This window comes from Sebastes fasciatus, chromosome 15 (genome assembly GCF_043250625.1).
Source record: "Sebastes fasciatus isolate fSebFas1 chromosome 15, fSebFas1.pri, whole genome shotgun sequence".
In the NCBI taxonomy this organism is placed as follows: domain Eukaryota; kingdom Metazoa; phylum Chordata; class Actinopteri; order Perciformes; family Sebastidae; genus Sebastes; species Sebastes fasciatus.
The window spans coordinates 22,839,039-23,075,541 of NC_133809.1; the positions used below are offsets into that span (position 1 = coordinate 22,839,039).

At 41.0% G+C, this 236,503-nt stretch overlaps 8 protein-coding genes across 20 annotated transcripts; 7 read left to right on the forward strand and 1 right to left on the reverse strand.

Moving 5' to 3' along the window:
* The first annotated feature begins 39,773 nt into the window (after positions 1 to 39,773).
* Positions 39,774 to 42,889, forward strand: marcksl1a (MARCKS-like 1a). Its single transcript, XM_074660420.1, has 2 exons — positions 39,774 to 40,094; positions 41,489 to 42,889. Exons 1-2 carry the CDS (start codon positions 40,005 to 40,007, stop codon positions 42,035 to 42,037), a joined length of 639 nt encoding a protein of 212 aa, XP_074516521.1. The 5' UTR covers positions 39,774 to 40,004; the 3' UTR covers positions 42,038 to 42,889.
* Positions 42,890 to 47,842: 4,953 nt separating this feature from the next.
* On the reverse strand, positions 47,843 to 54,738 carry LOC141783417 (gap junction beta-4 protein-like). The gene is made up of 4 exons (XM_074660705.1): positions 54,527 to 54,738; positions 51,713 to 51,927; positions 50,201 to 50,502; positions 47,843 to 49,685 (listed from the first exon to the last, which is right to left on the reverse strand). The coding sequence occupies exons 2-4, from the start codon at positions 51,881 to 51,883 to the stop codon at positions 49,343 to 49,345; spliced, it is 816 nt and encodes a 271-aa protein (XP_074516806.1). The 5' UTR covers positions 51,884 to 51,927; positions 54,527 to 54,738; the 3' UTR covers positions 47,843 to 49,342.
* A 3,073-nt stretch (positions 54,739 to 57,811) lies between these two features.
* LOC141783076 (protein tyrosine phosphatase type IVA 2-like) lies at positions 57,812 to 65,158 on the forward strand. Of its 2 annotated transcripts, none has more exons than XM_074660021.1 (8): positions 57,812 to 57,939; positions 59,399 to 59,543; positions 60,210 to 60,335; positions 61,966 to 62,681; positions 62,780 to 62,872; positions 63,899 to 64,029; positions 64,417 to 64,491; positions 64,652 to 65,158. In XM_074660021.1, exons 4-8 carry the CDS (start codon positions 62,586 to 62,588, stop codon positions 64,761 to 64,763), a joined length of 507 nt encoding a protein of 168 aa, XP_074516122.1. In that variant the 5' UTR covers positions 57,812 to 57,939; positions 59,399 to 59,543; positions 60,210 to 60,335; positions 61,966 to 62,585; the 3' UTR covers positions 64,764 to 65,158. The 2 variants fall into 2 exon arrangements, with proteins under 2 accessions (XP_074516122.1, XP_074516123.1); XM_074660022.1 differs by having other exon boundaries at positions 57,819 to 57,939; positions 59,402 to 59,543.
* Positions 65,159 to 71,765: 6,607 nt separating this feature from the next.
* LOC141752059 (apoptosis-stimulating of p53 protein 1-like) lies at positions 71,766 to 136,925 on the forward strand. Of its 7 annotated transcripts, none has more exons than XM_074609846.1 (24): positions 83,389 to 83,655; positions 89,808 to 89,955; positions 91,999 to 92,106; positions 95,222 to 95,293; positions 110,695 to 110,790; positions 114,331 to 114,387; positions 114,760 to 114,880; positions 115,234 to 115,313; positions 115,421 to 115,588; positions 115,671 to 115,811; positions 115,932 to 116,130; positions 117,164 to 117,292; positions 123,186 to 123,253; positions 123,576 to 123,783; positions 127,720 to 127,902; positions 128,028 to 128,252; positions 128,566 to 128,716; positions 129,736 to 129,773; positions 129,901 to 130,268; positions 131,198 to 131,335; positions 132,605 to 132,738; positions 133,197 to 133,363; positions 133,510 to 133,709; positions 135,015 to 136,925. In XM_074609846.1, the coding sequence occupies exons 2-24, from the start codon at positions 89,947 to 89,949 to the stop codon at positions 135,054 to 135,056; spliced, it is 3,102 nt and encodes a 1,033-aa protein (XP_074465947.1). In that variant the 5' UTR covers positions 83,389 to 83,655; positions 89,808 to 89,946; the 3' UTR covers positions 135,057 to 136,925. The 7 variants fall into 7 exon arrangements, with proteins under 7 accessions (XP_074465949.1, XP_074465947.1, XP_074465946.1 ...); XM_074609845.1 differs by having other exon boundaries at positions 127,681 to 127,902; positions 135,015 to 136,005; XM_074609848.1 differs by lacking the exons at positions 83,389 to 83,655; positions 117,164 to 117,292 and adding an exon at positions 71,766 to 71,954 and having other exon boundaries at positions 127,681 to 127,902; positions 135,015 to 136,005.
* LOC141752060 (uncharacterized) lies at positions 124,918 to 125,949 on the forward strand. Its single transcript, XM_074609853.1, has 2 exons — positions 124,918 to 125,654; positions 125,785 to 125,949. The coding sequence occupies exons 1-2, from the start codon at positions 125,040 to 125,042 to the stop codon at positions 125,830 to 125,832; spliced, it is 663 nt and encodes a 220-aa protein (XP_074465954.1). The 5' UTR covers positions 124,918 to 125,039; the 3' UTR covers positions 125,833 to 125,949.
* Positions 136,926 to 137,120: 195 nt separating the features above from the next.
* Positions 137,121 to 143,803, forward strand: sdsl (serine dehydratase-like). 4 transcript variants are annotated; one of them, XM_074609856.1, is made up of 10 exons: positions 138,296 to 138,423; positions 138,708 to 138,787; positions 139,410 to 139,572; positions 139,722 to 139,758; positions 139,852 to 139,991; positions 140,156 to 140,244; positions 140,343 to 140,576; positions 140,676 to 140,806; positions 140,983 to 141,069; positions 141,885 to 143,803. In XM_074609856.1, exons 3-10 carry the CDS (start codon positions 139,426 to 139,428, stop codon positions 141,986 to 141,988), a joined length of 969 nt encoding a protein of 322 aa, XP_074465957.1. In that variant the 5' UTR covers positions 138,296 to 138,423; positions 138,708 to 138,787; positions 139,410 to 139,425; the 3' UTR covers positions 141,989 to 143,803. The 4 variants fall into 4 exon arrangements, with proteins under 4 accessions (XP_074465958.1, XP_074465955.1, XP_074465956.1 ...); XM_074609857.1 differs by lacking the exons at positions 138,296 to 138,423; positions 138,708 to 138,787 and adding an exon at positions 137,121 to 137,185; XM_074609854.1 differs by lacking the exon at positions 138,708 to 138,787 and having other exon boundaries at positions 138,271 to 138,423.
* A 6,054-nt stretch (positions 143,804 to 149,857) lies between these two features.
* syt14a (synaptotagmin XIVa) lies at positions 149,858 to 202,798 on the forward strand. Of its 2 annotated transcripts, XM_074660825.1 has the most exons (9): positions 149,858 to 149,947; positions 165,593 to 165,640; positions 179,450 to 179,602; positions 183,233 to 183,460; positions 192,123 to 192,394; positions 192,473 to 192,922; positions 193,167 to 193,356; positions 194,720 to 194,776; positions 200,412 to 202,798. In XM_074660825.1, exons 1-9 carry the CDS (start codon positions 149,935 to 149,937, stop codon positions 200,723 to 200,725), a joined length of 1,725 nt encoding a protein of 574 aa, XP_074516926.1. In that variant the 5' UTR covers positions 149,858 to 149,934; the 3' UTR covers positions 200,726 to 202,798. The 2 variants fall into 2 exon arrangements, with proteins under 2 accessions (XP_074516926.1, XP_074516927.1); XM_074660826.1 differs by lacking the exon at positions 194,720 to 194,776.
* A 6,976-nt stretch (positions 202,799 to 209,774) lies between these two features.
* Positions 209,775 to 233,028, forward strand: sertad4 (SERTA domain containing 4). 2 transcript variants are annotated; one of them, XM_074660629.1, is made up of 5 exons: positions 209,775 to 210,366; positions 210,530 to 210,615; positions 226,009 to 226,181; positions 227,430 to 227,548; positions 228,943 to 233,028. In XM_074660629.1, the coding sequence occupies exons 3-5, from the start codon at positions 226,028 to 226,030 to the stop codon at positions 229,852 to 229,854; spliced, it is 1,185 nt and encodes a 394-aa protein (XP_074516730.1). In that variant the 5' UTR covers positions 209,775 to 210,366; positions 210,530 to 210,615; positions 226,009 to 226,027; the 3' UTR covers positions 229,855 to 233,028. The 2 variants fall into 2 exon arrangements, with proteins under 2 accessions (XP_074516730.1, XP_074516729.1); XM_074660628.1 differs by lacking the exon at positions 210,530 to 210,615 and having other exon boundaries at positions 209,777 to 210,366.
* The last annotated feature ends 3,475 nt before the right edge of the window (positions 233,029 to 236,503 follow it).

The following is a 236,503-nucleotide window of genomic DNA, read 5'->3' on the forward strand; positions in this document are numbered from 1 at the left end:
TAGGTATATCTACAAACGGTGTATGAGAACAGCCTGCATGGTTAATGTTAGGGAAACATCATGGTTTTGTTTAAATTGACTACTTTATTGAGGTTAGGGGAATAGAGGAATTAGAGGAATGATCTTGGTCATGGTTAACAGCCACCGAACAGAAACATTCACTGCCGTTAGGAAACAGGAAACCACCAGCAGTCTCCCGTGTAAAAGTTCAATGTTTTGTTGATGCATCCATCCACCCTGATCTCCTCTTTATGCCCATTTTTGTTTCTCTTGGGTGTACCGTCATACGTATATATTCCCCGCAAAAAGGACGGGACTGTGGAATGGCAGAGGGGCAGATAGGGTAGGTCTGGTCGTCCCAGAATGTATTGCTTCACTCAACAGCCTGCTGAAAGACAGACTGCAGCAGCCCAGGGTGGGCTCACAACACTGTGGGGTGGTCTCGCCGAAGTTATCAGCTTGGACACAATTTTAGGCTATATAATGTGTTTACATTAGCTAATATTGCAAAGGTATTAAATCATAACAACCGTGTGAAAGTATGGGACTGCACTTCATACAAACTTGCAGTGTTGTAAAGTAGAGGCCCAGCGTGCCAAGCCTTCAAAGGCAACAGATTAGTAAATCGCCCACTCTCCTGATGCAGCATCATTCTTCTGTGAGTGTGTTTAATCCTGCGTGCGACGTCAAGGCAACACACTGGGTGACCCATCTTATAAATATCTGCAGTGTGTTTATTTGGCAGCACAACACTATTCTTTCACTCCTCTGCCTGCGCCGTAAAAACAACAACAGTGGCATGTTTGTAATATATACATACCGATATGCGAGAGCTCTAGTGGAAAAATATTTCTGCATTTCGCAGTCTCAGGAATCTCAGGAATCACAAGGGTCCTTACTGTGACAACAGAGAAGAGGACTGCAGAGGGGATTTAGGGGGGAGGGAGAGACGAAACAAAAAATGCAGCATTCTGGCGTTGAAGAAGGCTTGTTGTTGCACTTTTTAGACATCGGTGTGATGACAGAATGTGTTGCAATGAAAATAAATGTGCTGCCCGAGACACTTCAGGAGATTTATTGAAAAGATAAGCGGGCGAGGAGAAGAAGGAAAAAGAGGAATTTGTTTCCACTCTGGTCCTCCAACTTACACGACAAGCAAATAACACTCAAGAGAAATGGAGCTTTTCCTGCGCAGAATACAAAACGGTTCACCCACACTTAGGAATGAGCTGGCCGTAGTAAGTCTGATTAAACGGTGGGGGAGGTGAGCAGAGAGAGAGAGAGAGAGAGAAAAGGAGTAAATCTCCATTTTTTCCATCTGGAGAAGGTATGTCAGTGGGCTGCTATCTGCCTGGCCCACATCTCTCTCTCTGACTTTCTCAGCCTTTGTGAGCGGGACTGATTCAGTGCAGTAAAGTACAGTAGTCGGTTGCCAATGCAGCCAATTCATATTCAGAGTGTGCACTCTCGCACTGCACACTCCCATTGACTGGCTAATGGATGAACTGAAGAGGTCTATCTGGGCAGCACACATCCACTTCATTAAATCACAGTGGCTTTACTGTAGCACCTTTTTTTTCATATACTCGGATGCTATAGTTGCGTGATGAGTAAATCATGAGCTTTAACAGGATGCTATAACGGCCTCTAAACTTCTGGAAATGCTTTCCCCTGAGAGTTTGTAAACTGGCTGCAGGGATTTCCTCCTATTCAGCCTCAAGTGCATTTTGGGGCACTGATGTTGGGCGATAAGGCCTGGCTCACAGTTGGTGTTCCTCTTGATCCCAAAGGTGTTAGCTCTTCCACACCAGACTGGGAAAATCATGTTTTTATTTACCTGGTTTTATACAATGGGGCATTGTCATGTTGGAACAGGAAAGGGCCTTCTCCAAAGTTCCCCAAAGAAACTATAATAGTCAGTATAATAGTGAGTAATAGATATCATATCTGTACAGTAAATCTGAATCTATGGCATGGTAGATTCATAATTACTAATGCAGTGCCTGTTTGTGGCGTGGTCATTGGGAGCGGGCCGATTGCTTGGCTCCAAGGAAGTGCTGCTTGCAGCAGTGTCGAGAACAGTGGGCAAATTCAGGGTCCGAGAAGTGAACCCAATGTGGAAATGCCTTAAACTTGCATTCTTTCTAATAGCCAGCAGGGGGCGACTCCTCTGGTTGCAAAAAGAAGTCAGATTGTATAGAAGTCTATGAGAAAATGATCCTACTTCTCGTTTGATTTATTACCTCAGTAAACATTGTAAACATGAGTTTATGGTCTCAATCGCTAGTTGTAAGTCTTCTTTAATACAACATTATGTTCATTTAGTAAATGATGGTCCCATTTAGAGTCAAATAGACTATAAAGCAAGGCATGCTTTAGGGCGTGGCTACCTTGTGATTGTTGCTACCACGGTGTTGTGTGGTGTCCAAGTTTTAGTGTTTGAACTTTAACCCTTTCACAATGTGTTTTCTGTTCATGAAAGTTAATTTTTGCTCACCCAAATCTGTCTTATTCAGCGTTCGGTTTTACTTAACTCCACCCTCTTGTGTCACTTCTTGTTGCAAAACAAGATAGCGAGGGTAAAAAAAACAAGATGGCGACGGCCAAAATACCGATCTCGAGGTTTCAAAACGGCAGTCCACAAACCAATGGGTGACGTCACGGTGACTACGTCCACTTCTTATATACAGTCTGGGGTCGAGAACCGCTCATCGCTCATTGACTCCAGGGAAGTGAAGAAGAGTTTGGTTGTAACGTTTGTATACTCAGCATCCAGCAACAAAAGTGAACTGCAGTCAATGAGCCACGATCTGCCCTGCCCCTTCTGCTGCACAGAGCGCTGGTCACTTGTTTATTCAAAGTTTATTAAAATTGAACATGTCGTAAGTCCAAATTACACCAAATCTTACAAAGCACTGCCTTGGGTCCCCAACTATACATCCGCCAAAAGTGAAGTAGATTGGATGAACGGTTCTTGAGATATGCGAAGGACAAACAGACAGACAGAGAGTGATATCAGTCTTCACATCTAACTCTTGGCAAGAAAGTCAATAAGCACATTTTCCATAATGCCAAGCTATTTCTTTTATTCAACGAATCAATTGCAGATGAGCTCTTTGAGCAGATTTCAGGAAGAAAAAACTTAGATGTTATGCGTTACATCGACAATGGAGTCAGAGGGGACATTCAACCCGCCTCCGTCCAACGGTAGCATGGATTCAGAGGCGCTGCAAGCCTGACGCCGCTCCTCGTTACCTCAAATTATTCGACCGTCTGCGCGATCAATAAGACCTTGGAATGTATTTCCTGAATAGGTAATAGAATTTCAAACTTTTTAGATTATCAACAGCGCTTTGGGGAATATCCCCCTGGCACAAACACAATTATATGCGCACACACTCCTCCCCAGAAACCCCCCATGCCCCAAATTGAATTAGAGCTTTAATGAAGAAGTTATTTACCTCAGCCTCAGCCTGATCGAGAGAGCAAAGAAAACCCTGGTCTCAAAGAAACAGTCTGTCAACGCAGACTGTTTCGTCAACCCTTATACACCAGTTGATATCTAAGATGTGTAAGTCAAAACACAGTGATAATGTTAGCAAAGAAGAGTTGCGATTGTGCATCTGACAATTTGCTCACACTCTTGTTTCCTGTGTTGTGGTTCCAGTGCCAACAGCTGTAGGGGAAGTAAGAGGGTGTTTGTGGGTTAGGCACTTGTTTGTGTATATGTGTGTGAGCGTTACACGGCCTGTTCTTCCAACTCCCTGCTGGGGCTGTTCTATTTCCTGGTTGCAGGTGCTGCAGTGAGATCACTTCCTGCTGGCTCCCCTCTGTGTGAGTATCCGTTCGGCTCCAGCCATTTCCTGTCCGCAGGGAAGAGGAAACTATAGGAAACAGGATGAGCATCCCGGGCAGGAGGGGTCACAGAGGGCTGGGAGAGGTGGAAGGAGGAGGTGGTGACCCTGGAAATAGGGGAGAGGACCACGGATGCACGGACGCACCATATCAGAGCTTGTTTTTCTTGTTTAGAGTAGATAGTGATGGCTTTTTTCACATTGAGCACTCACAAGAGACAGTCATTATATTCTTGTATTTTCAGGGGGGAGTTTTAAGGGAAATCCCAGAATGACTTGTCTGAAGTTCATCTTTCTTTTGAACCCACCGATCACCATAAAGGTTCTCTATACAATATTAGGTATAGTAGATATAGTGGAGTAATGTCTACCTGAGCAAAGAATGGAGTCACTCTCACCTCTGTGTGTGTTGAAATCTGAGTTTCTCTGTGCTTTGTTGACATAGGCGGGCCGGCCGTGCGTGCTTTCAGTGTATGTTAGTGTATGTGATACGGCGGTTACATCCCGATCCATGGCGTCGTCACGGAAGCGTAGCACCCACCTTCCTGTTCCCCCCACAGGTTAACACTTTTAGCTCTGTCAGCACTGTTGCCGTTGTTCTCACCGTTAGCGCTGTTAGCACCGCTAGCTATGAGCCGCCGGCTCTGCTGTCGCCATGTTGAGAGCTGCGTGGAGGCAATAGATGTGCTCTGAATTACGTATTGAGCACTTTTTTTTATGAAGTTCACAAAACAGGATGACTACCATAAAGCCATAGGTCAACATTGTGGGAGCTATACTTTTGTGCTTTGAAGATCGATAGCACTTTCTGTCCATTATATATAAGCCTACAGCCAGCAGCCGTTTAGTTTAGCTTAGCTTAGCATAAAGACTAGAAACAGGGGGAAACAGCTAGCCTGGCTGTGTCCAAAGGTAAAAACATCCAGCACCTCTAAAGCCCACTAATTAACAGGTCGTGTCTCATTTGTTTAAAACGACTAGTGAAAAATTGACTAACTCTTGGCAAGAAAGCAAAAAAGCATAATTCCCACTCACCCCAAAAAAATACTTTTGAATCAAGAGAGCTTCTCACTTCTCGTGCTTCAAACCCTTCACACATTCTTTTGCCCAACTCCTCTTCCTCACTGACCTCCTTTTTGCTGATTTTACACATCAAAGTCTGTTCATAGGACTTGGGGAATACTACTTCACATGTGGAAAAAGTTGTATAAAACCTTTTGTGTCTCCAGAGGGACCTCTGTAAAGTCTCATAAATTGCCTCAAGTGATGTCACTTAAGTCAGCGTCGGTTGGGGCTGAAGTTTGAATACTAAAAAATAATCTGGGGGGTGTGGAGTTAGAAAGACCTCTGTAGCCCGCTCCTCATCTCTCCCTGGGGTTACATTAGCTAGTACTAGCATGACACACCTGCATCTCTGACAGTTGCATTGTGGGTAATGTTGGCACCAGGTTTTGACAAGCAAAAATAATGGATGGAATATAAAAGATTATATCTCTGATTCTGCTGCATCTGCGACTTAAAAGAAAACTGTCCAACATTGTTATAGAAGTGCAATGCTAAACTGGTGGAGTACTCTTTTTAATGGGCATAAATGAGAAGCATGCTTTGGCGCCACAACCCACAGATAGTGTTTAACCTTGAATGGGATGACTAAAAGGTCAAAAGTCGTGGCGACGATATAGCGTGTTTGTTTCCCGACTTTAACTCACATTTCCTCTAACTGACAAGAAACTTCCTGCCGTGAAAATCAGTCACCTTCAGGCAGGGCAAGACAGATGTTATTCACGCATACTCACATGTAGTCACACATACTGTACACCCTGACACACATGGGCCCATTCATTACTCAAGACCACGGGCCATGTGAAGGGCAAGCCCGGGCAGAGAAGTGACATATCTGCTACACTTCTCACTGTCTGTCTTACTATTCTCCCCTTCAGGGAAAAATAGGGCTCTGGTGGAAAACATTTTGTGAAGTCACCGTCGAAAGAAGGTCTGTATGTGAGTGTTGATATACGAGGCTGTAGCTTCACGAGTTTTAAGAAGATATTGCCTCACCTCCGATGGAGGTTATTTTGTAATATCTGTACTATAGTCTCCTTTAATAGCTGGTCAGACTCCAGTCAAAATAAAATTGCTGAGGAGGAACGAGCTATAACTCTGAAAGGGCCCTTGCGATAGGAATCTTTTTATTATGATGATCAAAGCCCTGTGTGCACAATAAAAGCTATTTAATCTTTGGAGTCACCTTAAACATTTACTTTCTTACTGTGTGTAAGAGAGAAAGCAGGCTGAGAAGTTGAGCTATCAACACATGTGATCTGCATCTTTCCAGGAAATTCCTCTCCACTTTTACGACCTATCTCAGCCCCCATCTGAAGATGAAGAGGATACATCCAAAGTCAAAGGATGATCCAGTTGCTATATTTGTAAACCCCTAAAACCACCCACACAGATCCCAACTTAAAACCCAGCTCTCTGCTGACCTCTGACCTTTTCATATCCTGTCAGAAGTTGCTGCATCTCTCCGACTGAAACACGAAGCTCCGTCTGCTCGGCTCACTGGTTACGCTCTGCGCTTTTGTGTGTCAAGATGTATGAATGAACCGGCGGGCCGAGCCTGGCAGAGCTTCCTGGCTCGCTATAGTGTGTGTGTGTTGATGGAACTTCCTGTCAAAAGATGTGTTGATTTCCCGAGCTCACACAGCTGGGCTGTTATAGCACTATGGGAAAACACCCTTTTCTGCGGGGAATACTTGGAGGAACACTGTGAGCTGAATATCCCATACGTACAGTACAATATGGTTGAGTGTTACATTCATGATTTCATTGTGACTGTAAAAAAACTGTAAAAGCAGAATAGTTTCCAGACAGACACCGTCAAATTACAGAAAATAACCGTACCACAAAATTACATGTAATTAACTGTGAAAATACAGAGTGTGTTTTATGGTAAAAATTAATTAAATTACAGTATATTACTGTTGATAAATGTTCATTAAACTGTGGGGAAGCGGACATGTTAAAATTAGGGCTGTCAATCGATTAACATTTTTTATTGTGATTAATCGCAAAATAATCAAACATTTTGTATCTGTTCAAAATGTACCTTAAAGGGAGATTTGTCAAGTATTTAATACTCTTATCAACATGGGAGTGGGCAAATATGCTTGCTTTATGCAAATGTATTTATATATGTATTATTGGAAATCAATTAACAACACAAAACAATGACAAATATTGTCCAGAAACCCTCACAGGTACTGCATTTAGCATAAAAAAATACGCTCAAATCATAACATGACAAACTGCAGCCCAACAGGCAACAACAGCTGTCAGTGTGTCAGTGGGCTGACTTGACTATGACTTGCCCAAAACTGCATGTGATTATCATAAAGTGGGCATGTCTGTGAAGGGGAGACTTGTGGGTACCCAGAGAACCTATTTTCATTCACATATCTGGAGGTCAGAGGCCAAGGGACCCCTTTGAAAATGGCCATGACAGTTTTTCCTCACCAAAAGTGAGGATTATTATCATTATTTAGTCTCCTTTGCGACAAGCTAGTATGACATGGTTACCAATGGATTCCTTAGGTTTTCTTCACTCTAGCTTTAAAACTGAGCCCGCTACAACCTAAAATTTGGAAGTTGTGGTAATGCGTTAAAGAACTTAGTGGCGTTAAACTACCTTACAGGTTAATCTCTGAAAATTCAGGGCATTTCTTACTTACTTTATGAAACAACCCAGTTTATCTACAGCAATTTCCCATTAAAATATTATTATACATTATATTTCATGACAGTGTGGAATTAAAAGTTCCCATTGATCAAATGTTGAGCCCCCTCCTCGGTTTTTCCTCGTGCTGATTGAAGGCCTGAAGCAGTGAGTCACACGGGAGTCCTTTAAACTCTCAGCCGGCATTCTTATCGGCACGTGTCATCGCTCTACTCAAGCATGTCAGGAATGTAAAGAAAGACTGAAGGGGAGAGTCACAAGAGGAAGTATAGAGACAGTTTAAACAACAAAAAAATTCATGAAACCACAAAAGCATTGTCTTGCCTCTCTTGTGCCAACATCAATTCCTGAACAGTTGTTGTTACTGGCTTGTAAGTGAGGGAAAGGTATGTTGTTTTGGGCCGCCGTTTGTTAATTCAAACAGCCGCTGGCCCTTATCTCTTGCCTCAGAGTTTTGTCCTTAGGAAACCTGCGGGAAAAGTCGGCAAGGGAGGGTGTGTGTGTTTGTGTGTGGTAAGATGACTGAAGTGATAGTCATGTCATTTTCATTGTGAAAGAATGTAGTCCGGCCTTTTAAAGATAGCAGATAGCTGGGACACTCACACAGGGAAAAAGATAAGATGAATATCTCGTGCTAATCGAAAAAACTTATTCTATCTGTTTTCACTGGTGGTGGACATCATTCAGTTTGACACAAATTATTTTTGATCTAGCCTAACACACCCCATTCCCCCTTTGTCTTTGCCGACAAGTTGCATTTGAACATGTACGATCTGTGGCCGCATGAGATGAAATAATTCTCCAACCCGGCAGGCGGCAGTAGTCTGTATTCGTCATTCAAAAAGGGAAACCAGAAGGCCGAGGATGGCGGAGCCGTTGTTATGTTACGTACATGAAACAACGCCGTGTTTGTCGACCATTTTCACACCACTCTCACTCACTACTTAGCTTCATTCCAGATGGCCATGTCATTGTGAAAATATCCGTGTATTGGTGTGATCAGATGAGATGAAGATGAAAAATGAAAAGAGCCTTCTGTGTGTGCCCGCTTGATTTTACTCGTTGGCTTGCTTTCCTCACTTCCGTTTCTCTTCTTGTGCACTGATTCGTTTCAGCTGAACAACCAATCAGAGTGATTTCTCACCGACATCAACATGCTGAATCGGACGAAAAGCCTCTGACGCGGGCAGACTACAGCTGACGGTGCTGGACGCACAGCAAAAACTAGGCCGACAGACGCTCGGCCTGGTGTGTCAGGGCCTTTAAACATCCCCCACCCATACTTCTTCTTATTCATGAGGCCCTAATTGGTGGAGAACTGCCTTTTTGAAGGCAGCCGGGATGGGGCCACATTCAAGAAACTCACTCTTGTGATCTCTCCTGGGGGTTAGGGTTAATGGGGCAGGATCAGGCAAAGAGACAGACTGGTCAGCCAGTTAGCCCCGAGGACGAGTGTGTCACAGGGCCATTAACGCTCGGCCGGTTTATATGAGGTGCCGAACCCGATGGGACGACACATTTCTAAACCTTAAAAAGAAAAAAGCAGTTAAATTGAAAAGGTAATGCTCCTTAAAGGTTAAGTATTTTAGGTAGCTCCTGTCCTGAATCACCAAATCCAGGGAATGATGAAGAGAGCTGATTAATCTGCCGTCCAGGTATTAGACGGCGTCTCAAGTGGAGGCTCATTGGTTATGAAAGGATTTCCTCTTTCCTCCCAGGAGCCGAGGCCGGAAGCGTTCTGTCCGACCTCAACTGCATATCCTCATCTTTCATATCTGCTACTTCATTAACTCCACTTATCTAGGTGATTCATTCCCTTTCGTCGCTGACAATGAATGGCCTGCTATCAGTATTTGGTCTACAGAGTCTGTGACTCAACTTCAGCGCAGCCACTATTACCCAACATCCTCTGGTCCTGGCTCCAGCAGATGTTGTAAATACTTTAAACGTTCATCAGCCTACCACTCAGACTCTTCAAATGTCCCTCTGACAATCTTTCACACGTGTGTCATCCCTTCGGTATCTCTGGGGAAAACATGCAAAGTCTCTTCCTCTTCCTGTGGGGATGATTGGCCCCGGCAAACTGCATAATATGCTCTGCTGCCCAGCGGGGGTATTGTCACTTCCTGTATGACCCGGGGGCAGAGGAGTTGGAGGAGGAGGAGGAGGAGGAGGGACTGAAAGTGGTAAAATCATGAATGCGATTCAAAGTGTGAGCAGCATCCCAGGTGTTGTGTGAGGCTGGATATAGATCATCGCCATGACATGATGAGGGGATCATTTAGAGAGCCCCAGAGATGCTGAGACTGAAATTAATGAGCTTTACTGTGGCTCCTCGTTCGCATAACACGCAAGTCATTAGTCAGTTAATTTTCAGTCAGCAGCTTTTGTCCCACTTTGTAGCTGCCATGGAGCTATTTTAAGGTTCCAGCTGAGGAAAAATACAGCTTCTACTAACTATCCAATAAAGTCATATTACTAGTCAAAATGAAATATACTGTCTCTGAAAAACTTGTTATAGGATCCACCGTACTTACATCCCTAATAGTTGTGTTGCAAGGATCTCCTGCTTCATGCTTTCTCACTTTGTGCTGTATTAATAAGAAAGCTTAATCGAGTATGTGAAGAAGATGGTTTCCTAAATGCCGTCATGATTTAATGCTAATGGTTGTCATTTTGGTGACATTGGGGGAGAAATTAATTGAAAACTGGAACACCTTGAAGCCTATTGTAGCAAATATGGCGTGGTCGTAAAAAAGAGAGTGAAACAGACTTTGTGGTAATTATGGGCTCTGACAAAGATTAGCAGTAAATGGACCTTGGTCAGACTATTGAGACCCCTCTACAGGGCTGGGGTGAAAGACCTCCACACTCAACATGATCTGTTTATTAAGCCGTGTTTCCACTGCATGGTACGGCACAGCTCGACCCGACTCACTTTTTGGTACGAGGTCCTTTTCTCTATTTGATTTCCACTGCGGATAGTACCCCCTCAGTGTAGGCGGGATTCTCAGCTGATCACCGTAGCGATGCCGCATGAATCTGCCGTGACATCATCTTCAACGGGACACTCGCTGAATCCTTTCATCTGCAACCAAACAGAGGGACGTCTGCACGTCGTCAGTTGTACACTGTAGTTTAGCGTGCTCTGCCAAATCTGGGTTGAGTGAATAAAAGAAATTGCAATCACTATTGATGAGCTTGACTATTTACAAATGGCAGGTTTGTGCAGGATGTCCCGTGTTGCACTAGTGACGATTCTCTCTGACCAATCAGTGCTCTGCATTGTTTTAACTCCACCTTCTCGTATTGGCTCAGCTCGCTTGGAACCTCGACTGAGGTGGTACTATAAAAAATACCAGGTATTATCCACAGCTTTTGCTGATGGAAACAGGAAAATAACCGTTCTAATGTGTAACGAACTGAACTGGACTGCTTGGTTCAGACGGGGCTTCAGAGGCTAGTGATGTGCAGACCGACTCTTTTCACAGAATCGGCTCTGAGTTGATACATGTAAATGTATTGAACCTTTCAAACCTTTCGAGTTTTTATACTTTTTGCAAAATATAGCGTCATTTTCTCCGTGACTCTCCGTTATAGGGGGCCATCCGAGGAGCACACGTATAGACCGTGAACCCGCCGTACTGTCTTGACTCAAGTCCGATTCAATCGTTTTGAATGACTGCACCACCGTAGCACGCAGCGTAAGCAGTACCCTACGATAACGGCTAGTGGGCAAGTCGGGAATTTATGATCACTTAGTCCGTTTAACAGGCTGACCCAGTACATACCGGATGCTAAAAAGAGTTGTTCAAAAAGATTAGTTCGTTCATTTTTGCACATCACTATTAGAAGCAGGGCTTCCATCAGTACAGGCTTCAGTATGGCTGAAAATCTAACTGTATGGACTTCACCAAACGTGCAGACTCGTAGACGTAAGGGTTGCTTTCCAGGAAGCCTGCAAGTGCCGAGAGCTGTCCAAATCCACAATTTATCAAATCCACAAAGGGCCTCAAGCCGACCTCATGCTATTACCCATAGTATATTGATTGATAATGCACATACAGAACATGCATAGGCTGAATAACTCCATCGTGACGTAGTATATCAAAGGGGGTAGTGATGCCGTGATGAGATTAGGATATATTCCCCCCCCTGGAGTCTAGACACTGGTGGTGGTGGTGAAAGGAGTAGCTGAAGATCTAATGAAGGAATGTAGAGCAGGCCAGGGCACTGAATATGATGAAGCCTGGAGGTGACGGGGTGGAGGCGGGTTGCATCGAGTCGCACTGAAATGACAACTGACGCAGCAGAGACAAGAACAGTTTTCAAATCTGATTGCAACGATATGATTGGCTCATGGACAGCGTGGTGGAATCTGTTTGGTTATCTAAGAGTGAACCACCCACAGTCAGCTGATAGAGTAGGAGCCAGTAGCGAGAGATAGACAGAAAGGTTGTGAATGAGGGAGAGAGTGTTAAGAGGGTCTTCCTGTCTGAACTTTCGCTTTAAGCTTCTCTGCTGTGAGGATCCTCTGCTGAGAGTTTAATGTGAATATAATTTTGTATTTGGCAGCTCATGTAAAGGGAAAATGTCTTATCCGTTATAGCTACTGTGTCATGCAGCAGACCCTGCACATATCATGCATAAGCTGCCAATCAATAGAACCAATCATCAAAATCCTTTACAATGAGTTATAGGGTCAGATATTTCATCTGCATTGAAACACTTGAGGTCTCGAGTCCCATCTCACGGTGCATTTCCCTGATTTGACTCGATGATTGTGAACACGTCACAGTACATATGACATAAGTCAGAGAGGGCTTGGTCCGCAAGTCCGGAGGGTGCACATCTGGACTCATATAAGAGATAAAAAGGCTCTTCAAACCCTGAATTATTCTTTGGACCTAATGTTTTTTATTTGATCATGTAAAGTTATTTCATATGTTTGTATTGTGATATTTAACTAACTAGTGAATTCCATTGTGTAATAAAATTCCTTACCAGCATGATAGAATACCAAACAAAAAATTTAATAATACAAGAATTACAAACAACTCATAATGATGTACGGTTAACCTGATAAGGTAATGATATAACACAGCTATTTTCCTTACATATCAGCTGACTTCACACCTTTAACCAGCCGTTCAAGGTCAGCAAAACCCCGAGTGCCGTTTCTGTTGTTTCTCTCAGGCCCTGTCAACTGGAAATCCAAAACAAAGAAAGAATGCAATAGCAGAGCAGTATAATTACTACACGGAGTCAACAAGTATCCTCCCGTCTACTTTGTGAAAGAAATTCTCCACCGAAGCAAGTCAAGATTACAGATTTCCATTCTCGGGTGAAGGAAGTGCCACAAAAATGACACTTATTCTGACACCGACGTGAAAAAGAATGCGGTCAGGCACGCACATGCCCTGCTGAGAAAATTGGCACCCCAAAAGTGGCGGATTGTTTGCACCACATTGTTATCAGTGTGTGCGGCGTGGTGTGTTTGTGTGCGTTTTGCATGCATGTGTACCTAACCCAAGTCATAGCTCAGATTCCTCTGGTTGTCCATGTTTACAGATAGCAGATAGAGGTTCTCCTCCAGTTGTGTTCCTCCATCCTGAGATGAGGCTGAAAGAATGTTGGGGTTTAGATAGTGATGAGCTTTAACCAGATGTTGACGCCAGCGAGTTTTTGTTTTCATGGAAACATTTTTCTGCAGGTGCTTTTGGTCCAGTTGCGGTTAGAATCAGGATTGTTTTCTTGCTCTTCATCTCCCTCTCATGTTCGTTCTCTGATCCCAAACCTCACTGTCTTCCTCCTCTTTTAAACCACCACAAGGGAGGACATCAGTATTTGAGCTGGAGCTCACGGGACTCAGATAAAGCACACAACAACAAAAAGTATTCCACAGAAAGGCATGCACATGTACAGTATGTGCACAGTCCACAGGAACTTCAAATATGAAACACACTTCTCCCTCGGCATCTGATCTGCTGGTTTCAATCCCAGTGAGGGACTAGAGTGAAGAAAAGAGTGAATACAAAGGAAAAGTCACTGATATTTGTCAGAAAACTTATGAACATGGCTGGAATTTTTTAATCAAATCCATCAAATCCAACTATTAAATGTAATCTTCCCCACTTTACGTACAGCTTGAATCTTTAGGAATGTGATCTCCACTATGGGATGCATAGCAGAGATACAGGGCTTCATATGGCATGCATACATGCACAACACATGGAGGATGATCTGGAATGTGCTGAGAGGGAAATGTGGTGGAACATGATCACACGCACGCATTTGATCATATCTACTGGAGGGTGTCAGTAAAAATGTCAAAACTGTTTCCAATCTTAGACCATTCAACAATGATAAATGGCGACTTCTGCCAAGTCTAAGATTCCCTCTGACTGATGCTATTCTCATGTCACACCCTCACACCATACATTCCATGCCTTATACGAGCCATACGGTATGTTTTCACCCACACTATACTGTATATATACTGTATTTTTTAACCAGCGTTTTAGTTTCCTAACCTTAACCATAGTTTGTTTGCCATAACCGCACTCTTTCTCTAACCTTAACAAAAGCATTATTGTAATGTGAAGATAATGTAGAAAGAAATAACTTTTCAAACATTGGCCCTGTCTCCTAGAAATTATGTTTAATTTGCAACTATGCAAATATGGTTTGTAATAAATGCAGGCCTAATTCTACCTGGGTCACATTTTCTATAAACATAATAAGGAAATGTTTTTAAAGCTAGGGTTGGTAATTTTCTTCAAAAAACATTTGCTGTTACATTTGTTGAAATTCTCATTACTAACGGTTACTTATGAATCGGACTAACTTTGGTTATCCCCTGACTTTTTCTCTAGTGCCACCAACAAGTTGGCTTTCACTAAAATGTCTTGACATGACATGAAATTTGCTACACACAATCAAGCTACCCCTCAGGATGAATTGTAATAAGGTATTAGTGCTCATTAACAAATGTTAGCATGCTAAACTAAGATGGTGAACATGGTGCAAACATCTGCTTAACATCAGCGTGTGAGCATTTTCATTGTGAGCATGTTAGCATGCTGACGTAAGCAGTTAGCTCAAAGCAGCCTTGCAGTGCTGCTAGGGTTTTGGCCCATGTGTCAGACATATGAGCTTCTTGTAGCGTGAACAGGTCCCTCCACAATCTACAAAACCTGACCCCGTAGTAACCAATCATCAGACATGTTGTGAGAGCTCGTAATTCTGTTTCTTTCTGTAATTCCCAAAAATGTTGGCTTTGTTTACGAGGCCTCTGTGTTGAGCATCAAGCCTTCTCCAAGGCCAAAGAGAGGCTTACAGCGGAAACTGAAGGGACATTTGAAGAGTATAGGGCAGTGGTGGCGGACCGTGTCAGGGCTTATTAAGAGGATCACGTTCCCTTCTGAAGACCCAGGGGGGCTGGCTACTTCCTGTGGTCATGCAGCAAGCACCAAATCCTGTAAAGACAGGACCAAACAGATGGACTGGGCAGAGTCAAGGGAATTGAGTATTTCCTCTCAAACTAATGCTCCTCTCCTGCACCTCCTTACTTTCTCTGGGTTTTATTTTTTTATTCTTGCACAAATTTCTGTTCAGCGTCTTTTTCACAAGGCTCATTTATTTCCTGAATCACTCACTTGCATCCAACTCCCTCTGTCTTTTCCTTCTCCTCATCCTCCTGTACACCTCCGCTATATATTTTTCTTTAAAGCTCACACCTCATTTCCTTTGAATCCGGTCCAAGTCCGTCTCGTACGTCGGCTCATGTTCTGCTGAGATACAGCACTCCCTCACAGCTCCGACAAGACGTAGCCTCGCATCCCTCTTTGCTCTCCGTGACGAGACAGCTGTGGGACAGAGGTGTCAGATCCCCGACTATGAACATCTGGAGAATGTTAATGTAATCAACGCAAATCAGATTCCTCTAACAGTCATTGGCAGGGGTTCAGGACTCGGGAGAGAGAGAGACGGGCTCTGGAGAAAAGGAGCGCAAAGAAAGGGAGAGGGAGTGCCGGCGAGGCAATGAAAGGAGGGAAAGGTTGCTGGTTTATGTCCTCGAGATCTAAACAGATGTGCTGTTAAAGAGGTGGCACTTTTTTTTTTTTTCTTTCATTGATGGCTTGATGGTGTTTCATCAAACTGTTTTGCTCATGCACAGAAAGCCTGAGAGATTAAAGAGGAAACACTCGGATGGTGAGAAAATGGGGCCCACTTCAAATGAAAAAATCTCAACCCGTAAGATGTGTGGCACCGTAGAGAGAGAGACGGGTTCAGGGTCACTGTGTGAGAGAGTGTGATTAGTGCGCCTGAACGTGAGAGTGAGCCATTTGTAATGGTAACCTTTGACCTCTCAGTTCGGCGCTGTCGTAACTACATTTCCTCTCCGTTGTGTGTGTATGCACATGTGCTGTCACGGGGGGAATCGGACGTATTTCCTGGTGCAGGGTCTCCCTGAGTCCCAGCGTAGTGACGGACTGGGAAAATAATGATAATGCAGGAGCAATGAGGTCACCTCTCTCTCTCTCTCTCTCTCTCTCTCTCTCTCTCTCTCTCTCTCTCTCTCTCTCTCTCTCTCTCTATACCAGCCTGACTGACCCAGATTGTTGTAACGTCCAAAGCAGATTCTGCTCCAACCCCCCCATGGACAGAGCGTGGCCCCCCAGGCCTGCATGTGAGCCACACACTCCTCTCTCCTCACTTGTCCCCACCGGGTTTATCACTGTGAAACTGTCACTGAACACTACTCTATGTCCACGAGTTACCGTAACCACTGATGACATTCACACATGCTGCTGCAGAATGCTGTGCTTTGCAGGCTCGACATAATATGAAAATGCAGCTGATTAGACTGTTGTCTGGCTATTAAATAGGCGTTATCAGTCGCTATAAGCCCCATAGATGTAGGCCAATAGGGGCCTACTACACCCACTAGTAGGTTTTATCATCTATTACAGGGACCTCTAGCAACCATAGTAAATATGACAGGACCAGAAGCAGAAGTCAGGCGCTGTAGTATAGACAGTGTGAAAGTTGTAAGTAGAGTTCTGGTAGGATGAATGGGACACAAGGGGTTTCACCCAGGAGACCGAGGTTCACATCCTGTGTGAAACCAACAATGTATAGTTGTCTTTGTGTTCATAGTTACTTTAACCCAAAGCACAATGTTTTTACCTAAACTTAACTAAGTGTTTGTTTGTTTTTGCCTAAACCTAAAGAAGTTGTGTTTTTTTTGCCTAGACCTGAAGAAGTTGTAGTTTAGTTGCCTAAACCTAAAGAATTGTGTTTTTTTGCCTAAACCTAAAGAACTAAAGAATTGTGTTTTTTTGCCTAAACCTAAAGAAGTTGTGTTTTTTTTGCCTATACCTAAAGAAGTTGTGTTTTTTTTTACCTAAACCTAAAGAAGTTGTAGTTTTTTTTGCCTAAACCTAATGTAGTTGTAGTTTTTTTTGCCTAAGACTAAAGAAGTTGTAGTTTTTTTTGCCTATACCTAAAGAAGTTGTGTTTTTTTTTACCTAAACCTAAAGAAGTTGTAGTTTTTTTTGCCTAAACCTAAAGTAGTTGTAGTTTTTTTTTTTTACTTAAACCTAAAGAAGTTGTAGTTTTTTTTTGCCTAAACCTAAAGAAGTTGTAGTTTTTTTTGCCTAAATCTAAAGAAGCCTTTTTGTTTGTGGTCAAAAGGTAACATTTCATTCAGTTTTACAAAATGTTAGAACGTGTTGCTTTTAAGTTTCACTTTCATTTTTACAACGAAGTAGGTATAGTAGGCCCCTAATGACCCACATCTATGGTGCTTTTAGCGACTGATAACGCCTATTTAATGGCCTGATTTGTCTGTCTGTTTTTGCTTTGTCCTGTGTGTTTTTTTTTCATATACACACAAAAATATAATGTGTAATATATATATAGAGAGAGAATGTTTATTATGTTTTGTCTAACCTCCTACATGTTTTTGTCAATACAGAAAAAAAACCCAGAAAGGAAGGAAGGCAGACGAAAGAAGAATCAGGCCGAGGGAAGGATGTGAAGGACAGGATGAGGTAAAGAAAGATACTGGAGGGAAGCTTGTAAAAGGTATTTATACCCTCCTATTGAGCCGGCTAAAGGACAGACAAGGAGGCAGACTAACAAGCGTACAGCCAATACAGAGGCAGAAGGATAAAGCCAGGTGGCTCAACCAGACGGTATGCAATCAAAAGTGAAGATGGAGGGGAAGTTTTTAGATGGCTGAGGGAGCCTTTGTGATCTGAACCAAAGGCAGACACCGTGTAACAGCAAAGAGCAGGTAAAGGCTCTCTGATAGAGTTTGATATTTAACACAGGGAGCTGGTATTTGGAGTAGCAATAATGAGGCTTGGTACCAGAGTGGGAAACAACCCAGAGCCCTATAAAATGACTCAAATCTTTATCATACACTTCATTGGTATTATGGTACATTTTATTGACACTGTTAAACTACTTTGCTCTGATCAAATCTTTAGCTTGAGGACAAGCCTGCGCTATTACTGATGTAATGCATGCTTTATGGACCAAATACTGACTAAAAGCTATGATTACTGTACGTGCCCCGGGTTGGCAGCAAGATGTAGCAAATGTGTTTTCTTAAAAGGGCAGCGCTAGTGGAAAAAATTTTTTTTTCCTTTAATAACTTGAATGGCACAAGAAATGTAACAAGACAGCCCGGTTGCAGAAAAAAAGGGGGTATGTGTGACACGATAATGTGCAAGACATAAACGTGCAATAAGAACGCCGTCCTTGCTTTAGGCCTGTCATTAGTACAGCATGTCTGTACTGACTGCAATGAAAATGCATCCACCTATATGTGCTACGCTCAGAGCTAGTGACGTAGAATAAAAAGTAAGAAAGACTGTTTATAGCTGGCGGGAGAGGAGGTGGATGGGTCCAACAAACATAGAACTTTCAACCAGGAGAACGTTTTTTGTTTTGTAAGTTACGTTAGTGACATGTTTTTTTTCGTGACGTTTGTGACATGGTTTTCGTACTTATGTTACGTTGTTTGCGTACGTATTGTATTTTGTTTACCTACTGATTTTAAGCCAAACCATGATGTTTGTCCTAAACGTAACTACAGTAAAACGTCAATTAAAAGCCGAGCCCCAATTAGACGTTGAGTCCCTTTTACTTGCCGGTGCAGCGACACATTTTGACAAATAAATGCAGGTCTCAATTACCTAACTACAAGTAACTTTTGTCAATATGGAAATGTTACACATCTTTAGATTGGTTAGATTCTCCACAATTCAATTGTCCAGATCATTTTACAGAAACCGAAGCACCAAAGTATAGTTCATTCAGATTTATGATGCTGTTAATTGCTGCTAGACCGCCCCGTTAGGTGCGTGCCTCCCTTTGTGTTTTTGAAAGGCTAAACGCCAACAAATATGGATTGAAGCAGAGTGTTTAGTTGGATGGAAGCATGTTGTGAATTTTGGAAATGATTACATTGATCTTTTTTTCTATAAATGTTGACTTTTGGACTGAAGGCTGAGACAATTACAGTCAGAGACGCCGAGCGCCGCGTCGCTTGTGTGTGTGAAAGAGAGATATACAGAAAGAAAGCGAAGGCACGCAATATTTCTGTACATTATTCATGATAATATTTAGAATGTCAACGTTATTAAGCTTCAAACCGGGTTGAAAACGACAGCTGGCTTGACCGCACGTTACCGCAATACGATAACGTTTCTTGTCCATGACGGAGTTAGCATGAAGCTTTGGCCATGATGTCTAGCTCTGCTTTTCCTGCAATATGTGAAACCCAAAGTGTTCCAATACTTTACTGTATGTGTAGTGTTTACCACTTTGGATTTAAAATGTGAGGGTGCAGGTCGTATCCATGCAGACCCTCCGCTGTTATGTACTTTCTCTTTGCAGCCGACTGCGGTTTGTTTTGGTTGACGGATACAGAACGGATATGACGTCACGTTACTCAGACTACAACAATAAAAACGTTAACTTCCTTCTACATCGGCATAGACTCAAATCAAGCAAATATAGCGATTCGGGCATTAAAAGATTTATTTCAGAATCGTAAAAATCATGATGCATAGGTGAATACATTTTTTTCCCACCCCTAATAACTAGCCATCTTTTTGATCAATACAATTTTAGCAAAAGTGCATGTTAATTTCAGTTCGAAGAGGGCCCCAAAACATGTTCCTCCGTACCAGTACCTGTCCTGCCACTGGAGGATGGTGATGGAGGTCTGTGTAAAGACCCTCAATCAGATAACCTCATACTTATGCAGTAGTCTGACAGCATATTGACAATGTATGCAGTGCTATATGCTGCAAAGGTTTCACAACTGTTTTCAAAAAGCTAAATCTTCCTCGTCCACGGAGCTTATTTATTCTATACTCTCCTGAGAGCGTTGTTTTGAGAGGCTCTGTTGTTGAAAGACCGATTTAGTATGGATGAAGGCCAAAACGGAGAGAAAAAGACGGTGTTTCAAATTCATCTCCATTAGCGTGGACATGGCTTGAGTGGAGCCCAGAGGGTGGGGAGGGGTCAAACTATCACCTTTCTGCCCCGGAGTTCTCCCACAGCTGCCACCTCCATCCCAAACAATTACTGTCAAAAGGCCCTGCTACATATTGCACTCTCACTCTCTCTCTCTCTCTCTCTCTCTCTCTCTTTCTCTTTCTCTTTCTCTCAGTCACACACACATCAAACACACACCCAGACCAACAGCAAACCAGCAGGGGGTTGAATTTTTTTTTTGCATTTCTTAGAAATCGCTCGACATTCGTCCCTTTTCAACTGCAGACTTACACAACTTTCTTCCTCGGTAGTCTGGGAGAGTTTTTGTGAGCTCCCAGAATTCACCAAGGGACACTTGTGTGGCACTTGTGGTGGTCAGATTAATGCAGGCATGCTGTGTGGCACTCTGTGTTGGCACAAGGCACTTAACCTACTTCCACGAAAGCATTAAGACCCAGTCCTGTTGAGAGTGTATAAGCCAGGGGCCGGGGAAGCGCCGTGCGTTTGATTTGATGGCCTTGCTTGATGAAATTCAGCACTTCCATCTGTACAATAACATAATGCCGACACCGTTGTCATAGATAAAGACGCCAAGGTGTGGTAAGACTTGACTGATGCGCAGAAGCCAATCATAATGACCCATAAACTTAGCGCAGGGCACGGTAATCAGCTTAGAAGTTCACGACAGCTCCTGAGGGTTAGATGGCGGGCCGGGCGGTAAAACCACGATGCATTATGAAATAAAGAGCTCAAGGCAGCCCCTAACAGAGTAATGTTATTGAGTTATCCCATAACTGGCTCAGCCAAATCCGCCTGCTGCACTTTGCTTAATGTACAACAGCTGGTGGCAGCTGGGGGCCCGTGGCAGCCATGATGGATGTGATGTCATATCGCAACTCCCCGCCCACCCTGACCTCCCATGATTCCTTGTCTGCTGCAGGCTCCAGGGGAGTGGTGAGTTTGGCGGAATGAGTGGTGAGTGCTTGTGGTATGTAGATCGCCCACTGCAAAACCGCCTTCAGTTAATCATATCTGTCCCAAATATATTTAAGCCTTGGTCCCGCTTCCGTCTCGCCCACCTTCTCGGTTCAGCTCAGTATACCTGAGAATTATAGTGAACAGTCACGCAGCTCGCGATTTATGTTCAGTGCTAATGATCTTAACCCAACCTTAAAGGTGTCAAATTCAATATCCAGAGCATTAATATAGCAGCAAACAACTATTTGCTATGTAAAGATATAGAGGAGTAATGTCTACCTGAGCAGAGAATGAAGTCAATCTCACTCTGTCATAATCAGACAGACGGCGCTGTCGCGGAAACGTAGCACCCACCCTCCGGTTCCCCCCCACCCCACCAGGTAAACATTGCTATCTCTTTCATCACTGTTGCCGCTGTTGCGCTGTTAGCACCATTAGCTGCGAGGCACTGGCTCGCCGTCGTCATGTTGAAAGCCGCTGAGAGGCAATAGAAATGCTCCCAATCCCGAATTCAGCCCCTTTAACCAATGTTTTAGTTGCCTGACCTTAAACTTAAAGGGGAAGTACATTGATTTTACACATCGGTCTTCTTACATGTCTTGGGAAGTTCCACTGTATATGTAGAAACAAGTTGTAGTTGTGGCTCCAGAGCTGGAAGCTGTGTTTAATCTGATAAGGAAGCTGTGTGAAGTCTGATAAATTGCCTTAAGTGATGTCACTTGAGTCAATGTCAGTTGGGACTGAAAACTAGTTTGAAAGTTTGAAAATGAAAAATAATCTGTGGGTGTGCAATTAAAAAGAAGTGGGCTACGTTCCAAATCGCATACTTTTTCTTTTTACTAATAGTACGTAATGCATGCAGTATGCATACAATTGGGACATACTACTTCATCATAACATTGCACCTTGAACTTTGACCCTCTTGCTCATACATCCACTGCGCAAAGGATTGTGGTCAGAATAGTCAGAAAAGCATGCTGGCTTTTTCGAGTGCAACTTTTTGGCCAAGACGAAGGCGACGTGAGGCAACGCAACTGGTGGCCTTTGTCACCACTAGTTCTTTGAATTATGGCTTGGTGTGTTTCCAGCTTAACCCTAACCTACCATACCTGAATTATTTGCCATAACCACAAACTTTCCGAATTGCAGAAAAAAAGATTTGTAAAATGTAGGCATTGAATTTGATCTGAGGTTTTGTGGAATTGTACAATACTGACGTTCCCGTCTGGACTTGGGTCGGTTTATACACACTCAAAGTCTAGTCTTCTTGCTTTTAAAATGCAACAGAGCACAGCAAGTTACAACGACAACAACATGCTGAGTCCATCTCTTACTGTCAATATGTCTGACCACGGGTTCTGACAATCAAACCTCAACTTTGTGGCAGTGGAGCTTTCAGAATGGCGATACAATATGTATTGCACCTCTGTGTTTGCGGGGTTTGGGGGGGGTCTACTTTCACACCGTCTACAGACAGCTACCAGATGTGAGGTTCCTCAGGTTCAAACTCATCCATTCATGTGATCCCGCCGGCCATGCCAAATGAATTCCATCACTGTCGTCATGGCATTGTCATGGCAACCACTTAAATCCCTGTCATTGATGCCGCTGCTCAGTCAACAGGGAGAGTGAGAGAAAAGCAATAGGAGGGCAGCGGGAGGTCGAAGGGGGGGAAGATGTGGAGTCATAAATGACGGAGGGAGGTTTACAGTGAATGACAGGACGAGAGTGAATATTTCATGCGATATGACCATTAAAACGTTTTTAATAATGTAGAGAAGCTGCTGAAATGAGTGTTACTGGTGACTGAGGGCTTTACACAGATCCGGTTCTGTTAACAGGCAGACCCGCCGACTGTCCCCTCCTCTCTCTCTCTCTCTCTCTCTCTCCTGCAGGGATGCTGGAAAAAAAACTGGGATGCACAGCAGGTACATGGTTTATTAATGGATATGACTCTATTTTGGGACTCTTATGTGAGGAACGTTTGCCTGAAAGGGCAAAAATATGCACAGATCTCACTTGATCTTTACATAGCTGAGGGCATATAGGCCTCCTTTTTCATCTGTGTCATAACATAGAAATATGCGGGGTAGATGCAAATTTCATCATCTCATAACCACATGTTGAGTTTCATCTCCCCATCCTTAACCCACGCAGTCTCACAATTTCTTCTTCCTCCATCTGTTTTCCTCTTTCTGTCTCGATTTTGTTTCACTCTTACACAAAACGTGGATACACACACACACACACACACACACACACACATGCATATTTCACGGTGCCCTGACACAAGCGTACCACTCTACCCTCCCTTCAGACTGGGAGCTACAAGATTAATCCATTTGCACGGCAGCAGAAGGGAGAGAGGAGCGGCCGGGGGGACCAACATGAGGAGAAAGAGTCACGACGTGCCGTCAGCTGTAATTTGACAGACTTTACCGTATCTTTTACATTTAGACGCTGACAATCAGGCAGACAAAGAAGTCAGGGACCCTTGGGTGCCGCTGTAACATCTTACTCAACACAAATGGGTTCGTGTGTGTGTAGAACGGCATTCTTTAACATATCGGTGGATGATATGTGACGTCTAATGATGCAAGCTGATGAAAAAGTGAAAGCAATTGGGAATGTCTGTAGGGAGCGAGGCTGATGAGAGGCTGATGAGAGGCTGTCTTAATCTATACGAGGATGCATCTGAGCCTATGGGAGGTGGGAAAACAACTGGAGGAAGAGTTAAAGCAGCAGTGGGTGGAAATAGAGCAAATATGATTAAACGGTCACTATATCCTGACAGTAGTGCATGAGACAGGTAATCTGAAAAAAATCATGAGCCTGCCGTCTCTGAGCAGCTGTCAATCATTCACGAACTCCAATCAAACGGTCAAACTAGGCAGCGCTGATCAAATATGAATCAATATTCTGTTACTGTAATGCCTATTTTTAACATCAAATGTTTTCAGAAACATCTTGTAGTGTACTGTTTAGCTGTAAAATAAGAAAGTTTAGGACCTGGCAGCCATGTTGAGATCTGCTGAGGAAATACCAAGCACCGCCCACCAGCCGGAGCACAGCCAATAGGAACACTATCTCTGAAATGACGTGTGATTGGCCAAAGTCTCCTGTCACGGGCTAGATTTTTTTAAAGCCTGAAAACAGAGGCATGAGGAGGTGCAGAACACTTTAATTACAATTTGCTGAAAGATTATTATGGATTTTTTGCGCAATGTTGCTAACAACTTTATGCCTACTGAAGCTTTGTTTATACTCGCACGAGACACGGGGGCATGGCCCTTCGTAGATGGTGTTTATGGGTACAAACAAGAAGTCAATAAGTGGTACCGAAAAGGAAAGTAGGCTGCCTGGCAACAGTAGTAGACACCGATGTACCGCCAAACATTGCATTTATGCACTGTAAGTATTACTGTCGCTTACCTCTAAGTAAAAATGATTTTCCATCTCTCGGTGCTTCCCATCGGGTCGCCACTCTTTCCATGACACCTTTTTTTTTTTTTTTAGCTTTTACAAAACGATATCTCATTCTTTCACATACTGCGGCAAAAAGCTCTTCTTTCCCCAGTGTGTTGCCTATCTCTTTCCATGTGACTGTCCCTGTGGTCTCTCGATGAACAGTCGTAGAGATGTCTCTACAGGCGAACCAGCTCGGCCAGTCTTCCCTCGAAAGCATCCATGTTGAAATGAAAGCCACATCTCGCGCAGTGGGCACATTGTTACAAAAAAATTCAGAGGTGCTCGACCAAGCACCGCGACAACTTGCAGAGCCGCGATGACATAATATTCTGTCGCGTGCTCCTCGCGCCGACTTCACTACGGTGACCATAAACCAGTCTTCACTGATTCCATTTTTAGAGCGATAATGGCTCTACTACTTCTGAGAGTGAATTGATTAAGGGAACATGGAAAACCTCTGTGTCTGTTTGCAAACCTCAACACTATTACAGACACCGGTGGTCAAACATGTAGGCCGTTTGAAATCCAACATCTCCCGGACTGGCTTTCATCAACGCCGTGTCATTACTGTCTCTGTGATTGCTGGAGAGGCCCGGGCTCAGGGCAGAAGATGGGTATCTTTCCATTACACTGCCCCCCTCTCATCCGTTATCCTCATCTGAAAGGTGTGTCTTGCTATTGATTTCCTCCACCTGCCAAAAGCTTGGTGAACAGCTGCTTGGTCAGACAGCCACATTACTCATCCTGGACACTTAGCAGATATCAATAATCAGCTGTTTCCCTCTTCTCTATTTGGAATAACAAGGCCATACATCAGGCCCAACAGTCACTCGCCTGCTGCCAGACTACTCGAGGCTCCAAACTCTTTCAACCCTTATAAGGTGATTCGGTCTGTGGTTGGACAAGGGGAAGAAGAAGATGGGTATATAGGTTGGGATGTTAGAAACACGCCCAGCAGTGAGAGCTGCTGCTGCTTCTCTGTGTGGTGTTTATGTTCAGCTGTGAATACCGAGGCCATTCAGCTCATTAAGCTTTATTCCTCCCTATAGCCGAGCCATTACTGCCCTGAAACAACCTCTTGTTATACTGTGACACAGCAATTTGGGAACACACACAGACACGTGTGACGTGCTCATCGATCAAGCTAAAGACTGCGTCCTTGGACAACCTTGAGTGCGTCTGTGCGAGCGCAGCGATGTGTGAGCAGGTGTGCGGTGGATTGTTGTGTTAACTCAGAGCCGGGCAGGAGCCTCTGAAGGTTTGAGGTGTTTGATGATAGTGCAGGAGCCGAGATAAAGCCAGTCTGAGCGCTTGGTCGTTAATTACTCCGGATCACCCTGACCTTGAGGAGGCTGGGGTCGGTCGGCCCATTAGGAGGGACAACTCGCCTGCACCCAGGCAACTTTCCCGTGACACTCCCATAAATCTCCCTTTTAAAGGATCCTCTGAATGTTCTGCAGAGAGCGTAAAACCAGACAGCACTTTTAAATGTTTAGTACCTGCACATCTATGAGATCCTATCAACCTGGTGTAAAAGATTTTGGCAATTATGTGAACTTCTCTTTTTCCCTCCATTCTAAAGGCAGACACACCAAACCGACATCAGAGAACTAGCGGTCACAAAATGCAACCTGTTGCGTCGCCTCATGTCACCTGTGTCTTGGCCCAAAAGTTGCACTCAAACACCCAGCAAAGACTACAGACTACAGACAACGGCCAACTACGGCGTACGTTCTGGACCTTCCGTGAGATGAAATAACTCTCCCTACCAGCAGGTAGTGTTAGTCTGTATTCGTCATTCAAAAAGGGAAACCGGAAGACCGAGGACTGCGGATATACAAGCCGTTGTTATGCCACATACATGAACCAAAATAGTGTTTGCAGACCATTTTCACAGCACTCTAACTCACTACCTCGCTTCATTCCAGATGGCCATGTCGTGAAAATATCCGTGTGTTGGAACGGATCAGATGCAATAAAGATGAAAAATGAGAAGAGCCTTCTCTGTGTGCCCTCTTGACTTCACTCTGTGGTTTGCTTCATGGATGTATAAAGAGAACTGGATACAGCAATGTAGACGGGCTCCCGTTCATTCCTATGAGAGTTGCTCTGTGGCGCGTGAAGCCAAAATAGCTTGACTGCCGAGTGATAAAGTACCCGGATCATGTGGCAATCTTCCGCATCCATTGGGCCCATAGAGCAGGCGCAGTACAGTTTCCTTTAACTCCACCTCCCAGCCCTCTGCCAAGCCTCGGTCTGGTTCTCATTCACATTAACGGAGGAAGGGAAAGATTCTGGATTCAGCTGTATTTTACAACTTTTTGGACCTAATGATATAAATAAGGTCTATTCAAGTGTTCATACTCAGACATTGATTTACCTCAAAAAAAATTATCTGCTGAGTTACAGACGTCTCTTTCCCGATGTAAATCTATAGGAAAAAGTATTTTTTGGGCCCAATGGCATCACAAGACGGACACGGAAGTTGTAGTACCACCGTTTGGCCACTTCAAACATTTGGCTTGCTTTCCTCACGTCCTTTTCTCTTCTTGTGCGCTGATTAATTTAAGCTGAACAGCCAATCAGAGTGATTTCTCTCACCGATGGCCTCCGCCGCAGATTCAACATGCTGAATCGACTAAAAAAAACTGCTACACGGGCAGACTAGTGCCAACAGTGCAGGACAGCAACACTGCAAAAACTAGGCCGACAGACGCTCACCGACGACCCAAAACTGGCCAACCGTCAGCTTGGTGTGTCAGGGCCTTAAGACAGCTGGAATGTGAGAGTTTGATGGTTTCGGTTATCTCCATACTTTTAAAATTCGGGGAGAAAATCGGACACCGTGGAATGTTTTAGGAATGAAACCCTTTGGGGCAAATTCTTAAGCAAATGAAAAAGGACCTGCCCAATAACCAGCCACATCAACATCCATCATACGCCGCAGGGACTAATCATGACATCAAATAGCCTTGATGGTTCAACAGGCTTTGCTTACCATAATGAACCTGCCACTATCCCCCTGAGGGCATTCCGCACCAGCAGGTGACAGAAATCAGACCACAATGGACAGCGATCAAATTGCTCCAGTTGTGCGCGTGCACCACGTCGTTCTGGTCAATCTCCCTGTGACACAGGTAATGTGCTTATGTTACACGTCCATGGGCTTAAATCCTGAATGACATCAATAAAGGACGGACAATCTCATCAAACTGCGGCCTCCTATATATATCAAAACCATTGTCATTGGGTTCAAGCAGATTATCTCCCACACGGTCCTGAATGGCGCCTGATCGGCTTACATGTTGGGTATTGGAGGATATTATGGAAGTCCGCCAGCAGCACCTGATCATATGGCGCACAACTTCCTGTGACCTGCACCAACCGATGCCCTTGACCCCAATACCATGCCTGCTGTCACCCATGTCCCTTACTGATGGCGTGGACAAACACAGAGGGTCTTCTAACTGCTACAATTGATCTCCAGTCCAAGCTCATCACTGACCCATGATAACCTTGTTAGTAAGCCCCGAGGGGGGAAGACACACAAAGGAAGTGTTTCCCGTTGGATCTGACAAATGGCTTTTGGAGCAGGTGTCTTTCATATTGTGCCTGTCAGCGGGTGATATATTCACGCCGTTTTGTTTTTAATGTGTCTCTCCGTCAGGGCGGTATCTCAGGCTGAATGTTCGAGAGAATAATACGGGCAGTAACAGTAAATCTTGGCCGGTGCCCATTTCCTGATGAGACACAAAACGTAAATAACTGCCTCCAATAACCACATCCTTACCTCCCTCCCTAGCCCCTGTTTCAACCAATCAATCCCTAATCAATCACTGTCGGGCCGTAGCCTGATCGTTATGGGCTAACCAGACCTATAGGCTATAGCGGGAGGTTAATGCAGACTCAACTGGGCAGGTTGGTCAAGCTAGTGTAGATCAATGCTAGCTGTCTCAGCAGACCAGTGGAGATGAGGTCAGTGCTGCGCTGCAAACACAGTTGGGCAGTTCTGGGTCAATTACAGTGCTAATAAGGAGGAGGGAAACAGTGCTGGCTCAATGAGAGACAAGGCAAGCTGGACTGCCAGCAGTCAAGTGCAATGCTACTGATGGTGTGATGATAAAGTTGTGAAGGCTGGCTCGCGGTCAGTGTTAGCAGGCTGGGTGAGATTTTGACAAGCGGAAGTCATTTTCTTTGTAGCCTTACAGTCGTTAATCTGTAGAGGAGAGGGAGCTGTACACAGTTACACCCTTCAGTCTGGAGCAGTGCTCAAAGTGGGCCGATACTCACCGGTACGCAGAACCAGCACTACTCCTTGGCGTACCGTGACTTTTTCTTGCACATGGGCACTTCTCACAAGCTGACAGTACTCTTTTCTGCCCTCTCTATATCAGGTTCTCTGGAAGATTCATAATGGACACAACGCGCCTCATAAGGCGTATGAATATAAAAACTATGCGGAGAGCATCTGGACGAGCCGACGCATGGCACGGAGGAGGGGTTGAGAACAAGGGTGCTGTAATTTATCAATACAATGTACATATCCTTTTATGTAGAATAATTAGTGAACTGTCCAGCATACTTTTTTTTTTTATTTGTGAACAAATATAATTCATGAAACATTATTTAAAAGTTTTATGAATCCGCTCTTTTAGTGAAAATATTTTCCAGAAGACATAAATGTTCAGACGAAGGCTGTGATATGTGTAAATAACAAAAATAATCATTTAACTAATAATAACAATGGCCCAAAATAATGTAAAATTGCATAGTTTTAAGTCCAAAACCCAAAACTCTCCTAGTATTTTTTATTCACTGTATAAATTCAGAATGTGTCTCTGTATAATATGTACGAGCATCCCGACTGGGACACTGCTCCTAAAACCTGAATGATACCCCACTAAAGGCTACAAATAACACAGGAAAGCACTTTAACTATTAACACTAAACACACCACCGTAACCCCATAATGTTCCATTTGCATCACTGACATCTGAGGTCTTCATGCAATCACCCAAACCCACAGATACAGCACACATGTAAAGATACAATGAAACAAAAATAAATTTTTCAAGTTCTTATCCTGTGTCCCTGTTCTTCCGCCATCTCTTGGCATGTGCCAAATATAGTGTTTTTAAATCGAAATTACTTTTTTTCTCTATCCTGTAAAACATTACTATTTGTCTGATGACTCATCTTGAACTTATACATACATTTATCCAATTTATCCATTTATTCATTATATAAATCTAGACCATTAGCTCATTGGTATCATAGCAGCATGTGTGTTTTCTCAATCGATCCAACAATGTAGGTGTGTGCATTTACCTCAGTCATACGTCACATTATGGAAGATGAAAAAGCTCTAGCTTCTAGTTTCACGGTGACTTTAAATATTTCAAACAAAGGTAGCCTCCGTTATGCCACTTCTGAGAATCTGAGCTAAGAATATCTCTGGAGTGAAATTGAAATAACCCAGACCAACACTTCACCCCATCTTCTGAATTATTTAATAAGATGTTCATGCCACAGTGACGACCCAGCGCCGGTTCAAAAGGAGCTGCTTTTTTTACGTAACCGTGTTTTGATAAAAACTGGAGGAGGACGAGAGAGGGAATTGGGGGCAAGAGATTGAAGGGGGCGGGTTATAAATAGGTCAGGCGCAAAACAAGCGCAACACGCCGCAATGATGCTCCATGACAACACAGCTGCAATGGCAGATGGAGAAACTGGAAAACTGGAGCGAAATGACAACCGAATAATGAACGGCGCCAAAGCTGAGTGAGCTACGAGAAACTGAGTTGAGTTGAGTATATATGGAAGGCTGCTGTACTGGAGGACCTGCATCATTTGGCAAACATCCACTTTTCTTCTGTGCCATTGACTCTGTAACTGAACCTGCAGTCAGAATCAATGTGGAGGAGGGCCAGGAAATTAGAACGGCAAACGATCACATGGTTATTATTATGATAAATGCATGTGTGGACATGTTAGCAGTGCTTTCACTCTAATTGAAACAGACATGTAACTGTGAGCTACTTGTTGTTACGGCGTTTGGAGTGCAATTCAGTGTAATCAAATGGGGGGAATGAGGAGTCAACAACAGGCAGCACAAAAAGAGGTGCAGAGTCAATGAATCCATCCCACACATGGCTCATTAAAACACAATGGCCGGGGTATCGACTCTAGGCTGCTCTCTACCATCTCTGCCCTCCATTCTGGTGTGTGTGTTTGGTACGAGTGGTGGGGTGCATTGTCACGGGGAGGGGGGACAGTTGCTCTGTAAATAGTCAAGGTTTGACTTCTCCGACAGCTGGGACGAGCGTGCACGTAGCTTAATCTGCAGACATAAGAACTAGACAGACCCCAAACACACACACATGGTGAAAACACTCATATGACACACTTGCAGAACTTACCACAACACCTCAGACAGCGACAACAGCTGAACAATCTGTGTGGGCCAAATTAGTGGTGTTTTCGGTAATGGCTTTACTGCCTCCGCACAGATAAATACACAGATTAATGCACTGCCATTTGCAAATTATGATCGCTTTTCATATTCCAGTTAGTTCGACATGGTATTAGTGTATGACAGAGGAGAACAACAACGCGACCTCGGTGACATTAAGCTCATTATGTCTAGACACATTGAACGTCCCTATTCTTCTTCTCTGCACCACTCCTGGATGAAATTATGTTTGAATGAAGATAGCGTGTCTGCCATCTTTTTATTTCAAGAGGCTGTGATGTTGATATCTGATGTCTGAGTCATGTATACAGGCTGGGGGGATAACCCTCAAAGCTCTCTCTTTTCTGTCTCTCTGTTGGGCTCCCCTCCCCCCCCAGCCCACGCCGGACCGCCCGCTGAGGCACAGCAGGGCTGCCAGGTCATACTTAACACCAACCACAGCCTCTCCACAAACCTCTTCTCTCCCCATCCCCCCACCTCCCTGCTCCCATCCCCCAACCGATCCTTAAATCTGCATTACAATGAAGATGGTAGAGGAGGAGGAGGGGGGATTGCAGGGGGTTTGAGGAGCCTTCGGAGAGGAAAAAACTGATGGGGGCTCAGAGAGAGTGATGATCTCACAGATTGGCCAAAAAAAAAAAGCCCCAGATAGCAGACAAGCTATCGAAGCTAATGAGTCTGTGTGTTCAGCGGTGGTGGGGGGTAAATGCATTTGCATGCGGTTACACGCAAGTGGTTGTTGTCGTATATATGTCTTTGTGTATACCAAACAAAACGCCACTCACGCTGCCAGCGATTTCTGAGCAGCAGGGGAGATGCGTCTATGTGGCCCGATATCGCTCAGGCCCTTTTTCTAATATGCAGGAATGGAAAGCTGTCGTGAATTAGAGCCTATTGTGTTTTATTGGCGTGGAGCGTGTCGTGCTATCTGGCGCTTCTGCTTCCAGATCATTAAACTGAATTCATCAGGGATAATAATGAGATCTGTCTGTCACAGGGCATCTGATGTTTTGGGATTTTTTGACAGATATGTATGTGATAAATGGTGGTGATAGCAGCTCTCTTCACTTTTTTTGACATTGACAGGTCATTCACAGTTGCTTATGCTGTTATATAGCACTTTCTAATAAGGAACAAGTCTTTAGTAATGGGATGAATAAATGATAAAGGGTCACAGGGTTTCCCACTTTCCATCCCTTTCCAAGACATCAGCAAAAGACAGTAAACCAGTGGAGACAGTGGACCAAACTTTTGCAGCACACACTTACCTATAAAACCACAAATTGTAGTTTTTACACACCTTGTGTTATGTACGGATTAAACAAACAAGATAGCTAGCTGTTTTCCTCCTGTCTTTATGCTAAGCTAAGCAAACCACCTCCTGGCCCAGCTTCATATTTAGTGAACAGATATGAGAGTGGTATTGATTTTATCCAAGTCTTGACATGCTGTGATGCACAATTTTGTGGTGTGCCTACTGATAAGAGGAAGAGTACTTTGTTTTAACAAAACTGATACCCTTTCTCCACCAAAATCAGCGCATATATGCAGGATTTTTGAAACAATGGAAATTCCTTTCCCTATTGTCAGTAGACGAATATGCCTTTCTACTTTTTTTCTGGTGTGTCACATTCGATGAAAGCGCCAGAAAAAAGGGGTTAGTAAGCAGTGAAAAAGACACCTCTTTTTTTTATGTCTGTTACTTATTCAGTCTCTCTTTCAAACTCTCAAACCAGAGTTAGTGATTGTTGGAACAGTGGTAAGACCAACAGAGATGGTTTTGATTAGTTTTATTTAGTTTCTGGCAAGTTTGAGTGAAGTGTGTTTTACAATGAACGGCGATGTCAAATTGTTTCTGTCAACGGAGTCTGGTGGCTTTGAGGAGTGCATATAACGGCTGTTATAGGTTTATTTTAACCAGACCAGAGTCAGTGATTGTGGCAACAGTGGAAAGACTAACAAGACGGTTTTTATTTTGTTTCTGTCGAGTTTGAATGAAGCATGTTTTACAATGATCAGTGATGTTAAATTAATCTTTCTGTCAATAGAATCTGGTGGCTTTGAGGAGCACATGGTCTATATTGCCTGTTTCTTTTCACATCTAACTCTGTAACAATCAGTTTGGTAAAATTACAGTTGTCTGACTAGAGTCTTGTGGCTTTGAGGAGCGCATATAACGGCTGTTTGTTTTCACATCCAACTCGGGTTAGGTTTAAGGGTTTGAGGAGAACATATGAATTGTATGTTAATAAATTATAATAATTGTCTAAATCCCTGTTGATTTTATTCATTGTATATTCACTTCAACGCACGTTGAAGGGGTGAAAATTAGCGTGTCCACCTGGGTGGAGCCTATAAATACCCGCGTACTGCGGAATCATTTTTCTCAGGAATGAATGTAGCCTTTCCCACTGATGTCAAAAGCCAGATGTTAGTGGGTGATAGTGTTTACTTTGTACAGTGGTAAAGGGCCTAAAGAATCTACAGCCACATGAATCTGTTTGGTTTTACTTTCCCTTCTGTCTCTGGAGCTCGGCGTCTCTCCCATTGTGGGAAGAAGAGAGCAACTGCAAGAAAGCGTGGGAGGGATGAAGAGGGAGCGCGGAGGAGGAAGAGCAGGCTGTGATAATGATGAATGAGATGATGGCACACTGACCTAGTAACGCCGCAGTGCCGTTGGCAGTGTGGATGAGCTGCCTTACTACTGTATGCCCCCTGTCTGACACATACATGGACTCTGCCCAGCCCCTATACTCTCCCTCTGCTTCACCCATCAACATTTTCTGTACTTCTTAACCCCTCACCCTCTCCTTTCGCTTGTCTCGCCATCTGTTTTATCCCTTCGCTGACTTCCTACCTGGCCTGTATGTTAGGACAACAGATGGAAACAAAGCACCAGTGGGTGAATCTGCCAAAGCCTTGATGAAGCCAGAGACACAAACACACGGGGAGGCAAAACTGAGAGAAAGAATTTATGACTATAGGCAGAAAAAGTCTGACGGAAAGATGGTGAGGGTAAAGGTTAAAAGGAAACCACGCTTCATTTCCCTGCGGTCGCAGAGGTTGAGAGTCTCGGCTGCATAAATTGTGAGAGTCAAAGTCATCTCAAATAAACAAGCCCGAGATGATAAGGCAAACAAAAACAACACCAAAGCCATATCCTCCCTCCATTCTCCTCTTTGACTGGGTTCCCACCAAACCAAACCCCGGTTAACATCAGCCGGAGACGTCGATGGAAGCAGCAGTTGCCATGGTAACCGGCTCTGTGGCATGTCTGCACGCGCGCAGAAATGTAGGGAGGGGTGTTTGTCGCGTCATGTCTGCCACCTTAGGCACAGAGAGACAGAAAGATGGAGGGAGGGATGCGAGGGAGATCTACTCGCATCAACACGATTACTGTTGTGTTTTTTAGAGGTTGTGTTGTGTTTGAACGCTCCCCGATGCGAATTACTATTTTATCAATGAGGCGAGTCAAACATGCAAAGCTTGGCTGAGCATCGGACATCCAGCTACTATCCCTTCCTCCTCCTCCTCCTCCTCCTCCTCCTCTGAGTGCCCGACAGACAGATACATCTGCACAAGCCCCCCGGCCAAGATGGCTGCCATGTGCAGCTTTGTGGTTGCCTGCTGGTGAGGGCCTTTTTGCAGTCAATAAGCCAGTTGATCGAATTAATTAGCATTACAAAAGGCTTTCTTTTAAGTCTACGCACCCCTATTCATGGCAGTGAAGAGGGCTGTGTGCACCTGATACTCCTTGTAATTAGGTGCTTGGCAATGCAAATGTTCTGTTTATACCAGACATAAGATCTAATTTAAATGTTTGCTTAGATACCACATTTGTGATGCATTAAAACTAAATGTTTTGTGTTGTGGTTATATTTAATCCACTTTTTGGCTCCAAACTTTTTTCCTCACATTATTTCTTATTATAAAAGCTATTTTATGCCTTGCATAAGGTGTTGAGGTATTTGGGCCATTAGCTGTGCAAAACTGCGACACATTTGTAGCCATCAATGTCCCACACAGGATACACACAGGAAACAGCCTGCACTCTTGTATTTGGTGATTGTGTATGCATGAATTGCTGACAAACTGAGGAACCCAGGGAAATTACATATTCATCACGCTGATATGCTCAATCTGTTCAAGGTGACTGTCGTAAAGATAACTTTTCTCCTCCCTGAAGCAAAAGGAACCCCAGAGACATGTTTCTGATTCTTTTCCCTCGCTCCGGTCCTCCTCCTCTCTTTCTTTCTACTTGTGATGCTCATCAGTTGGCTCGCCGAGACAGAGACAATGGAGGCTTTTAACGGGATTTGAGAGCTCATCCTGTGTCAGGGCATGAAAAATGGGCAATCACACAAACAGGGGCATTGACTAGCTCGGAGGGGGGAAAAAGTGTGTGAAGAGGAGAAGAAGAAAGCGCCACGATAAACGTGACATAAATAAGTAGGCAGGTGGAGGCCAGGGGAAGTCCTCTAGCCACAATCTCATTTTTCTCAAGGGAACCAGGCCTCGTCATCATCACAGTGTGTGTACTAGGCTACTAGTGTGTGTGTGCTTAATGTGTCTGTACGGATATGTATGTAAGACAGAAAGTTCATACCACTCTCATGTCTGTATTGTACGTTAAATGTGCTAAATTCATTATTCAGAGCATTAATATAGCAGCAAACAACTAATGTCTATGTAAAGATATTGAGGAGTAATGTCTACCTGAGCAGACAATGAAGTCTCTCTCCTTCAATGTGTGTTGTAATCTGAGCTTCTCTGTGCTTTGTTGACATTGCCGGGCTGGCCGCGGGGGCTTTTAGTGCATGTTTGTGCATGTGAGTGTGCCCCATTTGCTAGCTCATGGCAGCCGCTCTGCATGGCGATTACAGCTGATAACGCCATCCCGAACCGAAAGCGTTGTCAAAGAAAGGGTAGCGCCCGTCCTCTGGTTCCCCCTCAGTTAAACACTCTTATCTCTGTTAGCACTTTTGTCGTTAGCACCGTTAGCGCTTTTAGCTTCGAATTGCCCAGCTCGTCGTTGCCATGTTGAGAGCCGTTGAGAGGCAACAGAAATGCTCCCAATCCCATAATTAGCACCTTTAAATATGTAGCTATAGCCAGAGGCTGGTTAGCTTAGCTTAGCACAAAGACTGGAAACAGGGGGAACAGCTAGCAGGCTCAGTTTAAACATATGTCCACACTACGAGCAACAAATGCAGCAAAACAGCCAAAGCATGGCAGCGACATTGACTCCGAGACGCCATTGAAGTGTAGCTCAAGTGCTCTTTGCAGTAGCTAGGCTATGTCATTAAATAGCACTGGAAACTAGCTAACGTCATTTTTGTAGATGGAACGAAACAAGGTGAAACAAAACATATGGCTGGTTGAGGCTTCACCACGTCATTGGAGCACTAAACAAAGTGGAAACCAGCTCAACTTTATTTGTAGCACGTCACACATCGACAAGTGTCGGGTGTCATTTTGTAGCTTCATGTCACCGGCTTCCATTGAAAATGACTTGTAGCCTGTTGGTGTGTCACTCGTAGTGTGAACATAGCAACAAATTCCACCTCTAACTCTAAAGCTCACTAAAAACACGTTATATCTTGTTTTTTTAATCCATAGAAATTGATTGGCAGGATAGATGCTGTAAGGTTTCACTCTGGCATTTACAGATCATTTTCTAAAAGTTTACTGTCAACACTGGAATGCTGCCAGAACGCAAAAATCTCTTCCACTGAGTTGCACAGGCCTTAGGAGCTTGAGATATATCAATAAGTCATTTTCTGTTTATGTTTTGCTCTTTACAATCACAAAGTACACTGAGTCCTCCCAGCAAATTAAAGTACTTACAAACTTTGACCAGCATTTTTCTGTTTTATTTACTTTTTAAGGAAGATTTTGGAATATATTTTAGTGGTCAGAAATACTAATTAAAAGTAAAAATGGAGAAAATCTAATATGTTTTAAAGCTTATCCACAACGATAAAGATATCACTTAAGTTTGAGTGACAAGTTCTGAGGTTAACCACATCTCTCTATAGAGGCTTGGATGCCCCGCTGTGAAAACAGTTCCTTTATTGTGCTGATCAAACCAGTAACATCCCTTTGAAATCTGACAACCTTAATGTATAGACCTCATCAGAACGAAAAGGCCGATCCCCACATCAGAGAGTAATGAAGACTTCCAAAGCCATGATTGGGCTGTATGCAAGCAGTGGGGGTTAAAAACATCTTCCAGACATGTTGTTCTCCTTCCTGACTCAGTTTTTGAGAATGTATGGAGTGGTGGTGGTGGTGGTTGGTTAGGAGGGGGGTGCAGATTTTGAACCCCTGAGGGTGTAGCAATTCCACTGTGGGAAGCTCAACCCACTGAATGGATGGAGATCATTCTCTGGGTGGCGTGTATGCATGCCTCGCATACCATGGCCGTGACATGTCTGTGTGTGTGTGTGTGTGTGTGTGTGTGTGTGTGTGTGTGTGTGTGTGTGTGCGCGCGCGGAGGGGGTTCATTCTGTGTGCCATCGGATCGGTGGAAACAATTACAGAAAGAGACATATGGAGCTATAAAGGGATGCCTCAGAAGAATACGGGACTTTAATAAGAGGAAATCATAAATTCCGCTTAATGAAGTCCCATAAAGATGACAAGCAAACAGAGTGCCGTTTTGTTGAAATGGGTTCATCTGTGGGATAAATGAGTGCCTTGTTGATGGGAAAGAAGGGATAATTTGGTTAAGGTTGCCACAATTAAGAGTAACGGCTCGAAAACGACAGCTGGCATGTATATAAACGCATGTATGACCCCGTCTCATGACTGGGCCGGTCTGTGGAAGCAGTCGACTGGCTTTCATAACTCAGCTTAAAACACAATGACCTCTGACCTCGCCGGATCACAAGAGGAACCCGTCAGCTTTGGTCTCCCAAAAAACAAGGAAAAAAAATGCAGTGTCATTGCTGCGATCGTGGGATTCGCTCGTCTGGCCAAGAGACCTCATTACCGGCTGACAGGCTGATTCACTGTCTCCCTGTCTGCGTCGGTGACAAAGCGGCCCCAGTGCCATCGCAAAGCTCTCCGCTGCGAAGCACTGTGCGTTATGTAACGAGTTTACTCTTGGAGAGGCAGGCCTGTCACTCAAAGTCCGGCTGAGGCCATTAACGAATTCTTCAGTGCTCATTGAAATAGTCGTTTGTTTAAAGATCATCTGAGGGTTTTTTTTAAGCTAAAGGAAGTCACTGAAACTGTCAAACTTGAGAAGAAGTTGACGTTATCTTCTTACAAAGTGTGTATGCGAGGGTGAAGCAGTGAGTGGAGTCTGGAAATCATGAGCTTGGAATAATCACCGTGTTGGCCCCCAGTCATTTTGCTTCTTTATAGCAAAAACATTTCTTTTTGCAACCCCTTTATCATAGGTGCATGGGTATATCTTAGAGTGAAAGTGATGTTCCCTTCCCAGATTGGCTGATTTGAATAGTTATTTGAGACCTGATAAGGCAAAACTCTGGTAGTTTACAAGTAGTTTTTTAGGTAGTTTTGCTGCAGAAATATTTCTCTTTTGAGGACCTGAACCTTAGGTTGGGAACCCCCTTTATAGCTTCATGTCACCAGCTTCCATGGAAAATGACTTGTAGCTTTTTGCTGTGTCGCCCGTAGTGTGAACACAGCATGAGGATAACAAAATCCACCTCTAACTCTAAAAGCTCACTAATTAACTCTTTATATCTTGTTTTTTAATCCATACAAAAACTGAAGTATAAAAACAAGACTAGTTTTTTTTCCCAGTTAGCTTAGCATATACTAAGCTAAGCTAATCAGCTGCTAACAAAACAAACATGAGAGGGGTATCATCTAAATCTGGGCAAGAATGCGTTGAAGCATATATTTCCCAAAATGTCAAACTCATTCATTTAAGTATATATTTGGCAGGATAGATGCTGAAAGGTTTCACGCTGGCATTTACAGATCATTTATCTAAATAAAAACTTTACAATTTCTACATAAGAACTTTTTTTTGTTGCAGAAATAGTTTTTATTTCCATTTTGGGGTCCTGAACCTTAGGTTGGGAACCACAATCTGATGATAAAGGATAAGATAAGATGAACCTTTACTAAATTCAGTTGTCAAAGCAGCAAAGCGCAGATACAGAGGTACAGGTGTACAAAAAGATTATAAAACAATAAATAGAAATACAGAATATACATAGTGAATGAACATAATGAATGGACATAGCGTGTACCGTCCATCAATAAAAAAAATATAGTGTACAATAAATAGATGTAATATGTGCAGTCTATAAAATGGTATATGGGATGTAGTGTAAAGTAAGTTTAAAGTTTAAAGTGCACCACCACTTCTATGATGTGTGTGTGTTGTCCTCACCAGTGCATTTAAAGCATAATTTATAACATTTATGATATTGTTTGTCCATTATAGTATCCATTTAACATTATTATATAGGCTACTTCTCTATTATTCTGATTCTTTATCAAAATAGAAATGTCTTTATGATCTTTTCTTGCAACAAGTGCTGTTAATGAATAAAGTTTAAAAAGTTAAAATCTTCCAGACATGTGAAACAGTGGAAAAAGTCTCCCTGATCACCCAGTTGAGCAGCAGACTGTTGCAGTGACAGGGCGGGTGAAGGAGGTCCATCTCCTGGCTGCTGATTGGACGAACCCCGGTTCGCCACGCCCATGGGAGGAGCCTCCGGTCGATTTTGAGGCGCGGTTGAAATACTCACAGCCTCATCACCGACATCCTTTAATTTGAGCTCAGCCGCCGTGGGGTCCACACTAAAAAACTCACTGAAAGGGGGATCTTCTCGTATCCAAAACCTACAGGGAAGCAGAAGGAGATCCGGTCGGATTTTTCACCTCTTTTTTGGCAAAACATCTCATCCCTGAGCTGGATTTTTAAATCTCAAATCTTCTTTTTCGATTTTTTCTTTTTTTGTTCACAAAAACCTAAAGGAAAAAAAAAAAAATGGGAGCCCAGTTGTCCAAGGGTGGAGTAGCTGTGGAGGGGAAAGCCGCTGCTGCAGCTGATCCTGCTGCTGCTAAAGCCAACGGCCAGGTGAGTTAAAGCAGGCCTGACATGTTGAGCATCAGCAGGGAGCCACATGGCACCCAACGCCCACTGGGGCACTAGAGCACGATGGGTGCCACGGCACGGCGGGGTACGAGCTGTTGCTGCACTGAGATCCAGGTTTTATCTGTGCAAAATGAGTTTAAATGAGGCTATAACAGGTTGTCTAAAAAAAAAAAAAACAGTGGGACCTCCATCCATCCAGCAGCAGAGCAGCAGCAGCAGCCCTTCGAGTGGCCATGCTCGTCAGCTCAGCTCTGCAACCAGACCTGCCTGCTCTTTGTTAATTCCGCCCAGCCGCCGGGTCCCATGGGGGCGATTTACCCGCACGTTTTATATGCAAGAAACGACAGATTCGGGTCGAAACGTGTGTCTGGACCGTGTTCTCTCTCATGATGTTGGCTGTAGTCGCTCTCACGTCGAACAAAAGACGGTGCAAAGGATGCAAATATGCGCTGTGCTGTGCTGGAGGCGCATTTTGCGGAGTTGCAAACAAAAGCGCGGATGGGTATTCGAAACCCCCTTAACCCAAACTATTAAATATAGTTGTGTCTCACAAAATTCGACAGCGAAGGGAATCAAATGTGCTTTAATGATCATTAGGAGCAATAAACAAGGGGGATTGAGTCTGATTTATGTGGTAAACAATATGATTTGCGTTCATACATTATAGTTCCACAATGAAGGGAATAAAATGTGCTTTAATGACCAACATGTGATTTAATTTCTGATCATTAAACAAGGGGATTGAGTCTGATCAGAAGATTATATGATAAACACCCTCCATACATGTTAATGAACTTGGGTAGTTGGACTTGTAGCCCCCTCCTCTCCCTCAATATGAGTGCAGTTGATTGCATTGAATATGACTTCTTAATCTGACATTTGGCTTTTGTCTGTCATGACTGATATGTGCTTGCTGGCTGTATTGTGGCCACACTGAGCCCATGCAGAGCGCAGTGGTAGACTGTGAGCTGCAGCTCTCAGGATGCAGAAGCAGAAAAGCAGGTTTCATGGGGATTCCTTTGTTCCCCAACTCGCTGGCTGGTGTTGCTGTTTTAGATGCAGCACTACTGCCCCCGTGTGCCTGATTGGAGTCTTGCAAACAGCTGTTGAATTGAATCCCCCCCACCCTCCCCTCCTCTGAACCACTCTCTGGGCAAGCAGCTTTCCTCAAGTATAACATGGATTAACTATTGGGGAGTAAATGGGCTAATGCTAATCTGTCACATGCCAGATCTCTAGATTTATTTGAACAAATTTCATCTACAGTTTATCCATCTGACTGATTTTTCCATTTCCAGAGGCGATGTGTTTTATTTTGACCCAGTTTGATTATTTTAATCCGTGACTAATGAAGTCCTTCTTCTCTGTATGTATAGGAGAACGGTCACGTCAAAACCAATGGGGACGTGTCAGCCAAGCCCGACGGGGAAGTGGCCGCCGCCGATGGAAATGGAACAGCCGAGCCAGCTAAAGAGGGTGAAAACGGCACGGGGGATGCCATCGAGCCGGCTCCAGCGGCCGAGGGCGACGCGGCCAAAGCGGAAGGCGAGGCCGCCAAGGAGGGCAAGAAAAAGAAGAAGTTCTCTCTGAAGAACTCCTTCAAGTTCAAGGGCATCTCGCTGAAAAAGAACAAGAAGGGCAGCGAGGAGGGCAAGGAGGAGGTCGCCTCCCCCACGGCAGAGGACAAGCCCGAGGAGAACGGCCACGCGGCCAAGGAAACCAAAGAGGAGACGCCGGCCGCCGAGGCCAAAGAGGACGAGGCCGCCGCCGCCGCTCCAGCTGCTGAGGCCGCACCCGAGGGAGAGACCAAGGCGGCGGAGGAGGCCCCACCCACAGAGGCTGCCCCGGCCGAGGAGGCCGCCGCCGCTGCCCCCGCCGAGGACACGACACCTGCAGCCTCTGAGGGCGAGGCCAAGGCAGAGTGACTGCACCCCCCCCGCCACGGCACCTGAACTGATTTTCCAAGATTAAAGTATATAAATATATATATGAGAGACTCGTGCCACGTTCTTTAAAGTTATAAACAAAACTAGAAAAGAAGACAAAGGATATATCACGTCTGCTGATTCAACCACCAGTTCACTGCCTTTTATTAGTTCTTCGACAGACGGAATCTCACCGGGCCCTCTCATGATGAAAGCGTCACCGTGTGTCGCCCCCTCCTGGCGCACACAGGGACTGGCATGTGGCGAAGGTAAATGGATTGGATGTGGAGCGAATCAGGAATACTGACTTATTTTCCCAATTCATGGAGAAGCATCCTTTTTAACAGCGTGGCAGCCCTATAACATTTTTAATTTTTCTTTCTCATCTTTTTTGGGATCTAAAAATTGTCACCGTTGCGGAGCGGGGCAGAGCATCTCCTTCACTCGAAGTGACTGTTACATGGACACATTCAAAAAGATTCTTATTCATTTTTAGAATTCTACATTCCTATGTTTTACCCCCAAATTTCAAGTATTTTGTCATGTATAGAAAAGTGAAAAACCGAGGAGGGGAGGTGGAAAAAGAGCAATGTCTTTGTTCGTGCATTTAGATTCTTTTTCTGGCTAAAACCACATTCAAGCTTCTTGAGTATTGCAGTGTTCACATTTCAGAGTTTATGATGCAGGGGGTTTGGGATTGTGTACAAAAATGTGAGCTTTTTATCTGCAAACTGTCTCTGTAAATATGTTTTGGCCAATATTTTTTTGGTTCTCTTTATTTTGCTATCGTTTGAAGATGTTAATGGTTTTATTGTAACTTTTAATAAGGGTAAATAAATGTTCGATCCCCTCTGTCTGTGTTTCGCCTTGTGATTCACACCTCAAGACACACTGATACAGTAGGTGGGTTAGACTATTTTTAGTCTTTTCATGAGGTTGGGTCAGTTATTACATCATGCATACACAAAAACAATCGATTATATAATAAAAACTGTATTAAAGAACACATACTGTCTTTGAAAAGCCATTCAACTCAACCATGATTTAAACTAAATGAGAGCTATAAACAAGCTTTCAGTCATTTAGATGATAAAATAGGCCGAAGAAATAAAAACTGATATGAACTCGACAGGGACAGAGAAGGTGTAGTGATGCTAAATCACAGTGAACATGAACATAAGAGGTTGCAAGGGCCTGAGTCATGCTTGATTCATGCTTGTTCTACATATAAGGTTACACCTGCATCAATGGTGTTTTGCAAATATGAATATTAAAGAAAACTACAAATATTTGCGTATTGATCTTCATCCTTTAGATATATTTGTACATATATCTGTATGTACATATATTAGTGTTGTCAAAGTTAACACAATTTTGTTTTAACATTACAAATTTCTTTAAATTATTATTGAAACTTGCGATTTTTAGGTTGTAGCGGGCTCAGTTTTAAAGCAAGAGTGAAGATACTTGCATCATGAAACTAAAAAACCTAAGTAATACATTGGTACCAACCATGTCATACTAGCTTGTCGTGAAGGAGGCTAAATAATGCTCAAAAGTTAAGCTAAATTTTGGCGAGGGAAAACGTCCATTTTCAAAGGGGTCCCTTGACCTCTGACCTCAAGATATGTGAATGAAATTGGGTTCTATGGGTACCCACGAGTCTCCCCTTAACAGACATGCCCACTTTATGATAATCACATGCAGTTGGGGCAAGTTATAGTCAAGTCAGCACACTGACACACTGACAGCTGTTGTTGCCTGTTGGGCTGCAGTTTACCATGTTATGATTTGAGCATATTCTTTTATGCTAAATGCAGTACCTGTGAGGGTTTCTGGACAATATTTGTCATTATTTTGTGTTAATTGATTTCCAATATACATACATATACATAAAGCAAGCATATTTGCCCACTCCCATGTTGATAAGAGTATTAAATACTTGACAAATCTACCTTTAAGGTATATTTTAATAAAATGTGCGATTAATTTGCAATTAACTATTTTAATCAATTGACAGCCCCCCATATATATCCTGTACAGATATACAGTATATTATACTGTATAGGATATGACACTCTATCCTTTACAGTACGACCCTTGCATCGGATGAGGAAAAACGTAACCAAAACAAAACATTTTAACAGTGAAAAAGAAGAACAACAGAGGAGGGATCCGTCTCCCAGGATGGACAGACGTGCAGTAGATGGTCGTGCATACAGCGTAACAACATAATGAAATTACAGCATAGACAAAAAACATATGACAGAAATTGATACATATAATTTAAGCATAGTATATGAAAAGATGGATCCAAGGAGGATGTCAAGTGGCTTCCAGGCGTCACCAAACACATGGAGCCTGAGCAACACAACCTCCTCTCCACCATGTAACCCAGACAGTGTCACACAGATAGGAGACAAACATACATATAATTAAGGTTTATGAATTTAATGACTGTTCTAAAAGGTTAAATTGAATGAAAGAATGGAGAAAGTGAAAGTAGGGAGGGAGGAGTGGAGGGAGTTGATCGGGGTTAAGAACGGAGAGGGGGTTAGGGTGGAGGAGGACGGTTGGGTTCTTGGAAGGGAGTTGTCTGTCTTGAGGTCAAACAGCAGACAAATTGACGCCAGCCCAAGAAGCACTTCTTTTCATCTTTTTCTATGAGCACCTGAAAAGAGAAAGACAACATATTTTATTTTACCTCCAGAGGTCTAAAGTCATCTGTTGTTTGAATCAAAAAGATGAGCTGAGGCTGCATACCCGAAGCTGGATGTTCTCCTTCATGAGGTGCTGGATATCCTCCTTTCTGTCTGCCCCCTCAAATGTCCAGATCTTCTCTTTTTCCCAGCAGCATCTCTTCCAGCTTTCTCTTCTCTTTTTCATGCTGCTGGTCGCTCCTCCTCCAGCTCTCACTGAGCATGAACAGCTCCTTTTTGGATTGTTCTATAGCTTTTCAGAAAGCTCCTTCTGGTGGCTCTCTGCCTGCTATGTGAGCTCTCTCCGGTGTCTCTCCTCTCTGTCAGCCAGCTGTTTTTGGAGTTTCTCCTCCAGAGTGTGACACATCAGCTGGCTCTGTTTCAGAGCAGCGTGAGTATAGTGAGCAGCTGGGCCAGGGTGTCTATGTGATCGTTGGTAGTGGTACGCACTCGCCGTACTTTGTTTTCCCTGGCGATGAGCTGATCTTTGTCTCTGAGGAGCTCTTCAAGCTGGCTGATTTTGTTCAGCTTTACATCTCCTCCGTGTTCTTGACCCCGCTGACCTCCATCAACTGACCGGCAGAGGCTCTCACCCTCTCGGTCTCCTCTTTTTGAGCATGGAGGCTCTGTTCAAGAGAGATGATCTTCTCATCCTTCTTTTCTTAACTCCTCCTGTGCCTTTCTTGAGCTCCCTCCACGGCAGAGAAATGGCGGTGAAGAGCTTCTTCTTTCTGTCCCATCTCTTGTTTGGCCTTGTGGAGTTCTTTCCTCCAGGCAACCTTGGTGAAATCAAAGCTTCTCTCCAAAGCAGAGAGATGGCGGTGGAGAGAGAGCTAATGTGATCTTCTTTCACTAAAATGAATTGGCTACTATGGGGACTAACATCATCACACATGAATACAATTGAGATCCACAAGAGTCTCAGCTTTACAGGGATACCCAGTTTATGCAATTCCCAGACTGTTTAAGGACCCCAGTATGCAGAAATATTCAAATTGATGATTTTAGAATAGGCAGAAATAACACATTTATACTGCATTTAAAAAAACTGCATGTGATTATCATAAATCACATGCATGTGCATGTCTGTAAAGGGGAGACTCGTGGGTACCCATAGAACCCATTTTCATTCACATATCTTGAGGTCAGAGGTCAAGGGACCCCTTTGAAAATGGACATGTTTTTCCTCGCCAAAATTTAGCCTAACTTTTGAGCATTATTTAACATCCTTCTTTACATAGTAGCAATGGATTCCTTAGGTTTCATATGATATTTGTACCTTCACTCTACCTCTAAAACTGAGCCTGCTACAACCTCTGAGAGGGTGAATTAAATCCGTTGTAATTGTTGAGGCTTTTGGCAAAAAACACATGATCACATCTAAAAACAAAAACAGGCTTTTTCTATAAATGCAGTGATGGATTAAATGTGTCTCCTTTGTTTGAAAATCTTACCCTGTTGGCTCTGCTCTCTCTTTTAGCCATGATGGCTGACGATGTGGAAAATCTTCCGGAGGTTGACAATATGGAAATTATTCCAAAATAAATGCAATATATTCCGGTTTTGCTATAGTAACTGAAGTGTCATATTAGGATTTTCTCACATAATTATCAATTAATTATGGTGATGTCGTAATGCTAGAGTAAGACCCACTTAAATAGTCAGTCCATTCTCACATGCTTAAAATAGCTCATTTTATTTGTTGGTCTCTGGCTCCGTGTGGTGGATAGAAATAGGTGTTGTGTGTGATTCTGCACCCTGTTGCTCTTCGGTTAAAGTAAACATGTTAACATCTAATTTACACATTCGTGTTAGTGATTATTAGTGTAGATGCCGGAATTTAGTTTATTTGCGAAACTCTCGCGAGATGATTAAGGTCTATGTTCACGTCAAATAAGGGATATGCTCGCTTTGGCAGCCAATCTCGCGAGAGTTACCTACGTTTCGTTGGCAGTGGGTAAACAGGTCGGTACAGGTACATTTTAGCTCAAAGTTAGCTACTTTGTCGTAGTATCTTTATAGCAAGGTTTACACCGTTTTAATGAGGTGTAGAAGTAGATTTGAACACACACTTTCCTGTGAAACACATTCAGGTAAGAGCAGCAACGTAAAGTGGACTCAAAGGTCGACATTTGAATATACTATGATACTGTAACTTACTGTATGTCGTCATATGATGACCTAATATAGATGTGAAAACGGACGAGGTGGCCGAGTGGTTAAGGCGATGGACTGCTAATCCATTGTGCTCTGCACGCGTGGGTTCGAATCCAATCCTCGTCGGATATTTACATTATGTTATATAGTTGTTATGAGGTAGATTAAATGCAGTATTACTATAAACTGTAGGTTTAGATTGATTGCTAGATCTAAAAAGCCAGTGTTTTCATTTTGGTAAGCCATTTAGTATGACATAGTATTCAAATACTGGCAAATAGGCGAGCAAATAAGCCATATTTAGGGTTTTTAAAGAAGCACTTGATCAAGAAGTTTTCAATGTGGCTGCTTCTTTTACACTTTTAACTTTCGTTAAGACAAACTCCCCAAAATGTCTACAGATAGAGAGATAGAGTTTGGTTTGTTTAACTTGGACAATGCTGCCATCTAGTGGTAACAAAACGTAATGGAACTATTTTCAGTCTAATTTTTGATTGATAATGTTCTAAAAAATAAAAGGCTGCATGTCTGGATGCATTCATTTGCACAACAGGCTATGTTCATGGAAAAGTAGAGGTGTAAATAATAAAACTAATGATGGCTGATTTAGCTGCTTCAGGTATCGTGCATACATGGCCCACTGTAATTGTTTATGTTATCAGAAACACGTTTGTGATTTTCCTGCTATGCCAAACCGAAATGTGTGCTGTGAAGCATTTGTGAAGTCATTTCTAGGGTATTAAAAATGATAGACACCAAACTTTGCACACAATTTTAAATATAACCTAAATTTGTTCATTGACATCTGCTGCTTAATTAGATTTTTTTTAAGCCTTCCCCTTTCTCTAGTGAGTTTGTCAATGATATCAGTAGGCAGCTTCATACTTTATATGCATAACTTATATATCTGTGGGGTAAACATAATATAATAGAGCTTTCTGCAAAGAAAAACAGTCTAGACACCAGCATTTATTTTACAATCAATTAAATATATCACTACATGGGTCAATAAAAACAAGCCTTAAAAGAAACTATTGGACCAAGTTATGACATTCTAGTTGACTTTTAGTCAGAGCAGAAATAGTCTGCTCTATGTCTGGGGATTTAACCAAGGTTGAAAGTACACAATGACCTTGTGACCTTGTATCCTGTAACATCTGCCAGATCAGTTAGTGCATTTCCAAATCTAGATTTAGACCATCTTCGATCTTGATGGATAACTCAACATTTGAGGTCATCTCATCGAATTCCCAGCAGCATTTTGGTCCCTTTAGTAGAAGAAATATGAACGCACAGAGCACTGGAGGCAACACACAATTAACAAAGCTATTAACAGTGCTGAAGATACCAAAGTGCTGTAATTTACAAAACGTACACCAGGGTGTTACATGTAACATAGTCTGACTCACCGGACTGTGGATATGAGCCGCCGTGTATGCAGCCCGTTCTCATTCCCAGGGCGTCAAATACTGACGCTTTGTCACAGCCGTCAGCATTCGATACCGCTGCACAAGGCACCCTTCGGCGCCAGAATGAGACGCACCGCCACAACATCAAGTCGCATTTTCACTGTACAAACATCGTAGTTTTAAGCCCAACCATGTTGTTTTTTCCTAAACCTAACTATAGTGGTTTTGTTGCCTAAACCTAAGCCAATGTTTTTGTTTAATTCACAACATTAAGTATGTGTTAACTGCGACTGAAAAGGGATGCGGAGGGGTCTGACAAAGCGTCAGTATGTGACGAGTTGGGATAAGATCGTGTTGGCATATCCCATGCGTCATTCACCTCCTTAGGTTTAGGCAACAAACCTACTCGGTTAGGTATAGGAAAAGATAATGGTTTGGGTTTGGTTTGGGCAAACTTCTCCCATGTGCTGCAAGGGCGCCGTCGCTGCATCCTGGGCTTAGCGCCGCCTAAGACGATTGTGATTGGTTTAAAGAAATACAAACAAGCAAGAGTGTTTTTTCCCCCTATACCAGAATGATAATGTGTGGAGCCAGACCTTTCTTTAGCGCTGACACAGCGCTGTGGAGATCTGGCTATGCGATACCACATGTAACATGACATATTGGTGTTGATTCATGATCAACAAACAATCAGCAATGCCCTCAAACCCAACATCAGGTTTGTGCTATAAAAAAACAGGTTTGTCCTTGTATAGTCAGCCATAAGCTGATCAGATCTATGGTACAAAGGTAAAAACGTGATATCCACACATAGTAGTAGTCTTCTTCTTTAACAGTGTTCAACATACAACCAGCCAGTGTTGGAGGTCCTTCCAAAGGAGAGTCATGAATGTTTCATGTTCAGCTGAGTCACAGGACGCGATACACAAGGGTCGGCCCTTTTATCAGTCTTTTGGTTCAATAACTTTATTAGGTAACTTTTGGTCCTGTTGCATGGCTACCCGTTAGAAACAAACCCATGGTTTAGTGACCGTCGTGTCCTACAGAGTCGTAGTTACACCACCGTCTCTGATCTTCTCCCTTTTGTATAAACTCATCTTGCTCTCTGTCAGCGTTGGATCAGTCCTGCGATACTGGGACCTGGGTGGGGCCATGTTGGTGAGCTCATGCTGCTCAGCAAATAGGAGCCTCTCGTTGTCTTGGCGGACCCTTAACAATTTGGAGATGCGCTTGCCGACGAGATAAGTCATCTCGACGATGCACATTAAGATGCACAGCGCGCTGGAAACGACCATGAAGATCATGAAGATCTTTTTCTCGGTTGGGCGACTAATGAAGCAGTCCACGGTGTTGGGGCACGGTGGCAGTGAACACTTGGATAACCTAGAAGAAAAGAGTAGAGAAGAATAGAAATTCAGTAGATAATCAGTTTGGCTGCCGCTCTCTTCAATTTTCATGTTTTCCTTTAATGCTAAAGATGAATAAAGAGGACCTATGATGCTTATTTTCAAGTGCATACTTGTATTTTGAGTTTCTACTAGAACATGTTTCCCGAAAAGCCCAGTCTGCTCTGATTGGTCAGCTGTCCCACTCTGTTGTGATTGGTAAACCAAACCAAACTCTTTAGACTCCGCTCCAGCCCCGCTTTAACTAGCTTTTTTTGAGGGGTATTGTGCAAATGTGTTACTTGGTGACATCACCACGTTAAAGAAGGTAAGCAAGGCGTTTCAGGTAGTTCAGGAGCAATGTTTCTGTTGTGGAGAGTAACTCCCTTTGGCATGGACTTTGGGCTTTGTAACTTTGCAGACCTTTTACATGCTCAAAAAATGATATAACACACTAAGGGAAAGGGAAAAAGCATAATAGGTCCTCTTTAGAAGTAAAGATATGAGCATTACTTGGGCAAGTCGTATCCATGGTATATCCGATACAGAATGTAAAGAAACGCTATGTCGAATCCAGCTTTGAAGACCAAACTCAGCAGATAGGTCCACCACAGGCCTCCTCTCTTCTTGCCAGGGTTGGCGTACAGGTGAGAGCCGTGGTGCAGCTCCACGTATTTCGCGTCCTTTCCTTCACGGTATTTAACATGAGCCATCACCATCAGAGACGGGCAGGTGACGAAAATCAGCTGCAGCGCCCACAGACGGATGTGGGAGATGGGGAAGATGAAGTCATAGCAGATGTTGGTACAGCCGGGCTGAAAACAAAGCAAAAGAACTTTTAGAAAACGTATTGCTTTTTCTATAATGACTGTCTCAGATGGGTACAATGAGTGATAGCGTAGGTGGTTGCGTTGTTTTGCCAGAGATAAAACACAAGGAACCCAGGAGTTTCAAAGAGACAATACTTTTATTTCATAGCACAGCTAATGTAACTGTCATAAAATGATGAATACAAAACAATACCACTAGTGCTGCCAGAATTAAATATCACCCGGAGGATGTGATGAAGGTTATGCTGCCTCTATACTGGTAGAAAGCTACAATACATCTTAACCCGCAGCCCTTTTTTGGGGATCTTTTCCCTGCAAGATTTACAGACCAATAAGCATTTTGCAATTAGGATTACAGATTAAAAGAAGGCTATATTAATCAAAGGTTTGCTTTGAGAAATAGCGCTGATTGCCTACCAGTTACTTTATGTTGTATATGCTAAAACATTACCATGTGAACCTAATAGACTGACGAAAGATGATTTACCAATCTTCTAGTCACGGGGCTAAACTTACAAATGTGTGTGTCAACGTCCTAAGAAGTCAACATATTTCTTTAATCAGGCCTAGCCCTTATTAAAGGGCTACTTTGGATTTGGTATTGCACTTCCATAAAGTTGGGGGACTCACAAGAGACAGAAAAAAATAAGAATGGTCAAAATTGATTCAACAGAGTCTGAGATATCCTTACTTTTAGTCTCTCGTATTCCAATAAAACACTGGATCCTACAGTTCACACCATAATGCAACTCAATAGTGTCTTTTGTTAGACCCTCCTGCCTGGTAAAATCCCACGTCTTTCAAATCCCACAACCACAAAGTTAACTCAGGTTTTGTGTTACAAATTGAAGGTGTCAAGCCCAACCCGAGATAACCCTGATGACATCACTAGGAGTATTTTTTCAGACTTTAGAAAGCATCCTCCACAGCCCCAGCAGACATGCTGCTGTTTTCACTGGTTGAGTCACAGGTGAACTGATAATCAGGTCTAAAATCAGTGGAATGCTTCTTCATGTGAGTCGGATAGAGCCAACAAAACTCATAAACAGTCAGGACAGTCTTTTACGTTACCAAATTTCATCAACAAAACTGGCGTGATGTTAACGGGGTGCCTCGTAGTGGGTAAAAAAAATTCTCCAATAAACCAAGTAACATTTAAAGGTATATGGAAGTGTCGGCACAGAAAACATCTTACCTGTTTAGTATTACACACAAAGTCTTTGTTCTCGTCGCCCCAAACCCTCTGCGCCGCCACCACAAACACCAGGACGCGGAACACAAACACCATGGACAGCCAAATCCGCCCGAACGCAGTGGAGTATTTATTGACTCCGCTCAACAGACCCTCCAGCCCCGACCAGTTCATCCCTGCTGCTGCACTGGCTTGGGTGATATAGACACAAGAGCACCCTGTAACAGAGAGGAAGGAAGAAAAAACGGGGTTATATTTCCACATCCTTATGCCAAGACAGAAACAGATCATAGCTGAATTCATTGTGTGATTAACTTGCTTCTAATTGGCTTTGCTTCCTACAATAAGAAGGGCAAATGTAGGTTTATGGTTAAGGATAAGCCTCATCGTTCCCAATCCAATAGATGCTACAAGAAGTCACATGAATAGTGACTACAAACACTGCTATGTCTGATTTAGAGCTTGCATGGGCTTGTATGACATTATTAAACTAGCCATCAGATCTGCTAGCAGAGGGAGGTGACATTTAGAGTTTATCTCATGTCTGTAGATGTTATAGCTGTGCCTACATTTTTTGCTAGCTCCAGCTACGTATTTACCGTAATGACTGTAATGAATCAATTTGCTCATCTAAATCTCGGCATGAAAGCCTTTCTTTCAGCTAAAGGTGCTACTGCATGTGCGGCATTTGCCTTTTCTTCATACCACAGACTGTATATAAAGAATTAAGACCACATTTCCGACAAACACATAAACCTTTCCTGTAACAAAAAGACGATAGAAAAAGATTCCACTGCTCCCCCTTTACATTAATCCTGGCAGCTTTACAGTTCATGCAAAAACATAATATTACTAATGCAAAATTGTTAATTATAAACAAATGAACATGAACAAACAAGGCGCTTTATGACCAGCAGACAAACCAGTGTGAAACTGGGATTAAGATCTTTTAATCCATTGTTAATATAGTTACAGTGCACCCGTGCTTTTCCTAATATGACAAGTCAAAACTCTGTTCCAGTGTTACATAATATAAAATACTGTCTAAAGTCAGTTCAGTTGTAATTGCTACTGAAAATGGCATTAGAATGCAATAGCCTTTATTGTAGCTGGCTCTAGTACACATAACAGCATTTTTAAGTTAGTTTAACAAGTTATCATTTGGACACAGGGGTTGCACATGTTCTATTCTAGTGCTGCATTTACAAATAAAAGTCAACACAACTTTAATTCCACCATAATCCAAAGCTAAATGTGGCTATGTGTCTGCGTACTGTATTTAAAAAAAGAAATCCAAACAGTCTTTATTTATCTTTTCACTCCGTCCTGTTAATTCTGTCCACACAGCTGCTGTGTGTGTTACAGTAACAGTAAGCATCGCTGCTGAATGAACACAGTGGGGAACAATGGCATGTGATGTGTGTCAAGATAATGAGGTTCATGAATGAAACAGCCTGGTGTTATTAGTGTAGTATAAATATAACTTCAATCATAAACCTCCTGGCACATTTGTGTGGTTTCAGAGCTTATGTTACTTAGATACTGAATGTGTGTGTGTTTAGCAAATATGTCTTTGTGGTTGCAAATCAGTCCACAATCAGTGCTCAGTTTCTATTGAACTCTCGTGGTTACCATAGGTACATGGGGCTGGCAATTTTTTTATATTAATGTTCAGTCAATTTTAATGTAAAACACAATAACAGACATTAATTCACTAAAAAATATGTATCTAATTCAGTATTTCACCACATGTATGTTCCTATTTGCTGTCAAACCTGGCCTTTATTCAAATTTAATTTATTAATTTTTTGAATAGTATCACATTTTTTCCCCCCACAATGATCACACCTGAAATCCCACCACATTACTGGTCATAAAGAGAAATAATATCCACATGGGATTTGCTACAGCATCTTTAGGCCTGTATGGTTTCTAGAGCAGAGCAGGATCACGTACTGTTTAGGAACGAGTAAAATATTTAGATTTCACAAAACAGGAGTGGCTCACCCTTGAGGACTTTTCAGTGTTAACACTTTAAACTCCGGATTAACTCCATTACCACTTAGTTTAGTCAAATAGGCTAAATAAAATAACTTTTTCGCAGCAATGAGGCTTGTCCGGTAAGTTCCACATACTACTTTGCTCTGATTACGATGAGACCATTTCAGATTTGACATTATTATTATTTTTGTTTTAACCTCCAACAGGCTGTGACCTTTTAAAATATGTACATGGTAAATTGAAAATTACCTGTATTGAATGTGTGAAGGGATATAGTCCCTATATCCCTTCAGGGACATGGTCTTTTAATGGTAGATCTTCATTATATAGTAAACAGAGCAACCTTTTAATGTCAGGAAAGCATTAAATCTACCATTAAAAGACCAATCGCATGGTATTTACCTGTTGCTATATATACTTCAGTGTGTTTGTGACTGGAAATGTTTAACTTTCAAGTGGGCTACATTCCACAAACGCCTCTGTCTGTGTACTGAAACAACAGTTTATAAAACTACATTTTCCTTATACTGATTGTTCAACATCTTGCCACAGTTTGTGTCTTAGTCATAGCAAAAGGAAGCGCTACTCCCATTGTGTCTTTTCTTAAGTGTAATTACCCTTATAGTTTTCTGCATATGTTGGCATAGATAACAACGTCTATCGTTTTGTTTTAGGGTAAACAAGGAAAGTAACATCACTGTAACTCAGCCTGTGTTCAATTTAAACACTGCTGGCCACAGTCTGTTGTTTACCGCTTAGTCCTGACCTCAAGTATGTGATACAAAATTAATGAAAATCCAACAAAAAGAACCTTACCTAATGCTGAAACCGGGCTCAAATACCAAAACGCACTGTGTCGACACCAGCAGGAAACGATTAATATAAAAAACAGTAAAGTTAAAAACGGTTCAGTGAAAACTGGTTTAAACTGTTCCACTGCTTTTCCTCTCTGTGTCTGTCTCTGCTCTCGCCCTTCCCTCAGAAATCCTGCCAAACCAGATTCAGCAGCTGCGACGTCATCACACGCACACAGACTTTACATGTCCTGTCTTGTCAGTTTGCAGGATACAGGAAAACTCCACTCCCTACGAGCCACGTAACCTAACACCTTCTAAATAGGTAAAGAAACAAGACACATATGGTTCATTGAGCAAGAAGACAAAACATCCATCCTTCCCAGAATGCCTGTGTGTGGTTGGTCGGTTGGTGTGAGTGTTTGTGTGTGGGTTTATGTGTGTAGGAAAAAGAGAGTAAGAGAGAGAAAGATGCCACACCCAAGAGGCCTTTAAGGAGTAATGTAAAATGTGTTTTTACAGTGAGCAATGTGTTCACATGGTAACAGACTAGCGTAATTAAACCAGATTTAAAGGAACAGTGTGTAACATTTCGGGGATCTATTGGCAGACATGGAATATAATATTCATAACTATGTTTTCATCAGTGTAGAATTGCCTGAATTTAAGAATTGTTTTGTTTTTGCATTAGCTTAGAATGAGACCTTTATATTTACACAGGGAGGGGGTCCTCTACACGGAGTCCGCCATGTTGCTCAGAACGGACAAATCGAACACTGGCTCTAGCGAGAGAGCCTTTCACGTTTTTACGTTACCTGAAAGCCACCGTAGTTCTCCGACACGCTTGTGAGACTGCAGTAACGTGAGCCGCAGAGTGTAAAACCGTGGTACCCTCAGCCGCCGTCTGACTCCCGTTGCTCCTAAAGTAGTGTTATTATGGTAAGGATGGCCTCTGAGCGAGGCGATCGGCGAGCGTTACCACAGTTTGGCACTCGGCGGCTCACGTTACGACAGTCTAGGAAAGGGAGGAGTAAGGTACTCAGTTGGTTGCAATCTGCAACCACACCACTAGATGCGCCAATCCTACATACTGTACCTACAGTATATACCTATATAAATGTAGTGTATCGAATTGTTTCAGTAACTTGTTGCAGCAGTTTATTTAAAATAGAGTAACTGCATTGAATACAATAGAATAAATGCTTTAATATGTATTAAGTCACAATGTGTGCATAACTATGCAAAGTGCCAAGACAAAATACGAAATGTGAAAAGTGTTCATAAGCTGTGAATATATGATTGTTTTAGAATTAGGTCTGTCAAAGTTAAAGCGATAGTAACGTGTTAACACAAATTCGTTTTAACGCCACTAATTTCTTTAATGCGTTAACTCAATCGATCTTCCGGAGGTTGTAGCGGGCTCAGTTTGAAAGCTAGAGTGAAGATACCGGTATCATATGAAATATGAATATGAATATCAAAGGAGGCTAAATAACGCTCCAAACCTGCACTAAATTTTGTCGAGGAAAAACTGGCATGGCCATTTTTAAAGGGGTCCCTTGACCTCTGACCACAAGATATGTGAATGAAAATGGGTTCTGTGGGTACCCACGAGTCTCCCCTTTACAGACATGCCCACTTTATGATAATCACATGCAGTTTGGGGCAAGTCAAAGTCAAGTCAGCACACTGCCATGTTATGATTTGAGCATTTTTTATGCTAAATGCAGTACCTGTGAGGGTTTCTGGACAATATTTGTCATTGTTTTGTGTTGTTAATTGTTTTCCAATAATAAATATATACATAGATTTTCATAAAGCAGCATATTTGTCCACTCCCATGTTGATAAGAGTATTAAATGCTTGATAAATGTCCCTTTCAGGTACATTTTGAACAAATACAAAATTTGCAATTAATTTGCGATTAATCGCGATTCAGTATTTTAATTGATTGACAGCCCTAATTAGAATAAAATAAATGAAGATAACAAAATAAGAACATGATAAAATCTAGAGTAAAGTTTAACCTTACAACAATGTGTGCCATACACATTGTTTAAAACGTCTTAGAAAATGTTGTCATGCCAGCATAAAGGTTAGAGGTCAAGTTGTAAATCACACATAAGGCTTTACTGGGAGACACATTATCAGTGCTGTCTTCAGAGTGGAACCAGGAACCGCACACCATTAATGAGACAACTATAGAAGGGTAAGGCTGCAAACTTCCCAAGCGGACAGGAAACACATTAACAAGTTTAACGGAACTTCATGGAATTCACTGACTTGACTTTTAAAAACAAGTGTGTATATATCTTTGCAGATTTACTTGTACAACAGTAGATGGCAGCAATGACCTCAGCATCAGCCTGCCAGTTACAATGTGCCTGCTTGCAGCCTTATTGTATCATACAGTGCCATTATATTAAATAAATACTAAGAAAGTTAGTATTTTTAGTTATGCCTGGATAAAATAAAATGGGACATTTAGAGAGCAGAGGACAGCAATCAATTAAAGTTTCAGCTACTTGCCTGAATAAACCTGACCTTGCTTACTCTGCTACAAAGGCATAAAATAGCACCTTTGTAAAAATAAAGCAACATAATGTGAAGTAAGACTTCCAACAGAGCAATATTCAAGCATTACAGTGATTTGTTTAAATTCGTCAAAGTAGCAGGAGACAGGCTGAATAATACCAGAAGTGTACCTGTCAAGTTATTGTTTAAATATGTGCAGTATCCCAACTTGAGAGAGGTTGAAACATCCACTCGAAGATTTTTAACTGGAATCCACTCAATGACAAACAGCTTTTCCTTTTCCCCTCCTTTATTTTGTAGGTTGAGTTGAAAGTTCAGTTCATTTTGAAATTATTATTAGCCATTAGTCATTAGGTGAAAAACCTTTGAAATAGAAAAAAAATACAGAAAAGAAAATATACACATTATTACAAAATAAGTATGAATAAGAAAAAAATATTTTTTTGAGACTTTGCAAAATTGATTAATCCTTATTTAATTTAATACACACTCCTATTAAATGCCTCGTGTTAAATGCAAATAAGCAAGTGCCCACTGCTGCCATATAGCCTTTGCCTTAACATAAAGGTAAAATGTATAATGTGTATTATATTATTTTATTACTATTTTTTAATTATTTATTTAAACGCGAAGTATTTTATAATTATGTTTGAGTTGATGTTAAATCACGCAGTAATTTTAAACAACATTTCCCATAAGCCCATGTACTTCTCATCACACTACAAATTAAAACAGTGCAATGTGTATTTTATTTTAATCACTTTTATTGTTGAAAGTAACCGGAAGTAGCGTCGTTCATTGTAGCTAGCTAACTCGACACTTCTGTTCAACATGTCTCCTTCGCAGACTCTTCTCTGTCAGTAGAAGCGTCGGGATTTTAACGTGAAACTACTGCGTTTTGTAAGTAGCTTGTGTGTTTAATATCATATATAGCAACTATTACTATAATGTAACTAGTGTTGTGTGCGTTAACGACACCGCTGTCTCCGCTGGCTGCTACTGAACCCGGCTTTAAAGCCTGGAAGTGTGTTAGCTGTCTGTTTATCCTGGGTGATATGGTTGTTGACCTGGTTTTACATGACCTGGCTGGCGGCTGAGCCACTAATGACAGATGGCGTCGCTGATAAGTCTAGTGAGGTAAATCATGTTGTCTTTAAACTAGGTCTGTTATAACCTCTTGTGATATGTACAGTAGTACAGTAGTAGTAACGTTAGGCTAGCTGGCTGTAATTAACCGTTGAACCGTTAGAACGTCGCCCCTAGCAACAGTTAACGTTAAGCTAGCTGGCTGTAATGACCGTTAGAACGTTTACCGTTAGAACCGTTAGAACGTCGTCCTAGCAACCGTTAACACTCACATTATCTGAGCATAGCTAGCATCATTGATTAGCTAGCGACATTTCGTTAGCCTCTTTAGCAGTGTTTTTACGCTCTACTGTACCGTTAACTGTTCGTTAATTACGGTCGGCAACTTGCAGGTGCAAACGGCCATTGGTACAGTTCGCTAACGTTAAGTGAACACCGTGACGTTAGCTTTGAAACGCCCCGTTATTGTCGTGTGGACACAGTGCCAAAACTATATATGTAAAAACAGGTAGACTATCTTATGTTCCGTTATGCAGGGATACAGGTGGAGGATTTTAGTCGGGCTTAATGAGTTAACGACACTAATGTGGTCACGTTTGGAAAGGTTAGGTTGGTGTTACGGTTGGTTTCCTTCATAAGCTACTGAAGTCTAGTGATGTGTTGGTCACGAACGAGTCGGTTCAAAGAGCCGGCTCTTTTAAGTGAAGATAAGAGCCGGCTCCCGTCCGAGAGTCGTTTTTTTTCTTTTTTCTTCTTTAATTAATTCAAGGCAGAATGATAGGACGATCTTCTGTCTGTGACTGAATGTTGTGTTAATGACGTACCTGTGACTAATCAGGTGATGACAGACAAGGATCATGCCCTCAAGCAGGGAGGGGCGGGGTGCAAGGTGATGGTCTACAGGTGCAGAGCAGGAGGGAGAGGAGGAGGGCGGTGCGCGAATAGCGACAAGATGAGTGAAAGTCGGAAACGAAGCAGCATGTAAAATTATGGTATTCTGGAAATTATAAGGATTAGTATAATTATATTGAATACTTTAAGTGATATATGTGCACACATACTAATCATAGGTCAAAACAGCGCTAAATTTGGCTGAATTATAAAAGGCAGAAGTGGTAAAATGAAGAGCCGTTTGGGAGCCGAAAGAGCCGGCTCTTCTTGGTGAGCTGAGCCAAATGATCTGGCTCACTAAAAAGAGCCGGAATTCCCATCACTACTACAAGCACGCAACGTTAAACTGAGCATTATTAACATGTTTTCCGTTGTTACGCAGCAGCAGGTTAGCAGCACGCTAGCGGGCCGTTGTCAGCCAGGACCCAGACAAGAAGCAGCAGCATCATCAATGGTGTGTCTACATCCCGGAGCCGTCACATTTTCCTGTGTACGCTCAATGAACCATCTCCTCAGCTCTCATCACAGTGAGTATTTTACCACGAGTCACTTGCAACACAGTCCCATCTCTTATTAATACTGTGCAAGGTAGTAGCTACACGGTTATTTGTTTTGCACAATTTAAGACAATACAACATAACAAAAAATTAAATGAATAATATACAGTGCAGGAAGAGGCAAAAAACCCACTGTGTTTATCTGAAGCCTCCGCCTAGAGACAAGATTAATATAAAGAAATACTATGACTACATAACAGTGATAACAAACAATTAGGACAAGATATATATAATAACAACAATAACAATACAGTAAATATATCAAAAAAGATAAGTGTGTGTGTCTGTGTGTTGCGTGGAAGTGTATGGTTAGTGTTTGTGAGGAGGATATTGATTTAAATATCTATAAAGACTTATGGGCAATCGTAACCAAACAACATTGTGAGTGGGAAAAAATAAAAAGCATAAAAACAGATACATGGACAACATGGGGAAAAGCAATTACAAGACAGCAATTAAATGACACTTTAAGCGACTTTTGAAACATTTGACAGATGAACAGTTTATTGATAGATGTGAAAAGCTACTCCATAATTTGGTTCCCCTAAATCTTATCCAAAATTGACCTCTACTAGTAAGGATTTTAGGAGGATTAGCAATCACACTAGCAATCCATTACTGTGTCTCTCTCTACAGGCTGCACATGTATGGCGTTTGCGAGTCTCGGAGGGGAGTTTTGCCAAGCCCAGCACCTGCTGCTTATTGTGGACAAGTGAACAGGAGACACCAGCTAGGCGCAAACACTGCCATTGACGTGCACAGGTGTGTAGTATACAGGCTGGTATTGTCTTTATTTGGGTACATCATGAAAAACTTCCTCATTTTACCATTTTACTGTCCATGGGCAGCCGACAGTAGAGGTACACCTGAATCAGTGGTGATACAAATACTGATTTAAGTACATGTCCATATACTGTATGTATGGTAAGCCGTTTTAACATCTATTAGCTAGACTGGATATTCATTACTGATATCTGCAACATCATTTCAAAGCTGTAATTCAAGATATCTGTAATTATGCTTTGACTAGGCAAAACTCTAAATTTAGATATCTGTAATTACATTTTGTCTAGTAAGATTCAAACCACATTTGCCATTCATGTGTATGGGGTTTCTCATTACAGATATCTACAATTCAGTTGCAGATATCCACAATGTGAATTATGGATATCTGCAACTGAATTCTGACCAGTCGTAATTCCAGTTTCAGATATCTTTTAATTCCCCTCAATTCAAGATATCTTCATTGTCCTTTTTAGATATCTTAAATTAAGTTTGAACTATTCAGAATGACGTTGTAGATTTCTTGTACTGGAATTATTTGAAATTATGTTTTAGATGGAAACTGGAGTTAGGAATAGTCATAATTTAATAGTAGATATCTACTATGAAGATACAGATATCTTGCAATTAATTTTGATTAGAGGTATCTCATTTGGAGATATCTTTAACTTTCATTCTGCCTAGTCAAACTGTAATTACAGATATCTTGAATGAGAGTTTTGACTAGGCTAAACGGTGTTGCAGATATCTGTAATTATGTCGGAAGCAACGGCAAGTGGGAGGTGGGAGCAGCTATTCAAACATACTATGGCACTGCACTGCAACCATATGGTTTTATCAAGTCTGTAAGACAATAAATCTACAATACGCTGTCAATTTCTACCACAACTCTCTAGTGAACAAAGCTCTCATTCGCCACAAATTCCTTGATTATAAGCTCTTTCTATTTCATGGCATTTTCTCACTATCCTATCCACAACAGCATAAGCTTCTGCTAACACTGTTCAGATGTTTTGTTGGGACAATATCTAATGTGAAGCCCTGCATGAGCAATGTCATGCGCAACAATTTGGACTAGTCATAATGACGATTGAGATATCTGTGACTGTTATTTGGGATGGTCAAAACTGAATTACAGATATCTGCAATTGTCATTTGGGATGTATGACGAGTCGACTGTTGTTTTCAGTGACATCTCTAACTCTCGTTTTGACTAGTCAGAATGACATTATAGATATTCTGACTAGTCACGATTTAATTACAATTCAAAATGCTGTTGCAGATATCTCTAATGTTAATTCCCGATAGTCAAGCTTAGCTAATAGATGTTGAAATGGCTAACTTCAGTTATGAATAGTAACAATTAAATTGTAGATATCTGAAATGGGACTTTTTCCTAGTAATAATTCTATTGCAGATATCCAGAATGTTCATTCTGAATATCAAAAATGCAATTGTGAGAGAGTAGCAGAATTGGCTATCAGATCTTATTCATGCTAGAATCACAGATGAAACATCTTATTGAGAATAGGTCAGTGGACAAAAAGATCATATTCATTATAAACCAGCATGGAAGGATGCCTTTATGACCATCTCCATGTCCTCATAGGTCCTTACTGCCATCCTGTTCAACCATATGAAGACAAGCCAACCTTCAGCCTGTCACCTGTCCTGGGGAGTAGGAGAGGCTTTGGCTTCATCCCAGGAGTTTCCTCACAGCTCTTCTCCTTTCCTGCATTTCATTTATTCTTCTACTCCGATTTGTACAAGTCTTCTCTGAATGGGCTAGCAGATTTGAAAGAAAGGAAGGACAGATCTTTTTTCTCTCTTAATTTTTTTTCTTCTCTGGACTTTGGGTGTCGTCTCTCCAGTCTCCAGTTTTGATTCCAATCTGTTAGAGTTTATTTTTTGTTTTTAACCAAGCCAATTTTAGTTTTTCCTTTTATTGCCAAGAAAAGTTTAGATTTGTTCCCCTCTTATTTCTATCGCAGGAAATTTGCCTTGTCTTATTGTTTTTTATCCAGACGACTTTTTGTCACAAAAGGAATAGAATATTTACAAAAGTGGTTTTGCATTTTTGGTTCGTAAGCAGTTTTTTATTTAGTGAAAACATTTTTTTCAATCTGAACACTTTCACTTTGATTCCTTCGAAGGCTCTGTCTGCTACTCCATTATTTGAAGGACAGGATTTTTCTTTTTTTCTGTTAATAAACCTTTGAGGGTCTAAAAATGAATCGACCGGCTCCAGTGGAGATCTCTTATGACTGCCTGAGATTCCTCATTACGCACAACCCCACTAATGCACAACTGGGAAGGTTTATAGAGGTAACACACATTTTTAAAAATGTATTTATATCCTTCATTCATTTCCTTTTTAGTTATAGAGGAAGCAACAGTGTTAACAAGTGTGTTTTGATGTGCAGGATCTGAAGGCGTATGGAGTAAACACTCTGGTGAGAGTGTGTGCTGCTACATATGACAAGACACCAGTGGAACAAGAAGGTATACAAGTCCTGGTAAGTGAAATAGATACACACATATTTGCGCCAACTGTCACGACAGTAGTACATGAGACAGATAATCTGTGGGAAAAAAATCAGGTTCCTCTGCCTCCCTTTAGTGCTCCTAATGGCATTTACAAGATTCCACCGCGCCCGAAGGAAAATAACCAATCAGAGCCGAGATGTCTCTAAAGCAGCTGTCAATCACTGCTTGTGAACTCCGATCAAACGGTCAAACTAGGCAGTGCTGATCAAATATGAATTAATATTCTGTTACTGTAATGCCTATTTTTCACCTAAATGTTTTCAGAAACATATTTTAGTGTACTGTTTAGCTGTAAAATGAGAACGTTTGATGTGGGCGGTGCTTGGTTTTGGCTCGACTGTTTTCATCATGGCAGCCGGGTCACAGACTCATAATCTAAAATATGTTTCTGAAACATTTAAGATGAGAAATAGGCATTACCGTAACAGATCGATCACGTCCTGTCCAGTGAATTCACTTTGATGCCCTTAGGCCCCTAGGAAAACAAATCGCTACTTGAAGTCCTTCTTTCCTTCTGCCATCAGGCTGCTAAATGTTGATAGTAGCTTTTTTGAACGAATACCTTATTTTGTTCTTCAACCACAGTAGTCGGTTTACACGAATGTCTGTTTTTATTCACATGGCTGGTAAGCCTATACATGCATTGAATGTATGTAATGTACGTGCAATGTATAAAATGTTTTTATTTATTTATTTATTAATTTATTTGTGAATTTTGATTCTTCGCCTGGTCCTCATGTGAGTCAGTATGCATGGGGTCACATGAGTTGCCAGTGTGCATCTCTGCACGTGGACTGAGTTATTTATTTATCCACTTATCGATTGTCTCTGACATACTGGTGACTGCTGCTGTCTGTGTGTCTGTGAGTTTGTGTATGGTCTGGGTAGATTGTAAATCTGAATTGCCCTTCTGGGATATATAATGTTGTCTGTATCTGAATCTTAACCTTGCAACAAATAGATGAGATCAAATAATGACTTGAAATCCCCTCCAGGATTGGCCATTTGACGATGGTTCCGCCCCCCCAGAACAGGTGGTTGATGATTGGCTGAACCTGCTGCAGACAAAGTTTAGAGAGGAGCCTGGCAGCTGTGTGGCTGTGCACTGTGTTGCTGGACTAGGACGGTTAGTATGCACTACACACAGGATTTAACATGTTGAGTTTATCGTGTACAAACGGCTTGCCAAGATAAATTAATGTTCACCCAAGTAAGGTTTTTTTTTTTTTTCAGATATGCACAAAATCTGTTGTTCAAACCTGGCATTCATTGTCAGTTGTAGTCGTGTCAAAATGGCACATTACCAGCTACTGTGGTGCCAGTTTGATCTGTAGCTACAGGGGCTCAAAGTAAAATTTGCTACTGACTTGATTAAAAAGCAAAGCTAGAGCCAAAAGTCAGTACACAAACTGAGTTGGAATGCTGTTTTAAAGTCTGTGCTTCATACAGAGCCGTAGGATTATAGCCCAAACAGATGGTTGTACATGTGTATCTACTTGTTGTTTGTCCTCAGAGCTCCTGTGTTGGTGGCCCTGGCTCTAATTGAGAGTGGGATGGAATATGAAGATGCTGTGCACTTCATAAGACTGTGAGTACAAAACACTAGTGTTCTCCATTTTACTTGATTGTACTAACAACTGCTCCGTCTTTTCATGTACCACATTCAGTACTGTCCCTGCACACCTGTCATTGTTTTTTAGAAGATAATGTTTCTTGTTTTGAGCATAACGTCTCTTTCATGTGGACAGGAAGCGTCGGGGAGCGTTCAACTCCAAGCAGCTGCTGTACCTGGAAGGCTACAAGCCTAAACTGTGTCTGCGCTCCAAAGATGCCAACGGACAGAGCTGCTCCATACAGTAGGAATCTACAACCTCCTTACATCTTCACTGCAGCTTCATAGGAGACTTTCAGCTTTTGATGTTAAATGGAAAGTTGAGTAAATGTTTGGTAACTTTGAAGACCATGACATCTTTTCAAAGCACTTGGTGTATTTCCAAAGATTAACATTTCTGAAAATCTTCTAGAAAACATATACAACTTCTGATTTTACATAAAAAATTAGCCTAAAGAGGTGGAGGTGTTAAAAGTTTTTATTTCTGCTCCTGGGTCTGACCTCACCTTAATATGTAGCAACCTCCCCCCCCCCACCCACTTAGCCCATTAAAGGAAACCCCCACAGTCAGACAGAATACATTTTAACTGTCAGCATCACTGTGAAATCATGCTTGTTTGGCTGTAAAAGTAAAAAAATAAAAGATATTCCAAAGGATACTTTCTCAATCCACTGTTACAGATGCAGCTACAGTAAATGCTGTTGATGTTAAAGAAATACTTCACCTGAATCACCCCCAAAATGATCATTTGTATATCAATTACTCACCCAGTTTTACCTTGAATTTGTGATAAATGCAAACAGTCATGCCTCCGCGATGAACGAAGAATCCAAAAACGGAGAAAAGTTTTGATGAATTGTAAAATTGTAAGTAAATGGGGGCCGCATTTAACAACAGCAACACTATATAAAAACATCCGTTTGCAAACTCTCACACAACTCGTGCAATTTCGCTAAAACCGTACTATTTAAAACACTTTCACATAAACAGTTTTACGTTTGCTCAGGCGCGCTACGCGTCCGTGCGAGTACCGTTTATGCGGAAGTGTTTTTAATAGTAAGGTTTTAACGAGAATACATGTGTTTGGGAAGTAGTGAGCATACGACTGAATAAATGACACTTGGATTATACTGCATGTTTTGATATAGTTTTGTTGTTGTTAAACGCGGCCCCCGTTTACTTCAATTCATCAAGAATTTTCTCTGTTTTTTTATTCTTCTTTCGCCATGGAGGCAGGTGAGAAAAGCAACTTTTTCTTCAAGAATTCAAGGTAACGCAGGTTGAGTAATTGATATTCAAATGATCATTTTTGGGGGTGAAGTATTCCTTTAACAGGCTTCAGATTTAAATTTACTTTGAGATCGGGATCAGTCATTATTAAAAATTCTGTGTCAGTAGCCAAGTATGTTCTTGTGATGTTAAACTGGCCTGCAGCTTGATATTTATTCTAAGCTCCATCACTACAAATGCTGAATAAATAGTCGGCAGTATGTGCTTTGGCTTGCTGGTTTGTTGCACATCAATCCACGCAGCAGTTCAGACTGATTCCAATATTTCCTCACTGACCAAATTGATGTCCTGCAGCCAGAATGTGGTGCAGATGACGAAGAAGTCAGACGAATTAGAAAGCATACAATATTTAAGAAATTTGATAACGAGTTTAAAAAGATTTATAAATGTGGCATATGCTGTATTAAACAACACTACAATCTACCTACTTGTACATCCCATGTCATAGGCGCACAGTCTGCTTCCCTAGAACAAACTTGTGCTGGCTGTAAATGTTTTGACACTGTCCCTCATGTGTCAACAAGGCAAGAGGGCCAACATGTTAAAGGGATAGTTTGGGTGTTTTGAAGTGGTGTGTATGAGGTACTTGTCCATAGTCAATGTATTACCTGCAGTAGATGACGGTCGGCACGTCCCCAGTTTGGAGAAGCAGACAGAAGTTACTCCACGGAACAAAAGCAATGCTTTACCTCGCCGTTAGACAGCTCTTTCCAACGGGGAACTGACGCTGTTTTATCCATCTAGGCTCTCGCCAAAGCCACCAGACTTCATTGAAAAAACATGTAATTTGACCTCGCAGAACACAGGGGTTGCTGGTCTATTGTTGCCTCAGTCGGTTAGTTTGTTTGTGCTATTGTGTGACTTTGGTGAATTTGAACTAACCAAAGTTACGCAACTACACAAACAAACTAACCGATCGAGGCAGCAGTGGTCCAGCCACTCCTGTGTTCTGTGAGGTAAAATTACTGTTTTTTTCAATGGAGTCTGGTTGCTTTGGTGAGAGGATAGATAGCGGCTTCAGTTCCCCGTCGGACACATAGACTGTATAGCTGCCTCATGGCAAGCTAAACTGGCGACAATATTCTAAATATAGCATACACTTAAACTGATTTAGATTTTTTAAGCGGATAAAAAATACGGTATTGCTGCCGGCCCCGTCCACAGCAGTATATTGTTTTGCTCTTGTGTGGTTACTCCTGTCTGCTTCTCCAAACTGGGGGTGTGCCGACTGTTATCTACTGTAGGTAATACTCTGACTATGGATAAGTACCTCATACAACCCCACTTCAGAACACCCCGAACTATCCCTTTTAAAAGGTCAGTTGGTGAATGTATTCATAAAGGAACACTTTAAGGTTTTGGTAGATTGTCCTATTAGCTGTCAAGTGTAAAGATCATCAATGTGTCCTTGGTGCTTCATTGCCCCAGTGCTCTGTACCTCCACTTCACCATACACAATGTAGTGCAACATAGTGTATGATGGAGTGGCAGCATACAGTATGTTATATTAGTCCCGCTAACAATTTTAGTATAGATTTTATTGAGTGGTATTTGCGTGACAACAGTCCAGAATGCACTGTTGACTGATAGTAGGCTCCATGCAGACACATGAGCATGTACTATTTAAGACGGTTAAGCCGGCATTTAACAAAGTAGGAGTGAGCTTTTAGTGATACAAACATGTAGGTCATTTTGTTGCCCCGGGTTTTCACCACTGAACAGTGAAATTGTACTAATGGGACAATCTCCTGAATACTTTCTGTATTCCTATTACAACCACCATGGAGCAGGACTGTGGAGCCAACATGGCTGCCACTGCAACCTCAGTGGCCATAGCTCTATCTCGTCTATCTCCGGCTCTGTACCTACTTAAGCTGTCTGGTCAGCTGCTGTGTTTGTAAGATGCTGTTGGGTCTCTGTGATGTTATTTTTTTTCTATAGCTTTTTATTTTCTTTCTCTGTACCCTCTACCTATTTGTACGTGTTATTTATTTATTGATTCCACAGTGTTTCTTTGTGAAATGTCTGTCTGCTAGAAACAAATCTAGTAGTCTTGTTGGAAAATTAAAGTGTTTAGTAATGTAACATTTTCTTGTTGCAGAAACTAATTTGATAACTCTAGCTAGACGTGTCTGTTTTGCGGTGTGAGTTTAGAAAACAAGGAGTTGTCATATTTCTTTATTTCATTTTCAAGCGTAACATTTTTGCATAGAATTGATCAAAATTTTCTGGTTGCCCATCTTATAGGATTTTTGCGTTTAAACACACGACCAAAATAGTCATACATTCTGTCATTGTGTTACTTATGGATGGCATTAAAGTGAAAATAAATTATTCCCCTTTTTGCTGGGGTCCCCTCAAGGATCCCTGGGGGACCCCACTTTGAAAACCACTGAGAGCTAACAGCTAGTCCCCAACGGATGTTGCATGAAGTTTCATTATGAAGAAACTTAATCACATCTTTTCAGTAAAAATTAGTATTTGGAGAAGGTAAATTATAACGTGTTCAAATGTAATTTTGTAAAATTAAGTTTTTGGTGAGAAACCTGAATATAAAATAGATCTTAAAGAGGGAATTATGGCCTTTTTAATGTAATAACACTAGCTCTAAGTGTTAATTTTTTTTTTTTTTTTTTTTTTTTTTTACAGTGGTATCGAATTGGTTATCAAGAATCGCGTCATTTCACTGGTATCAACTACTGAATTTCTGTTATCGTGACATCCTTAGTCAGACGACATAGTATCTATCTGATAAGAAGTTGACAAAAATGACATCACTTTAGATAATTAAATCACAACATGTCAGTGGAAACCATGTTACATATATTTCCAAAAGCACATTTTAGTTCATATTTTTAAATGAAGCTTTACAAACTGCCAGGCTGCTTCTACAACAGTTCCATGTCACAGTAATTGGACTGCATATAAGGCTGTAGCTGTAACATGGCAGCCGCCCAACGTGATGCTGAGCCTTGTCTGACCTCGGTGAACTCTGTGTGTGTGTGTGTGTGTGTGTGTGTGTGTGTGTGTGTGTGTGTGTGTGTGTGTGTGTGTGTGTGTGTGTGTGTGTGTGTGTGTGTGTGTGTGTGTGTGTGTGTGTGTGTGTGTGTGTGTGTGTGTGTGTGTGTGTGTGTGTGACGGTGAGAGATTGCCTCTGGCCGTGGTTATGCTGTGTGAATGTGGCCGTCAGGGTGGAAGAGTGACAGCATCACATGGAGCCAATTCAAGGTTGATTGGTTTTATTGACTGACCTGACAATAACACACGCACATGAACTAACCTTGAACAAAAGAGCCACGGTGGATGAATACAATAAATGCACCATGCGTTGGGTTTGAGACTCGATTCTTAAATACATATCTGAGGAAGAGATGTATCGACAATGTTGCTTTTCAATACCGCCTTCTTTCCTGTTCATGTCCACACAAAGAGACAGCTGACTGAATCTCACGCTACATCCTGGAGCAGGTTTTCAAGACAACATTAGGTCAGTGGCCTGACAAATAAAAAGATTTAGGTGGACTCATAGTCGGAGGAAAGTACAATATTTTATTTCCCTTATTTGCTCAAGTTTGGTTTTATTTGTAGAGCAAAATCGAATACAACAGTAGAAAATACAAACTAACATTTTTTTCTAACAAATAAGAGAGTCATTGTTGTTTTTTTACAACCCCTACTGAGTGTAATGGGTAAATGAAAACTGGGAACAATAACTGTAGCCACTTGTCAAAAGCAAACAGTCACTAATATGTCTGCAGAATGCCTGTGTACAGTTAACATTAGTTTGACACAACTGACTGTAATGCTAGACTTCAAGTGAACTAAACAGACTTTACTGATATACAGATACAATATCCATTGCTCCAGTGCAGAGAAGTCAAGTTCAAATGTTTCCATGTTTAGTCGAGTGTTGGTAGCTCCTGTGGACAGTAGAGGGTGCTAACGTCCTGCCAAATGGTTCAAACTAACTGAGTCATTTGCACTTGGGTTAAATGTAAAAAGGACACATTCTCAATATCTTTCTGAATGATTTCCATTTCTGTTCGCAAGGTTGAACACATTAAAAAGTCCTGCAGTACACAGTGTCAAGAAAAATACTTAACAGACATCAGCAAAGTTACTATTGTACTGTAATGGGATGTTCCATATCATTGTGATTTGTACAGTGTCACTTGATCAGTCAGAACTCACACACACACACACACACACACACACATAGAGGCCTCCAGCGTCCTTGGCAGCAGAGGACAGCTCTGTGATAATCTGCTCAATATATGACAGCTGAACATCTCTAAGCTCGCTGTAAGCTACACAACACTGTGTGTGAGTGTGTGACTGTGTGTGTTCAATGTCCCGTGGAGTCTATCTTTTTTTGTATTTATTCAATAAAATATTTTAATCACAGATGGAGGCATATAAAGACAGAAAACAAGAATCGGGGTTAGAAATAAATGGGAGTGGTGTATAATGTATTATGGAAAACCCCAAGTCCCCATAGGATTGTATTATGAAAATACCATGACATATAATAAATGTTATCTAGGGCTGTACCGAATACCCTTTTTTGGGCGTCGAAGCTTCGATGAGAAATATTCAAAGGTATTTAAAGCTTTGTGGTGCAGCACGGCATAGGCGTCTCCATCTCCCTCGTTTCAGTGCCCGGGACATTACCGCTGCACACACATGCACCTCTACACACAACAAAAAGCGATATTCATTTGACAATAACTAATAATGTTGAATATGAATGATTAATAATGTTGTGGGATTATTTCTTATTTCATGAGGTGTTTTGGGATTTATACATTAATATTACATACTTGAAAATGAAAAAAATGAAGCATTCGAATACTGATTTGGAGGTCGATTACCATGGCAATGGTCAAAGCTTCGAAGCAATCAGGTCAGCCCTAACATTATACTAAAATCACCATTGATTGTCACGGGCATGGTGAAATAAAAATTATCAACATATTAGAAGTGTGCTAGAGTCACATACTATAAGTTGGAACTTTTTTTCTCCCCAATACTTTATTTAGAAAGTTCAGTACAGTAGTTACATAAAGTACATGTTCAGATTTTCATTTAAAAAAAAAATTCAGGAAATATATTTCACAGTATAAAAATAATATAAAAACAAAATGAATTATACAGCAAATATAATGTAAGGAAAGGTAAAGACGATAAAAAACAAAACAATCGTGGTCTGTTAAACAATTGGAATACATTTCAAATGTCTAAATAATTTATATTTGATTTATTATATATATTTATATACAGCTGTTTCTATTTATTTTGCCAATTTGGAATTTATTTGTTTTAATTTATTTTTAAAAATGTTTAAAGTATAAAAGGATGTTTTAAGCCATATCATTTTATGGATATAATATTTTGCTAAGATATTAATCTAATTAATTATATACATTTCTGAAATACTGGGCTTATAAATTGGAACTGAACTGTCACCAGTCAGCCGAGGGAGGGCGCGCTCACTCAAAATAACATGAATTAAAACCGGCCGGAAAATCGTATTGATTTTTATATTGGTGATTGTTCCACCAACTATTTTGTGCTCCATATTTGACTGAACCTGGAGGCTATTTATCTCGAGGAAGAGGAGGAAGAGGAGGAGGAGGAGGAGGAGGAGGAGGAGGAGACGGGGGACAGATGGGAGGGATGATCGAGACGGTGACCCAGTTCAGACCCTGCAGACCAGACCAGGAGGACCGCCTGCTGACTGACTGACTGAGCAAAGCATGAAAATCAGTGAAATACAGATGATGAAACTACAACTGGTGTTTCCAGCTTTCTCACATTCCAGTTGTGTGTTTCCTCCCCCGGTGTGAGACAGCAGAGAGAGACAAAATGTGTGTGTGAGAGAGAGAGAGAGAGAGAGGAAGGAAGAGGGAGGGATTGAAAGAGGAAAGTGGATATAGGAGCTGCTGGAGTTTTAGTTTTCTGAGCATCTGGATATCTGACTGGAGAGAGAAGAAGAGTTTGGATGTATGGAAAATTACCTGAAACCAGAGGAACACACCGAAAAAGATCAGTAGAAGAAGAGTGGAGGACCGGGAAGAGGGAAAACTAAACACAAGAAAGTTATTTTTTCTAACGGGACGAGGAGGAGTGAGCAGCAGGCATGTTGCCGGTGAGTATTTATTCATTTATGAAATATTTATTAGAAGACAATGAGTCGTCTTGTGCTAAAATATACAACATAATGACTGCTAAAGACTTCAGAGCTAGCTACAGTTGTGAGGCTTTTCCATTGAGTCCAAAACCGGACGTGGAGCTCAAAGGCAAACTGACAGTGACATTTTACATTTAGAAATATTCATTATGAACACGTTTGTATTCATTTTTTCCGCTACAATTAAAAAAATAACTTTTTATAGCTTGTGTTATTAACTGCGTCTATTCACATCAGCAACTCCCCAACATGATGGACAGGAAAACAGGGCGCGTGAAACTTTTACGAAATATTTTTATATTTTGCAAAGAGGTAGTCTAAGCAAGAAGCTTTAAAGTGATATGTATTAAATGGCTTCAGAGAAACACACGTAAAACACCATGATGTATTTAATGTCTGAGCCATACTGAGCTGTATATCAAGTTGCCAGATTTTCAAAACAAAACCGGAAGTTGTCCGCTCTGCTTTCAAACTGGCAACTTAACCATGTAGGGCAGGGGTGCCCAAACTGTTCCCTTGGAGGGCCAAAACCGGAACTCAATGGCGGGCCACGGGCCAAAATTAAACACCTATTGTATTGTATTATTACGATGCAAAATGGTACTAGGATCCCAAGTTCCCTTAATTGAATATGTTTTACATAGTTAGCCCCTTAAAACCCACCTGCTGAATACAACTGGGCTCATTTATGCAATGTATGCATTTCCAAGACTGTTTAGGGACCCCAGTGTGCAGAAATATAAAAAAACACCATTTTAGAATAGGCAAAATAAACACATGTATACTGCATTCAAAGAACTGCATGTTTCCCATAAACTGCATAGGATTATTATAAAGTGGGCATGTCTATAAAGGGGAGACTTGTGGGTACCCATAGAACCCATTTTCATTCACATATCTGGAGGTCAGAGGTCAAGGGACACCTTGACAAATGGCCATGCCAGTTTTTCCCCACCAAAATTTAGCCCAACTTGAGAGTTTTAGCGTCCTTCCTGACAAGCTAACATGACATGATATGGTACAAATAGAGTCCTTAGGTTTTCTAGTTTCATATGATGCCACTATCTTCTAACTATAAACCCAAGCCATGTACGGCCTCCAAAAGACAGTAAAGTCGGTTGGGTCTTTTAATAAAAAAAACTAATTTGCTAAGATCTGGCGGGCCAAATCAAACCTGATGGCGGGCCAAATTTGGCCCGCGGGCCCCACTTTGGACAGCCCTGATGTAGGGTTTAGTAAGGAGTTTGGGTTGTCAGCCTATCAAGACTACTCTCAATTGGCAATTGATGAAAGGATGAAAAGTTATCAAATATTATGATGTTGTTATAATATATAACAACATCTCCCAAATCAGAAAAGATGCCACAAATTTACAATAAATAACAGTTTTCTATTATTCTGGCTGGTAAAAGTGGTTCTAAAATCGATAGCAATCAGAAAAATCTGTGCCACAGTTTTAAATGGTTACTTCGGTAATCTTTGTCATGTTTTTTCCCCCCATGTTTCTGTGTCTAACTGACTAACATGGACAACAATTTCTGAAATTGGTCCAGTATTGAGCTAGAGCGCTGTAGAGGGCAGCTGCTCATGGCAATTTAATCGTATTGGGGCAAGCTGGCACCGCCATTTACGTCCACTAAAGGTGCTTGTTTTTGCCATGATAGGCTCTGATTGTTATTATAAGTGTCTGACATTATGGAAAGAGTCTCGCTCAAGGAGAAGTCTTGTTCTGAAATCTCGTGAGGTGATGTGTGGCCGGAAGACAACGGTGGAAAAGTGAAATACATCCATGGTGGAAATGTGAGTGCCATTCGGGCAGAGTTTGTTGTGTTGGAGTACAGAAAGCATAGCTTAATGTTATCTAAAAGATTTTAATTGTCATGGCTGAATATTTAGATGATTTCGACAATGTGGATGAGGTCTTTGAATTTGATGGTCACCCGTATTTATTTGAGACAGAGTATACGGATATTCATATTTCACAACGAGACTTCTCCTTGAGTGTGACTTGGACACAATAACAATCAGACCGGATAAAGCAAAAAGTAAGAAAAACATTTCCTTTCTCTGTAGGGTCCTTTCCATAATGTTGTCAGACACTAAAATACAGCACTTTTAATGAAAGTCATGTTACATTGACTTCACTCGCCCTCACAGCTCGTGTTGTGGCTGCCAGTTACATCGTTATGCCTCAATACTGGACCAATTTCAAAAATTGTTGTTGCCATTAGTCACAAAAACATGGGAAAATAAGGTCCAGGTTGAAAAATACCAAAGTTACCCTTTTATGTTAAATGTTCTAAACTTTGAGACTGCTGCTAGACATCCTGCTAAGTTATCTGATAAACTCGTTTTGTTTTGTAACATGCAGTGATACCTTACATATACATACTCTCCATATACTTATTCTCTATGGCAATGAATATATGCATTTGTGATTTTCACTTATTTTTCATTGCTCAAAAATGATACCATAAATGAGACTTTTATTTTGAAGGTTTCAATCAGAAGTCCTACTGTACTTCTGGCTGTCTTGACACTATTGAGAGGGTGTGTTTGCGTGTGTGTTTGTCCTGCAATTACTTATCCATAATTGGTTGAAACACTTTTATATTGGCGGTGCAAATGCATATATCCTAAACATAGAAATGCATTCATGCACTGCCTAAATATTGAATGCCATTACATAATATTAAAATGGCAAGTGCATGCATTTTATGAAGTTTTCAAACCATTTTAAAGATGTCTTATTGATGCATGATAAGTTTCTTATATATCTTATATATGTTAGGAACATACACAGTCTAAAGTTTGCAGATAGTACAGAATAAGGCTGAACAGTTGTAAAAATCTCCTAGCCTCCGTTTCTGTCTGCAAACCAACAGTAAAATAAGTAAACGATCAGTATTCCTGTTTCCATCCTGTCCTTCCTCTCTCAATCTTCCTCTCTCTTCATCGCTCCCTCTCTCTCTCTCTCACACACTGAAAACACTACACTGCTTTGTGTTTGGGTCGGGCTGCTGTCAGCCTCGGACAATACACTGAAGATATAGAGATGTGTTTACTGCAGAGAGAAAGACAGAGAACACTTCTACCTTGACCTTTGACCTCACCCTGAATGTTCTTCCTAGTTTTTCCCAAAGTACAGGGAGTTTTAGCTTCTACCATTGTCCACTCAGTGTTCCCAGCTTTGTGATGTTCAGTCCTGGCTGCATCTGGGAAAGTATTTGCCTAAAGCTGCTACCTTTAAGTCTACTTAATTATTCAGACTGCTGGGAAAACTGTATTGACTCCTAAAGCACTTTACATACGGCTCTCCTCTCAATTCTGCAAACATGCAGCAGCTCACATGACTGATACAGCAAATGCAAAACAGAAGCATGATATCATCTCGCAACTTCTTCTGAAATGTTGAGCAGTCGACACATACTTTCCTGGGTAGAGAGCTGGCAACAGGGGCGTAAATATAGACAGGGCATGTAGTGAGAGCAATTCCCAATACAGTAGCCTAAGTAACTCATTTGACTAAAATCCAACACATTGTTGGTAAAATATATACGCCTAATGTTGTGTGTGCGTGTGTGCTTCATAACTAGTAACTAGGGTTGTCATGATACCAGAAATTTAGTAGTCGATACCAAGTAAACCAGTGAAATTCCACGATTCTCAATAAACCAATTCGATACCACGGTAAAAGAAAACCAAAAGTACAACAATACATCTCATGTACTTCAACATACACTCCTTTATTACTGTTTGCACACTGGTTTTTGTTAGGAAGATAAACAGGTTATAATTCTCTCTCTATTATCTATTTTATTACATCTCCTTCACACAACTGTATTTATATAAGTTTTTCCACCAAAAACTACATTTTACAAGATTTAATTTGAACACATGACGATAACATTAGAATTTACCTTCCCCCAATACTCATGTTTACTGAATAGAGCCTGGATTACAGTGTAAATCAGTGGTAAATGGACTTGCATTTATATAGCGCTTTTGTAGTCTTCCGACCACTCAAAGCGCTTTACACTACATGTCAGCATTCACCCATTCACAAACACATTCACACACTGATGGCAGAGGCTGCCATGCAAGGTGCCAACTTTGCTCATCAGGATCTAATCTAAATACTCATTCACACACCAGTGGCTATGCCTTCAGGAGAAATTTGGGGTTAAGTGTCTTGCTCAAGGACACATCGACATGTGACCCGGAGCAGCCGGGGATCGAACCACCGACCTTCCGATTGGAGGACGACCTGCTCTACCCTCTTAGCCACAGCCGCCCCAATAGCAGCTGTTGAAATTGGCAGGGCGAGAGCTAGTTAACGCTAGCTCTTAGCAACCAGTAGCAGCACAGTTCCGCACAGAGCTAACAGCTAACGTTAACTAGCTCTCGTCCTGCCGATGTCAACAAAGATTTGTTGTTCGCAATGTAGCATTATCATGGATAAAATAGGGTGAGTCCCCTTGACGTGTCGATAGTGAGTTTACTACGTCCCACTCCCGACCATATTTTCGTTCCGGGGATGCCAGGACACCGTTGCCCTGACGTCTTCGTCATGTTTTCCGAATTTTGGCATCGACTTGGTACCGAAGTATCAGTTCTCGTGACATTCCTACTAGTAACTAGCGTGCACTAGGGCCCGTCAAAACTACCTTACACCACTGGCTGGCAATGTTGCTGCCATCACTTTTATTTCCCATGAATACATGAAGTAGTCCATGCTAAATCACAATATGCTATTTCTTAGTCATGCTAGTGGCGTAGCTCTTTGGATGGCAATGTCGGTGCGTCTGCCGGTCGGTCGGTCCACCACTTTGATCTGGACTGAAATATCTCATCAGCTATTGTTTGGATTCCCATGGACTTTTGTACAGACATTCATGTCCCCAACATGATGAATTTTACTTACTTTGGCGATTCCTTGAATTTTTCTCTAGCGCCACAATGTCTCAACAACTGTTGGATGGGTTGCCATAAAATTTGGCAACGCATCCTGATAGTTCCTTTAGGATGGATTGCAATAACTTTGGCAACTTATCATGTCACCATCAGGTGAAAATGTGAATTGGTCTAAAACTTTGGTTTATGACCCAATAGCTGCTGAATTAATGACGTGACCGTCAACACGCACTTTGTGATTAGTGCTAATTATCAACCGTTAGCATGCTAACACACTTAATGCACACAGGGCAAACACAAGCATGTTAGGGATTGTCAGTTTGAGTATGTTAGCATTATGCTAAATGTTAGGATTAGAATTGATGGACCTAAGTTTTGATTTGTTTTTAGGCAAGTTGGAACTATTTGCTGCTGATTGAGATTGCTGTTAGTTTTCTGGGAGGTCGTTCTGGAGACGTATTTTGTCAAAAGCTTTCAAGAAAGTCCATGAACATAAACGATTCAGAGACATACACACAGTTGTAGGTACTGTATACTTCTCCAGAAGTGTAAGGATTGTTTCCTTCTCAATGAGCTGGAAGCTCGTGCTTCACCGGTCACATGCAGTTCCTATAGAGACGGCGCCGGCTGATCTGTGTGTATATGTGTGTGTGAGTGTGTGTTTGGGTGTGGGCAGCGGGAGCTGGGGTGTCTGAAACGCAAATCATCTCCAGCTGTCTCTGTGTTCCACTGCGCTTTCTCTCTCTCTCTCACACACTGCCAACAGGGAAGTTGGTCTTACTTTGGGATTTGTTTCTCTCCCCTCATTCAGTTTTCATTTATGAGCTTCAAACTAAATGTCTTCCAATATATTTACTTCTTGTGTCACTGTTGTTGTGCTGTCAGAGATATAAACCACATGCAGGACTATCATGTTGTTTGATTTAAGAAGCACATTCACTTCAGAACGTGATTAGAGCTCATTCCGCCGTTCATTCATCGTACGTTGCTCGTTGACAGCCCAGTTCCTAAAGTGTATTGTAATGCAATACTCATCGGTCTGTCTTCAATGGGTTGCTACTACATATCTGACTCCATATTTAAGCTTGTAAATCCCTCCAGAGTTTATAAGCAGGTGCTACTTGAAACCGCCTCACAGGAAGGACAGTATGGCAGAGCTATTTTCTCCTCAGCGTGTAATACTTTCCTAATTTTTCTTTGATGCGCTGACTAAAAAAAGGACGTCTTCATGTTTGGTATTTAAACAGCAGCCGTTTCCTCCACTCCCACACTCGCTGCTCTACCCTCCCATGATGCATCATTAGTGAGCAGATTGGTCTGAGAAATTAAATTAAGATTATGTGGGCTTCCACCAGCTGCTCTTAAATAATCTTTCCTGATTTCATTTAAGACCAAAGAGAGTTCAGGTGTAGCCCAAGATCTTGTAAGAAGAAGAGATGCAATTTATATTAGGGACTGCAGCGTAACACATAGGACGAGTCAGTATACAATGGACCGGACTCGGGGAAAAAGGCCCACTGGGCAGACGTAACAACAGTCTGACAGATGGAACAGACTGAAAACCATTTCACTCCCAGGAGGACTTCTCTCCTTGAATGGTTGGCACAGCAGGTAGAAGCACGCTGCACCCCAGATCCCAACAGAGTCCATCATCATTTACAATGATTTACTGGCACATACAAAAAAAGCTACAGCAGCCTGGACAGTATCCAATCACCTCTATTACATAGTTCACATTCACAAAAATACAACTAATCCAGCAAATTCAAAGACTTTATGATTAGTGTTGCTTTAGAGCACCTAACTCAATACAATCTCTCATTCAGCATTTCTTTCACCTGCCTTTCAGAGAAAATGAAGCGTATGCTTAGGGTTTACTCTCCATATTTTAACACAAAACTAAGTTAACTTCATTAAAACTACAGCTCCCATGAAAATTTGCCAAGTAATTAAATCATAACTTGGTTTAATTTGTATCCGTAAAATTCACCAACACTCTTCTAAAGTCGTTTAATTTCCCCCCGATGTTTTGTAATCTCTGTTGTCTTAAAGCGTCTCCAGCGTCCAGTCCTCTGTGTCCTGCTAACATGTAACTATCCGCGACCCCTCGACTCGCTCACGGACTTGCCTCTTTTGTTGAGCAGTGACTTTAGCCCGCGATGGTCAAGAACTTGTGGGAAATGGCGTCTGTTAAGTAAGGGATAATGTACATTGTACATTGTACATTGAGCCGGTCATTATTGTGAAATAAACTCGACAGGGCGATGCGGCACATTTATTTCACAACAATGACCTGCTAGCTGTACATTATCCCACTTATTAACCGCCTACTTACTTAAGAAATCAATAATTTGACACAAAAATGGTCCGCCAGAGTCCGACATCAGAACTGCGCCCATAGCAACGGTCTGTTATACATAGCAACGGTCTACTATAAAGAAGAAATAACAGACCGTAGAACGCCGTGATTGACCAATCAGAATCGAGTATTCAACAAAGCCGTGTAATAAAGGCTGCTAAAAATAAAAGTAATAAATAATGATATTAAACAAGCGGCTACCTCCGATTCTGAAAAGTGAAGCCAATGTGCCTTAAACCTGCATTCTTTCTAATAGCCAGCAGGGGGCGACTCCTCTGATTGCAAAAATAAGTCTGACTGTATAGACGTCTATGAGAAAATGAGCCTACTTGATTTATTACCTCAGTAAACATTGTAAACATGAGTTTATGGTCTCAATCACTAGTTTCAAATCTTCTTCAATACAGCATGATGTTCATTTAGTAAATTATGGTCCCATTTAGAGTCAAATAGACCAAAAAGCAGGGGATGCTTTAGGGCGTGGCTACCTTGTGATTGACAGGTCGCTACCACGACGTTGTCCGGTCTGGGAGTTGTGCGTGTTTTTGTCGTAGAACTTTAACAATTTCACAGTGTGTTTTCAGTTCATGAAAGTTAATTGTTAATTAACATTTTGCCTAAAAATGTCTTATTCAGCATTTGGTTGTATTTAGCTCCACCCTCTGGTGTCACTTCTGGTTGCAAAAACCAAGATGGCGACGGACAGAAAACAAAATGCTGATGACCAAAATGCCAAACCTGAGGCTTCTAAACGGAAGTCCATAAACCAATGGGTGACGTCACTGTGACTACTACCACTTCTTATAGATAGTCTATGGTATTAAATATGTATATTTTTTAGATCACCATCCTGATCTAGACATACAGTACGGAGAGAAACGCACACAAAGGCTCTGATCCGAGGCTCTGTTTTTAGTTATTAGCATTGGTGCAAATGTCGATGGGCTTTTGAATGAGGTTTTCTTACTTCTGTAACAGAGCCTGGCAGTTTTTGGTGTGACTTCAGCCCCCCTATACAGTTTGTTCAGTTTGTTCTGTTCAGTGGGCAGCTGGTGACAGCTGATGAGCATGGTGTTATTATGCTCATGTGACTTTTTTCTATCACTTCTTTTTAGTATGCCTTACTGAGACACACATTCACATTGGTCAGTTGAATTTGTCTACAAAAAAAATGTTCCGAATGTAATTTATATTTACATTTTTTATTATTCCTGCATTGATTTTACTTTTTGAACTCAGTGTGTGAGCGTGTTTCTGTGTGTGAGATCTGACTATCTGTCTGTCTCTGTTACAGTATGTGGTTGTATTGTCTGTAGTGGGTGGAAGTACAGTACAGTACTGTCCCTTTGAAGCACTTGGAAGAACATTTTGTTTATAAAAATCCCTTCCTGCGGAGACCAACACACACACACACACACACACACACACACACACACACACACACACACACACACACACACTCTTATAAGTCAGTACATCTTAATTTCCGTGAGAATGAACATGACAGTCACAGAAAGTGCTTCGACCATTTATAACAAAACACTGCTTGTTCTCTAATAAACTGATTTGTTATGAATCTAATGATAATTGTTACCCCATCCCCCAAAGTGTCTGATGATGCTCAAACTTCCTCAGTTTTTCCATTTTCAATTCATTCTGATTAGTAATGTGCTTTAAGCAAAGGGTCATAGTCTAGTGTGGCGTCTCCTGGCAGCCGTTTCAAAGGATTGTGGGACATAAATATCAGTCAGATCCACATGACAAGTAATCCGTGACTGAAGATTTATTATTGTGTGCGTGTGTGAGCAGGAGTGACAAAGAGGTCAAGAGGGAAGGGAAGGGGAGAGGATAAAACAGAAAGAAAAAAAAGAGATCAGGACATTGTTTGTTATTGTTGGTGTGTTGAGGAATTTATTGAGCAAGTACATTAATGTAACGACGATAGACAGTAATTTATAGTAATAATACAACACATCTTCTGCTTCCCCTCGTCTGTATGTCTTGTTTCTCTGCACTGTTTACTGATTTTCTGTCAATTCCAATACATGCAATAGAGGACTCACACATGTGTCTGTTTTGAGCACATGCACCAAACATGTGACCTTGTGTGTGTGTGTGTGTGTGTCAGAGAGAGAGAGGCAGCTCTTCTGCCAATGTACCTTCTGTGTCCTTTCCATGTGTGTGTGTGTGTGTGTTTCAGTGTGTAACAGTGCAGTCATGCTGCAGTATATCAGCGTAGCCTCTCTAATCTCTCCCCTCCAGCGTCACCACTGCTGCTTCTGGACAGCTTCACTCCACACCACAGTAACCAACCAATACACACACATATACAGATATATTTATAATATTTAATATCGAGTGCTGCAGGGATGAAATGTTTTTGTAGGCCAACCAGGAAGTTAGCATCGCTGCACGGGTTCCCTCGACAAAAAGCCAATGGGATTTTTTACCATTGGCTTTTGGATTATTGCAGAAAATAAGTTCTGTGGAAAACAAATGTTTATGATACTTACACGTTTTGTTCCATTAGATAATCTCCACAAATGAACGACTGCACGCTCGCATGACTTCAACGTCACCACCACTGAACTAAAGGCGGACTAGTGTTTGGCGTGATGACACTCAGTAGTCTCATTTAGCCACTTGTTAGCAACCGCCTTTTTTAAGACACAAAAGCTTCAAAATTCACGAGTGGGATATTTATTGACCTATTTTATGTCGCAGAACAAAACGTTTAAATCTCTTAAGCTTGTGTTAATGCATCTAACTAAAAACCCATTCAAAAAACCCATTGACTTTGGGACGAGGGAACCGGAAGTGCTAAAACGCCAACTCGCATTCCTTAAGTTTAGTCGTTACTGGTGGTCATGTCTGTCATTCAGAGTAGTATTAAATATTTTTCTTGTTTATTTACAGTAATTGTCTGTGAAACATATATTATTAACTTATTTTTCTTATTTGAACAATTACCTTGAATGTACAATTAAATATAATTCTGCTTATTTTTTCCTAAAATATACTGATCAGGCATGACTATGACATTATCACATTCAAATAAAAAGCTCATAAATCATTAGTTTCTAAGTAGCAGTTAAACAAAGTACCCTAATATATTTCAGTATTGTGCCATTAATGATTTTGTAAGTGAAGGTGTCAGTGTTGACCTTAAGCGACCTGGCTGGCTCCGGCCCTGCTGAACTCAAAGCTAAAAAAAAAAGTTTGGCCTCGCAACGTCTGGGATTTTTTTAAGACTCGACATAAATCAGTTGTCACATATGCTCGAACTAATCAAGAAGTCGGTTGTGTAATAATCGACATATCTGAGGATGTGTAGACTATTGCATGAAATATTGTAAATTATTCGGTAAATGGAAAATTTGGTGTCAGGCAGCAAAGGTTCAAGGAACACTTTAGCATTTGTGAGAAAACTTTTTTCTAAATTGTTTATGTGATTCAAATTAGATCAGACTAGTTGCAGTCTTTACAGCTGCAAATATATTAATAAAAAGTATGGCAATATATACATTTGAGCATGAAAACAGAATGTACAAAAAACACCTACTGATCTAAACATTACGTTAATCTACCTTGACAAGTATTTCCAGTTCCAGTTCATGATCACAAAAAAAATGGCAAGTTTGAAAATTCCTGAAAAATCCAATTATTTAAGATTATACAGAGTGTTATTTTGTTAGGATAAACACCATCATGAGAAACTAAACTTTGACCACCTAAAACCATGAGGCCTCTTAAAAAATGACATTCTCGGCTGATGAGTAAAATCCTCCCACCGGACTCAAATGATTTTTATGGTCACACCTCTGACTCAATCATTTCAACAATAAAAACAGAAGCACCTCCATCATACCAGATCTGGACGCTGTTTGTGGACCATATCGTTTTTGTAATAAAAAAACAATATTGGCTCAATATCACGGTGTACTCCCACTAACGGGCATGAAAACTGTCCAGATTCCTTTTTTTTTATGTCCTATCATCCTCTCCTCCTCACCCTATCTCCCTATCCTCATACTTACTGAAAGGTGACTCCCTCCCTCCCTCCCTCCCCTCCTCCCTCACTGACACACACTCTTATATCTGTATGTCCTACCCTTACGCACACACACTCTGACATTCACATATTTCGGACACACTTTCTCATACAAAGACACCACTTTCACTAATTATCTGAATACAAAAACACGCTCATGCAAACACGCGCACATACACACACCGCTGTGTGTGTTTTTGGCGGATGGTTTTCCAATGAAGCGTTTCTTTGGGCTGGTGTTGGAGCGACTGGTGTTTGTGTCTAAGAACCTCAAACTGAGTCAGTGCAGGAAACAGAAGAAGAAGAAGATCAGATCCAGGAAAACCAAACCATCGGTGAGTGAGATACACAATAGCTTTACTTTATTTTGACTCAAATATATTTATATATATATGACTAAACGATTGCTTCTGGCATTAGCTTGAGTTTTGTATTCTTTAGGGCTGACCCCTCTTAGTTGAGTAGTCCGTCGTTTTGGTCTCAGTTGATTAAGATTTCTTTAGTCGAGTAGTCCGTCGTTTTGGTCTCAGTTGACTAAGATTTCTTTAGTCGAGTAGTCCGTCATTTTGGTCTCAGTTGACTAAGATTTCTTTAGTCGAGTAGTCCGTCATTTTGGTCTCAGTTGACTAAGATTTCTTTAGTCGAGTAGTCCGTCATTTTGGTCTCAGTTGATTAAGATTTCTTTAGTCGAGTAGTCCGTCATTTTGGTCTCAGTTGACTAAGATTTCTTTAGTCGAGTAGTCCGTCATTTTGGTCTCAGTTGACTAAGATTTCTTTAGTCGATTAGTCCGTCATTTTGGTCTCAGTTGATTAAGATTTCTTTAGTCGAGTAGTCCGTCATTTTGGTCTCAGTTGACTAAGATTTCTTTAGTCGAGTAGTCCGTCATTTTGGTCTCAGTTGACTAAGATTTCTTTAGTCGAGTAGTCCGTCATTTTGGTCTCAGTTGACTAAGATTTCTTTAGTCGAGTAGTCCGTCATTTTGGTCTCAGTTGACTAAGATTTCTTTAGTCGAGTAGTCCGTAATTTTGGTCTCAGTTGGGTCTCAGTTGACTAAGATTTCTTTAGTCGAGTAGTCCGTCATTTTGGTCTCAGTTGACTAAGATTTCTTTAGTCGAGTAGTCCGTCATTTTGGTCTCAGTTGACTAAGATTTCTTTAGTCGAGTAGTCCGTCATTTTGGTCTCAGTTGACTAAGATTTCTTTAGTCGAGTAGTCCGTCATTTTGGTCTCAGTTGACTAAGATTTCTTTAGTCGATTAGTCCGTTGTTTTGGTCTCAGTTGAATAAGATTTCTTTAGTCGAGTAGTCCGTCGTTTGGTCTCAGTTGACTAAGAATTTCTTTGGTCAAGACCAGCTCTAGTTTTCTTATGTACTTATACTAACAAAATTGGTCAAATTACCATCACAGTGACAGGCAGTGTATGTTCATAAAGCACCGATTGTGGGGGAGTTTACTGTTGTTTAGTATCAGGCTGGGGTTTATGTTCAGAGGATGTATACGCCAACCACTGTGCCATCCTTACCTCCCCCCCTAAAATGAACACACTGTGTTGAAATGCCTCCGGAGTAACTAATAAAATGAGCATTGATGGTTTTTTTTTTGCAGCAGACACACTAACAGGGAATATAGACAGTTTGTCACTCTTGCCCGCATAGTGTCTCACTCTGTTTCTCTGACTATCTCTTTCTCCCTCTCTAATGCCTAAAATAGCCAGAGTCACTCCATTCAGCACCAGGGGCAATTTAGGAACCTCAACTCAATCTGCGTCTTTGTGTGTGTGTGTGTGTGTGTTATTTTGTGTGAGTCCTGTTTACTGATAGACAGAAACAAGTTGTCCTCATTGTGAGTTTATTATGTTCAAACGTACAATGAATCACAACTAGACTGACTTAATTTTGTATTTCACGAAACATTCTTAGATTGCTATTATAAGATATGTGATGTTTTCTTACGCATGCATAGATATGATGGATATGGACCCCTGCAGTCTTATTAGTTCTGCAGACATAAATGGAAAATGCTGGTAATGGTAGAGCAGCCATCAAACAGCAATACAAGGTTTGGTGCTTTGGTAAATCTGGCCTGCTTTTGACCTTTATAGTCTGGTCTATCTATAGAGGGTTTTCAGGGTGGTATACAGTATTGTAAGCTACACTATAGTGGCCATATTGAAAGTCCACAGTGGGTGTAAACAGCTAAATTGGGTTTCTAAAATGAATTAGGAGGAATTCCATTTAGCTGCTTCAGTGTCAGACTCCTGGTGTCGTGCGTGTCGGCTAACTGTCGCACCGTCACAACATATCCGGACACTTGAACTGAACAGAGCTTTCGTAAATGTTGTTCTATGACGAGTCAAAGTGTCTGCTGTGAAAAAGTCTTGTATACCTGGTTGATTAACATGAGGAAATTCATCATTTCATAACAATCACATCTGATTAATTGTGTATCGATAGGGGTGGCTTCTTAGTATATCAGCTTTTCGGAATCTATAGTTTGAAGTAGGAGAAGTCATTTGTGCTAAAAACTCCTCTGATGATTGCTAACGCTTGGAAATAGTATATAGCAATAAATCAGGAGATTAAAAGAAGTGCATTTTAGACATCTGCATCTGCACAAAGGTGCTCATTTACAGTCCAAAAAGTAAACTGTAGAGAGTAGAAACTAGAAAACGGCCTCCTATCCCGGCTCTTCCTGTCCACAAGTGGAAATCTCCTTGAGCGAGATACTGTACTGAACCCCCAAAATGCTCCCAATAATGAGGCCAGTGCCTTGCATGGTAGCTCTGCACACTATTAATGTATGACTGTGTGTGTGTGGGTGTCTGAGAGGGAAAATGTCAAGTTCTTTCGATAAAGCGCTGTGTGAACGCAGACCAGTGAAATGAAAAATATCAGAGGGTGTCCAGTTCAGTGGTCTCAGGCCTGACGCTTGTCTTCTTGTTATTGATTTAGTTCTTTTACGGAGAATAAAACCACAGTAGAGGTGGTATTTCTTTTAGCAGGATGCTACCAGAGAGTGTGTGTAAAACACTATTTGTCAATTATACCCGATATATCAAATTACTTCTTAATTCATTTGAATGACCCTGTCTTTTTCATGTAACTCAACTTTTCTCGCCTAACTGTTCCACATTTACCCATTATTTAGTTATTAATTCTACCTCGGTACCGAGTGTATGCCAAAATTCTGAAAACGTGACGCTACTCGTTTTTCTATAGTACCACAGGTACCGTCAAGGCTCGAGACTAATGGCATCCCGGGGACGATAGAAAATGTGTTTGGGACGCAGTAAACTCGCTATCGACATGTCCATGGGACGTTAGCTGTTACCTTTGCGCAGGACTGTGCTGCTTACCGGCTGCTAACAGCTAACATTAACTAGCCTTTGTCCTGCCAATTTCAACACGGGATGTGCCATTGACATTGTCATTTACATTATGATGCCTTCAGGCTCTTTTCAGTAAAAATGAGTATCGGGTAAAGGTAAATTCTAATGTTATCTTGATGTGTTCAGATGTAATCTTGTAAAATTAAGTTTTTGGCGAGATTAATTCTGTTGTTTGAAGGAGATAATTTTACAGCAATATAAAATAGATAATAGAGAGGGAATTATGACCCGTTTAACTTCCTAACAAAAAACAGTATGCAAACAGTAATAAAGGAGTGGATATTGAAGTACATGGGATATATTGTTTTACTTTTGTTTTTTACCGTGGTATTGAATTGGTATCGAGAATTGTGAAATTTCACTGGTATTGGTATCGACTACTACATTGCTGGTATCGTGACATCCTTAGCCTGGACCTGCTACTGCTACTGGACCTCTGTGATGGTGTCAAATGACATGGCATTTAACGTTAATATAAGTGTTTTTAAGGGAATTGCGAGTGTCTCGTTGATATCGGCCTCAAATGAGAAAACCACTCTGACTGATTTGATTATATAAAACAGCCTTCCATCTCTTCCGACAGCCCTTCAGTGTGACAAATGCTGTTTCCTACCATGTAAAACAGACACATTAGAGCCCTTGTGAGGCCACGATTAGCCGTACTTTAAATGATTTGTGGACTAGTAAAACCCCCTGCTGTGTCCGCGGGGTTCGCATGTGTGTTTTTATATGTGTGTGTGTCTAATCCAAGCTTTAGAGAGAATGTGTCCCTGCTCAGTCCGTCTGCATGCAAGCAGAGATTACCTCACATGATCTGGGACAGGTGTATAGAATACTGTGGATTAGTACAGTATACATTTTGAGTGTGTGTCTGCCTTTGTGTGTGGACAATGGATAATCTAATTGTGTGTGTGTGTGTGAGAGAGAGAGAGAGAGAAGGCAACATTGAGATTAAAAGTGTATCCGTATCAGTATGTGTGCCTCGGTGTGCCTGTGTGTTCCTATCCCAGATTACCCTAAATTCATCTTTCAACTGCCGACTGACTATCTGACATGACATCACCAGTGACATTGGCAGTGACATCACTGGCGATAACACAGGATGTCCTTTTCTGATTGCTGTTTTAATCTTTTGGAAGCAGAATTTTGGGGGATTTGATGACAAAATGATTTCAGAGGGGATAATTACTACCAAGCTGATACCTTGAAGTCATATATTGCTTTTACAGATATGTAAAAAAAAAATGATAAACCAAACTAAAAGCTTTATAGTAAGAATATTGGCAGTATTAGTTTAAACTTAAATAGACTGTTTGTAACTTCTTACACGTATAAATCAATCCAGGTCGGTGTCCCATGCGCGCTCGCGTGTGGCTACGCTGTTCAGACAAGACTCCAACACAAACTACACGGAAGCACCAAAACCGCAAAGTTATATCTAGTGAAGTCCGTCTTGCAAAACAGTGTTGGCCGCGGTCGGAGGACGCGGGGGAGATCGTAGCTTTGGTCTCCAGGGCTGGAGTCTCTGCAGTTCTCTGCTCCGCTGCCTGCCTGCTTGCCTTCACTCACACAGCGTGCTCGTTCTCGATCGCTCAGCTCGCCCTCCGGCCGCGGTCGGGACGCTGAGGCAGGAAAAGCCAACACTATCAGCAGTGATTCATGGAGAGACCTTCGTCTGGTCAGCTAACATTACTCGCTCAGGTAGCGCGTGCACACGGGCGAGGGCGAGCAACAGGACGCTGACTTTTGTTGACTTAACGGCCATAGGTGTCGCTGTTACAACCAATTTCTGATTCTTACAAACAGTCCCTTTAAGACTTGGATAAACTTGTTTTCGGAACCTTTCAGAGTAAATATGGAGAGATAAGATAAATAAAATTCTTATTTTATTATGCTATACGCCAGCGACAGCCGTGGCCGCCATTATGTTCTTGGGTTGTCCGTCCGTACATGCCATTCACTTGAGCGCGGTATGAGGGAATTTCTTCATATTTGGCACAAACGTCCACTTAGACTCAAGGACGAACTGATGAGATTTTGGTGGTCAAAAGTCTAAGGTCAAGATCACTGTGACCTCATGTCCATCTTGTGAAAACGATATCTCAGGAACGCCTGGAGAAAATTGTATTACATCTGGCTGACAACATCCGCTTGGATGCCAGGATGAACTTATGAGAATTTGGTAGTCAAAGGTCACTGTGAACTCACAAAACCCATTTTATACCTCAAGAATTCATATGCTAATTATGACAATTTAACTCAAATGAAATGATGAAGTGATGACATTTTGGACAGACATGGATGTAAACTGCATCTTGACTGGTTGGCGGAAGCATACGACCGTGAGGCAGTAATTCTAATTACATTTAGATGAGAGTAAACCTTTGTCCTAAGCCCAGAGGGAATTGTATGTGTGTGTCCGTGTGTATACAAGCAGTTATTGATAGGTAATTAAAGCTGTGATCAATGGCTTGTTTGGTCAGATGGATGGCCGTATCCTGTTTCAAGCTGCTGTTATCAGCGGCTGCTGAACATAGTCTGCTGCTTTTCCCTTCCCAGAGACTTCAGTGGCCTTCTTATCACATTAGCATATGTTGTCACATGATGTCTTGAAGATTAGATTAGATTAAAATTCACATCTGCAGGTTTCTATGTTGCCTTCCAGGCCAAGTTGCCTTAAACCTACTGGATGTAAATGGGCTGTTCCTGATTGGATTTAATGCAGTTTGTGTTTGTCTATGTGTATTGGAGACACTCTGTATTCACACTCTGTTTGTTAATGTGTCTAAATGTGTCTTTAACTGTGGTTTATTTGATTTGATCTTTGTGTGTTCACCTGGATTTCCACTTTAATCTGAATGTGATCAGACAGGTTGCTTCTTATTGCTGAGATAGGAACAGAACTGAGTAATTTATCAGTAGTTATCATTGATTTTCGTTGATTGGTTAACCAATAGTTAGCAAAGTTAATTATTTAAGTCATATGTGATCCTAATCAGTAATCAATGAGTCATCCATCGCGTCCATCTTCCTGAAATGGTAAGGTGATGATTGTTAAGACATTTCCTGACATTTAACATGTTTGTTTCTGTGGTTACAGGTGATCCTGACGGTTTACCTCAATGACACCCAGCAGATGCTAACTGAGGTCCCGGTTACTCCGGCAACCAGAGTGGTTGACGTTGTAGAGTACTGCAAAGAAGCCGGCGAAGGGGAATGTCACCTAGCTGAAGTATGGAATGGGCATGGTGAGTCCATCCGTGCTCCAGCTACACCCATCTATACATCTACATATATGAAATTAGTCAAATTTTGACATTTTGAACATATTTAAAAAAAATTAAAACATAACATATCTGTCTATCTACACAACAAGTTGCCAACAGACTGCTAGGTGATAATTAGAAGAATCAAACTGATATGACTCTAATCTAGTATTTAAGACACATTGACAGTTGTTGGAAATTATTGTTTTTGTGGGAGTCTGTCATAATATATCCACATATTCCTCATTTTTGGTTTGTTGAACATTGAAATAGCTAAGCATGAACCCACTGAAGCTCAATCAACACAGTGTGATGATGATATTATTGTTGTTTTCACAGTAGCCAGACCTGTATTTCGACACACACATAATTCATCAACATGCCCATTACTAATATAATTACTATTGACACCTTCTTGACAGTCTTTACGAGCATCAGAGTGTTTACATGATTATAATCTGGAATTATATGACAGGATAATCACAGTGTGACTCTGGCCTAGATCGTTTGCTCCGAAGCTGATCATAAACAAAGTCGGACCTATATCACGTCGGCTACACCTCGTGAAATCAATACAGTGCTAAGTGCCTACTGTATACCGCATGCCATTGTAAACTTGAATAGACCAGTCCATCACATGCACAAACACTGAGAGTCACTGTGTCCATTAAAGCGTGGCCTACATTCATTCAATCATAGAAGTAGCGATCCACACGGACGACAACACAGTGTGTTTGTGTAGCGCTGTGGTGTGACAGAGCGGTCAGACAGGCTATAAATGGCTCTAATACTATACTGTTTCTTAGAGGGCGACGCTGTGAAGCAGCACATAATAAATGGTGGTATAAATTGTGTTGCTTGTGTGACAAGAGGTCAATGCCTCAAGGCCACAACTGGCGAGTGCGTGTGGGCACTAAGCCATCGTCTAAGTGTGTGTCTTGTTGGTTATGGATTGATGTATTTCGCTGTGACAATATTGCTGCTGGGTTTTTAAAAAAACACTAGAATACAATGACGTTTCCTTCTTTTCAGACTGTCTGCTTTTAATCATATAAATGTGTAAATATTCAGAGACGTTATTGATGATTCATGATAGTTATAAGTAAAGAATATTAATAACACAAATCATTTTGTGACAGTTAAAGTGACAGCCATTACAGACCGTTTATTGTTGTTGTGGATTAACCCTTTGTTTACATTTTTTTATCATGGAGTAAGCCTTTTAGAAGAGGTATATAAACATTAATTTATGATTTGCTGTGTTTAATAAAGCTGTAACATCCAGTTTCCTTTTTAGATTCCCCTTTTAAAGGAACAGTGTGTAACATTTCGGGGGATCTATTGACAGAATTGGAATATAATAATCATAACTATGTTTTCATTAGTATATATAATCACTTCAAACTAAGAATCATTGTGTTTTCGTTAGCTTAGAATGAGCCCTTCATATCTACATAGGGAGCAGGTCCTCTTCACTGAGTCCGCAATGTTTCTACAGTAACCCAGAACGGACAAACCAACACTGGCTCTAGAGAGAGCCTTTCGCATTTTTACGTAACCTGAAGGCCACCGTAGTTCTCCAACATGCTTGTGAAACTGCGGTAACGTGAGCCGCAGAGTGCAAAACCGTGGTACCGCCAGCCGCTGTCTGACTTCTGTTGCTCCCAAAGTTGTGTTATTGTGGTGAATGTAATGACTGACCAATCAGGGGGACAACTGGTTCGAAGGGGTTAATAAACTGAAAAGAGGCAGAATCATGGAAATATAACATCAAACCCCTCAAAGAGACCATTACATAAAAGCAAAAACTGATCAAACTAGCAATTTATTCAGACAGTGTTTTTGTTAAATGGAAATGTGAAAATGTGCTGATAATAAAGGACTCACTTTGTGATGATGTAAGTAACTGAATGTATATAATTATCTAACTGATGAATCATCTCTCCCTGGCTTCTCTGGATAAATCACAATAAGGCACTCTGTAATAGCTTGGCTAACGTTCTCTCTCCCTCTGTCTCTTCTCAGAGCGCGTTCTCCCTCAGGAGGTGTTATTGTTGGATCTTCTCCAGCAGTGGGGAGCCAGGAGGCCGGAGGTCAGCTTCTACCTCAGACACTGCCCCTCCTGGACACAAGGTACAGCAAAACAAACACACATTCCACCCAAACGTCTTTTGCTTTCATATCGATTTTTTTTTCTCCCAGTATTGAGCGTCATTAACTCACATGTAGAGAAAACACAGAAACGCAGAGAGCCGGTGGTATGTGTGAGGATTAGAGGTGAGGTCAGGGGCTCGGTCAGTAATTAGCCAGATAAGATGATTAGTGTTACATAACATGAACAAGGTAAACCTGAAGGGGAGGGGGGGGGGGGGGGGACAGAGACGAGGACAGGAAAACGTTTCGTCTGCTGCAGAGCTATCAGATCAAATAGAGAGGTGAAGTCCCGCCCCTTCTGGTGGACCACCATGGGACCTTATTTCAGAAAAAAATATGAACGGTAGTCAATGGCAAGAGACAAATTATTTTTTGTATTTGTACCATGAATCACACATATGATGTTTGTCAATTTAAAAGATAATTTTGCAAGTCAAGAAAGTTGCAGTTTTGTTGTAAAACTGTTGAAGTATAAGACTGTGAAAATCCGTATTTAGAAAGACTACACACCCAAAAATCGCGTAAGTGACGTCTCTCTCTGAAGCTACTGTTGTGTGTTTGTACTCGCACACGCAACGAGTCTTGCTCGTTCTTTCGCTTCCCGGCTGATAAAAACACCAGGAGTCGCTGGATAAAACACATCAGGCACGTTTCATTTGTGCGTGGAACATAGTTAAGTTAGTTAGCTAGCTAGCTAGTGTTGGTGACGTATGTTGTGCCAGACGAGAGACGTAGTTCACTGAGCGGTTTCACATAAAACTAAAAGATGCTACGAAAAACCTACGACAAACTGCAACTTTCTTGACTTGCAAAATTGACAAACATCATATTCAAGCAGGATCCAAAAAATATGTCTCTCGTTGTTGACTACCGTACACGTTTTCCAAAATAAGGTCCCATGTTAGTCCACCGGAAGGGGCGGGACTTCGTCTCTCTATACTGCCAAAACAGTATTTTGAGTTACTCAGTGCTTTAGTTTAGAGAATACAGTTAAAGACATTTAAAATATCAATACAATACCAGTTCAGAATTAAGCATTGATGCTGCACCAAATCAGCCATGGTGAATGGTTTTATTTTTTGTGTTAAACTTGTTCAGCAAAAATGAATGAATGAATGAATGAATGATTGTGTAATATTAGTTCATGTTAGTGCCCAAAGCATACAACAGCAGGGCTGCTGCTGCTGTAATAGCGTCACTGTGTGTTTTTTGTGTCTGCAGGGACTGGACAATCTCACCACCACCTGCTGGTGCATTCCCAGTTTTGCGCCATTCATTAAAAACATAATTACCATTCATTAAAATCCCATTATGATCATATGCTTGTGAGCTGTGTATTCTGAATAATACATTAATCATAACACTATTTTAGCCAGATTTTTTTCAATCTGGCTGAGTCATAGAGGCCATTAAGGTTTTCCCGCGTCTGTGTGTGTGTGTGTGTTTTGATCGTTTACTATAACATCTGAGCTTTAGTATATGCATCTAAGCCTTTATTTAATCTGTTTATGCTACACCTGTTTCCACTCCTATCTCACTCTATCCCTGTCATCTTCCATCCAGTCACAGTTTATGTGCCAGCTGATCTGTAATAGGTTTAATAGGAGCAGCAGGGTGAGATCTAGAGCAAGATAAAAAGAGCAGCGGTTCATTTGGCGGCCTGCTGCGGAGAGAAGATACAGATTTTCCTGTGGTTCCAGCACCAGACTGTAATACAGATGTGGTTTATGCTGCCAACTTGTGTTTGCCTCTTCACCTATTATCATAGAACAACTTCTTAAACTATAGCCAATTGCTCTCCAAGGACCGGAGCAACACATTACCCTAACGTACTGCCGTCTCCCAGGCTAATTTAACATCATCTGCCCTCTGTGGCTTATCGAAGGTGCCCGTTGTGAGTTTACACCTCCCACACAAGGACACGGCCTTCCTCTTAGAAGCTCTCCTACCAAATAATCAGCCCCGTAATGGAGAGTGAAATGCTCGTATTGGGATGGAACAGAGGTAATTAATTAGTCATAAGTGAATCCCGGAACGACGAAACTAATGATGCTGCATTTCTACACGTTTCCATAAATTACTCTTGATTATTAACATGCTATTTTAACTGTCCTATAGTGCGATAGCTTCTCTGTTCCAAAATCTACTGCTCAATTGGATGTAAATAGTGTTTTGAAGTTCTCTATTGATTGTAAGATACTGATTCATCAGCTCAGTTGAATGTTAAGTACTGCATTGACTGCTCTATTGACTGGAGGTGAAACTTGGAGCTGGCTGGGATTAGTCCCGATTGAGCCTGTCTGGTCTTAGTAGAATTAAAGCGAATGGTGATATTTATAGCTTGTACACAAGAGAGAAAGATGCAGCTATAGGTATAGAGAGATGGGAGAGATTCCACTTGTTTCACTAATAATTGAATGTGTTTTATCTTTATCTAATGGCATTACTTTTAAAGTTTCTTTAACATGTTTTTGATCCTCTGTTAGAAACATACAGCCACATATACGATATATAGCCTGCACATCAGTCTTATTGCAACACCTTCTCATCTGTGTGTCAGTGCTGTTATAACGGACAAGTTTCCAACAACGTCCTCTGCATCCTTAGTAGGAATCAGAAAGGCTGAATATATACATAACAAGGACAGTGCGAGCAAGGACACATAAACACAATAACACGTGTTTTTAACAACAGAATATACTTTAGAATACTGAGACAACAACATGACTGATGTGGAAATTATCTAAATATATGCGTACAATATGAAAAATTGTAAAAGGTATCAATATATTTGCAATTCATAAACATTTTGATGCAAATAGTGTATTTATGATTGATACGCAATGTAATGGAAAGTGACTTTTCTCACCCTGAGGCCGATGTTGCCTGTCCATTTACACACCATTGAATGGTTAATAAAGGCCAAGTCTCTCTCTCTCTCTCTCTCTCTCTCTCTCTCTCTCTCTCTCTCTCTCTCTCTCTCTCTCTCTCTCTCTCTTGCTCTCTCTCTCTCTCTGTGTTATTCACATGTTCAATTTTTTTTCTATTTCAAAATGTTATGCTTAGATGTCTTTTCATTGTTCATTTTATGCAGGAAGTCCCCCCCCCCCCGCAGCCTTTGGAGCAGAGCTGGACCACGGAAGCAACAGAGAGCGATAATGACAGGGTAGGTGGATATACACACACACACACACACACACACACACACACACACACACACACACTAGAGCTGGGCTGGGCTGAGGGTGCAGGACAGGCTCTGTTATGCATCCCTAATTAGCTCAATCTGTGCATTGTGTCTCCACACATAATGATATTGCGGAAAAGCTTCACTTCGTCTCCAACAACTACAATATCGTCTATAGTCTACGGTAAAGGACTGTTCCTGAATGTATCCTAGTGCGATATAAAATGTAATAAACATGCACACATATACTGTATTTATATACCGTGCCTTTACAGCATGAGAAAGATCAGATTTACCAAATACTATTGTATCCCTAAAACCTTAATGTCCAGAATACCAGTAGGCCTATCTTTTAGCCTTCAAAAAACAATTTTAATCAAACCCTTTGTTTTACCCTTGAGATATGTTAAACCTATTGCCTACACAAGCCCCCTTTTAAAGCTGCACATACAAAATCTTGGACATTTTTGGAAATAAATTAAATGAAGCTACAGCAAGATGCCGATTTGCGTAGCTTATAGTATTGTCACGATACTGTAATTTCTAAATTGGATACAATGCCTTGAAAAATATCGATATTCGATACCATTTTCGATACCTCAGTGAAAAAGTGACCCAAGATTGAGGGCATAACGGTTTAAAATATTCACTATCAATATGTATAGATACTTCGATATTTTTTGACAACGCTAGTAGCTTAGTGTAAAGACTGGAAACGTCGGTGTTCACCCGCATCACCCTGTCGGGGTTTATTTCACAACAATGACCCGCTTAGCTGTACATTATACTGCTTATTACGCGGCTACTTACTTAAGAAACCAATAATTTGACACAAAAACGGGCCGCCAGAGTCCGACATCAGAACTGCGTCCATAGCTACGGTCTGTTATACATAACAACGGTCTGCTATAAAGAAATAACAGACCGTAGAACAGACGGAGACTGGTAGCCAATATAATACAAATTCTGTCCAGTGTGCAGCCAGACAATGGTGTTTGAATCTTATACATAATTAAACTCAGCTCATTTAATGTAGGGAATATAAATGAAACATTAAACATTTACAGTACAATGTAAGTGCACTGTGTCTGTGTGTGTAGTCTAGTGGATTAGCCCACGGATTAGTGACAGTGATGATTATAGTTCTCTACCAGTAAGAACCATGTGAACACACACACACACACGTAGTACATATATACATACCGTATAATTACTGTATTCAATGACAGAGAAGGAGATAAAATAGAAATTACCCTTTTGTCACCAGTCTGACTAATAATTGCCGTTAGATAACCATGTTTTGTTTTGCCGGCTTGCGTTATCCTGTTGTCTTTCCTACAAAACAATGAATCATGTAGCAAAAAGAGCAGCTGACCTCACGCCAGCAGCTTTTTGTTTATCACTAACAGCTATTTTCAACCATGCCAGCTATTGTGTTTCACCCCCAGACTAGACGGCTTTGTACATGTTGGCTAAGGCCTCGGTTAGCCAGTCACCGACCATGTTTGCGTGCGCGTCTCTGTGTTGGTCAGTCTGCTGGTTAGTCAGCCGGTGTGTGTATGTGTGTGTGTGTGCATGCGTCGGGGCCAGTCAGTGAAGGTAGGATTAGCTCGGTCCCATGACATAACCAGGCTAAGAGGATTGTTAGCTAGCCAAACAGCTCCTCCTCCTCCTCCTTCTCCTCTTCCTCTCACCTCGCACACTCCTTCACAAGTCGTCTTGAGGTACCGCGTGTTTCTTCGTCCTCTACCTTTTTAAACATTTGGTTTAAAGCAAAAACAAAAGAGTTTGAGACACGACGGCAGCGTGGGGGTGAGTTCTGGAAATGTGTTTCTTTTCTGTGTGTGTGTGTGTGTGTGTGACTGTGAAGCTCAACCAAGTGTGTGTGTGTGTGTGTGTGTGTGTGTGTGTGTGTGTGTGTGTGTGTGTGTGTGTGTGTGTGTGTGTGTGTGTGTGTGTGTGTGTGTGTGTTCGCTTTCTACCCACCTTCCACTCTTCTTTGCCTTCTTCTCACATCAGCTTGTCATACATAATAGAACACTTGAAACTCTGGAAACACTGGGTGAATGTCGGCGTGACTTTGAAATGTGTTTTTGTGTGCTTTAACTTTCTGTTCCCTTTTTAAGTTTTTGAAAGTTGTTCTCTGACTTTGTTCACAATCCAAAAACTACGCTCACGCGCACAACGCACACACGTTGGCAGACAAGCGGTTCGTCTATGTGTCAGGGCGGGACTGCTGGCAGTGTGTTTCTATGTGTGTGTGTGTGTGTGTGTGTGTGTGTTAGTGTCACACAATCAGAGCACAGTGTGTGTTTAGGTCAGTGTGGTTTCAACTGGACGCTACAGTATGTAGCAGGCAAGGTGTGGCGTCTTCTGGCCATTTGTGTTTGGGCTTGACGGTGTTATTTTGTCTGTGTGTGAGTGTGTGCGTGTGTGTGTGTGTGTTTCTCAGGGATGTGGATGCATGACTCCAAGTCAGGGTGTGACTCTTGGCTCTATATAATCATATCCAAAAGCTCTCACTTACTCACACACACACACACACACACACACACACACACACACACACACACACACACACACACACACACACACACACACACACACACACACACACACACACACACCAGATGATGTTTCCTCCCACAGAATGATGAAAACATGACAGTGCTGACAGTTGTGTGTGTTGTGTGTGTGTTTTGGGTGTACAACAATTTTAGATTTGTTATTCATTACTCATCTCAACACTAATATCATTACTCATTGCAGAAAAATGACAACACAGTCCTCTCTCCTGTCTTAAAACAGGAAACCAGACTGTCTTGTTGTCATTCTTTTACTCAGAAAAGTAGTAGGGATACTTTTTTTTTTAGCCACGCTAGCAACCAGGCCCAATGCTGGTCGATTGGTCGGTACAGTAAATCCACTATTTTGATTCAGGTTGAAATATCTTCACAAATATATATTATAGATTGCCATGACATTTTACACAGGTATTCATGGTCCCTATATAGAGGATGAATCCTAATTCTTTTGGTTGGTGATCAAGTTTTTATCTACAACCACCTATTGGTAAAAACGTCATCACGTCATCCTGAGATGAGTGCGCACATGGGGGGTAGAGAATGACTGATAGCTGAAATTGTAAAAGTAATTCGAATGTAATGTAAAATGTTCATGTATGCTAAGAATATCCACGATGAGGGTGGCTTCTGTGTGTCTTTATTCTTTTAATTTGTGCAGGCAAACTGCAAGAATTTTAAATTTCATACATGCTAACATTACCTGTGTGCAGGGGCCTTCCTATGCTCTTAAGCTGTGCTGCCCATTTACAGTATGGTCTGGTACCATTTACAGTCTTTGTCTGGGACCCACTCATGGCTAATTTCTCACTACCTTTAGAGCTAACTTTGAGTTTTTTCGGTTAGCGATATTACTGCCAGTTGTTGCCATTCCTCAGCGGCGCACAAGGCACCCTTGAGCGCCGATATGAGACGCACCGGGCTTTCCATTAACTACAATGTAAACCCATCCGTGTCAACAGTAAACATTTAACTCCCTGACAAAGTGCGTTGGGAGTGTGGTAACATATAGTTTAAAGAGTGAAAAGACAGACACCGGAAGGGCGGGAGGGGGTGGTGGTGGAGGGGTCCAACAAACACAGGGCTTTCATCCAGGAAGCCGCTGTTCCTGTCCCGTAGTTTCACTTTCAAGTTACAATCAGCTGTTTGTTCCTTTCCCGTGTTCACAATGTTCAGTGTCATTTTCACTGGACAAAATGTAGTAGTTTTAAGCCCAAGGGGCGTGACGCCAAGGGCCCTGACGAAGCGGCGGTATGTGACGAGTTGAGATGAAAACATGTTGGATTATAACCATGGTCAATATTACACCTGCTAAACATCAGCGTGTTAGTACTGTCTTGTCATTGTAAGCATGTTGACATTAACATTTCGCTAACGTCCTAAGCAAACTCTCACAGAGCTGTTAGCATGACTGTCGACTCCTATAGCCTAGTTTTATGATGTCCTATCTACCGTGAAAACAATCAAACAAAACAAGGTGAGGTGGTGGCTTGTAGTTTTTGTAAAAATAGATATCTTTACTGTGATTATTGTAAAAGAATTCTGCTGCCCAACACTGCATGGTGTTCTGCAGACAGTGAAGAGGAGCTGTGTTTTTCTCTGGTGTGTGTGGGCCGGGTCAGTCAAACAGCAGTCCTATCCCAACACTCCCTTCTTCCCCTCCCCAAGACAGCGTTGTATAAACCTCGCCCCTAACCTCAAAACGACCACGGAGACTGTCACACATTTTGAGTTAACACACGCACGCGCACACACACACACACACACACACACACACACACACACACACAGTAAGTGAGTCTGTAACTCTACCCCATCCAGCTGTGTGTGAGGGCACTGCTGAAGGATATATTAAGAAGTCAGGTGTGTGTGTGTGTATGTGTGTGAAAACACACGTGTCAGGGGTTGTGTTGATGTAGATTAAGATGAATATTTTCACTGTATGTCATCACTAGAAATGCCTTCTGCAGGTTTATGTGATAGTCTGGGTTCAGGGACGTCGGCAGACTTGAATCACTAAAGGTGACAAAAGTTCACTTCGCTGATGCTGTGAGTAAAAAGTTTGACAACTTTAAATTCCACTTATATTATACTCATACATCCAGAACATAGAATTTAGAACATATTTTTGTTTGGATTAAACTCGTATTTCGCATTTTAAGGCATTTATTGTTGAATTATGACAACAAGTTTTGGGGAATTTTTTAGAAATGTCGGAAATATTTTGGACATTTTGGAAGACATGTTCTCCATTTACAGATTTATTAAAGGGCGGGTCCATCTGTGTTCTTTTCCGGGTTTTTCAAATGGAAACGCCCTCTCAGCCGTTAGCAAAAAGCAGTGACGTACTGTAGGTTAACAAAGTAAGCTAATCAATAAGGTTATGAATAATGTGAACGCCAGCACTAGCTGAGTCAAAGTTAGCTGTGCTAAGTTTGTAAAAAACTGAAAGAGTTAGTTTGGACCTTCTGAAGTGGGGTTGTATGTATACTCCTGTGTTGTGGGAGGTAAAATTACTGTTTTTGTGAATGTAGTCTGGTGGCTTTGAAGACAGCGATATAACGGCTTCAGTTCCCTGTCGGAACACTAGAATATTTTCACTACTTTACCTCGTCATCAGACAGCACTTTCGGAATTGAAGCTGTTATATCGCTCTCTTCAAAGTCTAACGTTGACTTTCGAACGTGACATGCTTCCATGCCAGTACTCCTGTCTGCTTCTCCGAACATGCATGGCGACCAAATCTAAGTTACTGATTGTAATGCATTGACCATAAGGATGTACAGTATATATACTGTATATGTAGCAGCTTCATCATGCAGAAACCTACGTCAGTTCACGTGGGAAAAAGCTTTTAGAAGGGCTTGGGAAAATATCATTTGACGCTAAAACATTCTGTATATACATACATTCGAACAAAGTTTGTATTTACGGATGCTACAGAATGATAAAAAAACTCCCAAACAATTGACCCGCACTTTAATAATCACGCTATAGTTGTAGGGAAGATGAAAACTGGGTGGTATTGTGTTGCACCAGAACTTGAGTTGAACGAATATTTCCTAAATCCAGCAGGTCGTCCTGTTTTTGTTCCTAAATGCTGCTTCGCCCAAAGGAGGAAACTGTCAGGACACATGACACTTGTTGATGGACAAGCTGTCAGTGGGTGGGGTTCAAAGATGTGACCTCTCAGTTACACCATGATCTCTGTAACCAGCGGGCCACCCTGCTGTGTGAACGTTGGAGTCACAGGAGCGGTTCTGATAACAGAGGTTTGGTTCAGGAATGTCTGAAGGTTGTTATTGTAGATTAGGAGGAATATTTTTACTGGAGGCGTACAGCAGATGGGAAGGGGATGGGTTTCATTACTGGAGGGACGTATGATCAGAACAACATGTCTGTGTTATTGTGAGTGTGTGCCCAGTATATGTGTGCATACACACCGTTGGCAAACGTTATACTCACACACTGAGAAGGTCAAATATCCCCATGTGCTTCAGATTATAACCGTGATCACAGCGTATGGGAAACTGCCGCAATGACCAGTGGACAGCTGCAACATGAGATTGTTGTGGCGACCGTTGCGATGTAATTGTTCTAACATGACTATGACTTTTTACAGTTCTGTTGTACAATGACAGCAAAATGTCTTGAAGTGACTATTGGCACCAATACACTGGCAGACAATTGCGTTCAATAATAAAAGCACTAAATAGGACTTCTTAAACTAAAGTTCACATGTTGTTCTGCACACTTGTGTTCATCTCAAAAGTAAACCCTCACCGTAAGTTTTCTACATGCTGACTGCATGTCACCAGTCCCACTAAGATACAGAGAAAACAGTGTGAAGAGACTTTTCTGTGTCCCATGGTCTGTTCATGCCACGCTGAGAATTTGCAACAGGAAAGCCTGTAATCAGCTCTAGTGTTGCCGGACCAATCAGAGCCTTGAGCCTGCCCCAGTTGTCATAAATTGAATTCATTGCTTCGGATTGAAGAGGAGTTTTTTGAAGTCTGAAAGTGGGATATGATGATATTTTGTTAAAAAAAAACAACAACACACATGCCTGCATCTAGACACAACATACTTATGGCTATTATTGGGTATACCCTGTGGTTCTAGGAAGGAATTTGGCTCAACAGAGCCTCTATGATTTGTTCTGTGGCTGAATATGGGTGCATGAAAGTGTTCAGAAGATGTGCGCCTCCGGCCTTCTGTTTTGTTAGAAGGCCTTGTAGTTCAGCCAAACTCAAAAACCCCAACTATTACATTGAAAAAATAAGTTATCCAAGTAAATGTCTCTTAAGTCTTGGATGACGTTATTAAACACCAAAAAATCATCACTTAGTATATGAACCGATGGACGCTCTTATAAGGCTTTCATCGCAATAGGTCGAGCCTACCCAACTCAGTGCCTTGTTTCTGCCTCTTCCTCCTCTTCTTCTTCTTTTTCTTAAAGGAACAGTGTGTAGGATCTGGCATTATCTAGCAGTGAGGTTGCAGATTGCAACCAACAGAAGCTTCTCCCGTGTGCCAAGCGCATAGGAGAACTACGGTGGCCGACGCAAAAATGTGAATGGCCCTCTTTAGAGCCCGTTGTTGTAAGAGTAGCGTAGGCCATTTGGGGCAGAGCCAGTGCATAGAGTGTATGTGGGAAGTGAGTAGTGAAGCGAGAGAGAGAGAGCGGCAGCTATGGGAGTGAGTAACGTTATCGACTCCGATCCAAAACAGTGTTTGGTTTGTCCATTCTGGGCTACTGTAGAAACATGGTGGTGCAATGTGGCGGCCGGCTCCGTTGAGAGGACCCGCTTCCTGTGTAGATATAAACGGCTCATTCTAAACTAACGAAAACAATACTATTCCTATTTTCAGGTGATTATACACTAAAGAAAACATACCTATTAATATTATATTCAATTTCTGCCAATAGATCCCCCTAATTGTTACACACTGGTCCTTTAAAGTTGTGGCAGATTAGCCACAGCGATGGCGTCCTTGTCCCAAAAGATGGTCATTGAGACAGCCCTAGCTTCTGGCAACACTGACCTCTACCAATTTCAAGTAGTGTTTCACATGTCTGTATTCAGTTCCTCCAGTCAGATGAAGTTTAATCCTAATCCTGCAGTTCAGCCAATAAGAGGAAATGTTTAGTTTTAGTTGGAGAAAAACGATTCAAATCCAGATTTTGAGCCGTTACATTAATGATCTGCTTACATCCTGAGCCAAAAAGCTACAAGTACGTTTGGCGGAAGTGAATAATAAATAGGCTTCCTTAAAACACAATTGTAGCACATCCATTCATTCTAATTGTGAATATGCAATGTGCAAAGTCATACCTCATCAAAATGAATGACTGTTTTTTTTTCCCCTTTTAAAGAGCTGCCAAGAAAATTTCAAAGCCGGGCGTTTCAATAGTTTTAATGAATTTTAATGCTGGTGTGAATGCTTTTATAAGTGCCTGAAAAAAGTGAGTCCAATTCTGAAGGAGAACTTTGAAACCTTGAATAGTTCAAACATATCAGTTTCACACAAAAAACTGCTGAATATTAATGAAAATGTCATCCAAACTCAATACTACCGCTACTAACAATCCATATTTTTTAATTCTTAAAAACATAATGAATCACTTTTAATTGTCCAAATGTGTTATGTTTGCTACCAACACACACACACAAAGCCCGCTAACACACCCACAGATGCCTGCACCCAGAACAGCAGCACTGGCAAAAATTCCAGTCTGCTTCCATTACTGGATGTGTGTGTGTGTGTGTGTGAGAGTGTGTGTGAGTGTGAGTGTTAATCTGAGTGAGACAGATGTGTGTCTGTTTCAAAGAGTGAAAGAGAAAATGTGTGACGCAGCAATTAAGTCACATGTGTCTGTGTGTGTGTGTTGCAGAGAGCGAGACAGAGCAAAAGAGGAGCACAATATGACGCAGCAGGAGTCAGCTGTTATTCTAATGCGTGTGCACATACGTGTCGTGTGCTCGTGTGTGTGTGTGTGTGTGTGTGTGTCGCTGGACACGTCCGGTGGGAATGTGTGCCGTGAGATCGCCGTGCGCGTGGCCACGGCCGTTAATCTGCCAGCATCATCATCATCATCATCATCTTTCTCATAACACACACATCTGGAGCAGGAGGCAGAGGTTGATTGAGAGCAGCTAGTGCCCCATCAGGCTTGTGGTGCAGTGATTTCCCTTCTGAGAGAAAGTGGGAGGTGTGAGGGGAGAGACAGAGAGAACGAGAGAGAGAGAAGGGGATGTCGCTGCAGCAAAAAAAAAAGCCAGCTGCGGATGGATGACAAGGATTGAGAGAAAGAGAGATGAAGGAATGCAGATATGGAAAGGAGAAGGTGTGGATGAGAGGTGTAAGAAGAGAAGGAGGTATAGGATGTAGAGAAAGAGGAAGGTATAAAAAAAGGGATAGGGTGACTTTCCCCTCTCTCTTTGTGTTCTGGTTTATAGGTTTACATGTTTGTTTGCTGTAGTAATTGAATGCAGTGTCACATTATGGGGCTTTAAACGTCATACGAGAACACACCAATGCTGGTGCTGGAGAGAGTTTGTATGAGAGAGAGAGAGGAAGAGTTGCAGGGGGGGTGGATAGAGGGAGCGTGGGATGAGCGAGAGAGAGAGAGGGTGAGGGGGAGAGTGTGTGTCGTAAATCACAGCACATCAGCGGGCGGACGAGAGGGAAAGTTGTGATAAGGATCGCTCTGGTTTCCCCCCCTTCTGAGCTTCTCTCTGTCAAGCCTCTGGCAACATTTTGTCCATCCGAAACCAAAAAAAGGTCCGTCGGGGTTCTCCTCTGAGAGGCTGTGAGGATGGAGTGGAATGAGGTGGATCTGGTGCAGGAATTCACTGTTGAAGGACAATGCAGCAAAATTAAAGTCCGCTCCTGCAGGATCACATGGGACAGCCTGCAGGTAAATACAGCACAACGGGACGCTGATAGAAAACTGCATGTTAACGTCAGCCGGGGGGGCTGATCGCAAGCAGCGCAGACTGCAGGGTGTTGTGTTGACAGCAGCAGAATGCATGACACCGTTTGTTCAGTGTCAGACAAAATTGTTAACTTTTCTGTGTATAGCTATGAGGATGCATGTCATCATTAGATTAGAAGATTAGGAGGACGTAGCAGTGCTTAGAGAGGATATAAAACTTCATCGACAGGACACAAATGTCACATTACTGACCACACTGTTTTGACTGACAGGTGATCTTTAGTCCGACCGATGATGAGGATTAAAGCTTTTCAATCAATCAACTCTTGGGTGTTGTCGAGGGCGTTTACAATGCAAATAGCGTTGCATATTGTATCCAACATGTTTTAAAATGTTAGCTTTTTAGGGGTTTTAGTTTGATGATCAAGCTTTTGCAAGTAAAATGTGGTTTTTGAAAGCTCCAGGAATATCTGCTTACTCACCTTTTTAATACATCTGTAATCATACATTACATACATATGTAGTACAAAAACATCATACAGATGTAATCACACATCTTTAATACATATGTAAGTATATGGAAGCAAAAGGCCATAAGGATTTTGATTTTACAAGCAATTGAATACCTAAATGTGAAAATATACACAGTTCATACATTAAGCCGCACAGTATGTAACACCATATTAGAGAAAAAGGTTAATTAGAACTATTCAGGTTATGTTTTATTATAAGCAAACGTTAAAGATGTGATGTAATATGATTATGTTGTGTCAAGTGTATCAAATTTATATCCTCTTTTATACATTATTGTTGATTGTTGCGCTTGGGCAACAACGGTTGTTTACCATTCATGCCAATAAAGCATATTGAATTATACTTTTAATAATACATAATTTTGAAAACCATCTTTCTAAATTGATGTGGTTTGAATTCCCCCTCTCTGAGATTTTCAGAAGATAATTTCAAGTTGTGCAACTTCAAAAACTTGATTTTAAGTGTGTTTTTTTAGGCTTTGCAAATTCAGACAGGAAACTGAGTCGAATATTATACAAATATATTCATGTAAATTTTTTTTGGAGTCAGGTAAAAAACAAAAAAAAGGTCAGCAAAATTCAGGATGTAAATTGTAAAATTAAAACATCTGGGCTTCTGAGGAGCGGTCAGACGACTGTCCTATCAGGTTGTGTCACGTAATCCTAGAGAGAGTTCAGATGAGCCGGAAACTTCAATTTTCTATTTGAATTTGAAAGGTTTTGAAATTGCGAAACTTCAAATTCCCATTAAGACAGGTGTAATTCAGACCACATAGATTCAGCTGAATGGTTTTCAAAGTAAAATATTTCAATGCTACTCAGTTAAAATTGTCACAATTACATATTTAGCGTCTTATAAAATTGTATGATGTTAGATGTTCAAGGAAAAGTTCACGTAACTCTATCTATTAACCACTGCATAACTGCTGACAAAGACGACACTCAACCCTGTCTCCTACAAAATAACGTTCCCATACAACTAAACTGCAGTTTTAAACAGATTTAAACACGTGGTTAACGTTGTAAAAAAACAAAAAAAACATCATGGTTTGGCTTACTATGACTACGAAACTGAATCAAAACGCAACAAAAATCCGAACAAAATCTTAATTTTTCTGGCCTTTTTTTGCTTCCATATAGGTACATTTACAAATTATTAAAAAGATGTATGATGATAGATATTGAAGGAAAAGTTCACGTAGCTCTATCCACCTATTAACCCCTTGCATCACTGCTCACAAAGACGACATGATAATCGTGATGTTCTAATCACTGTCTGGTCTCCTTTAAGGTGAAACCAGAGTGCATTAGCAGGAGATCAGTTTGTATCTGCAGACGCTTCATAATGCACATGAAAGTGTGAATGTGCAGAATCCCCTCAGGTCAGCAGTAAACTAATGACATGTGGCACCACTGACTGGGAAACCAGCATAATGTCATCGTCCAAGACATGATGTAATCTGCATTATGTTAGGAATACAGTGTGTCTGCATTATGTTTTTAAGAGTCAGCCTGCAGGCAGTGATCGCACAGTGTGGCTATCGGTGTCATTAATCACTGATACTGGTATTTAACATATAGCGCTAATGCTGCCAGAGTTAAGAGTCGTTAAATGGCCGGTGGGATTAATCTGTTTCACTGATTTCATATCTAAAAATGTCCATAACCCTCGGGGCTCAGTTCAGGGTAATGGGGTTCTTCATCAGCTCCTCCCTGAGTCGTGGCGTTAAAGACTCCACTGAGATATGTGAATACTTTTTGAATATTTAACAGAATTGGCTGAAGCCTCCGATCCCTTTTGAGACCATTTCTCTCTCATCTCTGGCAGAAATTGAGTTTTGAATGATGTCGTTCAAGCCCTTAAACCTTGAGGTCCAGACCCCTTAAATCTCAGTAACTACAGGCCTCTATAAATATCTCCAGCTTCCATCTTCAACTGATGTTTCAGAGCAATGCTCAGTAAACACAGATGAAGTAACTAAACAAGTGTATCAAGATTTTGATGACATTTCTGTTTTAAGGGTCAGTTCACCCAAATAAAACAACAACAAAAAAAACTGTTTTATCTTTTAGTACAAATACAATTTAGTATTAAGTGGAACTGGGACATTATTTTTAGATGAATACGTTTGTTTTGTGTTTTTCAAAAGTATTTTCTCAGTGGGGTGGCAGACAACTGTGGTAGAGATCTCAAAATGTATGTAAAAAAAAAGTTTGTTTTCTGCTAATCTGAGTGAACTGACCCTTCAGCACTCGTATCTCTTAGTGAAGCCAACAGACCATTTGATGACCACAATTCTGAGGTGGTACACAGTAAAAGAGGCTCTACAACATTGGTCGTGTTCATTTTTTTGCTTCAAGCTTGCTTCTTTGGTTCCTCTGGGTTTCATATTAGGCCCCTTCCTGTTTCTAGTTACTTTTTTACACCACATTAAATCTAAAGAAGATAAGCACCGACTATAGGCTGTATATAAGAAGTGGACGTAGTCACTGTGACGTCACCCATTGGTTTGTGGACTGCCGTTTTGAAGCCTCGAGTTCAGCATTTTGGCCGTCGCCATCTTGGTTTTTGGCTGTCGCAATGTTTTTTTTTTGCAACCAGAAGTGCCACAACAGGGTGGTGCTGAGTACAAGCAAATACAGAATAAGTCAATTTTAGGCGACCGAAACGTTATAATTAACATTCATGAACTGAAAACACACTGTAAAAGGTTAAAACACAGACAACTCCCAGACCGGACAATGCTGTGGCTGATTTATGGTCTATTTGACTCTAAATGGGACCATAATTTACTAAATGAACATCGTGCTGTATTGAAGAAGACTTGAAACTAGCGATTGAGACTGAGGTAATACTGAGGTAATAAATCAAGTGAGAAGTAGGGTCATTTTCTCATAGACTTCTATACAATCAGACTTCTTTTTGCAACCAGAGGAGTCGCCCGCTGCTGGCTATTAGAAAGAATGCAAGGTTAAGGCACTTCAGCATTGGCCTCACTTCTCAGACCTGGAGGTAGTCCATTGGCACTGACTGACTGAATAAAATAAAGAGAAACATCTGTATAATGAAATGCAATGGAAAACAACAGACCTTTATCGAGACTTTTACTTTAGTTGTTTGTGTGCTGACTCAACTGTATTGTATGTTTTGATCCTGAACATTGCGGTGATCTTTTATTGGACTTCAGTATTTTGAAAGCTATAACTGTTAAAACAGGAGAATATTTGCAGACTGACATCATCTTCATAACAGTTTGTACTCTGTGACTTTCATATGAAATATGGATAACAACCATAATCATTAGTCTCATAATGACTCAGTAATGGAAGAAACTTATACGCTAGGTGCCATTTATTAATCAATATTACTCTGCATTTAGACCCAAATGAAACTGTGCGCCTGTTTGAGGCCATTTGTAAGTAGAACCTACATTTTCCCAGTGTTGGTCCCAGGCACGTTTAAGTAGGCCTGGAATGTATTAAATTAATACATTATGCAACAAGCTATACTGATCATGTTTCATCATACTGAGTCATTTGCACGTTTTTGCTGATGGTTAAAGATCTTGTTATATTCCCCTGTTGTATTGTATTCTACTCTACAATACAGCTTTATTTGATGAAGTGCAGAGCTGCATGGTGTTGAAGCTGTCATGTTTTATGGTGTTGTAACTATTAAACCTGCAGTAGGCAGAATGTTTTTGGCATCATTGGGCAAAAATGCCATAATAACTTTTCAGCATATTGTAATTCAAGTGCTCTGAGAGATGGTTAGACTTCTGCACCTCCTCATGGCTCTGTTTTCAGGGTTTAAAAAATCTGTGAAGGTAGACTTTGGCCAATCACAGATCATTTCAGAGAGATAGAGCGTTCCTATTGGCTGTTCATATAAAAAAGGTAGCTGTCAATCACTTGTGAACTCCAATCTAACGGTCAAACTATTCAGCGCTGATCAAATATGAATCAATATTCTGTTACTGTAATGCCTATTTTCTCATGTAAAATGTTTTCAGAAACATCTGGTAGTGTACTGTTTAGCTGTAAAATGAGAAAGTTTGTGACCCGGCTGGTGGGCGGTGCTTGGTATTTCCTCAACTGATCTCAACATGGCTGCCGGGTCAAAAACTTTCTCATTTTACAGCTAAACAGTACACTACAAGATGTTTCTGAAAACATTTGAGGTGAGAAATAGACATTACAGTAACAGAATATTAATTCATGATCGTAGTTTCATAGTTTGACCGTTTGTTTGGAGTTCGCGAGTGATTGACAGCTGCTCAGAGACGGCAAGGCTCCAGCTCCGCTCTGATTGGTTGTTTTTCTCCGGTCTGTGAAATCTTGCAGATGCCATTAGGAGTACCGGAGGACACCAGAGGCACATGATATTTTTCAGATTACCTGTCTAATGCACTACTGTCAGGATATAGTGATTTTATAAAAATATATATATTTTTTAATCATATTTGCTCCAATTCTACCCACTGCTGCTTTAAGTCACAGGTCTAGAAAGTAGCCCAAACATGTTTTCCATTGGACAACATGTGGAAACAGCCAGTGCTTAGATAATTATCAATCAAATACCATTCAGAATCTAACTGATGTATTGACTATTAACACAGAGGAGAGTCCTTTTTTTCACTGCATACTGGAAATGAATGTTAACAGACCAGGTGCAGAATGTGTGTTTCTGTGTGTGTGTTTTTGTGCGTGTGTGTGTGTGTCCATAAGTGAACATAAACAATAGCAGGATGTGACTGGGCAGAAACCTTCCGCTGCTGTCTGCTCAAGGCATTTCTCCCCCTCCTCAACCCAACCACACACACACACACACACACACACACACACACACACACACATTTCTAAATACAACCAGAAATGTTTGTTCTGAAGAACATCCACAAACGCAGCTACGTAACAAAGTGTTCTGGCATGTGCCCGTCCGGTTTGATTAAACACTCCTCTGATAGTAAAATACAGGATAAAATGATCAGTGTGATTTCCAGCTGATGTTGACGTCTGTGTCACAGCCTTGTAATAACCAGGGCAGATAGGATTCCGGCGATTTTTTCCCCCCCTGAACCGATACTATAATTCTGTCACTCTGCCAAGGCCACCAGCTGCGAGCCTAATAACATTTCTGTATCACACCGAAGGTGCTCTGTGACCTAAAGTGCGAGGTGATGTGTGAGTGCAGCTATGCGCCGTAGTCTGGCATTTATCTCCTGTCACTGTTTGGGTTTTCATCTTGTCAGTGATTAGAGATGCACAGGGGGAAACACATGGACATATACTGTATTAATACATGTAACGTTTGTGTGTTTGTAGGTTCCCCGTGTGGAGCTGACCCTCTCTGAGCTCCAGGAAATGGCCACAAGACAACAGCAACAAATAGAGGCTCAGCAACAGATGTTGGTCGCCAAGGTAACTCGTGCACGCACACACACACACACACACACACACACACACACACACACACACACATAGAGCTGTTGGATGTATTGCCTGTCAGATAGTGTAAGGTTATCTACATTAGAGTCTGTCTGAAAAGGTCGGCTTTGAGGCCCCAGGAGCTGCGGCCTTGGAGGAATTTGTGTGTGTGTGTGTGTGTGTGTGTGTGTACGTGTGTGTGTGTGTGTGTGTGTGAGGATCTTGGGTCATACGTCTTCCTTGGAAACAGGACGTGATCCAGGTCAGGGTTTAAGAACTGGCAGGAAAGAACAGCTCCATTTTGAGCCAATAGAAAACCATTCAGCTGCAGTTTTTTTGTGTGTGACAACATTGTGTTTGTAAGTGTGTGTGTGTGAGACACAGATCATGGCCATTCCCACACTAGGAAGTGACCTTTGAGTCGACAGGAAATGAGGTCATCGGGGAGCTGCTGGGAAGCAGAATTGTACTCCAGGAAAAGAGGCCCCGAAAAAAAATCTGATTCTTTTAATTTGTTAAAGTCTTTCCATTCAGTTGATGAAGTGTCTGCTTCGTCTAAAGTCAACCACCAACTTTGATTTGACCAAATCGGGTATTCATTTCAAGGCCGACTGTGGTCCTGATGTTTTTTATGTGGCGACATTATGCTGATATTCAGCATTTTTTAAAAGCAGCAATTTCCCTCCTAAATGACAGCTATTAAGTGTTTCCTTCCAGCGTGTAAGTGTTCAAGTATTTCCCTGTCTTACTGAATGGAAAGGTCTCCCAGCTGCCACGTGGAGGCCGTTTCTATCCTCGTAACGTTAATGAAATTGATTGACGACTTCCAGGAAACACCAAAACACAGCTACTGTGCTGGCACCGACCTCCCTACCGCATGCACTTTTACTGCACTGTCTATGTAATGAAACAAGCTACTGTTGTGTAATGGGTTATTAGAGTGTGTCTGTGTGAACGTGTGTGAACGTGTGTGTGTGTGTGTGTGTGTGTGTGTGTGTGTGTGTGTGTGTTTCCTGTGAATGATGGGAGGCTTCTTGCCAACATTCCACTTCCTCTGTGTGTGTGTGTGTGTGTGTGTGTGTGTGTGTGTGTGTGTTGAGAGAGACACACAGGTCAGCTGTACTACGTGCCAGCATGATACCGAGAGAGGTGCAAACTGCCTCAGTCAGCATCACACATGGCAGGCCTCTCTCTCTCTCTCTCTCTCTCTCTCTCTCTCTCTGTGTCTGACTGGTCCTCCTCTGTTGGCTATATGCATGCAAAATAAATGAAAATCAATACATCATTATGTTTTTTAATTTTTACATGATGTGGTGAAAGGGTGTCAGGGTGATGCCTCGTGCTTAGCAGCAAGCAAAGTCATGAAGTATGACATTTTTCAGTGTTATACATGTAGTGTAAGTCAAAAATGAACATATCATGGCTATTGTTAGTACTCACAGGCGTCAAGATAGCAGCTTGTGGAAGACAATGAGTGCACGGGCAGAGTGCACGCAGGCAGGTAGGCCGTCTTTTTGGCTAAATTAATGATTGGACGGGTCTATTATAGTCTTGCGACAGCCATGGATACTGCATTTTTTTCTTCTTTTTTTTCCAGAGCATCTGATTTATTGATTGCTGTCGGGATGTAATGAGAATTTCACCAAATAAAAAAAAAATAATTAGTGAAAATATGTGTGTGAGTAGACTGCAGGTGTGCAGGTGTTTTAATTATTTAACTCTACTAACTCAACTTTTCTACCTGCAAAAAAGAAGTTTAAACACAGATGGGACATGTACTGATCTTGCAGCATATCTTTCTTAAAGCAGTGAAAACCAGTAAATGGTATTTGTATGAAATATTGATCAAATGATGAGGAAATGATGCCATTATCAGTGTAATAGCAGCATGTGCCACTTGCACAGCAGCAATATTTCTATTTATATCTTTCTTTTTAGACGGGATCTTTATCAGTCAGTACAAAGAAATTCTAAATGACAACTTGATGAAGGCGAATCTGTTGATACACAATAAACTCAAGAATCAGACGGCAAACTGACAGTTCAAAACAGTGAGAAAAATAAGGACAAAAAGACATGAGAGATAAAGGGTTCAAACTTAAACAGGAAATGTTCGTGTTCATGTCGCTCTAGTAAGTTGTTGATTGAGGAAATACAGTGTTTGCCTTATAGAGCGGTCATTCCCAAAGACTGGGTCGGGACCCACAGGTGGGTCGCAGGGGATTTTATTAGGGTCGCCAAATCAATTAGCAGAATTTCTTCCATAGTCTTTTATTGAACATTTATGTCTGCAGTTCACCTTTGAGCCACATGAGGAAGACTGAATGTTCGTATTGTTCTGATAATTGTAGCCTACTTATAACATTGAATCTAATATGAAAGGTTAACGTATGTTCTGTTTGTTTAACCTTCCTGTTGTCCTCGGGTCAAATTTGACCCGTTTTCAAACTTCATTATATCATAAATATGGATGTTTTTCATCTAACTCCCCCAAAATAACATGGATGGTTCCCTACTATGGTCTTTGCAAAAAAAAATGAATGACTTATGGGTGTTTTATTCAAATTTATTGCATCAATTTTGACCCGGGAAGACCACATGTGTCATTATTTGCTGCCTTTAAAAAAAAAATGTAAATGGTTTTTCAAAACAATATTCTAACTAAACTTTGACATATACCAGCCCGTGATAATCCATCAACATTATGTTCCTCTGATAATAACTATAGTCGAAATAGTTCATAATTTATGGGGGTTTTTTTAACTAAAAAATTAGGTATAATTTCACGTAAATTAGGTTTATTAACCTTAATAAAATAAAATAAAGTGTAAAACTTGTGGTAATGATTTGGAAAGAAGTTGGCCAAAAAGGTGTAACACAGAATTAGGTGATAATTTATACTGTATGTTTTATAAACAGACAAACAAGACAGAAGTTGCACGGCCGACGGGAAGACAATAGGAGGGTTAACTGATGAGAGTAAAAAAAAAAGATCCTGTTAACTCCACCTAAATGCATTTATTTGGTCTCATTTATTAAGTATTTAACATGTGTATATGTTTTTAATAACATGCATAAAACAAAGATGCGATTTATCAAAAGTATATCTCTTCAAAAAAGCTGGTTTACCTCTTCAAGATAGTGTAAGGCGATGTGGAAATGGCAATAGAGATGATCAGGAATGTTCATTTACGCACAAATTCTCACAATTTATAGATAAGGCCCGTTGTGAATTGGTACGCTATGGTTTGTCATTTTTAAAAAGTGTGTCCCCGGAAAAAAGTTTGGGTAGCACTGCCTTAGAGCATGAGAGTAGAAAGGAGGAACATGGCCTCATCCATTTGTAGTTATTATGGTAACAAACAAACTCACAAAAATAATGTGTTTCATGAAAGAAATGTTTATAGCAGGTACTCTAGCAAACTGGGGTCATGTTTTTTGCCATCACTGAGTCTGCGCAACTAAAAACGTGTCTGGAAATGAACGAAAAATCTAAAAATTGTACATGTCCTCACCTTTTTCTTCTTCTTCTAGGAGCAGAGACTGAGGTACCTTCACCAGGGAGGCAGATCTAACCAGGGACAGACACAGGTGGGCTCCAGATGTCTGTCTGTCTTCTATCAGTCTTTAATACGTCTTCTATAAGGCACCGGAACATATTTAAAACCCTTCATCTTATATATATATATATACGGTAGGGTAGTCAGTCATGACACGTGTTATGCAGGCTGACCCAGAAGTTAGCTCCACCAAGGTTCATTTGTTCGAAGCCCCACTCTAAAATGTCTACATTAAAATAGCGTTCACTAACTGCCATATGTTTAGTGAATGTTTATAAATTGGATATAGCAAGGTGACTTCAAAATATAGACTGTTTATCTTTTGTCACATTAAAAGCTGACTAAAAATGAAATGAAAATGTGTCTTTTTTTCTTCTTCTTCTTCTTCTTCTCTCTTGTTTAGTCTGAAGCTGAGAAGCTGCAGCGGCTGAAGGAGCGAGTGGACACTCAGGAGGCAAAGCTGAAAAAGATCCGAGCCATGAGAGGACAAGTCGACTACAGCAAACTGATCAACGGAAACCTCTGTAAGCCTAAACACTCTGCAGAGATTATGACTACATGGATTACAGGCGCTGCAGTACGACCACATATTAATAGTATAGTATCGTGAATAGTATGAGGGGAAACCTGTGCAAAAATGTGGCTAAAAAAATACATTGAAGGTGACCTTGAAAGTGAACTTAAATGTCATTGTCACTTTCCAAAAGTAATAGTAGTCAGAAGCTAATAAATGACATGTTGCTGTAGATGCGTGCAGGCATGCAAATATAGAGACAAACTTAAATGGGTTTAATTAGTAAGCAGTGACAATGGCAGTGATCTCATTGTACTTGAACTATTTCAGTCTAATCTGTATTGTCCTGGTGTCTGTGTCCAGCTGCAGAGATCGACCATGTCAGCAGCTTGTTTCAGGAGAAGCAGGCCGAGCTGCAGTCCGCCGTGGTCAGAGTCGACCAGGTAATGTTGAGGGATTGTTTGTCACTGAGGTGGAGTTTCATTATGAAAATCAAGCGAGTTTGAGTTGGGTGAGTTCTTAAGCTCTCTCTCTAAATGGTTTTTACCAGTTGACCCAGCAGCTGGACGACTTGAGGAGAGGACGCCTTCAGCTACACTCTGTTGCGCCAGCTCAGGGGACACACATCGGGTCCCAGGGTGCACCCGCTGGCCAGAAAGGATCACCCCTGTCTGGGCCCGCGGCCCTGGAACTGAGGAAACTCTACCAGGAGCTGCAGGTAAAAATACACCAACTCCTTCTTTCAGCATTAAAAAAAGAAGAGAAGAGCGTATAAGACTTCTTATGCTGTGCGTTTTCAGGCTCGTAACCGTCATAACCTGGAGCAGAGCAGCAAGTTGGCCCAGAACAAGGAGCTGCTGAACAAGAGGAACGCCCAGGTGACGGTGATGGATCAACGCATCGGAGATCTGAGAGACCGGCTGCATAAGAAGAGAGCAGAAGTACACGAATCAGCTAATGGAAACACACCTCATTTGTGTTTCATTTCTCTTGACTGTTGGATTTAAAGTTAGCTTGACAGTTCCTGTAGGTCTAACACTGTGCGTCTATCTTTGCTTCAGCTGACTCGTATGAACGGAGGAGGAGTTCTGTCCTCGCCTCAGACCTCTTCCCACCCAGGAGGTGGAGTTTCAGGGCGAGTAGCGGCTGTCTGCCCCTACATCCAGGTTCCAGCGGAGGGAAGACAGGAGGCGGGGTACAACCTGCCACCCGACCCACCGCCCAAACCCAAACCGCTCAGCCACATCCGCTCACTCTCAGGTTGGCACAACAAGTTTTTGTTTTGTTTGTTAGATATCTTAAAGGGATAATTCGGGTGTTTTGAAATGGGGTCGTATGAGGTACTTATCCATAGGCAGTGTATTACCTGCTGGAGATGACGGTCGGCAGTTTGGAGAAGCAGACGGGAGTTACAACACGGAAGCAAAGCAATGGGGCCGGCAGCAAAACATATTTTAGCCACCTTAAAGAAAGGCCCTCCTAAAGAAATCAATATCCGTTTACGTGCCATCAGACAGCTATGTATTCTATGTTTCTGATGGGGAACTGAAGCCGCTATCAAAGCAACCAGACTCCATTGGGGAAAAAACAGTAATTTTACCTCGCAGAACACGGGAGCTGCTGGTCTACTGCTGCCTCCATCAGTTAGTCTGTTTGTGTTATTATGTGGATAGTTCAGATTCACCAAAGTCACACAACAGCACAAACAAACTACCCCATCGCAAAATATGTTTTGCTGCCGGCCCCGTTCACAGCAGCATATTGCTTTGCTTCTGTGTTGTAACTCCTCTCTGCTTGTCCAAGCTGGTGGTGTGCCAACCATCATCTACTGTAGGTAATACACTGACTATGGATAAGTATCTCATACAACCCCACTTCAAAACACCCAAACGATCCCTCTAAGACGCTGCACAAGATATGGATCAGTTTGTTCGCCGTCTTTCACTTCAGAGTGTTCTTATGTCTCTTATCTTATATCTCTGTCCGGCCTCTAACTTGCTGTCTATTTCCTTTTCCTGTCTGTTGGCTCCTTTTTTTCCTCTTCCCTTATCTGTTGTTGTTGTTATCTTAATTGTGGTGTGTGTTCGTGTTATCGGTGATCTTGTGATAATTGTTTTGTCACTTGTTGATGTCGTCGTGGTGGTGCTTGCTGTTGTGACTGTTCCTGTTCCTGTTTTGTGACACCATCGTGATGTCATCGTCATGGTGTTGTTGATTGATGTCGTTTTGGTGGTTGTTGCTGTCGTGGTTGGTCTATGTTACTGTCTCTTTCGTGGTGGGTGTGGCCATGCAGAGGAGGACAGGACTGGCATCAGGAAGCCTCCCAGCCAATGGAAAGTGTCAGATTTAGACATCGTCCTGTCAGAGCCCACTGAGACGTGGGAGGGACCTCGGTCCCCTCAGGGGGGCGATAGTGACAACAGTGAGTCCCTGGAAGACGCTAGAGAAACCCTCTAGCTCCATTGGTGATAGTATAGATTAGCAGCACCTGTTTCCTCACTACTTCATCTGCACCTTAAAGTTACTACAAGGAACTTCTAACTGGTTATAAAAGCGTCTCGATTTAATACTGATGCTTCTACTTAAGCAAACGACACCATCAGCAAGAATGTTGTCTATTTCTATATAGTTATTCTTAATGCTTGTCATCGGGTCCAATTCTACGCAAAATCTGACGAATTTGCGGCAAGCACGTTCACCAGAAACGCCTTCAGCTCAGACTCCAGCGAGGCCTTCGGCAGTGACCAGCCCGTCAGGGGCAGACCCAGATCCGGCTTCGCTGGCGCCTTCGAACTGCAGTCGGACTTCTGGCGGGAGGTGGAGAGCTTTGCACAGCGGCTCATCCTCCGGCCAGGAGCAGAGCTTTGCCTCGCAACACCGACACCACGCTGCTGGAGGCCCAGGCCGTATTGCTGAGCCCGCTGGAGGGATTGGCGGCAAGGGAGAACCAGAACCAGGACTGCGTTGGGCAGACTGTCAGACTCTGCTGCAGTAAAATGAGAGGTTTTCTAAAGGGACTCTGGTGCTCAGAAACACTACCGCTTTTGTCTAAATGAACACAATTCAAAGTTCCTCGTAGTAGCTTAAAGGTGCAGTGGGTCTGTTGATAGTATTTCCTGCATGTTTCCCAACATACTTATGTTTTATTGAGCCGTAATCCCAAAAAACAGACACGTTCTTAGTTTGAGTCCTGGGCTGAGAAATCGAAGGGTGCCTTCAAACCAAGAACGCTGTGGAGTGCTTTGGTCTAACTATGCAGAACAGATGGTTGGGAGAACATAATTGAATCAGCTACAGAAAATGACCTCAAAATGTATGGGTCATGTGTATAAGGACACAGACATGACATCTGATAGCCAGCAGCTGCTCGGGGTTAGGAAGCCTAGCGTAAGAAAATAAACTGAGGGCAAACCAGAGTCTGGACTGAGGCTCATATTCAATTACGTCTTCCTACCTGGTGTGAGAAATTAGCCTTTTCTCCTCATTTCCAGACCTTTATGCTAAACTAAGCTAACGTCACATGTCCGAAGCTTCATATTATATGAGATATGAGACTCTCAACTACTCTCGGCAAGAAAGCAAATAAGTGTTTTTCCCCAAAATGTGGAACTATTCCTTTAACACATTATTGAGTGTAGTTAATAATCACACTAGCCTAACTTATTAATGTCAACATCCAGTCCACATGGCTAGAATCAGCTTTGTCAACATATAACACAGCCTTGCCTCATTAACCACTGACCATTCTGCAGTATACACCCATGCAGGCTGGAAGTAGCACAGCAGTTCTACTCACTTAACTGCTGGGTGTGAGTGAAGTGTCCTGAACCAGCACTGATACAAATCCCATTGTGCTCTTGAATGCCAAAGCAAATGCAACAGCTCTATTTATTGTCCCAGCTTATGTAATGTGGAAAACACGTAGTTGTAAATCGTGTCAACAGTCTAACGAATGACACGACACATGAATGAAAGGAAGTCTGAGGTATACGCTTGTAGCTATATACAGTCTGTGTGCTGTGTGTGTGTGTGTGTGTCTGTGTGAGTCAGATAAGGAGAGATTTTAGGTGGTGGTGGGGGGGTGGGGGGTCATGGCAGCTGTTGTCGCTGTCATCAGAGTGATTAAGACTCTAACAAATGTGAGCTATGAATATCTATTATACTGCATGAATGCTAATAAGCATAAGCATAGCAGTCTACAGTCAAATCACAATTCCGTGGATTCCCATTAGCGCTAGAAGTGAATAATTACAAGTGAATAATTTATTGGTTCATTGAAAGGAATAGAAGAGAAATGGTTTCACATACCACTGATGTAAACTAATATTTGCTGTAAAATTGTAACTGGAGCCAGTTTTTCTGAAACAAAAGCTCCCTTTTTTAATGTTCTATAAGGAGACTTTATGTAATGATCAATAAGGAAAGGCTTCAAAAATCCTGATGCTTCTGTTTTAGAGAAAAAACAGATAAACTTCCAGTCAGTGTCGTCTCCCTGTGATACGATTTGTGCAGCTTGCTTGATTTACAATACGCAGTATTAAATGTGATTCATCTTTAAATATTTATTGATTTTGTAGGAGCAGTTCGACACTTTGGGAAATATACTTATTTGCCTTTTTTAGATGACAATATAGGTGCCAATCTCATGTCTGTATAGTAAGCGATGCTGCTGATAAGCTTAGCTTCAGCATAAAACTGCAACCAAAGGGTAACAGAAAGCATGGCTCAGTCCGAAGGTAACAATTTCCACCTACTTGCACCTCTAACGCTCACCAATTAACATGTTGCATGTCGTTTGTTTAATCTGTACAGAAATCGCAGTGTAAAAACAACAATTTTATTTCAGGGGGTTATGTGATGGTTTATTTCTTGGCCGGTTTCAGCCACTTCTTGGAGTCTTGTGTTGTTAATTAGTAAGCTTTAGGTGGTGCTGATGGGAGGATTTTTGTTACCTTTGGACGGAGCCAGGCTAGCTCTTTCCCCTTCTTGCCAGTCCTTATGCTAAGCTAAACTAACCAGCTCCTGACAGTAGAAGATAGTTATCAATCTTCTCGTCTAACTATCGACAAGGAAGCGAAAAAGCAAGTTTCTCAAAATGTTGAACTGTTTAAATCCTCACTAAATATAATGAGACATGTTGATCAGATTCCACATATTCTATTCTTACTATTGAGAGTCTCACTATTGATTTCTTTCAGAGGCTCTGAACTACATTGAATATTGCCACAAACTATCACCAATCCTCATACCTCAGTTCAAGAATACAGAGATTGGCGTTCAATGATTCACATTAGATGTGACCTCAAGAAGAGGTGTGAGTAGTGATGAGCTTCTTGAAACCCCTTAACCTGAACTTGAGCTCTTTGTCTTTTGCATCAGGGCGTTCTGTGATGCCACTGGCGCTGTAAACTGTACTGTCTTTCCTCCCCGACACTGAGCGAGTGCTTCTAATCTGGGCTCTCAGGCAGATGGCCAAGTTTCCACCTCGCACTGTTTGTTTCCTGTCGTGACCGTTTGCTTTCTTCCTGAGGTCAGCAGGTTACAGCGGCAGTCAACAGGTTGCACAGCGCAGCTTAATGACTGCAGGACTCCCAGGTTCACTAGTTAATCAGTATTAGTCCGGTATGTGCCAGACAGAACTGTGACGTGGCGGTACCGCCGAGTGCTAAGCCAAATGGTTTAGGCAACGGCCTAAAATGATACTTGGATACAATGGACGCTGAATTTTGTGCCATGTTTTGGAATTTTAAAGGCCCACAATGGACTTTTTCCAATTATTTTTAGCCAGGCTCGCTGGCGGCGTGGCTCTAAGGACGGCAATGTCAGTCTGTCTGGCAGTCGATTGGTTGGTCCACCAGTTTGGGAACATCTTTTATATTAACTTTGGTGATCCCCTGACTATTCTAGCGCCATCGTCAGGTCAAAATCTTAATTATTCCCAATCCCCAATTTTAGCATCATGTACAGACATATTAAGCACATAAGCTGCCAAAAGCTTCAGAACAATAATGGTATCAGTTTTAAAAAGCCTGCTAGCACTCTACCATGGTACAATATGTTCATATTATTAGTTTATTAAAACTAACAAGCAAGCTAAGACTCACAAGGCTACTTCCTTTCAGCTAGTCTTTAGTTTATATGGAAGTAAGGTAAGGTTAAACCAAAGAACTTATATTGATAAGAAGTGAAACCTAATTATACGTTCCATTGCAACATTAGCGCCCAACAGCAAAGCTGCGCCTTCGCCATTTTGGACTGAAAGCGACTACCGGATGCCAGCCTACAAAGTGACGTACGAAAGTAAAACTAAATTATTTCTACTCTATTGTCATATATTTAATGTCTCTACCCAAATGACCCGTGTTAAACGATACAAATATTATAAATATGCATACTATTATAACTATTTACTTACTTACTTATTTATTTATTAAACTTTGTTGCCTGGCTGCTTCCCAGAGGAGCATAAAGTGAGCGATGGACATAAATGGAAGTTAGAAAATTCCAGCACAAAGATTTTGAGAGCAATCTCAAACATTTTCATATCAAGGACCACCAAAATCGACGTGCAATAGTCCACAGACCTTGGATGTATAAGAGGTTGTGTCCTGTGCTTTTGTCTTTCGTGTTAGTACGTCGAATTCCGTTGAGGTCGTAACGTTACTACTAGCGCTACTAGCTACTGGCCGATAGCCAGTTGTTTGGGAACAGAGACGTTAATACATCCCCCACGGTACAGGTTTACAGCATACAGCCCATGGGTGTATTATAAGATAATAAAAGTGATGAATTACAGCCAATATATGCATTATTATAGCTAGCAGGAAGCCGGGTGGCGCATCCCGTGTTCATTATGCCTGAATTGGACCAAAAAAAGATGCCAGTACCCTAATTCAGCAGTTGCATGACATGATCAACGCACGTGTCTTGGATATGTTTATATGTATATCTTGGTAATATATCCCACTTCAAATGTATTTTTGTATGCATTTCAGTACATATGCCAGTACAACGGCGCAGTTACAGTACTGGCCCATTTCCGGCACAACTTTTAGGACATAATGATTTAAATGGGACTATTTAAGTGTTCATACTGGGAAGTTGATTTACCTAAAAAAAAAAAATGATTCTCTGATTTAGAAACGTCTCTTTATACATCCATAGCCACAGACTCATCGGCGTTTTCAGTCCAAAACGGCGGCAGCGCTACCGCACCGCCATCTAGCGGCTGTTGTCAGAAAAAAACAGAGTTTTGTCTCTTTGCTTCTATACTCTTTGGTTAAACTGCCATGAATCTGTAAAGCATTAAGCTAGGCCACTGACCTCCAGGATTGTCACTAGTTAATAGGCAACAAGATTGAGTGACCGACCGGCACTGTGACCGACACTCTGTCCTGCATTGTGTCCTGCATTGAACTGTGCCAATTAGTTATGCAACATCTGTGTGAGAAAGAGGCTGCTACCTTTCATAGCTAGCAAGCTTCATTTTCTAAGAGCTCAACATTTTAGCACAAGTCAGCCAAGTCAGTTTTAAATCTTCAACGCAGCAGCTTTCTGTTATTTGAGGTTTTGGAATGCATTCACAGTTTCTGAGTATTTGTTAACCAACAATTCCTCTTGTAAAAGCAACATAACAGCACCCTAAAGTCTATTTCCATGACTGCAATTGCCAGTTACTGTGAATGTTTGTCTTTTTTATTATCAGATACAGATGTCACCATGACAACAACAACAACCACAATACCCATACAATTTGCTACCAGGCTCACGATCACGAGAGTCCCATTGCTGTACTACTTACAGGATGTTAATCACATGTTTGCAGTGGAGAATACACTGTAATCACCAATTCAAACATGCAGAGTAGTTGTTAAGCAATTTAGCACTTGTATTGTTGCTTTACAGTAGCCGATTTGCTGTGTTGAGGCAAAACAATTGAAAGGACAAATTAAGAAATAACTGGACTTGGAGTCTGTTTCAAATAGTGGATGATTGTTATGTGGTACTAGATAATGGAGCATGAAGGTAGCCATGTTTTATATTTGTATTGTGTCAATGGAATGACATACTGTAAATGGCAGCTTGTGTAAAACATTTAGGCCACTATTTAGCATCTAGATCCCTTCTAACTTCTTCTCAGCGTAACATATGAACTTACCTTCATATCTGTAACTCTAATCTCTCACCTTTCACCTACTTTAACCTTCTTTAACATACATGTTTGTGTCTGTCTTTGCCTCTTCCTCTCCTTAATTGGCTTTCTCGTTTTAACCTTTGTCCCTTTCTCAACACTCCCTCTCTCTCTCTCTGTTTAGCTAATGAAGCGTCGTGGCCTAGCATCACCAGGAGTGTGTCAGATTGGAGGACCAACAGTCCAGAACAGGTACTGTACAGTTTGTAATACAAAAAACGATAAGAAAGATATCCAGTGTCCGCTTTGGATGGGTGCTGGATCAAAGAAATATCTAGCACATGAAAGATGATATAGAGGCATTCAAATATTCCTCATTTTGCTAAGAGCCTCCTTGAGGCCATTTTAAAGGTGCCCTAGCTCCCACTTTGAAGTGTGCGGTTAATGACTGTGTGAACTTTTCAACCCAAGAAATATCTTTTTCCAAAATAGCAATGCAGGTTTTTACAGAAGAACAAGGATATGCAGCCAGGCTTTAGAAACATCTTTTTTCAATGTCTCTCCCTCTCACCAGCTTCCCTCTGGTTATGGTACCTACCCCAGTGCCACCCACCAGGCGGCAGGGCATCACTGTGCCACCAGCTCCCTGCCCCGTTCTGCCCCCGGTACACTGGGCTGGCCCCGATCCAGCGCTGCAAATGCCACCTCGTCCTCCTCTTCATCGTCTTCCGCTTCACAACAAATACAGCAACGGATCTCCGTCCCTCCAAATTCAAGTCAAGGTAATTTAAAGACTACCTTAAAAAGGGAAACTTAGGTATTTTTCAACCTTGGTCCAGTATTGAGCGAGAACACTGCAGCCGGCAGCCGCAAAAATGGGCTGCAATCCCGCACTGTCACTGTACGTCCACTAAAAGTGCTTGATTTTGCCACTAACGGGCTCAGATAGGCCCTTTTCACGGAAGACATTTTAACATGTCACAGTAGGAAAAGCACAGATGTAAATAATGAAATTAATGATGACTGAATTCATCATCAGAAAGCTGGGAACCTGAAGATTAAGTTGAGGTGCAGCTGAGCACTGTGTGTCAAGTTGTTCTAATTATAAATCAGGAATAAATATGAATGAATTTAAATAAATTGTGAGGTTTATAAGGGCTTAGAACTTTATGATAGACGTGTAATAAAGCATTCCCATGCTCTATTATGTCTCATAAGTTGTTGCAGCAATTTTTGGGTTGAAAATGTAAACAAAGAACAGTTATTCATTTACATTTTTATAAATCCACAGGGAGCCACTGGAGAGGAGCTAAAGAGCTTTATGTGGCTCCGGAGCTGCAGGTTGCAGACCCCTGATCTAAGTCCATACTTGTATTTTTTACTCTCCCTTTCGTTTAGCTTGCAGGGGAGTCACCTTCTCCACCTGGCCCAGTTTCTCCAGCATTGTCCTGATCACAGAGAGAAAACAAGAGAAAAGGGAAATCAATCATGTTAACACAGGGATGTAAACTTAGGTATATTGGAAAAGGTGATACAGCAGGACAGACACACTACTGTCCAGCTAACATTACTGGTTCTCTGTATAGGATGGGGACCAATGTAACTGGAGCAGAAAAACAAAAAGAAATGTTAAGAGTAGATTTTGCTTCACACCACCAAACAAAAGCAGCTTAAGTAGCAAAAAAAGTTCTGCTTAGCCGTGTAATCAAAACGTCTGTACGGGACTTTTAAAGTGATATTTCCTGTATATTTTCCCATATTCATTGGAAAAAAATCAATCGTCGTCACAGACGACACGATCACTCGAGAATCGCTCGCAGCCTGTGCATTCCATGCTACTTCATTCCGTTCTATGTCATTCCATTCTACGTCATTCCATTCTACGCCATTCCATTCTTAAACGAACATTCCATTCTACGTGCTTTGATACCTCATCTGTTACCTACAGATAGGCCCTACAATTTGTATCCTCCCCTTTTCAATACCAAATCACAAACCGGCCAGAGCTTTGCATCACAGAGTAAAACAAGTTTTTACAATGGAGAAAAGCAAAGACAGAAGAGAAAGCAAAAAAGGCAAGAGCAAAAGGGTATCAAGCGCCGTCATCCTCTGGGATAAATGGATTCTCTTTCTTCGCAAGAAGGCCCGGCCTCAGCAGCCCAGGCGTAGACGAATGAAGAAGACCAAAAAGTCCAAGAGGAAGCCGGTCGATTTGAGAATTTCCGTGTTGAAAAATGAGCTCAAGAGGAAAAACTGTATCCCGCCAGCAGAGAAGATTTCAGTCTTCTACAGGTCCTGGGAAAAAAGTATGTCCACTCTCAGAAAGCAGAATGAGACTGCTGTGTCTGCAGAAGTACATCATCCAGAGACCCCGACCAAAACCCTTCTCGCCAGAAAGAATCAGGCACAGAAAGGGGACCTACCGCGAGCTCCAAAGCAGGCTGCTACACCTGAATGTGTACCACAACAAATTGGTGCACTCGAGGGTTCTGTCCAGCAGGCCTCTACGCTAAAGGATGTTCCACAGAAGGATGTGTCCGGACAGGCTGTGGAGAAAAGACAGGATTATGTTGTGAATGTGATGGCCGACCTAGACGAGCAAATGAATGATCTTTTGAGCGGGTTCGCCGACCAAGAGGAGCACACGAAAAAGGTCATCGATAATCCTAAAAAACTCTCTCCGTGGAAAAGATTCCTCCGGTTATTCAAGTAAACTGGAGGACATTTCACATACTCATTATTCTCAACTTCCACTACCCCCCATCCTTATTTTCCTCCTATAGGCGGCCTGTGCAGTGATTTGCACTGTCGCCTCACAGAAGGTTGCGTAGGGTTGTCTCCGGGTGATCCGGTTTCCTCCCACCATGAGGGTGGCTACGTTGGGTTTTTGGCAAACATTACCTCCTTGGCGGAGGTATCAAAAATAAAAAATAAATAATAAACCATAATTATTTGTCTTATCCTCAAATGAATATAACAACATAAAAAAACAAAAATTGTAAAAATTGTTTCTGAATCTAAATGCATTTTATATATAAATACATTATAAGTTTTCATTTGCCATTTGGTAGACACTAACTGCATTGAAAGCCTGCAAGAATTCCAATCTCTTTATTCTCAGTGGATTCAAAGTAAACGTCAGAATGGCAAATATTTGTGTGTGATAGTCACCGGTACATGAAGAAAAAAAAAAAGTCCAGATGAATTTGATAAATGTTCCTCAGATTAACTACATGTGTTGCTGGAAAACTTAAAGAGGAACATCTCCTCTTAGAATTAGCTGATTACTTGCAGCTCCATTGGCATCCCTCATCCCGCAACTCACTCATCTAATATAAAAAAGGAGCACAAAGGACTTCCAGAGTCCATTGATTAAACTGTGTCTGTTCCTCAACCACACACACATTTGCTAATCAAATGCAATCCAGTACAAAAGTGCTGCAAATCATCCTACACAATATAAGTTCACTTTTTCACTACGTCATATTGATAAGACAGGATGATAACTCTTTGGATCTTCAGTGTGTCAGTCCCTCCTATTTAAAGTTATAATATACAAGTTATTATATACAATAACAAACAGACCGGATCAAGCGAAAGGTAAAAAAGAAAAAACCTAGGGCTGTCAATTGATTAAAATATTTAATCGCACATTTTTTATCTGTTCAAAATTTACCTTAAAGGCAGATTTCCCCATGTTGCACTCTTGTCAATGGGAGTGGGAAATATATAAGTCTATATTTATAATTGGAGATCAATTAACAACAGAAAACAATGACAGATATTGTCCAGAAACCCTCACAGGTACTGCATTTAGCATAAAAATATGCTCAAATCATAACATGGCAAACTGCAGCCCAACAGACAACAACAGCTGTCAGTGTGCTGACTTGACTATGACTTGCCCCAAAACTGCATGTGATTATCATTAAGTGTGCATGTCTGTAAAGGGGAGACTCGTGGGTACCCTTAGAACCCATTTTCATTCACATATCTGGAGGTCAGAGGTCAAGGGACCCCATTGAAAATTGCCATGTCAGTTTTTCATCGCCAAAATGTAGCTTAAGTGTCTTCACTCTAGCTTTAAAACTCAGGCCGCGACAACCTAAAAATCACAAGTTGTGTTAATGCATTAAAAAAATAAGTGGCGTTAAAACGAACTTGCGTTAACGCATTATTATCACGTTAACTTTGACAGCCCTAAAAAAAAGGTTTAATTTCTCTGTAGGGTCCTTTCCATAATGTTGTCAGACACTTATAATAACAATCTGAGCCCGTCAGTGGCAAAAACAAGCACTTTTGGTGGACGTAAATTGACGGTGCGGAATTGCCCGACATTATTACATTGCAGCCCGTTTCGCAGCTGCAGCGCTCTCTCTCAGTACTGGACCAATTTCAAAAAAAGTTGTTTCCATTAGTCACTTAGACACCAGGTTGAAAAATACCAAATTTTCCCTTTAACCCCATGCTGAACTTACTCTTTAAGGACTGTCACAGGGCTGCTTGACCTTTAATAATGGTTTTATTTAAGCAGTCATTTCTAACAAAATATTACAAGGCTCTTTATTTTAGGGAAACTGAATGATGCACTCATAATCTGTCTGTCATGGACATGTAGGTGTAGCATCTGGAAAATAAGTGTTAATTGTATACTTCCCCGACCTTGCCTCTACTGTTAGGCTCCACCTCCCAGCCATCTCCCTTGTCTCCACAAACAGAGCGAACAGATCCCCCTCCGGCGGTGGCTGTACGCCCCTACGTCCCGGACCACCCCTCCAGGCCCCAGTCCCCCAGGAAGGGCCCCGCTACCATGAACAGCAGCTCCATCTACAGCATGTACCTCCAGCAGCCGCAGGCCAAAAACTACGGATCCCTCAGCAACAGGACTACTGTCAAAGCAGGCAAGATTAAAATGTGTTTTTTACTCATTGTGCCACATGTAAACATAGTGCATGTTTAATGTTGCAATGTACACAATGAAAAATCCATCTAATCACCATCTGTCCCGTTTCCTTTCTCTCCGTAGTCTATGGCAAACCCATCCTCCCCACCTCCTCCACCTCTCCGTCCCCTGTCCCTTTTCTCCAGGGAGGAGTAGTAGGAGGAGCAGTAAGGGCAGGAGGAGAGGATGTTACAGATAAAGAAGGAGGGAAAGGAGGAGGAGGCGAGAGCAGCGATGGGCAAATCCTCCCACCACCCACCGTGGACAACATCCCTCGTCCCCTTAGTCCCACTAAGCTCACCCCAGTTGGTATGTACCAGGGAATAAATCAAACTCATCAGGGTGCTGCCATAGTCTCGGCTTCATGTGGTGATAGAGAATAAATCTGTGACAAATGTCTAATACATTTTGATGCTCTCTGTGACACCACACTTGCTGTAACATTACATTATTTTATGTTAATTATATGGCTCATATCCCTGATCATTTCCTTAGAAAATTGCAACTAAATTGGAGAATTAATTAGACAATTAAAGACAATTAATAACAACATTCCACAATAAACAAATAACAGAAGAAGAAATGTGCAGTTTTTAAACAATCCCACCTCTGCCCTCCGCAGCCCACTCCCAGCTACGTTACCAGAGCGATGCCGACCTGGAGGTTCTCCGCCGACGCCTCAGCAACGCTCCACGACCCCTGAAGAAGCGGAGCTCAATCACCGAGCCCGAGGGCCCACAGGGGCCAAACATCCAAAAACTACTATACCAGAGGTTTGTGCTATGCTGTATACTGTAATATAAAAACAAATACATTTTTATGAAACTGAAACAGAAACTAAGGTGCTTTCACACCTGTAGTTTGGTCTGGACCAAGGGAAGAAATGATGTTGCATTTTAGTTCTGGTTCCAGTTCTTGTTCACACTAACATTTTACAAACAAACTAGAGGAGAAAACGTGAAGTTATACAGACTGACGTCAACGTCGTTGATTGGACATTTTGGCGATTGTCATCCTGCATCATCAGGACTAACGTGGGGAACACCAAATTCTGGTGACTGACGAGCTTATGCAGCTCTTTAATTTTCCTTTTTTCTATTTAATAACTAATTATAAGCATTATTAGTAGTATTAGACTGAAAATCGGCCGCATGTTATGATGAATAATGGTAAATACAGGACTGTACAAACACCCCATTGCGCGTTATAACGCATAGTGCGAACGTCGCGGAAAGCACGGCCATGCACATTAGGTGTATTACTATGGGGTCGCTGTCCCACACTTTCTAATAGAGTTAATGAACTGACAAAGTACATAGAGTCGGATATAAGCACAGCAGTTTTAACAGCTTTTGACCTATTAATCAGGGAAAATACCCGCGCTGACGTGCATACATGTTGATTTGCATGAATAGGTTATATACATGGCCTTACAGATCAATTATAAGATCACTTCCTGAACAGATTTCACGATCAGCAGGATGGATTTATTAGTAGTTTAGCTTTAGAAATCATGCTAAAATCACATATCTGCTATCATAAAATCCTGTGGTTGGTTCGTTTGCTTTCACACCATAAACAAACCGCACCAGAGTCCGCTTGGAACCGGTTGTTTGGTCCGCATCAGAGTTCGATCGACGGCGTTCACACCAGCCCAAATGAACCGTACTAACTGGGCAAACAGACCTGAGTTTGTTTTAACCGAAACAGTTCGGGTGTGAAAGCACCCTAGATGACAGTCGATAAAGGTTGCAGCAGTGTCGTTAAAGATGATTTCTGTTGTGCTGTGCAGGTTCAACACGTTGGCAGGAGGCATGGAAGGAGTCTCAGGTAAGATGTGATGATATGGCCTCGTTTCAGGACAAGTTTAGCTGGCATCTTTTGGTCTGTATAGTATCTCCCATTGGCCTTAAGAGTTTGATGATGCTTAAATCAGCTGTTTCCCTCTTAATTCCAGGCAATACTTTCTACCAGCCCGACTGCCTTTTGGGTGAAATGGACAACATCCATTCAGCAAACGGGAATGCAGAACCTGGCGACAAGCACGTCAGCACGGCAACCGTGGAGGGCGAAGTTCAAAACCTCAACTCGGGCTCCCGCCGCTTGTCCCCTCCTTCCGTTGCCATAGAAACACCCAAAGAGACGACAGCAAAGGTAGAAACTACCAATAATGTGTCTCCGCCGACCCGAACCAGCCCGCCACCTGCACCTGATAGGCCAGAGGACCAGAACAATAACAACAAGAGAGGATGTAGTCCTGCACACAACTCTGTAGGCCATGCCTCCCCCTCGCCATCACCTCCTGCCCCCCCATCACTGCCTAAGGTAAGGCACGAGCTGCGTCCCAAATCACATACTATTCACTACATACCCAATAGGTGTACTATCGTTCAAAATACTATTTGTGTGAATAAACAGTAGTATGTATATTTTCATTGTCACTTCCTGAGAGCCTCCTTGCTGGTTGGAGACGTGTAACCATGGTAACCCGTACCAATCTCATGTGACAAAAACAACAATTTGTGAGAATTAAAAGCCCCATTTCGACCGCGGGAACTTTCCCCAGTACTAAGAACCTTTTGAGGAACACTTTGCATTTTGACTGCAGGGACCGGGGTCTAAATTAAGTTCCAGGGACATTTTACCCCCCAAAAAATGTCAGGCGGGTTGTACTTTCTTGTCCCATGTCATGTTGCTTTTTCATACGTCAGCGGACTAATTTTCCTAATCTTTGCATGTCTTTAGACCGCGGTGGACATGCAGACAACAGTGGGCTGAGGGAACCTTTTAGTTCCTTGAAAAGTAGTTTTAAAAGACTTTTATTCCCGGGAACTTTTGGTGGGAACCCAGCTAAAGTCTAAATTAATTTAAAATATACATTACGCCTAGCAAAGTGAAATCTTGCACACAAAAAAAAAGCGTTATTGATGTTACAGATTTGTCCGTCAAAGTCTGTTATGAACATTGTCGTCACTACCGCATTGCATTGTGGGATATTTATGCCGGCGTAGTGTCCGGCGTTGCATACTGTAATATTTCACCGGAAATAGTATGCAATTGGCGTACTATTGGTTTCATACTAACTCACTTTCTTAGCAAGTATTCTGTTTTACTTTGCAATATGTTACTGATAACATGAACAAAAACAGTTGTTCTCAGTGAAAGCTACAGTAATGTGCTACATTAAGCAGAGAGTAACGATTCCTATTCTGCACTGTCAACCCCTGTTCTGTTTCTCTCCCTGCACGCTGCAGGTGAAGCGAACCAACCTGAAGAAGCCGTCGTCGGAGCGAACAGGCCACGGTCTGAGAGTGAAGTTTAACCCTTTGGCTCTGCTGCTGGACGCGTCGCTGGAGGGAGAGTTTGATCTGGTGCAGAGGATTATATATGAGGTAACACAAGATCATGTTGTTACAGTATTCTAGTACATTCTCATATTTAAAATTTGTAATGTTTATTAAATGTCTGCACTGCAGAGCTAAAATCAAATCAAGCCGAGTTTATTTGCACAGCAGCTCAATATTACAGTGAGTCAAAGAGGCTTCACATGCCTACATTAGTAGTGGTTCCAAACCCAATTTAAGCTTTGCAAGAAAACAAGGAAAACCAACCTCTAAACCTCTAAAAATCCCATGGAGACACTGATGGAGAGGCAATTATATTGCACTTTAAATATAGTAACAGCCTATTTAATTACATTCTGTCTGTAAGCATTATTTAGTCTGATCTGGCCAATCAGACAGAGCCTTTGCCGTTATGCAGCAGTTGGTCATCTATGGGAGATTGGTCTGAAGCCACAGAATGTTTCTAGAATGAGCGAGTACAGATACAAAATGTGTGATTAATATGCGATTAACTATTTTAATCGATTGACGGCCCTACTCACTAGATAATCTTCACATTTTGGGCTGTCTGTCGAGTAGAGCTGAATATCATCATCGGACATGGTTTGGTTCTAATACTTCAAATGTGGTTATACTTCTAAAACGTTGTGCTTTTGACACATTTGTGTTGAATGAAAAAACACATTTCCTTACGCAACAGAAGAATATTTGTGCATGCCAACGATTACTGTTGCGCCCACGCACAGATTGCCTCAACAGATCTTGCAGAAAGCTTTTCAATACCTCCGTGACAGCACTTGTTAAGCATAATATCTTTGATCCTCAGAAGCGCTGTCAGGGGGGAGAGGTGGTCTCAGTTGTCAGGTGTGGAAAGTTAAATTGTTGAGGACACACTCTGTATCACAGAGTGGTGTTTTTTTTACAGCAGCACAGAGCTCCTGAGAACAAAGCCTTTACAATCTTTAAAGGCAAGCCCCTGTCTATCCCTGACATCTTTCACTTGGAGGCCGGACAAAAGTGCTTACTGACTCTCCAGAACTGCAAACTCTAGCTGATACTCTCAAGGAAACATGCACATGCTTCACATCCAGAACAAGCTCAGTTTGACGTTGTCGTACCCCGAGGCGGTGAGACTCAACGGCTTCCAAGCTGTTCAGAAAACGTTGCACTATCCCCAGTTTTGCAGTGAATTCACTTCTATAGTGCTCTCCATTGGGGTTTAAATTGAAGGGTTGAGGCTGATACAGATATTTCTGTGATTTTCCATCGTAGTCTAATATCTCTATGCGTATTTTCTTTCTTATCTCTGTCTTTAAGGTGGAAAATCCCAGCATGCCCAATGACGAAGGCATAACTCCTCTCCATAATGCCGTGTGCGCCGGCCACCACCACATTGTGAAGTTCCTGCTGGACTTCGGAGTCAATGTGAACGCGGCCGACAGTGACGGATGGTCAGTACCTTCAGCCAGTCGTTCAATCATGTAATAGTGCAGACTAATAATAGAACAGTGGCAGAACTGAGGGGCCGGAGGGTGTTTGGGTAATGAACACGCTCAGTGGCAGCGATACCGGAGCTCAGCTCAGAGGCAACAATGACAGAGATAATTGCATTTCTGAATTCATTTTTTGGCTCAGCTGCCTTAGCCGTACTGTAGGAAGGAGATTACCAAGTCTAATGAGGCTCCGCATTCAGAAGTTAACTTGATTTAATTATCGATGCATTTGACTGGATTCGTGTTTAGTTAGTGTCAGCCTGCATCGCGATGACATTAATTGTGTTTAGCCTATTAGGTTTTTGATACAAGTGCATTACTGTAACGTCTTTGTACTTTCTTGAATGAACCTCGTCTAGCTAGGGGGATTTTTGAGTCTGTTTTAAAATCATATTGTTAATGTTGTTTCCTCCCAGGACTCCTCTGCACTGCGCTGCTTCATGTAACAGCGTCCACCTCTGTAAGATGCTGGTGGAGTCGGGGGCCGCCATTTTCGCCACGACGATTAGCGACGTGGAAACCGCGGCGGACAAATGTGAAGAAATGGAGGAGGGCTATACGCAGTGTTCTCAGTTCCTCTACGGTAGGTAGATAAAGACAGACGGATGCTGAGTCAGCAAAGCTAAACTTCACAAGGGGAAGAGACATTTTATTACTATAATGTGACGATTAAACTCTCAACTGAACAGAATTTGTTTTTAATACAGAATACTCTGTTTCTCTCTCCAGGTGTCCAAGAAAAGTTGGGTGTGATGAACAAAGGCTTGGTCTACACTCTGTGGGATTACACGGGCCAGCAAGCCGACGAGATGTCCTTCAGCGAGGGCGACGCCCTCACCGTGCTGCGTCGGCGTGACGACATCGAGACAGAGTGGTGGTGGTCACGGCTCAACGACCGCGAGGGATACGTGCCCAGGAACCTACTGGGGGTGAGAGATCTGAAAAATCCACATTCCCGTAAAAACACTCACAGAAAACAAATGAAAATGCATTCACCTCTTTTATTGCCATATACTGTATACATACTGTATATGTGTGTATAAGTATACCACGAGAAATGTCTTGATAGAATAATCAAAAGGCATTGCAGAGGTGAATATTATGTGTGGGAATGTTCCTTTGTTTTTCTGTGAGCATTCACCGTAATGATGTTAACAAATAAATCCGACAACACACAGGCAATTTAATGATGTTTAATGATGTCCCCGCAGTTGTGGTGTTGAAATAAAATCCAGTCCTCTTTGTCTGAGACCGAGTAAACATGCGGTCGATTCAGAGGCGTGACTGAGACCTTCAAAACATGGTTTTGAGACCGGTTTCAAGACCGAGTCCGATCTCGAGTACTACAAGAGCAGCTAACCCCATATACTGTAGGAGCCCTAATCCTAAATTCAAAAAGGAATGTTTACCAGATAAATACATAAATCTATTTAATTGTAAAAGTTGATTGGCTTTAACAGAAAGAGAGAGAGATATTTATGCATTATTAGACAGGGCTTGTGCCATTTAAGCCTCACTGAGCACGGCATGTACACACTCCATTATTGTACCAGTAAAGCTGAACTACACAGTAGCTTTAATAAAACTGTCCATCACAGTGTCCCTTTACAGCTCCAACCTTTCAGCTGCAACTATTCTGCAATACATGCAGTTGAAATAATACCTGGATGTTAGATCTGTACATTTACATTAGGAAGTAAGAAGAAGAAGACATACTTTATTGATCCTCGAGGGGAAATTAAATTTTTTCACTCTGTTGTTATTTTTTTACACATTACACATTACACACAAATACATCACACACAGACTGAAATACATACACACGTGCACAAACAGGACATACACACATGCATTAATGGAGAGATGCGGTTGGGGATTTGCTCAAGGGCACCTCGGCAGTGCCCAGGAGGCAAACTAGCACCTCTCCAGATACCGGTCCACACGCCGTACTTGGTACGTGCGGGGACTTGAACCGGCAACCCCTCTGGTTCCTAAGTCAAGTCCTGAGCTACTGTCATCAACAAGTACATGTGAAGTTTCAAATTACACTAAAGACCAAAACTCATTCAGTGAGTTAACTGTGAGAAAATAAGAGCAAACTTGGCAGATTTGTCCCCACGCGGTGTCTTACGGTCTGCCTCCATGATGTTCAAGCACCTTGAGAACAGTGTTAACATGATGTAATGACCCTGCCCTCTCTCTCTCTCTCTCCCTCTCTCTCTCTCTCTCTCCAGCTGTATCCAAGGATCAAACCCAGACAACGCTCGCTGGCGTAAAGCCCAGATCAGGAGCCATGTGCACGCTCGCAGAGGGCGCATGCACCCGGAGTAGGAGAGGAGCAGCAGCAGCAGCATGTGGGCGGAAGTATTAGCCGAAAAAAAAAAAAAAAAGAACAAAGGATGGAGGTAGAAAGAAAGAGACAAACAAAGCTGGAGCTCACAACTCTAATGAAGCAACTTTTTTTCCTGTTTGTTTGGATGTGATGCTGGAAAACCACAGAGCCACTTTATGCTAGAGTCCTAATATATTTTCACCGAGTTGCTGCAGCTAAAAGGAAATTGCCTGAATCTTATTTTGAGCAACAGTAGCTTGGCAAACTTCAGTTCAGCCGCATGAGAGAAGCTGAATAGAAGAAAAAAAAATCATTTGGATGCAGCTTTGAGCTCAAAACATGGAAAACATGAGCTTGGATTCACGAGGCTCTATCTGACATTCATCCAAATAATCTCCATCTTTGAATGCCACTTTATTTTTGTATGGTGTTAATTTAATAATAATAATAAAAACACCCAGATGGATCTTCGTAAAGCCAAGCTCATCGACTGCACAGCGATGAACAGAGTATGTTGTCTGAAAACACGTTCACACTGTGTGGTGAGAAGAGTTAAATGCAGTAAATGTACAGGCTAGATCAGGTGAAAGTATGTGTGAGATGTGAAGTTGGGAGAGAGGAGGAAAGTGAGAGAAGGGAACAGATGAATGTGTGTTAAAGGAAGTCAGGGTTTTGTCAAGTTATGTAGATGGAGCAGCTATTAGCAGGAATAACGTTTGAAGTGCAACCACAAGACTAACAGAATCCAGCAAGCTTTTGATGCATGGTGGCTGAGGTCCACATCAACCCACATGAGCAACAGATGTTGACAATATAATATTATGGCATGGTTAAAAAAAAAAAAAAGTTTGAACTGATATCAGAAGAATATTTCAAATCTGATTTCACAAAATGATAAAAGAAGCATTTGTGATTAATTACAGACGTCTCAACCTTTTACTATTCTGCATTTCTGTTGACTCAGCACTGGCGCATGCGGTCATATCAACATCTGTTCAACTGCAAAATGGTTGCTGCTGGTTAGAGAGAGGAGGAGGAAAGAAGGAAAACAAGAATGTGTTTGTATAATACAATGATTTTGTGAAACCAAAGCAGCTACAACATGGGAAGGAGGAGGAGGAGGAATTAAAGTGACAATATTCTCCTAATTTTTTAATACAACTTCTGCCAGTTTTTACCCGTCAACACACAATATCTAGTCCAGACTATAGAGCCTGGCACATATTGGTCCTCATACTGGGGAAATACTGATACCAGGCTCTAACACTGACAATATTACAAAGCAGTGTTTCCCATCTACTAAGATGCAGAAGAAGATTTCAAATATAATCGTATACATTATCCCCGGGATAACTGCTTTAGTGTTCAAATGGGGCTAAATCAGCCCAGAGTGAATGAACAATCTAAAGTGTGAAAACAACTTGACTTTCTCAAGTTTTCTTTTTCTTTTTTCTTTTTTTTCATATTTACATATTTTAGTAGTTGTATAAAATGTATTATTCCCCTGTTTTGTTGTTTTATTTAAACAATTGTTTTTCTATTGTTATTATTATTATTATTATTAGACATCTTTATGTGTCAGTGCTGGCGCCACTCACTGCTGCCACCCAGTGTACAGAAGAGGTTCTGACACAAAGCGTCATTTCCTTGAACATGCTGTGTAAAATAATGAGGCAATAAGTGGAGTGATGTTTGATGTGAGAATGGCACATTGGTGTGAGGAGCGCAAAACCATTTATTCTGTGTATATGCAACCTGTAACTAAACAGCTAATGTATCATAATAATAAAGAAATTATAATCCCTACAGAGAATCAACGCTGTGACTGACTCACTAGAGATTGTGAGTGTGATAAAAAACATCTGCCTGTCAGAGGTCACACACACACACACACACACACACACACACACACACACACACACACACACACACACACACACACACACACACACACAGACACACAGGCACATGCACATTCATATTCAAGCCTTGGTAATAAACTGTGGACTTTAGACAGGAATTAAAGTTCACAGGTCACTCGAGTCTCTGCACCGACAGAAATTGTCTTCGCACGTAAGTTTATTTCTATTTAAATTCCCAATATTGTCACACTGTGCTAGTTAGTTTGTAATGTTCCCTATTTTCAAGAGCTAAAAGTTGCTGACATGCTGGTATAACTTGTCTTGAAATACAAAATACTTGTAGAGTTACCACACACTGGAAGTCTAGCTGTGAATTACCATAGCCATCACAAAGACTGTAGGGTTTCTGCTCATTTTGTCCTCTTGTCTGTTTGTTTTTTTGTCTTTTTTATTATTATTTATTCATTACATTCTCAAACAGTCATGTCAATATTGTATTATACTGCATGTTTACTAAATATTGCCTTGTGAGGGAAGAAAAACAAATATTTGACAACCTTAAAGCAGGAAAACATGGAGTTTAGCCCATACAAATTACCGGTCAAAATATAATTTTAAAGAATATTGTTGTGTACACTTGATATAATATGATGTGCAAATACCCTACATTCTGTCCTCTCATCTGTTTGTTTTTTTTGTCTTTTTTATTATTATTTATTCATTACATTCTCAAACAGTCCAGTCAGTATTGTATTATACTGCAATACTTAATATTGCCTTATGAAGGAAGAAAAAAATAATAATTTGTTGACCTTAAAGCAGGAAAACATGGAGTTTAGCCCATACAAATTACCGGTCAAAAATATAAAGTTAAAGAATATTGTTGTATACATTTGATATAATATGATTCAATGATTCAAGCCCTTTATTGTCATTGTGTAGTACAACGAAATTAGATCGTGACAATCCCATAGGTGCTAAAAAAGATAATACAATAAAAAAAGAGAGTGCAATATAAATATAAAAAATATAAAAGATAATACAATATAAAATATAAAAATACAATATGTATATTGATGAGATGACAGTTTTGCCAGATTATTACACAAAGTGTCCGTCAGATAATTATATACTTCAGAGACTTTTATTTCAGGACAATGATGTGCAAATATTTGATATTGTTATTGTTATTATTAGTATTAATGTCATAGACTTAGATTACAGTTGGTTACTGAAAAAGTGAATCAAGTGCAACGTTTATTTTGAAGTTCAACCGGAAGTGGTAGCTTGTTGCTGGGGGGCTCTTCTGTTGCTACGTGCTAGTAGCTACGTCATAGCCTAACATGAGCTATGCATAGCTGTGCGCTGAACATATGACACACTGCATAAAATAAACCATCCTATCACTTAAAGGTCAGAGGCTTGTTCAACCAGACGTTTTATCCAAACGTAAGTCAACATCTAATACCTTAAAATACCTTAAAGTTACCTTATGACGTACAGTGCACGTTAGTAACGTGATGTTACGTCATTAAATTGGATTACATTACAACTTTATGTGCTTTATGTTTAATTATAAAATATGGAACAACAATGATCAAACAATAATGTCTTATTGCGCATTTCTGCTTAACTTTAACTTAATGTCATTACAATAGGCGTCACCAATGCTTCAGTGATCTATACAATGTGTTACAACTATGATTTTCCTGCTTTTCCATGTTCATGTGCAGATGTGCCTACATATTCCTATGTTTCCTGGCTGCACTTGAAGGCAGCACTGGTAACACAAGAGGAAACAGGAAACATCAGTGTAACATCTGTTAATATATAAACAATCTGTAGTAAAGATAAAGTATTTTTCCTGTGGACCACCTGCTGAGCATTGCTGAAGATGTCTTATTTCTCTTGAAAGACAGATTGAAGTACTGGTGGCTGTTAAGATAAGATAAGATATTCCTTTATTAGTCCCGCAGTGGGGAAATGTACAGTGTACAGCAGCAAAGGGGATAGTGCAAAAACAAGATGCATCAACTAACACAGTAAAAAAAAAAGAGCTAAACAAAGTGTAACAAAATATGAACCATTTAAACAGAAGGAAGTATAAAAATAGGAGCAGAATATACAGTATTGACAATAAACAGACTATTAACAAAATTGCACAAGTAGAAAATGATATTGCACAGTGAGAATGAAATGAAATTCCACCTGAAAATATTGCACAGTATGAATTACACCTGAGTAGTGATAATGATAATAATATTGCACAGGTAACTAACTTTAAAAAAACAAAATCTAAACTCTAGGTCCACTCAGTAGCTTTTTATCTGGAGCTCTCATCCGTATTCCTCAGTCCTCATCAGTTGATGGTGTTTGCACAATCGTCATCACACTCAATTTTCTCCTCATCTTAACACATTTGTTTGGCATTTTAGTGAAATCAGGTGCACCATGGCGAAGCATTTCCACCTGAACACGCCTCTGCTGGAGAGCGTCAGCATGTCCAAACGCGTGGGAACCACCGTGTACCTGAAGATGGAGAATTCCCAGCCCTCTGGCTCCTTCAAGATCCGTGGCATCGGACACCTCTGCCAGCAGGTAGGAGCCCTCCTTCCTCCCTCTGCTGGTGCCTCCATAACATCAAACACTGACTATCTGACGTGTCATTTGAATTAAAGGCCAATGTTGACCGATTGTGGTGTAGAACTCTAACTTGTCATTTTTCATTTCATTGCTCCTTTCTGCAGCTCGCCAAAGAGTCCAAAGGAGTTGTCTGCTCCTCAGGTGACAATTTCTACTGTGACACAATGTGTTAATATGCACAATACGGTATAATTTGGAGACTGTGACATGACATATTATGGCCCTTTTTTCTAGGTGGTAATGCAGGTATGGCTGCAGCCTATGTTGCCAGAAAAATGGGTGTACCGGCCACCATCGTAGTTCCCTCCTCGACTCCTCAGCTGGTCGTTCAGAGACTCCGGGATCAGGGTGCTACTGTCAAGATTACAGGCAAGGTAAAGTATAATATTATTCTATAATATATGATTAGTGATTTCTTTTAGTGGCGCACATTGGTTCTGATCTGATCATGGTTGTTTAAACAGCAAGTCTGTAATTGTGTACTGAAGACAAAAAAAAAGAGTTTAGAAGAGAAAATGACGTAAAATCTTCTTCTTAGGTTTGGGATGATGCCAATGCAGAGGCTCTCAGACTGCAAGAGACTGAAGGACTCACCTATGTTCCTCCATTCGATCACCCCCTGCTCTGGTAGAAACACTCATCACAATTAAAAGTTTCCTGCAACACAGTGTTAATCTTAAACCCTGCAACGCTAAGTTACTTCCATTCCAACTCTTCGCGCCCAGGCAGGGCCATGCCAGTATGATCACAGAGATCGCAGCCTCTCTGGGTCCCGGCGTGAAGCCCGGAGCCGTGCTGTTGTCCGTGGGCGGAGGAGGGCTCCTCTGTGGCATCATCCAAGGCCTGAAGGATGTAGGCTGGACAGATGTACCCATCGTCGCCATGGAGACGCCGGGGGCCGACTGTTTCAACGCTGCGGTTAAGGCGGGGAGGGTGGTCACCCTGGATGACATCACAAGGTTAGAGGTTGAAAAGGAGTTCAAATGTTTTCTGCAGTTCCGCTTTTTTTGTTTTCAATGCAACCGAACTGACTTCATCGTCCTCTTGTCTTTCCACAGTGAGGCGAAATGTCTCGGAGCAAAGACAGTTTGTAAGAAAGCTTTTGAGTACAGCCAATGCAGCGAGCTCACAATCATCTCTGAACTTGTGACTGACCAGCAGGCTCTGCAGGCTGTCGAAACATTCCTGGGTCAGTGTGTGTGTTTGCTACTACTTGAAAGTTTCTTTTGGCTGGTAATGAATTGGGAACAGCCCAAATATCATCCAAGAAAATGAACAATCCTTACTTTTTGTAATGTTGCTTCATGTTGGCTTTGCCTTTGTTTAACTTAAACTCAGTGTGTGTGTGTGTGTGTCATCTTGTAGATGAGGAGCGTGTGTTGGTGGAGTTGGCGTGCGGAGCAGCACTAGCAGCTGTCTACAGCGGACTCGTACGCAGATTACAGGATGAAGGTAACTACTACTACTACTGCTACTCTGGAGTCATCATCGCCTTAAAAGAAATTCACCACCTTATTAGTTCCTCTCAATTTATAACTCCGCTGTTTGTTGATAACAACAGTGACACCGTGTCTGAGACAGGAATTAAGATGCATGGCAACGCTTCAGCCGAGTAATCTGGTTGACAATTCATCACAAACATGTTTTGTTGCAGTTCTCAAAGGAACCATGTGAAGCATTTCTGGGATCTATTGGCAGAAATGGAATATAATATTTATAACTATGTTTTCATTAGTGTATAATCACCTGAACGGACAAACCAAACACTGGCTCTAGAGAGAGCCTTTCACATGTTTACATTACCTGAAGTCCACCATAGTTCTCCGACACACTTGTGAAACTGTGGTAACGTGAGCCACAGAGTGCAAAACCGTGGTACCGCCAGCTGCCGACTGACTTCTGTTGCTCCTAAAGTAGTGTTATTATGGTAAAGATGGCCTCTGTGGTAATATGAGCCGCCGAGTGCAAACCTGTGGAAACGCCGTTCGTCTTGCTCAGTCTTGGAAAGTGAGGAGTGAGCGGAGGGGTACTCAGTTGGTTGCAATCTGCAACCACATCACTAGATGCTGCTAAATCCCACACACTGTACCTTTAATGGTCTTTGTTTTCTCATGGTTCTTTTTCTTATGCATGCGTACATCATAAGACCTTTTTGAGATTACAGTCATGTTGTCAAAAATGTGTTTAATAACAATATTTATGATATAACTTACTGTATATAGTTATTTCTTTCTAATGAGAGGAAACCTCTGGAACTCTTTTTTCAGGTCGGCTGCCGACTGTCTCGGGCCCTCTGCTGGTGATCGTGTGCGGCGGCAGCAGCGTCGACATGGAGCAACTGACCAACCTCAAACGCAAACTGCAGACTTAAAGTACCGTATGTGTGCAAACGTGTGTGTGTGTCTGTGTGGGTGCATAGCAATAAATGTGTGTCTATGTGAAAAAGATAGCATCAGCTCAGTGAATGACATGTTGATGGATGGATGAATGGAAGAAAGATGAATTCCTGGAAATAGTAAACAAAAGGTACAAGAACTACAGAAATGTATCATCTGGTTTGCAATATTGGTAGTTAAGAAATGAGTTTCTTCTTATATTGCAGTGTGATTTATAAGTCACATTAAATAATAAAATGAAAAGAGTTTCTTAGAAAACCCAAATTTCTTCAGTTATAAATAATTGAGTGAGTCATTACATGTGAATGTGTTTAATCATGCTCGGCTCACTGAACTGTCAGAAATCAATAGCTAGGTTTGACCACATGGTGGTGTCACAGTTCAATAGACTATACATAGGCCATGCACAGAGTCTCATATGAAAACTTCATAGAAAAAAATATATATTTTCTGCTTCAAACAGATATTTGTTGATGTTGATTTGATTATAAATTAACTGTACTTCAGCCCTGACAGTCTGAGGCATTACAACACATTACACTACCACCTAAATATTTGTGCATTTGAGTCTTCTCTTCTTTGCGGATACATTTCGCAGCCTTGGCTTGTTTTCAATTCAGTTAATTATATATTTAGATGAAAACGACAGACCTTTTAATGCTGGATTGTTTCGTGGCATTTTCACCGAAACACTAAATGTAGAAGTTCAGTCAGTTTGTGTTATGTGTAGGACGTTATTACTATGGAAACGGCTCCTCGCTGTTCAGCCTGCGTCAGAGAAGTCAGTGGAAAGTGTTGCGTTTAACAACCTGTTGATAGTCTTTCTTAACTCTCAGACAGTTGCATAAGATGTCAGGTTCACAAGCAGAAAATAGACTTCATAGCTGATCATCTGCGTGCTCTGAAACACAACATGGTGTATTAAAAAGCACCTCAAATGATTTACTGATCGAAACAAAAGATATATTTTTGAATATAGCAAATAAGAAACTGTAAAGAAAACGACTCCATATATACTGTATATATATGATGATAATAAAGACTGATCTGTAATTAACATATTTATTAAGAGATAGTCAATGTTAACTGGTATTTGCACTAGTATACTCATCAGTTTGAATCATTTTTAACTTAAGGGTCACTTAATAGGATTCTTCCAGAGCTTTCAGCAACATCACATGGCCTTTATCTGCAAATGCAAATGCTCAACTGTCTCGGCGATGGTTCGGTTGTTACCTAAGTATGGAACTTTGGTCTCGTGAGAACAGGTCGGCAGCAGGTCAACTATACGAGGGGCTGCTGTCCATCATATGAGGACTTTCTTCATACCCATTCAGTAAAAACATGATAGTTTTTATTTGCATTTTTTTTAGTTGTATGATTTAAGAAAAAAACATGAAAAAAAGTTGCAAACATTTATTTCCTCTGGCTAAAAAAAAGCTAATTTAAAGGAACAGTGTGTAGCATTTCGGGGGATCTATTAGCATAAATGGAATATAATATTCATAACTATGTTTTTATTAGTGTATAAATCAGCTGAAACTAAGAATCGTTGTGTTTTCGTTAGCTTAGAATGAGTCCTTCATATCTACACACGGAGCCGGGTAGTAGCTAGAAGGGAGTCTGCAAACTAGGGGAAAATCTTGCAAGATTGTTAAGGTTAAGCATTGATCTTGAATAGTTAAAGGTTCCATATTATGCTCATTTTCAGGTTCATACCTGTATTTTGTGTTTCTACTAGAACATGTTTACATGCTGTAATGTTCAAAAAAAGCTTTATTTTCCTCATACTGTCAGCCTGAATATGCCTGTATTTACCCTCTGTCAGAAACGCTCCGTTTTAGCGCATTTTGACAGAATTGCAACAGAATTTCAACAGAATTGCAACAGAATTGCAACAGAATTGCATTGCTAGGCAGCAGCTTGGGTCCATGGGTACTTCCTGTCAGCTGATGACATTCACATACACTGCAACCTGGAATAAACTGGGACACATTTAGAATGTTTAAGTTTAAAATTGTGTCAAGGGTCTAAATATTATATATATGTGACATCACGAATGGGCAGAAATCCTGACAGCTTGTTTCAAATGCAGAGTTTCTGAATACGGGCTGTGTGTTTTTCCCTGTGGATTGAGTGTTTCGATACTTTCACAGTATTTATATAGGACTTAAGCCTGCTTTATAATAAAAAAACGTGAAAATATCACTTTTCTATAATATGGGACCTTTAAGGTTAGGCCTTGACCTTGAATGGTTAGGGTTAGGATAGGTCGTTGGGCAGCGAGTCTCGCGATAGTTTTTGTAAGTTTTTGCAGATCTCATCAGATTTCGCAATTTGTGGGCTCCCTTCTAGACACGACCAGGGAGCGGGTCCTCTTCATGGAGTCCACCATGTTGCTCCGCCATGTTTCAACAGTTGCCCAGAACGGACAAACCAAACCCTGGCTCTAGAGAGAGCGTGTTTCGTGTTTTTATGTTACCTGAAGGCCACCGTAGTTCTCCGACACGTTTGTGAAACTGCGGTAACGTGAGCCGCAGAGTGCAAAACCGCGGTAATGCCAGCCGCCGTCTGACTTCCGTTGCTCCTAAAGTAGTGTTAATACGGTAAGGATGGCCTCTGGAAAGTGAGGAGTGAGCGGAGAGGTACTCAGATGGTTGCAGTCTGCAACATACACAACACATAAAATCCTACATACTGTACCTTTAATCGAAATGGGAATATAAGGCAGTTGGTTTGAGTTGCTTTGACACTTTCCAAGCGACATCCTACTAATCCTACATATTTGCTATCGAGGACCTCAATGGAAATAAGTCTTGAACTTGTATTATATTTGACACTGTTGTAGTTGTGTGATTTAATTTCCTCTCCTTTATGATGTTAAATTTAACCAAACAAAATATTTTCTGCTGTTGCATCAGTTACTGACTGATACTCAGAGATGAAAGCCACGGCTGAATGACGTATATAACAGTCTTATTTTTGGGTATTGTTTTTCTGAGACTTTTACAAGATTGGACATCTTATATAAAACAAACACTTGTTTATGGGGGCAAAATACACGTTGGATCAATCATTCTGCACTGGAGGATTCCTATCCATCAAGCCTCCAGCATCATATACACTGAATGTCTAAAATATTAAAGAGCTTAAAATCACTCATACAGTAGTTCCCCATATCAAATCCATCCCGATAACATAGAGGAGCTACGGCGACAGATAAGTCGAGGATTTGTATTGTGGATTGTGTAAAAAGGGATGTTGTCCCTCAAGCTTTATACAGCCTGTGTATATGAATATATCTTCCACATCAATAACGCAGCCCAGAGTACATTATGGCCTTCATTTGACATTTACAACCTTTTTAAAAGCATATTGCGTGGTGCTTGTTGCTAAGCGATAAACATCCTCGCTTGCTTGGTGTGAATGCATTTAATGTAAAAACAGGTGATATAAGTCAGTATATTGCAGTTCGGAAACGCCTCTCATTCAGTCTCAGTGTGTGGCTCGTCTGAATAACCAATGTTCCCAGCAGCACAAGAGCAGCAGGAGGCTGATGGAAGTGTGTAATTCCCAGGAGCGCCGTTGGTATTCACGCCACAAGGTCATACAGGACATGATTGTACTGTAAATGCTACTCTCTCATGTCAGACTGTGAAACCACAGCCTCGCAGGAGAAAGCTCAGATGAAAGGAGTGAAGGTGATTGGGGTGTAATTGGAGATATTTACATCATGAGAAATTATCTTTTCCGCCCATGCACGATTAAATAACAGTCGGATTATTTACATCCTCTCCCGGTCTAGATGATCTACCTGACCTGCAGCTGTGCTCCCTCTTCTGGTGAGTGGTGATTCGGGCAGCCTGCAGATGGAGGAGCTAATGGACGTGCCAGCCCATTTCTATGACAACAGGAAGGAGCTGCTTTGATGAGCCCAGCAGAGGGCATTTGAGCCGAGCTGCGGCTAAAAATAGGACGAGGTAAACAAGAATGAATGGGGGAAGAGATAGAGATGGAGATGATACGTACATGTCTATGCACATGGACATGTTGGTGCACATTTGTTTGCGCGCATGTTTTACCATCTTCAACCAGCAGGCTCTTTTCCTGACACACCATATTCCAAATGCTGTGCCGTCCGTGTTTTTTTGTTAAATTGCCCTAAAAAGTGACTCAAAAATGCAGTCATACTCCAAACCTATTCCCTCCAGGACACAGCTCCACCACATCTGGATAAGAGAAAGTCACTATTATTATTATTTAAAAACCTGTTTCCAAATACACCTCGACAAACACACTGTAGGTGAAACCCTGTTTGTAAATGCCTCGCATATCAAAGACGAAACTCTAATTTGTTTTGTTGATTTTTGGACACTTCTGTTCTGAAATTGTCTTTGTTTCCAATCGATCATTTGTGTTAAATTTGCTCACTTTATTACTTTTTCGGAATCTTTTGAATTTGTGTATTACATATTGTGATTTAAAGTGAAGGTCATGGTAAGAGGTCAAGCGTGCTGGGCTAAATTTGTATTTGAATTGTTAATCTAACATGTGTTTGATGATAATTTGTTAGTCTTTATTTGTAAATTGACTTTATGTACACAAGCGGATGCAAATGTTGGCTAACATGCTACATGGTATTTAACTAATATTTGGCTAAAGGTGTATTAAATTAAACATATTTGTAACAGTTCATTTCCATAGTGATTTAGACCAGTGGTTCACAACCTTTTTCCTCTGGGGACCCCTTTTCTATCATTGAGTAAACTAACGACCTCTGACTAAATGACATAGATATTTCATATTATATTCAATGCGTGACGATAACAGCACAACACAACTGATAAACTGTACAATTAACCCAAATAGTGAACGCAATAACTAGCAGGAAGTTTGTGTAAACTTTTAACTTTCAATACAATTCTCTGTATTGTGTTTTTATTTAAATTTTAACAATGACATAATTAAAAGGCTTCTTTTTTTTTTTCTTTTTCTTTTAACAAATTCAGTGTTTTTTGACGCTTGGACATTGTTCTATTGGCTCTTTGGTTTTTTTAACTTTTTTTAGTGCAGGAAGAGGCTGTTTAGCAGAGAGGGAATATAGCTTGTGTTCAGGTCTTCACCGTGCCCTTATCCTGTTTATATCTTAAATAATAATACAAACTTTAAAAATATCAATTTCATTTAGTTTTCTTCACAGAAATGAATGAAATGCTGAGATATAGGCCAACTGTATATATTTTAAAAGTTGTCTTAAAATCAAGAAGGCCGTGCGACCCCAACGTGATGCTTTGGTGACCCCTAGTGGGGGTCGGGACTTGGGACCCCCCAGATTGGGAACCAGTGATTTAGACTAGCACAAGGCTCAGTCTTCAACTCAGGATGCTTTAGAGTGCTGGTTCCCAAGCTGGGGTTTGGGACCTAGTTGGTTGTGAGTTGATCGCCCAGGTAGAAATCAAAAGGAAACTAAACTTCTCAAACACAACATTTGGTTTATTTTTAGACTTTTCTCTAATCTTTACTTCTTTCCTGTGAAATACTGTCTTACCTTTTCAGGCCACTAAAATAGTTCATATGACAGAATCTGAGAGGGGAAAATCCCTCTCACTTCATTGAAGCGCTCACAACTCAGGCATGCAACCTACGACAAGATGTCACAGGGAGATATTGCTTCATATCAAGGGGTTACAAGCAAAAATGTTGAGAATGAGACAAAGGGATGTAGTAGAGCAGCTTAATGTTGTCTTAGTAGTTGTATTTATCCAGTACTTTGTATTTATCAGTTATAAGGGATAAATAAATGTAGTTTTAGTTTGCAGCATGACAGTAACTGCACAAACATCAGACATCATTTTGCTGCACTCATAAGGTGATGATTAGTGCCAAAGCATAATGATTTCCTCTGCCCTCCCTGAGCATCGTGAGGCTTTGATCAGCCATCGCTCTCTCTTCCATTAGACAGCTTTCATGTCCCTTTGTTGTTTTTTTGTCATTTGTCGTACATTGTATAATCTCTTTTTGGTTGTTCATAATGTGTCCCTGTACTTGTCTTCACTTGTTCTGTAATCACTTTATCACACAATAAAAAAAAATAACGTATAGGTAATACAATGTTAACGGCATGTCAGATTATATTACAAAGCATTTTTCAGATATCTATGTGTGTATCACAAAGTACACAATCTTTAAAAACATGCCAAATACTGTCATACACTGCTCTGTCGGACTGAAAATGAGGATTCTAAAATTAGAGGCACAATAGAGCGAGAGGGTACAGATGAGTGTGTTACAAAAAGCCTCGATTGGATGACATTTGCCCATGTTTTTTGACAAGGAACCACATGGTAGGTGCTCAGCAGCTGCTTTATGTATCCATGGCAACCTGATGACGGCATGGGAGTGATGAAACTTAATGGGTTTGTAACAACAGGTTTCTTATACAATATAACGGCTGCATGTTTTCAGAAGGTACTGAGATACTTTATACAAAGCTGTAAATGTACATGTTAGGCATTCAGTCGAGTAATGAACACAAGTAGTGTGTTTCTGACTCTGGTTTACAGAGATAGCAATAGCAGGATTAGCTTAATTACAATTTGATTTGATAGAAATGAATGAAGGTTTAATGAACCTCAGCAGGAAATGGGGCGACTGCAGCAGCACAGAGAGCGATTCAGATCAGACTAGAATAAATACTGAAGGCAATAGAGTAATTACTGGATAACATGTGCAGGTTATAAATTGTGTTTGTGTTGTATTATTAATGCAAAAGGCAGGTTCAGACAGGGCAAAAGTAAAAACCATTCCAGTGGGAGTAACACTTTGGCCTATGCTTTTGGGATTGGATGTACAATAGAAAGCAAATAATATTTGAATATATTCTCCAACTTACTTGGTGTTTGACTGTATTTTACATCACCGGTGGAAGCACAGTATGCAGCTATGGATAACAACCCTGTGAATATTGAACAGATAGTCTCATTAGCAACAATGCCTTACGCCTGCCTAAATATTTAATTCCAGGGCTGTTTTTAATAATACCTGACCTTTTAAGATTCACACTACAGGGGAACAAATCACCTTCACATGCTTTTACATTCCTGGATATCATCGTAGTAATCAGAACATTTCAGGAGTTACATTGTGATGATGATCAAAAGGGACCTTGTGGACAATAATCTCAGTGCTTTAAGACTAATGAAAGGACAACATGCAAAGTGTCTTATTATTATTATTATATATATATTTTTTTGTTCCTTTAATTATTTTCTAGCCTCTTACTTTTGTAATTATACTATTTTTTTTGATAATTTAAGTTATCTTTCCTATCCAATTGTGCCTTGTATGTTAGAAGTATTGAGTTTAGATTGCAATGCCTTAATGTTTGTAAATGAATCATCTTCAAGGCAAGGCAGCTTTATTTGTAGAGCACATTTCAGCAACAGGGCAATTCAAAGTGCTTTACATACATTTTCAAGAACATTGCGACAAAGTGCAAAAGAACATGAAGACATAATTAAAACAGTTATAAAAACATTAAAGATTAGAAAATAAAAACAAGCAAAAAATAAAAGCAAGGATAGAAGCTAAAATAGAGTATAACACACAAGAGTAAAAGCTCTAGTGCAGTATATAAGATCATTATGTGGTTTAATAAAAGGCAGCAGCAGCAAACAGGAACGTTTTAAGCTTTGATTTAAAAGAAATACAAACTGAACGCTGCTTCTACAAAAATAAAAATAAATTAAAAAAAAAACCTGTACATTATGGATTAGATATTTGAACATGGCTTGTGTGTGTGTGTGTTGTGTGTCTCATCATTTGGACCGTACCACTCCGTGAGTCCCCCCTCTCCTCCCGGTGCAGTGGACCGCTCCCCCTTCTTCACCGCCTGCTCCGGTGGAAGCCCAAACACAACATCATGGCGATTGATGGTAAGTAGGCCAATAACTGTCTCTCTCCTCTCCTCCTAATTAACTTCAGCTGGATATAATACTACATGTCATCATAGCCGAATGCATTAAACTAAAAAAAGTGCAAATGGTATCAGGACAACGGTGCTTTGCTGTGGCTGGAATCAGTGAAAGTTGTTTTAGTTTCTTTTTGAAGCGGTGATTTTTTCCTCCTCTGCTGTTTAGCGAGAGTAAAAGAAAGATGAGTGTTGTAGCGGTGGTGCTGAAAGGACAGCTCCTCTATCTCTACTGCATACCGGTTATTCAGAAACGGAGAGCAACTGTGTCTGTTCGCTGTTTGTGTTTCTACTGTTCATTTAACTCCGGCTGTCATTTGGTTTCTCATCGAGAAGTCTGCTGGTCGTTTAGTAGCCTCGTTGCATGCTGGTAGTTTACAACTTGGGTCAAACAGAGCAAACCTCACACACAGATGATGGAGTTTGACTTTTAGAAAAGCTGTACACATTAGGGCTGTCTTATTTTGCTAATTCAGGCTGTGCTTTGTCTCTGAATCATCATCTTAAAAGTACCAGTAATCAAAGTGGTGCTGCCTTAAATACCAAATATATCAGAGCTCCTTAAGCTTGTTAATTGGATATACATAGCAAGATCACTGAGTGACATAACCAAGCCTGTGTACATGTCATGAAAGCTATTTTTGTTGACTAAGTAACTGCAATAGAAATTAAAATAAGGAATAATGTTAATCAAAATTCACTTACTTTTAGAAAAGCTGTAAAAATTAGGTCTTTCAAAGTTAACAACAAATTCGATTTAATGCCACTAATTTCTTTTGCACATTAATGCAACTTGTGATTATCAGGTTGTAGTGGGCTCAGTTTGTTTCAAAGCTAGAGTGAAGACACTGGCATCATATGAAACTAGCTAAAAAATGAAAAATATGAAAAAGCTAAACCTACAGTAAGGAATCCATTGGTAACCATGCCACACTAGATTATCAAAGGAGGCTAAATAACGCTCCAAAGTTACACTAAATTTTGGTGAGGAAAAACTGGCATGGTCATTTTTAAAGGGGTCACTTGACCTCTGACCTCAAGATATGTGAATGTAAATGGGTTCTATGGGTAGCCACGAGTCTCCCCTTTACAGACATGCCCACTTCATAGTCAAGTCAGCACACTGACACACTGACAGCTGTTGTTGCCTGTTGGGCTGCAGTTTGCCATGTTATGATTTGAGCATATTGTTTTATGCTAAATGCAGTACCTGTGAGGGTTTCTGGACAATATTTGTCATTGTTCGGTGTTGCTTATTGATTTCCAATAATAAATATATACATACATTTGCATAAAGCAAGCATATTTACCCACTCCCATGTTGATAAGAGTGTTACATAATTGACAATAATTCCCTTTAAGGTACATTTTGAACAAATAAAAATGAATCGTGATTAATTTCCGATTAATCACGGCTAATAATGGACAATCATGCGATTAATAGCAATTCAATATTTGAATCGATTGACAGCCGTAGTAAAAATACATCCTAATTTGTTTCAATTGTAATTGGTTTCATTCAGTGGGTGCAATTGTAAAAGGCAGAGTGTGAAACTGTGCCAAGTTTTAGCCCCGGGATTGTATGCTTTGAAAAGCTCTGGTTCAGCTTTGGAATATCTATAAGTTTAGCTTCAGGTTACTGTATGATAAATACTTTATCTGTGTATATCATATTGTGAGTTAGTCTGTATCTGGACTGCACAGTGAACAGATAATGTGCTTGTACACCTTTCTCTGCTTATATAACTTTGCAGGTTGTAAGCAGCTTTGGTGTTTATTTAATCAGTTTAAATATCATAATGCTTGCAGCTGTGGTATACTTTAAATGTCACTGGAAAAGAGGACATCACATAGCTCGATGATAAATGACCTGTTTCTGTAATAATAAAGAGTGGAAGCTTTTTTACCCTTTCAATCAGAATATAAAGCTGTGCTCTGAAAAAAAAAAGCTTTAACTAGTCTGTTCTACATTGTGTGATTATATAATTTTTTTTTTCATATTGTATGATGTGATATGTTCCACAGTCAAACCTGTAAATGTTTTTTATGGATGTGTTTTATGCCTTTATTTATAAGTGGGCAGTAGAGATATGACAAGACATGAGGGGAAAGAGAGGTATGGAAAAAAGCACAAAAAAGTTCATCATTCAGAGTTGAATGTGGAACGCTGTAATCATGTTATATAATATACATTTAAACCACTAGGCCAGTAGGACACCCCAAACCTGTAAAGGTTTAAGGTCTGCACCAGCCTTGGGAGAAAGAGGGAAAATAGTAGGCCACGAGGAATACAGGACAGCTGCGTTCAGAAACCAGCACAGTGATGTGAACTATCCTGCTGTAAACTAGGCAAATAGACCAACCAGCAGCCCTCGGGGCTTCGCTAATACCACTTGTGAAATTCAGAAACACATTGTTTAGCATGAGACTCATCAAGTGTATGAGGGATAATCTGAAAAAAATATGTTTAAAGGAATGCCAATCACACCAAGAGTTTAATTTCTCTACTATGAACCATATCTAAGAGCGTTGCATTTTCCAAGTGATCCGGGACCTTACATCCATACGGACTAATCTGGAACTTGTTAATTGGACATATATTTGACATTTTACCATCGGAGGGAGTTAGTGAAAACTAATCTGATCCCAGTCTTTTCAATTTTATCTTAGCATAACAGCCTTTTGCTATTTTTTCCCCATGATTGAGTGTTTTTTATTCCTACATATTGAAGGCAAGCAAGCAAACTTTATTTATATAGCATGTTTCATTCCAGGTGGAAGCGCAATGTGCTGCACAACGCGTGAGAACAGTTGCTGCCACAAACACTATATTGACTGTGTAAAGATAAAACATTATACATAAGTAAACACAATTTAAAACAAACACATAAAACACATTAGGTTAAAAACAATAAAGAAGTGGGGCGCCCCGGTAGCTCACCTGGTACTAGTACCATGTACCAAGGCTGAGTCCTTACCGTAGTGGCCTGGGGTTGGAGTCTGACCTGTGGCCCTTTGCTGCATGTCATCCCCTCTCTCTCCCTCTATCATATCTATCTCTGTCACTATCAATAGAGGCAAAAAAGCGCCAAAAATAATCGTAAAAAAAATAATAAATAAAAACAATAAAGAAGTAAGAACAGAATAAAATAATAATTAAGACCGGAAACCAGACTACTGAAAAGCACAGCTAAAAATGAAAGTTTTCAGTGTAGTTTTAAAGGACGATAGCGCTGGGGCGCACCTAACATGATTAGGTAAGATGTGCCAGCGACTTGGAGTATAAACGCTAACGGCATTTTCCCCAGTTTTCATGGAGACCCGGGGAATAACCAGACGGCCTGTTCATGATGACCTGATGGGGCCTATAGCTGGTTCGTAACTCACAAGCATGTCAGAGAGATATTGGGGAGCCAGACCATGAAAAACAAACATTAAAAATTCTAAAATTTACTGGAAGCCAGTCTAATGACCTCAGCACAGATGTTATGTGGTCATATTTACTTTTTCTAGTTAAAACTCTAGCAGCTGCGTTCTGTGATGATTGAGATGCTTATTAGGTAATCCTGTGAGCAGTGCGTTACAGTAGTCTAGCTGACTGGAAATAAAAGCTTGGATGAGTTTTTCACCATCCTCCTTACCATCGCAATATTTCTTAAATGATAAAATCCAGTTTTAAAAAATGATGTTAATGTGGCTCTGGAAAGAGCACATGAAGAATTACCTGAAAAGGAGCATGTTATAAATTCACAAGGCACACCATAAGAGGCAGCTCTACAGTCCTGCGTTACTAAATCTCCCCCTGCCTCATCTCCAGCAGCCTCGCCACCATCATAACTCCTCCAGTTCATCCGGCAGCCACACCTTGCCCGAGTCAGATGCTGATTCTACCCAGCCCACCGACCTCAACTTCCCACTACATTAGTCAGCAAAGTGCCATTTCCCGAAAGGCCGTGATTATAGCGGGCCCGTCTCAGCGATATTTCACCGGAGCTAGTTGGCTCCGCTGAGATTTATGCAGCAGCTGTAGGGCTGACTGGACACCTGCAGCATCCAGAGGCCAGGCTGTCCACACTAGTGGGAGGCTGCGTTTCCGTCTGTACTTGTGATGTTAGGTTGGATGCACATCATGAGGTGTCACAAAAAACAGGAACACGTTGTTTCTGCCTGACATTTTAGAGCAAGAATGAATTCAGATGTTTCATTGTGGCTGCATGAATCAGTGTTTGAAAGTAATTATGTAGTATAAAAGGTCCTATTATCTACAGTGCTACTCATTTCATTCAAAGTCGCATGCATGTAAGTAATGATTATTTTCATCATTGAATAAGATGACTATTATTCGTTCACCTCAATAATTACTCATTGACTGTAAGAAATGTAAAAAATAATACTTAAAAGTTCACAGTTTGTCAAGAACTAAAGTAAAGTCTTCACGTTGTTTGTTTTGTTAGACTAAAAAACTTTTTTTTTAAAAAGAAAAGAAAAGCCAGATATTATTTCAGATAGGTATTTCAAGCATTTCATTCAATTTAAATGTTTTTTCTTACATTTTATAACCTCTTTCCTCTTACAGTAGTTTTAGGCAACAGCCTCTAGTGTGACCCACAAATTTGAGCTGTCTTGATGCCTCAAGGCTCATGTGTTGGCATCCATTTAGACACTTTATTTATGTATTAACTGGCATTCAGTAGTGCAATCAAAGTGCGGTTTATTTTGCTAATTCAGGTTGTGCTTTGTCTCTGAATCATCATCTTAAAACTACCATTAATCAAAGTGGTGCTGCCTTAAATACCAACTAAATCAGAGCTCCTTAAGCTTGTTAATTGGATATACAGCAAGATCACTGAGTGACATAACCAAGCCTGTGTACATGTCATGAAAGCTTTTTTTTTGTTAATTAAGTAACTGCAATAGAAATTGAAATTAGGAAAAATGTTAATCAAAATTCACTGACTTTTAGAAAAGCTGTAAAAACTAGGGGCTGTCAAAGTTATCGTGATATTAACGCAAATTCGATTTAATGCCACTAATTTCTTTTGCACATTAACGCAACTTGTGATTATTAGGTTGTCGTGGGCTCAGTTTTAAAGCAAGAGAGAAGATACTGGTATCATATGAAACTAGAAAAGCTAAACCTAAGGAATCCATCGGTACCAACCATGTCACACTAGCTTGTCGAGAAGAAGGCTAAATAACGCTCCAAAGTTACCCTAAATTTTGGCGAGGAAAAACTGGCATGGCCATTTTTAAAGGGGTCCCCTTGACCTCTGACCTCAACATATGTGAATGAAAATGGGTTCTATGGGTACCCACGAGTCCCCCTTTACAGACATGCCTACTTTATGATAATCACATGCAGTTTGGGGCAAGTCATAGTCAAGTCAGCACACTGACACACTGACAGCTGTTGTTGCCTGTTGGGCTTCAGTTTGCCATGTTGTGATTTGAGCATATTTTTTTATGCTAAATGCAGTACCTGTGAGGGTTTCCGGACAATATTTGTCATTGTTCTGTGTTGCTTATTGATTTCCAATAATAAATATATACATACATTTGCATAAAGCAGCATATTTGTCCACTCCCATGTTGATAAGAGTATTAAATAATTGACAAATCTCCCTTTAAGGTACATTTTGAACATATAAAAAATGTGTGATTAATTTCCGATTAATCATGATTAATAATGGATAATCATGCGATTAATATAAATATTTTAATCGATTGACGGCCCTAGTAAAAATACATCCTTATTAGTTTAAAATACAGAGGAGTTTCTTGTAGAAATGTTGTCTCATCAGTACTGGTGTATTTGTGTGTGTGGCTCCACTGTTCAGCCCTGACTGGATCTGAGCTCCATGCATCAGCTCCTGTGACAAGCTGTAGACAGATCGACTGCAAATGGATTTCACGTATCATGGTTAAGCTCGGCTTTCTGGCCGGCAGATCGAAAACAGCCCGACTTCGTATTCCCAACGTGTGCGAAGCCTTGTTGAGTCGTGAGCCGGAGCCAAGTACAGAGTAGGCAGCGCAGGAGGTGTTTAGCTGTGGAAATATTATGTGTTGAAATGACAGCAACAGAGAAGCTCTGCATGCTGACATTTTGACAGTATCTTTCAAATCCTACTGAAGTGCCTGCCATGTCATTTGTCCTCCGGTGCCTTTGTCAGCCACTTGAGCAGAAACCAATAAGAAATATACGGTAGATTACATATGTTGTTTAGACTGAGAGAAATACAAACAGTACACTGTTTTCTGGAAACATTAAAACCGTGTTTTTCCATTAACCCTGTTGCTTCCTGTCGACGATTTTTCAGCTCCTCTCCCCTCCTCCTCTCGGGCATCGCTGTTTGTTTTGGCGAGCGAGAAACAGGATATGAGGCGATAATAGCCAATATGTCTTCGGACCGGTCGAGCTAATGTGTGCTATGAGATATTATAACTGGAATAGAGCAATGCATTACTTTCAGGGTGAAACTGTTCCTGTTATGAGCCACAAATCTAACCAGGAGATTTCAGTGTACCACAAGCTAAAAGGCAACGAGGAGGCTGCCAGTCTTCACAGTGACAGTCTTGATTATTTATGATATAATAAAGCTGCTCTCATCAATATTTTTAGATTAACAATGGATGAAATGACTATGCATAATGTAAACGGTGCTGCTCATATATTCCCCTCAGCCACAAGCAGCAGTTTTCAGTGAAAAACTGGTAAACCCACTGACCTGCTCGGCACTAAACGGCAGACAGACAAAGGTAGCGCCTATAGCTTGTGAACACAGTGGAGTGATTAGCACCTACACAGATGGTTTCAACAGGAGTTAGCGGAGACTAAGACGGAGCCAAAATGACAGTGAATATTGGACTTATATTTGTCAGGTAGCCAGAAGCACGACTCTAAATGAATGCTAATGTTGCTCTGTGTCTGCTCAGTGTGTAAAGAGTAGGGGTGTCACAATACCAAAAATGTAGTAGTTGATACCAATAGCAGTGAAATTCCACGATTCGCCATACCCAATTCAATACCACGGTAATAAACAAAAACAAAACAATAAACACTAGGAAGTTTAACATTTCATAATTCCTTCAAACTCCTTCAAACAACTGTATTTATTCAAGGTTCTCGCCAAAAACTACATTTTACAAGATTACATTTGAACACATCATGATGGTGTTAGAATTTACCTTTGAGCAGTTCTTATTTTTACTGAATACAGCTTGAATGCATCATAATGAAACCACTGTTCAACGTTCAACTTTAGTAGTTAGCTCCGCAGGACTGTGCTGTCCACTCGCTGCTAACAACTAACAATGACTAGCTCTCGTTCTGCCGATTTCAACACAGATTTTGTTATTCACAATGTAGCATTATCAGGGAAAAAATGGGGTGCGTCCCCTGAATACGTCGACGGCGAATTTAATGCATCCTTTCAGATTGTAGATGCCGTTAGTCTCGAAATGAAATAGTGAAATCCATAAAACATAAACTCAAAGATACTGTGTGACTTGTATGCATGATGTCCCGTTGAATTGTGGACAGAGACCTCATTCTTTGGTGCGGTTTCAGACACTTCCCTTTAACTGCATGCTTGCTAATGTTTCTCTCTGTGGATTGTTCGCAGCACTTTTCTCGCTCAGGACCTCAGAGGTTTGATTTGTTGCGGTTTTGATGATCTTACAGCATGTAAGATGGATTATAGATCCACTGTGTTGACTCATCATCGGCAACATTTCCGCTGTATAGTAGATCTTTCATGTCATCTCAGGGCTTGTTTGTCTGGTTGAGACAAAGGCGAGGGATTTGTTGCTGTTGTTTTTTAGCGCCGTTCACTTATTGATCAGCTCTCCAGTTGCCACATGGCAGAAGGGAGGCTGGGAGATGAATAGCCAGAAACATAAGGATATTCTGTGCACAGATCATTTCAGCCGTCGTAGAGCGGCAGTGAGTGTTAATCCAATGCTTTTTGTCCCAGTAGAAAGATACAGAGAAGATGCATTTGACACTGAGGGTTGAGTTTGATTTGGGAATAACAAGATTTGCTGGAAGAAATACTACATCTGTATTATTGTCTGCTAGCTTGTTTGCAGGATCAATCTATTATTACTTCACAGTTTTTTTTGTGACAAGAATATTCCTGTTCTAAATTGGGTATATGTGGCTTTGTGCGTTCTAAAAATAAGGTGTCAACTGCACGTGTGTTTCCATTGCCCGAGGCGCTGGTAATATAGAGCAAAGTAAGCTGTGACTTCCTCACAAGAAAACCCTATGCAGCAGTGTACAGCTGTAGTATGAGGAAACCGCTGCTGCTTTATGAATGTATACAGCTGAACCGTCGGGTAAGCTGGGCTAATCTTTGACGCACTGTATCCTCCATTTGCTAATTGGATTAGCTGGAGCTTTTTCTGAAGTCGCTCCCTCTTCCTTTTCATTATGACAACACCAACATGGTCATGACCAACCTGATGTAACACAAACCTTCCCTCTGCCACTTTCAATAAAGAGACTGAGGGATTTTCATGTAAATGGCTGCTGACAAGTAATATGTCTCATAAATCAATTATCGCTGTTATACAGTGTATGAAGAAGAACCCAAGCAACACAAGCGGGTCCTTCGTCTCTGTTTTACTGATGAGGATGAAAACCACTGCATGTTTAGTTACCTTACTTCCCTAAGTCCAGAGTCCATTATAGAATACTTCCTGCATGCCTAGTTATTAATCTTATAGGGATAGTTTGGGTGTTTTATGGGATTACATGAAGTACTTATTCATAGTCAGTGTATTACCTACAGTAGAAGACGGTCAGCACGCCCCCAGTTTGGAGAAGCACTACACCTAAAAGGCCCACTTAAATAAATCAGTATCATATATTTAGAACATTTTCCCTGGTTTAACTTGCCGTGAGACAGCTATGCAGTCTATGTTTCTGACGGTGAACTGAAGACGCTATCTATGCTCTCACTAAAGTAACCAAACTCCATTGAAAAAAAACAGTAATTTTACCTCACAGAACACAGGGGTTGCTGGTCTACCGCTGCCTAGATCGGTTAGTTAGTTAGTTAGTTAGTGTTCTTAAGTGACATTGGTTAGTTCGGATTCACCAAAGTCACATAATAGCACAAACTAAACGATCGAGACAGCGGTAGACCAGCAACCCCCGTGTTCTGCAAGGTAAAGTTACAGTTTTTTCAATGGAGTCTGGTTGTTTTGGCGAGAGCATAGATGGATACAACAGCGTCAGTTCCCCGTCGGACGACGAGGTAAAGCGGTGAAAATATTCTAAATATATCATATACTTAAATTGATATTGATTTTTTTTTTAAAGGTGAGCCTTTCTTTTAGGTGGCTTAAATATGTTTTACTGCTGGCCCCGCCCACAGCAGTACATTGCTTTGGTTCCGTGCAGTAACTCTTGTCTGCTTCTCCAAGCTGGGGGCGTGCCGACCGTCATCTACTGTAGGTAATACATCGGCTATGGATGAGTACCTCATACAACCCCACTTCAAAACACCCAAACTATCCCTTTAAAGCTGCACTGATTCATATTTCTATATTAACAATGGATCAGATTACAAGGTTTAATGTCAAAGCGGTCACTCGTAGCGATAAACCCACGCAGAATGATCACCCAACTCTGCAGTCCTCTTCAGTTTTTACGTAGCGTTTTAGCATCTTTCTGCTCATTGTTTCGGTTTACAAGCCACAACTGTACTGTTTTGGTTCACTCTCACAGTTCTCATTAGCAGGCAGCTGTTTTTTAGCAGATAGCTAAACTCACTGTATGCTACCTGTCCAGCACCAAACAGCACACTGGCAAAGTTACAAACTAGCCGATGAACATAGTGGAGCAGCTGAAGGACCAGATGTTTCCCTCAGAAGTTGGAGAGAGAGTGACTCTTAGACTTATATTTGAGTTTGAAACTTAATGGGGGCAAGACCGCAAGTTTGTTTCCCCTCGTTCCTTTCTCTCACAGCATGTTCTCTCCACTGACCTCAAACATCCAAATATCTGTCAGGTCAATTTCTTCAGCCCAGCTTTTCTGTGTCACGGGCCTCAGTCCATCCCTCTCTCCTTAACCCAGACGCGTTAGCCTCGGCAGCCTGACTAGAGGGGGCAGGTAGAGGAGATTCCTTAAAGGAACTGGGACAAATCCTAAAAATGCTGCCAGCCCGGCCCCAGACGTCTACATGAGGAAAGACTGTGAGGCCACAGACTTCAAATTGATTTAGTTTGCCGAAGGTGAGACATGCTCCCTGGTGAAACCGAGGATGAGACACAAGAACTTAGTAACCTCACATATTGATCACAACTGGTGCTTCAAATTGATTCCTTTTACAAATTGATTTTTGAAAAGACAGTTAAGAGAGATAGATAATCAGATAATCAAGCACATGTCAGTCTGAGTGATAGCTATTTTTACAAATACTGTATTTAGTGTGCAGGTTTATTTCATCACAGTATGACACCTGATACCTTCACCATACGTACGTATCATCAGCACTCAAAATATTCATCTTTCTCAGCTCAGTCTCTGCTATCCTGCAACAATTTTAGGCTGGCCAAATGATTTGTTCTGCCACGATGTGTTCGTGTTAACTCGTGTTAATTCTGATGATGTTTCTGACAGATTTAGTGATGGTGCTTGATTTCAAATTCTTATTTTCCGTGGAGGGGTTTATTTGTGGTCTTGTTTGGCTTTGATATGAGGAAGACTTTTTTTGTGCTTGATCTTGTCCATCTCCCCCCAGAGGCCTCAAAGCAGCACATTTGTAAATGAGGCTATTTGTTTGGCATCGATATGAAACGATAAATCAATTATCAAAGCTTCTGCTTATTGATATTCTTTCTAAATAATTAATCGTCCAATCATTGGAGCTCTATGAAAAAAGTCATCCCCTATTTAAGGTGCAGAAAACGTGAGCTTTTGACCTCTTTCTTCTACTTAAGTACTCCCGATGGTATCGATCAGAGATATGTTCTTTTATATGTTTATTTCTATTTGTTAAAACCTGGCGCCTACATTATTCCCACTGAAAAAACTACGGATGATTAAATGATTAAATCTGTGAGATTAACAATTAAAAATGAAGTTTGTATGATATCTAGTTTGAAATTAATTTGCATTTGTTCAAAACACAAGAGAATGTGCATTTTTTTTCCCCTTAACAAGATGTCGTGGTATAATCCCAGCCAATTTTCTTAGGTACACCCACACAACAAACAATGATCTTGTTATATTTACTCTATTCCAATACACTTGCGAAGTGGGAGGAGCCATGGGAAGTAAGCCATGAGTGTAGTGGGTTGCGTTGGACCACATCAAGTCTGGCTCTTTCAAAGTCTATCAAAGGTCTTAGTGGTTCTTTCTTCCACTATACCACATTGATGCAGCAGCATCAATGGTCCTAATGTCAAAAACATCTCAATAAAAATTTGAGGTGTGGTTTAAATCGAAATTATCATCTTCTCACATAACACTTTTGGAAAAATGGCTAAAATCCTTACAAAATACTAGTTTTTCTTGATCTACATAATAAACTGAAGTTGAATTTACTTGCAAATTTTTGCCTGGATTTTTTTATGTAGATCAATCAGGATATTTTTATCAGTGCAAAATGCAACTTGTGCACCAACAGTTCGGTCAGAGATTCGGGTATATTGTGTCTGTAGTGGCTAATGTAACCTCAAGCCGCTAGCCTCAAACAGAGATGAGGAGCGGGCTACAGATGTCTGGTGAGATCACTTCTCTTTAACTCCACACTGCCAGATTTTTTTTCATTTCCAAATTTGTATTCTTCAGCCCCAACTGATGCTGACTCAGGTGACATCACTTGAGGCAGTTTCTCAGGCTTCACACATCTCTCTTTTGAGCCACAAAAGGCTTTATACATGTTTTAACATGTGCAGTAATACTCCCCAACACCGGTATGGTGTGTACAATTGGTGGAGTTCTCCTTCAAGAATGACACTGCACTTTAAAAACAATCACTGACTTTTACCTTCTATGTTTGGAGGGAGTCTACGCAAAGAGTGAGTTGATTGGATTATGCAACTTGCTGTTTACATTATGTAATAATGAATATGAGTTCTCTGTCTGGTCATTTTCCCCATTTGTTTACGACAAGTATGTTAATGCACATATTTTCCCATTAATGCATTCATTTGACAGTCTAATTAGCATCAGCAAGAATGTTTTGATATACATAAGTAGGTAATTAAGGCGAGACATTAGCGACATTAGGGAGTGAAATATCTTCATGTTTAGTCTTGAATTGAAATGGAAGTATGAAATTCTGTAGTCCATCCTGTGAAGGCTACATAGAAAATTCGACTGCTGGTTAAAGGAACTTCCAACCCCAAAATATTTAAAAGCCTGGAGAGAGATTGCTTGTGGTGTGATATGAGCAACCAGCGCTGTGTACCGTATTCAAGAGCACATGCAAGAAAATGTTATTTTTGACGAGTATGGTGTGTGTGTGTGTGTGTGGTGAGTGAAAGAGGAGTGAAGGAGCACAGGGAGCTTCCTCCCACACGCAGCTGCTGTATCGATCTGCTGGACAGCAGCAACGACTCGGCTTTCAGCTCCTAGTTGTGCAGGAAAGATTTTCCGACAGTCTTGTCATGTAGCGGGCGGCTCAACTTCCTTCAATGGTTGTGTTTACACGCTGTAACACTTTTCCTGAATACATTAGAAAGAATGTAAATGTAGAAGAAGTCAAGGTAAAGGCATGTCTTTTTATTCAGAGCTGGAAGTATTACTATAAAGCTCTTAAAAACTTGAGTTTATCAGCGGTTGTAGATCCAGATCCAAACTGTCTTTATCAAGTAATCTGCAGATTTTTTCCTCAATCAATATATTTTTCAGACTGCAAAATGTATGAAACATGTTTACAGTTTCCCAGAGCCCATATTAAGCCCATATTAACATTGCTTGTTTATTCCTCCAACAGTCCACAACCCAAAGATATTCTGTTTTCTATCAGAAAACAAAGAAAACCAGCAAAGATTCACATTTGAGAAGCTAGAACTAATTAGATTCGAGGCATTTTTTTTGCCTAAAATACAATTTTCATAATAACTGATTAAACTTGTTGCAGATTCATTTTTATTTTTGATCGACTTAACCAATTGTTGCAGCCGTAGTTCTCGTTTCTGCCTTTTGTGAAACTGTCAGACTGACCTATAAGCCAATAGACGCTGCTCTTATTAATCAGTATCAAATCTGAGCTATATTTGTATGTCTGACCTTTCCAAGATGGAAAATATCAACAGGAACAATGCAGTATGTCCGTTCTCAGCAGGGTGGGTTAAGGTTCATTATTTTAAAAAAAACTTAATAATGTTTTAGTTTTTAGTATTTCTACTGTTTTCTTTTATTTCTGATTGTTTTAGTGTTTGTGGGTCTTTGTTAAATTTAGATTCTTTCTGTCTAGTTTGGAGTCATTTTGCTGTTCAATTCTTAGCTTTGTATGAAAAATGTGTCAAAGTCCATGTGTCTCTATGACCACTGTGACGCCATTAGTTTCAGTGCTTTCTGCAGCTTTGGTACAGAGCTGTGAAAATCTCACAAGTGTCACAGTTGAAGGCAGCCGGAGCTATTTGAAACCTCAACCTGTAGGCAGATCCCAGAGGCAGAGCTCAGAGACTGGGAGGCCCTCACAAGTGTGAGTAATAGTCATGAATTACAGTTAGAAGCCTCGTGAAGAAAACCAATGCTGAGCTCTATGCAGAGGTCTTCTATCTGAATAATCGCATCTAGGTAGCGAATGATGTGCTGATGCTCTGACTGACGGACAATCACACTCCTGCAGCTGCCATAATTGGGTCCAGGCCACTGAGATGACACAATACTTGATAAGAATTCAGAGCGACAGAAGACATCAGTGAGGAAACCATGGTAGAAAAGTAGTCTCACCACCAGACATCGTTCTTGATGCTGGGCTCTGAAATAAAAGAAATACACAGTTTTTGGCACTTTTTTTACTCTGTATTGATAATAATCTTTTTTTTTTTACAAATCAACGTTTTAATGTCAAATGTTATTTTTGTCCCTAAGTTGTTCACATGTCCATCCCACTGCATAGGGTTGAATTTGAAAAGTGGGATGAGTGATTTCTTGCAAGAAGCACACTCTACTGTAGGCGTAGAAGGAGTGATGATCATGTTGTGCTAAATGTATACATTAATCTAACCCAAACTTAAGTCTTTCACTGAACCCACAGCTACTATCTTAATGGAAATTTAATATCAGCGTACAGTACAAACACGAGATATACATCAAAAACAAGATTACAATATTTTCCTAGTTACTTTTTCTAAGGGAGAAGAGAGTAACAAAATCTGTGTTTCAAGTGCTACATAAATAAAGTTAATTAAAGGTGCTCTATACGATATCCAGAGCATTAATATATCAGCAAACAACTATTTTGCTATGTAGATATCGGAGTAATGTCTACCTGAGCAGAGAATGAAGTTGCTCTCCCTCTGTGTGTGTTGTTATCCGAGCTTCTCTGTGCTTTGTTGACATCGCTGGTCCGGCCGCGCCACATCACCCAACCGGCTAGTTCACGGCTGCCACTCTGCATTGCTCTCATACGGTGGTTACAGCTGATAACGCCGTCCTGACCAATGGCGCCATTGTGGAAACGTAGCACCCACCCTCCAGTTCTCCCGCAAGTTAACACTTTTAGCTTATGTTAGCATTGTTGCCGTTGTTGTCAGCGCTGTTAGCACTGTTAGCTACTGAGCCACCGGCTCAGCCGTCGCCATGTTGAGAGCCGTGCGGGGGCAATAGAAATGCTTCCAATCTTTCATTTAGCACCTTTAATGGAAATAAAATAACGATACTACAATATTTTCCTAGTTCCTTTTTCTGAGTTTTCTGTAATGAAATTCAGAACAACTGTGTTGTGTTTAACGTGCTATATAAATAAAGTTAATTAAAGTGGAGTTAAAGAAAAAGGTTTGAGGTGGGAGAGATGTGAGAACTGAAACAAAGGATAAAGGGAGGTTATGTACACCTAATAAGGCTGGAGTGTGAGATGAGTCATGTGACATGGTCTAGTTAAAATAAGTTAGGTTTACAAGATTTACAGGCAACCCCTCCACATAAACACATAGCACATGCTGTATAATATGAACTGCTTATCACAGTATTTGTGCATAAAAACCAAACCAGCCTTCAATCATGTAAAGCTCCTCTGTCCTCAGATGAACGCAAATCAAGCTGGAGCTGTCAGTCTGCTGTAATCATGCTGTTAAAACATTTGGGGGCCATATGTGGGCATTAAGAGCTTTCCAGTTATTGTCCATTAGACAAAAAGGAAAATACAATTGTCATGTACAGGCTGTTTGAAGTAGTCTTAAATGTCTGAAGTGTTTCTTAGTTTAACCGGTGTATTTTAAACTCGAGCAGCTTGCACACCACCCACACCGTCAGACTGTTACCATCCAGTCTCTGTCAGCGTCTTATATCTGTGTTTTGTTCTTGTCCTTTTCAATTTGTCTAAATGTTCCAACATATTTAAATGTGTTTCCATGATGTGTTGTTCTGTCTCTCGTTGCCGCCATCGCAGCGTGTGGCTCATTGAAACTGCATTGTCTTTCCAGGTGGCGAGCGTAACTGTGGAGTTCATGAGCTCATCTGCGTCAGAAAAGGTAGGGCAGATCAGAGCTCTGGGGAGGTTGACCTTTGACCCCGCACTCCACTTTCCTCATCAGCATTTATCACTGTTAAACTGTCACCGCCGCTGACACCCGTCCTTGTTCTCCTTGTTCCACTGTGTTCAGGCTGCGCTGCCTTCACTGTCGTTTTGGTTGTGTCGTTTGTGTGCTTTGTTTTGTTGTATGTGTTCACTGCTTGTGTTCATTGTCCAACTTTCAACTGAAAATGTTTAGATTAATGTCATATTCTCTCAACGCGGACCAAGTAAAACAAAATAAGCTTTAGGCTTGAAACATTACTTTTTTTCCCCTTATACACAGTCTGTTAGTTTGTCTACACTGTTGTCAGGGAGATTAAGGTGATTTTAGTGTGTTTAAGTGTGGTATAAATGAATGGAAAATTCAGACCTTAAAGCTTAGTCAGACTAGAGTACGTGTGTGAATATGATAATGCTTCAAATTACAGACATCAAATTATAGTGTAATATTTTTCACATATGGGAGAATTAATGAAATGCTTACTGGGCATCTACTTGAAGGTACAAGGGAATAATATATAATAATAATAATAATAATAATAATAATAATAATAATAATAATAATTACAGAGTGCAGACAGGGGAATAACGAATAAAAAGGAGCCATAATACATATGGCACTTTTACAACAAAAAAAACAGTCAAACAAAGCTTTGTTATAAACTTAAATATTAATATAAATAAATAGTTTTGTTGTGCACACATCTGAAAAGAGGAGATATATTTATCTTTATCCACATCTTTATACTGTATGTTGTACAAAAATATATATTGTTGTGTTATAGTATATCAATTTGGCTCCATAAATGTTTATGATATAACGATATGAGATAAGACGTAAAAGCAGGTTCTCTAACATTAGTCCAACAAAACTAATGTTTTTTATCATCATTTTAAAAACATACACATCCTGTAACTATTTCATAACTATAACTAAAGGTACAACCTCTTTACAGGTTTAGTCTATAATGTTTTGTTATGCAGCAAAAATTATTGACACACTATTAATAATAAGTAAATACTCTGTGCATAAAAATATTTTGCAATGTAATTACCCAAAATACTTTTTTGGAATAAACATTTTCTTAAAAATAATACCCTAATTAATTGTATTGAAATATCGGCACTGTTAACCCATTTGACCCATTTTTCTTGTCTTGTTACCTATTACTGTACACCATAATCGTTGCGTAAGTTCTTACACTGTCTTCTCTAAATACCTTGTATATACTAAATATTGCACTGTAATTTGCAGGCTGTAATCTGAAGCGTTACTGTGGCATTATCGTGGATTCATATTAATTAATTTAGTAAAGATTACCTAAATGGATAAATCATACTTCGCAATATGGGTAATTCTAAAGTTTTAGTTTGCAGCATACAAAAATAGTATTTTTTACATAACTGGATGCACTGAAGGTCGTGATGGTGCTGCAGCTGTGAGGCTCCGTAATAACAAGCTTTTAACACATCAGGCTGATGAGAATAATCATAATTTTGCATGTTGAGTCAGAGCACTCAGTGCCTCTCTTTGCCACGGCAGTATTCATATTCTGGATGGTGATGACTCTCTCTTCAACCAAATACATGCACAAGCAGATTCAGAGGGTGCTCATCACAGAGTAGCAGCCTGTTGAATGGTCTGTCTGGTTGTGTAAGTGTGTGCCTGTTGAGTTATCCCATTTGTTTTGTGATCGTTGAAGGTCCCAGAGGTGTGTATGTATGTGTGTGCCTGGCTATGGCTACGCAGTAGATACTGAGCTTTTGGGGCATTGTATGAACATGTGTGGGAGTGTGTATGGGAGTGCTGGTGAGAGTGCTTATGATTGCCTGTGGAGTGTGTGGGTGTCTTTGTGGTTTTGAGATGGTTTTGTGCTTTTTGACATTCAACATGGCAACTGTTTCCATGCAGACAGAACTCAACAACGACAAAAGAAATGTGCAACAAAACAATACCAAGGATATTGTCAAAAGTGACAATAAAGCACTTGCAGAACTTTAAACTAACGCACATTTACGTTTTCCACTCATGTGCAGTAGGCTTTCCTCATTTTATACTGTATAGAATTCATGTGCAAATACCTCCCTTAACACCTAAACCCTAAACTTTATAGACAATTTTAGGAACCTAGCATCAGCTCAGCATCCTCAACTGTCTGTGTCAGGTCGCCATGGCAACAGGGTCAGCTGAGTAGCCCAGATGTCCTTTTCCCCAGCAACGTCCCCTTGCTCCTCTTGGGGGACCTCTAAGTGCTCCCAGCAGGCATTGTGGGGTATGTAGTTATTCTTCCAGTGTGTCCTGTGTCTTAACACCGCCCGACATCCCTGTGTTGAAGGATGAAAGTTTAGAAGGACTCTCACTGGCATTGTTTTTCTTGTCTTTGATTATGATGGTGAAATTAGAAACATGCTCTTTAATGTCTCTAGCTAAAGATGTGCAGTATTTGTAACATGACTACAGTCGGATCCAGTCAAGGATATCCAGTACAAGGGATAAGACCAGCTGCTCCTTATGTTTGGTCGGGTCAAGATGTCATTTGCATGGTGTGCAGTGCAGAAACCTTTCTGTGACTTACATACCTTCCATTTGTTAAACACAAGGAAGGGGTCATTGTGTCCTTGGACTGTGGCCAGGGATTGGACAGTCTTGTAATTCCCCTATAAATACATTACACCTCTTGTCTGCTGAGTAGGTAGACATTGTCGTTTTCATCCACTTTCTAACCTACCAGTTGATCCTTAATATCATTTTTTTACGTTCAAACTGAGCGTCTCATGCAAATCAGTTGTTGCACCAGATTAAAGACGACCTATCATGCTCATTTTCAAGTGCATACTTGTATTTTGGTTTTCTATTAGAACGTGTTTACCTGCTTTAATGTTAAAAAAAAATGCTTTATTTTTCTCCTACCGGCTGTGCTGCAGCACCTCTTTTTACCCTCTGTCTGAAACGCTCTGTTTGAGCTCCAAAATGAGAATAGCTGGTCCACCTTAAAGGTCAGCCCACCGGAGCCGTTGTTGTCGCTAGCTTTGGGGCTAACCCCCCTTCACTTTAATCAGCAGGTGGCAAGCAAGACACAGGAACCTGGCTTGGGTCTTGAGGAGTTGTAGCATTTATTCACTGACAATAAAAACTGTACACACACTGCACTGCTACGTTCACAGCTATAACGTTACTGCTGACTTCATACTCACTGTCAGTAACACGCTCGCTCCCTCTCTCGCTCTCTCTCTCACGACCACACACTCTCTAACTTTACGGGCTGCCAGGCTTGTAATACACTGGTCGTGTCTAGAACTGGCTGATGGAAGCCTGTCTTGTCTCGCCCCCCCTAAAAAACACTTGAACTTTCTAGTGACTAAACACAACTTTGCGGCGTGCGCCCCTTCCCCCTCCCACTTCTACTGAAATGTGATCTCCTTCATGCTGCCGGTGTTATGTCGAAGTCACCGCCATCAGCTCGACAGATGCGCACCATGATGCGCACGGCCTGTCAAACACTAGTGGCTCAGTTAGTCCGTTTATAAACACACATAATATTATGTTAATCACCGTGTCATATTGGATTGTCACTAATGCAGTACAAGCAGGCGTGACGCCGTCGGCACCTGTTGCTGATGTCGGCCTGTTCAAACGGTTGGCATAAAATCAAACCGGTGTTAAGATGGTACACCGGACTGGCAAAAGCAGAAATCGACCCAACTCTAACTCCAACTGACTTCCATCTGAACACAGTCTGGCATCTTTTATTTTTGGAGAATGGTGTAGGCGTCCTTGATATCGCCAGGTTTTCCTTCCTACGAAATCTTTTAACACATCCCCTTAATAAGAAATACCAAGCACACACCGGACCGACAGTTTCCCGTTAACAACAAGGACATCTGTTGATTTAATTGTCTTACTTGTATCATAAAGCAAAACTGTGCAAGCTACAGACATAACATTATCATAGTATTCATATATTTAAAATGATTCAACATATCATTAGGAGTTGATCCGTGATCATCATGATGATGGGAGCAATGTAAAATCTGTCAGTTTGCTCACTGGACTCATACTTTAGTGAATAATGCATTATTTTCTCATGTTTTGTTCTCATCTTCCTTCCAAATCCACTGCAAACACTAACTTTAAAGACTCTTACAAAGGTTTGTGGTGCAGTTTATAACCACTACAAGGTTTCTTTCCCACATTATTGAGCTTCTTGTGTAACAAAGTCGGTTATTGTTAAATCTTCCCGTGAGTCATCACTCAATCCCCCTCATTTTATCTAAGCCTTAGATAAGGATTGCTTCGATTGCTGACCCCTGATCTAAGAGCTTTCTCAGTATTTTTATGAATACGGTAAATTTGGTTAAATTAGTCATTTTGGCTAAAACTGAACGTACGCTGTATGTGTGTGCATGTGTGTGCGGCTGCAGTAGTAGTGGCTTTACCCACAAATAAACTGTAAATTTCCCTGTTATTTTTCTTTTGTACTGTTAATTTGTAGCCATTTGACTCATTTATTTAATCAAGATCCTGTATAATAAGCCTAATTATTTTAATCATATAATGTTTTACTTATTATCAGAATAATTTCCAGTTAATTCCAGTTAGTGGCTGCAGGTTTGAATACTAAATGAGAAGCAACTTGACCGATGTGAGAATATAAATGCTTTAAATGACTTATACATTTGAATTAAAGGGGAACGAGTTTGTGTTTCATAAAATTGAAAAAGGAAAATGAGAAATAATGCAACACCGACACTGTGTTACATCACTTTTATGTTGGCATCATGCCCAATGTTTCATGTTTCAGTACGTCGAAGGTAGTACAAGTGAAGAATACAGAGTTTGTTTATAGAGCTAAACAAAAAAAAAAAAAATCTAGTAGCCTTAAGACAGGAAGCCAAAAGTAAAGAGAGATGTCTGTGATTGAATATTCTTTTCCCTGTTTGAGCCAGTTGGGGAATTATACAGAGCAGGATCCCGCTCCATCTGTGCTGTGAATAATTCAGTCAACAGTGAGAAGCTGGTACAGTGTGAGCAGACAGGCATTCCCGTGGGACAACGCCTCCTGTTCCCACCTCACCATGTGACCAAACATTGTGGGCTACCAACAATAATCCAGACTCATTACAGCCCAGGCACATTTAACTGACAATTACTCAGTCTTTTCTTTTTTTTTTTTGTAGAAATGCAGCTAAAAAGTTAAACAGGAGCTGGAAATAAAGAGCACAGCAGGTTATGTGGCATTCTTTAGGTGTGAAATAGGGAGTCTGGCTGATTATCTAACAGTCGTATTGTTAAAGAACATTTGGCAGCTCCTTGTTTTCATAATGGAGAAGTTAGTTAAATATAATTAAACGTATAAAATATGTATTTGTGTGTAAAAAATAACCAGCATTTACTCTACTACAGACTGAAACAAATGCAAAAGTGCAGGCAGTGAAGTTGATCACAGTGACCCTGTTGGCCCAGTCCAGTGAATTGTTGCAGGCATTATCTAGACCAGGGGTGCACACACTTTTTCAGCATGCGAGCTACTTATAAAATGACCAAGTCAAAATGATCTACCTACTATAAAAATGCAAAACATATATTTATTTATAAATATATTGAGTATTCTTTATATGTACAATATATGTTGGTGTACCTTGCATAACTGCATGAACCCATATTGTACAATATAACTCTGTACATTTTTTGTCATTACCTTACTCTGATGACTTGCACTGAATGGAATCAGCCAGGGATGCATAGTCCGGACAGTAGCTGCTGATAGCCAGCCTCAAGCACACTTCCAAATGATCATCAGTCAAGGTGGAATGGTATTTGGACTTAATAATCTTCATGTGGGAAAAGGCTGACTCGCATAAATAAGTGGAGCCGAATAATGCAGTCAAGGAGGTAGCACATTTCCTCATGTTGAGGTACTTTTCCTCTGTGAGTAAGTTCCAGAACTGTCCATGAGCCCTGGACTTAAGCTGAATGTCAGCTTGTAGTGTCAAAATCTCATCCTCCACTCCAGATGAGTTCAGGTGAAACAGTGTTGCAATTTGTTGGCTGACGTCTATTTAAAAAAAAAAAAAAATTTAATATTTATTTTTTTTTTTTTTTAATGCCATGCGATCTACCCACACTACCTTTGCGATCGACCGGTAGATCGCGATCGACGTATTGGGCACCCCTGATCTAGACATTATAAATAACAGACAACATCATCACCGCCATTGATCGGAAACTAAGATGTCATCTAAGTACACTTTCTCGCCAAATGAGCTCATTATCTCCCATCTGTACCGAGGCAGTCATTTGGTTCTAATTGCACGAAATGGACTTTACATATAGTGATTTCCGTGTTGCGCGGAGCTTAATTCATCATTGTAAATGAGCTCAGCGGTAATTTGAATTGCACAAAAAAAAATCAGCTGCAGCTTTCTCCTTTGCTCTTATCGTATCTCTTTTATTACTTCTCACTACTTCCCACTTATACAGTATGACCCTTCAGTCGTCTATAATGTAAAGTGAATGACTAATGACAGACATTTGCACTATTGATGGTTGCTAATGTAGAGCTTCTAGACCTATGTATAGGCATATTATATTGTTTTTTTTATTTTAACTAGGGCTGTCAATCGATTAAAATATTTAATCGTGATTAATCGTGTGATTGTCCATAGTTAATTGTGATAAGTCGCAAATTAAACACAATTTTATCTGTTCAAAATGTACCTTAAAGGGAGATTTGTCACATATTTAATACTCCTATCAACATGGGAGTGGACAAATATGCTGCTTTATGCAAATGTATGTATAGATGTATTATTGGAAATCAATTAACAACACAAAACAATGACAGATATTATCATATTGACTGCAATGATACTGTATTTAGCATAACAAATATGCTCAAATCATAACAGGGCAAACTGCAGCCCAACAGGCAACAACAGCTGTCAGTGTGTCAGTGTACTGACTTGACTATGACTTGCCCCAAACTGCATGTGATTATCATAAAGTGGGCATGTCTGTAAAGGGGAGACTCATGGGTACCCATAGAACCCATTTTCAGGTCAAGGGAAAATGGCCATGCCAGTTTTTCCTCGCCAAAATTTAGCACAAGTTTGTAGTGTTATTTAGCCTCCTTCACGACAAGCTAGTATGAAATGGTTGGTTCCAATGGATTCCTTAGGTTTTCTAGTTTCATATGATGCCAGTATCTTCACTTTAACTTTAAAACTGACTGAATCTGCTACAACCGCCGAAAGATCGATGTCACAAGTTTCGTTAACACGTTAAAGAAATTAGTGGCGTTAAAACAAATTTGCGTTATTCTTAACTTTGACAGCCCTAATTTTAACACTTGATTTATGTAAATTCTTAACAATTAGGGGGTTAAACTATATCAGTCCACACATGATGCCTTAGTTTTCTCATCATGAGGAGTACTACACACATAGGCTGTATAAAATACGGACATAGTCTCTGTGACGTCACCCATAGGTTTCTAAAGAGCTGTTGTGAAGCTCAAAGTGGGTGGCTCGCGTGGCAACGGCACCTCTGCGCTCAGAAACTCATTATTTCCAATGGCTTGCGTAGAGCAACAACAGCTTTTTGCTGCGCTTAGCAAAGCGTGAGTAGCATAGAGCACGCAGCAGCAACCTTTTTCTGTGTGAAAGGCCTATTACTCCTGACTAATCCAAAAATGGGCAGAGAGATGGATTGTCTCAAGTGGCCATTTGAAGAACTGCAATTTTTGGCACTTCTGCCTTGGCTTCATTTCTCAGCACCGGAGGTTGCCGCTTGACTACACAGAGTGTTAAATCAGTTGTATAATGTCTTTTGTGGTTCAGGAGGGAGCTTTCTAAAAGTCTGAGAAAATAACCCAGATGATGTCATTGCGGTGATCTCAGCTTGGGCTTGGTGACTAAATAATATAAGAAATCAATTAGGCATGAAGTTTGAAAGATGTGGACATTTATCAGGCGGAGAGAATAAATGACGCTATTAAGGGAGTTGGAGGTGTTTTTGGAGCTCGGCCCATACCGACGAGTAAAAAATCAGGATATGTCGGCCTTTGTTTCTTTGATTTTGACCGTTGTTTTTAATCTTTCTGTTGCTTGAGTTGCTCAACTCTTCAAGGCAGGCTTTGTACAAAGTTAGGCTATATAAATAAATGTGACTTGACTATTTAAATACTTAAAAGTAGTTTAACTTTGATCATGTTACTCTCTCCTGGAGTGGAGTCAGCAGCAGTGAGCTGGCATTGTAAATCCTTTTTTCCTTTCCACTGCATTTCACAATTCAAATCCCTCTCACCATGATCCTCTGGATGTTGGAGAGAATACAGAGTGGTGCACAAGTTTACTCTTTCTATCACAAACTTTGTGTGAGAAGGTCTGTATACAGTGTTTGATAGTGTGCAGTGTTCATGCATAAAATCCTCGGTAAAAGCCTGCATGTTACGCCGTGATTTGTAAATTGTACATTTTTATTATTTTATTCTAACGTTTTTATCTATTCTTTTATCTATTCTTTTGTTTTTATCCATTCTTTTGTTATTATATTGTACTGTTTGTCTCGCACCAAAAATGCCAAAGAAAATTCCTAGTGTATACCTCTTACACCTGGCAATAAACACCATTCTGATTCTGATTCTGATTCTGATTCTGGTGAATACAAACCTCCTCTGCAATACTGAGAAACGAGAGACAGTATTCATCCCATAATTTGCAACACATTATGTATTTGCCTCTGTTCTCATCCCTATTGTCCTTTCTGACCACATGATCACACACAATGTGGCAATTTTCTCTTATTTTTCAGCCATTTGCAAAGACACAATCATCCTGGATAAGTCTCTGCAATGACTCACGCTCAACAGAAGTGGCTTTAATAGCCCTTTTACTGCCACTGCCCTGACTGGTTATTGCCTCTTAGCCAGTAGGCAATTTGATGGGGAATGAAGGGGAATGCCATCCCACTTGTTAACAAAATAACCAAAATGCTTGCACCTTGTTAACCTGCCATCAGCTCTCTCCATCCCCTAGTAGCAGAGGGGTTGTTTAGTTGAATATGTTAGTCTAGTCTACCTGACTCATTGATCTGTTATCTGACTGAGGTTTGTGCATGTTAGAATCTACGGCCCCGGCCATGGCTCTGAAGGCGGACCGGAACACGGTGAAACAGACACATATGATTGGAAGACGCTTCACTAAGTCGTTGGAGTGTTGAAAAAAGTTGAGACCAGCTCAATTTTATTTGTGGCATTTCAAGTGGCGAGGCGTCAGTTTGCAGTTTCATATCACCGGCTTCCATTGAAAATAACTTGTAGTTACAACTGGGCAATATGGCGATATATATCGTCAAAGCGATAAAAAAGATGTCTATTGTATATATTTCATTAACTTATATCGCGGTATAGGCTAGGCCTATATTTATTTTTTATTCTATAATTTCACTTAAAACTTTTATGTTCATTTTGCACTCAAATTATTATAATGAGAACTCCAGCCAGTGTTACTTCCTGTTTTTTTGGTAAACGTTCTTTCTCAAACAGAGAACGGGGGTGTGGTTAATAATCAGATCGGTACTTCATTACCATGGCAACCAGATTGCATATTTTCTGAAACCAGTTAGATGAAACCAGTTATGATGAATTTAGTGTTTATCAGACCAAAAATGAGACAAGAATTAGCAAAACACATCGATTCTCTATCACATGCTCTCTTTTACTGTCTCCTCCTGGCGAGACGGCCGTCTGGCTACTGTTGCACCGACGAGCCGCACCGCTGCACGCCGGCCACAGTGCGCCGGAGGACGGATAGACATGTTGCCAAGGCCCGCCTTTTGAAATGTCGTTTCAGGGCATTTTGGAGGTGCTAACATCGGTACTTCTTTTTTCAAGTATTTAATTAAGTACTGTATACTACCATGTGGTTATTTTATATAGACTATTTATTGAATTACCAGAAAACATGCCATATTGTGATATGTATCGTTATCCAGATTTGAAATGACCTATATCGTGATAGAAGATTTTGGCCATATCGCCAAGCCCTACTTGTAGTCTGTGAACGCAGCATAACTGTGCTGACAAATCCATGGCGCTGTCCGTGGTGCTGAAGTAGCAGACAGATTTGTAATTGCGACTTCTTCCTACTTTCTCTACCGCCACTCGCAACTTCTCTCCCTAAATTATGGACAGTGCCTCATCTATTAAAGCTATGAAAATGATGTGTCAAATGTGTCCCTACTTGTTGGACAATAAGTTCTACTGACAGCATAAGACAGCATCCAGTCTGCGTATAGCGACTGTTACATGACAGCAGTTTGCACCGATGCTACGCTCCTTTCACACACAGATGCGCATCATTTTGCATCCCCTCTCTGACATGTTGATGTCAGTTGTTTCTTCTCAGCATTATTTGCTTAGTTCGGCCAATTCTCATTACGCTGGGAAAATAAAGTAGGAATTACCCTCAAAGGGACATTTTAGTGTTATGAAGCACTTCTGTCTTTTAATGTGTGACAGCTTGTGAACAGCCAGTGACCCTGATTGCAGCCTATTATTTTGCCAGTGTAAAATGTCAAATTAATTTCCCGAGCTCCCGGCAGGAGGGGAGACTCAATCTCTGGAATTGAAGGTTGATTGCTCCTGAACTTTTGTCGAGGTCTTTGATGTGAAATTTTTTCTACTTAATTATTGTGGTTTAGCATTTTAAGTTTGAAAGGGTTACATTAAATTGTCGGCAGCGGTTGAGGACAAAGATATTAAAGGGGAACTATGCCCATTTTCAAAATTCATACATGTTATTCCTACCGTCATTGCCTAATTTGAGTTATAACACTCTGGTTTTTGGATTTTGGAGAGAGTTGTTCATGTTTGCTAATACTTTTTGGACTGTCTTAGACCATAGGAATAACTTGCATGAATTTTTGAAAATGGGTGTAGTTCCCCTTTAAGGGTTGATCTACTACCAGAGAGAAGAACAACAGAATAACATACGTTCTGATAGCTTAGACGGGAAGTCTCCCCTGTGACCGCACCCGATGATGACATGACCCCTCCATTAAGATGTTGGAAGGTCAAATATGAGATAGAAGGTCATACAGATTCAAAGGTCATACACCTCAGATTGTCTTCATCAACAGGGTTCATTCTGCTTTTATGATTCCTATGTGCGTGTCTGGTATTTGTTTCTAAACCAAACCGTATCTACTGATGTGTTGCAGTCGGTGTTGCGTTTAATGAGATCTGACTTGCCTGTGTGTCTGGAGTCTGGAGTGACGCTGCACGGGAAGCTGTTGCTATGGCAACAAACCAGTTGTGTCTCTACAGTGACACAATCTCTCTACCTCTCTCTCTCTCCCTCTCTGTGTCTCTCATCTACTTAGTAAGGTTGTTACAACCTGGCTCAGGTGGCAATAACAAAAAGGGAGACACCTCTATGACGGTTAATTAAACATCTTTGAGTTGTGGAAAAAAACAAGATACTTGAGGACGTCGTCTCGGGCTTCGGGAAACACTGATTGACATTTTCTGACATTTTATTGACCAAACAACTAATTGATTAATCGAGAAAATAATCGACACATTGAAAATAATTGTTACATGCAGCCCTAGATGTCATCAGTGCAAGTGTGCATGAGTGATGGATGTGTGTGTGCTGTAAGGTGCAAAACAATGCATAAGGATAAACTAAAGCAAACGGGTGACTGTAAAGAGAAGGGAGCGAGCTGCAGCAGCACGGCCGACATAGAGAGAGAGCAGACTGTAACAGCCAGGGCTTTATAGACTGGGAACACTGGGACCAGGTGTTGGCCCTAATGATCCCCTGCTGCCAGGTACCTGGGAAACATGGCAAACAGATTGGCAGGGAAAGACAGAGGAGTTTTGCATTAATAACATTAATTATATTGTAAAAGTGCATCATGCTGCCTTTGAACATGAACCAACCACATTAATTTAAATATTAATAACCACTAATTCACATTACTAAAAAAGACTGATTCTACTGGCCTTTACACTCTTATGTCCTGCTGTATTGACTCCTATTGGTACTCGGTACCACTAAAAGATTCAGTGCCGCTATGCAGCACCGTGAAGAACGGACGGCAGCTGCCTGCTAAAAACCCACATAAAACAATCCATCACTCAGAAATTGTATTTCCAACAAGAAAACACATCTGCTAACGTTAGGTAAACATACAGTTTGGTGCCTCCACCAAGGAGGTTATGCTTTCCGCTCTGTTTATCTGTTTGTTTGTTTATTTGTTTGTACGCGCATTATGTTTCACTTTCAGTATTATTGTGAGATGGGGCATTTGTGCTGTTTTTGTTTATTTGCTTCACAATAAATAGAAATACAATTCACGTGAAAGGAATGTTAAATACGTGTGAGGGTGTGGCAGAAACCTATAATAAAAATTAAAAAAAACCCAAAAGGTAAAAATATACCATACAAAAATCTCCAGTACATTTTAAATATTAGTAATAATATATTATTATTATTATTATTATGATTATTATTATTATTATGATTATTATTATTATTATTATATATAATAATATATTAATTTCTCATATGAAAATAAGTGTAGGAGTAAAATTCAAGCAAAAAAAAATTATGTGCAAAAATGAGTTCTTGACTGAGAAAAGTCGCGTGATCGCCCCCTGAAGTCAGAAAAAGTCAAAAACAGCTAAAGTGTTGTTTAAGCAATAAAATACAACACATCGTCTTTGTGGCGTCCATAACATTATGATTTAAAGCATGAACACCCCGAAGTAGGAACAACGACTTCCCGACTCAGGAAATGGGACCATCTGAGGAGCACATGAATGCACCATTTGTCTGCGCTCCTCCAGTTTTTCTTATGAATTGCTTCTAAATTGTTCCAGCGGCGGTGTGTTTGGGCCCAGCACACCCTGCTAGTTTTTAATCTGTGCCGGAGGGAAACCCGATGCCTTTCAAAACTGTTCCTGCTTGCAAACGTCAACTTCTGCTGCAGCTGACTGTGTGATATCGAGTGCTGCGGGATTTTTTGGCAGACAGTAGTTTCTTGCAAAAATCCCCCCAAGTAAAATGACAGACAAAATAAGTTTTAATGTTTCATGGTGTTCAGTTTTATTCCAACACGGACAGCAGGTCAAACAAGCTGTGTGACTTCTGTAACTCTGCGGTGTGCATGCGCATCTTTACTTCCTTAACACACACAGTGCTTTTAAACTGCTTGACTGTTGTCGATGAATTTACTTGTAATTTTCTTCTAATTTAAGAAAAACAAATTGTTATAATTGACAAATCATATGACAAATTATTCCGTGGCACTTCCACCATTTAAATATATAATTTGCTATACTTGATGTCAAGTGTTTCTTAATTCTTTTCTACACTATACAGGCATTAAGAAAATGATTGCGTGTGTTCAGGGATGCATGAAGCTGTGGGAATGTGAGAACAATATGAAGTAATGAAGGTTGGGGTAGTACCGGCAGGAACTTAAATATGATGGTTTGCTTTATGGCCAAAATAAGCCGTCTTGGTTACCATAATATATGCTTTTTTTAGCACCAGTATTCCTCCTGCCAACTGTCATTTTCGTGTTTGCTTACTTTGCTAACTGTTATCGTACAAATTCAAAGAGCAGTTCAACATTTTGGGAAATGCGCTTGGCCATTGTCTCATTTGTTTACCAAAATGATACCAACATTTTTTGACAGCAGTGTTCTGATATTTATAGCAGCAGCAGCTTTAACTTGAATCTCTGTTGTCTCAGTCTCTCCAGAGGTGCTGGGGTTTCTGACGGCCATCGGACTCTTCATCATCCTCATGACCCTCCTGTTCTGGTACGTCAACAACAAGTTGTCACTAGAGAACCCAGGGAGCCTTCAGTGCCTTGATGACTTCAGGAAAAAAAGTGAGAACCAAGGTGAGTCTGCATTTACATTATCCGTGCTGTTGGGCACTTATTGTGCTTTTGTGCTCCAAGGTTTCAAGGCACATTTCGACATGTCATATAAATCATATGTTTTTTTAATTGTTCCCCAAATGCCCTGGGGGCAAATTACATTTTGTATGCTTCTAGTACAGTTTGGAGTGCTTTCAACCAATAATACAGGACCCAATTGTGAGCTATGTGTCCATGGTAGCCACTCGGGTGATGTACCCCACTTTACACTGTTTTGGGTACGTTTAGGCCTCTTGCAATTTCCAAAGAAAAATGCCTGACATCTTGGACACATAACATTTTGAGATCATGTCTGTTTCAGATTATGTTTCCAATTCATCTGACAGCTGAGGACAGGACTGCCATCATATACTATGTCCACAATTAACCAAAAGTAGATGCACTTAATGCAACAAAAAGGTTTTTTGTGTGTAATAATATCAAATACATTTAAAGGATACATGAATTAAAATTTTAAATTTTAAAAAACACAGTTGAAGGTACAGATTAATAACGTCACCATGGCCCTATGTGACCCTGGGCTCCACCCAGGCCCTAGAAAAGCCAGACTGGGGTCATTTGTGTCGTCCAGCCGCTCCATAAAATGATGGACCCATGCCACCGAATGCAGCACGAGAGGCCTGACCTCTGCATGGGGACACTTTCCACTGGCACTGGCCTTTCTCAACCCATGAGGGGATTAATGCCGCTGACAGATGTAGGCCTGTTTACTTGTCAGCCATCCACAGGGCTTCAGAAGTTTAAAAGGTTGGTGGCCCCAGGGAGCCCGCACAGGGAGTTGGCTCCCCCCTGAGAAGCCACCTGGTAAACATTCAGTTAAAAACAGAGGGAGGCAGTAGAAAGTGGTGAGGCGACTGTTCTTGGTGTCTTTTCCTGTTTATCTTTTTTGCACGATGACTGTTTTAATGAAAACATGGGATGATTGTGTTTATTTTTCATAGATTGTGTTAAAGTAATATGTCTCTACTGTCCTTTCTGTGTCAAAACTGGTATTTTTTTAGACCAACAATGTTTTTTATAGATGCAAAATCTTTTATTCTTTATGTTCTGAAACTAAACACACTTTGCAAATACAGTTATCTTGGAGAGATTGTTCAGTCTGTTACAGCTCAGCTCTGGCTGGAGTCATTTTAAAGCTCTGCTGCCCCCTGCTGGAACAAATGTGAAGCTACACCTGGTGTTTCAGCGGTTGGACGATGTGAAAGCAATGGTGTTGTAGTGACTGTTTTATTGACATACATGCCAATAATGCTCTTGAATTTCTTTAAGAATATAATGATTGTACATTTGTTTTTCAGATTTTTTCATTGTTTCATTTCCCCGTCATGTGGGCCAAACATTAGAAAAACCTCCACTTTATGTAACTATAGCCTCAAAAATCACCACAGAGACAGTGAATATTTAAGTTTCACAAAGACATCATTTTTCCATCAGTATGCGTTTTATTTATCTAACAAACTTGTATTCCACAATTCATTAACAATATATTACTTATCTTTCTATAAATATAGTTATGTTGCGTAACAAGGCACTTTGTTGCATAATGTGTTTAATCATGGACAGAAATTCATGGCAACATTAGTGTTGAAAAAAAAAAAAAAGCCTTTTGAGAATCTGTAACGAGTCGGCCTGCTTCTCCACGACGTTGAATTATTCCCTTTGAGCTCGTCATTTTGATTAATGTGGCTGTTGTGCGCAAATGTCTGTGACTCATGCCATGAAGAAGAGTAGATGGGGTTGAATGCTTTGGTGGCGTTGCTTCACCATCTTGCATGATCAGTGTTGGGTTGTGTGACCATAAAGGCGTCTGTTGTCAGAGCAATGAATCACCTTCTCTGTGAGCCCTGGAATAAAAACACTGCCATATCTAATTCTTGTAGACATTGTGACACCAACAGAGTGGTTTGGTTCATTCTAACAACATGTTTTTATTTAGGATTTGTGTGGAAAAGGATACATTGTATTTACGGCTGTCAAAGTTTGCGCGATAGTAGCGCTTTAATGCAAATTTCTTTATGCAAATTTCTTTAATGCATTAACGCAACTTGTGATTTTTAGGTTGTAGCGGACTCAGTTTTAAAGCTAGAGTGATACTGGCACCATATGAAAAACCTAAGGAATCCATGTCACGCTAACTTGTTGCCAAGGAGGCTAAATAACGCTCCAAACTTGCGCTAAATTTTGGCGAGAAAAAACTGGCATGGCCATTTTCTAAAGGGGTCCCTTGACCTCTGACCTCCAGATATGTGAATGTAAATGGGTTCTATGGGTACCCACGAGTCTCCCCTTTACAGACATGCCCACTTTATGATAATCACATGCAGTTTGGGGCAAGTCATAGTCAAGTCAGCACACTGACACACTGACAGCTGTTGTTGCCTGTTGGGCTGCAGTTTGTCATGTTATGATTGGAGCATATTTTATATGCTAAATGCAGTACCTGTGAGGGTTTCTGGACAATATTTGTCATTTTTTTGTGTTGTGAATTGATTTCCAATAATAAATGTATACATACATTTGCATATAGCAAACATATTTACCCACTCCCATGTTGATAAGAGTATTAAATACTTGACAAATCTCCCTTTAATGTACATTTTGAACAGATAAATGATTAACTATGGACAATCATCATCATCATCTTTTAAGAATGAATGACATTGTGACACCCAGAACCATAAAACAAAATGAATCATGACCTCTTGTAATTTTCTCACTGAATTCAACACGTACAAAACACTGGAAGGATAATGTAGATCATTTGACGCAGGACTGATGATATAAAATACAGAACATAGCATCGCAGGGTGAGCGTGCAGATGTCTCTTTAAATGCAGCACCGTAACAAAGCTGTGACTGAATGATCTGCAGCTCTCTGTTCAGAATGATCCAATCAGCAACAGCTGCCACAACCAAACACTACGCTGCAATGAATGGATGAATGGATTTCATACATTTGTACTGAAAAACAATAAGTAAATGTCATTTCTTTCTATCAAATTTCACAGATGGCACAAGCAGTTTAATATATAATATATTGCAATTAAGAAAACATGTAAAATACAATCTATTGCAGCTCACTTATTGGTGCAGGACTGGTTGGTACATTTTGAACAGATAAAAAATGTGCGATTATTTGTGATTAAATGTTTTAATCGATTGACAGCCCTGATTTAAACATAATGGTTTAAACCTTTAGGAAAGGCAAGTTTATTTGTCTGGCACCTCAATACAGAGAGGCGATTTAAAAAGCTTTGCATAAGATGAAGAAATGATTAAAACACAATAAAAAACAACAATAAAAAGGAAAATAAAGTAAAACAAAATTAAATTAAATAAGAAAAAAATCAAAATATAAAAGGCGATGATACATTTCTGGACATTGGAATTGTACCTGGGAAAAATATAGATATATTTGCCTTTTTATTGAATGTTTATTTGATCAGGCAGTCTCATTGAGATTAAGAACTCATCTTTTAACAAAGCAGTGAAGTACAGGCTTGAGGCCAGTAGAGGCTGCCAGTCTACCTGATCTTGCACATCTCAGGCTGCCCCACAGTAACCAGGCCATCTCTCTTTACCCCCAAACAGACAAGGCCTACGCTGATGCCGACCCGCAGGCTTCATCGTCGGACAGCGAGGATGAAGTGATGGGTCAGTATCAGGAAGCGGTCAGCCGCTCCCAAGGCCTCCGGGGTGGAGCCAAGGCGGCCGCTACTACCAAACACGCAGGAGGTTTCAGCTGGGAGAGCCGTCAGAAGTACAGCCCTCTGACTGCTGATTATGACGGCTACAGCAGCGAAGCCTCGGCTGAGGACGGTAGGTCAAAACTAGTATTCTTCCCTGCTGCTACTCATATATAGAGACAGTGCAGTTGTAAGGCTATTGCTCTTCATAATCACTTTGATATGATGCCTCAACAAGGGGAAGTTGCACTCATTTCATAGATTAATACAGCTATTTCCCCCTTATCACTGCAGTAAGCTCGAGCCAAATTCACAGACTCTTCTGCACCTCCGACCCAACAAACACAAATGCGCCACACACACACAACGTACACACACCGACACACTGTCAGTTAATCCAGAGAGGTGATCAAAGCAAAGCTCCCGTTCAGCACACTCTCCGTGGGAGGGTTGTGAAACAGTCAACTGTCTGCATAATCTACACAGCCGCAGCCTCGCACTTTTCCTTTCTTTTTTCTTTTTTTCATGCATCTCTGTTTCCCATCTGCCCGACTCACCATCACAAGGCGTTTACCGTGGCGGATAGAAGGCAGGTTTTTCTTTTATCTCAACATAGACTAAGTCACAGGAGAACACCGGCACTGACCTATTTGGATCAGTCTGATATTTGACATACACACTCCATTTGCACCATGAACGTCGAATCAATCATTTAGGGCGTGTAACACACTTGACATCATGCTGCAATCATTATGTTCAGGCGGAATGGTGCTATAATATGAACCAGAGGCTGAGAAGAAAATCTTTGTGATGCAAGCATTTAAAGGAATAGTTCAACATTTTTGGGATTATTCATGACGATTGTCGAGAGTTAGATAAGACGGTCGATACGACTCTCTTGTCTTTAAGTACGAAGCTACAGCTTAGCATTAACAGCTAGCCTCCAGAGGTAACAAAATCCGCCTACCAGCACCTATAAAGTTCAACTCGTTAGAAGTGCGGGATAACTGTTTTCCAGTCTTTATGCTAAGCTAAGATAACTAGCTGTAGTTTTACATTTACCGGACATACTGCACATGTACATGAGAGTGGTATATCAATCTTATGGTCTTAAGGCTGGCCCACACTAACAGATTTTTCAAATCTTACCAGATTTTGAAAATGTGTGGGACCCCACACATAATGACATTTTATGTTAAATGTAATGTTTTTGTTCCTATAGTGTGTGGTGAGCAACGATTTGGCCAAAACAGCACACCACACACTAACAGATTCCATTCATGGACAACAAGAGTATCGACCCAAAAAAATGGCAATCTCGCAAAATGTCTCGCGATCAAACGTGACTTTAGTGTAAACAAACATGGTGGATGCTGGTCAGGAAGAATTAGTGATCTCAGTTTCTTCACTACTCTGTACTGAAAATTCAGGGTTGGATGGATGAAGTCATGGAGACATGATAAAGAGTCATGTTGTTGTTGCCACAAATTAACAAATTGCTCCTCCACTTCTGAGGTCCATCATACTATTACTTACTTTGTGCATGAGCTTTTGCATTAGCTCTTGTATTAGCCACGGCCACCAAGACGGCGGTGGTTGTTCTTCCGTCAGCTTGGTTCCCAATTGGCTATCGTTCTTTACCACGTGACTGCGTCATCGGCTGTCCTCGGGGTTCCCCACACACAACAGGAGATCCGATAGTAAATAATTAACATGTTTAATATTTACGATTTGAAATCGGTGCGGCCAGAATGGACTTCCGTGACGATCGGGGGATTTAAAAAAAACTCTTAACATACCTCACACCACAGGAATATCTGGAAAGATAATCTTTAGAACCATCAAAAAATTGGGGCTTTGCTGACGATTGTCGGGAGGAGGGATCGGGCCCAAAATCGGCATAACTTTCGTTAAGTGCATGAGTAAGTGTGAGCTCCAAGATGTATTATTTCTTGGAAGGAAGGAAATCAGCACGAAGGGCTCAAACTTAGAACAAAATAAGGATTGTGAGTCAATAAAAATAGTGACAAGAACTGTACATGTAAACCTGGATGTTGTGGATTTTTATGTAACATACACCTGATCCTTTTTTTAAGTAGAGGTGGTGATATCCTGCAGAACTGTATCAGACTATAACATTGTATTTTTGTTTGTACAAAGATGCAAATCTGACATGACGCTTGCGTTCGACATCCTCCGACAAGAAATCAGCCGTGTTAATGTCTGACAGTGTTTTTCAAAGACAAAAACAATCTAATCTTTGGCAGGGTCCTCAATCTGTGAATCATGTCTGAACCAGCTTTGTGTTATATAAGACAGTGGGATCCAAGGCAAGCCAAGTGTCTGGCACAAGCTATTTAAAGCAATCTTTGAATGTGTAGCTGAGGGATAAATAGCGCATGACATGCTTCTGACTCCATTAGTAAAGAAGCAACGCTCTGAACAAGGTTGGCGTTACGCAAGTGCTGCAAAAAGCTGTACGTCTCCTCATCACCACTAGATGGTCCCTGTCGTCCTCAGATATGTGGAACCAGAAGGGCTGTTCAGTGATATAACATATTCGGATTTTCAGGTCATTTTGGTCGCATATACATTCCTGAAGATGATTTTTGCTTTTGTAATAATAAGATCCAAACTGGAACACAATAGCCTAATTTAATTTCTGTCTCACAGCCACAGTGTTTCTTCATTTTCTGGCTTGAGGCTAATCAGTGATTCTTGTGAAGTGGCTCTCCGACAAGAGTGAGAACAGAACGCATTACTGATTAGTTGTTGTCCACTTGCAGGGCAAATTCAGAGCAAAATTTAAATCATTCTCCATTAGTTTTGTGCACGACGTCTGTAAATTATTCATAATATTCTGTTCAGTTTATCCAAATTAACAGTCAGTCAAATAAAGCTTTAAACAGCAATGTAGTTAAATTAGACCACTATTTAGAACAGGGGTTCCCAACCTTCTTTATTTTGGAACCTTTAAAACGAAACATGTTCAGATTATTTACTCAATTATTTGATTCATTGTTTTGTCTGTAAATGTGTGAATATAGTTAAAATGTGCATTATGAAGAATTGCTTGTTTTAATCGACTAAAGGCCTTTTTTTCTCGTGTGATTAATTTGCACATCAATGTATTTTTTTTTAAGTGTTATTTTTGTACTTCGACACAGAACACGAATATTATGCGGCGAAAAAGCGACATTCTTCGGAGCTTTCGCACCGCAAATAAAGGGATCAGCCAATAAAGTTGTGCGGAATTAACGGGTTAAGTTGTGTTTATATTTATGAAACACGGAGGCTCCCTAGTCCGAACCAGGTCGGCAAACTTTATTACTCCTTTCAACCTTGACAAAGGCAGCGCAGACCAGATCCACTTCCGTTCTTACCTTTAACAATAAAATCCCTATACATACATATAATATTCATTTCGTATTTTCATGTCCTTTATTCGTGCGGTCCAAGATATTCAATTTACTATCATACTGTATATGACATTCTCACATTTGAGAAGCTAAAAATAGTGAATATTCAGCTTGAATGCTCTGCCTGAAAAAAAAGAATGAAATGACAAATTATTCATCAAAATGTATTTAATTCTGTGGATCGACTAATCGATTAATCGAGGAATAATTTCAGCTATACTTCCAACCCCATGACTGATTTGTTCCTTTCTTTTATTAGAATGATGTTTAGAGTCCCAAAGAAATACAATTAAGAAGTAATTCAATAAGAACAAAAAGCAAAGACTAGAGGGTTAGTCTGAAATCATAAGCATAAACCTGCTTTCTTCTTCTGTTAATCATCTTGAGACCCCTCAAATGTATCTTGCAACCCATCGCGGGGTCCCAATCCCTAGATTGGGAACCACTGACTTAGAAGATTCACTATGTGTCTTGGTATCATGTTTGTAAGGAAATTTGCTGTATTATTACATTCTTAATTTACCGGGGACCGGGTCTTTTTGAGAAAATCTGTGGTGATCTGACTTGATAGGATTACTGTTCTACTGTTCCTTTAATGGATGTCAAAGTAACAGGTCACACTAGATTCAAGACATTTTGTTTTTTTGGTGAAAGTCATCACTGACTTGTTTTCTGTAGCAGTAACATTATGTAGCCAGTGTTCCTTGTTAGAGAGAGAGAGGCAGGGATTTGAGTCATGTGTGCCCGACAGCAATAATTTGAAATTTTCTTGGTTTATTTATACAACAACATTTTAGCTATGAAAGATCTAGTGTTTGTTTTTGTGTGCGTCAAATTTTGCCTTAAAGGTTTGAAGGATTATATAGAATATTCAACGTTGGAAGGAGATTATTTCTTTCTGTAAAGTAAAACGAGGGCACTGAGAGAACATATCCATGGAGGGAAATTCAGATGCGTTTGCAGTTTCTCTAAACTTGTTTGGATCATCAGATTATTGTCATCCGTTTACTTGTAATAAACACACTAATCTGATCCGTAGCCTGGAGAGGAAGTGGAGCGAGAACTCTGTCCATCCAGGGCTGCACTTTACTAGAGGTTCGTTACTTTCCTCCCCGAGGTAAGACTTTGATGGCTGCGGTTCTCTCTCCCACCGAGCCATCACTGATCAGCAATGACCACGCAGTGACCTCACACCAGTCCTGACATCAGGTCCCTCCAGGATAGACAAATATTATTAGAAACGTACACATAGGTAGTTTCAATGACGTAGCTGAGAGAGTCCACTTCATTTCAAACAACCTGTCGTTTAAGTTCTGAGGCGCTTGTGTTATTTTCTCTCGACTCCCACTGCTGCGTGTGTTTGTCTGCGAGTATGAAGAGCTTTACCCTCAGGACATATGTATTATACATGAGGAGGATTGTGCAGAGGCTGCAGAATCAGGCGAGGCGGGTACCCCCGGTGGCACCGCACAGCCTCCCAAAATAGGATGTAAGCAGTGAGAAAGAAAGGAGGTTTGTCTGGACCAACTTCCGTTCTCTTCTCTGAGGTGAGCGTGCTGTCATGACCGCTCGATGAGGACACAATACTTTTTTTCATGAATTATTTCAGTGTCAGCGAAATGATTCGAACAGACTAATTCATAAAAAAGTGCGCTTGGCTTCATTTTAAAACTTGTTTTCATTATGATGAGTTGTTAACTTTGTCTAATATGCTACTTTAGATGAGAAATGCTAGAAAACTTGGCTTTCTGGGTGGAAGGATTTCCAATACTTCCACTTCACCGGCTAACAATCGGTCCAGTAACACTGTAGATCTCAATACTTTTTGGTCATGGAGAAAATACAGGTATACATGACCTAACATGTCAGTGAGCATCGTGAACAAGTCTCAGAGGAATAGTTCGACATATTCAGAAATACATTTATTTGCTTTCTTGATGAGAGAAGGTTGATACCACTGTCATTTCACTTTCACAAACGGTTACAGAGCTACAGAATCAGGAAGAATGACCACGCGGCCATCTTGCTGAGGTCAACGTATGTAAACAAACTACGAAGCATGCCCCGAGTGACGCAAGAGGTCAGGAAATGCATGACAGACCAAACCATTTTTTGGGAAAAGGTAGGGGAGGGAAAGTAGCATTGTTTTCGACCACTATGTCAAGGAAATAAATAATAAAAATAACAAGCTTTTATGTGATTCACAAATACTATGTAAGAGTTCTGCAATTATGAATTTATGAGAAATTATTCCAGCAGATTATTTAAAGGTTAGAGGGCCCTCCCTTGACCCAGGGCCCGATACAGCTGACCCGGTGTTCTCCCGGTGTAACATATAACATGTTAATTAGTGAGTTTAAGAGGTGCTGGTAGGTGGATGTTTTTACTGTAGGACAGAGCCAGACTAGCTGTTTCCCCCCTGCCTCCAGTCTTGGTGCTAAACTAACAGTCTCCTTCATGTTCTATTCCTTTAAGACGACACATTTAGGAACATTTAGTGCCCTTTACGAGAACTCACAGTGGTATGGTATATGGGGTCATTTGCAGGAGAGGAAAATCACTTATTCTGAATTTTGACGGTGCAGCACATTACTGCTCACTAGGAGTATTAGTGACAGTATTTCTTTTTAAAAGTCAGCTGCAACTAACAAGTACTGTCCGATTAACCAATCAGGCTATGGAATGCAGGCATCCAGCTAGCCAGAGGAAATGGTAGCATTTCCTGAAACATGAACAAATAAAAAATTGAGAAAGTTTTCAGTAGTTATTTAACAGCCTGATTTAGTTCCACCAGTCGATGTTCAACACATCACTCCCTCAAACATTCCCCATATTCCTGATACCAGACTTTATGCTAAGCTAAGCTAATTACGTCCCGACTCAAGCTCCATATTTAACACGCGGACATGAGATTGATATAATTTATTTATTTATCATTTATTTATATTGTCATGAGATGATTTCGCACCATGAATAAAGGCGTCAACCAATCACAAACCACGACGGCAAACTTTTTTTTCTTACCCCTTTCAAGGATCCGATCCGCTCCTTCCATTCTTACCTTTCACAATAAAAGCCCTAGACATATAATAGTTTCACATTTTCGTGTCGTTTATTCGTCACGCCCTCGGTGCGTAAAGGCCTTTACTCTCGGAAAGAAAGCGAACACATTTCCCAAGGTTGAGGTTAAGAAATGAAGCCAGTTGATGAACAGCGGAGCCACATAGCTCAGATCATTTCCAAACAAGTGTGTTTGTGTTTTCCCAGCGCTCAGAGGCACGCACAAAGAGGCATATATCTAGCAAAACACCTTGTAAATCCATTTACACAATATGCATTTACTGTATAGCCATATAAAGATCTATAAATCATACTAGAATATATATTATAACTTACTATTTGTTTGAATTGACCTCAGTCATACATTGCTGTGTTTAAATCAGGGTGAATTGTGTTACAAACATTCACGAGACAGTAGCATCCTACATAAACTGATACGGGCCTTTTGCCTAAAGGAGTTGGAGCCTTTACTGCTTGCATTATTGATAGCTACTGATTGATAGTCGTGATGTTTAACTGTTGCTTTGTGAAATCTCGACATAATGTCTTGTAAAACTAGAAGGTGCAAGATGGATGAGGGGCCACTAAAGGAGGGAGGTCCTTGTCGCCATGGAAAGGACAACGAAGTGCCGCTCCGCTCATTTGTCACCTAAGATATTTATACCTGAGTTTCACAGTCGAGATTCACAAAAGCACAAACTGTTTCTCCCACGTACAGAGGTACAAGACGGCAAAACAAGGCGACTGCCAGTACAGAGGGGAATGAAACTCTGTGAAGGAAGGGCGGGTTAGACGAGAGGGGGGAATGGTAACCATCCCAATTAGCGGGCTGGAGAAAAGAGTAGTGCTTTTACACAGCAGCTTCCATCAAATCAACCGCCCCCGGCTCAGCGGGAAAAAAGCTGCTCAAAATGGATTTGCTCCTTTTATCAAGCCCTCCATGACACTTAGTTAAGACTCCTTTGCCTCCATCCTGCCACTGTTATGTGCCACTTTGAGGTGGTGTCTCACACTGACATTATTAAGAGTGAAAGTTTCTAGAACTTGGGAGAAAGCTGGAACAATGAGTTGGAGAAGGTTACGTCATCACAGTGTTGGCTTTTTCCAAAAGTTATGGAGACAGAAAAAGAAAAAGAGTTTTTTCCCCCCCCAAGTTATTTTCTTCTTCATCTTTTGTTTTCTTTCTTTCAGTTTTTTTTTTTTTGTTTTGCAAGAGACCGGGGTTTAAAGAACTCTTCGCCAGTGTCCCTATGGGAGTATTAGCATCGGCTGCTCAATTTTTGTGAATCCAAATTGGACAAGGGAGGCAGATTTGAGAATGCAGCTGACAACACTATTCAGCGTTCTTTTATAAGTGCCACAGAGACTCTCGGTATAGCCTCATTCTCCTGCCTTCCAGGCAAACTGAATCATTTAGAAAGGTGAGAGGCATGAAATCTGTGGCAGATTAAGAAGTATTCAGTTCAGTCCTTTAATGGTGCATATCTGATGTTTTATTTAGGTTGTGCATTCAAAAGATTCCTCTCAGAGAGCGCATTATGCTCACAAGGACGGGCAGAATGAGCTCTCATTTGTCAGAGGCAAAATGAAATATATGATAAATTGCCGACAGTCATTGTATGACTCAATGCTAAAGAATTACATGAACGACGCACATTATACCAGAAAATAAGAATCTGAATTATACCTAAGCATCGAGGTGCGGCTGCACATCAAACATTTACTCTAACCTCAGTAAATAAAATATAAAATAAAATGCAGAAGTACATAAGCATTAAGACTGTGTAAGCCTTTAGTAATGAGTCCTTCACTGTCAGTAAATTCAGCCTTTGCTGTGTTGTACTCTAGTGTTAATTCTGTAAACTCATTACAACACGAGTCCACACTCTCTCTCTCTCCATCTTGTCTCCTGTTATCTGGCATTGTTGTTATAAATGGATTAAAATATTTGAAAGGGCGATTCGGTCTGCTTCTAAATTAAACCAATACTTATCAGCATATGTTGTTAAATGCCGTTCTTCCCGACATCCCCAATCCAAAGATGGGGGGGGGGCTGCTTTTAGCTGCAATGCTGCACTAGGCCTGTGTATTGGCAAGAATCTGGCAATACAATATGTATCATGATACAGGTCTAACGATTCAGTAGCAATATTGCCATTGCTAGAGTACTGCTGCTGGCTTGGGTAAAAAAGAGCCATGGTTGACTTTATCCACATCGTTCAAATGCAAATCCTAGATCATACAGTATGATAATCATCATTATGATGATAATAATCTGTACATTATTGTGCTCTCTCCTGACATCCTCCCAACCAGCCAACTGCATCCAGAGGATGAGACGAACGCCGCCGCTGGACGAGCTCCAGCCGCCTCCCTATCAGGATGAGAACGGCTCTCCGAGGATGTCCTGCACGCTGTCCGACCTGGGAGACGCCAAGTGTGATCTGTCCTACACCAGCGGCAGTCCCCACCTGTCCTTTGGGAAATGCCCCAGCGAGTGCAGCGACGGCCACGAGACCGAGAGTTACCTCAACAAGGGCTACGAGGAGGATGTACCCAGTGACAGTACAGCTGTCCTCAGCCCAGAGGTAAAATACCAGATATGACTAGAGATGTGCATGTTGAGGTTTTATATTGCACATTGAACATCTCACTGGTTTCTTTAGGACATGTCAGCCCGTGGATCAGCATCTCGGCTCCCTAAAGGTTACGAACCAGATCCGGTCGCAAAATATGGCACTCTGGACGTGGTGTATGACTACGACTCAGAGGACCAGCAGCTGGCGGTCACCATCATGGCAGTGTCGGATCTTCCCGCCCTAAAACGCACGGGCAACATCTCCTGGCAGGTCCACCTGGTGCTGCTGCCCACCAAGAAGCAGAGAGCCAAGACAGGAATCCAGAGAGGTCCGTGCCCAATCTTCACCGAGACCTTCCGCTTTAGCCACGTGGAGTCGGAGATGATCAGCAATTACGCCATCCGGTTCCGCCTGTACAGCATGCGGCGGATGAAGAAGGAGAAGGTGCTCGGGGAAAAGGTGCTCTACCTCACCAAGCTCAACCTTCAGGGCAAAATGTCGGTGCCGGTCACATTAGACCCGTGCTGTGCCCTTCCGGTAAGAACGATCAAAGCAGGTGTTGGCTTTCAAGCGCTCTCTAAACACCTCGCTAATTGCTGAACCAGCTGTCAGCCTTAGACGAAGCTAAGTAGTGTCATCAGAATTATAATGCATTTGTACACTGGGTTTTGCTGGTGATAGTGTTAGGAACTAAAGTAGTATTAGGAACTAATACACATTTTTGATATTGAACTAGATACAGTATATACCAATTTTTCTGAATGTGTGCAAACATTTCCAGGGTGGCGAATCCCAGGTCAGCCTCTCCGACATGACATGCAGTGAAAGCGCCTCATCATTCCAGTCAGTCAGCCAGACATCCACACCGGAGATCCTCGTGGGCCTGGTGTACAACGCCACAACAGGACGTCTCTCTGTGGAGATCATCAAAGGCATCCATTTTAAGAACCTGGCTGCCAACAAGCCACCCAGTAAGTACTCTAAAACGTTTTTATTTGAGTCATTGCCAAAGAGAGCAGTGAAGAGTGTAAACAATTTGTGACCTATTTCAGATGGGAAAATGACAAGTTGAACCTGTGCATAGGGATGTATGTTTAGGCAGCCTTACATATGTGTCATGTGATAACGCCACTCTAATCTGCTTCTACAGCAAATGTCACAAACAATGATACTGCTTTTCTATACCAATCTTCAAAATTTGTAGTTTCTAAAGATTGCCAATCCATACAGGCCACCAACTTGTTTTTTTTTGTGTGTTAGCCTTTTAAGTATACTAGTATATCGTCAGTATACAACTCATTCATTCCACGTAAATTAGTATAAATATGTCAAAACTGATGTGAAAGACTTTTGTTAAATGTATATTAAACTAGAGACCATCTTGTGATGGGATCACACCAGCCGCAACGCCACATCGAACCGGGGCTGTAAAGTGGCGGGGACCAATGGCCCCTTACCCACTTCTCACGCCCCTACTTCTGACATCCTTGCTCTGACCTCACCCATCTTCAAACTTGGCCTTTATTTTGATCTCAACTACAAACCTGTAAAGTTTTGTGATGCCAAAACGGGCCAGGGTTCTCAAAAGTGGTGTGGGGGGGTCCGTCCGGTGTCCTTATTTGGATCATGGCCATTTTCAAACTCAACCTTCATTTCAATCTCAACTATACACCTGTAAAAGTTTCGTGACTGCATCTTACACCATTATGGTAACGCTATGGAGTTGAGAAAATTTGCACATAGACAGACATAAATATATAGACCTTTTCAAGCTGACAGGAAGTAAACTTGGACCAAAGCTGTTGCCTTAGCAACAGAATGGTAATGAAAAGGTCTAAAAACACTTGGCAAAGTACTCAAAACTGCTCCTATGGTAGCTCCCACTACATTAGGTGTCTCCAGGACCACATTTTGCCATGATGACACACACACAGACTCACAAAGTGAAAACAATACTAGCGTAGCTGTCGCAGTGCGGCTGGTAATAAATGTTATTTGCTTTAATTTGTCCAACTAAGACTGAGCCAGAGAGAAACTAGGCACAGCTTCTCCAAATGAGAGCTAAGCTGATCTATCTCCGCTGTACTGCCTGCTTTTCAGTTTTCCTCTGGTTTGATCCCTGGTTTCTTCATTTACTGGTCAGTTTCCAGGGGTCTGAGCAGCATGTTCAAACAAAAACTGTTGAACTTTGTGCAATGTTGTCGGCCTTTTGACCCTGTTTCTCTTTCCTTGCATCTTCTATTATGTCTGCACCTTGAAATTCTCTCACCCTACTGCCTTTTTGACATCTTGGTCCGTTGTTTTCTCTTACTGCTGTCCAACCCTTGTTGTCAGATGGGCTGTTCTGTTGTCTAAAACACTTGATAGGTGGACAGGTTTATATTATCAGAGGTGAGTCTCTGTCCCTGCCTGCAAAGTGAGGTGTGATTGCTGTTGAATTGTGGCCCTTTTCATACTATCTTCATGGATGCAGTCAATCAAACACAGAGCATTTTCCATTGGTTAACATTTGTAATTTACATTCTTCACTTTTCTAACTATTCTATTTGCTTATCTGGGTTCCATGATAATATCTGTAAAACACTTTTTTTTCGCAAAAAAAGTCGGGAGATGTGGGAGGAGAAGACAATAGAAAGGATGAAAATAAAGTCAATATAGTCAAAACAGACATAAAAAGCCAAGTTCTTCCAGAGGTTGATGCATTTGCTTATCTGGGTTCCATGATAATATCTGTAAAACATTTTTTTCACAAAAAACAGTAGGAAAAATTAATGATTTGTGAGGAAATGGAAGAATGTGACAACCGAGAAATTGAAAAGCACAAGAGCCATTGCTTAAAAGTGTGTGTCAGTCACTTTCTTTTCTAATTTGGATTTGTTTAATTTACTTAAAACAACAGTTTGACATTTTGGGATATAAGAATATCCAATTTCTTGCCGAGAGTTAGATGAGAAGATCAATACCACTTTGAGAAGTTACAGCCAGCGGTTGGTTACCTTAGTTTAGCATAAAGACTGGAGACAGGGAGTAACAAAAACCTTCCGCTCCATCTCCGCTGATTGTCTGGGTGTTACTGCGCCAAGAAATAGTGCAGCACATAAACACAACCTGTCGTTTTTATGCTTCGGTTTTGTATAGATTTTAAAAAATTAAGGGCGCCTGGGTTAGCTCAGTTGGTAGAGCGGGCGTCCATGTATTAAGGCTTGGTCCTGACCGCGGCGGCCCGGGTTCGAATCCGGCCTGTGGCCCTTTCCGCATCCACTCTCTCTCTCCCCCCTTTCAAGACTCTATCCACTGTCCTGTCATAAAAATGGAAAAATGCCCCCAAAAAATAACTTTAAAAAAAAAAAAAAAAAAAAAAAATTAGGGCTGCCCCCTCTTAGTCGATTAGTCAACTAATCGGCCGTTGTGGCCTTATGGTACGTGTCCACAGCCTCCGTGCTCTCCACGCTTCCCATTCATTGTCTATGTAAGCAGCCGTGCAATGCAATGCATGCTGGTAGCGTGGCGGCGCGATTCGAGAAACGGAGCATCACCACGCCCGCTCCACATTTGCATAAAGTTGCGTGCTAGTCTACTTAATATAGGGCGTTCGACACGACTCGCCGCCTCTCGAAACTCCCGAGAATCTTTTAAAACAAACGTTGTCGATCCAAAATAAAGACAGATTCAGCAACTGCATGGCTTACTTCTCGCCTCAAATGTTCTCAGAAACACATTTTGGTGAACTATTTTCGTGAAATAAGAGAAGAAAGTTTCCAAACGAGCCTCCATACTGTTTCCGGTTTGAAAGCTGGGAGCAGCAGCCAACGGAGGGAAAGCGTTCGTCCAATCAGGAGCCTAGTGTCTTGTTTCTATTGACAGCCCACCAAGCGTCCATAGCTGCGAAGCGGCACGTCCCCCCGGGATAAGAAACGCCCCTGTGGACACGTACCATCAGTCAACTAAGATTTTTTTAGTCGATTGTTTTTTAATGCGTTTTTTAATGAAAGTTATGAGCACATCTCTGGTAATTACTAGATTTAAAGTGGTGCTTTTGTGTGATTCTTTGTAGAGAAACTCAGTTTTAAAGATCTGTCAATTAAATCAACTATTCTATTAGTCGAAAAAATCGTACGAGTGTTAGTCAACTGAGAATTTTTGGTCGAGGACAGCCCTAAAACAAATGAGAGATAACATATTAATTTGTCATTTTTCATTGTAACTCCTCCACACACACTTTAAAATTGAAACACTTATCCATGAAGATGGCTGCTTGCTGTAAACCTCGTTTCCCTTCATTTTTCAATGTGTATGCCTTGTGACTCATCGAGCCCAGCAACCACTCTCCACTACCTGTGTCGTGTCTTGTGTGCGTGCCAGTGATGCCTGCAAGTCTTTCATGTTTTCACTCAGAAGTAACACTTCATGCTAACTCAATACGGTTTGCTTGGTGGCTGTTGGCCAGCTAGAAGGAAATGCTGTGCGTCATTGATTGCTGCTTTTATTTAAACAGTGCACTTTGGCATGCTCTCGGTGTAATTTTACATTTTTTCAGTTGTGATTACAGCATGTGAAACAGAAACAGGACTTCTGTGACAGAGTAGAGCATAAATATTCATCTAAAAAGACACACTGCACTGTCCTCCCATTAATTGCTGTGTTCCTTGTATTTATGAATGTCTGTAACTAATGACTAGCTGCCAGATTTCGATATTGTTTTGTGCCTTCCTGAATAGCATATCCACGTACTGTATATAAATTGCGTTTGGAAAATAGTCACATCTGGTAACACGGGGAAAAAAAAAAATCTTTGTGCAAAATCCTTATGAAGGCCTTGATTGACTTTGTGCGTCTCACAAAGTGGAAAGAGCGCGGTGAAAGATGCAGAGCAATTTCACAGCTCCTTTTCTATAATTTCAAAACAGTACCAAGCCGACAAGTCAAGTTAATCATCAGTCGCAGCCCCTCCCATTCAGCAACAATACCAAAGAGCCATGCATCACCGCTACTGACCACTTAAGACATCCACGGCTCTACAGAGCCCATTCAGCAGCAGTCAAAAAAGAAATCAAGGCTATTTTTTTCACTGTGCTTTTATGTCAAAGAGAGCAACTGAATGTGTGATTCAAGGCGGTGAGCTAGGCGTTGGAAGGCAGCTGGCACTCGACAGCATGAAAGCCTCGGCAATTCATTCCTTACACTCCCTCTTAGACAGGAACATAATACACAGCATTATTATGGAGTACGGTTGTAGACGAGGGGCGAAACACTCTCAAAGACCCATTGTGATTGCCAGTCTTGCCTCGTTTACTTTCCGCTGGATTTGTGGCTTCAGTTTATATCATGATTTCTGCAGGGAAATGAGGAGTGAAAAAGGGAAGCGTGAATGTAGAATCACTTGATAATGCCAGTGTTTTTTTTCCTTTTCTCCTCTTTGCAGCGAAATGAATGAGATTTATTGGGAATGATTTTTTGGGAATATGCACTGATTTACAATAAAATAGCATAGATAGATAGAAGGGAATCAGCTGGGGGAAAAGATGGGACATGTCACACAGACCAAGATTATCAGTAACATAACTGCTAATGTGAAACATGTTTTCTGCTTGATTATAAAGATGTTGAGTTAGGTTTATTGTTTGGAGCCACGTCAGAAAGGTTAATACCATTGTCGCAACGTATTAGAATTAGGCACCAGTCACTTAGTTGTTCCCAACCTGGGATCAGGGGGTGACAAAGATCACAGGGCGTGTGCCAGGATTTGTCTGCTCTGACGTTGTCATTTGCACATGTATAACTAAAATCATATAATTTACTGGATAATTTATACAAAATTCTGTACATAAAACAATTTAAAAAGATATATTTATGTGCGACTCAGTAGGCCACATTCTGGCATTTCTGCACATTAGTGGATAAAGATCAGGCTAGTATTATACTATTTGTAGAATTAGATTCCAGTGGTGGCTGCATAGGATTGTTTCCGACTTGTGTGATCCAAACATTTCCAATAACTTCGGAGCGTAAAGTCCAAATGTATTGAAAAAGATAAATGTAATAATTTCCAAAATTCACAACATGTTTTTATCAGGGCTGTCAATTGATTAAAATATTTAATCATGATTAATCACGATTAATGCAAATTAATCACACATTTTTTATCTATTCAAAATGTACCTTAAAGGGAGATTGGTCAACTATTTAATATTATCATCAACATGGGAGTGGGCTAATATGCTGCTTTATGCAAATGTATGTATATATTTATTATTGGAAATCAATTAACAACACAAAACAATGACAAATATTGTTCAGAAACCCTCACAGGTACTGCATTTACCCACAGAACCCATTTTCATTCACATATCTTGAGGTCAGAGGTCAAGGGACCCTTTTGAAAATGGCCGTGCCAGTTTTTCCTCACCAAAATTCAGCATAAGTTTGGAGCGTTATTTAGCCTCTTCGCGACAAGCTAGTCTGACATGGTTTGTACCAATGGATTCCTTAGGTTTTGTAGTTTCATATGATACCAGTAGCTTCACTCTAGCTTTAAAACTGAGCCCGGTAGGCTACAACCTCCGAAATATCCATCCATCCATCCATCTTCAACCGCTTATCCGGGATCGGGTCGCGGGGGCAACAGCTCCAGCAGGGGACCCCAAACTTCCCTTTCCCGGGCCACATTAACCAGCTCTGACTGGGGGATCCCGAGGCGTTCCCAGGCCAGAGTAGAGATATAATCTCTCCATCTAGTCCTGGGTCTTCCCCGTGGTCTCCTCCCAGCTGGTCGTGCCTGGAACACCTCCCAAGGGAGGCGCCCAGGAGGCATCCGTGCTAGATGCCCGAACCACCTCAACTGGCTCCTCCGAAATATCGATTGCGTTAAAATGAATTTGCGCTAACGTGTTATTATCGTGTTAACTTTGACCGCACTAGTTTTTATCTAACAAAATATTCTACTTTAATCAATATTTGTTGTCGTTTAGCCTTTAAAAAACGACATTTTCACAGCGGTCAAAAACAGTTTGCTCTCTCGCTCGCTGCACACAAAGGGAGGCAAGCATTTTTTCACACAATTCCCGTTCTAACACTATTATAGTAAATTAATTAAGTTGTTACAAAAAAAAGATTATATTATGTAACTACATTCACTTGGCGAATCCGTCAAGATGTCATCACTTTATTAATGTTGACGGAACTGACGAGTTATATTCATTTAATAAAAAAAGACTTAACTCATTTAATACACTGAATCACCTTTTTCAAATTGAAGATTTTGTTTGACATCAGAAAATAAGGCTCAGCGTTTCCTTAGATGCAAGTAGGGGAGGCTTCAAGGAAATTAGGTTGGGGACCACCACTAACTTAGTACATGTTTTTGCACATTCTCATTTGTTTGCATCACGTTTTGGTCAGAGCACGTTTTGGGACACTGCCCGGGGCTCTAAAAGTCTGTGCACGTTATGTCATGACACTGACATTATGTCAAAGTCAGGGAAAATAATAGTCACTGCTGGAGGGCTTTCCTGATGAGGAACATTAATTTGATCTACCTCATCTGTTTTTAGAAGCTGCTCCTCATCCTCTAAGCACAGGCAGACGCATCGCTAACTTTTTCTAGTCCATCTTTAGCTTCACCATTATCCCCTACTTCAGGTTAGACATACAGTAGTTGCATAGCAACAAGACAGAAGTAACGCTGCTCGCACCCTTTGAATTCTCACTCTGTTATCAGGAACACTTACAGCTGCGTTGTGTGTTTGATCAGGAGAAAAACCGCATCCTATGTGGTCATGATCTTATACATCAACTGCCGTGACGTTATTACAAGAACAAATGCTTTGTGGGGAAAATGGGTCATGCTTCGCTGCAGAGGAAACACAGCTGCAGCAGGTAGTAATGCTTTAACTCAAAGAGAATACACCGGAGGAACATGAGGATTTTGCACAAATGATCCAAGTTAGGTGCCATACATTTAAAAATATATCTAAAGGTTTCCATCATTTCCGCTTTAATTTGTCTACTCCACCTGTTTCTTGCTCAGATACATATGTTAAGCTGACCTTACTGAACTCCATGGGCCACGAGATGTCCAAGTGTAAGACGTCCATCCGTCGAGGTCAGCCCAACCCGACCTACAAAGAGACGTTTGTCTTCCAGGTAGCTCTTTTCCAGCTATCGGACGTCACGCTCATCCTCTCCGTCTACAACAAGCGCAGCATGAAGCGCAAGGAGATGATCGGCTGGATTTCGCTCGGCCTCAACAGCTCCGGAGAGGAGGAGCTCACCCACTGGACTCAGATGAAAGAGTCTAAAGGACAGCAGGTTTGCCGCTGGCACAGTTTGTTGGAACAGTAAGAGGAAGCGAGGACAACTGCGCGGAGCAGTTGTCATCCCAGACGGGCGAGAAATGGGTGTAAGCTCAGCTGGGATAAAGGGGATGTGACAGACGTCCAGGCAACCAGGGTCAATGGAGATGAAGAGAAAGACACAGTCCGCACTCTTAACGTGGCACAGCATAAAGCATTGTCATGGCGTTGTTTGTAAAATCACTGACAGCCATTGATTAGTCATACGGCTTGTATCGTGATGTAATTTTTTTTCATGGTTTGCCTTGTAATGGCCTTTAAGTTTCTGTAGATGGCACTCTGTTTTTGTCTGTTGAACTGGTTGAGCTGGGACCGTGAAAAGAAGCAGGTCCTGGATGAAGTTGTTGAGTAAACTATTGTCTGATAATTTCGCGTATCCACACCTCCAGCTCAAACAACTGACGTCAGGATTATCCTTAATCGTAACAGAAAGGTTTACAACATGAAACATTTGTTTTTCTGTCTGTATACAAGAAGTTTATAACATAAATTTAAGAGTTGACCAAGGAAATAGCTTTCAAATTACAAGCCAGAACATGGACATGCATGGCCACTTTTCAAATCAGTAGTAATTATTTTCTATTTTGTCATGGATTCTGCAGCACCGTTGTTAAAGGCCTTGACAACAAATTTTCTCAGTTTTTTACTATGAAACTCGTACACAAAATATTCCACTGCAGTTATTTCACATGAGAGATTTCTATTTTAGTATTCTTGCTCCTTGTTTGAAGTTGACATGGCTTAATTGGAAAAAGGTGATGTCATGTATTACCATAAAGCAGCCAGAGTTACAGTCGTCAGGCAACATTTGAATCAAAATCCGATGACAGTTATGGGTTTGTTTGCTTACGTTACCAGTACAAACAAACCACACCCACAGTTTTTGATTGGCTAACTCTAAATAAATATTTACTAAAAATTATCTATTTTTCCAACCTTAAACTGGTGCTTAGTCATTTACTAATGAGTATTTAAGGTAACAGAGATGTCTGTTGTTTAAGCCAGAGGTGTGGCTGCATGAAGCTACCATCACTGATCATGCTATCTACCCTACATGTGTCATGTATTGATCACGATCAAATCTTTGTGTTTTGGGCCAGAAACGTAGACTACTTTTTCCGTCCAGGGAAGTCATTAGTGAGACAAGTTTGATGAATTGAACATGGATACAATTTAGGTTAAAGCTAGGGTTGGTAATCTTGAGGAACCAGCTAAATTTTTAAAAATGATCCAACCGAAAAACCCAGGCGAGTGTTCTGTGCTCTTTTCCAGTGAAAGTAGCTAGCAGCAGCACTAGCTCCAAAAGTCCCTAAATCTAGCGAGAAAGTCGCCAAGTAGACAACATTGACAGCCCGTCCCTTCAGGCCTCCCTCCAAAGCCACTCTCCCACAATTATCATTATGGATGTAAACATATTGTAGTAGAGTGCTCCAGGGATGACGTATCTTTGTAGGCCAACCAGGAAGTTAGAATCGCCCTGGGTTCCCTCGACAAAAAGCCAATGGTATTGTTCCTTTGCGTTTTGGATTATTGCAAAAAAATAAGCTCTGTGCTAAAAAACAATTTTGTTTATAATACTTACATGTTTTGTTTCATAAAATAATCTTCACAAATGAACACAACTTTTATGATTTTTGAAGAGTAAATGTAATCGCCAGTAGTAAAAGTTAACGTTAGGCTATAAACGAACTACACCACAGTTGCATGAACGCGAGTATGCACAACAAGGCTGTAAAGGCAGACAAGTCGGCATGATGCCGTTTTGTGTCTCATTTAGCCACTAGTTAGCATCCGTCTTTTTGAAGACACGTCAAAGCTTCATATTTATTCATGTATTTTATGTCGTAGAACAAAATGTTTCAGGCATCTTACCAATAACCCATTAAAAAAAACCATTGACTCTCAGACGAGGGAACCAAAAGTGCTAAAATGCTAACTCATTTCCGGGTTTTAGGACTTATTCCTGTAGCACTCTATGAACATAAACAATGAACATGGCTATTGGTAGTACTTACAGCTGTCAAGCTAGCAGCTAGTGGAAGACTCTGGTGATCCACAATGAGTGCACACAGGCAGGTAGCCCGTCCAGTCAATGGGCAATTTTGGCTTTGATTTATTGATTGCTTTCGGGATGTAATGAGAATTTCAACAAATATAACAAATGTGTTTTGGAAGAACATTACCAACCCTAGCTTTAAATCGCCATGTGGAAAATATTGCTGATTAATACTTTGCCAAAGCTTAACTCGTTACATCCCAATGTGTCTACTGCAAATTCATTGCAATTGTCTGTTGCATTCAAACGTGCGGGACTCTCTGGGGACGGAGGCATGTTGAAAGATATTTGAAGGCCAGGCGGAAGCGGTGGTCATTTTAGACTAGTTTTATAGTGAATTTATGAAGAATTAATTTGAAGACTTCAGCTGAATTACTACACGTGAATGAAACCCTCTCAGTCGACACTGCCGAGCCTCAACTTAAGTAAACAAAACATCAACTCCATCATTTTAGACATTTTTGTCAGGCAAATAAAACTCATGACATGTAACCTGACAGTGGAAATGTAACGGTTGATGTCGAGATGAAGTTCAATAGTGATCTCTGAGAAGAAATAAGCATTTCACATTGTTAGATATTTTTAGAAAACACCAGTTTGTGGAAGCACTGACAGATTGAGATATGTTATATATAGAAATATATAGAAAAGCGTAATAGTTGCTGTGGTGGTTGTGTGATCTTGAGTTTCCATCCACCATTCAAAAGTCACACGGAATGTCAAAGGCATATTCAAAGACTCTTTTTTAATGTATTGAAATTAAAAATAACTTGGTCACACCTCGCAGCAGTAACAGGTGACAAGTAAATGTACCTGTTGCTCTCTTTTACCTGCACTGGTGCTAATATGTGCTGTGGCTGCGCCCACAGAATCCCTTGCCTTATGGTTTAGTCAGTTCACAAATTTCTGTAAGTGGACCCGGTACAAAAACAGACACGGACACACCCTCAGAGCACACAGACCTGCATCCATAATTACAGAAAGCACACACGGCACCACTCAACCTCGCCGAAGGGAACTCAAACGGTTTTCACAGGAGCCACAGTGTACATTGACTAACTTGCAGAATGTCGACAGGCGAATGGGTTGTATTTTTAGCTGCGGCAACACTTCATTTCATTTACAGACAACAGAAAATACATATACTCGTTACTGTGCCTGTGGTTGTGGTGAAAGCTAGCTTTGTGCAGTGTTTACCAAGTGAATGTGTGTGTGTGTTGACTGGAAGGGTACAGTAAAGGGGGTGTGGGGGGGATGTGATATAGGTAGTTGTTGCATTTTCTCGTCGGGTGTGACAATTTCTGACTTTAATTACCGATATTTAGAACAAAGTAACCCACTTCTTGATTGTCTGCCACACACTTTATATACAGTACATGTTTTCTTAACTATTTTTGTATCAATAATGGGGAGGAAGTTGTGTTAAGACAGTTAAATAGTGAATCAAATATTAACCCACCCTGTGAGCAATACTATTCTGGATTGCTATTGTTTATTCTGTGACTCTATTTTATGTTTTAGAGGAGAAAGTAACACAGTTATGTCTTATAGCTCTGGTCCTCTTTACATTCCCTTCTCTAAAAAACAAGAAAGGGACGTGACGGAAACCGGCACCGAGCTCATCTCAAAACAATCTTTTCAGCTTTGACGCTTTTTAACAGTGTGAAACAGAAGCACAGCCTTTACAGCACAACAGTGAAACACACCGTGTAAAAGATATAGCTTGGCAGCAGCAGCTCACTTGTACTTGCAGAGAAATGCATCATATATCATCTGAATCCCAAAAATTCGCCTCTTGCAATATTTGTTTTATGAACAGCCTGGATCATTTGATTTGACTTAATTCTCATGTCTCACTGTTCAACAGCCTGCAGTAAAAAGGGGAGCGATCTTGTTGAATCAACAGAAGGTGTGCAGGAATATAAATAGTGTGATCTTTCACACTGTCAGTGGGTGTCTGATGGCAGCAATGCTCCATAGTGAAGATGTTGGTTTTTGTGCATCCTGGATGATGAACATTGGGGACAAAAAGATTCTCCAACAACTCTTCACAGAAATAAATTATGCTAGAAAGAATTGGCAACTTAAAATTCATTTAATATACAGACTTTCCTTAGAGCACCACACATCCTATTATTAGCGTGATTAACGTGCCACTTGTTTTTTAAACGCTAAGAAAAGGCCTGCGGTCAAATAGTCAAGAAACATTGTGTCTTTTCCTCACCACTTTTCCTTGACCTCGATGGAAAATGTCATGAGTTCAAGGAAATAATTATGTGAAGGAGAATTCATAAGGACTTAGAAAAAGACAAGCGCAGTGTTAAGAAAATTCGACTGCACTTACACTGCGACGGCGGATGTTATTGACGTGGGTATGCCGTGATGCTGCCGAAAGGAATTGTGGGATGGCATTATCTCCTTTCCTTTCGTAAAGGGTTGTCCAGTGTACCCTATGCTTTAGATTTGATACTTACGGGTCATTTCACTCAGTTAGGAACCTTCCTAAGCAAAAAAAAAGACTATTTGACTGCAGCCCGGATCTTGTTACCAAGCTACGGAAGCAAAAATAGGCCAAAAGGATTTTAATCTTGCAAGCAACTACAGTATCTACAGTAGATGTGAAATTTAGGCTCTTCTTAATTTGAATACAACTGAATTTATAACTGCCGGCTAAACAGACGACTACTCATTTTACGACCACTTTCCTCTGCTTCAAAACAATGCGAGCATAACAATAGAGAAACGTCTGCATCAGTCAAATATGCAATAATTAAGATCAGTGTATATGATAAAATAGTGGCATTAGAATGAGGCCCCCGGACCCACCCCCAGCTTTGCAGGTATCCCACAGACCAACCTAAATGAATATTTCTGGTAGTTATTGGAAACATTTATGTGGTTTAAATTCCCATCTCAAAAATGATTAGAATTCACTCTTGGTTTTAAATTTGTTTTTTGGTAATGCAAATTCAGAGGGAAAATTGTGCCCAAAATAAAAAAAAAAAAAACAATTTTCAGGTCGTTTCCAGATCTAAAATTTTAAGTTGAGTCAAAAAAATCCAGTTGCTAAAATTAGATTGGGAAATTCAGATGCCAAAATTCAAGAAACAAAATAAAAACTTTAACCTAATAAAACCGTCTGGAACCCCCGGACATTTGTGAACCTGAAAAGAAAAAAAGTTTTTAAATTCAAACCACATGAATTGAGATAGATGGTTTTCAAAGTAAAATACTGTATTTTATTAATTCAGTAGTATTTAAATCTCAACGTTAAGTTTTCAGTAGGCTAGTGGTTATTTTTCACAACTACGTCAGCTGCGTTTAAAATTCAGATTATTATGGCCTTCCTCTGCTTCTGTACAAACCAACACAAAGACCAGGTATAGCTCTTTGTCCTGCTAATCTTTCACAGGATGTGTTCCACTAACAGGGTTTTTAACACAATATGTTTATGCTTTGCAGTATTGTTTCTTTTGCTTTCATTTTCTTGACACATTTTGAAAAATGCTGGTATTTAATGCTGGTTGGTGACTTTTTTCTTCTTTTGCTTTTAGTTTGGAAACTACCTATGCCGCATACTACGGCATTGGTGCCTTACTGTGTTTCACTCAGCAAACCTTGTGTCACAGTGTCTTAACGTACTTGTACATGTACCTTTCTTCTGTACTTCAGGCTGAGTTTGATTTGTAAAAATGTCTTATAGATTGATTTATGATAGAGAGAATTTATATGTGAAATTATTGTTTAAAAAAAAAAAAAAAAGAAAAAACGTGTGGGAGCAGTTTGTTCAACCACATCTCATCACATCTTTGTGTGTTAACATACTGACATTTACCCTAAAGCAACTACACTAGTGTTCATATGAGCAAATATCCACTTTGTACTCTGTACACAGTGGGTTTTTTCTCACACTTAGGTTTTGAACTTGGTAAATTCTGAGTTTGTTGTGCAGCTCTGCCCTAATACAGTTATTTAAGTCCACAAAATGTTCACATCGCCACAAAACAACCAACAGGTGGAGCAAGTATTGCATTTTGCTGCTTATTTGGCAGTGTTTGGCAAATTTGACCTTCAATAATTTCTTACATGTACACTTTGAATGTTTCTTGTTTGAAAGCAGATTGCCTTCAGCTCTTATGGGGAGTGGTTGACTTGTACAGTTTTGGCTCATTTGGAAAACAAACTATGTCGGTGGAAGTGGCTGGTGAAAGTAAAACATATTCAAGTCCAACTAATATTTTTGAAAGAAAATGGTTTTGTAGAATTTTGGGATACTGGGGAAATAATGAAAATTAAAAAAATTAGTTTATGTGTAGGAACAGAAATTGAAAAGACAAAAAGATGTATGCCATCAGGTGGATATGCATTATATCCATTATACCTTCATTATTTGTGTCCAAATTGGATCTTGTTGTTCGTTTTATCTAAAGAAAATCAAACGCATGTTAATAGGGAACACTTCTGAGCAGTGGTTCCTTTTAACTGATCATTTTGTGAGCTACATTTCATCACACAGACAGATGATATCTGTCACGCCATAAGGTTTTTTTGTTCCCCTCTGCAGAGACTCTGCTGTGATGTAGGTCTGACTGAATTGACGCCCCTGCTTTGTGTGATCTTGGCACAAACCTGAATAATCTTTCAGTGGTAGTTTTAGCTATTGGAAAACAAAGGTAAAGACAGCGAAAAACAAGATCAGAGATAGGTCTTTTTTTTTTACAATTAACTGTGTTCTCCAGCACATTCCACAGCTGAACACAGAACAAAGCGCCCAGGGGGAGAAAATGCTGGAAAATAAGATTCAGTGGCTGCTGCTGAATCAAAGGGGAAATGCATGACAGATGAGAGGGGCTTGCTCCCTCCCCTCTCTTTGTCGGTCACATCCCTGCAGAGCAGATCTCCAACACACAAGCAGTCTAAAAAAAAGTGTTAGATTGCCTTCAAGTGCTGTCGGAATTATGACAATTGCAAATTCCACTGCTCAGGCCCAAACAAATTGGTATTAATGTGACATTTACGTATGAGACTTAAGGAAAATGTACACAAAGGTAAATGAAAAGATTGATAAGTAAGTATGTGGTGATGCATGGCTATGTTGATGGCTTAGTAATATTAAGTGGGCCTACAAACATGCAAGAAATCAATTAACTAGGCTGATATTAATTAAACATAATTAGAGCTGAAGCGAATAGTAAATTAGTCGTTTGGGGTTGCAATGAGTAGTCGATCTATCGATTAGTAGATTGACAGAAAATGAAGCGGCAACCGTTTTGATAATCGATTAATCATTGAAGACGTTTGTCAAGCAAAAATGCTAAACATTTGATGGTTCCAGGTTCTCAAATGTGAAATTTTTTAGGGATGCACTGATCCGAATTTTTCAGTCCTGATAGCAATAGTGATACCTGCTTTGGGTATCGGCTGATACCGAGTATGGATCTGATACCAGTGTTTGATTAATAAGCTGTATGTCTCACTATGTGGAAGTGACTGGGATCATTCAGTTATGTATAAGGCAACATCAGGCTTGATTTAAACATTGCTTTCCTAACTTTAAAAAACAAAATGTAACAAATACATAGATATGCATTTACTGAATTGTTATTTATTATTAAAATAATAAATCATACACCAGCAACTTGGTAAATTTTTTTTTCTAAATTAACAGGAATTATAAATCAGGTGTAAACCTTTTTAATGCAGCAACAAAATTGGTAAAAACTTAAACAGGAATTCAAATTCCAGTATATAATGTATTTAGTATATAAATAAGAATTGAATTTGATAGATCGGCCCCATTGTCACTGATACCCGATACAACTATTTGAGTCAGTGTCAGTGCATACCTATAGAGATTTTCTTTTTACCTGCCTTGGTCTTATTACTGTAAATCAAATATTTTGGGGTTTGGGACTGAAGGTTGGACATTTTTTAACAGATGAGATTATGAATAATTTATTCGATTAATCAAAGAAATATTAACTAAAGGGACTGTTTGTAACTTTCAGAAATGCTTGTTAACAGCGACACCTGTGGCCGTTAAGTCAACGAAAGTCAGCGCCGGGGTCGCGCTTGCTGGCTCTACATAGACATGAACGAGCATCGCTCAAAACAGTGGGGCGACACACGTCAGCTAAAACCACAATATCACTCTATATTTCACCTGCTGGGCAGTAATGTTAGCTGACCAGACGAAGGTCTCTCCATGAATCAATGCTGATCCTAGTGTTGGCTTTTCCTGCTTCAGCCTACCGACCGTGGTCGGAGGGAGACACTGGCACCCGGTCGGAGACGATAATGTTTCTCGCTGCAGAGCCCCGTCACTTCACAAGACACGGGAAACCTTTGTTGGTCTGGAGGAGCTGCAGCAGTTATTTCTGCACAAACGTCCACTGTATATTCACTAGATATTCTCAGAGCTACGAAGTCTTCTGCAGTGTGGAGTGTGCGCGCATGCACTTGAGGTGGAGCGAGCTGAGTGAAGGCAAGCAGGCAGAGGAGCAGAGGAGCAGAGTACAGCAGAGACTCCGGCCCTGGAGACCAAAGCTACAGTCTCCCCCGCGTCCTCCGACCGCGGCCAACACTGTTTAACAGACGGGCTTCACTAGATATAACTTTGTGGTTTTGGTGCTTCCTTGTAGTTTGTGTTGGAGTCTGAGTCTGAACAGCATAGCCACACGGGAGCGCGCATGGGACACCGACCCGGGTGATTTATACGTGTAAGAAGTTACAAACAGTCCCTTTAAAACATTTTCAAATCAAAAATGCCAAAATTCCCCAGATTCAAGCTTGTGAAGATGTGTAGATTATCTTGGTTTTACATGACAGTAAATTGTTAGAAGGCTATATTAAATTTCAGCTTAATCCATAATGAAAATAATCGTTTCAGCCCTAAAAAATCAAAAGGAGCATCAATTTAAAAGCTGCTACAATTCAAGTCTGATTATTCAACTTGAGAGAGCCAAGACAAGTGTGACAAGAAATTCCGAGCGGTCCCTGAACTCCCCAGCAGTAGTTGAGTGGAGGGATGGAGCTGCGGAGCGACGCTGGTGTTGTTTTTCTCCTCCACACATTCATCACATGAGCCAGCAGCCGTTAACGACGTGAGCTGCACGGAAACCTTCTGCACGGGAACACCACCCTGAATGGACTACCACAGCACCGAGACAACAACACCAGCACACCTCTTTATTCATTCCACTGAAGGAAAAGAAGAACAACATCAGCAGCAGCTGTCTCCACGTTTACCAGTGAGGAAAGGAAAAGCGCGTGGGGATGCTTCGCGCGGGTCTAGTGAGAGAAACGCGCGCGCTTAATGATCAGTATTTAGACAAGTAGCTAATTAACTAGTTAATTACATAAGTGGTGTTTTTAAACCGCCAGTGTGGTTGCAGCGTGTCTGCTATAGCGGGCTATTATTAGAACAACGGAGGAGCCAGAGGAGGACACGGTTAGTGTTATTATTCACTAGGACTTTTTTTTTCTTCATTTTTTCATCAACGCACCTTTGGATTTCTGTTGTTATCACAAAGCAAGTGTGGAGCCGAGGTCGAGGTCCAGACAATTCAAGACAGGTAAGATCACATCCTGTTAGATAAATGTTTCAGTGGCTTTAGTATTGAAAAGTAAAAGCATGCAATATCATTTTTTTTTTTTACTTTCTCACATTACAGTAGGTTGTTATGACTTCATGTGTGTCTTTGTCTCCATAATGCCATAATTCATAACACCTTACAGCATCCTATTTGGACTTGGAACAACATTTTTGGCACAAGTGCACACATACCTTTGTTGACGCCCATTTAATGAGGCTACACTGAGAGGTAAACAATAACTTATTGTTAAGTTGATTTTATTTTGAAAAATTAATTGCATACAAAATAATATTTCTGTTTCATTTTAAATGAAAAAAGTATAGAAGAAAAGCTACTTAAAATTAAACATTTTTTTAAGGTAATTCTGTTGATTTAGTGAAATTTTTTTAGTCAATGCAAAGTGTGCTGAGTATTTTTTCTTTTCTTTTTTTCATAAACGTGTATAGTAGAATGATTAGATGTTATACTAATGAGAATCAGGGCTGTCAATAGCTCACTATTATGACATGACAAGAGAGACCCTGGACTAACACATTATGCAGGCTGACATAACCAGCCACCCTTCCTGGCATCCATCCAGCCTCACTTCATTATTTCGTGGGGACTGCTCTTGGCTGCAAATCCTGCAAAGTGTCGGTTGCCTGTATTACCCCTGCCGTCTGAAAGGAAGCGGGGTTTTAGGGCGATTTAGCTGAATTCTGAGCTCCTGTTGTAATTCTCTCCTTGATGTCATTTCTGGGGCTGTCTTAGACTTAGTGTCACGAGCGTTGACTCACTCAGACTGGACCATTAACACCCTGTTAGCCCTCAGAGAGGATTACGGAAATTCAAACATGGAGTATAAGGTCCAATAAATATATCTCCCCCTCTGTTCCTATCCTTTCTCTATCTGGTGAAAGAAAAGGCTTCGAGCGGTGACAGGGTTCGATGCGCTTCACCTCCACTCGCTGCCAACAACATCCGGAGTCACATGCCAGGAATTCCACCTTTGCTATTTGCTTCCCTCGGAGGGGAAAAGTGTGTTATGTTGAATATAGTTGGGCACGCAACAGGGAGGAACATCCAGCTCAGACTAAACTAGCAGACCAGAGGACAAGGGCTGGAACAAGAGGAAGCGCCCCGGCTTTTGCAGCACGGTGGACGGGTGCTTCCTGGCATCCATCTGATGCCAGATTCCTTCTCTTTGCCGCCTGCCAAAGCCCTCCACCCCGTCGTCTTTATCAAAAGCCCTCGCTGCGATTCCCCTCTTCCAGTTCTGTCGCGGCGCTATCAATCATATCTCGCTCTCAGCAGACTCTTCTGCTCATTAAGGATGTGAACCTGTAGGTAGCCTGCAGCCCCCCTAGCCATTCATCTCTCTCAGCGGGGGAGCACAGACTCACATCTGGAGCAGCATTTCAAAACACGGGGCTCTTAGCAGACACGTAGTGTATACGCTTAAGGAGATTCCATACATTTTTTAAAGGCTACCTTTCAGCAGACGTGGTGCCACGTTAATAGCACTTGAAGTGTGTTGTTCATACACAAATCCGTAACGGTTTGTAATGTGACAGAAATAGCAGGTGTAGTCGATATTACGGTACAAAGGAAAGTTGAGATTACCACTGAAAGACAAAAAATGCTAATGGCATGTCATTGGTGATGATAGTTGGCAAGAAAAAGGCGGGCTTCGCATCTCGTTCCCTTTGTCCCTCTCTTTCTCCGCTCTGTTTTGTGTAAAAGGTCTCAGCCAATACAAGTTGAGCTGCTTTAGTGTGTGTTTGTGTGTGTGTGTGTGTGTGTGTGTGTGTGTGAGGACCGCAGGGTGTAGCCCCAGACTTCTTTTTTCCCCTCAGGCACCGCTTCCCCGTCATGAATACGCCTTTGTGCTCCAGAAAGACACAGCGAAAGGTGGACAACTTGAGAGGAAAGGAGAACACACATTTTGTTTCGGCGCACAAGTGCAAAAATAGAGGAAGGTTTCACGTGACGTTTATTTATAGCTGAGACCTTACGACTTCACCTCCACTAAAAAAAAACAGCATTTACAACCTGAGATTCTCCACCTTACATCCTGTATTAACTGTTTTTGTCAAAGATACCTTTCAGTACCTACTCTGTGTATCTGTAGGGAATTTAGACCTGCATAAAAGCATAAATGTATTTAGACGAGATAGAATTAATGCAACATGTACACGCGGGTTCAATATGCCTCACATTCCAGAAAGTAAAAGTTTATCACCTATCATAAGTGGTATCATATTTGCGGTGGATTTCAGACCCCTTTTATTAGCTTTGACAACAACCTTCAGTTTCATACTGTAATATAAAAAACAAATCCCTTTTAACAAAGTGAGTTCAGGAATGTCAGAGAAACTTACATTATACAGTACTGTCACAAACAAGGCTTTTTTTTTTTTTTTTTTAATAAACACATACCGATGTCCTTGTCTGCCTTTAATGTGCTGCATCCACCTCTGGCAGTGACGTACCCACAGACCCCTGGCCCGTTAGCCCTCGCAGCCACAACAAGCCGTCCCCAGATTGTCCATAATGCAGCCCCGTACAGCTGCCCTGCCACAACACATGTGTCACCACTCAGCAAGAAGAGCGCCGGGCGGCCCTGAGCTCAGCTTAGTCACGCCACCGCGGCCAAGACGGCCCTCCACCAACTGCAAGCTGCTCTGATGACTCCTGACAGGCTGCAAGCTGGCAGAAACACAATTTAAGATGCAACAGAAAGAAAAATACCAAAATAACGCAGCATATAGTGGAAGGGCAGGAAGGATGCCTCTTGGTTGGCTGTTATTTTTTTAGTCCAACATCAGGGTATCCTTGAAAAGTCTGGAAAAACCTTAATTAAGATAATAAAACCGTAATGCCTGAAATGTTAACATACATTTGCGAAAGGTTATTTCTGTGTTTGTGTACTGAAATTATTAATCAGTATCATTCACAAATTGAGATTCACATACAGTATGCCCAAACAACATGGAGAAGTCAGGTGTGCACAGATTGTTAAAGAAGAGTAAATGTCATCAGCATAAGGTATAACATGCTAGAACTCCATATACGCCTTTATTGATTATAAAGCTGGGCGATAAAACAAAAAAGATATTGTTTTTGTATAAGTCCATATTGATATATATCATGATTCAAATCAAGTCGCTATTTCTTTTGAGCTCAACCTTCCCTTAAGCTTAAAATGTCCTTGTAGTAGATACAGAACATTACAAAAACTGACAAATGATTGTGAGCTAAATAGATAGCTTAAAAAAAATTTAATCCTTGTCAGTCTAAAGGTCTTTGCACACCAAGTCCGTATTTTTCGTATTCATTTTTTTAATCCGTCATCTAATGAAAATTGTTACCGAAGCATTTTATTATTCCATTTGTCGCGAAAATTCGCAGTACGAGACAAAACCGAACCAATTACTTGGGTGCAATGGATAGCGCTAGACCCAAACGGGGCGAATGAATGAATGACATGAGCAAGAAGCTATCGTTTAGCTGCCTAGAGCTCAATCACTACTTTCTAATGTTTCCCACATCCTTTGTTTTGCAACCATCCCCAGTTCCAAGCTGTTCTGCAATCGCCTTTCACAATCTATCTTCAAATTACGCATCTCTGTATTCTTTTATTTCTTTATCGTAAAGTGCTTTGTGCTGGGAGACTTGAACATGGATGTGTAAAGAGAAGTGGATACAGCGTTGGCGGTGGGGCCCCGTTAGTTCCTATCAAAGTTGCTCAGTGGCATTATTGCATCCATTGGGCCCATAGAGCAGGCGCAGTAGCGTTTCCTTTAACTCCGCCTCCCAGCCCTCAGTCCAGCCTCGGTCTGGGTCTCATTCACATGAACAGAGGAAGGGAAATAACTGTGATGTATACATCACTTATCTGTTTCGTGTCCGCATTACATTTGGCCTAGCCTCTTTTTGGAACTGACTCATCCACCTACTGTCCAAACAGGGCAATATGTAGCAAACGTATTGAACACCACCTACGTCTTACAATCTAGTTTAATTTTTGAGTTTGGGCTTCATTATGAATAGCTTGAATTGTGGCAAAAAAGCATTGTTATTGTACATTACGTCCTTAATGTTCATGGCTCAAGTAGAACAAGTGAAAATAATGGGGCTAATTTTAAGAAAGGAGTCCCAAGACATCACCCAGCATGACTCTTTGTCAAGCCTGAAAACATGTTTTGCAAATGTGCATGACTAAAGCGGTCCCAGACTTGCAGCTTTGTAGACGTCCCATTGAAGCTTGCTTTAGTGCCTTTCTTCTCACACAAGCGATGTTGGGAGCCAGGCTGTTTAACAGTAAACTAAATGAGGGTTTACAAGTCTTACTTAAGGCACACAGAAAAAAGAATGCTGTACATTTTTTTTTTATGTTTCTAATACTACACAAATTCCTGTATACAGTATAAAGATCTTCTGTCACATAAATATTTCAACAAGGAGACCTACGTGTAGCCATTGAAGCTGTTGTTGATATCAAAGAGGCTGTCGGTGCATAAAGGTTTGTGTGAAAGCTCAAAAAGCATAGATTTTTTTCAGTTTTTGCATTGATTTATTTTTTTTGAAAATGCCTCTGCAAACAAACATCTTTAGGTGTTTCTGTTTAATTTTCCCAGCGTGGCTGTTCTTAGTGTTTTCCATGTAACTGCGGTCCACTCTACTAGCAGGGGGCTAATTGCTCACTATTTGAGTGTCTCAATTTTGATTCATGGCGTTCTGTACAGTGCCTGGTTGTTGCTACTCTGAAGGAGAACTTGATGTCATGATGACACCTATTATCTATTCTTTATCTGTTCTCTCTTGCTGTGTGCTTCACCCTCTTATGCCAGCACTTGCACGCTCTCCGCCCCCACGCCAACAGGCATACTGATGGGAAGTAGCTTCTCCGTATTGAGAAGAAGTGGGCTGTATCTTGGCTTAGAGCTCCCAGTTACAGTATGACGATCTACATCAGATGATGGTCTGCCACCCACTTTATTTGTCATTAGCGTGCTTTCTGGTTGGTATTTTACCTGCAGTTTTCAGCTAATGTGCTATATAGAAAGAAAATAAATGGCCTTGACTTTTTTTTTTCAATTAAACTTTGTAGATATTGGTAATTTGCCTGTACTGAATCTTTTGAACCATGATAACATACAGCATTTCCAGTAGTATTTGCATAAGGACATACTGTACATGCATGCTGCAAGCGTGGGAGGGCTGGTGTGATACACATTACTGCCAACTGTGGGACATTAATGCATGCAGTTTTTGACAGTAAAGCTTCACCAAAGGTAGCAGTGCACCAGTAAAAGTAGAAAAGAAGACAGAATGTCAATAATGCAGATTTTTAAGACTAAAAGGGCTTTGCAAATATTTTATGAGGTAGGAAATAGAGACACTAATTTGTAGGCTGTATAACATGGAGTGTAAAGAAAACCTTTAACTAAAAATATATAAATGAGTGAAAAATATGTAACAAAATAATAACATAATATTAGAGAGCAGTTTTCATTAATGAACACAGTATGTGACTATTTTGTAACACCACAAAATTGTTGTGCTTGTTAAAATTGAACAGGACAATGAATTAACTGCACAATTACTGTTGGTTAGCAGTTGCACTCTTTTGGTTAAACAAATAATATAAACAAACATTTTTAATAAGGATCCCTTGAATTTGGTTATTTAAGAATTGTGACCATGATATGTACTGAGTGGGACAGTGTCAGTGTCAAAATATTGATACACTTGAGTATGGCGATATTATGTTTTGTTATACTGTATCGATTCTCCAAAACACTGTATCGATTTTTAATTAACCTCTTAAAGGCCGCTATTCTGTCTTTCAGAGACTCGCTCAGACTGGCTCAGTTGTAAAGCTGCTGACGATACTGGTATCATATGAAACTACTTGCTTGTTGCAAAGAAGGCTAAATAACTATCCAAAGTTAGATACAATTTTGGAGAGGAAAAACTGGCTTGGCCATTTTCAAATGGGTCCCATGACCTCTGACCTCAAGATATGTGAATGAAAATGGGTTCTATTGCCAAATTCTTTCCATTACATAACCCTAGTCGGTGCTCAATACACCAAACAAATTTCTTGTATGTGAAAACCTACTTGGCAATAAACCGGATTCTGACTCTGATTCTAAGCTGCAGGTTTTTAAATGTGCCCTTTTTTGTTATGTCTGTACATGTCTGGTCTACTGGAGTGGAGACAATTAATCGGTTAGTCAATTGACAGTAAATTAATCAGCTGCTAATTTGATAATTACTCATTTGTTATTTTTTTCTCGCAAAAATGCTAACGGAAATAATCAGCAGATTAATTGATAATGCAAATAATTGTAAGTTACATCCTTAATTATATTGTGGATTAGCCCCCAATTTTCTTTATACTTTGTGTGGCCAGATAGGTTTCTTACAAACTGCAAAGTTTTTTTTGTGTCATATTTTAATGGATTTTCAGTGAAATCTTGTGCAATTACACCTAGATTTTATGCTTTTGCAGTCTCTGAGGGTGGATGTAATGCAAGCGAGAAGGGAGGATTTAAAAGGCTAAGCATCAAAGAGATGCAGGTGACCAGGTAGCACTATACAGATACAACAGGTACTCCACATGTGACAGATTTCAATAGGCCTGTCCCTGTCAAATCACATCACCGCTCAGTCGGTGTGTGAGCAAAGGCAGCAGGCATCAAGCTAAAAAAGAAATGCAAGGGAGCAGGGAAGGCACTGCCAGCACTCAAGTTTTCTCTCTTCCAGCGAGATTCAAAGTGCCTGCCGTGAGATCACATAGCTGCGAGGAAGCTTGCTGTTGAAGCCCCTGTCAAGGCAACCACAGGCAGCTCTTTCAGGGCTACGCCCACTTCATCTTTTCACTGTGGAGATGTATTGCTTAGATTTGGTCCACCACACAAACTGTCACTGTACACACACACACACACACACACCTGTCATACGTACACAAAGGCTGACACTTTCAAGAGCTGACATTGTCAAGAGTGACTCAGAAAAAAGATTTGTCTCACTTTGTACATATGCACATGCTGTCAACGCCCCCCCCCCAGTGCTTTATACATATAGAATACATTTCAGTTGACATTTCTGCCAGTCTCTGTGTAAGGCATTGCATGACACATGGTTCAACATACACTACAGTTATGCATTAAAAAATATTTAATTATCTTGACATTGTCATTAAGTAATAATTGATGCATATATTAGGTCTTCTGTAGGATTAGAGAACCGCTTCACAAGTGCAAAAGAGCTAATAAATAGGGTTGGGCGATATGTTAACATTTTGCAACCGGCCATCGTCAGCCCAACAAATGGCAATTGTCGATATATATATGCACATGTGTGCTGCCGTAGTTTCAGCTGCGAGATCAGCTGTGCTAGCGGCAGTGCATCGCAAAACATCCTTCATTCAAACTCAACAGAAACTATAAAACTCACCAAAACCGCGTTAGTCGACAATCACCACCTCTGGTTTAGTTGAAATAAAGTGTTATTTCACTGAGTTAAGGTCGTTGCAGACCAAGTCCGTATTATTGTCCGAAATTGTTGCACGTTTAAAAATAAATAGAACCTCACGTTGTGTCAATCACGTTACAAAACCTTAAACGAAACCTTACGAAACTTTCGTCCATCATTAAAGTTTTCGGAACAGGTTGATTTTCTGCGTTTTTCGCATCCGTCAAAAAGCAAAAGATGGTTATTTGACCAATCAGAGCCACCGTCCATGCAAACGTCATCATCCAAAATGGCATGCTAAAAATTCACTTCGTCTCCCAGCACAAAGCACTTTACAATAAAGAAATAAAAGAATACAGAGATGTGGAATTTAAAGATTGTGGCAGGTGATTGCAGAATAGGATAGAATCGGGGATGGTCGCAAAACAAAGGATGTAGGAAAGATTAGACAGTAGTGATTGAGCTCTAGGCAGCTAAACGATAGCTTCTTGCTAATGTCATTCATTCATTTGCCCCATTTGGGACTAGCGTTATCCATTGCACCCACGTGATACATTCAGTTTTGTCTCATACTGCGAATATTCGCAACAAATAGAATAATAAAACGCATCAGACTCAGTGTGCAAGGTATCTGTGCATAACGTTTTTTTATCGGAGGACGTATTAAAAAAACGCTTTCGAAAAGACCTTTAGATGCAAAGACCTTTTAGATGTGAAAATATGCCGGCTCTGCACATTGTTTATCCCCACTGAATCTCTCTCCGACCCTTCTTCGGAGGTGGACCATTGAATTAGCAAAATAAAATGGCAAATTTTCACCCCAACAATCGCCCAAAGAAAACCAACAACCGCTGATGTACTCATCCAATCGCTGATAGCCGATATATTCGTTCAATCGCCCAACCCTATTGAGAAACCATCTGATTCTCTGCAAAGATAGTTTACATCAGTGTCGTGGGTTCCTTAAGTTACATACCAAAACTCAGAGCTATTCATTTTTATTTGGTCACTTAGATAGAAAGTAATGTATGTGCTACTTAATCACACATAATCACAGTTAATCCTTCTGTAAATATAATTATTTTACTGCATGTCTACTATCAATCATGTAATTTGTCATACTGAACCGTTGCCCAATGTTCAACCCCTTCCTTCACACACAATCAGTAACAACCAATGTGCATCAACTAAACCGAGACAAATGTTAAGACGGGGGAACAGGCAGAGAATTGTTACTTTGTACATCTTTGGTCAAAATGAGCAAAGTGGAAAAGACTGGATATGCTCAACATAAGTGAGGAAATTGCAGTCCAGTCATGTGAAAATGTTGTGGTTTAAACCAGATGACGAGTACATATTCTTACAAGCTAATTTTCCTGCAACACAAAAGAGAAAAAGCAATAAAACAATTTTGCCCAGAGACACGTAATTGTGATTACTGCAATTATGGTGGTCGCAGCTTAGCCATACAGATTTTTATAATATTTGTGCAGCCCTATGTTGCTCCAACAGCAATTTCTTTTCTGAATTTCTTGTAAACATAAATGCATTTACAATGTGGGTATACCAATATGCACCGTGTAAGTCTTTATTTAATTTGTGTTCCTGATACACTGGGCGTGTACTCGTGTCATTTTGTGGTGGAATATGGCAGAACAAAATCTTCTCCTCTGCAGAATTTCAAAATGTATCTGCCTGATTCAGTGCAGTTGTTAAGTCAAGACACATTGCACGCTCGTGTGTGCTGCGAAGACCCTCTCAGGCGGTCTGGGATCTATTTTGATGTGAAAACCACAACTCTTTCTCTGCTATCTGTTCCCCTAAGGCTCGGAAACACTTAGTAAGAACCTGGCCAAAAGAACAGGGAGTAAACACTTACACACACACACACACACACACTCAGAGTAATACAGCATACACTCTGTCAAACACATGCTGGATCGATTAGCATTTTTGAGGCCACTGAAAAAAAGAGAGAGAGCACAAAGTTTATTAGAGGCAGGTTTCATACTCCCCCAGAATCATTGAACAAATGAAATCTTCCCCCACTTTCGGCTTAAATATCAGTTTTTCTTTGAGTGTTTTTTATTAAACGTAGTGTGAGGGCGAGTAATTGGAAGCTCTAAACACGTCTAAAAAAGCCAGTACTGATGGAATGAAGATAATGAGGAAATAAACTAAAAGCTCCCCTATATATCCCTACACTGTTTACTGTCGGGCTGTTTATTTCTCAGATTGATTTTTAACACAGGTGGTGTTTTTTTTTAGAGCGGAGGGTCATATTCTACCCACCTTGATACTGTAACATAAATACCTGCGACCAGACACGGCACAGCTTTCATCATAAAAACCTGCTGTGGATATTGAGAAGCAATTTGGACTACAAAATGTGAAAACAAGTAGGTGCTGGTGGGGATGCAATCCTCACATCTAAGACATGCCGCAGGGGGGTGTATGTGCGTAAAATGAAAATGTTTTTGCTTAGGAAAACCTAGTAAAGTCAGGTAAACACTGTCAGCACTGTTGCCGTTGTTTGCACCGTTAGTGCTGTTAGCACCGTCAGCTGTCGCCATGTTGAGAGCTGTGTTGAGTCAATAGATATGCTCTGAATTTCAAAGTTATCACCTTTAAGTGTCGCGGAGCACAGTGATCGCTAATGACAAATAGACGAAATTGATGAAATTGAGTTTTATTAAATTAGAATATACAATGAGATCCATTGACCATTCGCTAAACTCCACCCCCCCTTAGTTACTGTTGCTACGCCTGTCAAGCTTTCACTTTCTCTACTTCACCGTGCAGTTTACAATCATAACGGTGGCAGATTTATCTCTGAAATTCTTTTGAAACTGTAGGCCCCTGATTTCAGACAGAAGTAGACAAAAACAGGTGTCTCCTTTCTAGGTGGTGGCCTAGATTTTTTGCAGTCTGAAATGACAACTGTCGTTGGCAGATCTTATCAGTTGTAGCTAGCAAATTAAGCTAACGTAAGCTCCATGAGTTGGTTGACTTGTTTTAAAACAGGAATCTTGTAAAAGGGGTCTAAAGTATGTACTTGATGACATGCTAACAGACTGAGACAGCATAAACCTAACATGCTAAAGCTGACATGTTTGATTTTCATAATGTTGGAGGCATCTACCACTGTCAATTTAGTTGAGGAAAACTAAAATGGAGTTCCTTAAGATCCTTCTAAGTTTGTGTCCGTTGTTGCTCAGAGCTTGTTCCTGTACCGCGTTTTTCACCAGATCTCATCAGAGATCTGTTTTCATCCAGAGAGGTCACTCCTGCACCAACCCAGTCTCACGGAAAGGCGTATAAATACCACGACATTACACGGACATTACATCTGTCATGAGGACACATTTTATCCTTTTGTGTAATTTGTACGCCACTTTTCATGTCATTTGTACGCCATGCAGATGTTCGCAGTTAGGTTCAGGCAAGAAAACCACTTAGTCAGGGTAAGGAAAAACGTCACGGTTGGGCTTAAAATAAGTATATAAACTAAGTAAAACATGTACGGAAACGACATAACACAGCTACGCAAAACACGTCACAAACGTCAATAAAAAATGTGACAACAACTGTCGGTTGTCACGTGATGATTGACAAATGTCACTAACGTAACTTACAAAAAAAACAAAACACTGGTCAACAACGGTCTCGGACACGGGTCTCCTGGTTACAAGTCTGGTGTTTGTTGGTCTCCAACGGGGGTCTACTTGTTACATGTCTGGTAATACGTCACTAACTCTTACCGTAGCATTTATGGATTTGTGGATGCGTTTACATTGCAGTCAGCACAGGATACATGGCGTACAAATGACGTGGAAATCAATAAAGGCGTACTTATTGGGCGCTAAACGCTTTGCGCATTATCGTGGCATTTATAAGCCTTTTCGTGCGAACGGGCTGGCTGCACAGGAGGATGTATTGCTTAAATAGCACCAGAATTTAATAGAAGATCTACAATTAATTCCTCCAAAGTTGCCAAAGACATTGGGTATTCTTAGACTGAGAATGTCAAAAATAGTCTTGTCTGAGGAAGATAAATGAACAGTGCAGAAATCCAGACACTAGCGTGGTTCTGGAGCACCTCAGTTGACTGTCGTCGCCTTAGTTGACTTTCCTCCCGAAATATTTCAGGACACTACAAGCTGTGCGTGTCTGAGTGTGTGTGTGCGCGTGTCTATCTCAGCGCTGGAGGGAGTGAGTCAATCACAGCAGCAGAAATCATCCCTGCGGGCGATCTGTCTCCACTCATGACAAGGCTCCTCAGGCACTTATCTTTCCTTCGTTGACTCATTCCATCCATCCATCCCTCAGCCCTCCCTCCATCTCCACCCCTCTCCCCATTCTCCCTTCCTATTCTCTATCACTCTCCGTCTCCCCCCCTCCCCACGGTTTGTCTCGTGCCCTGGCACTGCAATTAACTTCTCATCATCAAAGGGTGTAATGAAAAAGAAGGCGAGATAGAGAGTCAGACAGAGGAAGGGAAGCTGTGAGAGAGGGAGGATAAGAGGGATGAAGCCAGAGGAGAGTGAACGGAGGTGAAGCGGCGTTCACACACACACACTTAACACGTGCACACTCGCAGCAGGTTACACACTCTGTTAAACACAATCACGCACACACACGGTCTACAGTCGCTCTCAATCATTCTCACATTCCTGCGAGATGCAGACAGAAACAGAGAAAGGGAGAGGTATGATATCCCCCCAGGAGATTTTTCTCTCCTCATTCCTTGTTTTTATTTCTCAACCCTCCATTTCTCCCTTCCTCTTTCACAGACGCACTTGTTCACACTGTCTCCCCTCCTCCTCCTCCTCCTCCTCCTCCTTCTCCTTGTCTTTGAAGAACAAGAAGTATTGCTGTACATGTAGGGAAGCTGCTCTGTCGGTATTCTCATTGTTTTTTTTCACCCCCCTGGTTCAGGGAGCTGTCGACTGTGACCGCTGTTGAAAGGATGTCAGCGAGAACGAGAGAGAGGGAGAGAGAGAGAGAGAGAGAGAGAGATTGAGACTGGGGGATGAAAGAGGGAGGGGGGCATGTTGAGATGGAGGTCCCTAAAGAGGGCAGAGGGAGTGATGGCATGCTTGTTTCTTTGTGCCCAAGCAAACGCAGCAACAGCAGCAGGGAGGGGAGGTGATGGAGATGAAAATAGCTAAGGGTAAAAAAGCAGCTCAGGGGGGAAATGAGAAGGGCTAAAGCTGCTAATTAACCATGGCACTAGCGCTCAGTAACAGTGACATAATTGGCCCTAGTTGGTGGTCCTTGTTGGGGGGGAGGCCTCAGCAGTGGAATATCTTCAGCTCACACAAGTATGGTTTGACTCTGACAACACGTTATAAAATGTGAATAATCCATAATGTAACACGACGGATTACGACCAAAACTGTCAGTCGGATTCTCTCTCCATCTCTTCCATATGCATTAACATCAGGATATGTTGGTGAATTGTGGATGTAAACTGTACAGTAATTTGTCCTTTTTTCCCCCCAAAATTTGGAATTTTGTTCTACAAACCTTTTCTCTGTTGACACACACTGTTGGCCTGAAGCAAATTGTAGACAATCACACGTCTCCTCTGATACACACGGAGTCACCAGATGCTTCTTTTAACCCGCCATACGTCGATGCAGCTTTCTTCCCAGATCTTCCCAGACCCCCCCCCCACCACCACTACTAACCATTAGCAGTCACTGTTGCAGCGATAAGAATGTGATCCCTCACCAGCTTCCCACCTGCGAACACTCTCTATTGGCTGTGTTCATTTTCGTCATCAGAAATTTGGCCAAATAAGATTCCAAAATTAAAGCGAGACAAGCGAAATAAAATGTAATATTTGGGATCACGATCTATGATGAAACATATCATACAATTTTTGTTAACAGATAATGTGAAACTACAATAGCCAACTATAATAGCGTAAAAGACGAACAAATTGACAAGTAAACTAATTATTTTATTTTATTTTGGTGTATGACAACATGCATAACAAATGTAAAATGTAAAACAAATAGAATAATAAAATGCATCAGACTCGGTGTGCAACATTTCTGTGCGTAACTTTTTTTATCAGATGACGCATTAAAAAAACGCATACAAAAAATACAGACATGGTATGCAAAGACCTTTTAGTTTTGTTTGATTTTAAGCCCTCCAATGACCTGCATGCATATGCATCTTCATAACCATCTCTGCCCAAAAACAGTGCATCTCCTTTTGAGAAATTGATTTAGCTAAATACATACACATCGTATGGTTAAAACTCAAACACAATGGTGATCAGGTGGGGACTTGTGTGTACTGTACTGTATACCCATAAGGTGCCTCTTATCCTGTGGAAGTTCAGAAAATGAAAGAGTTAAGTTATGTCTGTGTGCCTTAGCACATCTGGCAATGCAACAAAACGTCACGCACATCTTTGCATATGATGACCATATATATCTGTAGTGTTGATTCTTGAACCACTCTTTGTCTGTGGGCAGTTTGTCAACCGGTCATTGCACCCAACTATGCAGCTCCGACAGTCACAAGGATGCACAAACTCCTCCACCACAATAAAGTGTCAATTCACAGGGGGGTCCTGTTCACATAAGACGGAGCATAAAATTGACAGATGGATTGGTGCAGCCATAGAAATAATTCTATGGGTGCAGCATTTGCAGTGATACAGGCATTGTACTGCACTGCTGGAGTTGATATTAAAGCATGCTCGCTGAACCCCCTAAAAAATATCCAATGAAATGCTGCTCTATGTAATCCATTACTCCCTGGGGCTGGCTAGATAGGTTTGGTAGGAGCAGCACTGCCTATGGTGATGTTTCAGTGTGGCTTTAGGTGTGTCTGATTAGTCAGTTAAAAGCAAACACTAGAAAAGCAGCACACAGAAATAAAACTGTTCATCCAAGCAAAGCAGAGAGCTTATTGAAGCGGACATTTTAATCAGCTACCCAACGGGTGAGGCTGAGATGGTGTCGCCTCCGTTTGGTCTGTCAAGCTGGGTTGTGGGCAATGATATCTGCTCATGTGGGCAGGTAGAGGAGGGGCGGGAGAAGCTTTTGAGGAGGAGAGGCGGTGACAAGGAGGTCCGGGGCCGCTGATGCCTGAAACAGATGTTTTTGCATTCTGCATGAAGGGGAGAAATCAACAGCGAACCCAATGACAGCCATTCACCGTGATCAAAAGGACGATAGAGTTTCTCCCCTCGGATTCAAAGACTCACGACAGACTTTGGCTCTCAGAGCCCTCAGTGTCTTCACAGTAGGGCTCTGTTTTCAGTTGGAAAGAAAGCTCAGTTGGCGGCCTAATACTACTCGCTGCCAAGTAATGTGCCCTCCTCATGTTTCCTCTTATCTGCATCACTTTAACTTAAAACATAAGGTGATACGGCTTCATATTACCGTTTATATCATTTGGAAACTGACACAAATCCACATGCATTAAAATCAAATACGCGCCGTTCCCGTTTGATACCTTTGTGTCAAGTTGTTTGCCTGGTGCGCTGGACTCTCTGGCACTGTGCACATCCCCTTCGCTTCATAGATTACCACGCTGTTGACACAGCTTCCCAAGTGCGATTTGATGTGTGGGATCCATTTCGCCGAACAAGCGCGTGTCAAACATCTCGCTAACTCTCCCACCAACTAATCAATAGGGAATTCACGGGCGCGAGTGGGTGTCATCTCTCCATCTGTGTCCCACTTGTAACAGTACCACGCGTATATCACAGAGTTGCCAGCCATCTGCCAATTTTCAGTGCTCACCATTATTGTCGTTCAGATTTGTCATGCAGCTTGCACAGAAGCTGGTTACTCCTCCGCACGCAACACCGACGCATTTGCCAGTATCATAGACAAACATCTTGTTAACATTTACCACATCATTAGGAAAGCATATGCGGAATGCTTGTTAGATTTATGATGATAACGTGTGTTAATAAACTGGTACAGAGATAACTAATATTATTAGAATTATTTTGCAGAATAGTGAGAGGTGCGTTGAATGTCACCTCAGTTCGTTTTCATTTATCCACGTTTGAAAGTGGCCTCTTATAATCATGGAGTATGTTTCGAATTACAAATTATTAGGGGTTGACTGGCTTTGTTGTTTGCTTAATCATACCGATTTCCATTCTGTTTTTTTTTCCAGACCTGAATCAGAGAGAGAGATGACCCTAGTTTTGTCCATGAATCCTTTCCTGGACCCAGAGGGAGACCCTCCGCTCTCCACATACCAGCCCATATGGGAATCGGAGCGTTGCACTAAGACCTGCCTGTCCAACCCTGCCCCACCATGCAGCTCTGAAGAGCAATTTACACAAGGTACAGACACCAAACACACATTTGTTTATCCAGTCAGTCATTTATGTAAGCTGGATTTAATCAGATGCTAGTCCATAAAGTTATTTGATAAGGTTTACCAAGGATTTTGCACCACATTTGATAGTCCTTAGTTTTCAGACCTGGCAATTAAGACACATCTGTCCAACTCATCCATCAGTATTTGCCTGTCATGGCCCTGCTGTCATAGTTTTCTAGGTGCACTCCATCAGTCAAAATGTAAGATTTGACTGTAGTTAAGCATGCAGCGCTACTGAATTGAGGTTAGAGCAGATGGTGTACTTCCCTGTCGGTGTAATTTAAGGATTAATTTAATTACACCGCCAGTTAAACAGTCATTTCAGTATCAACTGAGTTACTAAAGAAACCTGTTCTTCCAGAATAGCCAGCTGCCGTTGAGGCTACTTTTGAGGCTGAGGCTCAACCACAGCTTAAGTAGGGCAACTGTTAACTGATTAAACTGAAACTCAATGTTTTCTTCAAAATGTAAGCTTTAATTAAAAGGTGTTGTGCCTTTTCATTACATTTTGTATTAATGCATCAGGCATGTGTCAAGGCTGATGTGCAGCTTAATTCTATATTAATGTTGTTTTTACAGTATTTTTCACAAATGCCATATCTTGATATATATATAAACATATATACATATACATATATATCACGATATAGCATGTTTTCTGGTAATTCAAGCAATAAATAGCCTATATAAAATAACCACATAGTTTTGTATTCTCCTGTGTGAATTAAATACTTGACAAATGAAAAGTACTGCGTATTTCCTCATTTAAAAAACTTAAGTGCAAAATGAACATAACAGTTTTAAGTGAAATTATAGAGAGAAAATAAATAAATATAATCCTAGCCTACATTGCGATAGAAATGATATAGAAAAATATATATACAATAGACATTTGTATACCATGTTGACGATAAATATTGTCATATTGCACAGCCCTAACAGTATGCCATTATGATATGCTCAATAGGCTTTGCGGTATTGCAGTATTCCAGGGTATTTAGAAATCCAGACAGTAGGATTTTCAATACCGTCATAAATACAGACACTCTGCTTCCTATGATGCTGTATTGGTGTGATGTATTGCAGTGCACAGCTCCAACCCCGGGCTGTCATATACCATACACCCCGGTGAAAAGTCGGGAAGGTATATGATGGTATGAAAAAATAGATTTTTCCCAAGCTTAACACTTACATTTATGTTCTGTCTGCAGAACCCCCCTGCAGGCGAGTTCCTGACCATGTTTCAGTATCAAGGATCGCATACTTCAAGAGGAAGTTTGTCGACGATGATGATGAGCCTCGATTCAGCTTCAGGACGTACTGCCAGACTGTAAGTATTGACACACTTAAATTCAGAGTACACAGTGTATCCTAAGTGACATCATTGCTCTTTGCTATCTGTAGTAGACAGTACTACTGTAAAAAAAAAAAAGTAGGTTACAAAAAAACCCTCTTATGGTCAAATTATAGGTAATTATCTCTATTAGATGTTATTGTTAAGTGAGGTCATGCTAATCAAAAAACTGCATCCAAAATGAACTCTTTAACTCTAATTATTGTAGAACAACATGTGTCATAAAAACATTTAAAAGATGGTACAAAGATTACACTTATGAATCATTATAACTCTGTGTCATCGCTGAGAGATCTAGTTGTGCATGACTTGAATTTTGTTCCATTATGGGAATTTCTGAGGCCACAACATAGTGGATAAATTCTACACCTAGAATTCCGACAGTCAAATAAAATGGCAGTCGGTAAATTTTAGGGGTGTCACAATTTCAATTCTAAATCAAAAATCGATCGAAATGAGCTTTCGATTTCAACCTTTGAGGTCAAAAGCAGGATCGACGATTCTTCCCGTATTTTTTTATTCTCTCCACCCCGGCCTACTTGCACGCATCCACGGAAAAAAACAACACTTCAGAGATGACACAGCATAGCTTAGCGGTAGACCGCAGCTGCACTTTGAGAAAACATGGAAACAACAGAATTGGAAATTCCTCCGGCTTCCCTGAAGTCACCGGTGTGGCAACATTTTGCCCACATGAGTTATGTAAACAGTGAAGCCCCCCCCCGCCCTCGCCCCAGCAGAGAAAACAGCGCTCAGGGAACTGTTTTCAGCCTCCACTTAAAATATATTCTATGTCTACATCACTTTTTACGCTAAAGCATGTGGGCACTGACATGGACTTCATGGTGCATTCAGGTGTACCTTGTAAACTCTGAGAAACTCAGGCTGTTGTTGTAAACTTCCCTCCTGCCATCGAGTAGATTTTGTTTTTGTTGTTTGTTTTGTTTTGTTCCGAATAAAGTGGTGAAATAAGTTATTGTTATATTGACCATATGTAATATCACGCTTTGTGCCATGTAGTCTCTCTTTTTAAAGAATTTGAAAGTGTAAATGACAGTTATAAAACCAGTGATCTATTGATCTTTATGAAACAAGCCCCCATCGTCTAACAATGACATGTTAAACCGAAAATCGAATCAAATCGTAAAAAAAAGTCAAATCGAATCATGGATTTGGAGAATCCTGACACCCCTAGTAAATGTAGTCCACTATTGTAAAAAGGGATGAATTTTTGATTTTTTGATAGTTAAAAAAGGGATTTATTCGCCTGCACATTCATTTTTTTGAGGTTTGCATTAATATTATTAATAGCAAATAAAAGATGGAAAACCTTTTTAAACGCATAGATCTAATGGGACAATGTCCTTCAGGTTGCACCGGTGTTGGAGGAGCGTGCCCATGTGCTGCGCCTCTCCTTGGAGAAGATGCGGTTCATCGACGACCCCGAGGCCTTCCTCCGACGCTCCGTCCTCGTTAACAACCTCCTTCGGCGCCTGCGAGCTGAGATTCTGCTCCAGAGCACCGACTGGTGCTTCCCACCCAACCCAGCATTTGCCACCGGCCCCTGCGTTCCGGCAACCAGCGCTAACCCCGCTCACCAGGCACTCCACGGAGCAGTACCCACCCGGATCTGCATAGCACCCCAAGCCGGACCGCCCTTCCGTAAGCGCTTCCGAATGGTCCGCGGAGGACAGGGGGATCTACGCCCTGACTGTGCTCAGACATGCTGCTGCATCTACGCGGCGGCGGCCGCTGCAGGACACTACCTCCACCTTCCGTTCTCCATGTATGACGCAGCACTCTCGACCTGCCCGTCCACACCACACTCTCCCTCTTTCTTTCAGCTAGCCAGCCATAGTAAGTTAGGGCTCACAGTGGCCATAGAAGAGCATGATGATGAGGATGAAGATGTTGAAGAGGAGGAGGAAAATGAAGAGGAAGAAGAAGAGAGGGAAGAGGAGGAGGAGGAGGAGGAGGAAGAAGAAGATGATAGAAAGGAAGCTGGGCCTTCCGTTGATGTTGTTAAGGACAAGTCGAGCAAGAAAAGTAGGACTAGGACCCTGCTGGGTCACACAAGGACAGAGGAGGACAGCTGCATGACAGATAGGGTAGAAGAGGAGGAGGAGGAGGGAGAGCAAGACGAGGAAGAAGAGGAGGAGGAGGAGGAGGAGGAGGAGGAGGAAGAGGGGCAGGTTGTGAGACCGTGTAAGTGTGACTCTACTGGCACAGAAAGGGAAGTCCACAAGGTCAGCTTTTGGCACCGCAGGGCTCATAGACAATGATTGTGCTTTCTGAGATATAACTTACATTATAAGTCTGTTAGAATGAAAATGTAATGATGACGTCAACTGTCATCAGTTGAAGATTATTTCTCCTCTTAGCAGATGAAGGTGTGAGCTACCTACACTATAGTAATGCCAAGTCAGCTTTATTTTAATGGTTCAATATACTCCAGGATCGCACACAGACAGTCTCCGTTCAACTCTGTTATGGTCAAATGAAAAAAAAAAGACAATTCTTGGCCACTTTTGGCACATTTTCTCAAACAATTATGTAGACTAAGGTCACATACGGTGGGATCATAAATCCCAAAAGTGAAGTGAAGGGTCTCCAAGACCGTTTTCAAGCCCCACAGCACAAAACTAAAAGGTCTCAAGTGGGGCTTTATATTGGTGCACCGGTCTCGTTTCAGGACCCTAAACAAGCCTATGAAATGAAGGGGTTGTGGATTTTGGGGAATGTGTGCTTCTGTGCGTGTATGTGCGTGTGTTTGCAAGATATGATGTAGCATTTTTAAAACTTGATTTTAAGCAGTTTTTTTTTTTTATTAAACATGGGTCATGCATTATTATGTGTGCCTGTTGATTTCCGACGCTGTCTCAGGCAATGGCGAGCGACTGTGCTGCAGTGGCGGCACCATGTGTGTGTGTGTGTGTGTGTGTGTGTGTTCTTGAAATTATTTTAAGAGACAACAATCATAAACATTGGAAATGTTAAATCACAAGTTCAAGTGCCTTAGTGTTTTTATAGATACATGCATATTGTGTGTTCATGTAATTGTTCTTGTTACTAAGTATCTTGCATTCCAAGCGACTAAAACAGGACACGGGCATGTAGTTAAATGCAGGGATTCTTTCAGATGTCTATGAAAGTTCAAAGCAAAACTAAATTTCCACACCCAACATGTGTTCTGTTCGTTTTACTTCAAAAATGCATGTTTTCTAGCACTACCTGTCTTGACAATGCACAAACTTACAGCCAGCTTTCAAGGACAAAGTCTTGAAAAGCTAATTGTGTTCAAACCCTCTTTTACATTAGTTAGATTTAATCAGAAAAGGCTTGTTGTGGTTTGGTTGGTCTGTCCATTGATGAGGTTTTTACCAAAAAGAGAGTTGAAGTCTGTCTGCAGCATTATAAAATCAAATCAAAACGTTCACCTTCATCACAGATCTACATACACACCAGGACAGGTCAAACTGATAAATGTCATTCAGTTGGTTCTTCAGACATTTATGCAAATATACTTAAAAATATATGCTTTTTTTGCCGAGAGTTAGATGAGACGATCAATACCAAAGTTAACAAAACCTGTTTACCATCATCCCTAAAGCGCACTAATTAACACGGTATTTCTCAGGTGTGATGTCTCCACTGGTTACTCGATTGTAGTTGAGGAATAGTCCGGCGCATAACACTCCGTAAAGCCACAATGTGTTATTTCGACACTTTGGGTGTTGTACAAAACAAGACAAATGTGTTAATTAGTAAGCTGTAGAAGTGCTGATAGGCTGATTTTCTTACCTTTGGATAGAGTCAGGCTGGATGTTTCTTCTTGTTTTCCAGTCTAAGTCCAAGCTAAACAAACTGGTTGCTGTCTGTAGCTCCATATTTTCATTTACAGACTAGGGATTTCATGAGAACCGATACTTCGCTACCAAGTTGATGCCAAAATTCTGAAAATGTGACGGTACTTGTTTTTCTACAGTACTGCAGGTACCATAGGTACCGTCAGGGCTTGAGACTAACGTCTTCCCGTCGTCCCGGGGACGATAGAAAATGTGTTTTAGGACATAGTAAACTCACTATTGGAGCGTCCATCGGACACACCCTGTTTTTTTCCCTGATAATGCCACATTGTTAACGACAAATCTTTGTTGAAAATGGCAGGACGAGACAGGAGGTGTGAGAGGACGAGACATTAACGGGAGGTGCCATTGATTTACATTGCGTAAAGCTAAATTCTAACATTATCACGATGTGTTCTATAATGTAATCTTGTAAAATGTAGTTTTTGGAGAGAAACTTTAATAAATACAGTTGTTTGAAGATGTTTCCACGGCAATATAAAATAAGTAATAGAGAGAGAATTATCACCTGTTTAACTTCCTAACAAAAAACAGTATACAAACAGTAATAAAGCAGTGGATGTTGAATACATGGGATTTAATGTTTTACATTTGCTTTCTACCTTTGGTATCAAGAGTCATAGAATTTCACTGGTAATGATATAGACTACTAAACTTGTGGTATCATGATATCAATATTACAGACATGATAGTGATATCGACATCTTCTCACCTAACTATCGACAAGAAAGGGAACACAAGTATCTTCTCCCTCTCACAGTATGACCTGCCTCGTAAGCGTCTAGAATTAAGCACGGCAGAGCAAAATCACGGTGGCTGCAGAACATTGTCAGCCTATTAAGGTATAAATTGGCTCGTATACAGTATATGTAATTATAAAATAAATGAAATCGACCCTTGAGATGCATGTATACATATATCTCAACATGCGTACACATACAGGTACACCACATGTCAGGAGCTGACAGAACTTACGTATTCTACTGGACTAAAAGAAACCGATCAAGGACAGATTCAATACAAACCCAGTTCTAATCTACGTATACGAGCCTTTCTGTCATGACGGCATGATCAGTGGTTTCTTGTTTGTTGGTGTGTCTCGTTTGGCGCCTCTGAAGATTAGGGTCCTCACGCTGATGACAAACCCAAACCAAAGTTGTTTAAAAAAATGTAAAGATTATATCAGTCAATAGTGTTTTTTCTTTTTCGTGACGTACCTTAAGGTACAAAAATTGGATGGTCTCATTCCTGCCTTGCCACTTGTCCTGTCTTTTTTTTCGGATGTTAAAAATAACATTTTGCATCCCTTAGACATCAGCGAGACATCTACAACGAGACAAGTCGAGTACCAGCCTATTTTTATTTCATTTCTCTAAACCCTAAATAAAAAAATCCCAGTGATTATCGGTGGTATTTTTTAAAGATGAAAAAAATTGGACAAAGCAGTGTTTGTTTCTGAGACGAGAACATGTAAACTGCATTGTCTGTTATTAAAATAAAAAAAACAAAAGAGCGAGTCAGCTCTGATAATTTTTATGTGATGTTCTGTGACAAGTGTAAAGATCAGTAAAAGAAATGTTGAAAAAAAAATCTTGCTTCCTCCTTTTATTCCTTTACATTACGACACTGCAGCTCACGGTACAATGATATATGTGTGTGTGAATTCCTGCTTATTGTCTTGCTTCCCATCTGTCTGCTGTTCAGTGGAGTGCACTACCACAGCTTATTGCACTCGCCAAATGTCTCTCAGGTGTCACTGTGCCGCTCAATTCTTGTTAATCTTTTTGACATTACGCTCAGAGCAGTCACCCCCACACTCCTTTCTTGCACTCCCTGTCATATCTATTGTCCCTGCAACTCTTGTTGTAGCATAAAACACACACACTTCTACCTTTATCCCATACAACCTAGAGATAAAAATACACTTCTTCACTCATGATTACTTGTCATTATGACTGTTAAAGACACTCTATGTACTAGCACTGTGCTTACACACTACTGTCATCCACTGGCATCCACTGGGCTTTAAGTTAAATGTTCCTTTGATCCAGTAATAGTGTTCACCATGTGCACCCTAATTACTGGATTATTTCTAATACTGTGCAGGTTTTGCATGACATTGCTCCGGATAGCTTGAAAGCAGCTAAGCCATTGTGGTGCATACTGTACTGTAGTGTGTGCGTGTGTGTGTGTGTGTGTGTGTGTGTGTGTGTGTGTGTGTGATGGTAGGATGCAACAGTGTGAAGCGGGGAGGTTAAATCACGGGGCTGAACATCTTGACAGCTCTGTTGCGAGGTGAGGATGGAAGATCATCTTTTCACGACACTTGTGCCACAGGGGTGTGTGTATCCTGCCGCTGAGCCTTCCCCCACCTTTTCTCTGTTCCTACTTCACATTCACTGTCTCACCGCACTCACTGTTACCGGACGCACTGTTTTTGCTTTAATGGTAATGCAAAAAAAAACAACATACAAAAATTGTAATTCCTGCAGTCAACTTAGATGTTTATATAATACCATATTGAAATGCAAATTTAAAGTGACTCATTTAAATGGATATCTGAAATTACTATTCATTCGCAACCCCGGTCTCATGGGAAGGCATATAAATAGAAGGACATTACAAGGACATTCTGAGTGTCATGAGGACGCAATTTCATGCGTAATTTTTTTACACCACGCAACTAAACTACAGTAACGTCTGCAGGTAGGTTGAGGCAACTAAACCACTTAGTTAGGTTTAGGAAAAACGAAGTACGTAAACTGTACATACGTAAAATACATACAGAAATAACATAACATACTGTAAGTACGGAAAAGACGTCACAAATGTCACTGAGAAAAACTAAAACTAACATAACTTACAAAACAAAACACCAGTCTCCTTGTTAAAAGTTGTATCTTTGTTGAACCTTCTGTCCCAAAACCACGTTTTTTTGCAGTCTTGGAAACGGAGGAGTGAGCGGAGGGGAACTCGGTTGCAATCTGCAACCACACCACTACGCATCCACCAAATCTTACACACTGTACCTTTAAGACTTCCCTGCTCACTATTTTTGTTTTTAAACACACACTCAATTGCGACATATGTCAACTGATTTTATATGTGAGTTTCTTTTTTTTCTTATCAAATCATCATTTAAATTTTTTAAATAAGTTGAGCTACTCCACTATCTTTCCGCAAACCTCCCGACAACTGCCGAAGTGCTCCTGGGGTACCAGTACACCTGGTTGGGAATCTCTGTACTACACAATAGTACATCATCACCATCTTATAATTTATTTATTGTAAAACAAACTTGTAGTTTAGCAAATTATTCAGAATCCAGTCAGGGCATGTTGGCCATTGTAGCAACTACTGTGTGTGTGTGTGTGTGTGTGTTTGAATACTGTATGCATGTCCGCATACATAATACAATGCTCTCTCTCTCTCTGTGTGTGTGTCCCTTCACCCCTTCTTCCCCCCCATGCTTAAGGCAAAAATGGGGACTTGCCAAATAACACACATACACATACACATCGCCGGGCGAGTGCTGAGGAGAGGGGAGCTGTCATTTGTCAACAAGGAACTTTGGCAGCTCACCGTTGCCATGGGAACTGTCTGTTGCCGAGGACTGGTTTTGCATCACAAGGTCCTCGAATTGGCTCCAAAGCCTCGGAGGTCCCACCCCTCCTCCACCCGCCTCACCTCCGTCTTTCACAGCTTCAAACATATTGTCAGGATTTACTCCCCCCCCCCCCCCCCCCCTTTTTTCTTTCTCCCTGTTCTGCTGTCTTCCACCTCACAGACTGAATTCCTCTGTTTCATTCCCCAGTCGGGTCTTCTCATTAGCAGGGAGATTTGTATCTGCTCTTTGATTTACAACAGCTACATAGATAGATAGATAGATAGATTTGTCTATAAAATGTCAGAATATAATAAAATTTCCTGTCACAGTTTCTGACAGCCCAAGGTGACATCTTCAGATGTCTTCTTTTGTCTGACCGTCTGTGACCAAAAAATATTCAATTTACAATGATATGAAACAGAGAAAAGCAGCAAATCTTCCCAGTGGAGAAGCTGGAGCAAGCACATGTTTGGCATTTTTGCTTGAAAACTGACCGAAACAATATATCAAAAATAGTTGGCGATTAGTTTTCTATTAGTCGTAAATGGTTTCAACTCTTAAGTTGAGCATCAGCATTGGACTGTCCACAAAATGTAGAAGTTAGGGGGTGGATCATACCTACAGTATCAATATTACCAATGCTAACTTTTGAGATACTAGAATCGATAGCAAAAAAACCCTCATGCTACATTCTGGGCACATGAATTCTCTGCTTTATAGCGCAACACTCTTTGCATTTATGCTGCTGTTGGTTACATGCGCACAGAGATCACATCAGTAATTCAGAGAATTTACACAATAGACAATTGTTATTTACTATTAAAAGTTACAAATGTCTAATGTTTGCTAAATCACTATGAAAATGTATTCAGATGCCTATTAATGATGAACCTCATAAATCATGACAAATGACTCTCCTGCATTGTACATAACAAAACATTAGCAGCTTGAAGTGCTATCAATTATCCTGGCCCTGGTATTACTTTGTGTCAGATCTGAACTATATTTTGTGGTATTTCCCGCCCACTGTACAATCTGACTACAGCATCTTCATTAAGATTTTACTTTCTCAGTATTTCTCAGTAGGATATCGTATAGGAACAAGCTCTTTTGTTGGTGACTTCTGGTGGGTGAAGATGAGTGACAAGTGCATGCCCTGTTGTTAGAATCAAAAGCCAAACGACTGCAATCATTAGAAAACTGAAGATCCTGCACAATATAATAGAGATCAGATGATATCGGAGAGGATTTGATACATACAACCAGAATGCACAGTCGTATTCAAAACAACAAGGACTACAGCAATGATGTGCCCTCTGCTGCAAGTGCTTACAGATTATTATGCCTGAATTTTCATCCATGTCACTGCAGCTCAAGCCCAACAAGTCGATCCCCATAGGATCAATTTGATTCAGCTTACATAACAACCACAGCTCTCTGGCTGTTGTTGATGTTTCT

Bases quoted from the DNA above. Each gene is read 5' to 3' on its own strand.
- marcksl1a (XM_074660420.1), top strand. From the start codon at position 40,005: ATGGGAGCCCAGTTGTCCAAGGGTGGAGTAGCTGTGGAGGGGAAAGCC. The intron at 40,095-41,488 runs GTGAGTTAAAGC...CTGTATGTATAG, and splicing joins CTGCTAAAGCCAACGGCCAG to GAGAACGGTCACGTCAAAAC.
- LOC141783417 (XM_074660705.1), bottom strand. From the start codon at position 51,883: ATGAACTGGTCGGGGCTGGAGGGTCTGTTGAGCGGAGTCAATAAATAC. The intron at 50,503-51,712 runs GTAAGATGTTTT...CTTTGTTTTCAG, and splicing joins TTGTGTGTAATACTAAACAG to CCCGGCTGTACCAACATCTG. The intron at 49,686-50,200 runs GTAATGCTCATA...CTTTTCTTCTAG, and splicing joins CATGGATACGACTTGCCCAA to GTTATCCAAGTGTTCACTGC.
- LOC141783076 (XM_074660021.1), top strand. From the start codon at position 62,586: ATGAATCGACCGGCTCCAGTGGAGATCTCTTATGACTGCCTGAGATTC. The intron at 62,682-62,779 runs GTAACACACATT...TTTGATGTGCAG, and splicing joins AACTGGGAAGGTTTATAGAG to GATCTGAAGGCGTATGGAGT. The intron at 64,030-64,416 runs GTTAGTATGCAC...GTTTGTCCTCAG, and splicing joins TGTGTTGCTGGACTAGGACG to AGCTCCTGTGTTGGTGGCCC.
- LOC141752059 (XM_074609845.1), top strand. The intron at 92,107-95,221 runs GTACAGCAAAAC...CATTTTATGCAG, and splicing joins CTGCCCCTCCTGGACACAAG to GAAGTCCCCCCCCCCCCGCA. The intron at 127,903-128,027 runs GCAAGATTAAAA...TTCTCTCCGTAG, and splicing joins CAGGACTACTGTCAAAGCAG to TCTATGGCAAACCCATCCTC.
- LOC141752060 (XM_074609853.1), top strand. From the start codon at position 125,040: ATGGAGAAAAGCAAAGACAGAAGAGAAAGCAAAAAAGGCAAGAGCAAA. The intron at 125,655-125,784 runs GTCATCGATAAT...TTCCTCCTATAG, and splicing joins AAGAGGAGCACACGAAAAAG to GCGGCCTGTGCAGTGATTTG.
- sdsl (XM_074609857.1), top strand. From the start codon at position 139,426: ATGGCGAAGCATTTCCACCTGAACACGCCTCTGCTGGAGAGCGTCAGC. The intron at 139,573-139,721 runs GTAGGAGCCCTC...TCCTTTCTGCAG, and splicing joins TCGGACACCTCTGCCAGCAG to CTCGCCAAAGAGTCCAAAGG. The intron at 140,245-140,342 runs GTAGAAACACTC...CTTCGCGCCCAG, and splicing joins TTCGATCACCCCCTGCTCTG to GCAGGGCCATGCCAGTATGA.
- syt14a (XM_074660825.1), top strand. The intron at 165,641-179,449 runs GTAGGGCAGATC...CTGTTGTCTCAG, and splicing joins GCTCATCTGCGTCAGAAAAG to TCTCTCCAGAGGTGCTGGGG. The intron at 194,777-200,411 runs GTGAGTCTCTGT...TTTCTTGCTCAG, and splicing joins ACAGGTTTATATTATCAGAG to ATACATATGTTAAGCTGACC.
- sertad4 (XM_074660629.1), top strand. From the start codon at position 226,028: ATGACCCTAGTTTTGTCCATGAATCCTTTCCTGGACCCAGAGGGAGAC. The intron at 226,182-227,429 runs GTACAGACACCA...TTCTGTCTGCAG, and splicing joins TGAAGAGCAATTTACACAAG to AACCCCCCTGCAGGCGAGTT. The intron at 227,549-228,942 runs GTAAGTATTGAC...AATGTCCTTCAG, and splicing joins TCAGGACGTACTGCCAGACT to GTTGCACCGGTGTTGGAGGA.